The sequence below is a fragment of the Falco cherrug genome, chromosome 17 (assembly GCF_023634085.1).
Source record: "Falco cherrug isolate bFalChe1 chromosome 17, bFalChe1.pri, whole genome shotgun sequence".
NCBI classification, from domain to species: domain Eukaryota; kingdom Metazoa; phylum Chordata; class Aves; order Falconiformes; family Falconidae; genus Falco; species Falco cherrug.
Genome location: NC_073713.1, coordinates 764,315 through 1,046,179, shown reverse-complemented (window position 1 = coordinate 1,046,179; position 281,865 = coordinate 764,315). Strand labels below are relative to the sequence as shown.

Sequence of the window (281,865 nt, the reverse complement as noted above, 5' to 3'; positions counted from 1 at the left end):
CCACCAGAGGTAAAGAAATAAATTAAACAAACTGTGAGAATTGTGTGGATGGCAGGTAAGGAAGAAGAGCAATAATAAAATACTCCCCTCAAGGGATATATGAGACCTTACTCCAGATAAAGGAGACAAGATCTTTGCAGATAATGTGTAGAATGACCTTCCCAAGGTCTTCTGAGCATGATCTTCAGCTTCCAAATATTGGCAAAGCTTCACTGAAGATGCTGGGATTCATCTGATTTACGCCAGTTAGAGCTCATCCAGCAACTGCAAATAGCTGAGGAAAAAGGCCTTGTTTTTAGTCAATTTGGTGGAAATGATCAGGCAGCCAAGTCCCATTCCATGGGTGTGATTGAGTTCATCTTGTTAAAAATGACCTCATTAGCTTCTAAAGCAAAAATTGATTGTCTGAGCACTAAGCCAGCAGAGCAGGAGGTGGTTATGCACAGAAATTTTCAAGCTAGACACATGAAAACCTTGGTTTTGAGTACGGGTGCCTACGTGAATGTACGCAGAGCTAGCGGGCATGCATAAATCGTGGATGTGCTTCCACAAATAGTTGCTTAAGCATGTAATATAAGGGTATGCAGCTATACGTGCCGTTGTACGCACTTGACTAGAAATACCTGGCCTGTAGCAGAACAAAAAGGAGATTGGGAAAAAAAACAGCAGTAAGATTCACTGGAGCGACTACAAGAGTGAGATTGGTCTATGCAAGGTGAGAACCTGATCCTGCAAAACATGCTCCAGAACCCAGTCCTGCCCAGTGCTGCTCCAGAACCCAGTCCTGCCCAGTGCTCTGGCTGCTCAGTAACACGCTGCATCAGAAAAAAAGGGGTGAAATATTTATATACCATTCTTATTTCCAGGACAGTAAATACCCACAGCTGATCAAAGTCTTTCTCTGGCCTCAGACACTGGTATAACTTCTCAGAGAGATCCAGAGATGAGCCAGGGATCAGTGACTGATGCCTCGCTCCCCTTGAGGAAGGAGCAAGGAGACTTGGCTGGTTCTCTGTTGCTTAATGTCACTAGGTGGGCACGGTAATTTTCTGCAAGGCAGATGCTCCTGTCAGTTGTGTTGTTTCCTTGCCAAGATGCATGTTACCTCTGGGAGCCCTTAGGGGTCCATTTACCAGGGATAATTAATTAAATTAACAGCATTTTGTAGGCGTGCTGGAGGTTCGTGTAATGAGTGTGCTTTGAAACAAGACGCTGGATTTCAACAGCCGTTGGTAAACAAAGTGCAGGTTAATACTCTTGGCCGCGTCTTTCACTGGTATTAATCAGAAAATAGTCAAATTGTGCCAATTTACCCTATGCAAGGACCCAGCTCCTTTTATCTGTCCTCTTCTCTTTCATATTTGCTCTCTTTCCGCTAGGTGTAGAAAATCTGTTTTTTCATGCATACCAAAGTCTAAAATCTTTAACCACTCCCTGTCAGCATGACTGCACATCGATCGTTCATCATCTTTCATGTAATAGAATTAGGTCGTATTAAAATAATCTCTTCCCCCATGAGCCAGACTTGTTCAGTCTCCTCCTGCCTTCCCGATTTACCCCTTGTTCTAATTAAAGAAATCTGCCATTTTCATCCATTCCCTACTCCTTGGGCAAGGAGGAGAAAGATGGGGAGGATCAGTTACCGTAAACATCGCTTGTCACTTTAAGTAGGAAAGCAGCACCAACTATTTGAATACCCTCTTGGTTTATCAGCGATGGCCTTGGTGGGTTAAAATTATCCATGGCCTTCCAAACCACCCCACTCGGGGTCACGGATCATAGCTTTGGAGCAAGACAACCTATTCAGCAGAAAGGTCAATCAGCTGGTAGAAACCATTTCCTTTTCTGTTCAGCTGAAGGTAAAAGAAAGTGCGTGAGCTGGTCTGCATTCCAATGAACTTCATGCTGAGAGCTGTTTCAGCAATTGCTGCTGTGCTACAGAAAAACTGCCTTTTTTCATTCCTGGCGTTGTTGTGAGGGGCGTACGGGCAAAACCAGAGAGAGTAAAATAAGGACTTTGCAAAAACTGTCGGTGACACAGGGGAAAACTTCAGGCAAACCTTTGCTTTGGGGTTTTGGGGAGCTACTTGTGTACTGCATTGGGGCAGATTTTCTTTTAATTGACCTTTGTTCCTCTGAGTTGACCAAAGGGGGGGGAAAAGGAAGTAATATTGCATTTTTATTTATACTGTAATTATCCATGAAGGAATATGCTTATCTCATTGCATGGGCTTGATTCTCTCATTCTGCTACCACTTCTGTTTTGGGCTGCCTGTGCTCCCACAGCCTGAACGAGAGGTTTATGGTATTATTCAGAGAACAGCAGCCACTGACTGGGACTTGCCGATTTTTAACCACTGGCCAGCTCCACTGGGGCGGTATGACTGCCTGCTGGTACCAGCTGGCTGAGCTGCAAAGGGTCCTATAGGGCTAAGTCAGCTGGGGAGTAGTTTGAGCAACGTGTAGCATGGAATGTGGGCTTCTGCTGTGAAAAGGGTTCAGACATGTGTCAGGACTGGTTCCAAACTATAGGGAGCCAGGGTCTACGCTTTGCAGTCTGGCTGTGAACTGTTTTGGAAGGCATCAGGATGCTGCAGGCTTTTGGGTTTTGTGCTTTGTTTGGGGGGTTTTGGGGTGGTGGTTTTTTGGGTTGTTGTTGTTTTGGTTTTGGGGTTGGTTTTTTTTTGAGGTGTCACTTATCTCCCCAGCACAGAGAATTATTGCTGGCATTTTAAAATGAACCAGGGAGAGAGATGCACCTCTCCAGATCTGTTCCTTAAGTTCAGGTTTAATTTGTTTCCATAATCACCTTCCTGTTTTTATCCTGTCTAGCATCTTTTCCACAGGGATCTCAAAGTACCTCTACCTGTATCTAGCCTTCCTGTGCTATTAATGGGTTGCAGCAGTCCCAAGAGGTCCTTAAGACAAACCAGGACTGACTGCACAGGAAACTTGTGGGAACTCCTGATAAACTGTAGTCCTCAAGACTTCACTGGCTAACCAGAAAAAGTTGAGGGCAAGATCTTATCTGCTTTATTGTTGTTGCTCTCCAGGTGCATAATGGGATGAAACTCCCATTAATTAGGGAACGCGCACCAGACTGATGACTGAATCTTGCTCTTCGATATCCCAACTTGGTATGTTTAATATTCAGCTGTCAGATGCCCATTTCAGCACTCTTTGTCTCAGACAGAAGTTCAGGTACACTATGTCAGTAAGAATACCAAGACACCAGGAATTCATCTCCCAGGACACTGCCAGGCTGCATCGAGTCCGGTTTTATAGCCGGATCTTGCAGCGTGCATCCCCTGAGGAGCAACATGCAGAACTGCTGTGGCTGCTTCCTTGTGCTTGCTGGTTGTAGTGAAATCCCCACGATCTTCTCTGCTCATCTCACGTATCAAAGGTCCAAAAATGCAGGACACACTGCTGATTCAAAATGAGAGCCGTGAGAAAATTAATGATGTGGGATCCATTTCTTTAGCATTAGTGACATTTCTGTATCGCCTCACAGCTGGGTGGCTCTGCTTTTTGTGATATAAATAATCTGCCACAATAAAAATGAAAGAATGCCAGATTTGCTGGGAAAAGACTTAGGATGCAAACTACATTGAAGTTTAATGGACAGGAACAATCAGGGAAACGCAAGAAGGAGCTTTGTGTTAGATGAATGGGATGGAGAACAAGGACTCCTGGGTTCTCTTCCCAGCTCTGGCAGGCAGGGAATAGTCTAAGAATGTTGGACTCTCCCAGTATTTCTGCATTACTTTAAAGAACTAATTTAGCTATGGTCTCTTTCTAAAGTAGGAACAATTGCAGAACCTGCACATTGTATTTTATCAAAGCCAATAATGCGCCTTTCAAACGAAGCATTAAAGTTGGAACTTCATTTCCAGGCCTCCTCCAGCCAGATGCTCTGTCTCAACTGCTTTTAAAGTCCAGATGGCATGTTAGCTAAAAAAAAAAAAAAATTAAAGAAAAAAAAAAATGAGGAGACTATGGACATATAAGAGAGTTTTATTTTAATGGTAGGGTGGAAGGCCTGAGGGAAAGCCAAGGCTGTCAAAGATCAAGAAGCACCAGTGGGCAGGGATGTTGCCGATGTGGAGGTTGACCTTGTGGAGGAGAGAGAAGTCAATCCTCACCTTCAAGGCTATTCCCTAAAGTTAGTCCCTGAGCTGCAAGTGCGTAGGAGCACAGCTGAGGCAGGTGTTTGGTACTCCAAGGGACAGGAGCCACAATCCTGACGTTTTTCAGGCTGACTGTTGTGTTCGCAGCATCTCTGTAAATCACTGAGCCCAGATCTACCACAGCTGAGAACCTGGGACTCCCTTTGGCTTTGAGCTTTTCCCGGACAGCCTGAAAGGTGCACAGCAGTTAGATGTCCCTCTGCTAATGCCTGCTAACGTTAGCTGGGAAAATACAGGGCTGGAGCTGGTTGAGGATGGGTTGGTTGCTCTCTGTATGGCTTCTCTGCCCACTTCCCTTGCCATGCTGCCATAAGTCTTGATGAAAGGGTGGAAAATGCAGCTGGGCTCTGCCTGCCACCAGATTAATTTATTTTCATAAAAGAGTCAGATTTTCATCTACAAACCATCAATACTTCAGGGCAATGGCAAAGCCCAGAGTGGGGGAGGAGAGGTCCCTCAGTCTCAAGGCTCTTTTCATAGTTAAAAGTTCACCACAGAAAATTTGATGCTTAATAAATTGGAGCCTTCTCTGCTTTAAATCATTTTTACTGCGATTGCGGAAGAAAATATAATTATTACAAACTGGTCATTTGTTACCAAGAAATCTCATTAAATTGACTTCATGCTGGAAGGTTTGGTGGGGGATGGGAAAAGAAGCAAAGGCCTGACAGAGGGGTGGGAGAGAAGTCTCTTAATTACAGATTGATTATTTCTTGTGATTGAATGTAGAACATAATCAGTTCATCCTTTCTAGCGGGGCAGATGGGAGCTGCAGGGACCTTTTGTCCTCCTTGACCTGCTAGCGAACAGCCTGGGGACAGAGGGAATAGCCAGCACCACCAGAGAACTTGCAGAAGCACATTTAGATGAAGTCATGGATCAGGGCTGCTTTTCTCCCCTGGAAGTCAGCCTGGGCCAGCAGTTTAATGCAAAGTTGTCTCATCATCGTATCTTTATTTTGTACCGAACTAATCCCATAGCTCTTGTACACTGCAACCAGTCTAATTTACAGCTGACCAGGGGAGATGCTTGGGTAGCCAGATCCAAGCTAGCTTGGAGTCAGCTGGCTCAGGTACTGCCTGCAGCATCTGGGCTCGCCTGGGAAGCTGGGACAGCAATGGGCTCGTCTGCTTGTGCCAAGCTTCTTGCTAACACGGAACTTCTTGAATCTCACCTACTCTCTCATCTTGGCCGCGCTCACAGCTGTATGGGTGTATGTACGTGTTATGCAGATTAAACAAATACACAAAATGGCAATAATCTGAAACGGGGGCTTGGTTTAAGGTGGAGCTTCTCAACGGGAAAACAGCTGCCGTGTAAATTAAGCCTTCACTATCATGTCTGAGAAAGGTATCTGCAACCACAGTGTGTAAAAATCACAGGGAAATGATTGCTGCTAAGGGGGATGTGATTATTTTTTTTAACATACTTTCAAAGGAAAAGAATATTGTGTGTTTTGACATCAAAATGGAGCAATTGTTTTTGTAAAATTACTTTTCTCTAGTTTTAGACCTTTTTAGGCATTCCTTACCTTGGATCCTTAAAGAAAAAAATTGCTGAAATATGACAAATTGATAGACCATAATGATCTAATCGTGTATGGTATGTTTCTGAGAAAGAACAAAAAGAGCAAGAATCTATGCTAGGATTTTAAGAAAATGATTCCTGGACATGTAGATTGTCTTTTATAAACATTAAGAACAATATCTAGCACTTACCCAGTGTATCTTCCCCCAGGAAGATCAAAAAACTTTTTACAGTCCTGGGTGAAGAAGGTTATTCAAATATCGGAATATTTGTTTAACAGTAAAACCAAATATTAGGGAAAGAAATTTTTTTGTCTGATTATCAATACATGGTTAGGATCCTGGGCAACAAAGCCCAGTAAAAAAGTAACAGCGGCTGAAGCACTCAGTGAGACCCAAGGGAGCCATTATCTTTCATTCATGGGTTAACAATATATTTAGCTTAAGTAGGAACAGAAAGAAAAAACAGTTATTTTAGGAAGAAAAAAATAAAAAGTAATTGCAGTGACAAAAATAAAAGTTTGGCAGTGCTGCATTTTTTACAGACACTTCTGTTGACTGAAACCGTTCCCTGAGCTCACCCTGATTTTGCAGTTACTTCCTGCTGGTTTAAAACTGTTCCTTTTCTGTTCCTGACTACATTTACACAAGACAACTGAAATGTCACACAGCTTTGGGCTTAAACTTCTTCCCCCATTTTACATCTGAAGTTACTGAAATAGAGAAGTGATTTGCCCAACATCACACAAAAAGGAGCATGTGAAATTAGAAAAAAAACCAAACACCCAACCAACCAAATCCATAACTCCTTCTGGATTCTGGTCAAAACTGAAAAGGATTGTGTATTTAAAGATTTGCATTAGCCTAGGGACAGATGCAGTGTTGCTGGAAGTTGGTTGAGAAATGCTTCTGCCTGTTTGAAATGTGCTTGCCAATTAGCCAAGAGATGCTGATGAGCAGTGAGGTTTGGATGAGCTGGTCTTCTGTAGTGGTGGGCTACGTTGTGCTGTTTATAGCAGAGATGTGGGATTTATCGCTCCTATTTAGAAAGGGAAACAGGCCTTTCAGGCGTATGAAAATACACCTTTTTCTGAGTATTTGAGAACCTGAGATTATAAGCTTATCTAACACTGTTAAGGGCTTTTCTAGGAATGATGGCTTTCTGACTCCCAGTGTTGAGATGGGGGGATCCTGCAGCTGGCAGAGGGAATGGGTCACTTTTTGCTCACACATCCACCGGAGAGCCAGCAGTGGGAGAGCGATGAATTTGATGAATGTAACTGCACAGATGTAGCTATGTCCTGTCAGCAACGTTAATCTGTAGAATGTCGTTCCTGGAGGCAGGGAAAGCTGCTTCCCAAAGCAGTTAGGGTTGCAGCGAGCCAGGTCTTTCTCTGTGCTGCCAAATCTTGCAAATCTTTTCTTGCCAAAATTAACAGCTCCCAGTCTTGGCCCGGCCTCATGCCAAGTGGATAGCTTGCAGGATCCTGCCTGATTTCATGCAGGAGTCAGCACAGGGCAATCTGTTGAATGAGAGGGGGGTCTGAATTACTTCCAAGCAACAGAATGTGGGCTGGGTAAGCAGCTCCTAAATGTTCAAACTATGTTAGTAATCAATTCAGGCCACGCAACCCAGATACACACTCAGGGGGAATCTTGGAGGTTCTTCATACCAGTACAGACAGGGGAAGGTTGTGGTCCTCACTTCACTGAATGACAAAAAAAACCACCAACCCCCCCAAAACCCCTTTAGCCTTGTAATTACAAAATAAGCAAACCAAGAAAGAACAAAACTCTTTGTTGGAAGATGAAGTCTAGGGAGCACCATCTTCCCAATAGTCCACACACAACTGGACACAGGTGGTCATCTGGATGGCAGAGTTAATACAGACTAACAGTGCCGTGTACCAAAAAAGAAATACAGGAGGTCCCACCTACCCTCCAATGAAACTGGCGTGTGATTTTTCATGTACCAGCACTGATGCTTGAGCCATCGTAGCGGGGGATGTGTGTCAAAGCAGTCATGTTTGTGTGCTCTGATCTGCACACTGCTCTGCCTGTTGTGTGATGTTCAAGTTTCATCTCAGCTGTGACAATCCTATCTGATCATTAATAATACAATAATGAAATAGCGACTGGAGAGACACTTGATGAGCAAAGGCTCATTAGTGCTGCAGAACAATCACTGCCATGTAATAACAGATCCCAGGAAATTTCAATTAAAGCTGGAACTCTGTTGCGATTTCATTTTATTTCCAGCCAGACAGCGGATGGTGTAATTGCAATCAGCCAACGCAATGCAAACTCCTCTAACTCGAACCCTCCCATGGGACAAGAGGTGGGCTGCCTGTCTGGATTCTTTTTGCTGCATTTCATTTCACTTCTGCCTTTACAGGGCAAACAGAAGTGGATGTTGTTGCCTGCAGCATCATACCCTCTTCTGCTACCATACTGAGCTGACTAAATGGGGTGCTGCACGTCAGGCAAGCTCTTCCAGTACTGTGACACCCTACAGAGGCACCACGTGGGGAAGAGCAGGCAGATACCTGTTGTTGTACGGGGCTAAAGGCAGGGAGAAGAGGCAGATGGAAAGATTTCTAGTGAGAGCCAGGTTTGCTGCATGTTGAAGTCCAGAATTTGGCCCAAAATGCATTTTAGTGTTTTGTGCTTGGGGAGGGAGCAGACTTTGCACTCTACCCCTGGATTGTTCCCACTGTGCTGAACCACAGGGTGCAGAAAGCAGTGGTCACCTGTGCTTGCTCCATCAGAGAGCTGCTCTTTCATTCATCCTTTTGTTGTTCTGACAGCACTTGTGTTCTGCAGGGTGGGATGTCAGCCTCCCCTGCTGCCCTGCAGGCCACCGAGATTTTTGTACTTTGTCCTTGAGCAGGATAGCTGTGTGTCCTCGGTGATATAAAGCAGAGGTCCCCAAGCCTTTTATCTGTTCAGACCTGTGATATTTTGCATGAATATTAGCTGGCGGAACTCCAACATGAGTAATTGCATTGTGCCATCTAATTGAAATTTTGTGCTTTCAAATGGATGTTGTGTTCTCCTTCATTTCCTGGCCTAACACCCCTTTTATCTTGCCCCGGTGCGCTGTTTTAACCAGCTGCCACGCTCCACCCTGGGAAATGGATAGATGATGAGAGCTAGGTGTGTATAGATGTTTATGTACTGCCTGAAGAGTGGATTGAGTGGTGAGGAACGCAGTTCTTGCTCACAGGCAGTGGCTAGATAGAGGTGCACGAGGGCTGAATGCAAAGAGCTGTGGTGACTGCTGTGAAAGCACGGGTGTCTCCTGCCGTGACAGCCCATGGTGCTCAGCAGCTATGTCTCCCTCCAGAAGTGGTCAGTGCTGTCACCTCTACAGCAGTCCCTCTGCCTTCAGCTCAGCTCTGCGTGCCACGGGTGCTATTTTTAAAATTCCCTTGTTTTCATGGCACACGCTGCCTGCCACACTGTCGCTCAATGCTCTGGATGAGGAGGAGCATGAAGGCAGCCACATGAGGGACGTTGACTGCCTGGCCCAGGGACTGAGACCATGATTCACAGCTGAATCGGTGGCTGGAGGAGATTCATAGTGAAATTGGGGTGGAGGGGAAATCTCAGAAGTCATAAATATCTAGCTTTATTCACAGAGCTGATCATTTTATGCAAACAAAATGTGCTTTCTTGCTAGAGGTCTACTTAGCAGTCACCTGTGGAGGCAGCTACTGTGAACATTTGGAATAGAAAGTGGCTTTTTTTTTAATGGTTTATCAAAAACATTTTTTTTTCAACGTGCGTTTTCCTGTAAGCAGAAAGATCTCTTTAGTGGCACAGAACAACAGGTCAATGTGCACACAGCAGACAGCAATATTTAACTTTGATCTTCTACACTTTGGCTTTTATCTGCAGATGCATAAAATTAGGTCTCTTGGCATTGTTGCTCCCTGCTCTCCATAATCTGTAGAATGATTTTTTACACCTTCTGTTCTTTCCTTCAGTATTTGCTAGCATCCCTTTTTGAGATGAGCGAAGGCCTAGGTGGACCCACAGCCTGACCCAGCCCAATCATTTACATGTTTTCATGGAACTGGTGGAGAAGTCAGCTAAAGCACAGGGTGGAAGAGCATTTGCTCGCTGTTCCCCTGCACATCCATAGTAGAGATGGAGCTGAATCCCAGACCTCCTGGGCCTCGAAAGGCTGACGCACAGCCACAGGGAGCACTCAAATCTGATGTTTGTAGGGACTTGAGAACTGTTACAGAGGAATGTTTCCATAAAGGTGAACAGCACATGCACTGAATTCTTGCTTTGTGCTCAAGAGGAAAATGTTAAATTTTTTTGGTCCTCCTTCCCCAAAGTTAAACTTTGCTAAGTTCCCTTGGGGGAAATTCCTTCCCAACCACAATTGTCTCCATCAGCTGCACCCTCATAACCCACAGGGAAATTCCATTCCAGCTTCAGATTTCTGCATGATTTGTTTCTGAGATGTTGGACTTTTCCCAGCTGTTTCCACCCACATCTCTTATAACCTGTAGCTTTGCACCTTAATGCTCACACATTTTGGTCTCAGCTGGTTGCAGACCTGTTGGTGGATGCAGAACTCACTGGTGCCTTGTTTCTCTCAGCTCTGCCAAGGTGCTGAGAGACTCTGGCTCACTCCTACCCATTGCTCTCCGAAAAGCTGTAGAGGTGTGAGGCAACAAGGGGAGCCAGGAATGTGTGACAATTGAGAAGGAAACATACTTCAGGGAAGGGAGGGAACAGCCTGTGTTGGTTGGAAGAAAGAGCATTCCAGAAAGTGTGCTGGCAATACGGAAATGCATTTCTGGCACAGCAGATTCAGTGAGGCACAAGCGGGTGCCAGAGATGTGTTGGGGAGTGAGGCTGCATCGGGTGAGGGGACCTGGCCTCTGCCCCGGGTCACCTTGGCATAGCTGGTGATGCAGGACTGCTTCCCTCACTCTTTATGCTCTGTCTCTCCAGTTCCCATGCCAGGTGAAGCGCTGTACGTTCAACCTGGCTGCTGAATCATATCTCCCTCTGACAGGTTTCTCCTCTTATGTTTTGGCAGCGCTTATCGTGCCTGTCATGTCAATAAAGTATTTTCCTAATTTGAATTTATATGAGCATTTGTGTAGGTTTATCCATGTGTAAAAGCATCTGCATGCGAGATGTATTTATTTCAAGAGGGATGTGCGAGTGTTTACCAATAGCCAGGAGTTACGAACAAGTTGGTACGCCCATGCCCCCATACTAATCTTGTTCTGTTGATCCTCCTATTGACTTATACAGCACCCAGCACGCTAGTGTGACAGAATGTTTCTTGTTCTGATTTTTCAAATGTGACAGCAGTTCCTATTAAGCTCCACAGGTTGCTTAGCGCCTCTGAAAATCAAGCCTTAAACAAATGCTCCGACGACTGTAAAAGCAAGAGAGTGGCACAACTTCCTTGCAACGAGATTCTCCCGGCAGCGCAGGGGCTGCGGATGCTGCTGGAGCATCTGGGGCTCTGGATGTTCAAAGCTTCCTAAAAGCATGATGGCTGAGCTAGGAAGCGGAGGCTGATGAAGTAGCACTGAGATTAGGGGAGGCTGAGCCAGCGGTATCGGTGAGCGTTGGATCAGCCTCTGGATCTGGTGAAGAGGGGGCATACAGGAATTCGTCACATTCGCCGCTAGATCTATGCTGCAGATGTATCTTGCCTGGGACAGGCATTTAGGTTGAGCTGAGTCTGTGGCCACCTTGCTGTGGCAAAGGCTGGCTGTTTGCTCCCTGCAGTCTGCTGCGTGCTGAAAGCTTTGTGCTGGTGTGGTCTGACTGTGGCTTCATGCCAGTCTATATCAGGCTTTTGTCTTGCTTGCTGGTATTTGTCTTGTACTCGGTTGTTTCTGAAAGTAGCTGCAGTTTTTCCCTCTTTCTCTTTGATCTTGCTGTGGTCTGCTGAGACCATCAATAAGCTTAATGGAGAAAATGTGCTTTTTTAGCTTTGTGATTTTTTTCCTTCCTTTCTTTGAAACCTTTTTTTTTGAGGGTGGGGGAGAGAACTAAAGTAGAGAAGGCAAATTATTATCATTTTACCTGTCTTGCCACTTTCTTATCAAGACCTTGAGAATAAAGATGAGAAGGCATTTCTTGATCTGTCCCTTCATGTCCCTGCATTCCTCTCTGCAGATGACTGATCCTTGGTCTCAGCCTCAACACAGGCTAACAGCATATCCAGAATGGGGCTCTGCTTGACTCAGAACCCAGCAATGAACTTGAAAGCATGTGTCCCACGGGGAAATAGGTCAAATCCAGATTTGCTTCTAGAACACATGAATGCGTTGAGTTAGCGGAATTAACACCAGGGATAGATCTGTCTCAGCCATATGTCCCAGAGCTAACTTGGTTCCCTCCCACCTTTTGAGACCGCTAATGAAGCGATATCCCCTGCAGAGAAAGCAGTATGTTAAAATAGGATTGCTGCATCCCAAGAGAATGGGCGTTAGTGGCAGAACAGAAGGAAAGAGAAAGATAATGGAAATCAATGTGCGTCAGGATCTGATCTATGCTATTAAAATCTATAGGAGGTTTTCAGGGCCATGAAATATGAAGTCCAGAACACAGTCAATCAAGTTTTCAAAGCATCCATGAGTTTTTCTTGCTTTGCGTTTTGTAGCTTCTGAATTTTCTCTGACATACCCTAATTTATTCTGATTAACTGCAGAAGCTGGGATAGCTCAGGAATCTCCCTCCTCTTCCTTACCAGAGCACCCCAGTGGCCTGAATCCCATCAGCCGGCTAGGGAGAAGAGGGGAGGTAGATCTGTCTTTAGACCTGGCTGCAGGCTGGGGAGTAGGCTGAGGGGTAAGGAAGGATGAGGATGTTGGCTGGTTCTCAGATGTGGGCACCAAGCTTGTTAACTCCTAGATTGTCCTGTCCTGATTATTATAATTAGTGATTTGATGAGGATCTGTTGACATAGTGTTCCTCAAGGGAGAGTAGTGAGTATGTTTGCCCAAGCTGTGAAGTTACTAAGTGGTCTGCTAGAAACACTGATGTTTTCTACATCAAGTAGGGCAGGACAAAGGTAAAGGCATAGCTGATAACTGACAGCCTGGCAAGCCTGGACATCAGTGCCTGCTCACAGCTGGAAAAAAATGTAGCATCTCACCAGCTTGCAAGCCAAATGTGCATTAAAATCTTAAGGATGGTGAAGCTGAAGGAGGTGCTTGTATCCTTACCCAGAGGTATGGCCACTGAAATCATTGCTAGTGTGCGATGCAGCTTCTGCGATGTTGGAGTTTAATGGGAGCTTCACTATGGCTACAGCAAACGCTGTGCCTCTTGGCTCCTGATGCAATTCATTCGAAAAGGAACCAACAGGGAGGTGGGGAAAAAAGACATAAATCCTTAAATTCCATATAAAAATAGATAAAAGCAACTGGCTTAAAGGATTTTATTGAGCCTTATTTAAGAACTTTTTTTTCTTAAAGGAGAAGAAAAGGAATTTAGCGTACACAAACTTTTTTACCTTTCTCATCAAAGGGTCATAGATTTTAAATTCAAGTCCAGATCAGAGCCAGCTTCAAATGGTCACCAACAGAGGGATCTGAATTGGAGAGGTGGGAAGGCAGGCCAGCTATACACTGTCCCCAGCATCCTCTAATCACGTTTCCCTCTGCTTGCCAGATATCAAACAGAAGGGAACATTTGAAATAATACATCCATTAAGATACCTTCAGTGCCTGTCAGATTTGCTCTAAGAGGATTGTGCTTATTACACAGTGGTAAGGTTTTTATATTCATAAAATTGCTTTGGAGCAAGGAAAATAAAAAGAGGTAGGAAGAAAACATGCCTCATGCTCTGGAATGGGGCTGGGCAAGTAATTAGCATTCTGCCCTGTGCTAGCCTTCAGCAAAGGACACAGGTGTGAACAGGTTAGTCTCTACCTCTTTTAAGTACTCTTTGAACCTAGTTTGGGCGCATCCAGGGGGCGAGGTGCAAAAATCTGAAATGGTAAGGAAAGAATATGATAGTGCCAGGGATGTGTGAGGCTGCAGTGTTTGGGGGACTGGGGGCTAGCTGTCACCTCGGGGCTGGCAGCCATCCAGGGAAGTGGTACCTGTTTGGCCAGGAAAGTAAGGGGTACGGTAGCTAAGGTAAGGAGGGAACACTCCTGGAGTGTTCTAGGGAATTGCTTCTTTGCTTTTTTTTTTTTTTTTTTTTTTATACCTCCTTGCCAAGGCTACTGGGTCTGACCAGGAGCTCTTCCCAGCTCCAGCCATCAGCCCTGTGGACAAGCAGGACTGTGTTCCTGTTCCTTGATGTATGTAATGGACTAGTGAGGGTGGTACCTATGCTCAAGACAATGGAGAGACAAGAGCTGCTGTCTGGGAGGACAGCTGGAGCATCTGATGGGTATAACCTGCGTCTTTCCTACCTCACAGCTTGCTCTGGTGCCGTCTTCTGATCCTTCCCTCACTGATGCTTTCTTCATCCCCACATCTTTGGTGACTACCTTGATTCTTGTTTGTTATTTCAGACACTCAGCCTTTATCTTTTCTTCGTGTGTTGGGCTCTAACTTCAAGGCTTGCCCACCTGCACCCCTGTCCTGTACAACTGCATCTCTCTGATGATAGATGAGACGACTTGTCCCTATCACAGGTTAGGCAGATGTTCTCCCTGACATTCTGGGATCCTTCAAAGAAAGATTCTAAAAGTGCTCTGTGTTTTTATTGTTACAAGCATAATCGTGCAAATCAAAACCCTGAGCATGCACTGCAAAGATTAAAAGCTCTGAGGATGAAAAGCATTATAAAAAGGGGCTAAGCATTTCTACTACAGATCAGTGAAGATGCCTTTTCTGTGTGAATAACTCTGTTTCCCTGGGAGTCCCTGCCTCAGAGTTGCAGCTCTGCCACTTTGGGCAGAGACAAAACCACCTCTCCTTTCCTCTTGCTTTTATTATTTCAGTCTGAATCTGTCAACAGCCAAGTGTTTACAGCCTACATGGGCAGGAGTTTTATTTAACATAATGCCTTTTTCTAGTCATCACCATTCTTCATTTAATCTTTCGAAGTCATAATTATCTAATATTAATGTTCTCATCATTATAACGTTCAGAGGGAGACAGCGGGTTTTTGTCCGCAGAGACAAAGATCTCTGAAATTAATATAATACTTGTTCAGGATTGATTTCAGCCTTATAGTTACCCTCAGCCAGAGGGACCCATCTGTTTAAAAATATCTGATACTAATTACCCAAAGAACCATTATTCAGCTATAGGATTGAGTGAAGTTGTCCTTCATACGTCATACACATCTTCATATCATTTCAGGCTTCATTGTTTTTATGTGTCTTAAAAACATGAGCAGATTTTTTATATCCATTCAAGAAAGAAGAGAGCGGCTGACTCTGGGAACCGAGATACAGAGAAACGGCATCCCTTTTCCTTGTAACGAGGTATTTGGGAAAAGAGGTACCAATCTCCTTGCCACCTTCCTTCAGAGCTCTAAGAGAAGGTGGTGGCCAGACCTGCAGATGGGTGACTATGTTAAAAAAGGCTATGGCCTGTGAAGCTTTGGATATCAGGATGAAGTTGCCTTCCTGGTGTAGGTAGTTCATAACTACAGAGCCCGAGTTGTGGGTCTTGGTTTCATCTGCCCTGTCTTCCAAGAGCTGGGGGAAAGCTGGCTGCTGGAGCTGATGGGAGCTGACACAAGGAAATAAGCTGGTATAGGGAGGGGGAAAGCAAATGTGAGGCTGCTTTAACTTTCTCCTGACCTAAGTTGAAAATCTTTCCTAGGTAAAAAACAACAGCAAGCCAACAAAGCAAACCCAAACAGAAGAAGTTGACTCCTGGCTAAATTTAACTCCAAATAGATGTTTCTTTACCTCCCTAAATTGCTCGCGTTTCTCCATATGGTGTTCAGCCCACACACTCTCTATGCTAACTGGGTGTGACGCATTGCTGGGAAATGTGAAACACGACGGCGGCAGGTACGCGATACGGGTCCGTAAAGACCGGGTTTTGCTGGACTGCAGCAGAATGTGATGCTGCCGGTGCTGGGGAACAGCCAGCTTGGCTACAGCGAACCTGTTTGGTTGGAATATAGACTTGCATTGATGGAGATAGAACAAATCCTCTCTTTTTTGGGTTTGATTCATCAGGAGCCAAACACTTCCTATAAAATTTCATTGGCTACTCCATAAAAATATAGGTAATAAATGCCACCTCTTTTACATGAAATAGTGAATTATTTACTGGAGATGATGACTTGAAAGCTGGGTCTATTTAAAACCTCATGACATACTTAGCTCATCCATCCTAAGCATTTCAGGCTTTTCATTTGAACAGAGCGGCCTTAGGAAAGAGCCAAATTTGTGCCAGATATTAGAATAGGGCCTGTGTACAGCTGCAGCCATGGACTGCTGTGAGCTAAACCAGTACAGGAGCCTTGGCAGCTCCACAACTCATGAATTCTGTGCTAGAATTTGTAGGAAACTGAATTTTAACCTCCATGTCTAGAGATGGGGGTGGGGGGTGGGGGAAGTGCTTTGGAAGTTTTTTCCTTTGGCTTTCTACAACTTCTGTGAGAAATGGCTTTGTTGACATTGTGCTGCAAGCGAGCGTGCACATACATGAGATTAGGTGTGCTCACAGATGTTTTTAGAACATGTGAAAACGTGGTTTCAAAGAAATTTTTGTTGTCAAAAATAATTTCTGTTGTGAAAGTTTTCCTTGCGTTGCCAATGTTTGACTCCCCCAAAATATAAGAAACCTCTTGCTCTCATTTTTCATCTCTGTTCTTTTCTCTATGTTGATGAAAAAGTATTTTGCTCCAGGAAAATACCTTAGATGAAAAAAATATCGACTTCCATGTTCCTGCTTCCACATAATCTCTCTTCTCTCCACCCTCAAGGTCATGCAATAGCTTGCATTCACCGTAGTCGGTTGATTTATGGAGGATTAAAGCAAAGGGGAGCGAAGTCAGAAGTTGCGCGTGGAGAGGTGGTTCTGTGGATGCTCAGACAACTCTGTTACAGGACTGGGTTCGGCAAGTGCTCAGAAACATGCGTCACGAGTTGTCCCGTGTACTTCAGTAGCACTGTTCATCATGCTGCCCTGGCTCATTTGCCAGCAGAAGCAGACCTGTGCCGATTTTTATTTTTTTTTAGGCTGCTGGAAGGCTCCCCACTCAGAATTTATTTGCTCCTGACAACCTTTGCTGTATTCCCTTCCAAATGCTGCTGTCAGGATCCTGTGCTGATCATGTGATGCAGCCAAATATCCATCTTCTTGCCATTCCCCAGCACAGTGGGGTCAATAATTAAAGTCCTTTATTCTTAACCATGACATAGCCCAATAGTGGATGTAATTGGAGGCTCCCACAGGCCACATGGAAGTCTGAAATGGCTGCTGATTCCATTAATTTTCTTCATGTGTCATCAAGACAGGTGCAGAATGAGCCTAATTAAGCTCAGACTCTCAGAAAAAGGAAGAAGCTGATTTTTTTTTTTTTTTCCCTACCAAAAGGAATTCAGTACCAGCAGCATCTGTCTGATAGGTTTAGAGGGGAGAAAGGAAAAGAGAGAGGTGAGAAATGCTGGACAATTGGAAATTGCTGGCTAAGGGCAGGAGGGAATGAAATTGAAACCAGCAATGTCCAAGTCCCTCATGCCTGAAATTCCTACCAGGGTCACAAGTCTGCTTTGGGGTTTGCAGCCAGTTTTACTGCAGGTAGGGTGGGAAAGCAGCAGACAGCTCCCGAAATGGGCCACAGGAGACTGGAGAGGTCACGGCTGCTGTTTTTCTTCGTGTTGGGCTGGGTTGCAGGCTCGGTTCCCCGGCTGTCTGACACAGGGATGATGATGTTCACGCTATTTGAAAACCCAAAGGGAGATGATGGGAATTTGCATCTGGTCATGCACAGCTCACCACATCCCAGGGCTTCAAAGCGTTCTGCAGACCCAATTAGCTTTAGAGATCCCCTTTCCTCTCCTTCCATTCCACGAAAGAAGGGAAAGATCACTGACTATCCCAAACTTTCATCAAAAATGTCCCTTTCCAGGACAGATTGCTGTGGCGTTGCATGAGAGGGCTTAGGAACAAAATAGAGCTAAACTGAGAGGAAAATTCAGGAGTGTCTAGACTTTTTCTCTGCTTGGACTACTGATAGATAAAGATTTGCCTTGCTCTTGGGATCCATGTATCTCTACACCAGGACTGTAAATGCCCCAGCCTGATATTTAGGGACGTTTTTGTACCTTAGTATATAATCTTAAGTGTAATGTGACCATGGAAGATGATACTCTTTCATCTGAAATGACCTTTTTAAGGGCACTTTTCTGTCTCCCTTTTACTCCTCCCCACCTCCTGCCTGCAGTTCTCATCCATTTCCAGGGCTCCTGGTGAAAGTGCAATATAGTGCCTTGTTCAGGCTCCACCTGGAAGGCAGCCAGGCTGTGCAGGTTGTTTGTTGCCCTCCCTGCCCTTTTCAAAACTTCATCACTCTGGTGGGTAGAAACCTTCTCATTCTCAACCTAAATATATTCATGGAAACCTTATATCTACTTATTCGTCCTTACATATAGAAATGCCTGTTTTAAATTAACTTTGCCTTTTGATCGTAGTTACCACCTGTGTGTGGTTTGTGTGGTGGCTGGAATTTTTTTGTTTGTTTCTTTGATTTTTTTTAATATAGATATACGCACAGCCTGCTTCCTTGATTGGTCCTTTTAGGCTCAGTGCAAGAGTTTTTTGGTGTTTGGTTAGGTTTTTTTGGATTGACTGGGCAGTGTTCTAAGTGTGCATGCAGTGAAAAGGGCAGGATTTGGAGCAGGGGAAAGGGAATGGGGAAAATTATGTTCTCAGGTAAGGAATCTTATTGTGGAGGCAAGCGCTCTGCTGTCCTATTGCCAGCTACTCCATGGACCAGGCTACAACAACACAGTTTTGTGGGTAAATTCAAAGAGCTGAGACAAGCCCAGGTTCCAAGGAGAAGCAAGAGCGAGACTTCCTTATAACACCGTGTAGAAACCCAGGCAGCCCACGGCTGCGCCAGACCTTGCCTTACGTCTTCTTTTCTCCTTGTACTTCTGGCATGGAAGAAATAGGATGCGGGCCAAGTTAGGGCAAGCTAGAAATGAGAGCTCTGAGGCACTTATAAAAGCTGGCCAGCTCCATCTTACAAAGGCAATAGCTGGATGAAACTGTTCCAGGGAATAATTCCACTGTCTTAACCAAGAATTCCCAGCGGGGCAGGGTCTCGGTTTAAAGCCCTAGCTGTTTGCATTCACTTACAAGCTTAAGGATGCAGCCAGCCAGTTTTAAGTACATTATTAACTGTCAGTTTTTAAGAAGGACGAAGCAGGCACAGCCTGTATTTTGTCCTAGAGGAGAGCTCCCTCTCCCTCTGCCATTACAGAGATGGCAAAACACGGACCTTGCAGCTCAGGCAGAGGCACTCCTAGGATGTTGCTCCCCCCCCCCCAGCAGCAATGAGAACAGGGTCTCCTGGGTTGTTGGAGAGCTCTCCCATCCTGTAGTAAACTCTTTTTCGTCCACAGTAGAAGAATTAAGTCTGCTCAGCAGTCCTCGTGTGATTAAGTCACTGTATGAACCGGGCCTTTCAAAAAGACATGTTGCAAGGCAAAGAGGTGGTGCCTTTTGATCAGTCAAAAAGGAGTAACGTCGCTGGAGAAAGAGAATTTGGTGCAGCTCCATGAGGTGTTCAGCAGCATGGATGTGCTGGAACAGTTCTCCCAGATTCCAGTTCCTGTGGGAGCAGCTGCTCCTGTCCCTCTGCTAGTTCAGAGCTCGCGTGTGTGATGCAGTAACAGCCCTGAAAGAACAGCAGCAGCATCTCTGTGAACAGCCTGGCCACCACAGGAGAGAACTATAGGATGCTTTCATATGAGTCCTTAATTAATGAGCCCATACAGAGAAGTAGTGAGCTGAAGTGCCCTCCCTAGCATTTTGTCTGAGTCTGTCAAGTCCCATGAAACTCTCTTGAAATCCAGTCATTTGATGTGAATTCTTTCCTCTCTCTTTTGTGGGAGAGTTTTTTAAAACCTAGTTGATACAAAATCATTAGTTAGCACAGAGATCCTCACAGCCTCTGTGCTGCCATCAAAGCAGAACATTATTCTAATCCTAAGGAGCTATCAGAATGTAATTTGAAATCCTGATGTTGTGCAAAAGAAGTCCCCAAAGCTGCAGCTAGCCTTCCCTGTTGGAGCATGCAGCCATGCATCCTCAGTCCCTTGTCATCCAAGGTGATGTTTGGTTAAAGCAATTACAGCTTTCCTCCAGCCCACACCACAGTTTGTTTGCTGCAGAGATCAGCCATGGAAAACAGAGGGAGCATCCCTCCCTGCCCACCCCATGGAGGTGGGTGGCACATGCTTGGACTTCACGCTACAGTCAGAAGTATCCAGAGGCATCCCTCGTCTAGAAGTGTAGTCAAATCCTACAGTCACAGTCTGGGGGTCAGGAAAGCTGGTGAGGGCAGTACAGTCTTTGTCCTCTTTTTGTCCTCTTTCCCCAGATGCCTGCCAGTGGCCACCGCTAGGGACCAGGAGTGGGATCGATTTGATGTTTGTCTCTTCCAGAACTGCTCTTATGTTACTTGTTGATGACATTAGCACAACTAGTCAACTGTAACCTCTGGGCAGATAAAAGCCTTGCTAAGGCAGCTGTCTGGGAAAAAGCAACCACTGAGGTGTTGCTAAATGCTTTTATTTCCTTCCCTGTAGTTGTCTGAAGATTCTTGTCAACTGCAAGAATGAGGAAGGGGACAGGGTTTAATTTGTACTAAAATAATGTTCAGTATCTGGGTCCCAGTATATCTTACCAGCACAGATGTTCCTCTGTTGTTCTCCCTCTCTTGAATGACTTTCAGAATTAAATCAGGAATTGGGTGGTTCACAGCATTTAGAGCCTATTTTGTGAGGAAACGAGCAGGACTTTTCCAGAGCTGTGGGGGTTGAATTCACCCCTTTGTCTTCTCCACTGTTTCCTTAGGTAGTATGGTGCACCGGCTGCTGCCAAACGTCCCTCTTTCCAGCAGTGGCTGCTGTGCCTGGCTTGCAGCCTTCGAGTGGCTGCTGTCAACCATCCCAACCCCTCACCTAGCCTAAGAATCCCCACTCACAGGCATACATCCACACACACACCCCTCAATGGATGCTTTGCTTGATGAGTGCCAAAGTTTTGGTTTACTTTCACAATATTTAGCTCCATTATTTGATTGCGTTGCTCTGCAAATCTGACCATGTGCCGTGAGCTGTAGAATAGAGGCAGAGGGGGAGCAAGCAGCTTACCTGCGCAGGAGAGCAGAGGCAAAGGCTTTGGTGTGAAGGCAGGTCACCTGGTTTGCTCCCTACGCTAGCTTTCTGCATCCCAAGCTTAGCAAGCAGGTTTAATTCAATAGAGCCTTCTCTGAGTTATTTCACGAGTAGAGAAGCCAACGTGAAGAACGGCGTTTCACAGGTGGTGGTCTATCAACACTCAGCCCAAATCTGTTGCTGATCAACGTCCCTTGGGTTTTGGTGTGATCCCAAAGTGCTAATGCTGAAGCCACATCTTCACTTAGACCTCTCTTCCCAATCAATCTGTAAGATCTTTTTTTCCTCCTTTGCTACAAATGACTGTGTACGGTCTTGTCTCCGCACAGGTTAGAGCAGTAGGTTGCTTGCATAGTGCACAGAGGATGTACAGGACCAGGCACAGATGCTCTGAAGACCTTCAGCCCTACCTTTTAATTCAGGTGTTCAGGGTAAGGTTTTCCTTTCTGAGTTTATAGTTTTCCATATGGTTTTCCAAAACAGAGGTTTTTCTTTCTGAGTTGAGGGGATGGCTAAGCCATTTAGGAATGTCTGCTGGCAGTGAGACGCCTTCCAGACAGACATCGTGTTCAGAGATGCCAGGTGAACTTTTGGTGGCCACAGATGGGATCAGAGACAAGAAATGTCACCAGGCACAGACCTTTCCCTCCTGCCCCCTGGGTGCTAAATGAAACGCCCTATTGTTCAGACCTGTGAGGTGACAGCGGGCTGGCCCTGCTCTCTGCTCAGGCCGTCTGTTCCGAGCAAAGGGGGGGCTGGTTTTGCTGAGCTGACTTTAGCTTTGCCCTTTTCACGCTGCATTTAGCTCAGCAGGGCTTTACATTTTTGTCACTTTTAGAGTGGCTTGTCTCAGACACCTTTGTCAAAGCCTCCCGCCACAGTCTCTAGGGGAGTGTGCATCTGCAGAGCATGTACAACGGCAGGCAATTGCCAGGAGGAATGGAGGGAGACGCTCAGAAACAGGGTAAGAAAAAGAAAAGTGGGAGAGTGGGGGTCCCCAGCCACAGCTATTTCATTCTAGAAGCTGAGCCAAATACCTTTCTTTCCATTATACTGAAGGGCACCAAAGCATGTTGGCCACATGGGCTATCCCGTCAGAGACAAGGTCAGATTTTTGTAGCAACGAGTGGGCAAACGGCTCCGGACAGTTAGGAACACTCCAATGCGAGCAAGGCCAGCGTGCAACCCCAACCTGCAAAGAACTGCTTTTTGTTTCAGCATTTCAAAATGGAGTGGAGGAAGGGAGATATGTCACAAAATCTTTGGCTTTTCTAAGCAAAATCGCTTTGAAAAAACATCACAGGATGGATTCCCTCCTGTAGCCAGCTCCAGTGAGGTACTACTTGTTCTGCAGATGACTTTTCGTAGGTCTCAGCCCATGTCTTGTTTAGGCTAAAAAAGGACCTAACAGATGGGTTCATGAATACATTTAGCTTAGACATGAGAAGGTTTTTATAAGCAGTGATATAACAGGAACAGATTAAAAAAAAACCACCCTGTTTTTAGGTGGAACTTGGTCGGCTTTCAAAATTGAAATGGTTTGCTTCAGTGTTGATATATGTCTTATTTTATCAGGTAAAAAAATGAATTTAAATCATCTCACAAAGAGACATCAAAGACTATTATTCTAAAACTGCCAAACCAAGACATCTCATCATTGTCAATATTATTGTATACCCTCTGGCCAAAATTAGCACAATTTCACAACATATTTTGATTTTGAAAGAATGACGTTTTCAAATGCAAAACAGTTCCATTCAAGTCTTCATTCATTATATTTGAAATGAATTTTCGGTGGTGGTTTGATCCACCTTGCTTGCTTGCTGTGAATATGCTATGATTGCAACTTTCTGAAAGGTGTTTATTGGCAACATGATATTAAAAAATAGTTTTTACTGATAAATCTTGGCCTAAAGCTTGTCAGTCGTGAGTGTCTGCAAAGTGTATTTGGAGCAGCTTTGATTCTTGTCTGTGGTTACATGGCATGTTTTAAATCCCTGATTGGATAAGCATAAATCGCAGCATCACGATTCCCGTATAAATGTTTATGAAACTCAGAATTTGTTTTTCAGTGATACATCCCCTTAAAACACAGTGTCTAAGACACTTCTTCCCAGCAATTCATTTACTATGATTCTTATAAAAAAAACCAAACCAAAATAAATTAAAAAAAGAAATCAAACATGAAAAGCCTCTGGGCGCTTCTTATCTTTAGAGGTTTTATCCATTTTATTTCATTGCCTGCATTTGTTTGTTGCTTATACCTGTTGTGCTTAATTTAAATTGAGATCACAAGTGCTTTTTAGCAGCATTTATCTTACCATGTGTATACACAATTCCTAGCATAATAGGAGCCTAATCTGGATAGCGTTTTCTGGCATGCTAATAAATAGTGACAACGGTGAAATAATACTGCATCATTATAATAGTAGATGTGGTGGTGACTGCTCATCTGATATCCCAAGACGAGGCATTAGACATATTAACTGGGTCTTCACAGTGTTACTTAACTTGAAAAAGGTGCCTCCTAAAGGTTCGCTTTAAAAAACGGTCTTTTATTATTATTATTCATTTTTCTGACACAAAGATAGGCGAGGTTCTATCACTTAACTGTAAGGCTGAATTTTTTCATTCAAGAGTGGAATTAGGGGAATTTTTTCCTGTGTCACTGTCACCAGACTCAGATTGATGGCTGCTTTAGTCTGGGACTTGCACCAGCAAAAGCCTGAGGTGCTGCAGTTTCTGCAGAGGGAAAGCGTGTCGTTGGCACTAAGGCCAGCAATGAAAACCTGTGAGGGCATTCCCTTCCATCCCAAGCTGCTCCGGACAGGAACAAGTCTGAAATGAAAGTGAGTCTTTGGGGCAGCTTTTCTGAGCTTTGTGCCACGTCTCTTATGCTTAACGTATAGCCTAAGGTATGAGTCTATATCCCCTTCCAACCTTTTATCCTAAAGTGCTAGAGATGCATATTCTGCCTCCGTGAACCCTCCCTCTTCTGGGACCATCCTAAATTCTCTACATCTGTAATATCTCATACTTATGAATTCCACTACCTAACTGCACTGCATGTGGGAAGAGTATTTCCTTTTATCAGCTTTAAATGAATAGCCTTTTAATTTAATTGGACCCCTGTATTATGAAAAGTAAAACCAGGAGCCTGCAGCTGACCTTCTCTGTGCCATTTATTACCTCTCATGCCCCTATTATGTCACCTTTTATTCATCTCCTCCCCAAACCAATCTAGTCTTAATATTTTTAATCACTTCTAATACAGAAGCCTTTGCAGTCTTCACATCATTTTCCATATAGGTCTTAGATCCTCGTAGCTGTAATACAGCCCCCATGTCCTAAGCAAGCTGTTAACATTGAAAACTGTGGCAAGCATCTAATGAAAATTACATAGGGACACAATGAGTTATTCCAGCTTTCTGGATCACTGTGGTGGCACAGATGGTCTTTCTGCTAGTCTTACAACCCTATACACTAAATCTTACTAATAAGTCTCCTCAATTGAAATCAACGGTGCATGGCATTACCTGACAGAAATGAAGATTTGAGAGTGACCTATGGCCACATATCAGCTCACAGTGAGCTATCGAACTTATAGGTGCTTATGCATTGGAAATAAAGGCCTATTGGCAGCTTTGATCCAGTGCTTTTAAAGGATAATAGTAGCCAAGTGTGTTACCATAGCATAGCCTAAATGTCAGGCTTAATCTGTCCCAAAACATTTCTACTTTTGGAGGACGCCTTGCTCTTATTTCCAAAGTAATAAATCCAATTGCCCTTTCTCTTCCGCTTCCACATCCACGAATCCTTAATGATACCAGTGAATGCAGAGATTTATAGAACTACTTTGCGACTGGGTTTTTTGGCAGGAATGTTCTTGTCTCTCCACCTCAAAACAGCACTCAGAGCGCTCCCTGTTCTCTCGTGCTGTTCCCAGTGGTGTTGCATGAGAGTTCCTTCTAGTTTAGACTGAAATATACTGTCCTGGATGCACATTTCAGGCTGGATAATCCCACTGTATGAAGTTATTCCAAATTTAATCATTCCCATTAAAGTCAATGGAGTTATTCCAGATTTCTAATGAGATAGTTGGTATTCAAGCCTGGCTATTTTCCCAGTGAAAGAGCCTTGGAAGATCAAGCCATTGGTCTACCAAAGCAGTATCTACCTCCCACAGTAAATGGCTCCACACGTGGAGAGGAAGTCACTGGTGGATAATTAGAAGAACTGTTTTCTCATAGGGAAAGCTTCCTCCTAAAATACATCCAATAGAGGCCGGCCTGAGCACTGAACCATAAGGGTTTATATCCTTTAAAAAAGTAGGAATGAAAGCTGATCACCGAGTTCTACCCTTTCTCTCCAAGTCATCTTTCTTGAGGCTTACTGCTAATTGCATAGCATTTAATTGTCTTGTATTTTTATTTGTAATCCATTTTTTTCCACCGATCAATGCAGTAATTCAGATAAAAGATTGGGAATGAGATCCTAAGCTACAGAAAATTTATCATCATGCTATTGATTTCTGTGGCATCACACTTGGCTTTAGCAAATGAAACTCGTGTCCATATTATGAAAAAATACACTAATTCAAAATGGAATAAATTAGAAGAATAGCAATTGCACAATGGTTTTAACTAACAGTTAATATATTTTTGTGTGGCCTTTCTGATCCAAAGAAGAACTGTTGCATTGTAGGAGCAATCAGCTTTTGGCATCCCCTCAAAACTCCTAATACAACAGCAAAACAGAGCCTTCAGGAGTGTTCAGGGCTCTTAATCATCTAACCACAGGCATAACTATAAATATATGTGCGTGTGAAAATGGTACGTGTATGTCTCTATATATGATGTATGCATCGTTATTAGATCCTCAGTGAAACACCAGGAGACTGCCCTTATTGCTTTGGTCACTAATTACTTATAAACTGATTGCATCAATCATCTCCCTGTACATCCAGCTGAGGCCGGTTTGTAGCTATTTACATGGTGATGGAAAGAAGAATAGGAAAACAGTTAACTGTGAAAAGCCTGTGATTACTTTGCCTAGCACTATGCAAAGGCATACTCTGCTTATGTGCCTGTTCCATCGGGAGCTCCATAGTTCTAGCATGTGCATGCATTCATATCCTCTCCAGGACCCTGTCCTCACTCATGCATACCAATCTATACTGACTCAAAGACCTGGAATCAATGCTTGCACACGTGCCTAATATCTGCTCCAGCTTTCCAGGAATGCTCCTGAAATCACAGTCATTTCATGCAAGGAACCAACAGGAATTAATGGCAGAACCGACTTTAATACTGTCACGTGTACCCTCCCTACTGTCCGCTAATGTGTGAGCACGCACACGCTCCTAGGCTTTTATAGAATATATATGCAGAAACACACGGTGCAAAAGCCGGATTTTTACATTCACCCTAAACATGAGCCCAACCTGGAATCAGATCTTCGAACCACCACAGATTACAGACAAGACCTTGGTCATGTCATCTAGCGTCTTCGGGGCTTTATTTCCCAGTGATAACACAGTGTTCCATTTCCTTAAGGAAAAGAACCTTTTCCTTATCCATTTGTAATGTGCTTCAGTATAAAGAGGCCGTAGTTTCAGCTGGAATTTGCAGGTGTTGGAATTGGGCACCAGCCGTTATGTTTGCCTGAAGCCCACCGGGGTCTCAAAGCTGCTCTCTCAGCCAGGGCATAGGCACCCATCCCAGTTGTGGAGCTGGATACTGGAATCCTTTGAGGTCCCTTTGGCTTCTGCCACCCTGTTGAAGCCACTAGGAAAGAATTATTATGTTGTGATTTTAAAAGGAAATTGAAAATTCCCTCTTTACTGCCTTCTAAATGAACCTTATAATTTCTTCCCTGTCTGTTAGTGGCACTATTCAATTCTCTCCCTGTCAAAATGTACTGGTGAAGAGCAGGAACGCGCTCGGTGGCAGGAGGGATTTATTGCCCTGTCTCCTGTGAGTGACCAGGCACCTGCCTGCAATCCTCTGTCGTGCAGGGCTGGGTACAGCCCACGGGGCAGCCTGGGGGTCCTTGCCATTGCCCCCCCGCTTGCTTTGTGATACCCCTTGCCTGGGGCTTGCCGTGGCTCAGCCCCGCGCTGACCTGTACAGCCTGTTAGGCCTGAGCCCTCAGCACCTTTGCTTTCTGCTTTCTCCTAGAAAGCACTTTATTAAGCTGCAAATTAGACTTGGAAAACCCATTTCACTACAGAAATCATCTCTCTGGATGATCTGCATATAATCAATGTAAATGTTCAGCTTACGCTAATATATAACACAGGACCTCCGATTAGAAGCAATCATCGGGCTCATCAGATACAGTCCCCTAAAAATATGCAGTTCCATAATAGATATGTCCACAAACATCTTGCAAATGTCCTCTCCATGCATGAGTCTTGGAAGCGTTTCCCTAGGATATGCGCATGCTAGGATAATACATTTAAAACAAACCCAAAAGCTCCCAAGCTAAAGCTTCCTGAGGGAAGAAAGCAAAACAGAGCAAGGAAGTAAAAATTTCTGAAGTCACTGGAATAGCAGGGAATTTGTTAGGCAATAAATGGTCCGATGAATCTTGCACGTGGGGTTGAACGCTGGGGGTTCTTGCCTTTCTCTGGTGCCTCTATTACCAGCCATTCATAAGAGTGCAGCATGGAACCGGCTGGAGAGCCGGTGTGCGGTGGCACTGGGCTGTCTGCAGTTAGGGAATGCAGAAGCGAGTTCTGCAGCCCTGGCTGCCTTGACCTTGACTTTCCTTCTTGTTTTTTCTGTGTTGCTTTTCTGAGATATGAGCACCACCGAATTCAGCAGAAGAGAATGGGTAATTGGTCCCTTGGTCTCTGGTGTGATGTGCGCTGTGACGCACGAGCTGGGCGAGCTTCGGAGCTGCTGTGCTGTGCGGAACGCTGTCAGCGCAGCGCTCACTGCAAGGCTTGGCTCCATCGGGGAGGGCACAGTGGGAAGGGTGGCAGCCGCCTGTGTCTCTCAAGTCTTGAGGTTAACAGCATGATTAAAATATTAAGAAAGCAAGTGTCATCGAAGTGAAATATTGTGCCCCTGCCAGCATAAATCCCTGTGCAGCTCCTAGTGCTATCTGACAGGTTCCTCCAGAGATCACAGGCCCCATCTCTGCAGGGGAAGCTGCTCACCAGGACAGCAAGCAGCTAGTTAGACTCATTTGCTGCTCCCTCCGCCTGGCTATGCCCTGTTGTAGTTCACCTGGCATCTGCCGAGTGAGTCCTGGGAGAGGGGAGAGGTCTCCATCCATTTTCCTTGCTGGCGTCAAGGTGTGCAGGTCTCACTCATGCCAGAGGCTGCAGAAGGTGGCTCAACAGCCCCACAACCATCCCTTCTGCCCTAAGCTCTCTGCTTCGTGTCACTCTGGAGAAGAGAGATATCCAGAGGTAGCTATACGGAATCCCTGTCTCCCTGTGACACCATTTGCTAGACTAAAGCTCTCCTTTCAGCAGAAAGCATGGGCTGAAGGTGGAGAGGCTTTCTGAATCACAAAGGATGGCCTTGGGACACAGATCCCCTTCTCCACTCAGTCTTTAAAGGTGGATGTGAAACCAGCACTGCCTTAGTCTTTGTCACAAGCAGTTAAAGTATTAAAGCAGGCTTGAAATCTGGAGCAATCCCCGAAGCACACTCCTGGCTTTGATGAGGCAGGGATTTAAATAAAATAAAAAATAATAATAAAAAAATAAAATAAAAAAGGCAAGGAGAAGGGGGGAGATCTCAGTAGAGAGATTTTGGACCTCTTTATACTTCAGTACCATCAGAGTTGATGTTGCTATAATGGAATTACTGTTGTAAATTAAGTATCTCACTTGTACAGTGGTTTTGTTTAGGAGCTTCAGGTATAGTTCAGTCCCTCTGGTGCTGAGGAATAAGGACTCAGGAGAAAGGATGGTCTTCTCCTCAGACAGTTCGAATTAAACATGCCGGGAGATAAAGTGTGAAAACAGGCAAAAATGAGGCAAGGAGCAAGGGTAGTTTGTCACGGTGGGCTACAGATGCAGCCCCCAGGTACAGCTGCTGCTTCACTGGTTTCTGTGCAAGGGTGTTTTCAGAACTGTGAAGGGGAACAAGGGTTTGGCTTTGTGCACGTTTGCAAGTTGCTTCTCTAGACCATGAGAAAGCTCCAAAATGCCAAACAAATGATATAATAAGCATCTTCGGGCTTGGCAGCCCTATGTCTTTGGAAGACACATCAATAACTCAGCAGCTGAGAGGTAGAGAGAGGACAGGCAATGAGCAAACCAAAACAGCTGCTTGTGTCAGCCTGGCTGGGGGACTAATTTCACACCAACACTCCTGTTTTCATCTGTAATTAAAATTGCAATTGAAAACAGGGTTTCTGGAGGATGGGTGGATCATGCAGTGAGCATCACAGCCTCTTTGGAACCAGCAGACTTAGTGCTTATCAAAGTCTGCCAGTGTTTCACCAGCACACGAAAAATTTACAAGCAACGTCCTTTTTCCAAAGCCCTGAGGCAGGGGCCGGCGGGGCTGAGCAGCCATGCAGCGTGCAGCCCAGGCAGGAGCAGGATGAGTGGGATGCAGGCGGCGGTAACGCCAGCACTGCTAAGCCTGCTTGTGTGGGAGGACTGCTGGCCTCGCCTGGCGTAAGCTGGAGGCAAATCAGCCCTGGAATTTATTTAAGCACTGCCAAGGTCCTACCTCCATGGCAAAGGCGTTTGCCAAACAGAGCAGGCAATGGGGCCGGCAGGAGGACGAGGTGGGGGGTCTTGCTTGTTGGTACCGAGGTGACTTTCAGTAGCTGTTGGAGGAAGAAGTGCCCTTAGTCTTGGCTTCTCCGTGCTGGTCACTAATGTTGCTCTGTTTAGCCAAACTCTTTGCTGGCCTTTCCTTCCTTCTTGGAGTAGATTGTCTTTCCCTCTTTCTTCCCTGCTACCATTCCCCGCTTCGACAGCAGCGGCAGTCACTGAAAAGAAAGACAAGTTTGGGCGCCTGAGGCACTGTGAAGCCTCTGAACTTCCTAAAGTTGTCAAGAGAGGGGAAGCGAGAGCTGACAGGGTCTGTCGTGGTGAGGTACAGCCGCTGTGACAGGCAGCGCCTCTAACCCTTCTCTTTGGGGAAGCAGAGGGAGCGAGTGGCAGGCTTGACACAGTGCCTGGCTGGCCCATCCCATCAGCATCTCCTCTTAGGAGTGATGGGGAAGCAGGGATGGCCCCTGGGGGTGCGCAGGGGGGCAGGAGCCAGTAGCAAAGGCTCCGCCTGGCTGCTTTCCTCACCTACCCTGAACAGCAGGTGCACGGAGCCCCTGTGCTTGCCGGCCCTGGCGTCCCCGAGTCCGGGGGGATCTCTGGAAGCAGCAGCTCCTTAACTGGTGAGGGAAACAGGTAGGGCCTGGGAGAGCCAGCGGTGAGGCCAAGTGGTTCTCCTGGGTAGGGAGCTGTGAGGCTCGGCACTGAGCAGAGGGGTGCGAGTTCCTATTCTCACACCTTTGGTTTAACTCACACTCACTTCTTGGGGAACAGTCCTACCTTTCCAGGGAGTTTATAGCACCAGTCATAAACTAGTTATTTTCTACCAGAAAAAAATTACCCGTCTTGGGAAATCTCCCCTTCTCCTCTGTTCCTGTCTTCCCATAAAAAAATACTTGCAGACTTGGCGCTAACTTGAGAAGGGTGTGCAGGTGCTACTCTCAGCAGTAATGGACAGCTGAGAGTATTTGTTAAGGACCAGGAACCTCTCTGGATTAAGCTCAAGATTATGGGGCTTTAAAAAATTATCTAATTTTGCCCACACAGAAATTGTAGCCTATTCTGGGTAGGAAGTAGATTTTCATTATAAGTGTGACCTCTTCACGTCTGTGAATCTACTGTTCTCATAGCCACACTAATACTATCTAAGGATCTTAAAATGTCCATGTTTCAGTTAATCAAAGCTTAATTTACAAAGGCACAGAGAGAGGACTTGGCTGTGACCTACCTTCAGCAAGACACTACCAGACTGGAGAGGGCTCCAGGTAACTTGGCTGAAAATGTGCTTACCTAGGTGACACTGTCTCAAACAGAAACGGGGAATGCATTGCATCACAGAAAATCAAGACAAAAATCATCAAGGAGGTGTTTCTTTGGTCCTCACGCAGAGTTTTGGGGAGGGAAAGAACACAGGGCATGGAATCCTAGGAAGAGGAGAGGGCCACCCACAGCAGGACAGCACAGAAGGCTCAGCTGATCCCGCTGCAGTCCCAAGTCACAGTGCAAGTGAAGCCCAAAAGTTTCTACAGAAACTAGGAACCAAATGGGAATGCAAGTGGCGCAGTTCTTACTGCTGCCATCGGGAAGTGTTACTGCTCACCCTGAAGTGGGCAAGAGCTGGTGTTTGGATATGGTCTAATTGTAGCTGAATACGTTTCCAGGGGCTTTTCCCCTCTGCCTTCCCCAGCTCCCAGCCACAATCTCAGTTTGACGAACTGTGTCTTGCTATATAGCTATCCCTTCCTGTCTGCAAATGGCTAATTGGTTGTGAATAATACTGCATTAGCTCTCCTGACTGGATCAAAAGGCCCTTGCACGCCTCTCCCACATCCCATCTCCATGGAAGGTTTCCTTAGCCTGTTTAGAAGCAGCACAGACAAGAAATTTGCATATAAATAACCTGCCAGCACAGAGAGGCAGCGAGAGGCCCCGGTAGCATCTTCTTTTATTGCTCCAGAAGGAAGCAAGGGACAAGCAGGCCACTGCCGTGGGCAGCTCTGCTGCATCCCGGATTCACCCAGCAGCCACCTGAGCCCTAAACACGAGTGTTTGTGCAGAGGGGGTGGGAGCAAAGGCAGCGGCAGTGTCCCTCCCCGATGAAGGATGCTCTCAGACTCTCCTTCCCTGCCCTGCTACTCTTCTCTGTGGGCTTGGGATTAGCCAGGATTCAGTAAACTGTTGGAGAAGTGCAGGTGTGCCATCCTGAGAGAGCACACGGCTGCGGGCTGAGGGGCTTCGGTACAGGAGAGCGAAGGATGTGAGACAGGTGCCTTGCCCACAGGGTGGGCACTGAGGAGGGTGACCCTGGCAGAATTCAGGAGGGGCTGGGGTGGAGGGCAGAGGAGGACAGAGCAGGGGGTCAGTATGCTCCTGGAGAGGGGCGAACAGGTAGTGGGGAGAGGCAAGAAGTATCAGGGTTACCAGCTCACAGCGGGTATCAATGCTGGAACAGGCTGGTGAGGAATGGAAGGGGAGATAAAACGTGTTTGCAAGGCGTATGAGGCTTTCTTCATTTCATGCACACCCCTTCCTCGTAAGTAAGGATAATGAAACAGAAACAATTAATATAATGTCAGCCAGGGGCTGGAGTGCACGTCCCAGCAAGAATAAATAATTAGCCAGGCTAATCTGGCTAAACGTTCAAACGCATTCCTGCCCAGATTTAACATGAGCACACACACACTAAAAACAAAAAAACCCAAAAAAACCAAAAAAAACCCCAAAAACCAAAAAACCTATGACAAAACCAAAGGCATTAAAAGAGAATTTGATGAACGGGTGAAGTAAAGAGTGAATTGCCTGCAGATAGGAGAGGGCTGAAGCAAAACAGAAGCAGGGAGTGTAGCACTGCACCTTGTCCAAAGCAGAACTGTGGGTGAGTCGGACAAGGAGATGACCTCAGGAAGGGAGGAACCACAGATAAGAAGTGTCCCTTTCTCTCTGCTGGTTTAAAAAGTAGCCGGGTGAAGTTGCTGGGTGATGAGCACACACCTCGGCGCCAGAGCCACCTCCACCAGCAGAGCTGAACCTTGCCATTCAAGGGGCAAGCAAAATTCTCCTGCTCACCTGACTAGCTCTGCCTGGTTTTTGAGTCCAGCCCTTCTTAAATGGCATTGATTTCCTAGCCGTGCTATAACCCTTTTTCCTCTGAGAGCAGTTACGTTCAGGGAGGTGAGGGGACTTGGCCAGGCCCATGCATGTCCTGGGAGAGCATCCAGCTCTCTCAGCCCATCGCTGGCTCATACAGCCCCAGAGCTGGGACTTCCACCCGGCTAAAGCCCTGTGACCACTGCCAGAGCTTTACTGCATCTGGTCTCAAGGCCGTTCCCTAACACCAGAGAAAAGGGGCGAAAGTCAAAGAGAATATGAGATCTAGAGAGAGCCAGTATGTTGTTTAACCTTCAAGGTTTGTTCTTGAACTTGCTGTTATCCAGATGGGACTCATTCCAATTGGATGTTTGTGTAAATCCTGAGGGGCATTAGCAGCTCTAGATCAGCATTTTAATCTTTCTTTCAATTTCTGTTTTCTTGTATGGCCTCTGGGGACCATCTCAGAGCTTTTAGAAGAAACAGTAATGGAGATTTTAAAAAAATGAAGTTGAAGACTGAAGATACTGGTTGTGCAGACTAGGAGATGCTAACCTCCTAACAGAAGTTTTCTCAGCAATGCAGCTGTGAACAAGGAGGCTGATAGCTACTATCAGAGCGGTGATCACGCTGTAAGAACATGCCTAGCAACCCAAAGTGCAGACACAGCTCTATTTGAGCAAAGTCCCCCCTGCCAGCTCCTGCCTTCTGCGGTACTCAAGAAAGAAAACTCCATGCCTTCAAAAGCAAACCCCAGGTTTTCCCAAATTGGCAGGAAATGACTCATTCCACAAATATCATCTCAGAATATGAGTACAGGACTCAAGTTCTCATCCAGGTATGGCTGTGGGAGCACTAGAAAATCACTTAATTAGAGTTGTGTGGGGAAGTGTTTTCAAGATTTCAGATGCTCCGCTTGTTCCAGGTTTGTTTTAAGCTTTTGCGGGTGTGAAGAAATGCTGCCGCTTGCCTTCTGGAAGCTAGGTCTCTGGTCCCTGCTAAGCATTCACAGTCCATGTAGGAAGGCTGTCCTGGGACAGCGATGCTCAGGTTCTGCTCTGCCTGCACCATCCAGCCGAGCAGCAAGCGGCTGGGCTGGGCGATGTGCCCTGCCAGGGCGGTGCAGATGCTCAGGCGGCCAAGCACTGACCGATGGCAGCTTAGGCAGCACCCGGGCTTCAGCAGACAAGTTGTAGCTTTGGGTATGTTTTCCAAACTGTCTGAAGAGCAGATACCCAAGCTAGGCTTTCTCTCTAGTATTTGGCCTCAACAGAAGACTGGCTTTCTTTAGCAACGCCAAAGAATTCTACTCTATCTATTTCTGTTTTACATAGTACCGGGAAAATTGGATAGAAAATGACAGTAGAACAAAACAAATCCAAAAATAAGCTCCTGTCCTTGTTTTTGTTGTTGCTGGATCCCTTTGGCAGTGTTGTTTTACAGTGGCTAACATTCTGTCATGGGCATAATCATATTGATTACATTAATATTATTCTGTAGGATTAGCAGTGTTGTTCTGACGCTTGGGGAAAACAAAGCAAAAAAAGCTCTGCTGGACCAGGGGTAACTGAATAGAAGGTTCTCATAAATAAAAAACAGGTCTGTGTGGTGGTTTGGGTTGTTCTCTGGGGAGGAGCAGGGGGCTGATAAAAGCAAAGAGACACTGCAAATGTCAAGCTGTGTGCAACAGAGCAAGTCAACTTGATTCCCTTCCATTTCTCCATCTTTGCTCCCCTTCCTATGTGCCTGCCTTCATCCTACTGTATATAAATTTCAGTTTATTCCTAGTCCCTGCCCTGGTGCTTCTTCTCCACCAGGAAATTTTCTCATCAGCACTGTAAAATGCCTCATTAGGGAGGAAGCAGGCAGAGCAGGCTTTGCTGAGACAGAACCTAGGGGTGCAATATTGGCTTTTCTTTTGCTCTTCTTCAACTCAGATGTGCTAGTTTCATCAATGGTGTTTTGCTTGAATTGCCCGAGTATATTCATCTTTCAGATATGGGGAGATCTGTATAATTAATACCCTTTTCCCTGCACACTGAACTGAATGACCCTAAAGGCAGCCTGTCCTGTTTCCCCAACACAGAAAGACTCACAAGACTCAGGCTAATAAGCACATATCTCTTCCTCATTTAGTCTCCCTCTTCGTAGATCTGTCAGACACTGAGCTAATATTTTCAAACACCTGTGTTGCACTTTCAGATTGCCATGTATAGATGCATTAAAAAAGCTTGATCTGTTTGTCTGATGGGAGTAAATATCTTAGTCCACTTTTCTCCTTCTGTCGTTCCTCTGTGCTGGACTGGAAGAGATGATTTCACCAGGTTTCATTTCCTTGATATATTTTCTTTTCTTTTCTTAAAGCTTCACCTCCACGAATCATGAGTTTATCTTTAAAATCAAGAAGAAAAACTCTCTAGCCACCCCCCCTTGCACTTCCATTAAAAATTCTAAAAGCTATGTAGCCTTAGAGAATAGCCTTTCTAAAGACATGAAAAAGAATTGCTGATTTATTTATTATTTATAGATCTCATTATATTTTAACTCCAGGGGGTGGCAAATATAGGATAGACTCCTTCAAACAACTTGTGGGCCCTCCAGTGGTGCTCACCATGTTTCTGCACCAAGGAAGGTAGCAAAAAGCGGTCCAAGCAGCAAGGTGAAGCAAGGACAGACGGACCGGGAGGTTTTGTTTGGTGTGAGTCTCGATGGTCTGAGACAAGAGGGAGTGTGCCACTTTGGGGAGGACACCTGGGGGGTCTGTAATGGGTTTCAGTGAGATGGGAGCATCGGGAGCTGCTCTAGGATCACCCTAGCAGTATTCCTCCCCGGCGGATGAAGGATTGCAGGGAGAAAACATTTTCCTCCAGGTATTCAAGAAGAGAGCTCTCTAATACTGAAACCTCATCTTCTTTTCCCTCATCCTGCTCCTGCACACGCCGTCGCTGCTCCATTAAACATCAAGCAATGTGCAAACGGGTCTCAGGTGACAAATGGGCCCTGGAGAGCAGGAGTTTGCCAGCATTTAAGAGAGAGAAAAATGGCCTCACAAGTATAAGACTTGTGAGCAGCGGGATAGGGGAGTCATTTGGAAATGCACTTGGATTTCTGTTGCTTTTCTCATCCCATGGGTTACGGTCACTGATGTCTGCTGCTGAAACTCCCTGTGGGTCAGACTGGGAGAAGGGATGAACAAAAGTGAGTGGGCAGAGAGAAACTCATACAGACCTTGGGCCTGGGACTGGTAAATCAGTGGGGCTCCCAGTCCTCGGCTGCAATGAGCAGCACATAGCAGAGGTGCCTGCCTTGAAGCAGTTTCAGCCCTGCACGGTTTACGTCCTTTCCTGTGCCCCCTTGCAGCATCTTTGCACTTCCCTTGCCCCATCTCATGGCCCAATTCTAATGTTCCCCCCATGATGCTAAAAGTGTTTTCCAAAGCTGACAATTAAATCCTGCACCTGAAATGGGTGCTAATGAGGCTCAGTGTTGGCCTATTCATTACACAGCTGAGAAGCTTATCTAACTCCAGCAACTGAAAAAAACAGCCTGTGAAATGCAGAAGTGCAGTGCTCTGAGGCTGGCAAAATATTGGTGCTGGGGCTCCACAGAAAGTCCCCAGAACATCCCTCAGAGAGTCACCGCGGGGCGAGCTCCTGCTGCACCAGCCCCAGCTGACGGAGCTCCTGCTCCTGGCTGGCAGGACATAATACCCAACACAGGACCTGCCACAGCCCCCTGGGTGCTGGTGCAGGGGAACCCACCAAAACAGAAGAAACAAAGGGCTGAGGGTGATGATGCTGCCGTACTGACCTGCTGTGGGACGCCGCTAGGTGCACAGTGCGATGACCAGGACCTTCTGCCTTAAGGCTGTCTCCATTTCTAGGAAAGCAAGCTGTAGCTTCAAAGCAACTGGAGGGGAGAGGTGTGCTAAAACTGCTGTGGGTTACTCCCCCCACCTCTGCCCCCCAGCTCTATCGCTGTGTGTCAGACCTGGAGAGGGACGTGACACGCTTCAGCCTGTTTCCACCCTCTCTCTTCTTCTGCTGTCCTGCTGAGCGAGCAAGGACAGAGGAACTCATAAATAAAGCCATGGATTTAAGTCAGGACCAAAATCTTATTTGAAAGGATTTGCTCTCTATTTCATTTTTTGTGCAATGTATTTTTATTAACAAGTCTATTCAATCAGAACTGCAACTCGTTGCCTCCTGCGCCTGCGAGGATTCTTTCTCAATGTAATTTGTCAGCTGGATTCCTTCCTGGTTGTGCTCCTGTTTTTTCTCAGCACATTCTGAATCCCCCGTTTTTCATCAAAAGCAGACACTTCCTATTGCTGGAGCACAGGGACACTTCAATCATTTTTGTCCCAGACACACACAGACGTGTGTGTATATATATATGTATGTATGTATATACACATGCCATTCCCCCCCCCCCTCCTTTTTTTTCTTTCTTCTGGTCTCAATTTTTTATTGAGTTTCCTGTGACGCCCTGATGACATAAGACATGAAATTATAGTTCCATCATCTACTTCACAGAAATTGTTTGCGAGTGTTGTTGACACGGGCAGTTCCCCACTACCACAGCTGTAGCAGCACTGGCAGCAGAAGGATGCACTGGCAGTTTTTGTTTTATCACCCAGCCTGGACTGAGGCAGTGTGTGCCTTCATCTCCTGGGATTCAGAGTCCAGAAATATCCCTTTTCTGCCCTTTGATATGTAAAGGGGCAGAGACCACCCTGGCTTTGTGGGGCACCCCTCTTCATTTTAAATCTCTACCAGATAGAATGGGAGCTGACCTACAAAAATGGAGCTCTTAGCAGGAGTGATGGATTGAAACCGAGCTGGTGTTTGGAGCCACAGGCTAAGGGGGAAAAGCCCAAACAAGCTGACTACTGCTGTTCTTTACTGTGCAATAGGAAGGATGTTAGCAGGAGGGTAGTATAAAACCATCTCTAGAATAGATGACCAAAATCTTGTTATCCTGTACTCAAACACCTCATTCCTAGGGTCCGGTTCAGGCAGCAGGAAGACATATGGTACAGCTGTCGTGCTGCTGATGGCAGTATAAATAGAGACCTGAAGATATGTAGAGGAGACTGGTGCCTTGCTGATTTGATTTCCAATACCCAACCCTTGAAGCTTCCACTATTTCCCGGTTTTAGGGGTTTGGTGATGACTGCTGACAAGGAACCTTTAAGAACTGGCAGTTTTCTGCTGATTGCGATTTCATATCAGAACTTTGATTAAACTTTTTCAAAATCCTACTTGTTAGCATAATTTGTGTGGATTTATTCTGTGTCTCAGTGATATATCTGATTATTTATGGGAGCTAACGACCGATTACAATTAACTTTGATGAATGTAAAGCTTTCTGGAAGAAGGAGAAAAATATCCCCTCCCTTTGCTATAATTTATAATGCAGGTTAGTTTGGTTTGTGAGTACAAATAAATAGGACTGGGTCATAAAACATCTTGACTCTAGGCAATGGGAGACTCTTTGCATTACACCATCAAGTGGTGTAAACCAGAGTAACAGAATTCAAAGAATTGCGCAGACTTGATGCGATGTGACAGTCTAGTCCTTTATCTTTAATTTGTTCTTTTCTGCTGATTAGAGCTTTACTAGATGTTGGAGGGGGTTGGGGGACACACACATTAATTTATGTAGATTTATGCGCACTGACAATATTTATGTAGGTGCTAGTGCATGCACAGCAAGAGCATGGGGAAAAAAAATTGTATCGTCGTCGGAGATGTCCATAGTGAGTAGAGGCTGTGGTCTCCAGAGAGGCTTTGCCTTGGGAAGCAACTCTCTATCCAAGCTAAACAAGAAACCATCTTAGCCTCACAAGTGAGAAATACTGTGCCTGAATGCAGTGCAGCCTTGAGACGCACTAACACCCAGAGAGGTTTGCTGTTGAAATTCTGTGGCAAGGGGAAAGAGAGCATCTCCTGAAAGCTCAGTATCCAAACCCTGGGTGACACTCCATCTCCTCCGATGGGACGTGGCTACCTTGCCCAGCCAGCAGCAAGGCTTTCAGGTTCAGCTGCCTTACGAACCCCACCGCACCCATGTCTGCCTTCTGAGCAGCGGGGCTTCTTGATCTGGAGAGACAACCTGGCCGGTCCTGCTGGTGCAGCTGCCTGCTGCAAGGTCTGCCTGCTGCAAGGTCTGCCTGCAAACCTGTCGTGCCCAGGGCTGTAGGGGTGGGCAGCTGTGGGGCCGTGCTAGCAGGCACTGAGCGCCAGTGCTTGCACCAGGTAGCAGCGTGGCTCAAGTTCAGTCGCATGATAGAAGCTCACTCTGTATCCTGAGGGGCTCTGCAGTCCTTCTGCCTTGTCAGAAACAAGGCGTCATGTCTTGTTCAGCATGAAGGGGGCTGCATGCTACTGTCTTGCTTCTGCTACTGACCTGAAGATAAAGATCTTGCATGGAGCATTTTATCAGCAGTAGTAGATGTTCTTTCTTTATTAACTCTATTTAGGATCAATAATTAATGCTGTTGCCTCCTTTACAGTTCCCCTCAGTGTGAGAGGAACATGAAGGCAGGTTAGTGTTTCAGAGCTTTACTGTCAGAAGAACTTGTGTTCCTTGAAGACCCCTGTAGTCCCAAAGTATATAAGAGTTCTTATACTGTGAAGCTCCTTTCCTTGTTTAGGATCAGCAAGATCCGAATTTAAGTAGGCTGGCAAGGTATATAATTGGGTGTATAATTCCCATCACAGAGAAAACGCATTGAGCAAGTGTCTCCCCCTCCCATCCCTCCCTGCCCACGGACAGCACAACGCAGACTGGGGCAGAAAGTCAGCTTTCAGTTGGTAGCAGAAGAAGCAACAGACAGGATTTCTCCACCAACAATTACCTCCCCAGCGCTGAGCATTTTCTGACCACAACCTGTTTGCAGAGACGGCCGAATTCCAGCTTTGGTGCTGTGCAGCCTGAAACGTGCGTGCCGTTGGCAGTTACAGGGTTGTCAGCCCTCTGTGACACCCTCCTGCTAACAAAGCAGGGCGGCTTTGCTGCTGACCTACAGGTGGAAAGGCTTTGTGGTCCCTCCTCTGCCCCTTGAGCTAATGCACATCCCTGGAGCATCTCTTATTTAAAAATCAAAGTTATTCGGATTCTGCATTTTAGAAAACAAATAGGTCAGGACTAGGGAGCCAGAGTTTCTTTAGCTTCTAGCTAATGTCTTTAGCTGTATGCTCCCCTCGGGTCAGTCCCTGGCACATCAGGGTTCCTTCTTGGCTGCTTTTCTGACTAATGTCTCCAATAGGAGAGAAATCCTAAGCTTATAAGTTTATTTCTGTACCAGACAAAATGCCAGGATGGGATCTTTGTGCCAGCAACACGGCTCCATCTCAGCCACGCTAGTGGCTGTTGACCCTGCTGTGGGTGCAAAGAGACTTCCAAAGCAGCTGCAGGGTATCAGATAAAGGCTCAGCTAATGCCACCGCTCTCAATAGTCCCTTTCATGTGAGAATGGCAAATGGATTTTGCACAGCCTGTTGAAGCAAGCTTGCTTCTATCCCTCAGATGTAGATCTTGCCATCCTTTCGCATGGCAGGGAGACAGAGGCATCGAGTTGGAATAAAATCTTCCCAATTCGCACCTTTTCAGATTGTTTCATTTTTGTGCTGTCTTACAGTTTCTTCCCTGGCTTCTTCCCCTCCCCTTCCCCTTTGCCCCTAATCAGAAAGAAGTCATCTAACTTGAAAGAATATGGTTTTACTTTTGAATCTGAGAAGGTGCAGCAGCAATAACCCTGACCCTAATGTTGGGACAGATATTCAGCTGCCAGGAAGGTAGATCTGGCGTCTTGGCTTTATGGAGAGGGGAGCTCAGCTTTATTCTGAGGGCTTGTTCAGGCATTTTTCTCTCTCTTATTTGTTACACTTATGTTGCGCTTTGGAGGAAATTCCCCCAGCACTCTTCACTGAGCATTGGTGTTGGCTGGTGTGGTCCTTGCAACTCAACCTGCTGCTAGGCTGGGAACGTCCTGATTTATGACCACATCCCTGCTAACACGCTTGAAGCAATGATGATGGGCCAGCACCCAGCTCACAAATCCAGCTGAGATTTGTCATGCCGAATGCCTTGCGCTGATTACTGAACTGGTGTCTCTGTGCCTGCATCTCAAAGTCTGCTCCTCTTGAGCATGTCTTGGCTTCTCTGCAAGCCTGTAATTTATCCGAGCTGTGAAGCAACAGCCACGTTTGCTCCAGTTTCGCTTCAAGGTTGCTTGCTTCATGTTGCACAAACATAGGAGGCAGCTCATGTACGAACTAATCCTCTTCCCCCTGGCTTTGTCCCACAAGTGGAGACAGCAGTTTACTGAAGCTCTTGATGTGTGGCTAATCCAGGTCCCTGCATGGAACCTGCTGGAAACTTCTCCTGCCCCTGTTGTCCTTGTTGCTGATGTTTCCACTTGCACCTGTAGATTTTGCCAATGGTATTTTTTCTTTTGGTGCCCAGTAACTTCTCTTTGGATTGTGTTGTAATTGTCTAGTTCCTGGCTCATGTGAAAGGTCTTCAGACAGGTCTCTGAATTCCATGAGGTCTGTCTCTGCCCCACATTTGAGCCCTGCGCAGAGGCTCCATGGTATCAATTGTATTAGCATTGCCTTGGCCATCCTCAGCCTTTGCAAATAGGCGCTAGAGTCTTCAATTCTCTTTTTTTTTTTTTTTTTTTGCCTCATCCTCCACCAAAGGCATAAATGGGATTATACTGTAGCCCTCCAGATAGTCATGGACCCGAAACATGAAAACAATGGAGCTATCTGCCAGCATAAGTGAATATGGGATTCAGAGTCTAATTAGATGGGGAGACTGGGAGCAAATATGTAAATACCAAGACAACTATTGTAAAGAATATTTTTAGATATTTGTACTGCAGGATTTCTTGATTTGCTGCTGGGACTGTGAGGTTTCTCTCTGTGGTCTCTTAGGAAAGAAAAAAAACAACATGCAAAACAAACCAGTGGTTGTCTGGTTTTGTTTTTCAAGTATGCTGAAAAGGGGGAGGGCAAGTAAGCATCACTCAATTAAGAGGAATATGATGGAAAGGAAAAAAAAAGGTCTCAAATATGATCAGCAGCCTGATCTCTCTGAAGAGCATGCACATGGACATAAACATGATATGACAAGGTAATGTCTGAAATATCTAAAATATAAAGAGATCCAACAAGGGTACTCCCCACCTCTGTGCTACAGAAACCAAGCCATGAGACACACTTTTTTTAAAAAAAAAAAAGTTAGAACTAGAAATGCCTGGCAAGAACGGTTTAACAAGTGCTGCTTAAAAAAAATGGAGCAAGGAATAGTAGACAAGAGGGGTACATGTCCATTCTCTGTCCCTAAGGACTTTGTCTGGGTCCTAGTACTAGACATCCAGATGCACAGACATCCTCAGAATGCCATAGAAATGCCCAGCATTTTCTGGATGAGACACCGCACCTGGACAGACTTACGGGGAAGACCCACAAAGGTACTTGGGCACTTTTTGAACAGTTGCCCCTAAGTGATGTGCTCAGGGTGAGCCAGGACAAGGAGCACCCTGCTCTGCAGCCCCGAGCTGAGGGCGAACAGCCTGCTCTTTGAATTGCTGCAGGAGGCTGCTACGAGGATCTGGCTGGGGATCTGGCCATTGCATCAGGTTTACATGGGACCTGGGGCTTTAAACGCTGCTGAAACAACAGCCCCAGGCAGGAACTTGTGTTCTATGGCAGGTAACAGAGTTTGTAACATGCTGATTGGCAGAATTAAAGGAAACTGGTCTTACTGGTAATGCAATTGCCATTTAAAACCACCCAAACAACCTGTGAAAAAGAAGTTGCCTAGAGGAGAGTCTGGCCTTTGAGTAAAAGCTGAAGGAAATTACTGTGGTACCTCAGGGGAGACTCTAAAGAACTGATTTAAGATGGGTCATAATATTTCTTAGTACAAATTGCCCTGTGTAATTTCTTGTCTGCCAAGCACTAGCCTATCTCCACTCTCAAATCCCTACATCTCCAAGAACCTTTCCTCCCATGATCTCTTTTCATCCTCCTTTCCTGAACTCTTAACCCATCTGCTTTAAATAGAAAGCACCTTTCCCTTCTGCTATGAAATACACTAACAGTTATCCTTAAAGAGGAAACAGCCACTTGCACAAAAGTGGGTTTCTGCATTGCTTGAACTCCAGCTCTATCTTTTCAACCCACCAGGGACCTGCTTCCAGACAGGAAAATGCTTAACATCTGAACTGCATCCCACAAGCAAATTTATAAATGTTCTGAAAGGAAAAGAGAAAGAGAAAAGACAATAACAGCCTTTGAGCTGGAAACCTGATTTGCCCCATGACCATGTTTTCTCTGTGGTATGATTTTTGCCAATTAATATTCATGATATTAAAAGGAGATGCCATCCAGAAGCCACAAACTAGCGATAATCATGTTGACCACAATTAGCTTACCAATGTCATCTTTTTCTCGCTGAGCTTAGTCTGATCAACTTTAATGGCATATAGTACTGACAACCCCTTATAATATTAAATGCAGAAGCTTCACTTCTGTTGCTGTTTTGGAAAGCTGGTAAGCAGCTATCTGTTTCGGGGTTTGGTGGTTTTCATAGTGTCTCTCAAAATCTGGTCATTGCTTCTCTCATCTGACCTCCCATCACTGCTCTACAACCACTTGGAGCTCTCTCAGGGCTGCTCAGAGGAGGATGTTGATTGTCATTTCTGCTAAGCTGAAACCCATCTCCCACTAAGACCTCTGTAGTGTGCTACAATAATTTAGGAGTGTTTCTAGAATTCTTTGATTTGAAAGCGTGAAAGTTCTGGTATTGTCATAGCAGGCATTATCATTGTCTCTGGAGAACGAAGGATGTTCCCTTTAGGTGCACAGGTATCAGTAGGTAACAAATGGAAGTAGCTCGCTCACATTTGCAGTTCCCGGAGAGTTCATAACCTGGCCTGGATTAGTAGCCAGCAGGAGGGCAGCTTGCCACAGCTTGATGTGACCCCTTTCTTGGTCATCTTGAGGTCTCTGTGCTCTTGGAGACAGGAGATTCAGCTTCTGCTTGCTAGGGAAATTCACATGATGCGAGTCAGGCAATTGCTTCCTAGATGACTGCTAGCCTTGTTTCTAGTGAGCACGATCCGAATGGAGCCAGCCCACGCAAAGCCTTCGTTACTGGGTCTAAATGAAACGTGGCTGTGGGGCAGAGCCAGCCCGAGCCATTCCCAGTTTGTCCCCTTAGACACATCCAGCTGGTGCCTGCTGTAACACTGCCTGCATCTCCTGGCCCACAGCACTGTAAACTCTGGGAATCTGATGCTGGGGCATTAGCCATGACAGCTAGGTTTTTCTTTAATTCTACACAGAAGTTTGTGAGAACCAAGATAAACAAGATGTGCACAGGACATGAGGTGTGGAGTCAGGAAGGCAAACCCTGTGCCCGAATTCCATTTTCAAAATACAGTTGTGACTGCAGCTGTATCACCTCCTATCTCCCTTCCACCGCACAGGCGGGGACCTCAGCATGGGTAAACTATGGCAGAACTTCTCCTTTTTTTTCAATCTCAAGACCCTCTGATTTTTTTTTTTTTTTTGGGGGGGTGTGGGTCAGGAAATCCACAGATCCTCTCGCATGACACTGCCTCAGCAGCTTTTACTTTTGACCATGTGAAAATCACGCTAACGTTCTGAACATACACTTCTTATTTCCATTTCACCTCTGGTCTGTTGCTGCAACATGTGGTTTTTCTCCTTGGTGTTAAGCGATGCTTCCCGTGGTTTGGGTGAACCGCAGTCTCGGTGCTGATGGGGTGACTCACTGGCATTAACTGGTTGGCAGCGGAGCCAGAAGAGCCTCAGTCCTTTGCGGTGTTAACCACAGAGCCGTGCCCTTGCCTTTTGTGAGACCTTGGCATTGCTTCTGCTGCAGAAGCTAAGCTCCTGGCCCTCGGCAGCTGGGACTGCAGGTCCATGGAGACCTGGTGCTCTCCTGCCCATCACTACCCCGGAGCCGGGTGGCTGGGTCTCACCTCTGGGCCTCCTGTCACCTGACCTGGTGCCTGCCAGAGGGCTGGAGAGGCAGGGCTGCAGCTTCTCCCCCTTGCCAGGGCTGCAGCAGCAAGGGGAAAGTGGGTGGAGTGGGAGCCTCAAAGACATTTTGCCATTAAGTGGTATAATTTAGTCTCTGCTCGATGTTTTGATTTTGCCCAGCTGTGTCTGTGTGCATTTAGATTAATCCTGTTAGCTGGCAGAGGCAGGGCTGCCTGCTGTTTGTCAAGAGTGCTTGTGTGATTTCTGCTTGATATGCAGTTGTCTTGGAGAGGAACTTTGCAGCCTTACTCCTTGGGGTGGCTGGGAGTCAGAAGGGAGAGCTGCTGAGGACAGGCTGCAGTCTTCCTCGAGTGTCTGAAACGAGGGAAAAGCTCCAGTGCCTTGGTCGCCCAGAGGGCACCGATGTGTGGCCATCGTATTTTGTCAGGGTAGGAACCAGCTGGTTTGTGCCCATGGGTTTGTGCCACCACCTGGCTGGCACCGCGACTTCTCCTCATCGTCTTTCAGTCACTCGCAACGAGCAGAGAAAGAAACTCCGCTCTGCACGTGACAGGAGCATCTTTGGAACTGAAGAGTCCAAGCTCTACCTCTCCCTTTGCCAGGGAAAGTATGGACTACTTATTGAAATTAATTGCTCCTTTAACAAATTACTGCTCATTAACCAAACCTCTCTGGCTGTGCACACTCTTAGCCTGTCTTATCTATGAAATGAAAAAATATTACCCTTAAAAAACATCTCCTAATGGTTAGCACAGCTGAGTTGACTGGCCATAACTCTATCAGCATATGATGAAAAGTGATGCCCTGTGTTCCTACCAGCCATAATAATAAAGCATCATAATACAGCACACAGCTTGGAGCTTCTACATGGCTGGCTCAGTGTGGAATATCTTGGCAAGTCCCGCAGCAACCTGAGGAGTTTGATCCCACGATAACAGAGATGGGTGCCCAGAGCTGCTGTCCTGGGTCAGAGAGAGGAGCTCTGCCGTTTTATTTGTGTGCAGAGATTTGTGACCTTGCTCATATATTTCGGTAGTCTAAGTCAGTCTCTGTCCTAGACCTTTTTTTTTAATTCTACATATTTCAGTGAAACTTTGCTGCATTAGGTGTGATGGAAGTGGGGTATCTAGAGAGGTTCAAATGGGGATTAATCATTCCTCTGGGTAATGAAAACACAAAGTTACTATGTTTAGTTATGAAGGGCAAAAGTCCCTTATGCCTACTGAACATGAGAGTATGCTGGGATGAGACTTTTGTTCTTGATTATTTCTCTCTACTTCCTGTGCAGCTGTTCTTTTAGAAGAAGCTAATGGATTTGGGAATATTCAGTCATTACATCTCCCTGAAATTATTTTTCTTAAAAGTATACAAAATAATAAATGTTTCAGTGGGGAAAATTTTCTTTTTCTTATACTATTTTTTTCCCCAGAAAACACGTTATTCTGTTTAGGTTCCTCTACTTCTTTGATCGTATTATTATCTTGTATTATTCCATCTTTCCATCACCTCCTAAGCACTGCACACAAAATATTAACCTTACTAACCATATTCTGCGTATCGATGTCTGCACTGTTTTCCCATGGTGAGTTTAATATATCGATTCAAAGGCATGTTGTGGATGCCCAGCTGCCCCCACCCCCATGCTGCCTTGCCAACCCCCTCATTTTGATCAAGATTTGACTTTTCAGCCGATATGACTCTTGCCTCAATAAATGTGCTACACTGGAGCAAACAGGGTGGAGGAAAACCCTACATCTGCTGTTTCTCTGCCTTAATGCCAAGGATCCCGGTGATGCCGGCAGTCTCTCCAGGTAGAAGGTGGAGCTGCGCTGTAACCCTGTGTTCCCTGCACTAATAACACCTTTAATCTGCCAAGTGGTTTTCAAATGTGCTGAGATGTTTGCACAACAGTTGTTATCGGAGAAGCATTTTTATGAGACCAGACTGTATAACTCTTTGCTGCCACATACTCCTGAGCTAAGGGACAAGCGGATTCAAAATAGGATTAGATATGTTTGAGGAAAATAATCCTCTCCTGGCTGGAGATTAGACCTCAAGTTCCTCCCTCGCTACAAACTCCTTTTTTGACCTTAAGCAAATCTCACCTTCTCTGTGCTTCTGTCCCCTGTGGTTGTAAAATGGGGATTCATATTTGCCGTAATTTCCATGGGAAAATAAATGTACCAGACTTCCTGATGCTGATGCTCAGCTGTTACACTAATAAGGAGCTACATCAGATACGTAGTTAATAGGATTTAAAAATACTAAAAGTGGTATTAATTAAGGACATAAGCTGAGTACTAACTGATGGGGTCATAAGGAAATAGCTCTCCCTAAACACAGTTTAGCCCACATCTGTCTACTGACATCTTCTGTTGAAGCATCTGGTACTGTCAGATGGGTTACTGAACCAGATGGACTTGCTCTGCCACTTGTTTTAACACTGCCTTTGTTCGTGCATCTCCTGACTGATTTCCCCCTAAAAGTTTCCATTTTCCATTTGCTGTATGTCACTGGGGATTGATTACTACAGAGCAGAATCTATACCTTACCCATGTGGAAACCTGATAGATACAACAGGCCTGATTGGGACTGAGACTTTTTTCTTTTTCTAATAAAATTGGAAATCGTAACTGAATATTGCTGGCTGGTGTTTAGACTTCGATGGAGTATGGTGGCTGAATGGGAGGAAGATCTACAGAAAATTTCTCTTGGAAGCGCACGATACAGAAAGTCAAGGTCACAAATCTGTACCACTGGCCCATGTCTACTTGTATTAAACCCGTGCCTTGGGTCCCTCTTGCCTGTTCTCCTCCCCACCAGGTCACCACTGCGCTCCCCGCCATGCGTGTTTGCTAGCCCACCAGGCAGCCGCTCTTGCAGCCACCAGACACCCGGGCAGTGAGCTGGGTGGAGGGTGTTTTGTGGACACCGAGCAGTTCCCACCGCCCACAGAGCCAAACGGGGCGCTGAACAGTTTCTCTGCTGCTGAGGTTTGCTGATGGGTTGGGACGAGGAGCTGGATGCCCTCAGTGACGGTCCTTGGCCCCCACAGACCCTGTGGTCAGGGTCACAGCAAAACAGGAGTGCAGAATTCCACATGTGCTGCTCCTGCTGTTGTGTGGGAGAGTCTGATAAAACGCCATCAGGCTGGGAGACCTGGGGCGCTCCTGTCCCACCCACATGCTCTGTGTAGGTTCTGCTGTGCCTGCGACACTCCCAGCATCAGCCAGCTGAGTATCTTGCCAGGAACAGCTGACTGGTGTATTTTAATTAGAGCGAGAGTAAATTACATCGGACTACGAGAACCCGACTTTTTCACAACGGCTTGGGGAAATGGAAAGACTAGCATTTTCAATTTAAGGTTTAGTTAGATAATGCCTGTTGGTGCCAGTAGATTACAGAATGGATATTAAATCCTCCAGGATTTGCAATGGGAAAGTACTCACAGAATCCATAAGCAGGCAGGAGAGCATGGCTATGGAGCTATCGTCCCCTGGAGGTCCCGAGCAGGAAGAGAAAATGTGAAGTAAATCTTTTCTTTGAAGGAGGCTCCATGTAAAGAGCACACGCACACAGGCTGTGGCCTTTAAAGGTTTCCCTGTTAAGAAGCTTTCTTGCTCCTGACAGCAGCCAAATGGCACGTGAAAAGGTAATGGGGTCTGTCAGGCTGGTGGAGCAGGGAAATGCCGGGCTGGAATACCGAGGGTAGTGCTCCTGCTGTGGGGCTTGAGACGGTCCCACAGAGACCTTCTGCGCATCCCTGTGAGACCGAGACAGCCGTCCTGAGTTGCAGGGACCCAAACGCAGCTCCCCAGCAATTCTGTGCTGGGCTATTTCATAAAATCCGTGTAAGCTGATGCTGCTGATGCAGGGCTGGGTGAGCAGCCCCTGGCAGTGGCAAAGCAGACTCTTGCTGATGACTCGGGACCCGCTGGCCGGCTGAGCCCACTCCAGCAGGACTTGGGGGCACCTAGGGCTCGCCAGGTTCTTCCTGGAGCTCGCCAAAGCCAGGCTAAGCAGGTTTAGGGTGCCAGCTGTAGGAAGATTATCCTACAGGTTCAAGGGGGACCAACTAATACCATCGTAAAGCATCTGGTATCGCACCTTACCAGACAGCAAATAGCCTGAGGTAGTGTTGGACCAAATCTGCTTCAGGTCCTCCCTGCAATGTATCCAAGAGCACAGAGTCTGGCATCAGCAACACCAGGGAAGCTGCTCCCTCCTCCCTGTGCCTCTGCCCCCGATGAGGGGACTGCAGGCCATGCCTGCCTTCTCGGGGAGAAAGTGTTGAAAACTCATATTTACATAACATGAGTTATATTTACAAAACACTGGACATCCTGCAGTAACAAGTAACCAGAAAGGGCAAAAAGTTTATCCTTCATTATCCTAATATGCAGGAAGCTCTGCCTGACAGTGCATGACAACTGTTCCAGGACTAGATATATGATCAATGGAAGTGTGCAAGATTACTGGTTTAAGTGCACTAAAATGCGCCAGTTAATTAGCGCAACTATCCATGCATATTTTGTCTGGCTTAGATGTTTTGTTTTTCCTCTAGGTTAAGGGAAATACAAACCTGTAAGGAGTTACCCTACAATTTTTTCATTTTAGAAGCATTATTTCAACAATTCTTTCTATTGAGTTGAGAGCCATTTAAAAATCCACGTAGAGGAAGAAGCTGAGGTAAAAAGAACATATTGAACCAGTTTTGTATTTCTTATTGTTGATTTTTTTGGGTACTGTCTGGGTGACTGTGCTGTGACATGTTGGCCTCACTTGTACCAGACAATAGTGTTTTCTGCTTGTCTGTCTGTGAGCTGTGGTGACCTGGTCCGGGACAGCTGAACAAGATGAAAAACGTTTTTTCTTGTGACGCATTGAGGTAGCAGAATTACCAGCTGTACCATATCTGCAGATGTTTAGTATTTCCTATTCATTTCCAGTCCCATGTGTGACAGATCCATGTCCTTTACGTGTTGGAAGTGATCTCCTGCAGGCAGGTGCTAAGCCACCCCCAGGGTTATTGCAATATTCAAGGAAGAATCTGGCCTTGACTGAGGGTCTGAAACTGGTGTCACCGTGCCCCTCGGTTCCAGCCTGGTCTGTGGGAAACGCTCTGTTATTCTGCATCGCTTCAAGGTCTGTAGCCTGAAGAGCTAAAAGTCTAAAGATCAGATTCTTGGCAATAGAAGTTCAGAAGCTACTGCAGCCTTTGACTGAACATCCCAATAGTTTTATTAAGAACGCATCCCTGTGTTTTATGCTTGCTAATTAGCAAATTCAAACACTTTATTTCTGTGTTATCTTTGTGCAAGAGAGTGGCAAATTTATGTCATTAAAATATTGCAAAAAATTTAAAGGTTCACAAGCAATTAGATTTTATTATTCTTGTTTATACCCTTGAAAAATTGTTCATTTTAAAACTTTGTAGTCAATACGTGCAAAGATAAAACAGTGGCCTGTCTTGCCCTGGGGCCAGAAGTCAAGTGATTGAGTGAGCTGGATGAATTATTAGAGAAGACCAGCTTTTGGAGGTACTTGCTTTGGTTCTTAGCTGACGGTTGCAGCCAGCTGACACCCAGGAAGAGGGTCCGTCCCCATGCCAGTTATGTTTCCCTTGGACTAGCAAAGATCATGCAGCATTCTAGTTCAGCAGCCCTTCATTAAAATATGCTAGCAAAATTCAGCATGATTTTTTTTTTCTATTTGTGTGACAGTTTCACTCCTTTTTTTGATGATCAAAAGGCTGATGACAGTCAGTTGCACAGCAATATACCCTGCACCCCCCTGGCCTGATGCCCCCCGGGCTGCCGGTGGTGGGCTGCGCTGGGGGTGCCTGGGGACAGTAGCAGGCTGGGGCAGGGGAGCTGGTGTGGTGGGGGGGGCGGCGGGGAGACGTTAGGGTTGCTCTGCCAGGCGGTGGGGGTTTACAAATAAAGTCTGTGCTGAGAAACAGCCTCCTCTGGGCCAAGAAACTAGACCCAGAAGCTTAAACTGTAAGGAAATTGCAAACTACTGGAGGTGAAAGAGGGAGAAGAGCACTCTTGATTTCAGAGCATCCAGGCCCTCTGAAGGGGGGTCACAGCTGCCTGTCACGATGGTAAATTCTGTCATTGAGCTTGGCCCTGACAGCCCAGCTTTGGGTGCCCAAGCGTCCCCTGCCCTTCTGCAGCTGCTGGCTGGATCAGAGACCCCCATCACCCCCGCGCCTCCTCCAGGGATCCCCTTGGGGTGCGAGCTGATGCCTGACCCCAGATCCAGCCCCTCCGCTCTGCCTGCGCAGGGGCAGCCGAGCAGTCCCTGACCCCAGATCCACCCCCCTGCTCTGCCTGCGCAGTCCTGCCTCGCTCAGCCGGGCCGGCTGTCCTGGCCCAGGAGCCGGTGTGCAGCGGCACGGAGCCTGGAGCGCGCTCCCAGCCAGCGGGGCTCAGCACGGCGTGGCTGGGGCTGCCCTGGCCCGACACCTGAAGCAGGCACGATGCTGCCCTGAGCTCATCACCCCATCCCCACGCTGCCGGTGCCGCCAGTCCTGCTCGCTGCCTCTGACTGCTCAGGCCATCAGCACCATTATTTTTTTTCCTAGTGTCAAAGAGTCCAGGAGTGCAGACCGTGCTTGTAACTTGCTCTTCTCATGCTTAAATGGTGGAACTGAGATGTTTGCAGCAATTTCAGGACAGGAAGAAGATTTCTCTTTGATTGCTTTTTAATCACAGTAATAACAGTAATGGAAGCAGTGAGTGGAATTGATGGGAAAGAGCTGAGCTCTGTTCTCTGGCAACTCCCATGTGGGGTAAACAAGGAGGTTTTACTGGCTTCTCAAGTGAATTGGTAGTATCCTTGCTCTTCAGGAATGACTGGCAGCAATGTCTGGGGAAAAATAGCTGGTACCCAACAGCTGGCAGAAGAAATATGCCAGGCATCCTCTGGAAAGCTCCCTGACTTAGTGCAGCTAGGGCAAATGAATAAACCTTGCCTGCTTCTGCTCTTACCCCCACAGATTCACATGTACAAGCGCTCTCTTAAGTGGCTGCCAGGGCTGCGTCTATGCATGTCTCCGTGAACCCACATCTTTAGCAGCCCACAAGGGGTTTAGTCTCTCCCTCGGAGACAAGAGAAGCCATGATATAGGCAAGAAGTCTGAGCCGTGCAGAACTGGGGACCTATATCCCCAGGAGTTTTCAGGTGGGTGGAGGGTCCCAGTGGTGCCCAGAACCAGCCTCCTGGGGAGACCAGGTCAGGGCTGCAGCCTGAACTCGCCCAGGCTGATTTTGCCCAGCACATACGTGAGCAAGCACTTTCCCCCAGTGGGAACTGGCGAGTTAAACTCTGGCAGGGCAGAGGCACCGAAATCATGATCAACCACAGGCTGAGGGGTTTCTAGGAATGCCCTTCCAGGGCAGGATCTGTGTGGCACCGGTGTTTGTGGGCTGACCTAGCTGGGCGTATCTGCAGGGTAGTCTCAGGGTATTACACTAGAATTGCATCCATCAGCCTGGCTTTGACCTTCAAGGGTGTGGGAATTTTCTCTGGGTTGGCACAACCTTGACTGAAAATGTCTAGAAAGCAGTGAAAAGAAAGCTTCTGGGAGCTGGGGAAAAGGGTTCTCCAAACCCCTTGCTTGCATCAAGGATATTTTGAAGAGACTTAACCTCACTGAGGCTCTTACAACCATACAGACAGCAAAGACAGACCTCGCTCCCAGTGTTTTTTGGTCAGACATGGAGCTTTCTCCTTTATTTCTGCAGTATGTTGCACACGTGAAGGGCCTCATTTACATCAGCGCAGTCGTGTCCTGTCTGAGGAGGTGGAATTCCTCTTGCTTTGCTGATCAAGACAAACACGATAAAAACAGTTCATGCAAAATACACCTCGACGCCGCGCTGCTAGCCCCCCAGGACTGCGAGCTGTGCCCCGACCCGCTGGCCTCCGGCAGGGCAGAGGGCTGCAGGGGGACCAGGGGGCTGGGAGGGGACACCCGGCATCCTCCAGGCTAACGCAGATGGGGAACAGCTCCGGTCCTGGTGCCGGAGCGTGAAAAGCTGTGTGAGCAAGGTCTGAGTGAGGCCCTTAAAGTGAGGCGAGGAAGGGGAGCAAACAGCTGTGGGGCTGCAGAGGTGGGGCAGGGCAGAGCTGTGGGGGGGTGGGGTGGGCACTGGGAGAAAGGGGATGTTGCTCCCTCAGGCTGGTCATTGGTGTGCTGGGTGAGGGGCTGCAGACCCCCTGACACCCCACAGGCCTTCTTTAGGGCAGGAAAGAAGCAGGGGGTTTAATATCCAAGTTTTGGAGGAGGAGGAGGGATCATGCCCACATTTTGGAAAATGGAGAGGAGGCGGTGAAAGCTTTTACTGGGACATAAGGGACCCAAGTTATTGCTGGACGCCTGCTCAGGGGCAAAACAAACAGTGAGACATCGGAGGGGACTTATTTTATCCTTTCACACACATACTCAAACCCCTCAGTCTATTTCCTAGCAACTCTACCCTAGTTTCCCTTTCTTCACATCCTTCCCTACTACTCTGTCCCCTTCCCCCCCGGTCATCAAGGAAAAAAAAAAATAATTATAAAATAAATGCCATTTCAAGTATTCTGGAGCAAACACCTTTCAGCCTTGGAAGTTTTGTCTGAGGTGTCGGATTAAAAAGCAGCGAGTACCTTTGCACAGGGATTAGCAAAACAGTAATCTTCAGGGAGTGATAGGTGTGACCCCTCTCAGCAAGGCATGGCAAGCATGTGAGGGTAGGGAAGGGGGGCGGGGGGAAGCCATGAAGAGCAGCTGTCAGGTGTTGGTTCTCCGGCAGCTGCTTATCGCGGTTTGAGGGCTCTGGTTCTGCAGTGGGCCATCTGCTCCCATCCACTGGCCTGGGGAGGTTTCTGCATAGCGTGGACCTAACTTTGTCCAAGGGGAAGGAAAATAATCTCGGCGAGATCCCGGAAAGGTTAACCAGCCCTGGCTGGTTTGCAGGCTGGGAGCTGACATGATTCGTCTAGCCAGGGGACAAACAAAAAAATATTATCCTGAGCAAAAAGCTATGGTACTGATTTTCATTGCCCATTGCAGAAAAAAATACCTGAACCACAATATATAAATCAATTTTGGTTTAGGGGAATTAAAAAACCCACCAGAAAACAAAAAGGCCCCCAACACTTATGGCATCTAATCAATCTTACATTAGTAGGGTGGATTTTCTTTTTATTTCTTAATTCGAAAAGGTGGCTGGAGGGGTACTTCAGTGGGATAGAAAGCCTCTCTGCCCTCCCCCAGCAGCTGCCCCTGGGCTGCAGCAGCTCTGAACAGTCCTGCCGGGTGGCTTTGGGGAGGCAGCAGGAGCAGAGCTGAGCTGACGAAGGACCCCGGGAAGCGTGCTGCTGCTGGCACGGGCTGCCATCCCGGGGAGAGCTGGTGTCCCTATCCAAGGCAGGGCTGGGTGACAGGGTAGAGAGGCGTGGGAAGAGCTTTAGCCTGTCACTGCTCCCCGTGGCTGGCTGGGACCTCTCCGTTCCAGGAAAACCTTTGCCCCCCTTCCCCCCCCAGCTTGGGACCTTCCCCAGGACTTAACAGCTATGGTCATACACACACACTCAGGATGAGGGGGCAGCTGGAAGAGCAGAGCGGGGGGTGCTACCCAAGCATCCATGCTTCCCGGGAGAAGCAGAGCAGCTTGCTCTGCAGAAGCAAAGGGAAGGGCATCAGCAGAGAGGGAATAAGGAGGTCACAGCAGAGGATGGGGTTACGTTGTTAAGGCCTGCGGAGCTTTCAAGTTGATTAGGTGATTTGGAAAAAGTCCTTGTTTCCTCTAGTAAAGGCTATTCCCTTCTGCACCTTCCCTCTCCCTGGCAGAGATTAGAGCAGTAAGGTTAATATAGTAGCAGGTACATCCATGAAAATCCACAGCTGAGTCTTCACTCCAAGTGCTGCCAGCTCTTCCCTAAATCTTCAGGAATCAAGGTGCCTCGTTGGAAGTGGCTCCATTGCCTTTGTTGACGTAAAAGGGGCGGTAATGTGACTGCAATGGAGAATTTGGGGCATGTGAGTTTGACCTACCTTCCTTTTCTGACCGCCTATACTTCACCCTCCTAGGCAGCCCAACCATACATATCTTAACATACTCCTGTCCTAACACCTTCAGCCTTGCCTCTTGCAGAGCAACGCCACCTTGTTTCACTGCTGGGTGTGCTGGAGTGATCAAATGCAAATGGTGTTGCTTTTTGATATATACGCTATGCTTTGCATGGACCTCATTCCTGAGCCAAATGAGTCTGTGCATCATATAAAATCTAGACTATGACTCATGGCTTGATGAGAGGTTTCTGTGATAAGAGGAATGTCACCTTTATTTTTATGCTGCTGTCAGTGTCTTTTAATTGCTCACTAACCTGAGAACTCCTGGGAGTTTTCACACTTAAAGCCGTGCACAGTTATGCCAGCGATCAGCTACATCGCACGGTGTTTATTTGTGCTCTTTGGCTGGCAAGGCAAAACTCCTGCGCATGGAAATTCTCACACAATGGTGTAGTGTTTATTTCTGCCTCCACACGTTGCAGAGCCCAGCGCTAAACGTTTGTGTAAATGGAAGCTCTGTTTACTGCCGTCTCTAATTGCATTTCTTCTCATCAGGACCTACCCCTGGAATTTCATTCCAATCTGCACCATTACAAATAAGCAACGTGTGGCAAAGTTGTGTTGTGCAACCTGGTGACGGCATGGCATGACTGCAAAATGCAAAAAAGCCAATTTGCTGTCCGCGATAGCTGGTTGCACTCTTCGAGACAAAATCTCTAGCCTGGATGAGAACACGTTTATGCCAATGAAGCAGTGACCAAGGCAATCAGGAACAACCATGGTTTTGTAGCGTCTGATCTGTCTTAGGTTTGATCCCCTGCCCAGATCTCACTTGCAGAAGGTGGGAGAGACCTCACAGGAACACGCCGGTACGTTTCTGTGCAGCACGCTAGTTAATATTAAGCACGGCAGGGGACTGGAAGCATGGGCAGAGCAAACCCAACCCATTTTGCTGCTCAGTGCTGACTCCCAATACCTCCCGCTCAATGTTCCCTTTTGTTGAAATTCTTTTCATTTTATGGCTTTAATTTCCAATATAATTAAGAGGTGGAAGAGGGGGGCTTAATTTTAAAGAAGTCCCCGTGGGTTAAAAAAACATTCCTCCTTAAACTCAAAGTATAGTCCTTTGTGAAAATCCATATTTACAGAACTTTTAGAGTGTGTATTACTTAAATACATATTTAAGACTATTTTAAAAGCTAGATTATTGGCCCAATAGACCATAAAAGCTCCTGCAGAGCTGCTGCAGTCCACAGCGTGCATTTCTATTTTGGGACTTTTTAATGCTTATATTTATCAACTCAATTGTTAGGTTCAGGGCTATCTGGTGAACACAGGCTATAAAAATAAAATAGCCGCTACAAGTGTATGCATGAGAAAGGGATACAGAAAAAGACCAGTGACTTCACATGAGAGAATTTACCCAGGCTTTCTCCATGGGTAAAGCACGGGCTGCGTTCATGGAGCACAGCGCACTGACTGTGGTGCAGTGGGTTGCTTATTGCTAAGACCACCCTACTCACATCCACCAGTGCCCAGGGCTAACGGAGACTCCACTTTCCTGACCAGACTCCCCCAGTATACCCTGACCATTAGGGAGGCCAGGTTGGTATCTAAAATCACTGGGAAGACTCTCCATCTGAGCACACATGATAAAGCCAATGCTCCTTTGGAAAGGTGGCGATCAAACACAAGACAGAAGATACTGCAAAACTCTGCTGTTCCTAGGAGGTACGTTTTGCTGTAGCCCATTCAGAGACTCAAGGCTGGGTTTTCTGAAGGTGATGCAGGCTGCCAAGGAACATCCCTTTCAGAGGCATTCATTTCCTTGCGGGGCCTTGAAAACTGAGCAGAGATGTACAGCTGCAGTCCTTAGGCAGCCGCTTTCTAACTGTCATGCATTTCCTCTGCTTTCTTCCTTCATTGCAGGAACACTCTCTATTCTTGACCCTCTGCTTCTTACAAGTCTTATTTCCAGGAAACAGTAAATAATCTTTCACAGATGTATAATCAGAATTCAAAAAATAGATTTCATCTGCGGAGACGGGGGCAAAAACTTGACGATCTTAATTCAGATCATGCAAGATCTCAAGGCAGCACAGTGTGAATGGATGTTAAAAAAAATAGATTAACTTAGTGTTTCTGTGGTTGTGCATTAACTGTTTGGTAACCTTGTACATTTAAGATTACAAGACCTAAAACATCACTTTCCTCTGCCCCTTATAATGCACCCTTACCTGTTTAGGGCTAGCAGTGTGAAATGAGTGACTTACAGATGTTCTAGGGATTTATGATCGTAGTCTGACCCCTCATCTTTGATGTTGTATCTGCCCACTGTAGGATGTAATTAGCAAGATACTTTTATATGGTTGTCTTTGGTGTCATTTACACAATCTGTGCCTTCTAAATGTCACAGACTACTAAGAGTGTATGATATCCCTGCAGGGAGGAAAAGTAGTACAGATAGCAGCACACGTGCTACCTGTATTTGTATAGCTTCTAGAAGCCTGGATCAAATTTTAGACGAGGGCAAAATCTTTTCAAAATGTCATTTTGAAGTATTGATTATTCCTACAACCCAGAGCTGTGGAGGTGGCAGCAGCGGGCAGGTGTTAATCTGCATCCCTCTGTGGATGCAGTTAACCACAGAAAAAACTAATAGAAGCTGTTGACTTGAAGCTCTCACTTTCCCATCTCCAAAGGACTTAAGCCCTCATCTTGAAGTCTCAGGTATCCCTAGAACAGACAGTTCTCCTGCTGAAGCTGCGCACATGCTTTCACACCAAGGGTATATTTCTTACCAATACGGACTGCTTAGAGGATTTCCATGTCTGTGGCGTCACCTTTGCAGACTGGTGTCTCACTATTGAAGGGTAAGCTGTGACAACATAAAACAGCCTGTTATAGATCAGTCCCAGCCACCATCCCCATCTCCCCTTGCGAGCACCAAGATAAGTAGCAGGACTGGAAGTGCCACATCATTAGTATTGCATTGCTTAACACTGAAATGCAGGCATTTCTGGGGTGGGACACAACAGCCATCAGACAGATGCCTATTCCACCACCCAATCAGTTAGAAAAAGGGAGTAAAGGAGGTCTGTCTAATTAAAATGTCTGAGGAATGTGGAGAGGTGGAATGCAATCAGTCCAATTAAATGTAGGCCAAGTCTTGAACTAAGCATTCTGACTCTTGCAAAGAACACTATAAGCTATTTAATTAGCACAAAGAGCCGAGGCGTGAGTTTCATGTCAGAAAATTAATGACAGTACCTCAGGCAGTGTGATAAGCCCTAACCCCCTTCTACCACACCAGCTCCATTCTGATTCAAAAATAATATGAGCCCTGCAGTTTCAGTGCCACCAGGCAATGGCCTTGCCCCACCATCTCCCATTCACAAATTAATCAGACCTGACTCCACCTGACAGGTGCTGATGCTCTTGTATTCCACCTCTGGTGCCCCTGAACTAGTGTGTAGTCAAAAGAGCTTTATGAGATGGTGAATGGGGGATTCTGGTTCAGATGAAGGAGGACAGGCAGGTAGTGCACATTTTTTTAAAAAGTTGTGCTCATTGGCTATTATCTTTTCAGGACAATAGCTGTTTGTGTTTTTTTTTAAAACTGATGAAGCTAGAGGGGTAAATGGCCATGAACGTAACTTCCTAGTACTTTCCTCTCCCTTAGAGTCACTATGCCTCTAAAATCATCTAAAATTCTCATTTCTACCCATTGCAAACGAAAGTGAAAACCCTTCCAACTATTCATTTTTTAATACTTTTTAATATTCTTTAATAAACTCCCGTTGCCCTGGTTTAACAGACTAAGTTGCTCATGTGTGTGAGTATCTAAGAGACTGACAGTCCGGGCAGGAGACACGGGCCAGGTGTAGGGCTGCTCCAGGCCTTCTCTGGGGGAGCAAGAGCAGGATCAAATGTCTTATCACCTAAAAAAGGGCAGAAGGAAGGGGAAAAAACTAAATGCCTAGTACCGGTCTTAGTGAAGAGGCTCCCGTCAGACTGTTTGCTGAAGTCACCAGGCGGATTCTGTCCCACCGAGGAGAACTGAAAAGGCAGCTTAGTGCCATTGCCTACTGGAAGATAGAAGAGGTTGTGTTATTCCGCAGTGTTGCGTGGTGCAGTGGGGAAGCCTAAGCTCTTCACAACACACCCTGTAAAACTACCTTCGACTCGTTCAGGGGAAACCGGGAATGAATAGCTTTGTCCCTTTTCTCTTAGTAAGAAAAGGCAACTGAGAGCAATCAGTTGTGGGGTCCCAGTGTACACAGTGTGCGAGTGTGCAGAGATCCCAACGCTCCAGGCAGGCAGGGAAGAGCCTTTCTCTTGAGAGACCCAGAGTGCAGGTGTGACTGAAGAGCAGCAGCTTCCTCACAGGTAAACTGCATCTCCGGAGACCGGAGTAGTGAGGTAAAACTACATATCTGCCGAAGCTCCCTTGCCTCCAAGCAGCTGAGGCTTTATTCAAAGCCCATTGGAATTAAAGCAAGGCTTCCCCTCCTGGCCTCCTTAAGGTCAGGCCCTGGCTGCCAGAATGAATCTGAGAGCAGAGATGATGAGAGGGAGACAGCCCTGCCTGTGGCATCAAAGCAAGAATGACTTAGGTGTGGCTGTGAGTCACCAGAGCTCCCCCAGGTAGAGTGGCCAGGGATGCTCGAGGGCTGCCTCTGAGTGAAAGGCACGGCAGGACCCTCTGAGCCTGAACGAAGCAAAGTAAGAAAACACAGGCGAGAAAAAGGCAGGTGGGGGTCTGGGAAGAAAAGGCATGGCTTGCTGCTGCTGGTTCTCAGTACACTAGCTCAAAGCACCCCCTCTCCATTGTGCTGGTGCTGTACAGACAGTGAACATCAGGCAGGCTCTGCCTTTGAGAACTTATGAGCTCAGTAAAAGGTGTATTTGTGATGGAGAAGAGCAGCCTTGTGCTTCTGACACTGGCTGCGGGTATTTGGAGTCCGTTCCTGGTACTGCCACAACCTCCAGAGATTGCCTTGGATGATGTTGGCACTCCTGTCGATTGCAGTTGGTTTGGTATCTCAGGATCTTTGCAAATTGGCACCTATGTTTTCCATCTTCTTCTCTCACTGTCTGAACAATGAGGACCAGAGATGCCTTTCCCTCCTATATACACAGCACCTACAGCAGTGAGACTCTGGCCTTGGGTGTATGCAGACGGTGCTGATAACCCATCTAAAGAGATGGTTCTGAGACAGTGATTGACAGGTGACAGGCCAGCTGAGAGGAGAAGCAGAAAAGGTTGGTTAGCCAGCTAGAAAGCTGTGGCACGGGGGGTTAGATCCTTTCAAACTGAAGTCGGAATTACCCGTACCAAGTGTTTCCTCAGTCGCTTGGAAGGAGGAAAATTCCCATGATCGTGGGTTGAAATTGGCTGTAAAACAAGAGCATCCAGTTCAGCAGTCGGCTCCTGATGAGCTGGCTCAAAGGCCTGTGCCTGGCATTGCTCTATGAAACAGTCCCCACCAATTTGGAAGCAGCCCCAAACCAGAAGTCTGGGTGCAGGGAGCAGAGGAAAGCCTGGTCTTTTTTCTCTGGGTTCTAGGGAATGGCCCATAGACTTCTCATTCAGAGAACACAGCTCACTCACTGCCACAGAGCTGCTTTACCTGCATTAAATTGCCAAGTCAGGTTTGTCTACTCAACATGACTATTCTGCAAAAAGATCTGCAAGCAGAGGCTTGGATTTCAAGCTTGAGACACACAAGCAGAGGAACATTTCTTGCTCAAGTACATGTTGTCTCAGCCACTGTGACAGGCATGTGCTCCAGGGTTTCACTGGGGCATCACGCTGCGGTGCAGAGTAGTGCTGCTGTGCCCCTTCTGTGAGAGACCAGACTCCCAGAAGAGTGCAAAAGATGAGCCCTTTGAGCTGCTATGCTGCCATCCTGTGGACTGCTTTTCCATTTAAGCAATATTTCTGTTTAAGCAGTTCTCTCTCCCTCCCTGGGTGCCTGAGTCCCTTCTACTCTTCATTCGAAGACTTCCAAAGGCACAAAATGATCTTTCCAACCTCTTCCTGGCTTTGGCCAAACTGTTTGCAACATCAGGAGAAGAAAGCTCAGTGGAAGAGGACAGAAAGGAGTGTTGAGCAGCTGAACAGATTGTTCCTCTATCTTTTCAGCAGCATTTGAAACCTTTAATGTCTCCCTTCTGCCTCATTATGTCATCCCTGCACGCAGATGCTCTATGATACTGGCTTTAATGACAAAAGCAAGTCTCCTTGAATTTAAGCAGGGCTTAAAAACCTGTAGGTTCAGCTCAAATCCAAGCAGTTTCTTAGCATGGGCCACTGCAATTAGCGCAGAGGACTGACTACTTCGGTAGCATTCCTCAACACAGCAAACAGGCTTGCCACTGTGGCCTCAGGCAAAGTTTGCAGTGATCCAACCTAGTGAGGAAAAGGGTGTGTTACAAGACTATCATGAGACATTCAAGGATTCTGTGCACATTGTGCAATGCAAAGGGTGGTCCTCTGGGTTTTTTTCTTCTCATTTTATGGAATTCCTTAGAAAAGATGCAATTGGAGGCAGTGCTGGACTTCCACATGACACATGGATAGAGCATAGAAAGCTCCAGAGAGTTAAATGATTATGGGTATATTGCATTATTCATCAGATAATCCTTTGCTAGCCAGCATACAAGCTAAGTGGGTCATGTCTCCTGTTTTGCCTACTGATTCATTCTGTTCCCAAAGTCCCCATCAGTGTGGTTTCAGCAGCTGGTTCCTTTCTATCATACTTGAGCTCTCACACTGGCGAAGAATCCAGTGCTGTTCCATCCCCATCTCAGCCGAGACTGTGTGCAATCACACGCTTAGGTTTTTTGGACAAAGAAACTTTGTTGGTAGAAAATACAGAATGAGTAGTTTTGGAAGGCAACATGTCTGTGCTCTCAGGAAAATGGAGATGTGTAGGCGGAACAAAGGCTGCCCCGGTTTTGCACATTTGAAAGTCCATTGCAGGAAGCAGTGGGGCACTGAACCGCCAGCCGCTGTGCAACCCTCACGCTACTCAGTAGCTGACCGTGTCCTGCAAGTGGCCCCACTGGGTACAATAAACAGCACTAAATAAGAAGCCCTGCATCTTATAATATAACATGTAAATATAACTAAATAAGCAGTCCCTGTTGATCCCTCCTGTCTCCTGATCCTTCAGGAGGTTGGGATGCTGGATCCCAGTGGGTAGCCATGAAGCCACTGCTCCCGGGTCTCAGCAACTGATCCTGTAGAGAGGAGCAAAGGGAATTCCAGGCACTACAGCCCTGACTGTGCTGGAGCGAGCAGCACAGAGTGCGCAGCCCGCTTCAGCCACACCACGCACTGCAGCAAATGGCTTTTCCCTTCACTGTGCCACACCAGGTTCCAGCCCTGCCCCAGACACACATGGCAGCGGTGATGGCAGAACGGCACTGCCCGCTGTGTTCCTCCCATCACTCCACCGCGCGCTCTTCCAATGCATGTTGGGCCGCTTCCAGCTGAACCCGAAGCCCCCCGTTTTGGGTAGAGATGGGTTCAGCCCATGCAATTTTAGAACTTTCAACCACCCCTTAAGGTGGAAAAGAGTTTTGGATGTGGGATCTGTGGTCTCTCCGCAGCACCAGCAGCTCTGCTTAGCAGAGCATCTGTTTCCCTGACAGCACAGAGCCTGTAGAGCCCTGAAGCATCTGGGGCAGAACCGCAGCTATAACCGTCCGGGCGGCATTTGCAGACAGGCTCTGTGCGAAATGAACCCACCACCAACAAAATGCCCCTCTGCAGCCTCGGAGGAAAAGGCTGCCCCCTGACTTGGGGGGCCTTGCAGGAGGCAGTCCTGAAAAAGGCTTGCTGACGCTGGATGGGGAATGTTGCCTCTGCCCCTGGTATCTGCTCCAAAGGGCATCCTCGCCCCCACGGCGCCTGGCAGGGCTGCCAGCGAGTGCCAGGCGTGGGCTGGGAACGGAGCAGAAGGGCAAAGTGGAAATCCAGACAAAGGGCTCAGTGTTGGGAGCTGGGTTATCCCCATGAAACCCTAACGACAGAGCAGGCAGGCAACACCGCACTTCAAACACGCCTGCGGGGAGTGCCACCACTAATTGCTGCATATCCCTTCGCCCTGCCCACCATCTGGCTTTGCAGAACAGCAGCTGTAAACACCTGGAAAATCCAGGCAGGGCCTTGCTCTCCAGGGACCAGAGGAAATTTGGTTATTTATTTTGTTCCACCGTTTCTGTTCTTTTTTTTCTACAGGCATTGCCTTGCCTAGGCTTTTAGCACTCCTCACGCTGGAGGTCCTGAGACTAATTTAGAAATAGACAACTGCTATTTTACAACTGGATGCGTTGAAAACAGTTATTCACCCCAAAGACTCATCTTGTAGTGTTCATGTAACAACTGGGACATAAGCATATCACCAGGGCTCTTGTTGCCAGTGTCAGAGCTCAGAAAGGAACTCCAGACTCCTGCTTTTTTAGGATACATTCCTCATTTCTTCTATCATTTCCCTGTAGGGAAAAAGTATATTTTCTGGTGAAAATAAATCCTAATGCAGGGCAAGCCCAGTGTAGCTTTCACACTTGATAGCACAGTGGTATAAGCTTCTGATGGAGAGCAACAGTGACCGCAAACTAGTAACACATGTTAAACTTCCCCTATATTCACAAACCACCCTCTGAAAGAGTCCCATCTCTCCAGCTCTCCCCCATAGAGTTGAGCATCTTTGCCGCCTTGTGTGAGATGAAAAGGCAAAACCTCAAAGCTCTGTAGGCTGGAGAGAAGGCCCGGTATAAACGAATGCAAAACAATGGATCTTGTCCAGGGGAAAGCAAATTTTGGGACAAATCATTCATGAGGTTCCTTTTCTATGCTGTGTTTGGGGGAAGCCTGACCACCATTAGGGTGCCATACCTTTGGGAGACAGGAACATGGAAAATCTCTTCAAGTTGTCAGGCTGGTTCCACTCATAGTTGTTCATCATGTACCGATGGTCACCTGGAGAAGCAGAGCAGGGCGTGAGCTAGAGGAGGCAGTTTAGTGGCCTTGAGGAGGATGGAAGGAAGGGGGTAACACATTGGAATTGCTTCCTCAGGTGCTGCAGGAGAAATGGGCTTTGAAAACAAGTTCCTCTATATTTTTAATTCCTCTGTGGGACCCTTTGGCTGGGAGGTAAAGCAGTGCTGAGGCTGCCCAGAGGTTCAGCCTGGGATGAAGAGCAAGCTCCCTCAGAGGCATCGCTCAGATGAAGCATCTGGCTATTCAGTAGATACCCTGTCTCCTGAAAATCCATAGGGAGACTTGACAGTTGAGGCATTTTCCTACTAAAATACTGCTGTGTGGCTAAAAATGTATCCCACTTCAAAAGCAGTGGTTTGGGTTTGGTTTCTTTTGTGCGCTTAACCTGTGCACAGCGCTGGCTTCCAGCCGGCAGGTCGTGAACTGCAAGCGTTAGAAAGCTCAAGGAAGTCAGCGTTGGGAGGGCCCAGTGGATTGGGTTTTCTTCCATTTTTAAAGCAAGCTGCTAAACCTGAGTTACAAACAGCTCTGGCTTCCTGGGCTTCTGGACGGGGCATTTCATTCAGGCTTCATGCAAAGTGGATGAAACCTACCCGCTTGCCAGGTATTACACAGCCTGTCATAATTTAATGTTATAGATTTTCATGTGTAGAGAGATATATATGTATATATAAATATATCATAAATTAATATAAAATTACAATAAAATAAAATAAAATAATAAACACAGTTTTGGTTTTCCAACAGTGACCCACAGGAAATGATGCTCCGTCAGTGCAGTTGCTCATAAAAATACTTTCCTTTAAGGCCTCAAGTGTTATATTAGCCTGTTGTTCTCCACAAGGAAGTAAATTTGGTTCCTGTGTTTAAATAGTTCCATTCTTCGATTCTTAAGTTACTGAACAAACTTTTATGTTACTTCTCCAATTTATTTCTGTCTTATTTAAACTCCCTGGATGCTCTCTGATTATTTGCCTCCTTGCTACACTACTAAGTAGGTACCTGTTATGACAACTAAAAGAAAGTGGATTCCCTTTGGAGTCTGCTATTAAGCACGTTTCATTCCATTAATACAATATTTCTTCCTGGGAAGTGTTTTACACTAGAAGATGAAGCCGGTTGCAAATGAATTTGTTGCAATGACTCAGGGGGAGTCTGAGTTAATTAAATCCATTAAGTAATTGTTGAGTTATTTCCTTGCAGTCACTAGATGTAGAGTGCTGTCCTCTTTCAAGTGTAACTATAGTTTGAAAAACGGAGACCTCTGAAGTTTCTGAGACTCACCTTAAATAATATTTCCCAACTGAGTGGCTACCACTGTGTTCTTGTCATTAGGCAGGCTCCAACCGTGTCCATTAAATCCTTGGTAAAGTTTCTGAAAGTGCACAGGTTTCTGGCAGTAGTTAATTATTGCCCTCAGAAATGTTTTGGCACTTGAATCCCATGGATTTCAGGTACCCTTGAGGGCTTCTCCATCAGTAAGATGGAGGGGACCCTAACTGAAAGGGATCAAGTGATCCAGAAGTAGCCAGTCTTTATGCGGAGCTACTAGAACGGAACATAACGCATCCTCTCGCTGGGCTGTGCAAGTAGCCAGGTAATATGTATTTGCTCCAAGACTGGCAAAAAACAGTTCAGCAGATGGAAAGTAACTTCCTAAGTTATGGTAACTTTACTGGAAAGTGCTTTTATGCTACTCATCTAGTTTTCAGAACCAAGTGCTGTGAGTAGTCAGGCATCCAAAACCCCTTTGGCATTACGCCATCCGGAGTCGGGAAATGCTGCAAATCTCCAGGTGAACAAAGAAGAAGAAAGAAAAATGTACAAAAATTCTTTTGGATCTGAGCTGCTTGTCATCTGTTTGTATTAAGTCACAGCCAAATTTCTCAGCAAACCTCAGCACATGGAGTGTTGAGAATCTGACTAGGTAGCTGCAGTGTTAAAAGCTGGAAGGCAAACAGCATTCCATTTCTGGTACTTCGTTAAGGGAAGGAAGAGTTGAAAAATCTGGCTCTAGCTAGGCATCGTGAGCACTGAATATGATTCCTGACTGTTCTGAAAGGTTGGTTCTCTGGACCAGACATCTCTGGTCCATCTCATTCATGTCTAATGGAGAATGATGGCGCTAGATAAACATCGCTGAGCCGTTTCCAGTGCAGGCTCCTGGGGGCCTGGGACTTCTCTCCATAATGCAGGAAGGCAGCAGGCTGCCACAGGATGAATACTAGTGATTCTCATAACAGATTTAAATGTGCTCTGGTCCCATGTCACCTTCATTCTTATTGCTTTAGATTATGAATGCCAGACAGGCTGATTCACAAAACCCAGGCTCTGAAAATCATTAGCTTGTTGACCAGTAACTGAGCCCATGTTGTTCTGACCTCAATGCATCTTTTCCATGAGCTGCTTTTTAACTGGGTTGTTTGTTGTTTTTTTTTTTTGGGGGGGGGGTATCATTTCTCCCCCTCCTCCTTTATCATATCATCTTGTAATGTGGATCTGTCTTTTCTGGAAGTGATTTGCACAGCTGTTGCCCAGGAAAAAGGTGGTGTATTAATATGGAAGGAATGTCTAGTGAGTACTGTGAATTTGAATGAAATAACAGTGATCTTGCAGATTTCTGGCCGAGTTCCTCAGCTGCTAATGTCGTATGAACTGGACTTGAGATTATTCCTGCATCTTTTTGAGTTACACATCCTCCTAAACAGCAGGGTGCAATTTGTCCTCACATTACCTATCCAGCTTCTTGACCTTTATTGTTCTGGTATCTAGGGTTCCACAATTATTAATAGATTATATCGTTATAGCAGCCTGATGAGGTAACTATTGATTTCGATCCCTATTATTCTTAGTGCAAGAGGTCATTTCATGGGATTAAGTAACCTGCCCAAGGGTATAAAGGCTATTTGTGGGAGAGCTGGGAAGTGAACCTTGGTTGTGGAGTCCCATCCTGGTGCCCTGTCCAGCTACTCTTATGTGTGAGCTTGATGCAAAACAAGTCCTTTCTGCAGAACTAATTTGGAGATGCAGGAAGTAAGTGGGTTCTAAAACTTGGGAGATTCCTTGCAGTGCTGTGGTATGGACCATGACCTCTCTATTCACGTAAGAGAGATCACCCATTCTTAAACATCACTGAGGTGCGGGGACCATTTGGCACTGCATGTCCCTTGAACACCCTGGCTCAGGGCAGGAGGGAAGCAAAGCTTCCCTAGTGGGATGCGGAGAGTATGAGCAGAGTGAGTTATGCTGGTTTCAGTTGCAGCTTAACCTGAACTCCAAAATGGAGACTTTTTTACTTGGAAAATATGTTATTAGATTTTCAGTGACAGGCGCTTGCAGTGTATTTCATGTTCCAGCCAGGCAGGCAGCGGCCAAAATGGGCTGTTGTGAAAGGGTATGTCATGCAGTACAGCACACGTGCTACCTGAAGCTGTACAAATAGGCTAATGACAGGATTTCAAACTTGCCATACTGGGGTGGCTACATGCACATTTCTGCCACTGCCTTCTCAATTTACCTAGCAAGCCACTGAGTTGCCTTGGTGTATCTGTGCAGTCAGTCTGCCACGTAGAAATGTTGTGCTGAACTTGCAGGGGCTTCTTGGAGCCTCCTGCATGGCAGTGTCCCTGCCGACCTCTCACAGGAGGGGAGGGTCACCGTTCTCGACCCCAAAGAGAAGTGTTCCTCTGAAGTCCCACACAGGAGGTGGCTGAACTGATTAAACATTGCGAAGCCATAACACAAAACAGCACTCAGGAAAGCAGGAGTAGTTTGGGCTCCTGGGTACCCTACACACAAGATACTTTAAATCACTGGTGGTTCAGCTGGCTCCATCCCCACATAGGTCTGGTAGGACAGCTCTGATGTTCCAGAGTGAATTCCAGCTACAGGTAGTGTTTCTCCTACTTTCCCTAGGTCCTTGCTTACTTTCTCCTCTGTGAGAGGACACTCATCACACTTCATCTCCTCTGACTCTGCGCTAGGCTTTGCTGAGGGAGGCAGGGAAGGAGCAGATCTCAGATACTCTACCATTCTCCATGTGGTTCCTCTCTATGAAGTTGCGGCCAAGGTCTGCCTTGCAGATCTTCTCCACATGCCTCATGCAGACGTTTAGGAGGTCATCTCTGAGGAGTCCCATAGATGGGCTCATGCTCTCCCCTTCAAGCAGCACACTGTATGTTGGGAGAGATGGAGGGGGGACATAATTCCGCATCAAAGCCCCAAACTCCTGCCAAAAAAGAAGGGAGGAGATGTTACTGAGGAACATAAGAGATGGAGGCTAGATCCTAGGGAACTGGCTAATGTTAGGGTCCAAATAGTATGAAGTCCAAACCAGAACATTGAAGATGCAGGAGGCAGATGAATTTTCTGCCCATGAACTGTAGCCATCTACAAAAAATAACCAGGCATTGGAACACCTAAGTTCTTCACCTGTTAGAGCAGAGACAGCTTCAGATGTCAAGGTTGGTTCCTGCCATGCGATGCACTGAACTGGAGAAGGTTAATGCATTTTGCATCAAATTGGGATTTGTGTTTGGGACAATTCTTGTCCTCATGGGAAAAAAAGGAAAGGAAAATGAGATCTCAGTTACCTGCAGGAAGAGCACGGAGTCACTGATCTGGTGGATCTGCTCCCTGTTCTCCTTATCCTCCCGCAGAAGCTTTGCCCTCTCTTCCAGCTCATCCACAATTTCTTTCACGTTCTCTGAAGCAATCTTTTCCCTCTGGTCCAGGGCAGCCTTCACTTCATCCCTCTGCCTCTCCAGGTCACGGATCAGCTCTTTGAAATGCTGGTCCACTGTGGCTTTCTCGTTGGTGGTGTAGTTCTGCAAAGGGAAGGAGCAGAGAGAGGAGGCAGCAGGAAAGATACAGAAGAAATAAAATATTAAACTTCTCAGTGAGTCATTTGCTGATAGGGAATAGAGGGGGATACGTTCAAGCATTCTCAGCACTTGGACTGTGACTGTGGGGACTCTGGGTACATAAGTCTTAGCACCAGAAAAGTTGTGCCAAGAAAAGTCATATGTATTCTTGCAATAATTGTGTGTGTGCAATCTAAAGGGCATGCTGTCTTCCTGATTAAAAAAGCATATCTTTTATTTCAATTAATGAACTGCGCTCTTAAGTGATGTTTAAAACCACTGTTTAACATTCTAAATCATAGTTCTGGCTCCTCAAGAATTTGAGGACCAGATTCCCACCATTTCAAAGGATGAAAGGTGCTGAAACACTTTTTACAAACCTGACCTCTAGGTCCCTCTGAAGGACTGTGGATGTAACTATATTCAGAGTTAAAATTTCTAGGTCAGATTTCCAATAATAATAATAATAGTAATAATAATAATAATAATAAAGAAGACGAAAAGCAGAACTGGCAAGCCAATGTACATGTACCACATAAAAGGGAGAAGAATGGCTTTGCCTATTAATATCATGCAAATTTTCTGGGGTGTCTCCAAATAGTGTTTTCACTGTTCTATTCAGTTAGGGTATAAATGAAAAAAATAAATAACGCCATTACTGTATTCTCATCCTTAGTGTGGTGAAAGAATTATAAAGGAGCCCTACATCAGTATGGAAATAAGCTGTTCCACTATAAAGATGTTTGTTGGTGCATCTGTTCCTATTGCTTTATCTCTGGGCAATCCAGAGCCCTTCTGGAGTTTATTTTTGTGTGTGGTCTAGCAGGAAAAAAAGCAGCACACCTTTGTTTCCGAATCAGCTTGGCTACTGGTGGCTGAAGAGCTGTAAGGGACCCGAAGCAGGGAGGTGCCCTGGATCCCTTTGCAACAAGGCTGTGCTGCCTCTCACTGATGCCCTGCAGGGTACGCTGCGGGATGACTCCAGTGGGAGTTGTTGTTTCCAAGATTTGACATGAGTCAGTTTTGGAGAGTGATGAGATAGACGCTGGGTAAGGGATGGAGTAAGAGCTGGATATGTCAGAGAAACTGAGGAAAGGAGGATAGGCATGTGAGAGAGTGGGGGTTGGGAAGTGGCAGACACAGGAGAGCCAGAGAAGTGAACTTAAAATAATATCCTGTACGCACCTTGATACGGTCCCTCTCCTTCTGCCACTTATCCATTTCATCTTCTACCTCAATGATCTTCAGCTGCAGTTGCTCTTTCTGCAGTGAAAGCTCAGCCTGCGAGAAGAAGGGAGTCTCATGAACCTGGGGCTGAGGGTGGCCTGCTTCAAAGAGGCGCTGTGCTTCCACTTACGCGCTTGGCCCTGAACAATAACAGCTGGGAGGTACAGGTTCCTGGCACTGCTTGAAATGGAGATCATGTGCTGACACTGGACAAGATCCCAGAGCTCCTGGCTGGGTCAAGCGATTCAGCTCCCTCAGCAAAGACAGCAGCAGAAGCACCCACCTACTAGGCTACCGTCATGGTGCCGCTTTTAATCACATTAGAGTCATTAGCTGGAGGGGGAAGAGGCCTGTTTCAAAATTCAGCTGTGTATGCAGTGAAGGGCCCATCCCAGGGTGTGCCTCTGCAGCAATAACAGTTTTAATGTAATTATGGAATGACGTTTGACGAGTGTTGCAACAAGAGGACGATGCCTCCGGCAGGAATTGTGTTTAGACAGGATTGTGGATTAATTTGCTCTGAATTGAGAGCTTTCATGTTATGATGAAGCTGGGGAATGCTTGGAAAAAATAAAAAAAAAACAGGAGGAGGGAAGAGGTGTAGTCAACCATGCTTGGCTTAGATCAGCAATTTCACCGGGATTCATTTGCATTTCGTTTTGCACTGGCTTCCCAGAGAAGCCCAGACCAGACAATTGCATGCGAGGCAGCTCACAGAAGCGGAGCCCGCGGAGGGCTGGGCAGCCGCGCACTGGTGTGACACGCCGGCTGGCGTGCGTGCCGTGCCCCTGGACCAGACCGGGACCTGGCTGTGCAGTAATGCCTTGCGCCGTTAACTCTGGGCCGCACCTCCCTCGGTCATTCCTATTCAACCACCTCCCTGCCCAACAGATCATGACAAAGCCTTTGTTTACGCATTTCAAGATCTTTCTGTGTTTCATGTGTGTACAGGTTGGTCAGAGCCAGCTGTCACTACAGGCAATCTGCTGGAACAGTCACCCGCAGAGCTGGTTAGGAGCTAGGCGGATGGCAGAAATGACATGTATTCCACAGCTGACCTATGTCACATTAGAAAAGTTCTGAAAACCCACTGTTCATGCGTGTGGGATCCTTTGGCAAATGGATGTATCACCCAAAAGCACTTACATTTAGGCCAACAGTTAGAGGCAGGAGAGACGAGGGATGGATCAGCCCACTCCCACCACAACTAACACATGAGGTTTCCTTGCCGTTAAAGCACAAGGTGTAGTTCTCACTGCTTTGTCACGCATCCAAGAACATAATACAACATGAAAACCTGGGTCTTCTCTTGTCATCATAGTTGCCATTGAGGTGGGAGTTTAAAAGTTTTCAATTCCCCATTCCAGTAGAAACCAGCATCGCACAATGAAGAGCAGGCAACAAGCTGTCAACCAGCTCAGACCAAGGAAATCAGGGCTCTTGTCTTGGTGCCAGTCACCATAGTGTCTGAGCATCCTCTTGAGCTTGAATCAAGCACAGCTGCATCCCAGAGCCATTGACTTTTGCTGTTCCAATTTAGAAAATCTCTATTTATAGAGGGAAAACAATTTGGTAGTTGTTCTATTGCTTTATGAAACAGAAGAAAGGGGGAACACAGAAGGCAAATGTACTCAAAGGTACCTCAATGCCAGAAGAGCTGCACCCTCACTTTGTCATTGTGATTGTCCTTGTTTCTTGAGAGCTGGGAGAGCACTGGCCCTCTAAATATTATCCATACACCCTGACAGTCTTCAGTAGTCAACTGAATGCTGTCGTGAGCTGAAGGTCATATGCTACAGGGGTTCAGGGCAGACACAGAAGGGTTTTGCAGTACAGGATCATCAGGAAACCATATGGCTATCAAGATGAGAAAATTTGGTCTACTACTGATCAAGAGAGGCATGAGCTTGATACTATAGTTTTCACATTTTCAAGACAGTGACTTGGAGCAGTGCATGCTTTTTTCCATTCTCATGTGCACTGTAAGATGTCCTCTGCATCAAGATGCAGAGGTGCACAACCATCTTTGCACAGCAGGGAAATGCAATGAGATAAAAAGCATTTTAGACCCAAATATCCATTGCACTGCCGCAACCAACGGGAGAAATTATAATGCAAGTTGTTTCCTTGAGCCACAGAGCTACATCCAGATGGCATTAATTGCTAGCAAGGTTAAGGGCACATCTCCTGAGCAGTGGGAGGTCTTGTTTCCCTCCTTGACCCTAAATATCTGGACTATCTTATGACAAGAATGTGAGTGAAATCATCAGAGAAGGATTGGAAGGATTGTTTTGAGAAGAGCAGACCATTTACAGCCATGTGGACACTCCCAAATACAAGGGGCTTTAAAAGAAAGATAATAAGAAAAAAGATTCAGGTGATGGCTGGAAGGTAGTGATAACAACATTATAATTTTATAGTACTTTTTAATTAAGATGGGTCTCAAAGGAATTTTGCAAACTATTAATTGCTCAAAAGTGATAGCTACCTCTTAACAGCTTGTTGCAGTTATAATATCCCTTCACCCAGAAAGTCTGGGTGCCTCTGGGATGGGATGTAACAACTCTTTAAGAGCAGACCCACACTGCAATTTAGAGTGAGGATTGTGATTTGCAAATGGAAATTACAGAGATAGTTCCAATAGCCAGAATGCAAATACCACACTCATCCAGGTTCAGCATGGGTTAAAACGCCCATACTGAGGGCAAAAGGAAACACTAGTACAGACACCAGCAAGGGCAAGGGAGAGGAAGGGGACTGTTTCATTGCATGGTAGCGCAAACATTAAAAGTAGTTTTACCATTGAAAAAATGTTAAAGGGGTCCAGGAAGGCTCTGGAATAGTACAAGAACTGGTGAAGTAGGCACCAGGAGGTGGATTCAGTAGTGGGGCTCTGGAGATGGACCAGGATGTAAGGGGTTCAGCAAAGGTGATTTCATGATGTTTTTAAGGCCCTGTTCAGTCTGGCACTGGCTGTAAGACTGCTTTAGCTGCCCAGGTCTATCCTGTGTCACGTTTACAGCAGGCTGGCTACAGTTACCAGGGACAGCCAACTTCTCAGCTTCATCCCCTGTGAAGAAACTTCTCTCCTAGCTTTCTTCATATTTCTCAGATTTTCCAGGGTCAACAATCCCAGATCCCTTACGTGATTGACCACCCAGAACAAATCCCTGGGGTGAGGCTTGGGGTCCAGAAGGTCCTAGTGAAAGATAATACAGCAGATCCACCCGTTGCAGGCGGGAGTCCCTACAGTGCAGAAATACCACTACCGGTGAAGAAGATCTGGGAAATACAGGTTTAGACCATTCAGTTTGACTGTAGCAAGTTGATAAATACTGGCACTGAGAGTCTTTGAGCTAAGAGAGGATCCCCTATTAGAGTCTGAGTTAATTAGGACAGTCAAGAGGCCTAAGTGAAAGTTCAGAGTGTGCACCTAAACATCCACAACCAAGCCCAGCCCTTGTGGTGTAAAGGACCTAAAGATGTGAGATTATGAGTCTTGCATCATGATGCAACTCCTTTTTGCAAGGCGGCAATACAAGCATCATCATGTCTTAATGCTCTGGGAACCCAGTCCCTGCGTCCCTCAATCAGGGAACACCCGTGTCACCAGCCTGGGAGAGCTATGCTAATTACCTAACAGCAACAACCAAATGCAATAATGAAGCTAGAAAAAGTGTTTAAACTAGTTGTCCCTGTACAGGGCCCGTGTTGGACATGACCTGGCTGAGAAATCAGCAAATTGTTTGAGACATAATTTCTGCCGGTTTAGCCATTACATTTTTCTGTCTAAGCTTTTGTTAACCAGAGGTGGGTGTCAGTGGGCTACAGTCTGGGGAGACTGCCAGCAACCTGCAAAAATGCCACTAGTCACTGCATGACCTGAGGCCAGAAAAGGCTCTCTGTTTTGCACAGTTTGACGAGAGTTCCTTCCTTGCAAAGTGGTGGGTTTTCCCTGGGTTCTGCCCTCACTGTAGAGGCACTACCATAGAATGCAGGCAGACAGGCAAATCTACTGTAATCAAAATTTGCAGCAGGTCAGCTTCCCCAGCCGCCCCGCTAGGGAACATCCTGCAGGAAACTGCGCCGTCTCTGTGGAAAGAGCATCTATTTAAGCTGTGTCCGCAGAGCAACCACAACTGGTGTAGATAAGGTCTCACAGCCGCACCATGCCCTAACCTTGCATCGGTGAGAACGCCCAAAATCCCTTCCGCTGGCATATTGATACATCCTCGTTTGCTCTCTATTCAGGCAGCGAAAGCAATACCGAGAGGGCTCAAATGGATGTCCCTCTGGATCCATCTCTGTGGATGGTTGACTTCAAAGCCTAGTTCAGACTCTGTGAAGTCTCTCCTTTTAAAAGTCCCTTTGTTGAAACAAGGAACACCCAGCTCCCATTTCTGCACAGCAGTTCTCTGCTGCCTCTTTAAACCTGCTGTACAATGTGAACTTTTCTTTAAAGGTAAAGATTTAAAGAAAAAAATCAAAGTGCTTTTCACTAGAACTGACCTGACATGCTGAGTACTGAGGCTGGCGCTCGAAAGTAACGCCAGGTTATTTACGGCTCGGTGACTGGCAGGCATATGCGAGGTTGTCTCATTTTGAGAACAGGCCTGTAAAACAGGTTTTGAATGAAGGGACCCCTTTCAAAATGAAGGATGTTGTCTGAAAGGGGGGCTCGAGTTCTGCTGGTAAATCAAGCCGGCCAGAGGGTTTTATTGGCGTGTACAAGCTGCTATTGACAATTCTTACTTTTCAGCTGTGTGTGGTTATTACCCAGCCTCATGGACTTTTTCTTGGTCGTTTCTTGTCCTGATTCTGGCGGGGGTGTTACTTTTCCTTTAAAACTGTAGCAGGAAACTAATGCAAAGTGGATCTGGGGAAGGCATTAAAAGTTTGCTGGGTAAAATAGGTGAATACCACTGGGTGGAAACTCAGACAAAAGGTCTCTGTGTTCCCTGCCACGTTTTCTCTGTCTGACCCCCTGTGCCTTCCACTCCTGCCCGCTCAGCAGCACACCAGGCAAAGGGGGGTGGGTGACTCTCATCCCAAGCTCCTGCGAAGTGGAAGATGGTGCTCTGTTCTCCGTCTGTCTCCCAGGCAGAGAGACACCAGGCTTTCCACTGCTTGCCTAAATGCCCTAATCAGTAGGTATCTGTATACTGGCTTGTTTGCATTCCTCTTCTCTGAAGCTGTACTGTCTCTGTCTGCACTGTGGACCAAGCAGAGTTACCTAATTCTACAGAGGGATTTAAGCTACCCTGTGGTTTCCCAACACTGAGTACAGCACCTCTCTCCCCTGCACACCTATAGCAAAGACAAACTCATGAAAGAGGCTGTAACCTGCATTAATTCTGCATTACTAAAGGAATACACGTATGTAAAACAAGCATATTACACCTTATTGTGTGACAGTTTTGTGCCACCAAATTGCTGAGCACACAGATTGACAGTCAGGATTAAGCACATCACAGCATAAAAACCACCCCTAGTTCTGCTGGGATCTTCTCCAGCTTTGGAGTCTCAGTATGACCGGGGACTGGGAAGTCCTCGCAGATAAACCAATTGTTCCTTGACAGCCAACACTGTGTGAAAGGGTCTGTCTAGATACAGCTGTGTTCTTGTCACCAGCCCAGTGGCATAGTTAGCAAATTTGGTGGTAGTCGAGCTACTCAGGAGCTGCTTGGATGCCAAGCTGTCAAAATAGAGCAGGGATAGGGACGACCTGATGTGGGTTTTTTGCTTATTCTTTTCACAAAAGCCAGCAGCACCAGCCACACTTTGCCACTCTTCCAATTTGTGGTCACATTCCAGCTCAGCTGATTTACAAGACTTGAAAAGAATAGGCGGTGCACACAAGGGACTTGGAAATGTTCATTCCTCTTTGTGGTACCTGCTAAGGCTCCACCTATGGTGAATAAATCAGGGCTAGAAATAAACATTTGTAAGCAACAGCTATCCTGTTAATTGTTTTTGTCTGAGTGAATACTCACTCAAGTTACAACATGATCAAAACTCGTTGTCAGGAGAAACTTGCACATGTGTATGATTCATATTGATAAAGCCCTAAATCCTCTGGGCTTAGCAGCTGCAGAAACAGCACAGGACAGTGCAGGAACTAAAGCATGGAGCTAACAAGAGCGGCACAAGGACTCTGAGAAAGAAATCAAATACCATTTAAATCTTAGGTAAAGTCATCTCTGACCAGCTATGGTTGCCTCTTTAAAAGCAAGGTGTTCTAGGTCCATCCAACCTCAGGAAGAAGGATCTGAACAGCTTTGGTTCCTCAGGGAACAACTGTTAACCTCTTCTCAGCAGAAACAGCAAAGAGGAATTGGACAACCTGGCAGACACTAGACGCAGCTTTATGAGAGTTGGGCATATGCTATGTTCAGAGCTGACATCAAAAACACAAGAACAAGCAATTATGAAACAAACAGCAGGCTAGCAAGCCCTGCAGGAATTTCTTTAAGAAAGACAGGCGGAGACATGGAAGAAACCTTGTTTGGTTCAGCAAGGCTGCAAGTTGGAGATGACATTGCAAGAAAAGACCAAAAATTTGCACAGAAAGACAAGACATACGCTCTAAATGAGATGCTTTTTTCAGCCTTACAAAGTAATTCTTCCTAGCAGTGTACGAAGAGTTAAACTGTTCTTCCGAGTTAAGGGTAACACTTTCCAACAGTGGGTACTTGTATGTGCCTGTTCCCCACATCAGAGCACTGGCTTGGGCTGTGCCTAAGGATTTAGCACGCCTTAGTGCCCTTCCAGCTTCTGCCGTGGACTGGCTGAGTGACTCTAGGCAAGTTGGTTTACATTAATGTTTCACGGGTCTCCTTTCTGTAGCCTTTCCTGTCCTGCCTGCTGAGAAGGTTTCTAGGCCAGGACACGCTCTTCCTACGGGGATGTACAGCACTGAAGACAGTGGGACCCTGATCTTTACTACTACTACTTCATTCAAGTGAGCACTGTTCCACATACCGTGCATCTCCTTAGATGTCCACCTGCTAAACCTATTGTAGTAACACTTCAGGGGGATGATAATGTTTCGTGATTGCCCCAGGGGGTTTTCTTCACCTAACTTTCAGAAGACTCTTCCCACAAGCGTGGCTCAACACTATTATAGCCGTAACAGAAAAGAAAAACAAAACCCCATAATCTCAACTCTAAGTAGCTGAGACAGCAATTTCCAGTAGTAACCCAGCAGCCGCTGATCTGACCGCCTGTGTTCTGGAGGTCCTGAGCTTGAGGAATGCACCCCCTTCCTGGCTGTGGGTGACACTCCAGACACACTGTCAAAACTTGAGGCAGTTTTTGGAAAACTTATCATTTAGGGCTTTGATTCAGCTTCTGCTGAAAGTCAGGGGTGGAAACCAGCTTCCCTACACACCCCCGCCCCCAAATCCACTCTGCCACACACCACCAGCGCTACGCTGCTGTAGCCAGCCATCAGGAGAACAACAGTCCCATTGGAGCAGAAGCCAGGGAATACCAATTCTCCACTAAATGCTTCCCATCCACCACCCCTCATACCAGAACTACATTGCAGACATGATTTGAGGAGAGACTGCGTCAGCTGGAGAGCAAAGGCTGTGGTGTGACATTGAGGTCCATTGGAAAGACTGATGGGAATGTGCAATAAAAAGAGCATTACCTCTTTCCCCGCTTTCTCGATCTCCACTGTCACTGTGCTGTGGTTCTTGTGCTCTTGGAACATGCAGAGGTAGCAGATGCACATCTGGTCTGTCTGACAGAACAGCTCCATGGTCTTCCCATGCACAGGGCACTTTCTTGCTTCAAAGTCCCTGATGGGGTCCAGGAGCTGGTGGTCCCGGAAGGCTGCTCCCTCCAGGTGGGGCTTGAGGTGCAGCTCACAGAAGGAAGCCTGGCACACCAGGCAGGACTTCACGGCCTTTTGCTTGTTATCGATGCAGGAATCACACAGAACATCCTCGAGCTTCACCCTGGGCCGTGACCCAGCTGCTCTGTCAGGCTTGTTGAAGGTGGGTCTTCTCAGGTCCCCCGTCTCCACCAGAGGGAGGGAAGTTTTCTTCAGGTCCCCCATCTGCCCCCCAGAGAACAATGACTTCCTTCCTTCCCCTTCACTGGGCAGGAAGCTCTTTTTGGAATCCAAGGAGAAGAGGGGCTTCCTGAGATCACCTTTCTCTGCAAAGGAGAGGGGTGGTCTCCTCATGTCTCCTATCTGTCCACTGGCATATTGCATCTTCTTTGAATCTGCCGAATCCATGCTGAAGTAGGTCGATCTCTTCTCATCGGAAGACTCCACAAACTGGATGATGGGCCTCTTCCAGTCACTGCCAGAGAAGAGGGAGCTCTTGATTTGCCCTGTCTCCAAAGAAGCACTGCCAGTGCCTTTCATAGCTTCCTTCTCGCCTCCACCAGGGTTTGCGGTCTTCTTCACTTCTTCTTCCTTCTTGGGGGCAGATGGACTCTTCACATCCTCTGGCTTCCCAGCGGTACCGTTTGTCCTCGCTGCACTCCCCGTTTCCATTGTCTGACCAGGGCAGATTGGCTTCGCTGCTCAGCCTTCCCTCCAGTCCCTGTCTCTCAGCCCTCTCTAAAGCGGGTACGTCTGCCCGGCCGTCGTCTCAGCAAGGAATGACGGTGGAAGGCAGCAAAGATTCTGCCCAAGTGACGCACCTGGAGCTCCTGCAAGGAGGAGGAGAAAGCCTGGATTGTGCTAGGTAGTCGCAGGTAGAAAGAAAGAAACAGACGTTACCAGGGATCAGAAGCTACAGCTGTGCAGTTAATTATACAAGGCAGTCCACACCCAGGAACATTCTTGTCTAACCAGGTTTGGGAGGAAGGGCTGTTTATACACATAGAAAAAAAAAAAATTTTTTTCAAAAATCATTTTCATTAAGATGTAGCAACCAGTTTGACCGCTTGTTTCAAAAATAATTTTGTTCATTGTTGCCAGGAGCTGAGGTTACCTCCTTGCAGAGATGGGCAGGGTCGGAGAGACCATGAGATGCTGAAGATGGGTTTGTTAACTGGGTCATACACATGCACAAAAATAATGATGGTTGTAATTAAAATGAACGCCTAGAATAAAGCATTCTCAAACTGGGTTCCCCTGAGGGCTTACTGTATTCAGTAGGGCAGGGAGGGGAAATATATGGATAATACTGGGTTTAAAAGACCCTATTATCTTTATTTTGATGCTGGATTTGCGCATGGTTCATCCCTGTAGACCTGGTCCAACTGCGCATCAGAAGAACCCAAATGACCTGAAGTAAAAATTGGCTGGTCCTGTTTTTCCCCCGGGCCATGCAATCTCCACTGATGTGATCAGCAGAATACAACCCCCATCGCCTATTCCATTGCACTATTCTCACTGGGATAAGGGTTTAGGTGTATCTTACGGAGCTCTTCCCATAAATGTCCACCGAACTGAGAGGCATACCTGGAAGAGGAAATATTTTACAGCTAGATGGCCAAAATATTTCTTGCAAGAAAAAAGAACTGAGAAAGAGTTTTAAAAATAGATCTGTCGCCACTAGCTGTATTCCTGGGAAATGTTCAACTTGTCAGAATCGCAGAAGATTTCTGAAGAAAAAGGCTCTTTACAAGCACTGGTGAATTCCATCCACTTCAAAAGAAGGAGTTTGATCTTCTCATATCATTTCAATTTAGCACAGATTATGCTCGGAATTTCAGTGAGATTGCTCTGAGATTAATGCCCAGGGTGTAAATTAACCATGCCTAAGACTTGTGCTTAATTTAATTTTCGCAGAACGCAATGGTGGTGCTGCTGGAGAATGTGATTTTTAGCCCATAATAATGTCTCGTTAGAAATCTGTAACAGAACCCCAGCTGGAAGTGTCCTTAGTAGTGGAAGAAAAATCCAGGTCTGCATTTTGCAGATCTTTTTCAGATGTGGAGGAAATAGAGGCGCAGCCCAAAACAGGAGCAGCATACATTTTGGATCTGATATGGGAATGAGACAGCCAGGAAGCGCCCGCCTTACAGATACAGTTTCTAAGGGCTTTTTCTGTGCAAAATGAGAGAAAAAGGAAGGTGTTTTTTTTTTTTTTCTCTTCAATTGAAATGCAGTTGGGACCCCTGGCTCATAGATCCAGCCCCTTTTAGTGCCTGTACATCATTATGACTTTCTATATATGATAAATGATTCAGTATCCAGTATTTTTTTGGATAATAGTTGTTGGGAAAGGCCACACCTTTTGCAGTAATTTCTAGTGGACAGGTTTTTTATTAATAGGACCGTAGCCTTTCATAAGTCAGAAGTCATTCTCTGCAATAGGAAAGGGCAATGCTATTTTTTAAAAACAAATTTCATTAAAGAAAGACTGACTGACATATATGTATGTATTTCTTTACCCCGGCTTCTGGGGCTGAGCTAATCTTTATAACATCAACAGTCCTGTAGATCTCCAAGCAATTAAAAATACTGGAGGGTGGAGGTGCCTGTTCTCACGTGTACAGGAAAGATTCAGCAGAGGTTTTCCAAACTAGCATTAATACTTTAAGAAACAAAAAAACATCTACCTGAAGAGATTTGACTTGGAAGAAGGTGGCCCTGGTTTCTCTCATTTTCCTGACACTTTGTTAAGATTTTGGAGTAGGTAAGGCAGTCAAAAGATTAAGGACTGAATTTTTTCATCTTGGTTTTATTGATGCAAATCCAGAGTAAACGAGTTTAATCCTGTTATCCTAGGCAGGCTTGGAACTAACTGGGCTTAGGAGGAGGTTTATTATTGATTCTTCTGTCCATGCAGAGGCACATACAGGACTGACACCCTCCAATAAGTCACATTATGGCTGTACTTTGCCTGACCTACCCTGACGCCAGCCACGGCTTCAGCTCCTCCAGTTGTTGCAGTACTGTGAAGTACGGCCATGCTTGAGATGCAAGACATTGCAATGTCTATCATCTAATGCTGCTCGAATCAGACTCAGATGGGCTGATGTCAGCCCTCATGACAGCCGGTATGTTCCATAAAGCTGTGGGTTCTGCTTTGGCTTTTGAATAGCTTGGGTGGCATCTGTCCTTGCTGCTTATGTCTGGAGAATCCTCAGCGTAAATGCTCTGTGTCAGATGGAAAGAGAGAGGTCATGTGCACGCACACACACAGACTAATGGAGCCAAGCGCAAACTGGATTTCTTGAAGAAAAATCTGTCTGCCAGTCATCTGAGCTGAACCTCCCTGGAGTCCGCAGGAAGAAAGAAAGGATGTCACTCACGTGTGCGCAAGGAACATTCCCTGCTGTTGCCAGTCACTTCTGCTTAATGCCACTTTCACTGGTCCCCTTTCTACCTCAGCTCACTCTTGCAGCATCCCACATGCCTGGCATTAGGCACGTCCCGCTTGCACATACCTGAGGAACCATGGCAGGGCCATGTGTGACCAGCAGCGACTAAATGCATCGCCTCTGCTGCCACGCATCCTGGGACTGCAGCTCTGTCCCATAGCCAAAGGCCAAGCCCACTCTTTTCCCTATCATCTCTCTGCACATCACACATCATCACATCTTTTTCATGCCAAAAAATTGGTTTTGAACTCACTTCTCTCTTACTAATTCTGCTCCCCCCTGGGAAATCTACTGTTCACACCTCTCCAAGAGTTGAGGTGCACATGGTCTTATCGGTGCTCATAACCACAGCCATGCTGGGAGCCGCAGGAGGACTGCTGCAGTTAAAGTGCAGTTTGTTAGTTAAACGGTAGTTTGTTAGACAATTTGTGCTTCGGTTCCCAACTGTATTTAGAAGGCTTGTGCACACACATGTATTTCAGGCAACTTAGAAGCCAAAATAAAGTACAGACTGGACGTCTCTTTATTGCAGGCTTTCTCTTTGCACCTCCTGGAGGGTGGTTCCTGATTTCTATAGCATGATTTCACACTTGTGTAAGCATCATCTGTGATTTTTGCACCAGCTACCCCTATATTTCCTGCAGAGGACAACTGTCTCCTATCTAGTGCACTGCGTCAAGCCGATCACACAGTATGCCCATGTCTGTGCCTCTGACTCAGAGTATACACCCACGTTTGGCATCTGCAGTGCCTTTCATCTGAAAAACTCGGAGCGTTTTTCAAAGGTTCACAAATTAAACTTGACAACACCTTTGCAAAATAGGTCTGGGTTGCTAACCCCATGTAGCAATTAGGGAAACTGAAGCATATACTGTGGAACAGACTGAAAATTTTCAGCAAAAATGAAACTTTTTTTCTGAAATTGCTATGCAGCCTTTTGCTTGCTCATTCTCTGCTTTTTCATGATTGTGACCCCTCTAAATCCTTGATTTTTTACAAAATATTCCATGACGCTTCTGTTCTTATTTTGAACTTAATTCTTTTATTGTATATGCACCAGTAAGTTTGGGTAGTTTACTGCTTGTATTAAAGTGTTTCCTCTGTGCAACGAGCTGCACAAAAATCCTCATGGGTAGGTGCCTAAAATAAAAAATAATTTCCCCAGGATGGAAAAAGTGGAAAAATTGGGTCCATTTCAAACTAAATAGAATAGAAACAGTTAAGCCAACCCTGGGGCACTCCTTTAGAGAGGCTCCAGAGCAGAGTTTCAAACACCAATGACTGATGAAGTCATGGAAAGTCATAGAGAATTAGATCAACCAGCCCATGATTCACTAGCCCCAGTTCTCACAACAACTCCAACCAAAGCAGGAGCAGGGAACCTGTCTGCTAATTGCCTACTCTGTGCTCTACCCACTAATCCACACTCCCTTTCACATCCTACATACTTTCAGTCCTTTCTCATTTCTTACACCTTTATATGAAATAAATCCACAGCGCAGAAGATGTGAAGCTGAAATGCATGCAGGCTATTGCTGCTACAAGAAAGCAGAGGAGATCAATCTGTCAGGCATGTAGACACCATTGGGCAATGACCGTGCATTAACCAGCTCCCCGTGTAACAGCAGAGCAGGCAGAACAAGTTCAAGGCTTCGTGTTGCTTTCACACGTATCAGATTCAGTCAGCAATGCACCCAGAGAAGTCGGTGGAGCTATCCTGCTGCAGAGCGCATGGGGGGAAATGCTGCAGATGTGCTTAGAGCAGCCTGCAGACATGCTCAGAGTGGGGCGTTGTACCAGAAAGACTCAAATTATATGGCATAAACCAAAGTTCAGAGGCTTGTGACAATGTGGGCTTGCCACACGCAGCTGTGTGTCTCGGGGTCGGCGAAGAAGGGGAGGAAAATGGAACGGGGGGATCCAGTTGTTTGGGGGGTGCATTTTCCCGCTAGGGGCAGGCTGAACTGAGAGCTCCCTGGAGACGGTCAGGACCTGGCATCAGATGGGGGGACCTGGGGTTTGAGGGTGGTGTGAGCGTCCGAGCAGCTCCTCCAGGGTACCGTGGCAGGGCAGACTCCAGCTTCCCAGGCCTTAAAGCAGGCCTGCAGGCTATGAGCTGGGCCGTGGGGAACCTTAATTATTGACACAAGTTACAGGCAGGACATAAATGCCCGTTGTGTAACAACGATGCTCCACGAGCGTGCAGGAGGGTGATTCACTGAAGGAGTGAGAGGGTGTGTGACGGGACAAGGGCATTAACTGGAGGATATGTGCTGCCTGGGGGAGGACCCCTTTCTAGTGGTTACGCTGAGTCTTCAACTTGGAAAAGGCTGAAGGGGAAAACAACTACTCAGCGTTAAATTCATGTGGAGGACAGGAAAGGGAATACCAGCTAAAGAGGGAAATCTATTTGAATTAAAGGACAGTGCTAGTGTAAGATCAAATAGGGTGAATTTGTTCATTAAAAAATATAGGCTAGGAATTAGAAGACGATTTCTAGACATCACAGGAGCAGAGTTCAGGGATGGCCTTTGAAACAGAGTCTTGGCCACCAGGATCCAAACTGGATTCAAGATGAGCTTGCTACAGTCATCAACACATTGCATAACTGTATGGATGATACTGCATGCCTTCAATGTGCTTACAAGACTTGTTGCACCATGTTCATATTGGTTTTAATTAATTAATTAAGCCTGTATTTCAAGGCTTCTGCTCGTTGCCTGTAGAGGCCAGGAAGGATTCCGCCCCCCACCCCCCACCCCCCACCCTTGATGATTAACTTGGTTTCTGTGTCATTGGTTTTCATGTTTTGTTTTCTTTTCCACCGCCTTTTCATGCACTGGAGACTGGCACAGCCTGAGATGGGGAAGCTGGGTGGAGCTGGTTGGACCTCTCAGGTGTCTGCTCAGCACTGGAACACATCTCCAAACCTGGGAGCAGGAAGGAGTATTCCTTAACTGGGTTGGCAAGGACCACTGGAGCTTTTATACCTTATGCTGGAGGATGCCATATTGTCTTTTGGCTTCCTGGGAGCATGGGCACTGGCACTTTTCAAGTCCTCCTCAGTAACCGTGCAGATGCGATTTTGAGGATGGTCCCTCATGTGAACCGGGGAGATTGTGATTCTGTTCACTGTTCTGCTCCAACCTGTTTGTGCCGATTAAGCTTGTCATACAGCTGGGGTCCTAGACTGGGAGGGAAGTGCTGTGGGATGGAGCCCAAGCTGGGAAAAGATTGAGGGTACCACTGGTAAGAGTTTTATTTGTGATGAACAAGACTTGACAAGTCTACATCATGTGCTATAGGCAGGCTTGATGTCCAGGGCTCTGTGCTAATGGAGCTGGAAGAAGCTTTGCACTGGGTGATGGGTGATAAAAGATGGCTAATAAGGTACATCACTAATTGCTCCTCCTTTATCTCTTTCTAAAAGTCACCCCCTTCTCTGCAATCCCATGGTTCCCCGGCCCCCCTCTCCAAACACCCATGCTCTTCCAAGTTGGCAGCTGTTCCCCAGCTTCCCTCCCAGTGCAGAGTCTCTGACTTCATGAGATCAAAGTCCCAGCTCCCTGGAGAGGTCTGGGAGCGAGAGCAAGTGAAGGTGATGGTACAGGGTGTGACTGACTCACAGTGCCGAGCCTGGAGGAGGCAGGTGGAGAGGGAGAGGGGAAACACGGATGGATAAAGAAGAGCAGAACAAGGACAGGGAAAGAAGGAAAAAGACAGAGCACTATTAACAGACTCTCCCTAACACACGAAATGCACTGAAATACTCTATGTTTGGCAATATCAAGCCAAGCTTCCCTCCAGGCAGCAGCTGTTTCTAGCAAGGGTAGCACATGGAGAAGCTCTCCTTGCCCTGGCCTGCCCTGAAGACAGAAACTGTGGCTCTGTCCCTCCCGAGGCACCCAGGCCCATGTGGCCACTGAGCCCAGCACAGTGGGAGGAGAAGTGGGACAGGGCAACCTCTGCCCCGAGAGAGTGCTGCAGGTGGGGCTGAGGAGGGGACAGATGCTTCTTCCCCTTACACTGGGCTCATCTGCAGTCTGGGTGCTGGTGAGGGTCTGAGGGTGATGGCAAGATCATGGGATCTGCTCTAGCCCTGGTCAGTGTCTTCCTTGTTAAGTGCAAGTGCCATCTCCACCAGATCTTTCTTCACCTCTTGCAAGAGCCTCGGTGTCTCAAGTCACATCTCTGCAGAAGGCTCAGCCTCCTGAGACAGGCCCCCCTGCAGGGAAGATGCTTAGAGGGATGGGGAGCTGTCACCCACCCAGGGCAGCAGGGCTGGTCTGAGCAGTCCCACAGAGGTGGAAGGGCCCCAGCAGGCAAGGTCTGGGCTGCCCTGTGCAGAAACCTCCACGGGAGGTTTTGCTGGCATGAGGGCTGCTGCTCCGTCATGACCAGAGACAGCTCAGCACTTGGGGAGCTGCATCCTCATCCTGCCCTCGCTGGGCTCTCCTGCCTGCTGGGGAGCCTTCAGGGGAGGCGGAGGGTGGCCCCCGCCTGTGTCATTGTGGTGTTCCTGGAAATCGGGAGTGCAGGACGGGGGGAAGCCTGAGGAATGAGGCCACCACACACATCAAATGACTGTGAGCTCAGCTCTTGTGTCTGGTTGTTCAGAGGAATTCTTGTTCTGAAAAGCCCCTGGGAAGTTAAATGGGAAAACATGTTGAAACAAGGATGCTTATTCACTCTGTGACTGAGCAAGACAAATATCCAGCATGTGTGTGTGTGTGTGTGTCTTGATTTACTCCCCTCTTCCCTTCCTCTATAAATACAGAGCAAAAAAATGGGGCAGCAAAAGACAAATGAGATGGAGGTGAAGCAGGGAGACAAAGAGGAGGGGGAAATACTGGGAAAAGAAGGGAGAAGGAGAAAAAAAATCAGAACAATTCTGGGAGAGAAGTATAAAACCTAGATAAGAGAGTGAACCTGGGGCCTGAGCCTCCCTTACTCACTGCCATAAATACAGGATAACTTGACAGAAGCTGAGGCAGGGCGAGGGTCAGGACCAGACCTCGAGGAGGGTTAGCATCCACCACTCTTACTCATCGGGAGCAACGCTGCACTGCATGCCTTGCCTGGACTTGCTTGTCCTTGGTCAGCATTATCCCCTCTGCAGCCGAATCCCACCCTCTGGTTTTAGGGTGGTGGCAACTGCCTGGGAAACAACTGTGTCATGCCATCCCCTTCTCCAGGTGCAAACAACAGGATCAGCAAGCTGCAGGGAATGCCAGCAAGGCTGCTTTTTTCCAGGCAGCAGCACAGAGACAGTATTTGGGTTGCTGGCCTGCAGCTGGAGATGGGATCAGGGAGCAGGCAGTCCTTGACACAGCTTGTCTTCCCAGGTCCCTTATCTGCTCCTGTCAGGGGCAGTTCAGTGTCTGGGGCTTGGGAAGGCATCTGCAATTCAATGGGAGCATGTGGACACTGGCCCTGGCTTGCACAAACGGGAGTGAAATTTGGCATCCAAGGAGAGCAGTGTCTGATGGAAAATGTCTGATGTTTGCTTTGGAATGGATCTGGGAACAGGCTGATCGTAGCTTTTACGTCACTGGCACTGAGCTCACAGTCCTTCAGCACCTGTTTATACCTTCTTCCAAGCCCCACTGTTAAATGGCAGGAGCCCAGACTTCACCTCTCATCCTGCTGTCCCAGCTCTCTGCCCTAGCCCTTGCCTCTCTCCAGGTGCATCCTCACTGTTCTGGACAGCCCTGCACACTGAGTCACCTGCACACTGAGTCCCCCTCCCAGCCTCCCTGTAACCAGCCTCCACCGTCCTGCCAACTGCACTGGGGCCTCTTTGCTTCACTCCTGTGTGGCCTGGTGGCCCAAAAAAGCTGTTCCCTGCTCCACCCCTACCCAGCAAAATGAACCTCTGAAGGGTTCTCCAGCTCAAACCCCCCTGCAGCAGGACCTGACTCCAAGTCAGGGGAAATAATGGGCTTCTTGGTGGCACAGGCATGGCCACCCACTGTGTCCTTGCCCTCGGATGCTTGCCTGTCCATCCCATCCTCTCACCTACCTCCCTAGGGCAGAGCTTTCTCTGTGGCTACCGTGGAGCTCTCCTCCAGACTTGGTGGCAGCTCTGTCACTGCGGTAGCAGCTGTATGTGGTGAGTTAAGTGCCCACAATAAGGTGCAGGGTAGCAGACTGGACATTGGCAGCAGCAGCAAGGGGCACAGCCTCAGGCCAGGCATCTGCCACGCTCCCTGTGTGCCAGCCAGCACTGTCACCAAGACTGCCTGCTGGCCCCGCAGAACAGGATGGCCAGTCAGGTTGGAGAACTCTTTTACAGCTGCATGTGAGCTTTGGAAAGTGCCCAGCACCCAGAGGGCCCAAAAGCTCATGCATTCCTGCCTCCCCACCTCGCTACTCCTGGCAGAGCCTGCTTCTCCAGCAGCGAGCTGCTGGCAGAGAGGCAGGATTTGGCCTCCTCGTTGGTGGTATAATTGTGAAAGAGGGGAAAATAATGGGGGAGATTCCCAGGCAGCTCTGAGCCATGTGCTGGCACTACAGCTCCGCGGGCCGCAGGAATGCCAGGGAGTGGAGAAGGGATGTTGCTTGTGCATGAGCAGGGAACACCTGGGTCTTGGGCAACTCAGGGAGCCATCCCTGCTGCTCTGGTTGGTTCCATGCATGTACTAGCTGCTGGCCTTTATTACATTAATTGCATTTAAGTTTGAGGCTCCATCAAGTCCAAACGCAGCCTAACATAGCGTCATGGGGCTGGCTGGCACCCAGGAAGAGATGCCAAGGGGGTGGAGGAAGATTGGGTGAGAGAGCTGCCGGCCTGGGGGAGCTGCAGCTCCCTTCCAATACAGGGAAGGGCGCGCTTGCCTCTGCCTCACACTCCCTGCGCCCTGGAAACTATGGTCCTGCCCCCTGGGCTGGCTGGGTCAGCCTTTCAGGGTGAGTTCCCCATGTCAGGGGGACACATTGCCACCCAGGGACACCTCTGCCGCTACAGGAGGGGGAGGGGGCTGCCCTCACCCGCTTGCTTTGTCCCTCCCCTGCCCCGTGGCAGCAGGAAGGGGAGAGAGGCAGCGTGGACGTGTAGACGTGTGGACACACAAGAAGGACACCTTCGCGCTCGCTGAGGAGAGCGCATGCTGCTCACCACCCAGCTGAAGAGCAGCTGATTTCTAAGAGGGTGTTTCTGATGGATGGAGGCCTGTTGGACGTTGCTGGAAGGTTCCCACATCTCTCACCTGGTGAGCTTTAGTGTTCAGCTTTTCTGGGACTCGGTGTTCACATCTTGCCGGTGCAGCAAGGGAAGATGCAACAGTGAGTGAAGGGGTCCCTACCAGCACATTTTTAGTGGCTTTTTTTATAGAGCCGGGCTCTCCGAGCATCCCAGAGGACCTCCAGGCTGGCTGGTGCAGCGCTACTGGCCACCAAAATCCCCTCTCCCCTATGCCACACCTGCAAGCCTTCCCCAGCATCCTCTGGCCCATCCCAGCTGCCCTCATCCTGCCGGTGCCCTGCACCCTACTGGGGTGACGTGGAAGCCCAGCTCGGGGGTATGCAGGAGGTGCTTCCTCCTCGCTGACCTTCCGCGACCGTATGCCCACACCACGTAGCATTCAAACAACCTCCCCCAGAGTCCACTGGGTTCACGGGAGGGTGCCACAGGTGCTGAGCCCCACTCTCCCCCTCTGTGCTACGGGACTGCGCCATTTCCCCGAGCCTGGGGCGTGGGTGAAAGCCTTGGAGATGGAGAGGGGAGCGGCCGCGGGGGAGCATCCCTGGGGGAGCACCCCTGGGGGAGCATCCCTGGGGGGAGCATCCCTAGGGCAGCCTCCCGCCGCGGTGCCCGCGGGCAGGGGCGGTGGGGCGAGCGCAGCCCGGCACTGCTGGCCAGCCGCTAGGTGTCCTCCGTGGCCCGCACACGGGTGTCGGGAGCCCACGGGGCAAGGAAGCGTGGGCATGCTGGCCATCCCCCCGGGACAGCGCCGGCCTCCCCCCCTCCCCGCCCCGCCTGTGCCGCCCGGGACCGGAGCCAGCGTCCGGGGCTGGGCAGGGGGAGGGGGGTGCTGTGTTGTCCCAAGTCCCCGCCCTCGGTGGTGAGGGGCTGCCTGGGCCGGCCCGGGGCCGTGTCCGTCCCTGGCGAGCCTGGGGGTGCCGGTGGGAGGGAGAAAGGGCCCTCCCCGTGCCCGTGCTGCGGGCAGGGGCGAAGGAGCTTCACTGCGCATCATCCGCCCGGCTCTTCCGCGCCCTGCGGGAGCGGCGAGCCCAGCGCCCCCGCTGCCAGCGCCGGGCAGCGCAGCGGGGCCTCACCGGTACCTGCCCGCTCCGGTACCTGCCCGCTCCGGTACCTGCCCGCTCCGGTACCTGTCCGCACCGGTACCTGCCCGCTCCGGTACCTGCCCGCTCCGGTACCTGCCCGCTCCGGTACCTGCCCGCTCCGGTACCTGTCCGCACCGGTACCTGTCCGCACCGGTACCTGCCCGCTCCGGTACCTGCCCGCGCCCCGCCGCCCTTCCCGGGCGCTGCCGCCACGACCCCCCGGCCCCGCCGCGCCCCAGGGGGCAGCGCCTTCGAGATGGATTTTCAGCAGGACCCCAGGGCTCCTTGGGGGTCTGACAGAACCTCCTCCTCTCCTCCCCGCTGGAACGCCCCAGATGCTGGGAAGGGATAGTTAGGTCTACAGCAGGGAGAACAGCCCAGATTCCTTCCTGGGGGAGAAAAACATAATCCTGGGAACGCCAGCTCTCCCAGTCCTGCTTTTCTGTCCTAGAAAGACCTTTTCTGTAAGCAGCATGAAGTAAATGCTCAAGAATAAATGCTATTGCCTCTGTAGGGTTGCCAGCAGGGTATTTCCCAAACACCTTGCAGAATACAGCTAGCAGCTTCCCCATCAACATATTCCCCCTTCATTCAAGTCAGCTAGTTCCTGCACTATCTTATCGGCACACTCATTATACCCTCAGAAACACAGTGTAAACATCCCCAGCAAACTGCTCTTGATGACAATTTCCTTGCCAAATCAGCCACTTCCCTGCTTGAGTGATGGTTTACTAGAGAGGATTTTTTGTAACTGCTGTTGTTTGAACAAGTGAGAAGTAAATACAGCTCCCGTTCTGGGAGCACATGTGTGCACCTGCTACGCAGAGGTGGGAAGGTATCTGTGGGAACTGCTCATTAAAATACTGGCAGCTCATCACTACTGCTTTGTTCAGTTTCTAACCTGGAATTTGGCTGAGGGAGGAAGATAACGCTGGCAGGAGCTGCCAAGGGAACTTTTATAGTCCAGGCTTTCAGACAGTTGGTTTTACATCTTATTCCAAAAGATGGCACCTGCACTGGCACAGCATCTCTCGTCAAGCGCATCAGGGTACCGACACGGGCTGTGTGGGGAAGGGATTGGTTGTGCTGGGGATGACAGCATTGCACGCTGCTGCTGGGCACCAGGCAGAGAGGGGAGTACTGCTGTGCGAAGCAGCAGGAAGATGACAGAGCACTTGCCAGCTTCAGCCCCTGCCTGTCTCCGCTTTCATTACCTGCCACGGCTGCTGTGGGATTTAGAGCAGTCCTCGGGCTGCTCTACTTCACAACAGGGAATGCAGCTGGATGCAGACAGGCTGGGACCTGTTGGGGATTTCAAGTGCTTCCTGTGCTCTTCAGCACTGTAGAGCAAGCACAGCCTAAAGAAAGCCCTTTCAGCTTTCCCTGGTGTTTACTCCTCCACGGAGTGACCCAGCCTGCCCCGTCCAAGCCTGTACGATCCGGCTGGAGCTGAGCCCTTGGCCACGTTGCTCTCCTATTCAAAGAGAGAAAGAGGGAGGATGCGGAGAAAGGGGGGAAAACAGAAACTAAATTAGTCTCCCAGCTGGTAGCAGAACTTCCGTGCAGCGATTCCAGAAGTCTGTCCAATTTCTTCTCCCATGATGAGGCTTTGTTGCAGACCCTCACAGCCTGCTGTAAGAGCACTGTGCGAACTCCTCCTGCAGTCTGGGCTGGGATGACTTTCTCAGATGGGCACATTCCTACCCTGCTCTGCCTGTGTGTCTCTCTCTTCTCTTAACTCATATTTCACAAAGATACATTTTTTTCTTCCTTTCCCCATGTAAATAACACCACATATGGCCACAAACGGTTTGTTCAGCCAGCAGGGCTGCTCCAGACAGGAGCCAGTACTAAACTAAGCAAACAGTATCATTCAGCATCCTGGCCTGATGCCCACCTTAGCAGCCTGAAGTAATGCTTTAAAGAGGGGGCAGAAACATCAGGAGGTGATAGGGAAGCTTTTGAGAAAGGAATTCACATACAGTTTAGAGAGAAAAGAAAATCCACTTGGTGTTCAGCACTGATTGAGTTTGTTTGTTTCTTGCAGTGATGTAACCACAGAGCTGTATCGCTTCACGACGCCTGCCATGCATTAGAGCAAGGTGCTGGCGCATAGCATGCTTTGTACTGTGGCCCTGTGTCCACATTAGCTCTTTGCACTTACGTATCTAGTAGCTGCTGTTACAGTGACTGAGAGGAAGGTTTAACAGAAACTAAGATCTAAGCATAGACGCTTGGGTTTTAACTCTGCTTTTTGGAGCTGGAGGCATTAGAAGTGAGAAAGAAGTTAAAACCTTGTCCGTTCTGTGCTGAACCCTGGTTTCAGTGGATCCCTAGTTCAGGGAACTGCATTTCATCACCATTTGCAGTGTGCCCTGCTTTCCAGGCAGAGGATGTATTGCACCATGCAATGCAACATCTGTCTGAAGAGGTGCAGAAACAGCAGGCTAGCTGGCAACCTTGCTCTAAGATGAGATCTGAAATGGTTATGATTCCCTAAAGGTATATATGGTAGAAGGGGCAATACAGACCTTTATAGCGAGAATCCTTCAAGTCTTGACATGCTGTGAAAGGAATCTGTTGGACTTAAGACTGGTGGGCAAAGAAAGATGGGCTGGTCCTGGCATTGTGAGGGGGCTGTGCTGTAGATTTCCAAAGTCAGACTGGGACACGGACAGAGAGTCCTGCATAATTATTCACCTGACACTGACTGAGAAAGTGTGTTCTTACTCAAGAAGTGAAAGTCTTTTATCTAGCATGAAAAATCAATGTCACCAATAACAGTAGTGAATATAAAATGGCATGTGATAGTGAGTAAATTTCTTCACCAGCGTTCACTGAACCAGTGAGGAAAGGTATTGCCCTGGACTGGGTTCTGATAAAGCGACAAGGGCACCACACTGAGAAAGTAACCTTGGATTCAGAGATTAGCTGCTGATTCAATTAAAATGAAATGGAAAGGCAAACAAAGCCTGCAAATACGGTTCTTGATTTCAAATAGGCAAATCCTTGTTGGCTAAGAGAAATCCACAGGAATGAAAATTGGACTCGGGAGCTCAGAGGAGGCTTGCAATTTTTCTAAGTCAAAAAAACAAAGTTCAAAATGTTTGAGAGGTGGGGGGGGTGGGGACACCTTCCAAGGGAGGTTTCCAGTTCTAGCTAGATGAATAACCACCTCAAAAGGATGCTAACAGTAATCAGAATGCCTGCAAGGGATGTAGGAACAGGCCAGATCAGCAGAGAAAGCAGCAGCTTAGAGGTCGGTGTGTGGAGGAATCAATGAGAGCTGTCGAAAGCCAAGCTGACTAACCTCGCAATGGGCATTAAAATAACCAGCCCTAAGTTCTTCGGGTGCAAAAGAGCAAGGAAGGAAGAAATGGTGATGCTCTGCAGTCAGCATGGGGTAGAGATTAAGGCAGGTCTAAATATTGCCTCAGAAGGACTTAATCATCAGGGGGAAAAAAGGCAAAGGTACTCACAGGGAAATTGCCAAGTTCCTGGTAGAAGCAAAATTCAGAGCTCACTTTCTGGTGGGGGGTATGTAGGAAAATACCTTCTCTCTGGGTCTAGAAGAGTGGTGGAAGCCATAGATCCTTCCGCTGGGTTTTTAACAACTCTCTGTCACCTCAGCATTATCACAGGACCAGAGCACCTAATTCAATACGTACAACTAAAAAAGGATGGGGTTGGGAGAGACTATTGTAGGTGACTACAGCAATGCTACCTCACTCCTTAGCAGGATGTCTGAGCAAATTTTGCAGGAGAGAAGTATGTTAAGGCTATATATAAATAGAAGATGAAATTAACTGTGGCTGCCTAGGAGGGACTAGTTGTTTTTCTAACTACTTGGTTTTCTTTTCTAAAATAATTCAACTTGTAGATTCAGCCTGGGGGGGGGAAAACTCTCTAGCTTGCTTTAGGATGAAGCTTGAGCTATAGTGAGGGCGTGTGTGATTCTCCTAATACTCCAGCAGATCCTTTCCTGTTCCTGGGGGAGGAGAAAGGGCTTCTGAGAAGTACTGATGATGATGAGCTTACACCTATACCTGTGCTGGGAGCAGTGGCCACAGAGGTACTTTACCCCCAGTTTGATTACACGGATTCCTCGCTGGGTCACTGGGGAGCTCGCTGCGCTTCAGCAGTGCTCTGGCCACCTTGTTCGAGGCAGGGTGAGCAGGCAAGGTGGGGGGGTCGGGCTCATCGGTGGCACCAATGCCCTTCAGTGTCTGGAGGAGGCTTCCTAACTGCACAGCGAAGAGGCACATTCCGACCAAAGTCCGGGTTCTGGGTCCTCCTCTTGGCTGTCCTGCCGCTGGGCTGCGCCGCCACGGGCAGGCTGTGACCCCATCTTTGAGATTACGGTGCAATGACGAACAAGGCCAGAGAGACGCCAAGTATCGCTGCTGTTATTTCTGACCCTAGCATGTTCAGGTCTCCTCCTCCGCTTCACTGCACACACGCTCGCTCTTTTGCTCTCGCTACCCTAATAGCTCACAGTAACCCGAGTCTGTCCTTCCCCTTTTCCTTACTTTCTCCACTCTTGCTCAGGCACGTTGCTGAGCAGGGCAAAAGTCAGCATTGCTCCGGGAGGTGCCCCTCTGCTCTCTGCAGTGACACGGGAGGCGAGAAGCCAGCTGGCACCGAAAGGAGTCCGAGAGAGGGAGAGGTGGCAGGAAAAGGGGACAGGCATGATGAGAGGAGGAGAAAAAAAGTTAGAAGACAGAGAAAACATTTTTTGCTCTGATTTGTGGGAAATCTCTCTGCTGTCTGTTAGCAAATTTCTCCTGTTTTTGCAGCAACTGCAGCCTCAAGCTACGGCCTGGAAGCAGGGGAAGATGAAAGAAAAGGAAGAGGTGGGAGAGGGCCCAAGTCTTGCTAAACCAGCAGGATGTGAAACCCGCAGTAGTAACTGGCTGTCAGCGCTTTCTTACTGCTCCCTGCCACTTTCCTGGCAGTAGTTCTGAGCCCAGCAGCAGGGCGAGCTTGCGAGAGGAGGAAGGGGCTGCAGAGAAGCAGCGAGGAAGGCAGTGGAGATGGGAAGGAGGGAAAGGGAGCTGGGGCAGTGGGAGGGGAGCTGTGCTGCCAGCAGTTTCCTGCAAGGCCTGCAGGCACCTCAGGGTCCAGAAGTGGCCAGGGACTGCACAGGACTCCCTCGGGGTCCTTCCTTGCCAGCCAGGAGTTTCTCCAGGGCTGCGTGGTACAGACAAAAGCTTCCTCTCTTCCTCTTGCTGCCCTGGCTGGCGGGGAGCACACTTCGACTCCAGTGCCTGCTTCACCTCTTGGCACTGGAGGAGCAGATGGGAAGATATTCGAGCTCAGTTGGAAGAGTCTGTTCTGAGTTTGGGGTTTTTGTTCTTTCTTTTTTTCAAAACCACAGTTAATGTCTTTAATACTAAGCTGAGCTGCTCATAATTCTCCTCCAAATCTTGCGCTAAGCAGGCCTGCTCCTGCTCTGACTCAGGGTAGGAGATGTTCAAAGTGCTCCTGCAGGGCAGGGGAGGGGGTGGGCAGCCGCTTGCTTCATCCTCTCTTTCAAAGCTGTTTATTGACCTTGCAGCTCTGCACTCCCTCCCGTCCACCCTGAGCTGCAGCCTCTGCCTTTCTCGCACCCCGACAAATCTCTTCCTCGGTGCCTGTTCAAGGATCCTATTTAAGGATGTTTTGCTTGGGAGAGCACACCTGCCTTCCCTCCAGGTGCTCTGTAGGGACCCCCATGCCCTCCGGCAATGCCAGACAATGACCAGGGCAGTCCCACCCATCGGCTGCGAACGTTCACCCCCTCTCTCAGAGACGGTTCACCCCCTCTCTCAGAGATGAAGCTCAACCTAAACACCAGGCATGAACACAAGGTTTTATACTCACCGACAGGTCTCACTTGCCAGGATTAATCATTACACCAAACGGAATACTTCCACTAAAGCATGAAACTGCACTGGCTGTATGAAAACCTGAATGACTTTGGTGACAAGCTAAGCAAGACCCATCCTGCCCTGGTCATCACATGGTGCATTTAACGCTTGCGTGGCAGCAGGGCAGGAGCTCTGCCACCCCTGTCAAGGGCTCCCTCTCTCCCCCGCCTCCAGTGGCTGCTGGTGCGTGGCAGGAGGCAGCCAGCCTTGCTCGGGACCAGCGCTCGTTATTGTCATCAGCACATGCCATAGCAGAGTGACCTGGCCGGGAGGGCCCAGCAGCCTGAGCGCATGCCTGTCACGTCTGCCCTGCGCAGCAGAGCTGCTTTCCTCGCTCCTCTGTCCCCTGCCTCCCTGTCGCTCTTCTGTAAGGGTCCAGGCACAGGAAGACTGCCTGGCATCTTCTGCTGTCTTGCTTCACAGCTGGTGGCTTTGGAGGGGGGGCCGGGGGGAGGCTTTGCTCAAGGGCAGGGAATAGGGCCGTGTCTATCTGGAGCTGGTGTTTTGGAAGGGGGCCCCTCTTTCTGACCCCACCTCCTTTCCCCTTTTACGAGAAGCTGGCCTCTTTCAACTGACAGCAGGGCTTTCCTGCCAGGCTTGTTAGCTTTAGCTGGAACAATTTCCTTTGAACTCAGCTTGAATTAACATCTCCATGGCAATAGGATCAGGGCTTTGTCTCTTGCAACCTGCCCTTCACCATCAACAAGAGGTTCTACCAGGAGGTGGGAAGGGAAGGGTATGCCACCCTGGCCAACACCACCACCTCTTCCTGAGGGAAAGCAGAGGCGTTTGCTGGGAGGACAAGCAAGGATGATTCTGTCTGTAACTTCCCCTGGGGCGGGGAGGGGAGGATCAGGGAAGCTACAGCAGATGCTGGCAGGTCCTCTCTCCGTTTAGATTAGCTGCCGCATAAAGTGCCAGCGAGTGAATGTGTGTGTTGGGGGTAAAAGGAAAGCAGCTTGTTTCACTTCACCATAAACAATTACAAACAGTTCCCCTGGGACTGGATTTCTCCGGTGCTGCGCCAATGCAGCGGAAGGAAAACAGTGCTCCCACTTTATCCAGACAGTGTTTTCTCTTCTGCCCTGTGCTGTCACCCCATCTCTCCCACAACCACCCAGTTCCCCTCCTCCATCTCTGCCCTGTCTGCTCCTTCATCTCTATGGCTTGGAAATCTGCTGCTGCTGAAGGAGGCTGGCTGGGTCGCTCTCCCATCCTCTCACCAGGTTATGCGGTGCACTTAGCCCTTCCGACCGTAATATCTCCTTTCCCCTGGAGTGTGAAAAAGCCACACGGGAGTCAATGATTATCTGGCTGTTTGCTCATCAGATGCTCCTTATTCCTCCCCTAGCTCCCCCAGAAGGGAGATCCCCCTCTTCAGGCTGTTACAAAACTTGACCTTTCCACTTATGCTAACCATGCATCACCCCCAGCCCAGGCAACCCATGCACCAGAAAAAGGGACACTTTATTCCCTCCCTATCTGACTCCCACTCCCAGCCCTGGGCCCACGTGGGTCGGTCTGTTTGGCAGTAGTGGGTTCTCACTAACAATATGGGGTTTTTTCCCCTTGTAGAGCGAGAGGCTCGTTTTGCAGCCAAGTCTGGAGGTGGGAAAAAAGAGGCCTTTTCCTTTGAATGCCGGGTAAATTCTTTGGGAGCTGCCTCAGGGAAATCAAATCTCAGTTTCTTCGTTTTGGGGGCAGAACAGGGGGAGATGTAAACACTACAGCAACCGCTTCCCTTTCTCCTGCTCCTCCTCTTTGTTGCATTCCCTGCTCCTAAATACCCTGGGAAGGCAGTGCTGCTCCTGCTCCCCACTTCTGACATCCTGGGATGGGCTGTAGGTGACTGGGCAAGACAGGGAAGCCCCAGACGGATGCTGTGTGGTCCAGAACGGTTTTGCTGGGCATTACATGGCAGTCAAGGTCATTGCAGCTGTGGTCCCCCAAGAGGTTCAGGGAGCAGAGCAAGGTCCTCTCTGGCATGACATGCTGGCGTCAGTGGAGGTTCAGCAGGGTGTACAGGGCAAGAAGTGCAGGGGCAGCACTACAGGGCTCAGAGCTCCTGGCTCAGGCTTTGTGAGGCAGTTGTGCTTGTTTGATTTCCTTTTCTACCTCCTTCCCCAACAGAGATTTTTCTCCCTCCTCCAACAGAGTTACTGCAGCTGGATCACAGCAGGCAGTTTTCATTCTCTGTTAATGAGAAACTCCTGCACTTTGTCCCTTGAAATGGAGCCATGTTCACCACGTGATTTGTGGGGAAGGGCTCCAGCTAAGGTTATGGTGAGAAAGAGAGAAGGGATAAAGTGGCTCCCCTTGTATACATGGTTCCTGTGCTAGGGGCTGAGCTGGGTGGTGGGAAGGCACCAGCTGAAAGCCAGTTGCTGGGGGAATCAAAGCCTGTCTGGCCTTACCCTGCTGACCCTGCGCTGACTCAGCGGGCTGTCTGGATCTCTTCACGCCAGGGAACGTGAATTCATCCCCCTACACTTCCCACCTCCCCCATCCCCATCCTCACTGTGATTAGCACGCAAGAGGCTACATGCACATACCAGCCTCCCCACTCCCATAACCACGAATCATAAACCAGCAGGATGGTTTCCTTGAGCGGGAGAACAGGGGTCGTTTCTGCTTTCCTGGGCTGGCCTCTTCCCATGGCAGCAGCTCTTGGTCAGGGCCAGGGAAACCCCCAGCCTGTCCCTGGGGCAGCTAGCAGGAGTGTCACTGGGAAGGAAGGGGAAATTTCTCTTCCACAGCCCAGGCTTTGCTGCCAATGGTGCCCCAAACCTGCTTGGCATCGCCAGGGGTGCAGCTTTCCCTACTAATCCAGCCCCCTGTTGCAAAAGCATTTTCTGAGCGTGCTTGCACCCCTCTGTGCACCCCGCCAGGGTACAGCACGTCCTTGGTGAGTTTCTGCTCTCCCGCCTCTGCTCTGAACAGGCAGAGCACAAAGTGCCAGGCTCTGCCTCCCTCCCGCTGTGGTTAGTGCCTCTTATCTCAAGCAAAGGTATCTCTTCTCTTGCTAACACAGACAAGAGTGCCTTGACCCTTTTATGGCTCCAGCCCAGTGAGGGATTCTTGTTCTCTTGCAATCCTGCCCCACGAGCTGTGAAGGGAATATAATGTGATTTCTCCAGTGCTAAGAGCCGCTCAATTAGTTCTGGGCTGCAGACTTCCTCGCAGCAGTGCCCCACAAACAGTGTGATGCATTCTCTCAGGCCTGGCGCTCTTGGTGTGCCCAGCCTGGAAGCGGTTGGCAGGGCAGCTGCAAGCAGGACCATCTTGTGTCCTTGGCCAAACTCTGAGCTTCACGTCACAGTGCCTTGGGAACACAAAAGGGACTTCCCAGTCTTCCCAGCAGTAGCTCTGTCTTACTCCAGCTCTCGTGCCCCCTTTCTGTTTTCTTTCACGCTTCTCTGCTTTCATGAATCACTATTTAACAGTGGACTCTGGTTTTACTCCACAGCATGACTGAAGGACGCATCCTGAACTCCAGAGTAGCAGCTTAAGCCAAACCTCTTTGGACTTTGGGGTATTTGAAATTCAGAGCCCAGTTCTTTCATGAGAGAGGGTTGGGAACTCTGGCATCTGGGAACAGGTAGCTTCTTAAAAGATGCTGCTGGTTTCTCCCACATGCCACAGACAGGGAAGGCAGGAGCATCTTGCCTTTGGTGCACTGGAGGGAAGAAAAAACTTCCCAGCTCTGAATACTTCTCAGCTTTTGCATTCCTGCTTTCCCCACCTCCTTAATGGGGTGGGCAAATAGGAGAAGGCAAAGCAACAGGAAACTCTCAAGACAGCTGTGATTTTTCACCAGAATCCGAGAAGCTGTCTGAGCTCGGCAGCTGCGCTTAGAGCTGGGTCATTAAAATGACACAGCAGCTCGGCTGGGCTGTAGGGAAGGAGAGATTCCCAGCATGAGGGGGCCTTCGGGAGCCGGGGTGGGGGAGCCCCTTCCCTGAAATAACTGGAGGACAGACAAAAACAGAAAACTACCTTGGAAAGTCTGGCTAGGGATATAGAAAATATTCCTCTAAGGTCCTGGTGCTGTGCCCAGCTGGTGAGTTGCCGTGGCTTTTAGCCACCAGTCTGGGAGCAGGATGGGGGGTGTAAAGCATCACCTGGAAGAGTTAGGTTTCCTTTGCTGGCCTTGTGCTTCCCACGCTTTATCAGTCCCCCAGCAAGCACTGGAACTGAGGCCAGGCAAGGAAGAGATTTTTTGTTTTATTATTTTTTACTCCATCCCCCAAACGCCACATCAGCAGCGAGCTGCAAGCTGCAGGATGACCTCAATGAGGAACAGATTGTCCCTTGGCCTGCCTCCATCTCACTGCCTGCAGGGACATCAGGCAGGAGGACCTTGAGCTAGGAAGATAGAGATGAGGGAGTGTGGACTGTTTCCAGGAGCCACGCGTTGGGATAACGACACCCGGGAGCTGGAGCCAAAGCAGCAGCAGGGTTGGGGAGCTGCAGGAGGGACTGCAGGAACTGGCACGGGGCGGGGGGGGGTTCTTTCTGTCATCTCTAGTTTGATGGCTTGTTGGCAGCACCCAGCAAAGATTTACAAGCATTAGTCAAGAGCTGCGATCAATTGGTGAAGCTAGCACTAAAACCTGGACCTGAACCAGCTCTACCCCTCCCTCTCCTCCACTGAAACCCACAGCGTGGGGTGATGGCTGCCAGCTTCGCTCCAGAAAGCTGGAAAGTGACACCCCTCCTGAGCACTGGCCAGCCCGTTGCCACAACCCTGCTGCACAGGAGCTTGCAGCTTTCCCTGGGGAGGAAGGAAAGGTAACGTTCACCTTTATCTGCCTTCCCAAGCAGACATGGAGCAGCCCCTCACGCCTGTGTAAGGCAGAGCAGCCTCTGCATTGCTCACGTCGTGCCCTCCCCAGGCTCGGGGGTGAGCGGTGTGGCTCCAGGAGGGAGTGTGGCAGCTCTGTCCCTTGCCATGCTGGGCTGGGAGCAGGGTGGCTGTGGAGCCTTCTCACCACAAGCAGACAGGCAGAAGGAGATCCCCACCCTTTGAAAGGTGGTAGGTATCACTGCCAGACTCTCGCATAGCCAAGGTCATATATTTCCTTTTTTTGACTGATTCCCTCATCTCTGAGTTCAAGAGGTACCTGTATAAGCTGTGCTACTCTGATTCTCATCAGCCACCACCACCCCAGATCCTTCATGGGAACAGACTCCTGGCTTGGACCTTGTAACTAGTCCACTCTAGATTCACCAAGCCTAGCTTACAGGTTTTGGGTTAATTTCTTGACAGTCTATGAAGTTTCTCTGCTTTAACCTTGTCTTGTTAAATCTCTCTTTCCAGGTTGGACAATCATTTCATCACTTACTACATTTATTGCAGCAAGACCTGGGCTTCTCAGGTAAGTGCCAGGTTCTCACTGGGCAGGTGCTGTCAACAGCAGCACAAAGAGCCTCAGCCCCAGAAGTACTCGGCCATGAGTAAAATCCTGTTTGTCCTTCTTCAAATGTCACTGCAACCCCATCATCTATCTACTTTGCTGTAATAACCAGCCATGTTCCCCATCCTAAATCAATCCTCATCATTTTTCAAAGCATGCTAGGTTATCATTAGCTTTCTTATGTCTGCACACATGGCGCACGATGCACCAAGGTGCTTTGACTGTGTTTCAGGCTGGTCTGGGCATCACTCATCCTCCTGTAGCCACTGGAGAAGTTTTAGTGACAGTACGGAGTGAGTGTTTCATGGATTCAGGGCTTTTGTTTGCTGATTGTATCGCCAAGGCTATTGCAGCGTCTGTATTCAATACTGATTGCAACAACCTCAGCAAAAGAACAGGATGAGAAACAGCCTAATCGTCAACTCCACTAAGTCGCCGGGCTGGATCCAGCTTGCATTTGCACAATGTGAAATCCCCAGAGCCGGCTCCTGGCCCCCATGCTCGCAGGGACTAGCACTGTCCCTCACATCTGATTTCAGCGTAGGACGAGCTGCAGAGGCAAAATCCTTCCCAGTGTAAAATCATGCAAATCTAGCACGGAAGGATAACGCTAATGACCTGTATAAGATATTGCGTCATGTCAGACTGTAGCTGAGGCTTATTGCTGTATTCACACAATTGGAAGGGCTCCAGAGAGCCAAAGCAAAGCAGGAGGCATTGGTGTGCCGCTGTGGCAACCAGGGCTCTCGGGAGTGCATTCTGGATTTGGTGTGTAACTTCTGTTAGTCACGAGACCTATTTCCTAATTTCCAGCTCATTTGTTAATTCCAAGTGGCACATCTCATTCCGTCCACCCTGAGCTAAATCAGGCTTGAATTTCGGTGATGCTGAATGTCTGCCCACCTCCTTGATTCCAGGTAATGAGCTCTGTGAGGTTTTTCTGGAGGCACCTTAAAACAGAGGTGTGCTACGAAAAGCCCTGGTAGGGGTGGCTTGTTCAGCCACTCTGCCCTCCTCATCCCCAGCTGTTTAACCCACTTTCAAACCGTTCCGTTACATGGCTTTGATGGGAAGAATATAATGTAATGTAATATAAAATAACAATTTACAAAACTATTTCCAATGAGCTTTAGGACCATGTAAGATTAGGCGACGCAGAACACAACACATCTGTCCACAGATGAAGTGAATAGACATTTTGGTTAACTTGGTGGTTTTTAAAAAACTATTTGAATCAGTGGGCCCATCAGTCCAACAGACTGCCTAATTTTGCATTAATGTTCCAGGAAAGCATCGGAAACATTTCCAACTAAATCTGAAAGAAAAATATTTGCATTTCCCTCCAGGCTGATTTCTAACTGAAATTGCTGGGGTTGAGCGCTTTGGGAGGGGGGTGCTGCTTTTCAGTAAATTTCCACAAAATAGATATTTGCCATTACTCTGGGAAAATGAAATTCAGACCACTGCAAATGCTCAAATGCCAAATTACTTTCAAGCACAAGAAAATTTTGAAATCCTTAAGTATAAAACATATGGCACTTTGCTCTGGAGTAAGATTGGAAAGGAAAAGCTCAATTGTAAAGCTGAATTGAGGATGTTTTATTTTTTAGACTGAAAAGAGAGAGCTTTCTTTTAGCTAAAGGAAAGCAGAATTTTGAGCATATCTGACTGCTTACCGCAATTGCTTTTTTTCCAAAGATGAGCAACAGCCTTATTAATTATTTGCATTGTGGTCATATTAGGTCAATTATTAAATCACTTAAGTGAAAACCAAAAGATCCTTAGACATTTATGTCATGTGAAAATGGATGAAAATGAAAAAAAAAATTAGATTCTTCCAGTTTAAGAGAAAGTTATGAACCACTGGCTCTCTCTGTGAACACAGAAGATTTGGGATGGTTCTGCCTTTAAACATGCAAGGCAAAGGGGGAAAGGAGATCTTTATAGCTCTAAACTGAAGTGGAAAAAATCCCCAAATACTTAATTTTCTTTTTGCTGCTTCGCTGTATACAGGAAAGTTTGCAATGGAAATTAACCTCCCTGGGGAAAGATTTCAGACAGGACTGTGCTGGCTGACTGCGCTTGTCCCCGTGCCCGCAGGGAAGCCGGACCCCTCTGTGGAGCTCAGGGGCGAGGGGGAAGCCACAAACCACCCAGCAGCTCGTCCTTCTCGCTACGCTGGCTGCTCCGGGGTGCTGGCACTGTGCACCCAGCATCGCTGCACAGCAAATCAGGGCTAAAATGTGCCTAACATTTTGCTTTGGGCTTGAATTGATTCCAGTTTCTCTTAACTGTTTCGAGAGTCGACCCTCAACACGAGGCTGGCGCTCCCAGCCCGCATTGCTGCGTCAGGTCTGATAGAGTCAGACGAGCGTGCTCAGCTGTGCAGGGGATTACGGTTGTTCCCATGAACTCCTGCTTAACTGAGCGTCCAGTCCCCAGATCTCTCAGGACCTCGAGCTGGAAGACTCCTGGGTTCCCCTGAACAGTGCTGTCATTATCTTCACTACCTTACATTTACCCCATGCAAAACATTCCTGTTTTGCTTCCTTGCCATTCGTGTCATGTGGATCAGGAGCGACTGTGACTGCTGTGCTGGGAGAAGAGCAGCTTTCCCGACCCCTTCTGCAACTGGAGATCGCCCCGAAGCACAGCACCTAATTAACCTTGGTTTATTCTTTGTAGCTGCAGAATGTTTTTATTGCTCATAAACCTACCCTGGTCCCTCTCTTCAGCTATTCTCATCTTCTGTAGGCTGTGATTCTTTTTGAAATGTCCATTTTATAAATCACTTTAATTAGTTTTATATCATTCTGTTATATTTATATCACTTGATTTAGGTTTCAGATTGCTTCCATTACATCTTATATATTGCTTTGATTTTATTTATGGTGTTTCTAGTGCATTTGCATTGCTTTCCTTAGATGGATATCATTTTGGCTGGATTTACAATTTATTTCTTCAGTTAGATTTATATCACTTTAATTAGATTTATATCCCTTTAGAATTTGAGGGCTTCACGTAGATTTATAATATCTCTTTTACTAGGCTTGTCTTGCACAGAAGATTTGCATCCTTTTTGTTTTAAAGGATGTTGCTTAACCCAACACTGATGTTGCTTTATCTAGACTTTGGTCAGCCTCCCAATTAGATATATGAAGCAAGAACTCACCACCTGTTTTTTCTCCCCCTAATTTCCACTGAGATCATTCCGGCATAAACTGTGCTGATTTAAATTAACCTCTTCTAAATCAGCACCAGCAGGAATGTAGTGGAGATCATCTCACTAACTGATTCATCAGAGTACCCAGTGGAAGTCCAGTTAGATACCACTTTTTCTTTCCTGTACAGTAAATATCACACCATCATAGAGAAGCTGAGCATGCTCTCCCAGCATGGCAGGGGACCACAGCTGTGCTCTCCCAGGATGCAAGACTCTGGGATCAGTGTCCAGTTGGGTGATGTAGGCTCCAAAGTGGGTTTTCCCTGTCCAAGGAGGTACGCTAATCATGAAGCAAGTGGGTGTTGAGCGAGCAGTAGTATTTCCTCCTCCACTTTCCTTTTCCCTGGAGGATACTCAAATATCTTAAGGACAGCTCAGAGCTGGTAGTCCCAGGCATGGTGGCATCTCCATCCTCAGCATTTCCTACTTGCTGCTGTCCCCAAAACTGTAAATGTGCAAGAGGAGCAAGCACCAGGGCAAGGCCATGACCCCTCACACCTCATTTTGAGCTGAGGTCTTGCAGTACATGAAATTCCAGTGCCAGAGCCTGTCCCTCAACACTCCGGCCAAGACCACAGCAGGAGGAAAGCAGCCATGCTCCGAAAAGCCGCTCTTCCAGTTAACAGCACGGGGGACCTGGCTTTGTATGTCCTGCCCAGCTCTGATCACATCGGCGTAAGAAACCAGCTAGAAGGGATCTAAATCCACGTGCTTCAGGGCGAAAGCCAACCAGTGATTGAGAAGGGTCAGTAGATGTCCCTGAGGGCTGTTATTCCAGATGTTCACAGCGAGATATTTGGTTGTTTTCCCAGAAACATGTGATTCAGGGCTCTGTCAGAGGGCAGGACAGTGGGCCAAGTGGACCGCTGCTCCCAGACCCTACCTCATTTTATCTCTAAACCCACTGAGGGCCTGAGCTGATGGACTTTAATTTCTGTGAAGATCTTCAGCCATCCACACTCAAGTCTGGCAACTCACTCTAAGGTCTCATGCAGACAAAACCAACCTCCCGAATCTCTTCTTTCCCAAAACACAGCAGGACACTGGAGCTTACTGTGTTCCCAGGGATATTAACAGCTCATGAGACATACCACATTAGGGTACCCGGGGCTTGGCTACGTGAGATGCCTGCCAACCAAAGACAAGCCCATCAGCAGTGCAGAGGGCTGCACATCCTCCCCATCCCTGGAATGGCAGGAAGGTTTTCCTTCTGGTCGCTGTGATTACTGCAGGGCAGCTTTCATGGGACAGTTTCAGAAGGCTTTTGCAGTGGTTTTAAATTGGATTCCTGTGTTTGTGCGGCATTTGGGAGCCCACGTCAAACAGGCTGAGATCTGGGTTCAGGAAAGGAAAAGAAAAAAGTTTTTCACCTCCTGATGCCTTCACCCTGCCCTGTCTTCTTTGTCTCTCCCTGACCTCCCCCGCTTTGTGTTTATTCCCTCTGTGAACAGGACAAACCCTATGAGGCATGAAGCAGCGAGGGAGGCGAGGAATGTGTTACAGAAAGCCTGTTGTTTGATAGTTGAATCCAGATGTTACGGGAAGGAGCAGAGCTGTGTGAGTGGGAGAGAAAAAGGCTGGAGCAAGAGAAAGTAAGGAGCACCAAGCCTGCCCTCCCAGTTAGACCAGTTAAACACAAAAGGAATGTGAATTCAACTCTTCGGGTACATCTATTCTGCCCCCAGCAGAGGACAGAAGCTGGACCGAAAGTGAAGCCTTCCCAAACCTTCAGTGCAAGAGAAGGACTGACCCACAGAAACTGCTAAATCCTCCTCCCCTATTCCAGTGTGACGTCTTTTGGCCCACGCCAAGAGGAGCCTGCCGCAGGAGGCATCCACAGCCAGTGCTTAGTCATGGGCCCTCTTCACAAAAGCAGCTATTACTCCTGTAAGGAGCTGTAGAACAGTGCTGGTCACAAGGGACATTTTCCAAGTATTACCTAGTAGCTCCCAAATCTACACCAGCAGCATGAACTCTGAAGTCCCTCCTTCAGACAGACCAGCCTCTTCCACGTGATCCTTCCAGCAATCATGGCTTTTCTAAAGAAGGGCAGCCCAGACCTTGACCACTGTTAGTGGATGGTCCCCACCGGTTCCCACGGTTCAGGATTTCTCCGTTAGGGCCTCAGGTCCCCTGTGAGGGATCCTCATCTATATTGTATGGTGTGGCTTCAAGGGTATTATTTTTGTGGCATTTCTCTATTCCACCCTCACTGTGAACCAGGTCACACAAGACCATGGCAGGAGCAGGCTCATGCTCTTGAGTCTCTTACTATGAATTTACCCAGGGGAAAAGGGGCAAAACCCCCTCCTGACACGCCAAGAACTGCTCTCCTCCCCCCATCCTCTGCCTTTCTCATCCTCCCTGCAGCTGCATCCAGCCTCTGCATAAACAAGCATGGTATCTCAATTAATGTGCATCTAATCAGGACATCAGCATCTTGGGAAAAGAGTCTGCATTGGCTATAGAGGTTGAGCACGCAGTTAACCTCCCAGTGCTCTGCCACTGGTGCCTGTTCATTCAATTACACCCAGGCTGCTGTACTCCTCAACCTTTTAATTGCCCAGGACAGAGAATAGGGTGGTAAACAGGTCAGAGACAGAAGATGCTAGGCATTGTTTTAAGACAGTAAAGCTGTTTTTAAACACCATTCAGAATCTTGTTTTATGTAATTGCCGAGAAAAGGAGGGCATTCAGGAGCGGCAGCAGTGAACACGCAAAAGGGATACTGAATAATTTTTAATTAATGAAAAATTACTTGAAGCCTGATTCCCTTCTGTAACAGTAAGATCTCTACTGAACAGCACAATGCAAATCCTTTCCCAGAGCTTCAGATCAAGCCACAGGTCCACTGTAGTAATATTCCTGATAATAGCTGGGATTTAGTCAACAAGCTGGGGGACTGTGAGGGTAAAAAAAAAAAAATCCAATTAACTCTCCCAGAGTTCTATTAGTTCTGCAGTGCTCTGAACAACAGTAAAAAGCTGGTTTTTATGTGTTCAGATCCCCAAAATAGTTGCCCTGATTGAATCCTTCAAAAAGCACTGATGATTCTTTCATGTAGCTTTAAAAGTAGAGTTTGGCATGAAAATGAAAGATGGAAGATTAAAGAGATCAAGGCAGACCATTTGGTCTGATCCCTGACCTCAGTTATACCAACTTTAGTTGAGATTAACACCAGTGTAAATAAGATGAGGAACTCAGGGGCTCAACAGGCAGCAAAAGTTTGTTGTCAGCTGATTTTCATCTCGAAGACTTAGGCATCTCAGGCCGTTTTGGACAACTGCTGCCTGTGTTTTCAAAGCCCAACCAAAAAGTCTGGTTTTCCTTCCCCTCGCCTTTGCCTTACTGCCGTGGTCTGTCTGTGTAAGCGGTGAGCCAGCACGCTGGAAGGAGAGGGCTGCCAGGCTCTCAGCGTGCACACACTGAGCTCTCCTCAGCCCAGTGAGGGAAATAAACCTGATGAGGCCAGGGGAGGGACAGAAAGCCATGGTAAACCACAGGCAAGCTGCCCAGCAAAGGCTGGGGAAAGGACGGCTCCCAGGACCTGCTAGCTGGATTAGCAGTCTGATCAGGGCACAAGGTCTGAGGATGTTTCCTGGGGTTCTGATCATCTCTGCAGCCTCCGAGGTCAGCTAACAGTGCAGTGTTCTCCCTGCCGAAAGCGCCGCAGAAAGGACCTGCAGAGCTGTGAGTGCACTGGGAGTAGCTCCCAGAGACATGCATTGCCCCAGGAACACTGGAAAGCCTCCTCAAGCCCCTGTTCCACCTCCATCCAACAGTACATCATGCTTCCCAGCTTCCGCAGAGTCAGGATCTTGCTTCTTCCCACGGCAGTTTGTGGGTGATCCTGGTGTGTTATAAATGAGCATAACCTAGTGTTAAACCTCTTGCATTGTCAAAACAGGTGTACGCAAGAGCTTTGATGCTTGCTCCATCCATCTCCTCCATGTCTTAACCAAGCAAAGGTGCTGTGTACAGTTCATTAGACACAGCCCAATAAATCACCTTGAAAGAAATATGGCTTGACATCCCTGCTTTGTTTGAGCTCTGGCTTGGAAAAGACTTGGTGTCAGGGCACTGAGCATACCAGCAGGCACTAATTGCCCCAGCGAGCCTCGCCCAAGCCTCAGCCCACACACTCTTCCTGCTGGCCCCACAGCCCTCCTCTGAGCACCCAGTGGGGAGACCCACTGGAGAAGACGAGCAGCGTAGGACAAGGCTGTGTCTTTGCCATCGCAGGCATGACCCTGGGCAGGGGTTGCCGCACAGGCTTTGTGGGGATAACTGGTCCAGCCAACAGTTTAGTGAGCAGCAGGCAAGTGTGAGATGATAAGCCAGGCAAGGGCCATGCTGAGGAGGTAAGTCAAGTTCAAGAGGTCCCACCTGCAGGTAAGGGCTGGGGACCAGGGTCTTTGCTTAAAAGGAGCAGTGGAGCCAGGGAAAAAGGGGTGGGGAGGGAGGGCTGAGATTGGGCGTTCAAAGTTTGTTGTTGCAGCAGTTAGGTATGGCACAGACCTGGGGGTGCCCTGCCTGGATGTGTGCCTTCCCTGACAGCCAGGGCCTCCTAGCTGCTTCATGGCTTCTGCACAGAATTTCTGTTCAACAAAGTGATGCGTGAGGCAAAGGCAACTGGAAACTGCGAACAAGAGGCCTTTCTGAAGAAGCAGAGATGATTTGGAGGACCTAGAGTTTCTTGGGAACCACTGTGGTTGTTGATTCAGCAGTCTGAGGGGAAACCACACTGGCAACGATAAAGGTTGTTTCTGCAACAGCAGAGTTGTGTGGGGCCAAGATCAGCTGAGATCTCGAAGAGGTGTGGTGCTGCTGCACCTGCATGACAGCCCCCTGCAGCCCTCCAGTCACCCGACACAGGCAGGACTCGCTTTTTCTCTGCCACAGAGGATGGGGGTGGGGTGGGGGGTGTCTTGCCCCTCCAAAGGCAAGAGATGTGGAGGAGTTGCTGGCAGCAGAGCAGCTCTCAGCAAGCTCTTCCCCACTGCCCAGCCCCGCGCAGCCCAGCTCCCCACTGAGTTCCCAAGATTGTTTCTTAGAATAAGCAGCTCACTCACAACAAACATCCTCACTCTTTGATGTGTCGCTGGTACTGTTGTGGTGGTGTTTCAAATACCTTGGTTTCACGCTCATAATAAGAAAACTGGCCACAGAGGCTTACTGTAAGTTGATGAGAAAGTAGCAGTAATTATTGCGCTCTCGTCTGTGGGAGGGTAAACTTCAGCTGTTAATGGCCTCTAGAGTATTGACTGATTACTCACATCGGGGTGAAACAGCAAGGGGAAAGGGCCTTCATTCTCTTTGGTCTTAAACGCTCCTGTGTTCAGAGGGGTGGGTGGGAAGCATCCTAGACTGCACAAGACAGAGTGGCAGTGGTCTGATTTTGGACTAAGGTGAAAGGATTATTTGAGGGGGGAGATGGGGATGGGGGGACACGGACGGGGCAGATGTATTCCTGGAACGGATGAAGGGAGATGCTGGTGCAAGTATTTATGCCTCATCCAGCTTGACAGCATGCACACAACAGCAAGTGGGTGGCAAGTGCTGAAGACAGGGTGGCTGTAAACAGTTTTGTTTGCCTGGTAAATTTGCATGTGGGAAAGGCAGGGGCCTTGCGAGCAGTTTACTCACAGAGCCTTGCAAGGGACACTCTAGGACTTCTCACACCCTCTGCTTCTATTTGTCCCTTGCTTGCTAGTGCTTTAAGCTTTTACGGCAAGGGCTGTCTTTGAGTCCAGGTCTTAGTGGGCATTGATCCCTTCCTGGTTTTCCAAGGTGCCGACGTGACACCAAGCTTCTCTAAATTAAGTTTTGAAGGAATGAAGATTTGTAGCTTGGCCAAATATTAGTGGTTTTCCCCAGGGATGACAAAGGATGCATCTATGGCACCAAGGCAAACCCTGTGTCAGATTGTAATCCCCTGCTCCCACGCGCTGCCCTGCTGAAACTTCACAACAAAGCATAGCAGAGAGAGTTTTCTATTGACAAACAGCATATTTTTTTCCTTAACCTTGTTCTCAAACATGGCTGAGGTATTTTAATGGAAATTTCCTCCCAGTAACATGACTGCAGCATGTGCATATACCAGAAACTCCTGGCCCAGACCGTTAACATTCAGAGAACTAAATGCAACTCAGCAACCGATGCTGCAATGGGAACATTGAGCTGTAAAGCATGTTCCACCTTTCCTATAGCTCAGAAAAGAGATTACAGGCATGAGGAGCTGTCCCGTATCAGCAAACAGCAAAGGTAGAGGAGGCTGACTGTCACCAGTAAAGCACTAGTTGGGCCACTCAGACCTGTCCCTTTGAGCTGTCTTTGAGCTGTGCTTGCTCTTCAGTAATTCTCCACTGGCCACTAAACTGTTCAAGTGTCTCTTGCTGGGATGTGGGCCAGCAGTGCCTGTCCCTTTCACTTGCCAGTTTTCTGTCTCTTTCAAATCTCAGCAAAGTTCTCGGCTTCTGTCCTCCCTGAATACTTTTCTCCGCTATCTGCTAAAGAGCCACTTGCTCTTTAGTTCTGTTGCCTGCCAGTGTTTTGAATCCACTCCTCAGCCTCCAGTATTTCTTGTGTCAGTGTCCATTCATTTTGGGACTGGAATCAAATCTACCATTCCCGTGTCAGATTCAAGGTTCAGTTGCGCCTTGCTCACATCGCAGTCCGCAGGACTATGGTGTTCCTGGCAAGGTGCTGAGCCTCAGAAAGAGCTCTCTGAGGCAGCCGCCTTCCCGATTTCCTTTGCTCTCAGAGGTACCAGGAGAAAAAAAGGCCACCACTTACTCCGAGCCAACCTCGCTAGACAGGCAGTCCTGAATTACCTCTCCCACCCCAGGGCCCAGGTGCGCAGTGGGTGCTGGTAAAACCCACAGCTAGAAGAGCACTTCCCCCAGATGTGGAGCTGCAGGGAGCACAGCCTTATCTCCGTTATCCTTTGTCCTCCATCCAGCACAGACACAGGACGCACAGACACAGGACCGCGCGCTGGTGCTTGGGGCTCAGCTGCGAGCCCACAGACCTGAAGCAACCCTGGTGCGACAGGGAAGGGGATTCCCGGTTTGGGCCGAGAAGCTGGAAGTCTTCCCAGGGTTATCTGTGCCCACCGGCCCGGGGCACTCTCCCTTCCAGCCCCTGCGGGGTCCTCCTGCCTTTTTGCATAATCTCCTCTGAATAAATACTCTGTGAGCCATGAGCGAGACCTTCTCCTGCAGCTTTTGTCATAGGAACTGCTGCCCTGCTGGTTCCTACCTTGGCCCTCCGGGCCCTCCCTCCCTCCCTGAGCCCACCCGTCTGTCTTTCTCCCATTTGCACCCCTTCGCTTCTTCTTCCCCTCGGCTGTCCTGGTTTAGCTCTGCGATTGTCCTGGGAAGTGTTTCCAGGGATGGTTTGTCTGAGGGAGGTTGTGGAGGTTTAGGGTTAGCCTGGTGTGAGGCCCCACAAGCACTGTTCGGGCGCCAGCGCTCCCACCGCCTGGAAGCGGGGACTCGGGGCTGTTTCTGTTCACTTCCGAGTGTTCCCTTGCAGAGCTGCTCCTCGGGGCCGGGGCCCACCGCCACAGCGTCTGGGGGGGGGGGGGCTCTGGAAATCCAAGGGGTCCTCCACGGCGTGACCGCGGAGGCGGGCGGGCGGCGGGCACATGGGGGGTCGCCTTTTGCCTGCGAACCGGAGTCTGAAGCGACCCGGGTCCCCGCTGCGGGCCGGGCGTGCGGCCCGCCTGCCTGCCCCCCGCACGGCCACGGCCACGGCACCGCGCCGTGCGGCGGGACAGCCGGGACTCGCCTGCCTCCCCCCGCTGCAGCGGGTGGCCACCCCGCGGAGGAGCCGGTACCGCGGGAGCCGCCGTGCCGTGCCGTGCCCCCCCCACCCCCCCGCAGCACAGCGGGGCCGCTGCGGGGGCCGGCCCGGCCGGCGCTGGCCCTTTAACGGCGGGGCGGCGCGCCGGCTCCGTGGGGCAGGCCCTGGGCCTGGGGGAGGAAGTGACGGGCGGGGGGGCGAGGGAAAAGCCCGCCGAGGGTTGAATGAGAAGGGCGAGCGGGCGGCGCGCCGAGGCAGCCCAGCGGGCCGGGGCTGGGGAGCGGCGGGCCGCCTCGCCCCATGCCGGCCTTGCCCTGAGCGCCGCGCCGCGCCGCGGGGGGGATGCGCGGCCCGCGGCGCCGGCTGCCGGCGCTGCCCGCGCTGCTGTGGCTGGCGCTGGCCCCGCTGCCCGGCGCGCCCGGCCCCGCGGCCAGGGCCGAGCTGCGGGTGCGGGTGCGGCTGCCCGGCGGGCAGGTGACGGAGGAGAGCCTGCAGGCCGACAGCGGCTCCGACTGCATCAGCCTGGAGCTGCGCACGGCCGACGGCGCCCTCGTCACCCTCACCGCCGACTTCAGACAGGTAGGGCTGGGGGCCGGGCTGCGGCCCCGGGGGGCGGCCGGGGTGCCCGCGGCGGAGCCCGACGGAGCGGGGAGGCGGCGTTGGGAGGGTGGCTGCCGGCGGTACCAGCACACGGGGACCCCCTCGGGGGCGGGCTGGGGCCTGGCGACCCCCGGCCGAGAGCGCCGGAGCCACAGCCGCGCCTGAGCGGGGGGTCCCTCTGCACGCGTGGGGAAGGGTCCGCCCGCCCCTTTGTCTGCAGCCCCCGCGGGCGCTGCCCCCCGCAGCTCCGGCCCGCCCCGCCGGTGGGAGCAGCGGGGCCGGGGGCTCCGCGCGTGGGGGTGCCCGCGCTGTGCCGTGCCCCGGAGCATCACCCCGCGGGGCCGTGGGGTGCGCTTGGTTCCTTGGGCGCAGGAGCTGCCTCGGGGAGCACGTGCGTGGTGTGGGAAGCGTTTGATTGACAGCTGCCTGTGAGGCTGACAGCAGCCCCCCCAGCCCGGCCCGGCGTGCAGAGGTGGCCGCTCTGCGGGGGGGGTGGCCGCTATGGCCCAGCAGAAGCCCAAAGGTGCCGCGTCTCAGCGGGAGGTGGCAGCTCCCGGACCAGCGCGGTGTTCCTCGGAGCACGCCGAGCCCGGCGGGGTGCAGCGAGCTCCCTGCGGCACGGGAAGGGCCATGGGGCGCCGCGGGTGGCACGGCTCCCCGGGCAGCGCGGCAGCGCTGTCTTGCTCCAGCCCTCTGTTCAGACTGTTCAGGTGGACTTTGGTTTGCAGTGGGAGGAAGCTCAAACCCATGAGATAGGAAGGTGTGGTGTCACAACCTTGTTGTGAACCTTGGAGCCTTTAGCCAGGGATTATTCTGCTGCCTCTTCCCCTTTCAGCGCTGTTCTCTGGTCCCCGTCTCCTTGCAAGCCTCTCTGATGACCCTCATCCATCTGGAGGGTGCATGGTCAAGCCCACCTCTTTCTGAGATGCTAGCAGAAGCTGTGGTGGGTTTGGAAGTGATGGCGTGCTCCATGTACTCCAGCACACATGAAGGGAAGCAGTACCATGACTCCTGTTTTTTGGGTTGGTTTTTTTTTTTTAATTGCAATAAGACATGGTACACCAGGGAAGTTTCTTAAATCTGCAAGTGGCAGTGTATTTCTGGCCAAGGGAAATCCAAACTCCTTATAGAACCTCTAGGTCAGCCCTTTGGGAGCCTGGGATGTGACTTAGGGACTTCAGGTGTTCTGAACTGTTGATTGTTTCAGCATTTTTCCACTTGCTTCAGCTTTTCTTCAGGGGAGCTTACTGTCAAATCTCATCTACAAATGCAGCAAAGCGTATGTTAGCTCTTTTCTCACTCTCATCCTTATTATAGTTGAGCTGTTTCTGGGTACAGGTTGTCTGAAAGTATCTTGACTTCAGCATGGTAGATCCTTAGCTCCATGCAGCCCCTCAGCTCCTGCTGGAAATACAACAGGAGATGGTCCCTGGAAGGCTTTGCAAGCATCAGACTTGCAGAAGTCCACTGCTAATCTTCAGTTTCAGAACAGTTGGGTACTGGCTCTCTCAGTTTCATGGCTTTGCTAGAAAATAGCTGAAAGAAGCCAGAAAAACATAAAGAACCGAGATGGATTTGTGGTGCAGTGACTAATGATGCGAGCAGGCAGCTGCCTGGCCAGGCCTCCCCTTCTGACCTGTTCTGGCTGCACACAGGCATTTCCCTGTTCTGCTCTGGTGCTCATCTCTCTAACATTACACAACTTCTCCTCTCCAGAGAGAAGGTCTTGAGGCTCTTCATCTTGGTAAAAGCAGCTGGGGTTGTTGATCTGGCTTTCCCAAGCTAGATTGTGTGGTCATGCTGTGGCCAGGATGCTGGCCACATTTTGCACAAATGATTTTTCCGCTTCTCTGGCTTAAACTGCAGGGGGTTAGTCCAAAGGCAGATATTATTTTTTTAAATGTCTTTGCTGACAAGGAGTTGCTGCTAGACCAGGGGCTGGAGGAGAAAGGAGTTATAATGAGGTCATGGTTCCTTTCTCTGTTCTGACACTGATGGGACTTGAACAGTGGTTGGGTCTTCCACAGAGGTGGGACTTTCATGTCTCTTACACCTCTGCCTCCCCTCCAGAGCTGAACCTGAAGGGGTCATGTCCTCAGAGCACGCCAAGTTGGTGGTTTTTTTCTCGTTCTCTAGTGCAGCACAGACTGCTTGGTGGGAGTCCAGACTGGGACTTGATGTTTTCTGGGCAGCACAGTAGCGAAGACCATTTCTTTTCTTGCAGTGTGACGGAATTTGGTGAAAATGCTTCTCCTTCTCCACTGTAGTACTGTCACACATAAAATGTATTGCAAAGAAGAGTGAGGGGGGGATGGCAACCCTAAATGTTGTGTCTAATTTGAATAGCATGATCTCTCTAGTTTAATATTGAACAGTGGCCTGAGAACAAAGTGGGTGGTTTTATTCCAGGGTCAGCACAAAGGTATGGAAAAGTTTCTTTTTCCTTTTGATTGCTGGAAAAATTGCATTGGAAACACAAGGGAGAAAGCATGGGTAATAGCAGTTTAACACTTGCACTGCCAGTCCTTTCAGTTTCCTTGTTAATAAAACTGACATTATTTGATATTGTGGGGCAGTATTTTGACCCCCTTATGGCAGGGGTCTGTCATCTTGGATGCTAAATGACCAGGTGATACAGGAAAGCAGCTGTCCAAAGATTTTATCAGTGCAATTTGGAAAACAGTCTCTTCTCTGATAGAGATACCAAAAATATAAAAAGGAGGGTGGGAGGGATGGGGTGGGCTCATTAAAACATGGTGGTGTTTGTTACCCTGAGCTGTAGTGAGGTACCTAAAAATGCTCTCCCTTGAACTGATCACTCAAGGGTAATTTGGCAGCTGTGCCACACACAAAGGCAGCGTGGTGGCTGCTGAGCTGAGCACAGGGCTGGAGGGCTACACTCCTCCTTTATGGCCGGAGCTGCCTTTTGCTCACTCCACGGCTTCAGTGAAGTCATTTCTTAGGTAAATCCAGTTTCAAAAGTGGCCTCTGACAGTTACTTTTACGCATCACTCAGGTTCCGGATGCTGAGCATGAGAATGCTTAACTAGAGAATGTTCTTCCAAGCGTCTTGGAGCATTGTGGGGATTTCTGGCTGCTCAGTGCCTGTAAGAATCAGAGTCAAACTTTATTGCTCCTGAAAATGTGCTTCCCGCTCTCCCAGCACATCCTCAGTTCACCTTCATAGATACCTGAATGTAAGAGGCAATGTACCAAAGGGACTTCGTTCTAGCCATTTCCAGTAGGAGAGGGGTTAAGAAACATGATCTCCACCCATTCAGGGTAACTCAGCTGGCTGGACCCCCAGTGTGAATGCAATAACAGCATTCTCTGTGTTGTAGGACCAGCTGTAGCTGTTCCCCCAGGACCGCAGCAAAGGCTGCTGACAGGGTAAGGAACTGGGCTCAGGAGTGCCGGCGTTACCCCGTGCCCCGAGCAGTGCATCCCCTTTGCGTGTACCCCCCACCCTGAGCAGACACGTGACAGCAAAGACAAAAGTGGTCCCACAGCAGCACTGCTGTCCTTGGGGGAGAGAATATTGGCAGGAAAGCTGAATGGGCTGTGGGGAGGAAGGCATTGAAATAATTTATTTCCCTGGGAACTGGTTTGCTCCACTCAGTGTGAAGTTGAGATGCTGGGCTCAGATCTAGACCACACAGGCTTGTACGTCTGTACTGGATAAACCCTAGAAAGGGAGGTTGAAATGTTCTCGCACCCTGGATGGCAGTCCCTGGAGGAGCTGGCCGAGGACAGAGCGAGGAGGGAGGAAGTTTGATGATTTCCCTGCTCCTCTGTGCAGGGAAGTCTTTGCTGGAAGTCCCATTGGTAGATGCAGGCATCCTGGGCTGTTGGGAGCTCAGTGCACAGATTTCCTTTCTGCCCTTAGGAGAGGGGAGCTGCTCTCCCCACGCTGTGGACGCCAAGGCTGTGGTTACCTCCAGTGCCATGGTTAGAGCGTGGCTGCAGAACTGGTGGTTCTGTTACACCAAGCGTTTGTCATCCAGCCCTAAACAGCAGCTGTAACTGTACCCGCCACCGGAGTGTGGGTCAGGGCCAAGGATTCTCAATGCCCCCATGGTAAGTTCATCCGAGAGTCCTCGCCCTGCAAAGGCAATGTTCTGCTGGGACTTGTTCCCTGCTGGGAAATTTTGCAGAAGCCCAGAATTAAAGGTGCTGTTTGTTGCCTTGGCTGAGTACCCACCTTGGCACTGATTCACCCTATTCCTGCTGGTGGGAAAGAGGTGACGTGGCTGCAGAGGGAAAGGCTCTTTCTGCGTAGGAAGAACTTTGGTGGCTCTTTCCACGTGAGGTGTGACATATTTTTGATGTGACAAGCTTTGGTTCTTGCTCCACCTGAGGTCACATAGGCAGGGCAGGGAGAGCTGGGAAGCTAAGGAAAGCCAGGCGAGGCTTTGAGAGAGAGAGAGGGAGAGAGGTGAAGCAGGGCTGGGGGAAAGAAGAGACTGGCTTCTTGCTCAGGAGCGAGCAGTCGCTGCAGGGTACGTGTCTCCCAGGAAATGGGCCAGCACACGGCACAGCTTTAGCCTTGCTCTGAAACCCCCAGCAAGGGTCGCTTTGGGTTTGCTGGGAGGTGGGTAAAGCTGGGGTTTCTCTCTTCAGACCAGCGCATGCCATGGGAGCCAGCTCCTTGAACAAAATGGCTTGATTAAAGCTGTTGGTTGGCTCACTGGCTGTTTCAGTGCTGGCAAAGCCAAACTATTCCTGTCGTTCCCAGTGCACCTCCCTTGGTATCTACAAATGTGCTGGAAACCCCTGATGTCTGGAGTTGAGGCAGCACCAGAGCCCTCTTCATGCCAGAGCTGCTTCTTTTAGATGCTGCGGAGTGAGACAGGGAGAGGGATGTGGGCAGAAGCACGGGGGGTGCAGGGGGGGCAAAGAAATTATACCCCCTCTCTGGGGGACCCAAGCCCATCGTGTGGAGGGGGTTGCAAGCATTGAGGGTGGCAGCTCAGGGTGGTGGTTCTCGCAGGCAGCAGTATCTGCAGGGCTGGTGGCATGGCTGGCAGACACAGATCTGGCTTTGCTGTTCAATGCACCCGTCCAAGCAGCCAGGCGCAGTGGGGAGCAAAGGGCTGGCTGGGGGTGCGCCCAAGGGCAGGAGTGGGGAGGCACGAGGGAGACCAGCCATGCCTTTCTGAAAAAGGAGACTCTGGGGGTGGGGGAAAGGATGTGTTGTGCAGTGGGACACCATCCCGCTCATCTTTACTGTCTTCCCCCCTGATCTTTCCTCCTGCAACTGTACCCCCCCCAGTGCAAGACCACCTTTTCCTACCTTTCTCTCCCTTTTTCCATCCCCTAGCAACAAGCTCTTCCAATGATGATTTTTGCAGGGAACTCTATCATGGGTTACAGGGACTTATCAACCTGTAAATCGGTAAGCACACAGAGGTAGGCAGATAAATATTTAGATCAGATGAGCAGCAGCCCTGGGTCACTTGCTTGTCGGTGCGATGGAAGCAAGGCCGGAGCTGGAGGCAGTACCATAAGGTGCTTTGAGGGCAATACAGCGGTGGCTAGTGACCCTGTGTGCTCCGAGCTTGCTCCTGCCAGCCTCGGGTTGGAGGGGGGAGCAGGTGTTTGTCTCGATGCCCGAGAGCTGCTCGTTTGCACCGTTTGTGCATTGTTGTGACACAAAGTTGGTCTTTCCTCTCCTGAGTGCTGGGAAGTCAGGAACACTTAGCTTGTCTCTGCCTGGACTTTGCAGGGGCAGCTGGGGGGGTCAGCCGGGAGCCCTGGACCGTTTGCCAGGAGCCATGAGAGCTCTGAATCTCTCATCTGTATCAGCCGTGAGGAGGGAAGAGAGTTGGGTGTCTGAAGGCTAATTCTTAAATAGGCAGATGAGAAGGATTAATCAGTTGCTCAGCATGCTCTCGTTTTACAAAAATTGCCTCCAACCTGGGAAGTGCTGCACTGTTTTTAATCTCCTGCCTGTAGAGGTTTTTGGCTTGAGTGCAAAACATGGCTATCCCTGTTTGCATTTTCCAGACTGAATGCTGATTGTTCAGAGTGAATTAAAATTAAATCTGCAACTGAAGAATATGCCAGGGTCAGCTACTAGTTTTAGTCTTGCGCAGCATGGGAGATCACAGCAGAGGAGCTCAGCTGGAAGGCAGGTGGACTAAATGTAGGTGGGAACAAGGGTCATTCCGGTGGTGCCAGTGTCTCATTGGGAATTCTCCCTATTAAAGCTGTCAAAAAAAGAATGATTCTGTAGTAATTTCGTAAGCATTTTTGGTATCTCTTTCTTCCCAGAGCTCCTCTGTGTCCTGCTCTCGTGGTGTGTTTTCAGTCAACAAATGCACCCAGCAAAATCCTTTCTCCTGTCTTGGGGAGGGAAAGGCATCCTAGATTGCAGCTGTTCTTTCAGCTGTCCAGATGTGCACTGAATTGTATACTCTTTTCTCTTCTGGACATGAAATAGAAGGCAGGAAATAAATAGCTGGCCGTATGAGCTAGTCTGTGGAAAAATTCAGCACAGCCACTGCTTAGAGCTTGTAGGAAAGAGAAAAGCTCCCTTCTTCTCAGGGCAGAGAGAGGTTTGGAAGAAGCAGAGCTTATGAGCCATACAACAGGAATAGCTCAGGAGGAGAGGGATGATCTTAGCAGCTTGGCATAGCTTCTGTTTGCTGGTCCCTAGCCACCACTATCTGTCCAGTTCTCTGTGGAAGACATTGTTAAGAGCGATGGCTGCGGGCGGGTGCCAAAAGGCAGTAATTGCTCTTCATACTGAGAAGGAGGCACTGTTCCGATCCGTCTGCTTAGCCCTTACACTAGTATGGTCTGACACTGAGACGGGGTGGTGGATTCCCACAGAGTATACAAATGCACTGAAGTAAGAAGCCAGAAGAATTGATACCTGCATAGAAATCAGTTGGTTTATGCCAGAACAGGGTATAGGGAGATTTTACTATCGAACAAGGTACTCTGAGTCTATGTGAAAGTAACTGTTTTCCAGGCTGGTTTTGGTGATGGACTACAATCCATGCCAGAAGGTTTATATATAAAATGCCAAAACTCTTGACCCAGGCAGAAAAGAAGGTCAGCTGCAGCTGATCGTAACGGTTCCTTCTGGCTTCAACAATTTGACTTTCATTTCTGTTCCACGGGCTGTTGGGGTCAGAAATGAATAATTTGTTCTCCAGGATACCAGTTTCTCACAAGCGGCAGAGGAAATTTGCAACTGCTTGCCCCAAGTAATGCATGGAGATAATGGCTATGTGATATTTGTTTAACAAAATAAACTGAGGCTCCTTGGAGGCTTGCCTCCCTTCTTGGTAAAGGACAGAAACCCCCAGCTGTTGTTTGAGGAAGCCATGGATGTGGGATGTGACCTAGCAGCAATTTGTCCTTGCTACAGTGGGATTGCAAAAACCCTTCCTTCTTTACAGACAGCAGTTATTATGCTGCAGGTTTTTGGGTGGAATTGAACCTGGGACTACGCCCCTGTGCTGGGGTAGCAGAAGTGTGAGACCTTTGACTTTGTTCTTTTGGCCAGAACCTTCCTCTTTGACCCTGACCTGTTGGTTCACCCTACTGATGCCAAAGATCTGAGACTCTCACTGTCTGTGTTTGTGTCTTTGTCAGGAGGTGAAGATCTTCCGTGCCTTAATCCTAGGGGAGCTGGAGAGAGGCCAGAGCCAGTTCCAAGCGCTTTGCTTTGTCACACGGCTTCACCGCAACGAGATCATCCCCAGTGAGTCCATGGCAAAGCTGCGGCAGGTAAGAGGCACCCAGCAGCTGGCTTCAGTGCCAGCACCACCCTCCAGTCCATCCAAGGGGTTTAGAGCTGTCCTGCCTGGATAGCCTTCCCCAGCAGCTGCCTGGTTGTTCAGCTATCAGACCCACTTTTGACCACCTCTCCTGCTTGAGGCACTCTGTATTAAACTAAGTTCATCAATAGTGTTGATCCTGTTCTACTATTATACTAGAATGAGGCATGATTTAGTGCAGCCTCATCTATATCACAGGGTAAGTGGATGGCTAGAGCAATCACCGGGAAAATCCCTGCCCCACATCACCCAATGAAGTAAGCAGTGATTTGGGACTATTCATCACAACAAAGCATTGAGAAACACCACAGGCAGAAACACATCAGAGCAGTGGTAAACTATCATCTGTTTCAGCATCAACAAGAAGTTTAAGTGCCTTCCATCCAGACAGGATGCAGGTGCATTTACAGAGGAACATCCATTTGCACATCATTTTATGCTGACATGAAATCACGACATGCTATAAGGAATAATTTGTTGCAACCAGGATTCAAGTTTTCATTATTTCATCCTCTGCAGAAAAATCCCAGGACAGTGCGGCAGGCTGAGGAGGTGCGGGGCCTGGAGCATCTCAGCATGGATGTAGCTGTCAACTTCAGCAAGGGGGCCCAGCTGAGCTCTCACATCCACAATGTCTGTGCAGAGGCCAAAGAAGCAATTTACACCCGAGAAGAAGATGTCAAGTTTTGGCTGGAGAAAGGTAAGTTTCCTCTGGTTTCTTTGGAACTGCTCCTGTCAGCCAGTTGGCGTTCTGCTGTGATCTCTTCTGCCAGGTTTCTGGTGATCAGCACAGATCATTTTGGCTTCTCCTTCACTGTCTTTATGGTGGGTAAGGCATTTGTATTGCTTGCTTGCACATCATGCTGCACCAGTCTTATTTGTTAGCATGTCTGACTTCTTTTGGTGGTGCTCTCCTAGTGAACCTGATTAGGCAGGTGTTTTCAAGGTAACCTTTCTCCTGGTCCATCACCCAAAAGAAATACACCAAGCGTGTGAATGTATCTTCTGGCTTACTTTCACCAGGGCCCCTTCTCCCACGATTCCTATTCAGACTCATGTCCAAACAGCCGCTGGAAATGCACTTTGCCTAACCTCACCCTCCTTGACTGTCCCGGAGACTGCAGAGAGAGCAACGCTTGCTTTGGTGGCTCTCTCCTTTGCCCTTGCCTTTCGGCAGCACCCTGAGCAATGTCTCTGCTTCCTCCTGCAGGGGTGGATGGCTCTATGTTTGAGGTCCTGCCACAGACATCGGATCTCCCTGACCTGCAGCGCTGCAAGCTGTGTGCTGATCGCTGGAAACCCTGCATTTGCAGCTACTCGCTGAGCATCGAGTGGTACCCATGCATGCTGAAGTACTGCAAGAGCCGCGATGCTGGGGGCAAGGTTTCTTCTTACAAATGTGGCATCCGCAGCTGCCAGAAGGGCTACACCTTTGATTACTATGTGCCGCAGAAGCAGCTATGTCTCTGGGATGAGGAGACCTAGCAGAGCCAGGCCGGGCCTTTTCAAGGGGCAGCTCATCTGCCTCCTGCCACTATTTATGATGCTAAGGGCCTCCTGGAGCTGTCTGCTCCAAAGAAGGAATATGGTTCACAGCGGTGCCTTGTACCAGGAGAGCTCCGTGTGTGTGCCTTTCTTTCTGGCCCCCTGTGACTCCCTCCCCACCTGACACTGCCTCATACTGTGATAAGCAGGCTCAGCTCGCTGCCTGTTGATGCTCTCCTGCCAGCTGCTGGGAGATCCAGCTTCCTGGAGGCAGCAGGAGATGGAGGTTTCTGGGGTGAAGCACCAGGAGGGGTGTGTTTTGCCCTGCTCTTGAGTTAGCAGGTGTGAAAGGGGGCAGCTCTGATCAGTTATCAGCCCCGAGCATCCTGATGAGTGGTCAGGGCAGGGAGAGAAATGGTTTTGATGACCTGGACTGTCAAACACCTCTGCCACCGAAGAAGCCCTTTCACTGACTTCAGCCCCTCCTGGTGATACAGCAGCATTTCCCAATGGGAAAAGAGCTGATCTGTGGGACCACATACCCTGAACAAGGAAGGTATGGAGCCTACCCAAAGCAAGAGCCTACCTGTAGCTTTTTTTAGTGTCTGGCCATTACATCCTTCCTGTGGCTAGAAGATATAATGGGGGGATGTATCCCAGGAATGACTTTTGCCCCTTAAAGGGCTGGTAATTAGGGCTCTAATTAACCCCTGTTTAGACTAGTGAAGGCCCAACTTTCTGTGTTGGTCTTGTGACTCTCCCACAAAGAAAGAAACATCTAGAGACTTGTAACTACCATGATGATGTTGTGGTTCCAAGGGGGGAAGATGATCCCAGGTGGGTTTGCACTGTCGTTTTGAAGAAGACAACCTACATCTACGTCCAGTTTTATGTCCTTTTCTGCCAGCTATTCACAAGAAGCTCTTAGGTAGTTGTACTGCTTTGCTGTGCCTTGGTTTCCCCTATATGTAAAACAGGGACAACACTGAAGCTGACCTTGGCCCTGGTGTATGTCTGGAGGGCATCAGGCAAAAAGCGCTGCAAGAGTTCTGCCTGGTTCCTGTGTCCTCTTCCACTCAAGTCAGAAGGAGCAGGGAGGGGAGAGAGGCTGTTGGGGTGAACATTGTGAACCCCTGTGCCTCCTGGTGAAAAGCCTTCACAATGTGCCTTTTTGCCTAAAATACCGGATTTTTTGACAAAAAAAAAATTGGTCAATTATTTTTGTATTGATCACTTAAGGGGGGAGAAGGGAAAGGTATTTTAATATTGCAACATGAAGTAAAACACACTTGAAATGATTTTCTTTTTTAAAAAACCAAATTATTTATCATTTGTAAGGTAAAATAAACTGATTTTTTTTTTTTAAAGCATCCCTGGCCTAAAAGATTCCTTGTGCGTCATTATCTGTGTGTGATCCAGTTTGGGTTCTTGATAAAGAGTTGCTCCCTTATGGGCAAGTCTGAAGCCTGCACCTAGGACACTGGAGACCTGTGGATGGGGGGAACATCCAGCTGCCCAGCATGCCCACCGCACTTCCCGATGTGTCCTGCACCTCCAGCGTCCTGCCCACCCAGCCCCGTGGCTGGCAGGCAGGCAGCTTTGGCTCATCTCGAGCATCTGTGGAAGCTTTGAGCCTGAGCTCAGGTGAAGTAAAAGACCAGCAGTAGAAGCAGGTTGTGGGGTGATGCAGGCTGGTGCCTGCTCTTCTCGCCGAGTGGTGGTGGGGTCCCCTCAGGGGACAGTAGCAGATGTGGCTGGAGGCTTGCCTGGGTCCAGCAGCCCCAGTGAAGTATTCTTTGTCTGTTCCTCTGTAGCTGAGAGGAGGTGAGGGCAGCAGAGCTTCGGGCCAGCTCGGAGCTCTTAGTGGCTGCTCGAGGGAGAGCCGTGGAGTGCTGATTCCCCCTAGTGTGAATGCAGGGATCGGACAAGGTCTCCTGCAACCTCAGGTGCTCCAACCACCGAGGCGACTTACCCCTTGCTGGGGTTTCTGGGGAACCTGAAATTGCTTCATTTTGGCTTACGTGGTCAGCGTTTGCAGGGGTGGGTTCTCCGCTGCCTCTTTCCGTGCTTGCCGGGGATAAATCCAGCTGTGGGGTGAGGTGGGCAGAGGGGGGCTCCATCCTGCTGGGAGCCCTGCGTAGCCCGTACCCGCTGCTGCCTCCTGCGCAGGGGTGCTGGGAGGGGGGGATGTGAGCTCGCTCTGGGAGCGGTGGGTCCCATCCCGGTGAGCGTCAAGATCCATGTTTTGTAGCGTCGAGGCTCTGGGGTGCCGGGATCACAGAGACGTTTCAGCCCTTCCCCGGTTCCTCTGGCAGCACCGAGCTGAGGTGTCCCAGGCCAGCTCTGGGAAGCAGCATGGAGCTCAGCACCACCGAGCCATCGCCTCGGCTCTGCGGGGTGGCGAGGAGCCCTCCCCGGGCCGGCCCTGCGTTTGGGGGGCTGGGCCCGTGCTGGGCCGGGGGCCGCTGGCAGCAGCAGGTCAGGGAAGGGCACGAAACGCGAACGCGAAGCACCCGCTGCGCTGGGCCCCGGAGCGGTGCTGGGTTTGCGTGGGCTCCGGGGGGGGCTCCGGGGGGAGGTGGGGGAGGTGGGCACGTCTCCCCGGCGCGCTGCAGCCCCCAGCCGTGGGCGGGAGGGGTGTCTCGGCTTTCTCGAAGGGAATGCCGCCTGCCGGGAGCCCTGCCCGGGGGCCGAAGCCCGGCGGTGCCGCTTTGCGGTGCAGGTTGCCCGGCCTCCACCAGTGGGTGCTGGCGGAGCGCGGCTCTGCGCGGCGGGGCCACGGGCTGCCCCCGCTGCCCCCGCTGCCCCCGCTGCCCGCGCTGCCCGCGCTGCCCCCGCTGCCCCCGCTGCCCCCGCTGCCCCCGCTGCCCGCGCTGCCCCCGCTGCCCCCGCTGCCCCCGCTGCCCCCGCTGCCCCCGCTGCCCCCGCTGCCCGCGCTGCCCCCGCTGCCCCCGCTGCCCCCGCTGCCCCCGCTGCCCGCGCTGCCCCCGCTGCCCCAACTGCCCCCGCTGCCCCCGCTGCCCCCGCTGCCCGCGCTGCCCCCGCTGCCCCCGCTGCCCCCGCTGCCCCCGCTGCCCGCGCTGCCCCCGCTGCCCCCGCTGCCCCCGCTGCCCCCGCTGCCCGCGCTGCCCGCACTGCACGGACCCTCCCGCCACCGCCACCCCGATGACAGCGCTGCAGCTCGGCCCCTGCAAGGTCGCGCTGTCCCGCCGAGCCTCACTAGAACTGCACTGCGGTGCATTTGCCTTTCCAAAGAAAAATCCTTGTTGATGCACTCAAATAACACCCTGAAAAAGCAGCTGCTGCAGGTGGAGGCAGGAGACCTTCTTGGCACGGAGGGAAGGCGCAGTTGGCCAGGAGTGCTGGTATAAATCCTTGCTGCTAGGAAAAAGCAGTGGGGATTTTGTAACATCTTTCTGCAGTTTGTGCTTTCAGCCTGTCCAAAGGCCATACTCCATAAATCAAGCACTATCTGCGGAGCTTATCTTCCTCCAAGAAGGGAATAAACGCTGGCAGCAGGAGTGGGGGAACACATGCGTACAGTGAGGATGAGAGCGGACTGATCATTTGTTGATGGCCATGGAAAAAAACCAAACCAACCAGCGCATCTGCTGGCATCTAGGTGTGATCATCTCAGGGCAGTGTTAAAGCAAATCTGCCTTTGCCTGGAGAAGGTGGTCTTATTTCCAGAACAGAAAGGAGTGATGCTGCTGCAATCTGACCCCTACTACTTCTCTCTGTGGGTAGCAGAGGTGTCTTGGGTAGCATGATCAGGAGGGTGTATTCTCTTTTGCCTGTGTTGTCACTGTGATCAGTGAAGCCAAGGGTACCCAGGTGAAGGGCTGTGCTCCCACAGCCGTTTGGGGAGAAAAGCACCTAAATGTTGGTTGGTTTTTTCCTGCTGTTTCATTGATCACAAAATAAGTCAGAAAAAGCAGATGTCACCAGCTGCAGGGCCAGACTGGTGGCTGGAGGATTGCTGGCTGTTCTGGGCAGCACCCACGGGGCCAGGAGAGAGGGCACTGTGGCCCTGCCCAGGGCTGGGACAGCATCCCTGGCTGGGGGATGTTCGGGATTCCTGCCCACCTGGAAGACTTGCTGGGGAGGACCTGCCTGCCTGGGGCTCCAGGACAGGCTGCTCCCCTCTGGAGCAAGAGAAAAGCACTGGGCAGCAGAAGAGAAAAGATGGGTGTCAAGTGAACTTCCTGCTTGGTGTACAAAAGGGTCTCTGATGTGGTGGGGAAGGAGAGCTCTCGTGGTCCCCAGCCTTTGCAGGGCCTTTCTTCTGTGCCCCAGAGGCCCTTCAAGCTGGCTGGGAGCCACCAGCAAATCCATGTTTGACGCAGTGGAGACACCTGATCGCGTCAATCTTCAAGATGGGGAAAACCCAGACATGGGGGTCATGCTGAAAACGCTAGCAGCAGCTGGCCAGGAACAGCCCGAGGATCAGGGCCTGAATGGCTGTGGTTCCGCTGACACAGGCTCAGCTCGGTGGCAGGAGTCCAGCCCCTCCAGCAGCTCGGAACAAGCTGCCTGCGCAAACTACCTCGTGTCACCTCTCTGCTTCCTGGAGCACTGAGCCAGCCTGCCGGGATGTCCCCTCGCGCCCTGTCCTGCAAATGTTAGTCTGACCCGGGAACTTCCCCTCTTCCTGCTTACCCCCTTCCACCTCTCCCTCTCACTTTCCTCCACTTTTTCCTTGTTAGAGCTTTCTTTGACACGTCGCCCTTTCCTCCCAGCGCTATGCCCTCTGCTGAGGATGCCCTCCCTGACCGCGAGCCGAGGGCAGGCGCTCCAGCCCCATAACGTCGTCAGGCTGGGTTGGAGGGAAGGCTGGGGAGCCTGCTCGCCCGCCCACCCATCTCTTCACAGAAACCTGTCTTTCCAGGGAGGGAGAGCAGTATGTGGGAAAGCCAAGAGCCCTGGAACGTGAATTAGGCAGGGAGAGATGAATGTGTGATAGCTTGTACCTGGCAGCTGCCAACTGAGCGTGTTAACGCTTTCAGGAGGGGGCTGAGCAGTGCTGGAGCTCAGGCGTTTAACACAGGCGTCCTGCTACCCCCGGCTGTGGTAGGGGTCATCAAGGCAGTGAACAGCAGGGACGGGGGCAACTGCAGTGCCTGGGTCCATCGGGGTGGCTGTTGGTGCCTGTCGCAGCACAGAGCGTAGGCTGAGGATCTGGCCTCTGGCAGCTTTCTGCAGAAGAAGCCAACATTAGGGGATTTTTTTCCCTGGCTTCCCTGGAATTCGGCTAAATACTGCAGCTTTAAACAACATGGAGGAGGAGGAGGAGGAGGAGGCTGTCTGCCACTTCTCTCCTCTTCTTGGGGGGCTGATGTACCACAGAGTACGGGTCAGGAAAGGGGAGACTCCGTGTGCTGATCCTAACCCTGCCCTGTGTCTTTAGCCAGGCCGGGTTATCCTTCTGCTCTTAACTTTCCTTTCTGTGCTGGTTTGTTTCACACGGCGTCGTTAAGGTTCAGCCCAGACCCAGACCTACGGGTTGCAGAGACTCAGCCGCACAGGCTGCTCTCGTGGCTCACGCTGCAGAGACCCCAGGATTTAAGTGAAGGGGCTGCCGACCAGGGGGGCTGTTCCAGGTGCCTTCCCCTCTGGGTGCTGGCAGCCGCTGCCCAGTTTGGCTCCATGCCTCAGCCTCTCTTACCTGCACGTTGGAAGGGGCAGAGCCAAAAGCCTGTCCACAAGGGGACAACTCAGACTGGGGCTGACGGCGGAGCCCCCGCAAAGCCCCCCGCTCACAACCCAGCAGGCAGGTGCTGTGGGGTGTATCTGTGCGGGTGAAGGCGGGCAAACTGCCTTCCTTCCTCCCTCCTTCCCACCCCACCCCACGCCCTGGTAGCGCTGCAGGGACTCATCCATTCCCGAGTTACTAATATGCAAATGGTGCTTTTGCATGGGCCGGGCGCCAGGCTGCTGGGTGTCAGGGCACCCAAGGGAGCCGGAGGTGGGGCGAGGCGTGGCGCGGCGCCGCATGCTCACCTGGCCCTGCATGGCAACAGGCAATGGAGCTCTAGGTCCCTTCGGGAGCGGACCCACGCCTGGTTTGAGAGGCAGCGGGTGGCAGAGGAGGGAGGGCAAACTGGCAGCCCCTGGCAACCTGGGGCTGACGGCAGGAGGCTGGGCGCACCGCGGATTTCCCTCCACCAGCAGGATGGTGAACCTGGAGTCTGTGCACGCAGGTAAAGAGCACTTGAGGAAGGATCGGGCTGGAGCTCACCGTGTAGCCGAGACCGTGGACTTGGGCAGGAAACAGGATTGCTCCGATTCCTGTGACCTTTCCTCCCTCCTTTCCCTCCTCTTTTCTCCCGCTGGAGCGCATGGTTCAGTGCCCACACTCCTACCCGGGGATGGATGCTGCCCTGATCCTGTTCAGGGGGCTGCCAAGCCATGCCCACAATGTGGGTGCACCGCTCACGCTGCCAGCCCTAACGTGGGTGGGGGAGCAGAGCGCAGAAGTGTCTCGGGAACCTGGAAAATGACCTTTTAGTGCCTGACCTGGGGGTCCAGTCATTGGGATAAAGCTGGGAGGAGTGAGAGGGGATAAATTCACAGAGATGCAGCAAGGCGGAGGGGAGTGCATGTGTGAGAGAGTGAGAGCGAGATGGAACGTGGGTTGGAAGGAGAAAAGTTAATGACAAAGAGGGAAAAGGAGGGAAAAATGAATGAGGAGGGAGCTGTAGGAGGCTGAGTTGAGTGAGGAATGAATGAACAGGGACACTCTGAAAGAGACAGACTCCTTCCAGGGGGTCTGATCCAGAAGTACAGCTTAGGTAGTCCCACATCTTTGCTGAGAAGACCTCTTTGCAATTCGCTGGGGAACCAGAGCAATCACTGCCAAATCCCTTGGAGCCGTGCTGAGCTCTGGCTCGCCCCGACAGAGTGAGTTTAGCTTCTGCCCTCAGCAAAAGCCCCTGTGCTTGAGGGGAGGGACGGTGCCCCGGGCACACCGGAGCTGCGGGTGCCGCTGGGGCAGGGGCAGAGTGGCGGCAGCAGCGAAGGCCAGATCCTGACAGCCCCTCCTGCGGCAGGGGCAGGCAGCAGGATGCTGGGGGTACGGGACCACCTGCCCTGCTGGTGCTTTGTGCAGCAGGACCCCTGCTCGCTGTCCCCAGGTGTGGAGGGGAGGGGGTGGGTATGGCCATCGCTCTGTCCCAGGCTCGGTCCCTCTGCGCCCCTCCTGGCACGCTGCAGTGAAGCACGGGTGCTGGGTGGTCCCGCTGTGCAGGGGAGACCTTGGGCTCCGTGGTCAGTGCCTGTAGCCCCTCACCAGGCCCTGCTGGCCTGTGGGCTCACAGACAGGCCTGCAGGGCAAGCCAGGTGCTGCGGCAGTGCCGTCACCTAACGCAGTGTCAGCCTGCAGCGGGCTGTCAGAGGCGGCCAAAGCCTCTGCTCCCTGGCGTTGCTCTCCCCATGGCTCTGGGGTGGCAGCAGCCCCTCCGGGCCGGCCGGTCCCCGCTGAGCAGGCTGGTTCCCTGGCCAGCCACCGGGAGGGCAGCGGGGGAGCCCCTGGTGCCGCCGGCCAGCCACAAGGAGAGGCTGCGGGAGGTGTGAGGCTCATGGTCTTGGCTCGGCGTGTGAGCCTGACTAGTCTGAGCACCTGCAATGGGTGTGCTTGTGTGTGGTGTCTCTCGGGGACGCATCCCCCGCAGGCTCCTATCCACCCATCTGCTTTGCTTGTGGGCGACTCTTTCTTCATGAGAAGATTCCCAAAATCGATACGGTGCCCTCTGTCAAAGCCAGTGGCATCACTCCCAGGGTGGATTTGGCCGGCAGCTGCGCAGAGCTGGGTGCGTACTGAACTTCCATTCTCCCATATCATCCCACCCTGCCATCTGCCAGGAGAGCCTAGGGTTTAAGCCGTCTTTTCGCAGGGAGGGAGACCAGCCTGGGCCCAACCGCTCTCGCGTGCGGGAGCTCAGTGCTGGTGGGAGGGCGCTTTCCTCCTTGGGCAAAGGCACTTCAGCAAGTTCAGTCCTGGGGTCCCTGCACAGCAAGGCCTTGCCGTGAGCTGCTTGCAGAGCTGCTTCTGCTCTGCCCGTGCAGGGAAGACGCAGTGTGCAAGGTGAGGGTGGGCTGCTCCGGCCTCGCATCCCTGCCGGGAGGGTTTCCCTGCAGCAGCACCTTCCCTGGCTGGGCCACCTCCTCCTCCTCCCCAGGCATTGGGACAGGTCACCTGCCTGCAGCCTCTGGAGGGTCTGGACACCTAAAGCACAGAAAATTCAATAGGCTCTGGGTAATGGTCTCAGCCAAGCTGGGTTTCCCCACCACCACCACCGGCTTTCCTTTTTCCTTTGAAAGTCATCAGGTTGGTTTACCCTAGTGCCCATGTCTGAACAACTATAAGGGCTTGGGAAAGCTTTATTTGCTGACACCATTTGTTTCAGCAAAAATAGAGATGCAGATATATCCCCAGAGAAGTGTCTGCACTGGTATAGTTTCTTTGGTCTGGGCAAACAAACCAGACTGCCCCTACCCCAGGTATGTTTGCGAGCTGAGGTACAGCAGCACATTTTTAATATGGCCCAGGCCACAGTGGCGGCTCCTAATGGGTCTGTGGTTAGGAGTTAGGCAGTCCTAAGTTGCATTATTTTTCCCAGAGATTTTTTTACTAGCCTGCTTATTCTCCGTGTATTGCCAACATGGCAAAGCCGTATGGAAGAAGCCGGCATTTAGCTGGACTCAGTCTCACAGCCTGCCTTGTCTTGAGGTGTTTTTTCAGATGGAGCGGGAGTCAAATCCAGACGCATCACTGTCCTGCTTTACAGTGGCAGCCTCCTGAGCGGCCATAACAAGGTGTTGCCTTTAACTTGGTTACACTTACATCACGTTAGAAAGCAATTCCTCTGTACGTCTGCTCCCTGTTCTTGAGGATCCCTTAGAGGATGGCTGGCGCTACACTGGTGTCCATAGGTATAAATAAGCTGGTCAGCCCCAAACCACTCAGATCGGTGGGCCTTGATCAAAAGGGTTCTCTTTTTCTTCCCCCTCACTTCAGATTTTTAAACTGTAATAGTTTGTGTATGTCTATAATGGGAATTTGATTTTTTGTGAAAATACAATTCTGCTCTACACGTGAGAGAATCACAGGGTATCTTGTTATCTCCTGACTCCAGGAGGAGGGAGTTTAAGTGATAGGTGGCATGTGATATGTAATCAGGTTGCAGCTGCAATCCCTCCTCTCCTCCCCACCCACCCCAGGTTACAAATGGCAGAGGGGCTGCAGGTTTGCTCCTGTGAGAGGGGGGAATTCCTTAGGGTTTGCTTTTGTGCCTTCCTCTCAGCTCTGTCTGAAATGCTCTGTCTTTTGCTCTGTGCTCATAAGGGGCTCCTTGGTCTTGGGGATTAGATAAATTTTTTTCAGTAACGTGCGTTCATTCATTATTTGTGTGCTCATGATGAAACCTGTTTGGGCTTTTTTGCAAACTTGCAGACTTTCTCAGTAAAGCAAGCACTGAACTTCTGCATGGATTAAGATTTTTCTTGCTCTATTTTATGAGAACTTGGCTTTCCTTTTTTTTTTTTTTAAGATGTTTTTTGGCAGCAAACAAAACTTTATGCTTTGTAGATTGCCTAAGTTAGGGTCCCTTGGCAGTGTTACAAGACAAGAAGATGTTTATAGCTGATGATAATTACTCTTCCTGCAGTAGAAATGCTTAGAAGCCCCACTAAATGTTCATGTCTTAATTACAGAGGATTTATTTGAAGGGGGGGAAAAAAATTCCCACAACTCTTTTCTCTCTCCTTTCCCCCCCTCAGTCCTTAATACAATTTAAGGAAAAGCAGTTTCTGAAGTATGTGAAGGTTTCTTCACTCTGCCTCTGGTATAAAATCTTGACTTTTTTTCTTCCTTTATTCATTTGCTGATGAAAAAGTTTCAAACTTCAACCTGAACAAAGCTGTTCAGTTTTGCCCCAAAAGCAGATAACCTTCCATTTGCATACTGGAAGTTTGAATAGGGGAAAAGAAAACCTGAACAAACAAACAAAAAGGCCTGCCTGTTTTAGTGTGAGTAATAGAGGGAAATGGGTATATAGGGTTCTTCTCACCCTCTTGGCCGTTTGGAAATAACGCAAGGCATACACAGGAAAGAGGAAAAGGTTTGCATGATGCTTTTAAGAAGGCTTCCACCTGTCTCTTCTACCCCAGCAAAACCACAGCAAACACTGGCCCTGCTTCCACAGTGGTGTTGTTGCCCGATGCAAATGGGGTGACTCCTGTGGCCGGGATTCGCTGCAGGAAGCACATGCAAATCCGTCGGTTCTTTATAAAAAAAATTATCTTTTTTTTCCCCCCCCAACTAGCCTGGAAAGAGTTAAAATTCCCATGGAAAGGGTAGAAGAGGAGGGGGTGTCCATCTGAATTTGAATAGATATTCTTCCTTCTTTCACTGGTGTGTACTTTGCCTCTTTTAAGGAGGAGATGAGCAATCCAGTGTAAAGTTGACTATTCCCACCTTGTCTTTCAGCTGTCCCCGAAGGAGAAAGTGGCCCCGGGTGTGGTGGCAGCCATCACTTCAAGGGTAAATGATGAATTTATTGGCATTGATAAGGATGGGGGGAAATATGCCAGAGCTTGATGGCAAAGCACTCCTTTTGCTCCTGGGCTGGGGACAGTGCTTTGGAGCCAGGCAGCTTCTTCGTGGTTTGCCAGGGGTGCAAGCACATGCATGTGGGAGAAAGCAGGGTCTGCAAGCAGGGATCAGACTTCAGGAGAGAAATCAGCTCAGTTTGCAAGGGGGAGAGAGGAGAAGGGAGACTTCATGTCCCTCTCTGAGAGCACCTTGCTCTGCTGGTCCTCGCCGTAGGTAGGGCACCAAGCACTGGCCCGGCTGAGCCGTCCCAAGGCACAGAGGGTGTGGGAGAGGAGGGAAAAGCTGGGAGGGACCCCCTGCCTCTACAGGTGTGATGGAGGACGGTGTCAAACTGGGAGCCTCACCAGAGGCAAGGAGGGCTCCCAGTGCTTAGACAACCCCTCATCCTCAGCACAGGAGAGGAGCATGCGAAAGGTGGGAACACAGCAGCAAATTGGGGAGGGGGGGAAGGAACGAGGGGGATGCAAAGAGCAACAGGAGGGAAAGTGCATCCTCGGAGCTGATGAATATTCTAGTGACTGTATGTTGAGGAATCAGAAATTTGAAAGTCTGATGGTTTATTATAATTACACATTCATTTGTGCTGTTTAGTGGCAGCCACATGTGCCTGTTGCCTGGGACTGTGACCTGTTATTAAAATCAGTTGTGCCTCCTTTTCCAGAGATCAAGATGAGCGGTGATGCGGCAGATTCCACAGATACTCGGCATGAACCTGACCAGGTGGAGCCAGGTAAGGAGGGTCCGGGATGTGGGGGGCAAGGTGAGGGAGCCTGAGGAGGGAAGGGAAGGAAAAGAAAAGGGGGGGCACAGGTGCTGGAAGTTTCTGTCCATGCCTTGCTCGACTCCTGTTGCTGCTACCTTGCGCTCTTCCAACCAGGCTGAGAGTTGATCAAGAATGTGCTCGGGGCTAGGATTGCATTGGTATCTTGACCAGCATGCAAGGTCCTTCTGGAAGGGCAGTGAACCCATGTGTGTCTCAGTAATGTCCTCTGCGGGTTTAGCATGGGAATATGCTCACGTCTTGCCAAAGGAATAATGCCACTGAAACGGTCTTGGTCTGCTCAGTTTAGCACAAACAACTCTTCATTTTAAACAAGGTTCGTGTCGGGAATGTTTCCTTAGACAAAACTCCCTGGGGACTAAGTTGTTTTTGGCCACGTATATGTAGAAAAATGGAAGGGGCTTCAGGGATAATCAAATCCAGCTAGATAATTCCAGCAAAAATATATCGCTCTTCATCTTGAAGCACGATTGGGTTTCTCATCTCCACTACTCCCACCCGACGGCTGCTCCGACTCTCACTGCTCCATGGCTAGAAGCCCCAGCTATCCCTGAATAGGGGAAGCTGAAGAACAGGGTGATCCTCTGAAGATCATAGTGTTGGTGTTCACACTGATTTCTGCCAGGTTACTTACCAACTTCTGGACTGCCACAAGGTGTGATATACACCAGAAAAATCAGTTTTGTATTTTCTGGCATCGCTTCTGACCGCTACTGCCTGCAACGTGCTGTGAATGCAAGCCCTCAAGTCTGTAATTTCACAAAAGCTCATGGTCAGATTCCCTTTCAGGCAAGAAACAGCTAAATAATAATAAGAAATATTTTAGCATCCACTAGGTACGACAAATTAAGATCATTAGAAACTGTGAGGCTCACCTGTAGACTTAGAAATAAACACCTTTTAAAACCAAAACCGGCAGAAAGAATGTAGAAGGCTCATTGTTCCTTGAGTAATGAAGAGCCCCTGAGCTTGGGGTGGGGTGTGTGTGACAGGAGATTAAAACTTTACACAGAATGATTTCACTGTTTCTTTTTTACTTCTGTCATTTGAGATAACTTTAGAAAAAATGAGATCTTGGTAAAGCCAGAGAACTCTAGGCATGTTTTAATGGGACTAAAGCTACCACTTTTTTTACACCTTGCACTGAGGACTAGAGCTCCTCTGTGCTCATAGCAATTAAACTGGGTTATTTGACATAATCTAAGGTAGAGATAAAATCTGGATCTATTCACATCCATGAACTCTGAATGACTTTGGTCAGGTCAGCTTCTGCTCAGGGCTTTCAGATGACCCCAAGTTGTTTTTTGAGATAAATGTTCCCCATCCGCCTCGCAACAGGCATGTCCCCAACATCCTAAGCTCTTTCAGAAAACCCTGGTGGCTGTCACAGGGCCTTAAATTGGCAGCCAGAGGCTCCTGAGATGTTTTTATGCATCTTGGCACGCAGAGTTGATGGATAACATAGTTGAATCAAGATTAGGGAAGGTGTATTGAGAGCTGGTATTTGGGTTTGGTATTGGCTGGTACTACATGTAGTGGGAGACGTTGGCTGCTGCTGCTGTAGTTAATAGTGTTAAACAGGCGAGAAGCTGGCACCACAGCTGATCGGGTAAAATATGTTTTTCAGCTTAAGCTGCCCAGACAGGCATTAGTGTTAGCTGTAGCACCTCTTTCTAGTGGTAATTGAGAAAAGAAAGCAGAGAAGTGAAGTCAATTTGTTTTAAAATAACAAAAATGTTTGCAGCAGCACTAGCTCTGCTCTAGGAGCCTTCAAATCAAGCAGGGAAATCAGAACAAGCAAATCTCCTTCATTTGCAAAAGAGTGACACTTCCCTGCGGACTGATACAAGGAACCTGTTCAAATTATTCTTTCTTCTAATGCATCCCCCGTGACTGGTTGATCCTTTCAGGATCGTCAGAGATCACCACATCAGGCTTAGCTGTGATGAGAGACGCTGCAGAGAGTTGGATGCTTCTTGTGGGACTCTCTAGCAAACAGCCACAACCCCTCCTGCGGGGTGACCGGTCCCCTGCAGGACTCTCAGAGAGGAGGGTGGCCAGGGCAGCCCCACACACTATTGCTCAGGGGTGTATATTGTACTTCAGGTGGCGTAAGCTGGCACATCAGCCCCACGGGCAGTCACGTCTAGCCAAGCCCACGGAGGGTCTGCCTCAATGCTTTACCTAAAACCTCTATACATCTTTGTTGGCTTCCCCCCTCCTCTTTCCGACCATTCTGTTTTTATAAACAACAAAGCTCTTTGTACTGAAACTCCCTGGAAGTTTTTATTTTCCCTTATACACATAGTTAGAGGAATATTTACTGCAACACCTAATAGTTTAGTGTTTTGTTTACTAGCTTCATGTGGGAAAATCTGTTTTCCAATGACTCATTAATTGAAGACCCATTTCCTAATGATTTGGACCAATCCACACAGCTCCCCAGGAATCTTATTACCCCCAAAGGAGAGGGCAGTTACCAAACTGACAATATTACAGCTTATAAAGAACGAAAATCCTTCTAGGTCCATATTTACAAAGGCCTTTCATCACCAAAAGATGCAAACAGACTCCAAAAAGAGTTGTGTTTTTTTTTTTTAAAAAAAAAAACAAACACAAACAAAAAAACTGGAGGGAGTTGGGTGCCAAAATGCTTTTGTAAACCAAGCCCTTGATCTAAAATTGATGCCTAAAGATCTGATGGGAAGTGTCAGTAGCAGAAGCATAATCTCATCCTTTCATATCTCCGCCAGTTCTAGGCTTAGAGGGGGAAAAGGGGTAATTTAGGGCATTGTTTTACTTTGAAAGTGTTTAAAATAATCGTGGGGTTTTGGTTGTTTTTTTTTTTTTTGAGAAAATTGTCAAAATTGTTCATCTTTCATAGGAGGTTAGAAAGCTAAGCTTTTGTTTGTTGGTTTTTGTTGGGGTTTTTTGTCAACACTGATTTCATAGAAAATGCTTCAAAGCTTTGTAGCAAGATATTCTCCAACCCCCCACATTTGTTTGATTCCACGGGCCTGCCACGTCTACTGGTTGTAGTGAAATGTTGCCGTTTTACAAAAAGCTACAATTAAACACCCAAAATTCTAAGGACCGTCACCTACCTTGCCCAGTCCTGTGACTCTTAAGCCTTCCTGTATGTTACTCTGCCTTTTTTATCACAGTACATGTGAGAAGGGCAAGAGGGGAACAGGCACGAGTGCCTCTGGCAAGGGCTGTGGGTCAGACTGCCTCCCCCCATCACCCAGGAGCTGTGCAGGTCAGCCCCAGGCTGGGGACCGGTCCGGGTCCTCTCTCCAGTCAGAGGGTCCTCTTTGCCCTCTCCTGCCTGATGCCAGCGTGGTTTAATGCCTGGTGTGCGGCAGCCGTGGCTGGGCTCAGCTGGGCTCACCGGCAGTCCCACTGACTCCATGGGGGGTAATGACAGGCAGGAGTTTTATGCTTGGCTGTAAGCTCTTTTCATCTTTTTAAACTGATGAAAGCCATGCCAGCAAGTTCTGGGCTGATTTTTTTTATGGGAACTGTGGGGGCTTGGCACTGCAGAGTGTCGCCCCTGGTCTTCAAGCCGAGAGGCAGAGATCTCCCCCTTCTTGTGGTTTATCTAAGCCCTCTGTATCTGATGCAACAAAATGCTGAGGTGGGACTTGCCTCTGTCTGTCTGTTTGTTTGTGTCAGACACTTGTTCCCCGTTTATCTGCTTGATCAAAACAGGTTACACCAAGCAAAGCTACTTCCCTTTGATTTCATCTGTTGAGGCTATGGGGGGGAAGCCAAAGCTTTAACAAAAGGGCGATAGGGAAGCTCTTCAAACACAACCATCGGTAACTGAATAGCTGCGGGCGCTCCGAACATCTTCCCTCCCCACCCTGTACCATGGGGAACTGGCCGGCCTGCCAGAGCCCAGGGCGGGGTGCGATGGGCACCCCGGCGCACGGGGAGAGCAGCTGGGGTGTGGATGTGTGGGTGCAATATAGGACAGCCCTACGGCGTAATCGCTGCCTCGGGAGCAGCTGGTATTGCTCCTGGGACAGTGGCGCTTGGCTGACCTGGCAGCTTCGCCCGGCTGCATCACTCCAGGCTCTGGGGGAGCAGCAGCCAGGTGGAGGGGCGCGGTTCCATGGGGAGGGCACACAGGGCTGGAAAGCCGGGCTCTTGGCCGGCTCTGACCCCAGTAGCAGGGTTACCCAACCCTCACAGCCTGGGTAAGCTATCTGAGCACACCAGGAAGGAATAAAGCAGAAATCTTCTCCCTGAAGGAGACCCTTTCTTTTAAACCCCAAGAAAGTGGTAAGGAGCTACGACGCATCTGCTCCTGTGGTGTTCAAATGTGTCCCTGTTGAGGAGACATGCCTGGGAATGTCGTTCTTCTCCCCCTGCATCCTCGGCTTCATCCAGCTTGTGCCTGGGGAAGGAAGTCAGCATGAGATGCCTCCTGCCGCGAGACACCCAGGGTCCCCCGGCAGCGGAGGAGAGAAAGCCAGGGCAGCTCTGAAACTGGGTGCCAAAGCTTCCACCCAGGCAAAAGTTCCTCCCTGCACCCCGGCTTCTATGTCAGTGCACTTGGCATCAGCATCAAATCCATATCAGGGCAGATGGAAAACCAGAGACCTTGTCCCAGTCTGCCCCTCTGCCACGCACTCCCTGTACGAGCTTAAGCCCCCTCTGTTCCTCAGCCCTGAGGCGAGGGGCCTGGGCTCCTCTCCCACCCCTTTGCCAGGGCACAAGCTCTTTGCTGTGGGTGCTGCTGTCCCCAGGAGCGGGCACAGCTGCGGGCAGAGCGGAGCGCTGGGCTCCGCTGGGCTCCGCTGGGCTCCGGGAAGGCTGGGGCTCACTGCGCTCCCACCGCAGGTCGCTTGTAAACGTGGCGGCTCAGGCTGGGACAGAGCATGGAGCTCCGAGCTCTGTCAGCTTCTAAGTCAGGCAAAAAGGCACGTGTGGGGGCAAGGGGGGCCAGCCCGAGCAGCGCGATGGCTTGTGCAAGACGAGCGGTGGGTGCCCCGGCTGCACTGCCTGCTGCGCGGGGGCTCGCCTTGCTGCACGCGGGGGGCTGCTCGGGCTCAGCTTCTGTCTTCTGCCTTTTGTTGTTACCTTGGCAGATGGGGCTGGAAAGAGAGGGCCAGGCCAAAGCCTTTTGAGGAAACTTGTCCTTCCCCGGCCCCACGCTGAGCCTAGTCCTTGGCTACACCTTTGCTCTCCAAGGCCAGCTCTCCCTGGTGAAACTTTCCTCAAAGCCTCCGGGATTTCTCTTGTCTCTTCCCCCCCGCAGCCATGCACAGCCCCAGGACAAGTCCTGAATAAATGAAAGCAGCAGCAGTTGGGCTGGAAACAGCTGGTTGCTATGGCAATTGGGCCTGCTCAGGATTTGCATAAGGCTGATGATTTTCATAGCACAGCCACATTTAAGGCAAGCAGGAGAAATTTCCATATTCCCAGCTCCAAGTCAGTTGGGGCGTGGGGGAGGCCAGGAGGGGGGTATTTGAAATTCAAATGAAGGTGATTAGGGTTTGAGGTTGGGTTATTTTATTTTTTTTTCTTAAACATCCCATTATGGAAGAGGATAAAAAAGGACGGGGAGGGGAAAGGGGAACAAAAGGCTGGTTTGACTTGAATCAGAGGGGCAAAGGAAGAGCTGGTCTGATCTGCCTCTTGCCTCTGGTCTAAGAGAAGAGACTTGCCCTCTCCCAGCACCTGCAGGTGAAGTGTTTTCCGTGGGAACAACGGCTGCCCTCAGGTTTCCTTCTGGAAACTGCCTGAGTCTCCCACACTTGCTGTCCTGCTTTCTGCCCCACACGAAGGGTATGCTGCACTCAGAGCTGCAGCGGGACTAGAAGATGGGGTTTCTTTGAGGCATTGCTGACAAAGGAAAGGCGTTTTTATAACCCAGGGGTTTCCACCCAAATTAGACACTTGAGTCTTCAGTGAAAGCTTCCCCTGGAGTCTGTAGCTGTCTGCCTGAGTCAGCACAGGTTCACTTTCCCTGCTGACAAGCCCTAACTTTCCCATGGAGATGCTCTGATGCCCTGGCGCGGTCTGTCTGTGTCTTTAGAGCACAGGGTGAACATGAAAACGGCAGCCCTACCTGGCTGCCTCGAAAACTCCCCATCCTGTTCACACTTTCCCCTGCTCCCTTTAAAAAACGCTCCTTAGGGTAAGCCTTGGAGCAGCAAGCATCCCAGAAGGGCACGTTAAGGCTCCAGGGAACTGGCTGGTGCCTGATCAGCTTCAGCTTCTGCTCCCCAGTGCTACTGGACACAGCTGGAGGGAATTAGGGGCAGCCACTAAAATGGAGAGAAGGTGATTTAAGCGAGCTCCTACCACCTGGGTTTTTTCCTGCTAGTTCTGGAGAAGCCACTGGTCTGACTGCTGGGAACGCTAGCGTGAGGGCTATGGCTTGGTATTTGCTTGAGTCTCCAAAGTGAATTAAACTCCTGAGGAGTGTGCTTGATGCCGAGTATCTTTTTTGCTTAATAGAACTGCATCCTTCTCAGTGCAGGTGAGCATTTTGCTTCGTGTGCAGCATGCAGGTCAAGTGTTGTTTGCAGTTACCATAGTTGTTGCCGCTCTTTTCTTTACCAGCTCTTGGGTAATTTTTTAACTCCAATTGTTGTTTGAGGTGAGAGATGTGACTCTTGTCTCAGTTAGTGTGAACAAGTTAATTTCTCAGCTTCTAGAAAATGCACATTGTAAGGCGCTCTGCATCTGGCCTGTTTTGTCACTCTCTGATGGCATTGCGCTTTATCAGCTGGAGTGCTAAAATCTTCAGGATAGGTGAGATTAATCTTAATTTTAGATATTCAATACTTGGAGGCTGAAGCCTGACCTACTCACCCCAGGCTCCTTGTACAGTCAACGATGAAAATAAGTATCTCCAGAAGGTGATTCATCTCTCTGCCATCTATCTTGGGGGTGAGATGACTTGCCCTCTGGAAGCGCCTGCTTCCTCTCCGTGGCTGTAAAGGGAGCCTAGAGCAATTGGCTCAGAAGTAGACACCTAAAAATTAGACATCTAAGCCCAGGCAGCTGAATCCCCTGCCTGGTGTCTGCCTGGCACTGTTCCTCCATCGCCATTCAGCTGTTCTGAATTTCCCTCCCAAATGCACGCGGCAAAAAACTGATTCCCTGTGGGAATTCCCCAACACCTGTTAAAGATTGAAATCACCTTCTAATTCCCTGTCCCTTCTGTGCAGCTGAGATCAAACTGTGAGGCAAATTAAGCGTGTAGCTGGGTGGGAAGGGGGATAAGGTTAGCCTTCTGGTTGCAGCCCTGTTTTTGTCGTCGGGTGAAGAGCCACGGGCGCGCTGTCACTCCCCACAGGTGACATCTGCATGTTGTGGCATGTATTTGCCTTGCGAAGATGAAGGCGCACTGCAATCCTGATTTTACTCTTCTCCCATTACGTTGATTTTATCCTCAAGTGCCGGACTGGCTCGGCGGCTTCCAGTGGGAATTGTGTTGGTTCTGATAGAGCGCTTGCCTTTGGTTTCCAGAGCAAATGCCATGTTCCAGGCGAGGGGAACAGCAGCGGGTGGGGGGAAGCTGTCCGGAACTGTTCTGCTGCTCCCATCCCCAGAGAAACCTCCCCAGGCAAACTCGCACCAGATCTGATGCCAGTGCTATGCAAAACAGCTGCCAGGTGAACCAAGGAGAGCAGCACAGTCCTCATCTGCGTGCTGCGGGGAGCCAGCTGAGCTTATCGCTGCCTTTTCCCCCCCTGTCCGGAACAACCACAAAGCAGGGAATGACGGCTGGTTTGATGCAGTGGTTCCCAGGAACCACAGTGCGAGGGGCTCAAAGCAATCTTTCTCCATTTAAATCCCAGGGCTTCCCCAGTTTGGTGCAATTTAAGGAGGGGAGGACTGCATCTAGCAGACACTGGAGACTTTGGATCCCATTGTGTCTGGCTGGTGTAGCAAGAGGCAAGTTGTTGGCTGGTGTGAAGCTCCATTAGTATTAGTGGAGTTCAGGCAGTTTACAGCAGCCGAGAATCTGCTGCCACTTACACTTTTATTTCTTTTTATCTCCTGGAGCTAGAAAAGATTAAATCTTAAGTGCAGATCCTTGTTGTTTGAACAGCCCGTTCCTTTAAGGAGAGAAATGACTACTTCAGTGTGAGTCCTGATATTGACAGAAACTGGGAGGAAACCGAGTCTATTTTTAAAGTATTTGTAGGGAAGTTACTGATTTACCTGAAAGAGGAGAGTTGTTATCCCCATCATACCCGAACCTCGGCTTGCAGCTGGAATAGTTTCAATTTAGTTGAACACAAGCTTTTAACGAAACAGAAAACGACAAGATTTGTTTGCAAATAAATCTGTGCACAAACACTCGCTGGTCCTGCTGAAACGTTGAAGGGATTTGGGTATCCAGCTCCCATTTACATAACCACTGGGAGTAGAAATAACCTCGCCCAGTTTTAAATATCTCACTATTGGACATCTAAGCCTGAACTAGTTGCCCCTGGGTCCCTTTGTAGTCAATAAAGAGAAATAGTCATCTCCAGAGGGCCATTCATCTCAGCTTAAGATAGGCGTCTAAGATAGGTCAGATGAATGGCCTCTGGAGCTGCCTATTTCTCCTCACTGTCTACCAAGACAGCCTGGGGCAGCTATCTCAGACTTAGACGCCCAAGCTACAACCGAGTTAGTGTCAGTCTCTGTGCATATTTGCAGTATGCTCCACTGTCACAAAGTACCTGGCTGAGGTGCTCCTGAAGAGCCCTGTCCATCTGCAGTGGAACGCGCGCGAGAGCGGCGGGCAGGGCTTGGGGGAAGTTCTGCCTGGCCTGGTAGGGGAGGAAGAGGGAAAGGCAGGCAGCAGTCTGTCAGCTGCACCTGATTGTGAAGGGAGGAAAAAGTAAGAGATGGGAAGCTTGGAGGAGGAGGAAAGAAAGTGCGGGAGAGCTTGGGCCTGGCGGTAGCGATATGGAGTGAAACTCCATTCCAGCTGTGCATCTCAAGCTCCAAGTTTTGGGGTGTACGGTGGTGACTCAGAGCCATCATCACTGGCACCCAGGGATTTCCCTCAAGGTCTTTGAATCTTGCCTCATCAACGTGCTGCATCTGAACGTGAGCGAAACTTCTTGTATCCAAGAAACCAGAAGATTGCCTTTTCCTTCCTGTTCTATTTTAGCAACTGGGAACTTTATTTCCTCCTCTCCTCCTTGCCTTTCTTCCTTTTAGCTACTGCCTTTAGATTGCATCAAACCCCCCCGTGGGTTTCAAAGGTAGAAACTGCAGGCCTTGAAGATCCTCACACAGTCCTGCTCAGGTGTGTGGATACTGATTGCGATCATCTATTAACGCTATCAGCATTCCCATCGTTATATGTGCAGTTGTTGGCTCTTGGGGCGTAGAGCTGGAACGCAATGAATGAACAAATTCCTCGGGCGGGAGCAGCTGGAGAGAGATGGTCAGGGAGCAGATGGTTACAGCGAGAGGCGCTGGAGCACGGAAGCACGTGGCAAGTTGGAGGCTGTCATAGAGTAGGGAGTTACACGGACGAAGGTAAAGACCTGAGATTGGGAAGAGAAAAACCTTTGAGTAGCAGATCAGGAGGAAGACAGAAGCAAGGGCTGGCTACAGCACAGCAGAAATGCAGACAGGCTGGGGGAGAAGGTGCAGATCTTGGTGGAGTTGCAGACAGTAAGAAGACAGAGGAGGTTTCAGAGCAGGGGGGCAACAGCTTGTTCTGCTCTGAAATGCTCCGGTATTGTTTCATAGCAAAGACCTACAGCTCAGCCTAACTGGAGCAACAAAGGCAGCTCAGTTTCCGCAGCCAATGCTGTTAACGTTGCTGATTAAATCTCCAGAGCTGTTTCTAGATAGCAGAGAACAGGGTGCCATGAAATTGTTATCGTTGACTCTAAAATATTTTGCCATCTATGAATAATTGTACCAAGCACGCTCCCCCTGAGGATCTCAAAGAACCGTGCTGATTCACCTGGGAATATTATGTGTACGGTGCAAGCTGAAAAACTGCATGCTAGGGTAGGGTAGAGGCTTGTTCAGATGAAGAAAGCAAGTCAATGGGAGAGCTGGATTTGCACTCCTGCCTGCACAGCCTCTCTTAACCGCTTTCCAACTCTTTGCAAGAGAGACATGAACTACTGAAAAACACGATGTGTTGAAGCTTGATCAGATCACAGGGTACAGGCTATGCTTTATGGGGAACGTTATACTGGAAAAAACAGGAGGAGGTGGCCCTGGGGGCTTGTGCCAGTGGGATGTGAACAATTTAAGACTGTTTATTACAAACTCAGTTGGACTGGAAGAGAGTGACTTAGGGAATGGATTGCAAAGGGAAGGGGTTTCTTGGGGTTGCCTTTGCAACTAAAGAGGCTTCGTGGAATCCCTTAAAGCATTCATATCTGTGGAGCGTACAACCTTTCCTCTGTGATGTTCTTGATGAATTTGGCAGGTGTGATGGGGGGGGGGTGGGGGGGGGATGTTTATCATCAAAGGGGAATGAGTGAGGGCCTGTGCGGTACCTTCAGGCTGAAACCTGTCTGATTTTTCCCCCTGTGCCTGCCAATCTCTTTTGGAATCAAGGAGACGCCTCTTGAGCACAACCCCACGGCACCCTCTGTTCCTTTAGATATCCCATAATTACTCAGTGCCACATGGGTTCCTGAAGATCCCTGGTTAACAGCCACGGCCACCTGTTTGCTATCCTCTCCCACAGTTAGTTCTTGCTTCACATACAGTGCCTTGGTCTTGGATTTCCCTGGAGATTTGCAACATCCTCCAGCTCACCTCTGCTGGAATCTCCCTTGCAGACAGTGAGCTTTCCCCTACCCTCACTGCTTGGCCAGGTGTCTCCCAGGCAGAAGCGCTTCTGCTACACTTCAGGAAAGGCTGATACCACCAAATGTTGCAGAAGCTGCCTTGGTACTTCCATTGCTGCTGTCACATTGACTTCACCTCCCCCCTCCTCTCATTGCTCTCACAGTAAACTGAGCTGGGCTAGCAGCACCTCTTGGGTTATGTGTGTTCTAAGCTCTGGAAAGTTTACATCTATGTTGACTGTCATTAATGCTGAGGTATTTTTCTGTTTGTTTCATTGTAGGCAATGAACAGAATGGGCTGGACTTTAACAGGCAGGTAAGACGCTCCCTGGCTTACCACGTATTTTCCTGCTTTCTTGAATTACTGTTTTTTAATTGCTCATCTTGCTGAGTCCCAGGCAGCTACTGCTAAGAGATAAAAACTGTTAGGTCAGAAGCTACCATTAAACAGACCACATAAGTTCTTCCCAATTGCCTTTGTGGGATAGAATGACAGATTAAACTTCTGGTTTCCAGGCCTTCCTATTTCATAGAAGTTCAGTTAATTATAGAGTTTCTTTAAATCACCATTAGCTTGAGGCTTTTTCTGGCTTTTTAATTTTTTCCATTGTCATTTAGATACAAAAGGGACCACAGCTACACTGGCAAATGCGCAAATCCCGCCCCAAAGACCCATGCATTTCTACTGCTTGTGACACTGGCGCTGAAAGCCCTGTGGTATGCAAGTCTAAGAGCACAGAGCTGACTCACAGGAATATCAGCAAGGACTGAAGATGAGGTGGTTTGAGGTCTTGGAGTGCGTAGGTCAAGACCAGGCCTGCCTACAACGGCAAATACCTCTTTGCAAGACAGTGGGGAAAGGGACAGCAGATAAAAGCAAGTGCTTCTTGCAGGGCAAGAAAGTTCTAGTTACGAATGAACGTGTGAAGGACCGTTGTCTTTGTTGCGTTTGCTGTTATCCTCCTGCTTCATACAACTAAATGCAACCCCTGTCTCACTGAGTGCCCGGAGATTTTCACACATGGCTCTCAGAAATCCCCAAATCTGACCTCAGAATTGCCAGGGGAGGAAGGTGACAAGGTGACAGCCCCGCAGAGCATATAGATCTTAAATCTGTGCAGGCACATGCGAAAATGCTCTCTGAGTCCAGAGCTAAGGATCCTGTGGCTGTCGGTGGAGCTGGACGTGGTCCTTGTAAAGAAAAAGAGGAGGTCTGGAGAGTGAACCCCCTGCCCTGCTGCAGGACCCCAGGGCTGGCGGCAGAGCTGGAGCGAGGAGAGCAAACGGGGCTGTAACTCCAGGGGCAGCCGCTAGCACTGGAAGCAGGAGTTGGCACTCTTAACAGTATGGCAACCTACCCGCTTCCAGTCATGCGTTCCCCGAGTTCAGGGGTTGCAATCCCTTGCAAAGGCTTCCAGCTAGCAGCAGGTGGGCAGCTGAAGCTTCTTGCCATCACTTTTCTGTCCTTCAGGCTTGCCTTGGTGGCTTTTGTCTGACAGACGTCAGCAAGCTGCTGTTTGTTTGTTTGGTTTGGCTGCTCTGGTTTTGGGTGGGTCGTAACTTCCTATCAAAGGTGTCTTAACACGTTCAGCCATCTTCCAGGTTTTTGGAATACCCAGCTGAAAACAAAAAGTCTTGTGTCTCCAGCTCTGTGGATTGCAGAGCCCAAAGCACAGGCTTTCCACACGCCAAGAGAAGAATCCAATCTGCTTATAACTAGTGATAAAAGAAAATTCCCTCAAGACAGAAATAAGCTATGAAAGCACAAGATCGTTACATGTTACAAACTTTTCCTATGGCAACACCACAAAGATGTTAGAACTGGGAGCGGGGCTGGGGTTAATCAAGGAAACGCTATTGAGTGTGGTGAAGCAGTGTGATTTACACCCGGTGATGATTTGACCCATTATCTTTAAGGTCCTAGTCCTCTGCATGCCACTGAAGGAGCAGGTGCTGGTGACGTTGCGAGGGCAGACAGCCTCACAGTTAGCAGGGTTTGGGCCAGTGTCTCCTTGATAGAAAGATTTTTCTCCCCCAAAGAGGCGGTGGGTTTATGACAGCCTTTTGTCGCATTCACTTCCCACTTCAGTTTTTCTCCTTCCACCAAATGGGCACTGCAAAATCCTTTTGGTTTGTGCCAGCACATCTCTTTGTGTAACTGAGTAGCAAACCTGACTGGGGACTTATCAAGGTTTAAAAACCCAAAGCCTGAAAACGTGCTCGTTTTAATGTTTTGGGGTTTTCTGGTTTGTTTGTTTGTTGGGTTTTTTTTATGTTGTTGTTGGTGTTGTTTTTTTAATCTGGTCCGATTACCCAAAACATAGGTAGTGTCCGCAGAAGGGGTTTTCCAGTGATGTCAGGGATGGGGATGTAAGTCCGTGAGAGTGGACACAGGTTTGTGCAAATGGCTCTTTGTCTCCCTCTCTTGGCCCTCTCAAGGCCGTGTGTAGACTTGAGCCATTATTGTTATTATTATTATTATTATTATTGTTATTTTAAATGAGCATGAGCCCAAATGCACACGGGTTATACACTCACGTTTCAGGCTGACCTCAGCTATTGCTGAATTCATCTTCAATTCAGCAAACAGATTTCAAATGACGGGAAAAAGGAAGAGGGGAGATATGGAAATATCAAAGTGTTTTCATGTAAAATCAAGTGCTGAGCTCTTTAATTAGGGGTGGAGGTTGGTGGGTTTTTTAATTTTGGTTTGGGGTTTGAGGTTGGTTTTGGATGGCTTTTTTTTTTTTTTTTTTTTCTGTTACCTTGCAATTCAAGTTTTCAAACTGAAGCCAGAGAAGTATGGTTTGAAACACAACTCCAAACTGAATGCAAGAGCTGCTGAGCTTTCTTTGACTTTATTTGGAGTGCTGGGCGCTAATCGCTTTGAAGATCATAAATCTCACATCATTTAAGCCTCTCCCCCAGTCTTTGTAGATGGCCTACATTTCAGGTCTGTTTCCCTCCCATGTTATGCTCCAGGCAGGAAGGGAAGGGTGGAGTGACCTGGTTAGACCCCTTACTTGCCTACCAGTTCCCTGCTGTGGCTGCTCTCACCCTGAAAACGGGGAGGAGGGCAACTCTTGCGGAGTTTGAGGTTTTCTCCCAGTTTGTGGGTCAGCCCTGCGCTTTATGAGAAAGCTGCCTTCTGATCCCTCAGCCTATTTGGCAAACATTTCTTCCCCCCTCCCCTCTTCAAACTCTCCTCCCACCTGGATGCAACAGTAATTTGTATGTGAATGAGAGGGAAAAGGGTGTGTATGGAAAAAGAAGCATCTTCTGCCTTGCCTATCTGGTTTGGCTTTTTATTTAGTGAGTCTAATACTGGTTGTTTCCTGTTTATATCAAGGGAAATGCAGGGAGATGGTAATAAACTTTCACCTTCAGTGCTGGCAGCCTGGATAGGGACATCTGCTGCTTGTTGGTTTGGGATCGTGTCCAGAGCGTGGCAGGGACAGAACTGAGTAACTCGGCAAACGTGGCTTCAGAGTCTTGCCATGGAAGGGCATTGAGTGGGACCAAGAGAAGGTCCAACTGCAGGTGTGGAAACGGGAACCTTTACTTGCTGTAATGTGGTGATCCTTACCAGGCGGTGCTGCTGCGGTCTCACCAGCTCTTGTTTGGTTTATTTCCCCGTCCGCCTTCAAGGAAATATTGCGCTGTTTGTTTTTGTAGATGGCTCTGAAGAGAACTGTCCTAGAGAGCCAGGTAATTCACCCTGTGCCTGGAGTTAGTCCCTGAGATAATGTTGCCTTCTGGAATTACACACACGGAGCTAGGGCTGATGGTTTTGAGAGATGAAGGGCTTGTGTGCGCGGTGTGAGCGTTGCAGCCCAGCACACGGTGCTGTGTGTTAATCTGCAGCTGGAGGAGGAAAATATACAGATGCTGAATCACCGATTTATTTTCCATCAGGAAAGTAATGTGTAGGATCGTGTCATCTGTTGGTCCTTGCAGCAATGCAGTCTCTGAGTGCCAGGGAGGAACGAAGGCTCAGATCTCCTCTCCTTCCAGAAGACGGAAGGTGCAGTCCCTTCCAAGCCTTTTCATGGTCTCAAGCACTGAACTCCACTGAGAAAAAATACGTCTCAAAATAAAGCTGAGAGGTTATGTGTCGTTAGTGCAGGAAAGGCTTAGCAGGATCTGCATGTAACCAAATATGCCATGTGGTTTCATTCCAGCAGAAGGCTAACCCTTGCAGACAGGCTGTCATTTGTTTAATGATAATGACAGGTTTGATATTTGTATCGATGTGAAGGTGATCCTGCCGTGAGACCTCACAATATTAAGACAGACAAGCAGGCACTACTGTGTTTGAGCAGCCCAGGGCGCAGCACAGCTTGAATTTTCCTGATGGCTCTTTACTCCTATTACTTTGTTTTCTTTGGTTTACAGCAATAAGGGGATGTAATAAGGATATATATCTCTTTCCAACAGACCTCCTAGAAATAGGATCTTGGGATGGATTTACCTGGGGAAAGGAGGTAGCTTGGAGATGTATTGCTGGGGCAGGAGAGATCTTCAGAAAACAAAGGGAAGCATCTGGAACAAAATAAGGAAATAAGATACACAATTGAAGTGGCCTCATATTTCATATGCACATTAGCTCAACACCTACATTTGCACACCAGGTCATGCACATTGCCATTTTGACTGTTGCAGATGACTGTAAGGGACACGTTTCAAGATCACTCTCTTACAGTGGTCAGTCAGCATTAAATAATTGAGCTGCTTAAGATTCCCCCCAGTCAGCAGGACCTGAGCAGACTTTTCTGGCCATTGAGTGTGTCCTCCAGTATATCACAAAAGAGCAGTGAGGAGCTGGGTCTGCTGAAGAATTCCTCCCTTCCAAAACCAAGTGAAGGATCCCATGTGTTACTGCCCTGCTCTCTGCAAGAGGTGCCAAAGAGGTTCCCCTCCCTCAGGACCTCCTTATCTAACTCCTCTCCCTGCCCTGTTCATACCCGACAGAGCCATTGTCCAAGGAAACTTTAATTTTTGAGGTTTATGTGGGGTTTTCAACAGTTGTTATGAGGTAATAGAGTGGGTTGCCTCAGGTCGTCAGAGCTGATGTCCTGTAGACACGCTACGAGAAATTAAAGTGGGCAAACTGCATCTGAGATCTAAAGTCACTGGTGGCTCTTTTTCAGTGCCATTAATAACACTCTGACCTTGTTTGGTACTTTCCACCCACACGTCTGAAGGTATCGTGCTAATGAATTTTGCATCCTGGTGCCTCTGGAAGGTAGGGAGGTGTTTAACCCTGTCTTACAGATGAGGCAGACACAGGCTGACTACCTGGCTTTTCCCAAAGATGCTGAGCACCGTGATTGCAGTTGAAATCAGTGGATGCTTTATAGGACAGTTGCCTGTGGACATTGAGGTGTATTGTAATCCCGGGACCTGCTCCCTAGCAGAGCTGGGATATGGACTCCGATTCTCTGATTCATAGTCTTGTGCTCAACCACAGACAAGTTCTTCCTCCCCTCCATCCTTTTGAAGGTGGAAAGAAGGGCCTAACTTGCTAGGTAGTTTGTTATTAATATCTGGGATGCAAAACTCCCTGCAGATTTAATTTTGCTCAATCAGGGCTTCCCTCCCCCCAGGGATCTCTCTCATACTTCTTCATTCCACTTTGTGTTCCCACCTCCCCCTAATCTCCTGTGTTCCCTACATGTCATTTCTGTTCCTGCTTGGCTTTTCCCTGTGGGTAGTTCAGGTTTCAGTCTGCCCTCCAGATTTCCATCCCAGTCCTGTTTTGCCCTCCTCTCAGGGGGAGGTTCACATCCTGCTTCCTTCTTCCCTCTGGGGATCAATTCAGATTTCACTCTCTCTTCTCTGCATTGCCCCAGGGTATCAGCCCAAGTCTTGCATCTGCTTTTCATCTCTTGAGCCTTCACTAACTGGAAATCAGCCTGGCTGTCCGTATCTGCCTTGACTGACACTGGATCTAAGCTGAGCACCACCTTGGCCTTTCCCTTTTGAAGTTTCCCTGCTCTGTCCTAGGGACAGACTGATTGCATAAATTTGTATGTGTGCGCTGGTTCGTCATTGAAATGCAGCCCTTTGGGAAAGCATCAGAGAAAGCCCTGGCTGGAGGGGAAGTCCTCTGTTTCTATATACGGCGCTGCTTTGCTTAGGACAGATATGTAGAGGAACCCCTTCTTCAAGCTAGTTTGGTTCTGGCGCCTTGCAGAGGCCCTCAGATGAGATCGCTGGGAATGAACTCCCAAACCAGCCAGTGAGTCTTGGGGGAAGCTTGTGAAGGGAAGGGGGATGGAAATGGGAGGAAGGAATTTGGCCTTCTAAAATGTTTTCTCAACAGGTGGACTGAAACCGTCGGATTAATTTTATGTTAGCCAGTAACAGTTGACAACAGCCCAGCACTGCTTCAGACATGGCTGGATTGTATCTGTTTCTTACGATCCAGCTGTGGTCCGTTCACAAACTCCTGCTTTCCTGCTCCAGGCTTCTAAAGAGCAACCTGTATTTATATGGTATTTCCTGCGCTTGTTGCCTCAGTCCACCAGCCGTGTATCTTGTACAGCTGTTTCAAAGCTGTCTTAGAGATGAGGGAGAGACAGACAGGTCTTCCCTTCATGCAAATTCCCTGCTCCGACTGGGCTCCTATCATCCTTTGGGAAATACTTTCTAGGCTCGCAGGGGACAAGCCCCAGTTTCATGGACCTCTCTAAAGGGACATAACAATTGTTTCCACAATAGAATCTAGGCTTAAGGCATGGTTGTCGCTGTCAAACCACTATTTAGGTTGGCCGGCACCTTTTTAAGCAGTGACTTGCACGAACTACTGTGCATGGATATGACTCTTCTGCCCACTGGAGGATGGCTCATCGGTAATAAGGAGAGGACTCGGAATTCTTGAAGGCCTTTCATCTGGTGAGCTCCAAGAATTCAATCAAAAGCCTGCACCACCCAGCAAGGGTGGGGCCCTATACCCATTTTGCAGAAGGGCAAGTCATAGCATAAAGAGGCGAAGGCCATGGGGTTTCCAGCATGGCCTCTAATTTTGGAAGCCTGACATCAGAGTGCACTTTCTCTCTTCCCAGAGGTGCTGATCTGCCAGTGCTCCATGTGAAATCAGTGGGCTGAACTGGGGCTGCTCAGCCCCTTAGGAGCCAGGTGTTGGGTTTATGCCAGCCAGGAGCCCTCTTGCCCAGCACGGAGAAGTTGCCTGGAGCCACTGAGCCCAGAGGAGAGAACTGGCTCTGGGCTCCCTCGATCACTAGACTTCATTCCCTCCACCCATAATGGAAACCTCTGTGATAGTCTCCAGAGAAGTTGATCTTTCTCACTCTCCCTTTCTTTTTAAATTATATTACTGGTGTGTATTTAATGCAATTCCTCTAGCTGCTCTTCTTGTGTCCCAGTTCCCTGGGGCGCGGCAACTGGTGCCAAAACAACCGTGAACCAATCCGAGAAACCGGTGGAGCTGGGATGGAGCCAGCCCCAGTCACGGGAGCCGTCTGATTCCAAATTAATTCCTTTCAAACACGGGATGTGGTGGGGAGTGCCCAGCTACCAAGGGCTCCCTGTGCCACGACTGGGTGGGTGGACACTGCTCTGCCCTCCTCCTGGGTGACTGATCCGGGGTCCGCGGTGCTGTGCAGCAGGGAGGCAGTGCCAGGTATTTAGATGGCTCATGACTAGTTGACAGCCAGAGGGCACAGAGAGTCCAGAATAATCACAGCTCCCTCCCCCTAGACAAGAGATCCATGGAAAGGGGAAATTTTCTCATGCAGGGAATTTGGAGAACAGTTAAGGGTCTGATTCTGGCCCCAGAAAAGCCCAATAAGGCAACATTGCTGCTGACTTCAACAGGAACATGATTAGGCTCCAGGGAACCTGTGTGAGCATGCAAGAGGGCATGGGAGAAGCCATGAAGCCTGGTGTGTGAAATCGGATTGATAAGGAAAGGGGCAGGGATGCAGCCCAAGGTGGGAGCAGAGAAGATAAGCACAAAGGTGTAGGCAGAGGTGGAGTTCTGGAGAGCTTTGGAAGTTGGGCAAGTGAAATTGAGAGAGATGCAGGGAGCAGTGTGACAGCGCATGAGAAGGTTGGGGCAGAAGGGCAGGACCTCTGGGCTGAGAATGGCTAGGGAGGAAGGGGCAGGGAGAGTCCTGGAAAATGGAGACGTGAGAGAAATTGCAGGCTTAATGGTGGTAAAATTGCTTTCCATGCTTTGTTTGGAGGTTCTCACCATTCTGACCAAGAAAATGGTATCTTCCCCTCCCCTTTTTGTAAATGCTTCCAATCTGCCGTGTCCACAGGCCTTGCCAGAGAAGGTACCACATGCCTGAGTACCAATAGCAAGAGCAAAGATGCTCTAAGTGGTTGCTTTTCAGTATGCTGTTGCCAGCTCAGTGCTCCCTGAACATGGATCGCCTCCCGAAAGCAGCAGCCAGCTCCTGTGCTCCCGAGGCTCTTGCTGAGGCTGCAGCCTCTAGCGCGAGTGCATCCCGCGCCGGGACACGCTGCCCTGGGCAGGCGCAGCTGCGAGCGTGGCCGTTTAGGGCACGTGCTCTTCCCACCTCTGGGTTTGGTCCTCCACCCCCTTGCCCAGCACCTGCTTTTGAAGCCTGCTGTGCTACCCATGATCGTCTTGAGGTTTATCATTTGGCACAGAAGTGTGACTTCTTTTTCCTGTTCTCTGTTTAAAAGCAAAAATACTAGGGCATGCTGTGTCAGAAAGGCCACGAATGCAAAGCTGAGCGTGGTTCTGTTTGTTTTCTTCTGTGAAGCATGCAGCTCTGTTACTCTGAAGGTTTTGATTTCCCACCCCACTTCTACTACAGCTAAGGCACAACTCTTAACATCCCGAGCTGAAGCTCAGAGGAGGACAAAGCATATTCAATCATGCCTCAGTTCATAAATGCAAAGGCCTCATATAACTGTGATGCAGGTGTGTTGAGGTTAGGAATTACATTTTAATTTTTCAGTGTGCTGTCATCGCTGAGTTTTAGGATATAGTCTGTTAGGCATTCAGCGTGGGATTAATTCCTCTTTTATCATGCTGTCAGCTTCTGAAAAATCCCACCCTCTGGTGTGAAAGGATATCAGACATTACAGAGTGAATATCGTTGCATTGACATAAGGGTTTTCTGCTTTTTTCCTGCATGTCTGTGAAGCCTTGCCGTACGTGCAGGATAGTACATGTGGAAATAGTAATTGCAAGCCCATTATTATTATTATTGCTATAATTTATTATTAGTGTGTTTTTTATTTTATGGTGCCCACGTGTGCAGGTAATTCCCAGAGAAGTACACTTACGCCATGGGAAGGTGGGAAGGCTTAGTTAACTGCAATAGCCTTGGATCCAGTTCTGATACCTGTTTCTGTCGTAAAACTTCCTCCCTTCACTCCAGGCGAATCACTCTGGGGCCGCTGCAGACAGCCCTGTTGTACTGAATAGCACTTTGGGGGTGACTGGGCCCTGGAAGAACCGTGCCCTTTGTTTTCACTGAGGGACAATTGGTTCAGACCCTCCGTGTGCACCTGATCCTCCTCTGCCCAGGGAAACAGCCTTACTGCTCTGCAAGCAGGGGAGGGAGGGATATGAGTAAGTCAAACTCTTAAACAGTTGTGAGTTGCTGACTATGAGATAAGCCAGATACAAAGGCAGATAAATATCTGTTTCAAAGAGGTTACCGTCCAAATAGAAACTACACAACAAATATGATTGTTTTCTATCTGACAATAACGACTGCAGCTCCCGTCTGGTAGCTGCTACGGGAGAAGGCTGACATGGCTCTAAGGGCCTCACGCTGGCAGGGTACGGAGATCTCTTATCTTAGATTTGGAGAAAGCATCCGAGGCTCTGGGTGCTGAACCAGTTGGTGGGTCCCACCTCTGTGAAGGGGATGATGGAGCGGTGCTTATGTTACATCAGAAGCGCTCGCCGAAAGGAGGTGTCGGGGCTGCACCCAGGCTGCCCGCTTTGGTGCCGAATAGGTGAGGGAGACCAACCCAGCCTGCCAGCGAGCAGGGACCCTGAGCTGGGCCAAGTGACCAGCAGAGCCAAAGCCAGGGTCCTGCCTGAGCCGTGGGACCCGACCGCCGGCCCATCGACCCAACGTGGCTCAGCCGGCCGGTCCATCGGACGGGTACGGGCTTCCACGCAGTGAAATCGGAGCTGCCGAGGTGAATCTTTCCAACTTCCTCCTGTACGGCTGGCTTTTTACAGCTCTGCAATATGTCTGCAGGATGTTTTCATGAGCCGAATGTTTGCCAAAAGTTCACAGATCAGTTACAAAACAGATGTACTCTATTTTTTTTTTCTTCTCTCCTTCTTCCTACTGGTAAGGAAGAGTTTGTGCAGTAATTGCAGGCAGGTTGGGAGATGTTTTCTTCATAATTCTCCTTCTTATGAAATGTTTATGAAACACCTTCCACAAATCGGTTACGCAAGCAGGCTGAAGAGCTTTGATCATTTTCCATCACCCTCAATATGTTTCTTAGTTTGTTTTGCTTTTTGTTTTTGTTTTTAGGCCAGAGATAGGTAAGAAACAACCCATCCTTGGCCAGGCCCGGCAGACGTGCTAGCCAAGTAAGGAAAGGACTCTCCTTCCATCCAGTCACCCTTCCTGTGTTTTTCACTCCCATTGCTTGGGGGCAGCTGACCCTATTTTAAGGCTGTGAAAACATCCACTTGAGATTTGCAGGCGTGATTCCCTTCCTACCCCGGAGCAGCCCGAGGTCGCGGGGCGTATGGGAGCTGCCACCTGCCGTTACCTCCTCCGGAGGCTTCAAGCTCTCCCGGCCCTTCCTGGGGGCTCCCCTCCAGCCCGAGGGGAGAAGGTGCCCGTGGGTTCCCAGCCAGCAGCCCAGCTCTGGGTGAGCAGGATGTGTTTGCAGCACTTCCCTTGGTCCCGCTGTTTCACGAGCTTATTTTTCCTTACAGAGGTTTATTTCCCCAAGTCAAACTCAATGGGAAGAAAGTTAGGTTTGCTCCCAATGACTTCTTGTTCCCCGTCTGGCCTGATCATCACGTAAAACCAAGGTCCTAAGGACCACAGTGGGATCTGCTCCTGGTTCTAACTGGATAACTGTTGCTCACTTGCAATGTTTCAGCAGGGTTCTCGTCAAATACCTACACAAGGTGACTCTAACCATTTTGAACATCTTTGGTTCCTTGAAAACTTTTCTCATATTTGTAGAAAATGCTTGCAAATAGGTGTCAGATGCACTGGGAAAGGAGAAGGCAACTCCTCCCTGTGTTTTATTAATTAGAAATTTACATTATTTTAAGGGAGTCTCATGATATTGAGTGGCCTCGCCCACAATGTGTGTGGTTTTTTGGGGGTTTTGGTTTTGGTTTTTTTAATGTACAGTTAGTAATATTGCCGGTTTAGCCAGGGAAAAAATGAAGGTGCAGGATTTGCATAAACCATCCCAAAAGTTTTGGATATACCCCGAACTCTTGCTAATGAACAATTAGCCAGCTGCAGGCCTGTTGCGGAGAGGAAGAGGAGGGAGAGGTAAATTTGAGCCTAAACCCAATGAAAATAGGTGCAGGGGAGAAGGATTTGTCAAGAACACCCAGGTTCCCGCCCACTGCGCAGGAGGGAGCCGGAGAATTCCAGGGACGGGGGAAGGAGCAGTGGGAGATGTTGTTGTTTTTAAATCGGGAACCGGTCCTTTGCCAAACCCACCTCCCGTTCTCATATTGTGCGATGCCTGGATGCAGCTACACACCCCTTTCACCCTGGAACGCTTCCAAATCATTCCGCTTGGCAGCTGTAAAAATTGATTTCAGTTTGGAAATGGCTTGTGCTTCTTCAACACTCCACTCCTATTGGGATCATAACTTAGGCGGGATCAAGTGCCTTGTTCTCTAAGACGCGGATAACTTTTCTTTTTGGGACTGTTCAGACTTGGATGACTGCGTTGTGTGAGGCAGACACACATGAATTGCAAGCAGGGGTAATTATTATTTTTTTTAATTTATTTTTTCTTTTTGGCTTGGATGACTTCTTTTTAATGCACCCTCAGAAAGAAAAACGTGCATAAAGCCATTTTCTGCAATGACTGGATGGCTTGGCGTAACGGTGTATTCTCCTGAGCTTTTTGTCTAACATTTAATAACTTGGACACTATCCACATTGATAGTGATCGAGAAGACCTTTCCATCTGACTTTTTTTCGCCAGGCTAAGAGGGATGATCATGCCAACCTGAAAGGTAGGAAAGAACTGGAATTAATAGCATGTATAACTCTTGTTGCAGGGAGCTAGGATTATTGCAAAACTAGTTTCGGCGGTGTCCAGAACTATAGTTGTAATGAAAGAAGATGTTGTAATTCTCTTCCCTCTGTGTAGTACCTTCCAAAATGCCGAGGTTAACGTTAAGGGCCAGCTCCCTGCGCTGCAGCTGCAAGCCTCTTTGTGACCCCATTTTCTCCTTTTCTCCTGCCCCGGTGGAGATACGTGTATTTGTTTGCTTTAGTCAAATTGAAATCAAACCTCCCTCGACCAAAAATATTGGCTTGGGCCATCGTTTTTAAAAGGTGAATTTCTTGTCCCCCTCTGCTGGTTGGAGGTTGTATGACCCGAGGTCCCCATCAGCCCTGCAAAACCCCGGCAAGCGCGACCCTGCTTGTCTTCTGCAGGGTGCTGGGCTCGGGAGGGATGTGGTGGGAGATGCTGGAGTTCAGCCCCACTAGTCAGAGTGAATCCGCAATGCTGAGCCTGTGGACAGGGTTTTCAGGACCTGTCCTTTCTGATGTCCTCCTGGTTTTTCTAGTTGGTGGAAACTGGAGCCTCTTGGTGCGCTAGAAAGGTTTAGGTGAGGAATGGGACTCATGGTGTGAGTCTGGTTCCAGGCATTCTTGTGCTTAGGAAAAATTTGAGCCTAAGTTTGGAAATTCTTTGCTTGGATCTTCTCATAGAGAAAATGTGTTATAGGAGCTCGGTATGACTTTTCTGTCTCCTGTGCATGGCACCTGCGCATAGAGACCCCTCATACAGCTTTCAGGAATTAACCTAAAAACTTCTAAAATCTCCCCAACCGGGTTCCCCTCTCTCCTGTCCCAGTCAGCCTTACCAAAGGATTTCAGCTGGTACAAAGTCAGGTAACAGTTTTTTGGGGGGACTTTTTGTTTGCTTGGGTTTTTTGGGGATATGTGTTTGGTTTGGGGGTTGTTTTGGGGGTTGTTTTGGGGGGGTTTTGTTTGTTTTTAATGGAGTAACAATGCTTGAAATCAACATGGAGACTATGGAACAAACCAGAAACAAGGATTCAGTTCTGGTTCTCAGGTAAATTCTTCTCTCAAGGATGTGGACTCAGAAATCATGATTTTTTTGTAGACAAGAATCTTCCTTGAACATGAAAGTAGATCAAAATGACCACTGGACAGAGGGTTGACACCTGTGAAGTTTTCCTGTTCTTTTTTCCACGGCTTGTTCTAGCTGAGGAAGCAGATTTCTCCTCACCAGAGGAGTACAAATCCTTGTTGCTTTCTGGCAGAAGCTGAGCAAATACATTTGGTGCCCGGGGTGCTGCATTTTCAACTCTGGAAGAGTACACTACTTTTTGAGGTCTTCTGCTTCGTGACCTTTCTTTTCCCATCCCCTTGTACCCTGCTCTGGTACCTGCAGAACAAAATGAGAGGCTATCTATAGCCAACCCCACCACAGGGTTGCACTCTGTGATCTATAAAGAATTGCTTCGTGTCTTCCTTATAACTCCACAAAATGCCACAGTGTTTTGTCTGAGGAAAGCACTCGTATGCTTTAAACCTTGCTAAGTCACTAAAACTTAGTTACTTCCTAAAGTGTTTTAATTAATGTGTTTTAACTGAGCAAACTGCAAGCCTCCCCTTGGCTTGGCAGAGCAGAAAAACTATGTCTGCGTTATGCACTGGAGAGCAGAAGCGGGGAATGACCACGCCGTTCCGCAAAGCCAGGGGGGAAGCAGTGGGTCCTGACCTCTTCACTTTTCCCTGAAAGGAGCCCTGCCAACCCCTCCAGCCCCTCAGACTCCCAGCCACCCCACGCCTCCTGGTGCCCCTTATCTCTGCTCCCCGATGCTAACAGTTACTTTGCTCTTTTTCAGATTAAAACCGAAGACCTCAGCGACTCCTTGCAATCTACAATCCCCCCTAGGTCAGGTCACCTTGTGCAGGGATCATCAATGATGCCTGGCAGCCAAATCGCAGGGGTAAGTGATTTCGCTGCTTCAGGGATCCAGAAATCTGAGCTGGCACCGGTTAGTGGAGCTTTGAAGAGGCTGGGTTTGAGACACTGGCCAGATTATGTGTGCCTTTTGACAGTGGCAAAAGCAGACTCAAAGGTATGATGGACACTGAATTGGAAAAGTGAATCTGTGTTGGCAAAAGTCAGCTTCCCACTTCACCTCTTACTTTTCTGTAAAAAGTTTTACATGGGTTCAAAGGGAGACTGGACATGTACTTGGAAGAGATTTCCTTCAAGGGTCTACTAAGTAGACAGCCTTTCCTTCAAGTTTGTCTACTAAGTAGAGAAACCACACTAAACTCAGGAAATCCCTTGAATTGAAAATAATTGGAGGCTGAGACACCACCAAGGGGAAGTGTCAGACATGCTCAGCCTGGTCCTTCCCCTTCCATGAACATCTGGTTAATGCCACTGTTGGAGATCAGATTCTAGGCTAGATTAACAATTGGTCTGAATCAGTACAACCATCCTTGAATATGTTGCCTCAGTCTGATTTATACCAGAGAAGATATTAATTCCTTGAGGGAATTTTTCTTAGGTAAAAAATTGGAGTTTAGCGCTTAGCTCTTGTTAAGTTCTAGTGGGAGTTAGATACCAGAAGGCCACACAGCTGCTCAGTAATCTCTTCCCTCATTCTCTCGTGGGGTATTGAGATCCCTACACAATTCAGGGATCGTCTAATTTCCCCAAAGCTTCAAAACAGTTCTTGAGAAGCTCGAAGAGCTCATCTTATTGAGTAACAAGTTCCTTTAAAAATATACCTCTACAGACAGTTGGTCTTACTGGGGCTTTTTTTATGTGTGTGTCTACCCCAAGTAAATGCAAACTCTTAGCCCCTAATCCCAACAAAAGACGTGGGGTTTGGACCCCAGCACTATGAAAGAACACCAGGATGTAATCCTGCTCTCTCAGTACCTATTGCCTGTCCTGCTTAGTGCAGGGTGGGGAATTCCTGGCAGTACGTGGCAAAGAACAGGAAACCTTCGCGGAGCCGCTCACTGTGTTCGCTGCAAGGCCTTTGCTGTTGCTGCAGAGCATCAGGCGCTGTGGGGAATCGCTTCTTTCCCACCTCAGCACACGGCTGGCTGGGACACTGGCCTTCTGCGGAGAGCAGGCTCTCCGTGTCTGTGAGATGGGACCGTCAGCTGCACTTTCCTGTGTAATTTTAGGGAGTACACTTTCTCAAAATACATTTGCTGGAAGAAATTGAAATCCAAGAGGTTTCACTGTTACTTCTAACAGCTAGGTTTTGATTGCCAGTGCCTCAAAATTGTCATTGGCAAGAATTAACTTTTTCAGATAAAAGTAGACAGTTCTCCATGCCGATGCCTGTGTGTGAGCACAGAATTCTTCTTATACAGCTGAAAACTTCAGATCCCAGAGTATGTCTGGGTCTGTAGCTCTGCAGTGCATGAATTACCCTATTCCGGTGTGTTGGCAGCTAAGTGGAGAGTGTGACTGGGGTCAAGGATGGTATAAAAGAGCAAGGAAGCTTTGTGGGAGAGGTGATGCTGTGTGAAGAGCAGACATCTCTCAGTTTTGTTTTTCCTTATGTTTTTTTTTTCCCTGTAGGATATGAGCTCTCTTCACACCCTGCAGCAGCTTGTATTGCTTCCCGGTCACATGCAGTCAGTTCCCCAGTTTCTTCTGTCTCAGTCTCAGGCTGGGCAACAAGGTAAGAGCAAGAAGAGCTGAAAGGGGCATTGCTATAAGCAGATGCATATCGAGGAAAAACATTCTCATGTCTGTTGCTTTCATGTTCTCCGTTAAAGTTTTCCCGGCGTGACGGTGTCTGTTTCCCTGCTGTTACCAGCTGCATTTCCACCCACCTCCCCCCGTGCCGGTTCCCACACCCGGGGTGCTGATCCCGCTCCGGAGATGCTCCGGGCACCTGTGGCTTGTGCTGGCCAAGAGTGCCACCTTGGGGCCTGGTGGGATCCCACCTCTGAAACCAGAACAGCCCCCGCTGGGCCAGCCCTCCGCAGGGCTTCCAGAAAACGGGAGAGCTGGAGCTGAGGGAGAGTAAATCCAGAGAAGGAGCCGAGCTGCTCTGGTGGAAGAGCTGTGCTGGCACCCGGACAGTCTAACCTAGCCAGGAGCAACCCAGGGATGAGAGCCGAGAGGTTCGGGAATGCCAGTGGTTGCTCCCAAATCTCGCTCCAAGCCATGGAGAGGACAGGAGGTCCAACTACTTCTGAAACACAGTGTGATCAGCTCCATGAAAGGGATGAAAGGACTGAGGACCAAACTTTCTGTCTTTATGGCCGATATTTGTTATGGCATTTCTCCAGTGACAGGGATACAGGCATACCATGGATGATGTTTTACGCTGCTTGTGGACAGACAAACACAGGCTCTGATCCAGATGCAAAGGGACTCGGGTCCTTTGCTCACATTCTTGATAGAGTCCAGCACAGAGGTCCCTGTGCTGGGACTCTATCAGAATTATTCAGAATTAAAACCTTAAAATATCTGTAGCTTGAACCTGCTGGCAAAGACTCTCCAAAAGAAAACCTGTATTGTAGGCAAATGTCAAACCTATTTCCCATTGACGGTGTATAAACTCTTCTCTCTGCCAAGTGATGCTGAGTGATGCATGAAGAAACTTTGTGTATACTTACCAATAATCTAGAATTTAGGGTTTTTTGAAATGGCAGGGTCAGGATAATCCATTGCCTACCACCTGCCTTTATTCGTGTGCACTAGGAAACCTATTATACTGCAAAACAGAACTTGGTTCCTTGCATAGAGTTTCTTCTGTTCAGTGACTTCCCTTGGCATCTGTAACCCCTCCAACAGATGGCCACTTGTTTGGCTGTGACCCCTTTTGGTTCCAGTCCTTACCAAGTCTGGATATTCTGGCCGGTAACTGGCTTGTAGTGCAAGAGCACTTCCATTTGAATAGATGACTGCCAAGTTTTAACGATGCTTTGCCATGTGTGTGCACAGCCCCTGGGGAGTGGAAGTGAAGGCATAGGTTGGTTTTGTGGAATTAGTTGTTTGGTGCAGGTACAGGTGAAGTGTTCGTCATACCGAAGAGATGCACAAACTATTTCTGAAGTTGTCCCTGAAGTCACCATGGGAACACTCGCAATGGTTCCTGAGTTCTGACTGCTGGGCACATCAGTTCACAGATTTCATGGCCAAAGGGACTTGGCTGTGGGCTTAACCATCCCAAGAGCGCACGTGTTCTGCTTTGGTGTCTGTTTTAAAGCTGGCTTTAAGCTAGATAAGTTCCCAGGTCTGCTTGATTGTGCCCTGATGTGATTCATCGCACAGCCCTTCAAACAGCCAGCGCTGGCGGATTTCAACAGGGGGGGAGAGCTCTGTGCCATAAAGGTGGAAGCAAGCGGCCAGGTAGATGCTGGGACACTGTCAGCCAAAATATTGCTGCTGAAATCTTCATCTTACAAAAACACAGCCTCGGTCTCACCAGCTGTCAAACCGGTGATTCCTGAATCCAGTCCATAATTTTCTTTTGAGCTAGAGCTTAGCTTTCGCAAAGGTGTTCAATCATGATTTTAAAGACTCCAAATGACAGAGCATCTGCCATGTCCCTAGGCAAGCCATTCCAGTGATTAATTACCTTCACTGTTAAAAATGTGCACCTCATTACCAGCCTGCATTTGAAATTCAAAGTTGTTCCAGCATTAGAGGAGGCTTATTGAAGCACCAATCTAAATAAATAAATGGGAGCCTGCACATTCAGATCTAAATTAAAAAAGGAAAGACAGAAAGAGGGAGAGGTGGGGGAATGATTGATTCTGGAGATAATATTTTTTCCTTTTTTTTTTTTTGCAGAAATCCATAAATTTCTACAGTTTTCCCTGTAATTGTCATTCATAATCAATAGAATATATTGACTGTTTCAAGAAAGGTTATAAATCCTCACTAAATTCTATAGGCTTCACCCACAACAGACTTGAAGAACATAACTAAGGTTCTAGGAAGCTACAATGCTTTGGTCACTACTTAATCCTTTAGGACGTTTCCTGTAAGAGGTATAGGCTTGGACTTGGCAGTTTGTCAACTAAATAATTATGCAGTCCCCATAAATACGAGTTTTTGTTAGTTTTATAGATTTTCCTTTTTCTTTTCATCATTTCGTGCCAGTTTTTATATTTGGAAAGAAATTCAATTTATTTGAAATACAGTAGCGTGGAAAAGAAAGGGTCAGATGGCTTCAAAATGAACTTCAAAAATGAAATGTATAGTAGAAAGCAGAGTGGAGAGGCTCATGAGATTAACTGTAGGATCAGGATTTTTTTTAATGAGATCAAGTGGCTGAAAGTTGGAGTCAGAAAAGCTTATGTTGGAAATAAGACACACATTTTCTTTAGCAGCTACAATGATTAAGCACTGAGGGAGATCACCACTAAGGATGTAGTAAATTCTCTGCTTCTTGGTGTGTAAAATCAAAGTTAGATGTCTACGTAAATTGTCTCTGCCCTAGTCCAGCCTTAGGTTAACGAGCTACATGCGGGGATCAATGGATGAGATATTTTACCTGTATCATTATTGTAATAATCCCTTTCAGGCTAAAAAGCCATGAAAAGAACCTTTACTTTCTCTTACTCTAGCTCGGAGCCATCCACATTTGTAAGGGCTGAAATGCTGCTATTTTGAAAGAGAGCTAACGAACCTTGTCCCTCGGCGCTTCGCGAGCCTGCCCTGCGCAGCAATGCCCAGCTGCCCGCGTGCTGGTGCAGGAGCTGCTCTGATCACACGTGTCTCTTTCTCTCCTCAGCTTTGCAGCCAAACCTCCTCTCCTTCCCTCAGCAACAGGGCAGCCTTCTCCTCTCCCAGCCGGGACCCAGCCTGGCATCACAGGTAACTTGCCTCAACATGCAGTCCAACGCGCCGTCCCACCCTGAGAAGCACCCATCTACAAAAGCGCTGCTTCGTTAAGGGCAGATGGCAGAGGAAGCAGTGTGCTTCCCTGGTGTTGTGACTCTGTGCGTCTTTGCTGCGGTTTTAACAGGCTGTGGGCCGTTCTGGACTCCCTGGCTCGTCAGTTGAACCCCATTTGGATGTACCCCAGCACTTGCAAGTGGCAAAGCACCTAACTCCATCAGGGGCATCTGAGGAACCCAGTGACCTGGAGGAGCTGGAAAAGTTTGCTAAGACTTTCAAACAAAGGCGGATCAAACTGGGGTTCACGCAGGTGAGCAGCCTCGTCCATGGTCAGGGCGGTGTTGCTTGTGGTGTGGACATGTGGGGCTGGGGGATGTTGTGGCAGAGGCACAGATGGAGGAAGGGCTGGAGTAGGTACAGTCTGGCTTGCTTTGGAGCATCCTCTTCCAAACACATGAAGAGATAACCCCTTCCTAATACTTCATTACCACGACCTCATTATCACAACTGCTCCAATACACAGAGGCTCAGGGGGTGTGGGGCAAATTCCCGTGGGAAGAGAAGTCACACTTTCTCTGGAAGGCAGGTCGTGGGAACCAGGCTGAGCCTATTCTGGAAGCAACTTGAGAGGCGGTCTGAGAGCAGGAAGCTGTGAGGGGCTTTTCTGAGCTCATGTTGTGATTTGGATCTTCTCTGGCAGGGTGACGTCGGACTTGCCATGGGGAAGCTCTATGGCAATGATTTCAGCCAGACCACCATTTCCCGCTTTGAGGCTCTCAACCTGAGCTTTAAGAATATGTGCAAGCTCAAACCCCTGCTGGAGAAGTGGCTGAGTGATGCAGGTAGGTGACATGACATGCAGAAATGCCACCAGTCTTGGCCAGGACAAGAGGATCCATCCAGGGAGCCTCCAATAAAAGCCAGGAAATATGGAGCTGGAGCTAAGGCCTCTCAGATCCCAGACTGGATCACACAGCAGGCTGCATAGCCACCTCAGTGGCAAACCACATCTGTCCTTTCTCCCTGGCAATATGGGAATTGCAATTCCGTGTCTGGGGCAGTCCCTTCCTGCACTGCCTCTTGCTCTGTTGCATGGCCTGGGGCAGATCATTTCACCCCGGTCCATTTGGTCCCTCCCTGTGTAAACTGGAAAGAATAGGAAGGGACTTCTAAAGTTCTCAGCGATTAGCCCACGAGCTATAATTAGAAAAGGAAGATGTCACTGCAAGGGGAATCCCCAGCAGCAGCAGGATTGGGCTGGTGTCCTCTGCTGGCTGCGAACCACTGCAGCAATGCCATCAGCCCTTCAGGCATCGCACGTTGGTCAATGTATCACGTCAGGTGTTTCAGCTCTATGAGGCTCGATCCAAGTGATGTAAGTCAACATCTTCAACTGTGTGAAATCATTAGAAAATGTGTGTTCCACATCAAAGCAGGCTGGAAATCAAGCTAGAAAAAGGAAAAATAGTGTTGATTGAAATTTTAGCGCTCTTACTTCTTTCCTGATTTGGACAAGATCATTGATGATTTGGACAAGATCATGATGAATTGCTGGAGCAATTTTAATCATCCTCAGAGGAAGGGTCCACAATGTAGGGACATTTTACTTACTTTAGGAGGTGCCATGGTTCCCAGAAAGGATCTAGGAATGGAAATAATTCGTTATTTTCTTGCGTATCTCTCTTGCCTCCCTCTTTCCCCAGAATCTGCTCCTTTGGATTCTTCCATGAGCACTCCCAACTCCTACCCCTCAGTGAATGAGATGTTTGGACGGAAAAGAAAGAAGCGAACCAGCATTGAGACCAACATTCGCTCCACGCTGGAGAAAAGATTTCAAGATGTGAGGGGAAAATCTTTCAGTGTGTTGTGAACTCTCTCAGGGTTTGGCATTTTCTAGGTCATATCAGCACTGAACCCTCGGAAAGAGATCTCCTTGTTTGTTTTGACAGCAGGTTAAAAAAATGCTTGAAGGGGTTAGCAGGAAAAGCGTCAAAAGCAAGGAAATCAGACCCAATTATTTCCTTGGTAAATGTTGTTTTAAAGGAATGACAATTCCATCACCACACCTGCCCATCGCTGCCCACTGCTCAGCGCCGTAGGGGAAGCCCACCCCCTGCACCCACTGCTGCTCTTTGCGAGTTGCAGGCGCGGGCAGGGGACCCGTGAGGCCGTGGTGCCCTACAGAGCAGGTGCCCCATTAAGTGGGTCTCGGGAGACCACAGAACTAGTTGCTCCAGCTATTGCTGCTGAATCATTTCCGAAGTGGAGCCTTTTACTTTTTAAGCTTCAGAATTTTCAAGAAAAATCACTGCAGAGAGCAGAGCTTTAAATAGGTAGGACTAAATTATGCATCAGAAATTTTTCATCAAAACTGGTTTTGACCAGCTCTCATTTTTTCTTGGTTTCTCCCTCATATCTGATCATATCAAAATTTCCTCCTAAGACTGTTAATGCGAACAAAAGACAGTCTTTATCAGATCGTTATGAGTACCTTAGTTTTTAGCTAGTATGAGGCATTCTTTGTAATGGGAAGACTGTCTTGGCATCCATGCTAGGTGGTTTTGACCCTCAAGTCTCCAGCTCAGGTCAAAATCCTCAGAGCTGTCAAATGCACCAGAAAGTAAGTGACTCAGAAGAAAGGATAGGTGCTATTATTTCCCTTTATGAATGAGGGATGGAGGAAGAAACAGAAGAAATGGCTTTTCTGGGATGGCGCAGGTAGGCGTACAAACAGCACCCCGAGCTTGTGTCTCCTGTGTAGTGATAAGAAGACCACCAGCCATTAGCTTCCCCCGAGCAATGATTTAGGGTGCTGTTAAGATCAAAAAGCATGGTGCTTTATGCAATAACAGGGCCAGGTAGGTGACTCATCCCCCACTGATTCCATGAGATTTGGTGTTGAATCAGAAGCACTTTCTGGTTCATAGAACATAATCTCTCACCAAATATTTACCCTTTGTCTTGGAAGGAAATTTTCTCCCTTCCTCAGTTTACAGCCAACGCCACCCCTGTCCTCTGCCCTTCCAGCAGCAGAAGCATGCACTGATGCTGTGAGTTACGGCTCGCCAGGGCTTTCTTTAACCTCCTGCCCTTTCTCAGCAGAACCCCAAGCCCAGTTCAGAGGAGATATCCTTGATAGCAGAGCAGCTCTCCATGGAAAAGGAGGTGGTTCGGGTCTGGTTCTGCAACCGGCGCCAGAAGGAAAAGCGGATCAGCTGCCCGATGCCATCCCCCATTAAATCACCTATCTACAATTCCAGACTGGTGAGAGACTTTGGATTAAGGATGACATCCTATGTGCCATCCCTGACAAGAAGAGAAAAGGGTGGGGGGATGCAGCGGGGCTTGCTGGGAAAGGAAACAGGACAGGACATTTCCTTGTACACACAAGTCCCTGAGATGCTGGCAAGCCCACTCCACCGTCCGGTGGGGGACCACACCTGCAGGAGTGTGCAGGGAGGCAGCTGGGCCAGCCACGGACCGGGCATGTGCTCAGCATCCCAACTTGATTGGAATCTCATGCCCGCACTTACAGAACATTTATTTTTATTCTATTAATGACAGCAACAGAAAGAAAATACAAGTTTCCTAGAAGGTACCGATCAGTTTAATTGTAGGATAATTTATCCAAATAGGGGTGCTGTCCCAAACCTTTTCATCCTGAGAATGGTAAATCAAAGCTTTCCTAAGTTAGTGGAGGAGGAATCAGCATTCCATGGAATAAGAATTACATCCACTCATGTTAATTTAGTTGTTAACTCTGAAACCTAATGGTAACCATTTACATATCTGTTTGGTTTACATCTGTGCAGAAATGCAGAATACACTTCAGTAGTGCTAATTGTCCTTCTCTCATCTTGTACATTCACATTTGGGCAGGCATATTTTCAGTGCCAGGAAGGATGAGGAAAACAGAAACTGTTGTGAGAGTTGATGAAAGTGTGTCCTTGTTATCTACTGTCAGTGGCTACTGTGGATAATAAGCCAACGTTGCATTTCTGCTACTTAATAGTTGCTTAGTTGCTGCCACCTATAAAAGTGGCAGGAACCTCCCTACGGTGGTGTTAACGCTGGAGCACATGTGAGTGAGAGGGAGCGTATGCATTTGAAAGCAATATTTTATCTTGAAATCTTTTGGGTTTTGGAATTATCCATCAGAAGGCAGGAAAACATCATAAGAAGTTTGGTCACTTGTTGCACAACAGACTTGATCTACAGTCACAAGCACAAAATGCTGCTTGCAAGCCATGAATTTTTAAGGCAGCTGCTTTGGTGAATAATTTTCCTGTGATGCATTGTACAAAGTATGCCTTTGCTCATCAGTCATTCTGAACAACGTGTTGCTTTTAGTTAAAGTATCACAGTGGAACAACAAATGCCCCTGGCTCGCTTCGATTGCAGCCACCAAATTAGTAATAGTCACCTGAGAATTCTCACCCATCAAGAACTCCCTAAAGGAAAAGGGATTATTTGTGCCCAAGACCAGAGTGAACTGGGAAGTTTCAGATTGAGAACATCCAGTCTGAAGCACCCAAAGGACAGTGGCTCCTACCCACTGGATCTCAGGACTCCAAGAAAGTTTGGCTTGCATTTGATAATTTCAGGTCTTTCCATAGGTGATCTAATCCATATAGGATTTAGACCTATAAAGAGAGTGTTGGGCACATGTAACGCTCATTCTGGTTCCTTTCCCTGGCCCTGGATTTGAGAATGGTGCTTCCACACTGGAATATGAATAGAAATATCTGTGGGAGCCTCAGATGTAGACAAGAAGTCTGCCCGGGAGCGAGCACACTCTGAAGGGAATGTGAAAGGAGTGGCATTTTGTGATCTACGTCCTCATAGTGCCAACTGCTTACTGTTTGCTTCTGTTTCTCTCTAGGTCTCTACCTCAGGGTCCTTGGGGCCCCTCTCCGTCAATCCAGTGCATAGCACCATGCCTGGGACTGGTAAGCCGTGAGAAACCTCTCACTCACCATTCCTTCCTTCCTTCCTCTGCTTTGGCTCTCTGACTACTTGGTGTCTAGGTCACGTTTGCAGGCCACTCTTATTAAGACCCTTGGGTTTGGCCAGGGAAAGTATCCCCACGTTGGTGTACGGGGATAAGAACAGCCGAGTCTTTCTCTTGGCTGGAATGAAGCCATGGAAAGCTTCCTGGGCATGATAACATTCCCAGGTTAATCCTGGGCAAATTTTACTGGAGTGTTCAGGTTTGGGAGCCAGGCACACCTAGAAGCCAAACAGCAGGAGTGCTTGGGGGTAGGTTACTTCATGTCTTCAGCCGAACATTGTCAGGTCTCCTTCAAGAAGCGCGATTCACAGTAATCACCGAGAGCGCAGCCCTGGGGACCCCCAGCACCTCCTCTGTGCTGGGGCACGGATTCTGCTCGGTGCTGCAGGGCAGTGACTCAGATGAGCAGCAGGATGGGCATGAGATACGGTGGAAGTGTTTGGGCTTGGGCTGTCCTAGGCAGGAGGAGGAGATCCCAGTCTTACTCTGCTTTCTCTGCCACACAGTAACATCATCGTGTTCCCCAGGGAATTCCAGCAGGCCCTCGTCCCCTGGCAGTGCACTGCATGCCAGCAGCCCCGCCACAGCCCAGAGCAACTCCAAAGCTGCGATGAACTCTTCTGGTTTCAACTCTTCAGGGTAAGGCAGTGGGGGCCACAGCTTGCTCCTTGGCAAGGGCATTGGAGGGCTTGGGAGAAAAGTCATGGGGCCTTAGAGAAGAATCCACAAGCCCTTAGAGACTCCAGCGATGTGGAGCTATGCAGTGGCATGATCTTACATGAACCTTTGCATCTAACCTGAAGCTTCTTGGGATATGGCTATTTTTCTACTCAAATAGTAAATCAAGTTTTGGCTAAAAAAAACACACTGGGTAAAGAAAGGGAAAAAAAAACCCCAAACCAACCAAAATCTGAATAAAAACACTGGCCATAAGGACTGTCCTAAACTAGGTCCCTGTGTGGAGGAAGCAGAGGAAGGCTTATTTTGCTGTTTCTGCTTGGATAAGCCCCTCCACAGCCAGTTTTCTCTCCTGCAGTGCCACCCAGAGAGCTCTGCTGCAGGGTAACTATTCCACAGAGGCAGATGAAACAAGAAGAAAGATTTTCCTCTGCCCTGCCTTTAGATGCTACGACAGCACCAAGCCACGCATACGGGCTCAGAGCCCTTCTGGTTATTACACTGAACATGCCTCTGCCACTGTCTGTGCTGGTCAGGCCTCTCTGCGTTTGTAGTTTCTGCTGCATCGTGTCAAGGATGCTGTTAGTAGAAGGCAGCAGAGAGCAGAGGGCGTTCCCCATAGCTGCTGGGCTTTCTGAGTCACGGATTGTCCTGTGCCACGAATCAGACCTCCTCTCACATGGAGGAAGTCCAACAGCCAGGTAGTGTGTGAAATCACGAGCACAATGCAAGATGTTGCTTAGAAAGCCAAGGGGTTTGCTATGAGTTTCCTATAGGAGCAAAGGGTCACTCGCTGCCTGCCAAGTCAAAGAAAGGTTACAAATGGAATAATGATTTTTATGTCAAAGGGAAACTGTGAACAACATGGCAATTGTAGCTCTTATTCCCTGTGTTGCAAACAGATCTTGGTACCGATGGAATCAACCTACCTACCTCCACTGAGATGACTCCTCCATCCTGTATAAAAGGAGCTCTGACTTCTAGCTATGGACCAACTTCTCTAGGAACAATGCTTGGGGCAATATCTGGCGTTCCGGTGCCTTCAAAACACTGCCAAATGAAGGTCTTGTTTAAGGGAACCCACAGCAGCAGAACTCTCCAGGGACTCAAACTGCAGCCGACCTCCCCCAAGGATTCTCAACGCCAACAGTGACATTATAACCCTCTTCCAGGCATTCACTTCAAGAACGAGCCCTTGCTTAGCACTATTAGCATGAAACACTGCCCTCTGCTAGCAAATCTCTGCATTCACACTGGATTGCCTGGCAGTCCCTAATCTGGAAGGATTTCTATCAGGACCCTCTTTTCCCCTCACTCATTTCAGAGCTTCCCATAAGAAGGGTCTATCATGCTGTTACTATCACGCACACACACCACAAACCCCCAAACTGAGCCGAGGTTACCCACTTCATTTCACCAGAGACCTGTGTCCAGATGTGTGAGCCTTGGTTTTCGACTGACTTCCAAGGTCAATGGCACTGTGCTTTATCCACTACCAAACTCGCTTTGCTTTGAGCCATTCTGCTCTGTTTCTAAAGGCGCTTCCCCCCCCCGCCCCATTTTTCTTGCCCCCCCCCCCCTTTTTTTTTATTAAGTATTTTAGAGCCTTCTTATTTTTTCCTTTTAAAAAAATGGTTGTCTTTTGCAAAATTTGTGTCCAGGTCTTGTTATTGTTCACAGCTGGCCTCACTGCCCCACTGGAGGATGTCACTGTTCGAAAACCTTGGGTGAACTTCTGACTCGTTGAACACAAAAGCAGTTTGCGTTGATTTGATGGGACAAGGATTAGTCTTGACCTTCCCTTCTTTCTTTTATTCATCCTTTGGGTTTTATCTGATACCAAACGAGAACAACCTCTCTGGTGTAGAGGTGTGCATGTGTCCTGAGCTTTCCTGCACTGTAAGTAATGTAGCTTGCCTGTTCTCTGCAGCATGCTCTTCTGTTCCTGGGAGGACAAGTTGTATTGCTCAGGTGTGAATCTTGATGTTTGTGTGTGCAAGGAATTTCTTAATTTCATGAGATGCCAAAGTGTAGGAAACTTCAACTTTCGCAGCAAATCACCAGGGAAATTGTTGTTACTTTGTGACTCTCCACTTGAGAAGAGGTAGATATTTAATTTTGTTAAAGTAGACTCGAGTAATACAAATTCCTGGTCAGGTTGTCTATGGGTACAAGTAATTAATTCAGTGGAACTAGAGTAAATTAATATCTGGTTCACAGATTGTAAATAGTCATTTTTGAGTAGTAGTCTTTTTTTTCTGATGGCTTTTTTTTTTTTTTGTAAACGTGAGGGTTTTTGGGTTTTTTAAGTAAAAATTATCCTTTGTCACTTCTGGGCGGGGGGGGGGGGGGAACATTTGATCCATTGTTTCTTATCCTGCTCCTGCAGTCCTGTGTGATGATTTATTGCCATAGGGAGTCTGTGGACCTTCAGAGTTTACCAGCTACCTTTACACAAAGTATTGAACCCTACATGCACATTGTATATAGAACCGCATTTGTTGCTTTGAGTGAGGTTTTGTTATAGAAGCAGACACCGATAATAATGAGAAAGGACTGGAAAAAATAAGGTAACATTTCTTGAAAAATGAAAACTAAGAAAAATATTTCTTTTTTAAAAAAACACTAAAATAAGTTTTTCAAAATGTTCTAACACAAAAAAGGGAGAAACTGTATTTGTTTCCTGGATTCCCTACCCCCACTCATTCACCTCTGAAACACTCATCATACCTGGTTTTCAGTTGAAACATTAAAATTAAATGAAACCTTTTTTTTTCCAACAAAATCTGTTGTGATTTCAAACACATTTTATGTTGGGAAAGCAAGAAATGTAGATGGGAAGTATTAATCTAACTTTCCTGATGGCTATGGCCCTTCTTTCTGCCATTAATTACATTTTCTTACATGCTTGGAGGGTTGATTTCAAGCCTTGTTCTCCATTGCTTTCCAACTATATTTAGGGATGTGAAAGGAATAATTTGCATATAATCATGGTAAAGCTAAGCTGTGACAGTCTGGTGCAGCTGCATGGGTGAGTGTTCTTGGCAGATTTCTTAAGGTTCCCATTGCTGTCTCTAACAGGGATTTCCCCGCGAGAACTGTCTCCTACAGCCAGAGTGACAGGAATTAAAGATGACAGCTTTTTCTGTGGTGTGCCTTAATCACAGGATTCTTGAGGAAAAAACAAATTCTCCTCCAGCCAAGAGAATGATACAACAACAGTATTTCAAAGCAACTGTGCTACAACAACTGCCTTAAACTCAGCCAGCTGTTCGCTAGGTCAGCTGCAGGGACGGATCGTAGCATCACAGAACCATTTAGGTTGGACAAGACCTTTAAGATCATCGAGTCCAACCGTTACCCCAGCACCGCCAAGCCCACCACTAAACCACGACCCTAAGCACCACATCTACATGTTTTTTAAAACACCTCCAGGGATGGTGACCCCACCACCTCCCTGGGCTGCCTGTTCCAGGGCTTGACCACCCTTTCAGTGATGGTGCCAACATGCCCCCCCTGTGCAGACTGACCCCTGTCATTTCCTCCATGGGATTGCTTGTGATGGTGGGCTCCCACAATGAGCTAAGGCAAGCTTTGCAGACACAGCACCACCTGCCCAGCTGCCCTCCCGCACTGGCTCTGTCCTGCTGGAAAAGTCTGCCCGATCGCTGCCAAATGCTACTAGTGGAAGATCTCTAGAAATGAATGTACTCATGTGTACACAACCAGGGGACTGGTAACTGGTTTTATTCACACACAAGATCTTTGTTACTGGGTAGAGAATTGGGGTTGATACTACATTTATGTATTTTTCCAGATTAATTTCCATTAATTTTGTGTAAGCAAATGAGTTAAACAGGCTGGGAGGTTGGTGGGGTGAGACTAAGGGATCTGTACTAAAATGGTGGAGGGTAGGAGAAACAGGATGAAAAACTCAGCAAAATTTTTTTTTTGCTTTCTAACTAAAATGTGCTAGCGTTTTATTGGTTTTGTTGAAAGAAACCTTTCCAGAGTTACGTTTCTTTCTTATCTGATCTAAAAGATTAGAAAAAAGTATACTTTCATGTGAAAATTTCAATTCTGTTGTAGTTTAAAAGAAGTCCATTCAGAAAGCCAGTCATTGACCTGTCCTCATGTTCAGATAAAGCGTGTGGAAGGAGAATTCCCTCTTCTCTCCCTGGCTGGGGTGGCACCAGCCCCACGTGCTAAGACAAGCCGATGTGCGTTGACAACTCAATCGCACAGGCTGAACCCTGCCAGGTGCATCGCTATGGGTTTGTGGCCGTGGAGAAGGGATGCTGCAAGGGATGTCCTAAGGGAGAGGTGCAGGGGATAACTGGCCAGCTCACAGCCGCTCCCTCCAGGCGCTGCCTTTCCTCAGGCCTTTCCACTGAAGCACCTCAGTGGAGCTCCTGTGAGGGCTGGCCAGCACCACGAGAGGAGGATGGAGGATGAAACAATCTTTTTTTTCATGCCAGCCTAAGAAGTGATTTGCATGTGACTGTTCACTGAGCGTGCTGCAATGCTATGAATAAAGTCAGCAGGATCTGGATTTGGACCAAACAACAGCCCTGGCTAGGGATGAAAAAGAGGGGTGGCTGGCTGCTGCTCTGTGATTATAAAGACCCTTTAAGAAGCTTCCAACTTTTTAAGCAATAATTTTACAATCCTTATTCAAAGCCAGTTCCATATGAAAAAGATGTTCAAGTGGCATGAAGGGATCTTGCTCCAGCCTCTCCCTCCTAAGATACAGCCCCTCTTAAAATTAATACTCTGCACAATGGAACCAAATGCATCGCAGGATGGCATGTTGCTAAGACATTTACACTCTCTCTTTTACTTTTTTTTTCCTTTTTTTTTTTTTTTTTTTTCCTTTTGGCTATTATGAATATCTAAAGATTAGCAGATAGGAAAAATAATTTTTAAACTACTGATCTGTACCTTTGGGACACCCTGTCTTTTTTAATTTCCTGCATGATCTTGGACAAATGACTTGATCCCCAGTAGGCGACGGTGATGACAGTCCTTCCCTTCTCCCAGTCCTCAGCTTGTACTAACCAGCACAGTTCATGAATGATGAATATCACAGCTGATTCTGTTGCCATTCATCATAGAAGACATTTATTACACTGACCCTTGGCAAAGCTCTAGTTTCCAGCTCATTTCTATTGTTAAAAATCTCGAGTCATTTCATAGATTCTAAGCAATTACATAAAAGCTCAGAAGTGACCATTCTGCTTGCCCTCATAACCCTAGCCTGCAAATTTTACTCGGTAACTCCTACGCTAATCCTGTACCTGGTAGCTGAGCTGTAACTTGGCTACTGGTTTCAGTAGTCAGTTGACACTCTCCTTAAACACTTGGTAAAGGCTCCCAGAGGTTTGTGAGCCTCTTTGTCAAAAGACACCAAAAACAAAATTATGAAAGGCAGCAAACTATTTACAATAATATATTTACAAGTTACTGTACATGTATGCACCCTTATAGTACTGAATAGATACAACAGCATCAAAATCTGGCTCTTAACTGACAAGGACTGTTACATTTATTTTTCAGAAGTTTCCTCAGGTAATTTGCTCCCACAAAAACAGCACTGCCTACATTTTGGAATATTATTTCTGAAAGCTGGGAAGGTAATTACAAATGTATTAAATGCTGAATAACGGTACCTGCACATTAGTACTGCAGCTGAGATCAAAGCCAAGCTGCGCCAGGTGTTGTGCAAACACATCATGAGAGCTGATCTCAACTGAAAAGTTTACAAACACAATAACAAATCTCTCAGATTTTATTGATAAACTGGTCCTGAACAGGAAAACAATCCCTAGCAGATTGTACGTTTCACAAAAAGCTACAGTTGGAAGGGAAAGGTCTTAATTCCTGTCTTCTAGGGATACTTCCAGTCTCACAGGAGCATCTAAGGGATTAAAAATAAACAGAGCAGGAAATTCCAGCTTTCCAAGAGTAAGAGTCACCTCCCACAGCCATAGATAAGCAATGCAGGGAACAATTGCTCACCAGCAGGTGCCTCACAGTGGCTATAAGACCTCACGTAATCTCCTGAACTACCTGGGCTGCTACCAAAGCAGCCCTTGTGCAACAGCCTCCACGCTCTGTCCCTGCTCTTCTCCTGAGAAGAGCTCCTCCGCGCTCCTCCGCGCTCCTCCACCGTTAGGACTCAAGCATCAGCGCCGTGCACCCCAGGAGCGAGTGAAGAGGCAGCTGTCAGCTGAGTCCCTGTCTAAAAACATCTCTGTGGGTCCCCCATTCCTACCGCCTGTGAGTATAAGGGGTGCAACCCCATTCATCTTTTGTTTTTATCTGTGGTCTGGTCATTCATAAGCTCTCTGGAGAAATAAGCCAGATGCCACTCAGCTCCAAAATCAAATCATGCCCTTGGAAGTTACGGTCTCTAGTTCCTGCTCTTAGCCAGAGAGGACTGAACTGACACCCTCAGAATATAGAAGGGACAAATCCTCCCGACTTTCCTTTCTGCTGACAGACGCTCGGATGCGTATTGGCGATGCTCTCCTATTGATGACTGACATCAGGGGTGACTTTTCCACTGAACTGCTGTAGCAACTCCAGTGCTCAAAGCGAGTGTGCAGACTCAGAGGAGGTGGGGTACCTGATACACCCACGGTGTCTAGCAGTGTCCAAGTTCAAGAAAGACAGGGCTGGAAAATTAACAATTTGCTGTTGGTATTTAATTTCTTCCATTGTTTATTCCCCTTTCTTTCCTCCTCTTCCTTCCTTTCCACCTGCAAGGAGAATGAGTGCAAGCTGGGAGAACGTGGCTTGATTCCTTGCCCTTCCCGGTTTTCCCTGTGGCCTGAAGGGAGACTTTGGGCATTTCTAAGTGTCCAGATAATTCCATCAAGTGCCCTCATCACTCCTGATGCTCACAGCCTTGGGACTTACAGCCCTGGTAGAATTAGCATAGGTCCTAGCACTCCGATGCAATGCCTTCATCGGCTGAGCTTAAGCTCCGGCTCACCTTTGCAGACACCAGCAGGGACCAGCTCCCGAGCTGCCGTGGGACCCCGCTGCTCTGTGCCGGGGGTCCCTGCCTGCGCAGCCTGGGGCTTGCTTCAGAGCAGGGGCCAAGGCGTCGGCAGAGAACTCTGAGCATCCTGTAACCCACAGTGCAACTAGAAGCATATTTTGATGTGTTACCAGAGCTTGTAGAACACAGAGAAAGGTCCTGCGGAGTGCTGCATGTGACAGGCCTAAGTGACCACAATGGGGCCTGTCCCGCTCCGAGCGCTCGGGGTCACCCCCAGCACCGGGCGCTTGTGGCTGCAGAGGGGGGTCGGGGGGTCTGGGGGCCACAACCTCCTTTCGGCAGTTTTTAAAGCAAATTGAATAAACAGAAATTGCAGGTACCGGCCCGGAGCCGGCTGTCAGGGCTGGGAGGAAGCACAGCCCTTTCCTGGTGCCTCGCTCCTGCTCTGCCCAGCCCCGGTGCTCAGCCCAGCCCCGGTGCTCAGCCCCAGCCCAGCTCCGCGCTCACTCATCCTGCTCTGCGTGTCCTGCGCCGCCGCTCCCCGCGCAGCCCGCACCGCCCCCCGTGCATCCCGCACGCCCCCGCGCATCCCTCGCCGCTCCCCGCACCGCCCCCCGTGCAGCCCGCACCCCCCCGCGCATCCCTCGCCGCTCCCCGCACCGCCCCCCGTGCAGCCCGCACCCCCCCGCGCCCGGTCGTCCCAGCCTCCCCCCACAGCCCCGTAGCGCGGCGCTGCCCACCGTGACCCACCCCGGCCCCTGCGGGGACGCCCGGCGCAGCGCAGCCGCCGCTTTTACAAATACCCCCACCCCCGCGGGACGGGGGCACCTTCCCCCGGCCTGGCCCCGCGGGACCCCCCACCGCACCCCCCCTCACCCCAGAGAAACACCTCCAGCCGCAGGGGAGTCCGGGGACCCCGCGGGGGGGCTCAAACCGGCGGGGGTGGCCCCCAAGCGCCTGCCCCGGTGTCCCCTCGGCCGCGCTGCCGGCGGCAGGGTGCCCCCCGGGCCGAACCGGGCCGGGCGGCGGGGCCGGGGCGCGGGAGGAGCCCCGGGGGGCGCGGAGCGGACCCTCCCCGGCGGGCGCTGCCCCGGCGGGGGGCGGGGAGGGCCGGGCCGGGCCGGGCGGATAAAGGCGGCGGGGTGCGGAGCGGCGCCGCCTCCCGCCCGGGCTGTCCCGCAGAGCCGGAGCGGGCGGCCCGGCCAGCCCGGGGTAAGGAGCGGGGCGGCCCCGGCGCCGCTTCTGCCGTAGTTCCGGGCCGGGCCGGGGGAGCCGGGTCCCCCCGAGGGCCAGAGGGGGTCTGGGGCGCTGTGGCTCGGGGGGGGCGGGGTCTTTCTTGTCCCCAGGCGCGCCAGGGTCTTACTAATGGGGGGGGGCGCCGTGCCCGCGGGGAGGGTGCAAGGTGTGTTTGGGGGGACTTTGGTTTGCACGTTGTTTTGGGGTGGGTGGGTGGGTTGGTTGATTTATTTATTTATTTATTTTCCCCTTCCTGGTGGTTCAGCCAGTGGGCTGGGTCGGGTGGGCGCCCCCGGCCGAGGGGGCTGCTGTGCCCGTGAGGCCCTGGTGCTGTGCCCAGCAGGATGGTTTCCGTGGTGCTGGAGGTGGGGGCCAGCCTTGCTGCCTGGCTGCTCCTGTACTGCTGCTGCCGCCGCTGGGGCAAGCGCCGGTCCTGCGAGTGGAGCTGCCGCCTGGTCACCCTGCTGCACGGGGTGATTGTCACCTGCCTCTCCGGTTACGTGGCTCTCCTGGACGGCCCCTGGCCTCTGACCCACGCCGGTATGTTTGGAGTCTCACCCTGACACATGTCCTTGTCATCGCTGCAGGCTCCTGGTTCTGTTACAGGTGGAGCTGGGGGGGGCTGATGGCTTTTGCTGTCTGTTCCCTTATGTGTATGTTCTTGGGGTGTGTCTGGGGCAGGGGTTTAACTCCTATGCTTCTTTCCCAGCCCTTACCACTTCTTAATGTTAATTTTATTTTTTTTTTAGTTCATGTACATATTGGAAGTTTTCAGGTTGGCAGCATAATTTTATTGCAGCATAGGTGTAGCAATGTGTTGGGAATAGATCAAGTGCTGCTCACATCTTTAAGGGTGTAATAAGGTGTTGCACCTGGCTGTGGGGTTTTGTTTGCTGTTTTCTATCATCACGTCTCAGTTCTGCAGATGGGGGTCAGGCTTTCTAGAAGGGTGGAGAGCGGAAGAGAAACAGAAGCATGGCAGGATGAGATTGCCTCCCTGGGCCTGCTGGGCAGGCTGAAGTGTGAAGGGAGAGCAGGACCAGACATCTAAGCTTCCAGCCTGGCACTTGTCCAGAGGATAAAGCTGGAAACTAAGGAGGAAAGAGATATACTCACAGCCTGTATTGCTCCATATTGTAGAAGAATGTCTCATTTAAGACCCCAGACTAACATGTATCTTTTGTTTCAGGTTCGCCAAATACATCTCTCCAGATCCACGTGCTGTCCCTGACCTTGGGTTACTTTATCTTTGACCTGGGCTGGTGCCTATATTTCCAGACAGAGGGGTACCTCATGCTGTTCCATCACATGCTGAGCATCTGTGGCATGATCATGGTGCTGGGGCTCGGGAAGTCTGCTACAGAAGTCAACGCTGTTGTATTTGTTAGTGAGATCACCAACCCACTGCTCCAGACCCGCTGGTTTCTGCGGGAAATGGGCTGTTACCACACTTTCCTGGGAGAGGTGGTGGATTTCCTCTTTGTGTTCCTCTTCCTGGTGCTGCGGATCGGAGGAGGAGCTTTGATCATGTACGTGATGGTGACATCCCCTGATCCCAACTGGCTCCTCAAGGCTGGAGGCCTGGCCATGTACTTTGTATCTTTGGGGTTCACGCTTGAAATCTGCCGCTTTGTCAGGAGAAAAATGTTGAAAAAAAAAATTGTTCCTGGACAAGCCTGAGGAGTGTGAATGCACCTGTGTGAGATGTAATGGGCACTTGGCAGCTCGTTAACGGGTTGTGGATGACAGTCCCTTGGGCTGCAGTCCTGGCTACTGAAGCTTTTTCCTGTGGAAAGAACTCCTAAAAGCAATGTGGAATTGACTTTCTGGCACTGGCAGCGGTCTGCTACCCCTGGGGGAGATGAATCAGCGCTGGGAACAGGAGAAAACTGACAGAAGAGGGGTTCTAGTGGAAATCTGAGGAACCTGGCATGTCTACTAACTCTGATTCCCTGCCTTCTGCAGCGATGGTAGAGGCTCAGGGAGGTGGCAAAGCCAGGCTTGCATTCAGTATGCAACCGATAACTGCACAGACTGTATGTTCTATAATCCATATTGGAGGCAGAATTATTTTACAGCATAGAGCCAGAAAATCAACCCTGAAAAATACCATCTACCCATCAGGTAGGGGTGTGACCTAGCAAAGATTTACTGAGCCTCACTCTCCCTTAATCCTGGAGTTGGACAACACGCTTGACTGAGTACTTGGATGAAAGCTTCTTAACAAGATTCAAGCGCTTCCAGGGGTAGAGCAGATTTGTCCTTTGAGTGTGAAGTGATGGTACTTGAGGTGAGGCAACGTTTTACCTCATTGTTTTTAATGATATATATATTTTTTTTTAATACTTGCATTCAAGCAGATACTGATCTTAGAGCAGTGTGACTTCACTGGACTGACTCAGGCCCTTGTAAGCAAGAGTCAAGAATTAGACTTGTGCCAATAAACTCATAAGCAGGTGTTCACCTAGCCTTGGATTGCTTGGGGAAAAAAGAAGACACACCAACAAAATCAGGCATTTTTGTGGGTGGGAGATGATAGAGAAGAACCCCGTTTCTGTTCTGGGGCTGGCTCATTTACAAGCCACTTAAGCTGAATGCATGATTAATGAATCTAGTGGGTGACTATATTTTCAGGGGTGACAGTAATGTTTAGGCAGTCTCAAGTGTAGCATTGCTCCATACCAGCAGGTCTTGGAGTATGGACCAGTTCTCTTGTTTTCATTACCTCTCAGAACTGTGTTCTGACATTTCCCCTGGGGTTTTAATGTGAATTTCCCTCTGTTCAAGGCTGCAGTTCAGATTTACTCTCCTGTACAAACCTTGCTTACAGCTGAGAAACAAATGGCCTTGTGTTGCCCTCAGGTTTAGCAAGGCTGGTTGCCCTTCCTTCCTGCCTCCAAAGACCTTGTTTAGAGGAGCTGCTTCATGGTGCTAAAGAGCCCCTGAAACAGCTTGTGCGGCTCTGGCTCGAGTGAGGTGTCACCCCTGCTGCTGAGGTGAAGGAGGGGAGCCGCAGGAATGCAGCTGCTGTGCAGATGCAGCTTTACCAGCTCCTCCCTGCCTCTTATCGCACTAACTTTAGCACTGTTCAGGGCAGATAGCTGCCTTGGCTGGGGGTTGGGATAAGGTGCTTGGAGAAATTAAGTAACAGTAAATAACCTAACTTCTGACATGCCCTTTGAATGCAATGCAGCTGTGAATCCAGACAAGTTAGCAGGCTAAGATGTCTAGAAAAACAGGAGCCTTGTGCTCCCAATAAGTTGCCAGCATGGCTCTGGGGGCCTGGCCTCATGAGCTATGAACTCTTGCCAGAGTCACTGTGCGCTGCCAAAAACTCCTATGAATGATGAGACTTCTAATAAAGTTATGTTCTCTTCTTTTTTTTTTAAAAAAAAGAAACGATTGCTGGAATGTTCTTTTGTTCCGGATCTTAAGGAGGCAACAGGAGTTAACACTGAGAAAAACAGGTTTGAGGGTAGCCTAAGCATGCTAAGGCTGGTAGTCACTGACGGTGCCCTGGCTCATGTCCTGCAGTTCAGGAAGCAGTGAGCTGGTGGGGAAACAAGCACAGGCTGAGTCACATGCTCTGGAGCTCGGGCTTTGAGGTGTGAAGGATAGATGAGGGTCAGCAGAAGCTCAGAATTGTGACTAATGAACCCATAACCTGCCACGCCAATGAACAGGATGTTAAATTGAGGTGTCTGCTCTTGGTGGATGCAAGGTCACAGGGTAACTGTTAAGTACTGGTTATGGCCTCCATCCCAGGTTGCCTTTTTTTTTTTTTTTTTTTTTTCCTGCAGCACCAATGCTTCTCTGTTCCTGCATTTCATCCTAGGAATGACCCATTTGGATAGCTTGGGTTGCAAGGTGGCTTGTCTACACTATCCTTGGAGAAGCAATTAAAAGCTTGAGAACACCTTGGGTGTTATGAGACATCCTAAGCCACTGCTGAGTGGCTGTTTCCAGCTGAAAACTACTACTGCTGGGCCAGGACTCTGCTGTCTGGAGTGGATGTGGGCCTGGGCTTGGTTTCCACCAAGTAAACTCTTCCTGGGACAGTAACCCAGTGACCCAGCTTGTCTGCATGCAAAACAACTAATGGTAGTTACCCTGTGAGATTTGAAGCAAAGTGCATGCCCTTGGGTGGTTGTGCACCACATTTCATCTAAGAATAGTTTTAGTGTTAAACCCTCTAAGGTTATGCTAGAAAAGCATCTGGCTCTACCCTCCATATCTCCTTGGATTTCTTATTTGCTAACATTTCAAAGAATGTAATTTTTAATACAGGTGGCTGATTAATGTCTGTCAAATATCCTTGAAGGCTTTTACAGTTTAAAAAAAAGTGAACAGCAGTTGTGCCTTGTCACTGTGGAAGGCTAGTGACTTTTTCTTGTGTATTTCCAGTTCTTACATATTTCCAGTTTATTTTTGGATGAGATGTTTCCCAGTGTTGGCAAGCTAACGTGTTCTGTGTAAGCTCTTGTTAGCGTAGCTACAGAAAGAAGATAAGAAAGAACATACTGCTGAGGGAGGGTGTAGCTACACTAAAATGGGTAGCAGTGTGCAAATAGCTGTTAGCAGAGGTGCCTGTCCTGAGTTGTTCTGCTGAATGCTATTCATCTGCAGGCAAAATGAGCTAGTGCAACTCAGCCTGCCCATTTAAATGGCTGACTGTGCACAAAGCAAACAAGAAAATTAGTGTATAAGCTGCACCTAACTTCTGGTACAATCCGTGGGGAGATGATTTAATTTGCCACATTGCATCTCGCTAGATGCAAATTTTGCGCATTGTATGATCAAAAACCCCCACCACTTCTCTGTATTCTACCTCGAGTGGCCTTTGCCTTGTTAGGGCTTCCAAAGCCACCTTCTGCAGCCATCCCTGTGTCCCTGTAGTTCTTCCTGGTTGCTGAGTGTCGGTGCCATGAGTCAACATGAGCCCTGTAGCTTTCTGGCTGGCTGTCCACACTCTTCTTTAACCTAAGCTGAACAGCAGAACAGCTCCATCTCTGTTGTTACCGAGGCTTTTGGAGAGGGCCTGGTGCAGCCAAGGCGGAGGAAAGCAAGATGAGACCTAGGATTTGTCAGAGAAGCAAAGGGACTGTTAACGCTAGCGAGGATGCTGAAATAGCTAAAGGACTGGCATTTTGTAGCAATAGGAGCCTGTGCCTGGCCTGAACGAGAAAAGTAAGATAGATACCCAGCTGAAAACAGGCTTATTACAAGTGCGGTAAGAAGCAGGACAAGCCGTTCCCACCCTCTGTGTTTCAAAAGGTAAAACCTGACAGGATGAAGGAGAAAAAAACCAAAAAAACCCACCAAACCACCTGTTTCTGGGTGGGAGAGATCGCAGCTTAGGAAGGCGGCGGGACGGCACCTCGGGTGTCCCGCATCAGCCCTGGGCTCTGCTGCTCTCTGCATGAGGTGAAGGTGGGGGAGAGCGGAGCCGTGGGCTGCCGGAGCGGGCTTGTGGCGAGGGGCGGCCCGGGCCTGGGGGCCGGGCCGTGACCGGGGCGCGTTCCCTCGGGGACACGCGTGGGGCGAAGCTCCTCAGCCCAGGGGCGGCCTCTGGGGGGCCGGCGGGAGGCCGCGCCCGGCGGCCACGGGACCCCTCCCGCCGCGGGCTGAGGCGGCCGCCGGGCCCCCCTCCCCCCGCTCCCGCCGCCCTTGCCGTCCCTCCTCCCCGCCAGCAGGTGCCCCTCGGCCGCCGCCGCTTCCTCTTCCCAGCGGCGGAGGCCGGGCGCCGGGCCGGCCTCAGCGACCGCGGCCCTGCAGGTGGGTGCGCGGGGCCGGGTCGGTCGCGGGAAGCGCTGCGGGGGCGGCCGGACCGAGGGGAGGCCCCCAGGGCCCCGCAGCTGGGCGAGCGGGGCCGAGCGGGCTCGGCCGGCGCGGTTCGCGGCTGGCGGCGCGGCGTTGGGCCGCTCCGGGTTCCTCCATTTTCTCTCTCAAAAAAAAAAACAAACCAAAAACCGGCGCGTTGCTGGACGTGCCCATCTAATTCTTGAGCTCTGGAGGTGCCCATCTAATTTTTAAGCTCTATTCGGGGAGAGCGGGGCTGTTTCGGACTCGGTTTTAAGCACATACAGTTACTGTAGAGCCTGCTGTCATTCCCGACCCTGCTACTGGTTGTACGAGCAATAGTACAGTTACTGCTGGGTTTTATTGCCCTGCTGACAGGCATCGTTCACAGGTGCAATATATAGTGTATATGCACATGATAGATGTTGAGCTTTGTGCAGCTGGAGGATGGACCCCTTCTTTCTTTCCAGGGGATAAGAAATGTCTTCTTCACGTGTAGGTGTGGAAAATACCTTAAAACGTTTTAAAGGTCATTCCTCTTCCTTCTGCCAGCCTTCTCCAGCTGGTCAATCCCTTTTGTCACATCAGAATTCCTCCTGCCTTACCTGCCCTGGCTCTTGAATGCAGTGCAGACCTCACGTACCAGGGATGTCAAAGGAAACACCTGGGCAGAGCAGTTAATCACATCCTTGTTTCATCTCCCCATGTTCCCAAAGCCCATTATAACGTAATGGTTTTGTTTACCCAGCCTCCTGAAGCCATCCCTGGTAATTCTTGCAACAGGCCGGGCAGGAAGGTTGGGCACCGCAGCTCTGACGCCTCGTCACGTGCAGCCCCGGTGCTCCCGGCGCGGCTCGGCGGGTGCCAGCAGGACCAGGGCTGCTTTGCTATTGTGCAACTGGAAACTCGCGTATCCCAGAGCGTGGCTTGGCTTTTTTTGGTGCTCTTCCCTGAATGCTCGGGAGCAATGAGACACATCTTATCTTTCATGGAAAGGTATTACAAATGTGAACGAGATGTAGATGTTAGAGTGTTATGTATCTGGGGGGCTTTTAGCAACCAGACCAGTGTCCTCCACCGATGTTTGTGCACTGTAATCTTCTGGCATGTCTTTTGCTTGTTTGAGAGATTCTGTGTTGCACAGTGAGTGAGGGAAGGTGTATGAAAGAAATACTGCTGAAAAAAGTCTTTTATGGGTATAGATTCTAATCTTCTCGCATCAAAAAGATTTGGAGGTCTTGGGGCCAGAAAAGATGAAGTGGAGCCCGCAGTTAGGAGAATTAAGTGGTTTGCACCTTGTCTTAAGCCTCTCAAACTGCAGAGGAGGGAGTGCCCAGTGCCTTGCCCAGGGGAGGTGCGGAGCAGGCGAGGGGCGCCCAGGGTGTGTAGCCAAGGGTAGGAAAGGGACTGGCTGTGGGTGCTTGGCTGTTCCCCAAGGTGGTGGGCCACTTGATTTGATCACCATTTGCTGGGGGTTGCGTTGTTCTAATCTGTGTTTTGTCCTCACATGCTCATGAAGCAGTTTGAACTATATATCATTCCACTGGAAGTCTTCCTGGGGAGGATGAGGGCAATTTTACGGTGTTTTTCCCCCGAATTATCTTGCAAATGTGTTAGTGCTAGAAGGTTAAAATTCAGTAGCAGGAGGAGATGGTAATGCCTTTATGTTTCTCTTGACTTATTTGCAGTTGGTGTCACTGCAACGGGAAGATTGATTAGCAGTGGACATAGCAAGAGACTGTGTGTTTTGGATTTTCATCTTTTTTTTGTTTCAGGAGAGGAGGAACCAAGCTAGCAAACAGCGTGACAGGATGAGTAGGTCAGGTGGGGCAACATAAGCAGACCAGTCAAATGCAGATATATGGGCAGGGAACTAAAACTAAAGGGCAGGCGTAGCTCTGGATCAAAGTGTTATTGCTGGATGTGGTGCTCCTCAGCCTGTCCCACAGGCAGTGCAGATGAGCACTAACATATCCCAGCAGATCCTGCATTGCAGACTGGTTGGGGAAGTCCTCTGAGGTGCTTTACCAAGTTGTAGTATGTTTTCTGTTCAACCAGGCTAGGAACTCGCTGCCTCACAAGGTCATTGCTTTCTGTGTGTCTTCCCGCAGCTGAGGTGACACTGGTGGGGGTCTGTCTGCTGGTGGCCACATGGGGAATCTGCCCTAATTCTCAAGGATACGCTTCTTTGATGTAGGCCTTTCCCCAGAGGAACCACGCTTCCTCTGCAGAAAAAAATTGTTAGGAGGAAGCAACACCATCAGGAAACAGCACTGTACACTCTGGGATGGTTACGGGTGACATGCTGTGCTGGGGTTGTGCTAACACTGCCGAAGGACAGACTTTCTGATCCATTTTGTCTTTCTGTTCTTGTGACAGGATGCTGTTCCCCCTGCCTGTGCGAGTAGCCTGCAGTCTGCTTGCCTGGCTGGCTCTCTACACTTGGTTCTGCCATCGTTACAAGCACCGGAATTACGAATGGAGCTGCAGGCTGGTCACGCTAACCCACGGCATCCTTGCTACCTGTCTCTCTGCATACATTGGCTTTATTGATGGTCCCTGGCCTTTGAGTCATCCAGGTAAGTACTGAAGTTGTGGTCCCAAGTCCCCCAGTGAGTGACGGCATAAAGTGGGGTTCTCCTACCGCTTTGGTATCCAGGCCACTTGAGGAATGATGATTGTAATGATATCAGAGCTGCTCTGTGATGGAAAGTACTAGAGGAAAGGAGAGACTGGTACTGTATTTTGCTAGTGTGTGGCCCTCCCCAGCTGCAGTCTGGCAGAGTGTGTGATCATACTGTGTGGCCATTACGTGTGCGCAGCTGTTAGACTAACAACTATAGTATTGTGACTTGCCTGACTTTTCCAGTGGAGCTGTGATCAGTACAAGCTAATACCAGTCTGCCAGTGCTGAAGGTGAATACCCCTTTCTTATCTTGGAACCTGCCTGCTTGTTGCCTCCATGCTTTAAAGCTCTCTCTGGTGTTATGTTTCAGGATCACCAAACACAACTCTTCAGGTACATGTGCTGTGCCTTAGCTTGGGCTACTTCCTCTTCGACCTTTGTTGGTGTGTGTACTTCCAGGCAGAGGGTGCCCTGATGCTGGCCCACCATCTGGTGAGCATCCTGGGCATCACAGCATCGTTGGCACTCGGGGAGTCAGCTGCGGAGGTCAACGCCGTCATCTTTGGTAGTGAGATCACCAACCCACTGCTGCAGGCTCGCTGGTTCCTGAAGGAGATGGGGTGTTACCACAGTTTCACAGGTGATGTGGTGGATTTCTTCTTCGTGGTCCTCTTCACTGGGGTGCGGATTGGAGTGGGGGCCTGGCTGATGTACTGCGAGCTTGCTTCTCCCAAACCCAGATGGTACATTAAGCTGGGTGGTGTCATCATGTACGCTGTCTCCTGGGTTTTCATGGTCAGCATCTGCCGCTTTGCTAGGAGGAAGAGCATGAAGAAGTACCACGCTTGGAGGAGTCGGAGGACTGATGAGTTGTACTTGAAAACTAATGGACATCTCAAAAAACACTGACTGGATGCTAGGCAAAGACTTCCTTGAGTTCACAATCTGGCAAGAAGGGGATCGTGCCTGAAATGCCACTGTTGGGAGAGGAGCCAACACACGTTAGCAATTCTGGAGCCAAATTTATCCCTGGCATGACTCCATTGAAATCCATGGAGCTATGCCATGGATTCACTGGATCTGCAGTGTTTGGCCTGGCAGAGACTGGCTGAGTGTGTACATAAGCATACGTTAAATGATAGGAGTGAAAGAAGGGCTAATTTTACAGACTGAACGTAACCAGTCCAGCAGTGCAGGTGTAAATAGTAATGTTAGTAGCTAACTCCTTCAGCACTGGTATAATCTTGGAAGAGAGAAGAAAATAACACTAGATCTTCATGTTTGGTGTCCTGTACAGTCTAGATAGTTAGAGTGACTCTTCATACTGTTAGGAAGAAGCATGTTCTAGTGTTTCGTCAGAGCTAGGATTCCTGGCTTTTCCACCAACTCGTTATGTGACCTTGGGCAAGTCACATAACGCTAACTCTGTGCCTAATTTCCCCATCTGTGAATTGGGGGTGATGGAGCTGATCCATCTGTGTTATGCACTTTCAGATTTTTACTTGAGAGGTGCTATATAAATGCAAAATGATGGTTGTTAACTGCACTTTGTTCATTATCCCTATGTTTCCTTTGGGAGAAACAATTTTGGTGGTTGAGCTAGAGTGTGACTCTAGAAAGAACAGTATTTTAGGTAGGTCGTTTCCTACCCTTTCTAATTCCTTTTAATAACTTATTTAACAACATATTAATAACTTATTTTTCAGTAGTGTCCAGAAGCTCTAATCAGCACTGGCGCCTTGCAGGACTAGGTGCCCTGTGAACACACCCAAAGATACGGTACCTGGATGTGAAACGCTTTTCTGACGTTTTCCCTGTTCTTCATCCCTGACTGTTAAAACTCCACCCGCTCCCCCACCCTGCAAATACTGATTTTAGCTCCTTGAGCGACCACGACTCTGTTATGAGAAGCACCATCAGGACCTACCAGTAAGTGGTTTTCTGGCTGATGAACCAAGCCCCAATTTGTCTGAAGAATGCCAAAATCTGCTCTGCTGTGCTTATTGGCCCAAATGCAGGCAGGGCATGGAGCTAGCCTGAGTCCAAACGACATGCCTTGAGATTGTTAGACAAATACCTTCTCCAAGCTGCAAGAAACTTTTAAAAATAAGAACAGTAAATGCAGAGTGTTTTACTGCAGCAGTCTGCAGTCTCTACTTGGCTGTTTCTGAAATCTAAAGGGAACAGGGGCCAGAACCTGATTTGTAGTGAAGGCTGTGGATTTCTGCTGTCTTTCAAAATGTCATCCTAGATTCAAATCAGTGTATCTGAACGCAGAGTCTGCCACAGTTTTTGGGGATAGTGGGGGCTGTAGGTGGATGTCTGGGAGCTCTATGGAAAAACAACTGAAAAACACTTGAAACCAGCATTGATGTTTTTCCCCAGGACCATAAGGTATCAGTTTCGACAAGAATGTTTCCTCAGGTCCAGATGGGCATTTCTGGTTGAAGGGCGGCCAACATGTTTCTTCAAAACACAGTGGCTAAGGTGGAAGAGCTACCCAGCTTCAAATCTGTTCTCTGCCCTGTTCAAGCCAGAAACCTAAACTTGGCTCTCCATCTGAATTGATGCCTTGACTCCTGGGCTTTGAATTTACTTCTGTCTCCCTGCTTGGATCTGGGCCATTTTATAAAAGGGAGCATTTATAGGGTAAGAGATCTTATTTCACAGCCTAATAATCAAAGAAGCAAGAGGCACAGATTCTGGCCTTTTTTAAGCAAAAAAGTGAACCTGACTGGGGGGGGCGGGGGAAATAAGCGTTAACTTACTTGGTCCCATTTACAGGGAAAAACACTCCCCCATTTGGCAGCTTCTAGTGTTTATTCCACTGCATGTTCTTAAGCACTGTTCCTTTGTTACTGCTGTTACTATTATGATCATTTATTCTGAGCCTCAGCACCAGGCCTCCAGTGCAGCTCAGGTGCCAGGTCTGCTGTGAGCCTTGCCTGTTGCAGCCAAAGACCTGAAGAGCCCAAACCACTTCAGATTAGCAGAGCCAACTGGTGGGTGAGCTGGTCCTGAAAAGGAAACGTCACTCATTTAGCACAGCATAGTGATAAGACTGTTGATCCTTGAAGGGTGACGGGAAGGGCTGGCTGGTTCTTTCCCAGCTCTGCTGCTGCTGCCAGGCATGTCAAAGGAGTCTTTTTGCCTCAGCTTACCCACTTAACAAAGTGGGTACAGTATTACCTACCTCATGGGGTGTTTTCATTTGTTAACACTGAGCCATCTTTTATGGAGGCTTGGTGGTCTGTGTCAAGCTGTGCTGTATAAAGGCAAAATGCTGTTGCTTTGAGTGAAGCATGTCTCACTATGATCCATCATCAGCACTTTCTCACCTGAACATGGCACTTCCCAGCATCTGGCTTGCCTCACAGAAGCAGGAGTCCAAGGTGTTTTGCGGTGGTGCTTATGGGTAGGAGTCAAAAGGAGTAAGCTAGACACCCGCGTAAAGATCAGCTGTGCTGCTTTTGTTTGCGTGGGCTCCCAAGTTGAAGGATGTCTGGTGGGTTTTCCCTAGTAAGGATTGCAGTAAATATGGAGCCAAAAGAATTTCGGCAGCCAGCCTGACCAGAGAGTAAGGGCTTTCAGCAGCAAGTCCTGAAGAAATGTAGGTGAAAACAGCCTGTTCATTTCTCAGCGCAGCTGCTGACTTGCCCACCAAGAAGAGTTTCCTGAGCAGTCCTGTTGATTTGGACTCTGACCTCTGCTGAGGTTTGGTGTGCAGCTTACACATGCGTGGTTACAGCCCTGCTGTGGGAGCTGTACAGCCCATACCTGCCTGAGTGAATAACGATGTCAATTAGTGACTGCAGGTGTCTGTGAAACACCTGGTATGAAGATGTTTTGAAAGATAATGCACTTAATGGCTGGGAGGAAAACTTGGTTGGAAGAAGTAGAACACTGTTCGATGTTGAGGCTTTGGAAGTTAAAGGCGTCAAAAAACAATAGAGCAATTAGGAGTGACTTTATGAGGTAGAGCTAGTAATGATGTCTCAGAGCAAAGCCTTGCAGTCTGTCTAGTGGGCTCCAGCATAGAATCACAGACCCAGAACAAGTATAACTTTCAAGCTGTTGAATACATGGTGGGACCTGTCCTCAGGCTAGTCCATAGTGGCTAGAGCAAATTGTGAAAGGAAACTGCAGAACTAGTGCAAAATAATAACTTGTGTTTGAATTACTGTGTAATAGCAACTAATGTTCCACCAGTGAATGGTGTAGATGCTTTGTAACATGTTTTATAAAATAAAGATTATTTATTATATGAGGAATTTGTTTTCTGTCTTTGGATGCAGTTCTTAAGTCATGTTGTGTATTGCTGGATGAGTCAGCACTGGCCATGTAAATTAACAAAGTGGCAGTCACCGGGTGCTTTTTAGGGACTGATCCAACAACTTCTACAGCTTTCACCATTATTGCTTCTTAGACATGTTAACAGACAAAGCTTTCTTTGTAGAGTCATCGAATGGTTTGTGTTGGAAGGGGCCTTTTATTTGCAAGGTCATCGTGAGGAGTACTTAGGAGTTTGGTGTTTGCTAATAGGTGCTTTCAGGTTGTTGACTGGCTGAACATGGCCCATTTCTTCCATAGTGTTTGTTCCCAGGCCTATCCTCAGGCAACTCGTGGAGCAAAAATGCTTCCTTTGTTTTCTGTGCCCTATATGCTAAAGGAGAAGGTTCTCCTGTGTTTCTGCACCATGGACCATGAGCTCTTCTCATTCATAAACTAAACGTACTAGGAACTGATGGGAAGAGAGTATGTTTCAGCGTCATTTAACGTTGCCTTGTGGGGGGTACTTGCAGCTGTAGAGATGAGCCAAAGTTAGCACTGTGCAAAGGTGGAGATTTAGTCTGGGGTCCCTGTGGTGCTAGTCTGTCTCTCCGTGTGCCTGCTGTAGTGTTACCACTTACGTACTGCGGAGCTGTCTTCATTCAGAGCCGGCATGAAACTCTCCGGCTGTGGAGCTGCTGGGAGCTGTTTATATCGTGTTCCGTTCATGCCCCAAAGCTCCTTGGGCAGGACTGCCTGTGCCACATAACCTGCTGTGGGAGATGTGAGCTGCCGGGAGGATGTTGTGCAGAGCTCAGGTCTGTTTGCACAGGGGCTTCGTGATGCAATAGCTTAGCACCAGGAAAGCCAGCAACACACAGAACGGCTTTGTCAAGTGATTTAGAAAGTTGTGTGCTACTTTTGAAAGCTCTGCTTCAAAGGATGCTCCTAAAATAAGAGGAGAGGGAAACATTTCTTTGAGTGATGCTTTCAGCGATTGCAGTAAGAGACCTCGGCACCAACAAGAATTTCTGTGAAGCAAGTGCTGTGCAGAACAGAAGAAAAGCCCTGCCCTGCGTGGCCTGTGCCAGCCACTCTGAAACTGTGTGTAGCCAGGCCACACCCAGGAAAGACCTGTAGTGTTGTGTTGGTAAAGAATAGCTACTCTGCCTTGCTTACTGTCGCAGCAGTTTGCCAGAGATCCAGCATGGCAAAAGTCTGTCTTCTATAAATAGTTAAGCCAATTTAGTTGTTTGGATGTAACCCTTAAATCTACCTCAAAATCCTCCAGCGCTGGGGAGCAGCTGTGTGGTGTTGATCCCTCTAGAGATGCTGGCTTGTTTACAGGCAGCTTGGCTGCATGATGAAGGGGTCTTAGGGACTGCAATAATTAATGCTGAGAGTTTGTTTAACCTCTGAGGTAGTCCAGAAGCAGAGAAGAAAGTACAGCAGCATTGTGAAGGTTTGTTTTAGAGCTGCAAGCATCTTGCAAGTTTGATGTCTTCAGGAATGACACATCAGAATCTAGCCTTAAGTCAATGAGCAGATGTGCTTTGACTGTAAAGAGTGAAATCTGCTCCCCTACCCTCAAATTAATTCCAGTTTTTATCTTCCTGTTACTTCTTTTTAAAGCCATTTCTTCCCTGCTGCCTGCCTTTTGCTTCTACTGCTGGCCCTGCAGTAGAGCTTTACAAAATCAACCTCCTCTTTCAGTCCTCTGCCCTCTTTTTGGAGCTGAACTCCTTATTTGTATTTGAATAAACTGTAATTTTATTATATTCAAGGCTTTATTCCCTTGCAACAGTAGTCCAAGCACTGATGTAAAAGCATTAACATTTTAAGTCTTTGGAGGCTGCTATTAGACTAATACCAATGCTGTCAGCAAGTCTGTTTCTTGGACAAGGGAAGATGAGAGACAGTTTTAAACTTAATGGAAGTTGTGGGTATGTTCCTGATACTTGCAAACTTTGTATAGCTTGGCTGGAAGTAAAATAACATGTCTGCTGCCATTTCCAAAGAAATAAAATTTCAGACACAGAGAGAATCAGTCAGCATTAGCTTTGTGTTGCATAAGCAATTTCTAGGCAAGGAGCAACTCTTTTTTGGTTATACCAGTATACCAGCACTTTTCTTTTTCCAGGTCGGCTTCAATATGTGCTCTAGTAAATCCTTGTAAGAGAAGGTGTTAGCTTCGCTGGCTTTGTTCTGTTTCCCTCAAGTTCCAGGGGGAGTTTGGGAGCTGATAAGTTGGCAACATACAGAAAAGCTTTTGCAAAGTAAGAACGGTTTACTGGTAGTTCATTTCACATGGGAAGGAGAAAGGTTCAGTTTCTGTGGCTTCTCAAATGTTACAAAGTACAGGTTTTCAGCAATGCTTGTATTAAGTTGCTGTTTGAATTTTATATGGTCTCAGAAGGTTAAGATCTATTCAGTGTAACTGATAATCCTCAAATGTAATAAGAAACAATGTTATTTTCCATTTCTTTAGATTTTATCCTAATAAAAAATTATTTGTTTTGTTTTAAATCCCCCCTCCAATTACAGGACATTGATTCTAGCAGAGAGTAAGAAGGAAGCTCATGACAGACCGTACAGCAGCTTCATCTGTCCTTACAAAGGGTGCTGCTTTAATTATGCTGATATGGAAAGAAAGCTTAGTGCAATAAAAATGCTTACTGTGATGTGGATTATCCAGGTTTAGGAAGTCTAATAGGCAGTCTCAGTAGAAGCTCTGGTAGATTAGGCTATCTGTGTCTCAACAAAGTCAGCAAAGTATTGCATTTGTGTCCAAGTGACTAAAAAGCACGTACCAGCTGTGTATACATTTCCAGCATTTCCAGTGAACTGCCTGTCTGTAGGTAGCAAATCATGTGCCTATTTTAAGGTATGAGATGATAAAATGATTTGAAATTCCATAGCAATGTGGAGCACAGCACAAATTCATGGGGTGGGGTTTTTTCAGGTTAGAGTTCTATCCAGACATCCGTTAGTGGCCATGGATCGGTGGCATCAGATTGTGAAGCAGGCTGCATCCATGTTACAGTGAAGCTGATTAGCATCAGCCCAGCACCTGGCTGGAAAAAGCAGTAGAAGGGCAAGGAGATAGATGTGTGTCTGGATTTGATTCAGAGTATCATTACTATCTTCAGCTCCCTCAAAAGTTGAATCTCAGCGAATAACAAAATCCCACACACATTCTCAGCTGGCTCAGAAGAATCTTGTGCCAGAGTAGTCCCCCAGGATCAAAGGATGCTGAACTAAGCAGCAGCTGTTAGCTCTTAGGTGAGTTTGATTGGATGGGATTGCAGGGCACTACAAAAAAATCAGTAAGGCAGGAAGGTTTAAGTTGTGCTAAGCTTGAGAGCAGTCAGGCTTACCCCATCCCTGACACGAGGTCAAGGTCTTGTCTGTTCTTCAGGAGTCATGAATTCATACGCACGTTTGGGAAACGAGCTGTCTTCTCTGTCGGCCTTGGGAGTCATTTCCCCTGTGCCTTTCCTCTCCAGCTGTGCAAGGAGTAAAGGTTGACTGTTGCTTTGCAAAAGCATCTGACTTTTTTTTTTTTTTTTTTTCCAAACAGTGGTTGGCATGGCAATTTATGGTAAGTTTACGTAATAGTCCAAAATACTGGTGCATTCTGTCACTGGTCTTAAATTGATTACTGGTAAGTAGCAAAAGTTAAAAGACTAAAAGACATTATCCATTTAATTTTTATGATGGAGGTCAGCAAAACTCAGCTAATAGCCCATCATGTCCAACTTAACAGCACACAGTTTTACAAACCTATCTGTTCCTTACTTGAGGTCTGCAGGAGATCCATTGCACTCACAGGTAAATTGCTCTAACGGCCGATAATCCTGTCTGAAACGTTACAAAGTGAAATTTTCCTGAAAGAAACCCGATTACATTCACTGTTTGCTCATACTTCAAATTTGAAGTATAGCAGCTGTCAGAGGCAAGGCAGTGTGATAAATCCGGCATCGGGGCGTAAAGGTAGGATCATCTTTTGCTGCTTCGCAGAGTCCGTAGGGGTGCAAAGCCTGGCCAGACGGCCACGGGTGCACCGCGGCGGCCGGAGCGCAGCAGGCACAGCCCCCCCCCCAGCTCCACCGCCCCACACGCCCCTTCAAAGGGGGACCCAGGCGGTGAGCTGCACCTCGCCGCCCGCCTGCCAGCAGGCTGCATTAATATTGCAGGCAAGTTTCGGGAAGAGGTGCCGTACGCGGCGTTCCCAGCAGATGGCAAGAGCTCCTCGGTGAGCTCCGCGGCGAGCCTGGAGAGCTTCGGACTTTCTGCAAGGAACCCTCGGGGAAACCTTTCTCTGCCATCCCGCCTTCTCCGCAACCCCGTACAAGGCACCTCCAGGGACGTGCCCTTTTTGTGCCACCCTTTAAGGCAAAGAAGTTATATTTCGCAGGAGTCAACCTTTTGCTTCAGGGTCCTCCTTACCTGAGTTGCTCTGGATTGTGAAAAACGGGCTGTGGGGGACGTTGGTGCTTTGCCCTGGCGGCACGGACTGATGAACTTAGTACGCAGTTTCCACTTCTAGCATATATGTCTGTGTGTGGTACTCTATGTATATTCAAAGTGACGACTTCAGAGCTACCAAAACCCACCCCAACCTTTCAATTGGTACTGCGCAGTGTAACTGCTTATTGATTTCCCCTCCCCACCCCCCGGATTTCACATTGTGAAACTGCCTAGGCAGAAGTATCATAAATATGCATCCATATTAATGTAAATATGCAACCAGCTCCCAACCGAAAAAATCAGCATTTGCAGAAAAGAGAAGCAGTTACGGTTTCAGAATGTATTGAATATAGCTTCAAGCAAGGTATGGTCTTGCATGCCTAATGATGTATCTGATCCTGAGTTTCCAGAACCCTGTTTTCATCTCTTCCCAATGTTGAATTGTTTTATTAGTGCTTTTTCTTTTTAATAGTTGCATTAAACATTGAAATGTGAATGCAGCCCATTATGAGCAAGAGTTAATCTACTGAACCCCATGGCAGAAGTTTATGCTTCCTTTTTGTCACTGGTATAGTCTTGTGTGATGCTGCCTTTGACAATACTGAGCAAATTTTTGTCAGATGTTAATCACTGTCACTCCACTGAATTTTGCATCAATTCACTGCAGCAGTGGATAAGCTTCCTTCTCCTTCCCATATATATATATATATTTTTTTTTTAGGATTTCGTCCAGCTAATTGTTGTTGTCATTATGTTGTCATGCTCAATAAAATATAATTAAAGTAATAAAAAAGCATCAAGACCTAGCATGCAAATGCTGGGCCTGCCATGAAAAAGATCTCCCAGGAGTCTTCCTTTCTCAAGGCACAGAACTTGATGTTCCCCAAGTTAAAAGCAGGGAGGGCTTGACTGCAGAGGAGATGCACTAAAGAGATATATAATAAATGTGGATAGATATAGTTATTCATTCACTCCATTACCACTGGCCAATGTATTGCATACAGCTGCAGAATGAGAGGCACCTGTGGTTGCGTGCCATGCACTTCTCCCCCCCACCCCCCGGCCTTTTTTTTTTTCCCAAGCCTCTGTCTTCCTCAAAAGGAAATGAAAAGAGGAAGTATAAATGTCCTGCATATATATGTCAAGTATCACGTAGAAAATTATTTCATCCCATGCTTCCTCTCTTTGCAATGTACTTCATCAAAACGACAAATTCTTCAGACTATCAGTCTCCTGGCTTCCTGATTCATGCTCGCTTCACTCCAAGGGGGGGAAAAGCTGCATGTTGTGGAACAGCAGGGTCCTGACTATAGCTTCAAGCAAGGTACGGTCCTGCATGCTTAATGATGTATCTGGTCCCGAGTTTCCAGAACCCTGTTTTCCAGACTCTTTCCAAGTCCATTGTCCTGGCCTTGAAGAAGTATATCAAGGTAAGATTAATTAAAGGGAGGGAGGATGGTGTCCTGTATGATTTGGATTAGCTAATAAGATTATTTTGGTCTGTTGGCGTGTGGCAGGAAAGACTGATGTTCCACAAGTCCCTCTGCACTAGGAGGCCAGGTATTCATGCCCACCTTCCCTGGCAGTGGAGCTGTCCTGCTTTCTATTCCACTCCCGTGGAGCTCATGAGCTTTAATTCCTGGTGACATGAAGCACAGTAGCATGGAATGTTCCTGAAGTTCTAGCATATAGATATTATTCCATCTTATTTATCCCCTTGTGCTGGCAACGAGATTTTGGGATTAGGTAACGTGCCTAAAACTCAGCTTCTGATCTCTTATGGCTTGCTTTGTGCTGTTTGTGCACTGTCAGGAACAGGCTCTGCTGTTGAAATGTGTGTGGAATCGAGATGGGCCTTTCTCTCCAAAGCTGTGTCCTACGGGGCACAGATGGCAGGGAGCTAGAGCAATGTACCAGCAAGGATGGGTTTCTCTAGAGAGCTGTGGCTGAGGAGGGGAAAATCCACCCATGCTGAAATTTGAATGTCCGTATATTGTATGTTTAGCAGGTATGGTAAGGGGCAGCAGTCTACGTCGCTCACCTTTTCGTGTTGGAGGGGATTTTTTATGTTAAGTGGGGCAGGAACAGGCCCTGGGCCGCCCGTGTTCTGGGAAGGCTGCGATGTGCTCAGGGAGGGATCAGTGCTCGTTCTCATCTCGGGGTTTTGTCGACCTTCTGCGAGAAGAATCCCCGACGAAAGGCATGGTGGAAGTGCAGGGCCTCGGGATTCGGCACAGCGCTGTGGATGGTCGGGGTCTGCGGCGCAGGGGGCACTGCCTGAGCCCCTCAGCTGCGCGCCTGCGGCACCTCACTGCCTTAGTTTGCTCGTTACTTTCTTCCCGAGTTTCTTCGTTGTCGTACTTTCCACGCCGTGCGTGGGGAGGCACGGGCGCCCCTGCCCCCAGAGCCCGTACACCCCAAACCCGACGGCTGGTCGGGCCAGGGTGGCACATGGAGGGGACCGGCCCGGGCGGCGGGCCCGAGGGGAGGTCGCTGTGAATCCGTTCGGTGGGAAGCGAAGGCAGCACCCGCCGGCCTGCACACGGCTGAGGCCGGCCCGGCGGGTCCCCTGAGCGCCCGGGGGCCCGGCCCGGCCCCGCGTTCACCCCCCGGGGCCGGGGCAGGCCGCGGCCCGCTGGAGCCCCGCGGGGGGACCCCGGGCGGCGCGGGGGGGGGGGCCGCGGGGCTCGGCCCGGAGCGCCGGGTCTGGATGCGGAGCGGCGCCCGGTGCCGGGGGGGGCGAGGCGCCGGGCCTGGTGGGGCGGTGAGCCGATCCCCGCTCCCGGCCCGCTCCTGCGCCGAAGGGGAAGGCGAAGGACCGCGGGGCTGGGCAGGGCCGGGCCCGGCCGGCGCCGTGGCCGGGAGGGAGGAGCGGCGGCCTGCTGCCGACGGAGGGGTCGGCGGCGGCGGAAGGACACGGCGGGAGGGGCGGGGGCGGCGTGAGGCGGCCCGGAGGTGCAGCCCCCCCCCGGAGTGCGGGGGAGGGGAGAGCGCGGAGGCGGCCCGGCCCGGCCCGGCTCGGCGCAGGCTCCGCCGGGACGCGCGGCTCCCGCCTCTCAGCAGCGCAGCGGGGCCGGCGGCAGGGCCGCGTCGCCAGTGGTCGCCGCGGGACTTTGCCCTGAACCGGGCCGGAGCGAGCAGCGCGCAGGCCGGGGCCCGAGCGGACCGAGCCCTTCCGGGGGGGGGCCCTCGCCGGCCAGGCCGGGCCGCCGCGCCCCGCTGTAGCTCGGGCCAAAGCGGGACAGGCGGAGCGGCGGGGCATGGACCTGCAGGCCTAAGGGCGGCGGCGGGGCGGCCGCCCTGCCCGACCCCCCTGCGGGCGAGCCGGCGGGCGGGGGGTCGGGGCGGGCCGGCGGCGGGACATGGGCCCCAGCGCGGCCCTCGGGACACCGGCAGCGGGCAGGGCGCGCCGCCCGCCCCCCGCGGGCGAGAGGCCGTAAACAGCGGCGGGGAGGGGGCGCCCCGCGGCCGGCGGGCACCCCTCGGCCCGGGGGCGGTGGGCGTGCGGCCCCGGCGTGGGGAGCCCCGCCAGCAGCCGCCGGCGCCGGGGCTGCCCTCCGCGCTGGAGCTTCGCGCCGCAGAGGATCGCTGCCTTCGGAGGATTTTTCCTGCTCGGCAACGCGTTGTGTTCCCCCCGCCTGGGGGCCGAGGGAGCGTCGAGGGGCACGGCTGCTTTTGGTTGCTTTTTTGGCTTTTGTTTTGTTGTCGGAGTTGTTCCTGAACATCCCCCACGCCCCACTTCCGTGGTCTGGATATTCTGGGTGACTGCAAGAAGAGTTTCGGAGTTGTTCTGGATTCCCGCCCCCCCCCCCCCCCCCCCCCCCCCCCCCCGCCCTTGAACTGAATTTGTCCTCTGTGCATGCCTCTTCTGGACCAAGGCTGGATCCTGAACCTCAGTGCATGTGGGGGGCAAAGCCTCGTTAAATATTCCTGCAGTAATAGTAAAATGTAAATTGGATAATACGACTTCTTGCCAAAGGCTCCAATGAGTGGCACACAGTCCACAATCACGGACAGGTCAGTATAAAATGAGTTTTCTTCCTTTTTTTTTTTTTTTTTTTTTTCTTTTCTAAAGTCTAGGCTCTTCCCAGAGCTCGTGTACTTTGCATTCTGACGAGTGACAGCGGGACAGGCAGAATCAGAAAAGCGGGATTAAATCTGAATTTCTGGGAGTTGGTACATACCTACGGTGGTTGACTGTCAAGGCAAGTGGGTTAACTTTGAAACTGGAGTATTTCAAGTCCAACAGCTTTCAGGCCTGCCAGGCTGACTTTGTACGATCTAGAGGTTGCAATTCAGCTTCCCGGATGGGTTGGTGCTGGGAGGAACACCAAAAGCAACTGCTCCTGCCAGAAGTTAAAGCAAGAGGAGTGACAAGACTGTAGGATACAGCTGGAGCCTGAACTCAAAAACCGTGCAGAGGATGCCCTTGCTTCTCTTTAGGTCAAGCATTGTAGCCTTCCAAAGAGAGGTCACTTCAGGTGAGGGCAGGAAGGATAGTTGATGAGCAGGAATGTCTGCTGGCGTCTACACTACCTTAGCAGTAATCTGTTCCATGCTTTAGATACCTGCTCAAGCCTCTGGGCTTCTCTGCAGGTGCTGCCATGTGCATTTCATTAGCAGTCTGGGGTTCTTGCGCTTGTACTGGGATGCTTCAGAGACAGAGGAAGAAGAACATGTATTTTCTATTGTAAGAAAAAAAATCAAGTAGGAAACCTCTTACATGCTTTTTAGGCAGAAGTATGGAGTAAGTGTCTTCAGGCTCTTTTGAAGAGAGGAAGAGATACCTTTTTTTACATTTGTAAGCTGAAGAAACTTCTACTATGTGTTTTGTTATATTCTCCTTAATTGTGCACGTTGAGTAGTTAAGGTGTGAATGTGTGTGTTGAAGGCCTCGCTAGCCTTTCATGACCGATATGGCCAGTTCTGGCACAGGAGAGAAGCCAGGGCTGGGGCAGGTTGGCGATGCTTATGGGTGCTCGAGGTTACCTTTTAGACTCGAGGTACAGGCAGGAAAGAGAGCAAGTGTAGTTCTCGCTTACACTTAGTCCTTTTCATGGTTCCACAGGTCTTAACAGACAGTACAGTGCCTGAGCGGCGTGAAAGAGCTCTTGTACAGCTCAGAACCACCTATGGTTTGTGTTTATGACTGTGCTGTTCATGGAGTACTAAGTCTTTGAAATGAATTGTGTAGCATGTACTAGCAGAATTGGTGACAGAAGAAAGCCAATGTTTTTTTTCTTTTGCACTGTGTGTGCAAAAATAAATCTCTATTTAATGACATTAAAATAGACTATTTAAAAAAATTATTTCTAGTAGTTAAAAAAAATATGTCCTGGTCCATGCAACCCTGTGTCACAGGACGCACTTCTTCTGTACCAGACAAGACGGTGACAGTAAACAGAAGGTGGTGTTTCAGTGGCTTTGTGAGAATTTTGTCACGTACTTGAGAGGGTATGTCTTATGGCAGGTTGGGCGATATCAAAAGGAATGATAGGATTTTCATACCAAGAAGCAGTTGAGTGATGCATGGAAAGGAAAAGCATGAGGACAGGGAATTTAATTTGCTTCTTAGTAAAACAAAATACTTTCCGTTATTGAATTGGAACAGCCTAATTGAAAATGTGGCAGAGACAAAAGATGTCGCGTTTCCTTTTGCTTTCAGTGGTGGCAAGAGGATGTTTCTGTTTGGTGTGCCATTAAGGTTTTGGTTCAAAAGACTTTTAATGTCAGGTAAGGAGCTGTCTTCATAACCCTGGCAGTCGGAAGCTTTCTGGCAGCAGGGTTGTGTGACGATTGGGGGAGCGCGGGGAAGCAGGGAAGCCTTGCCACAGCCCTTCGCCTCTGGCCTGCAGGAAGCCCAGCTCTGGGGCTGCAAAGGGAATTCTGGCGGTGTGGCCCATCTATTCCCCAGCCAAACCTTTCAGCAGAACGCTGGATGATGTGGCAGTGGTGCGTGTTATTAGCATGTGGATGTCTGGAGCAAGGCCCCTCCTTTTTATCGGCAGCGTTGTGCAGGATCTGGAGATGGGGTGGGTTTTGGTCACTGTTGTCCTAGCAGTTGTGTTGGTGAAAAGCTTGCTTTCCCGTTAGGCCCAAGAAGCCTCTGCATTGCCTCTTTAAATCCAGCTCCTAAGCTTGGAATGTAAAACAGGTGCACTATAAATAAACTTGATGCTTCTAGTGTCATTACACCTACATGCTATAAATTGTACGACGTGTTCAATTCTCTCTGTATTTGTCGGTGCCCTTCCTCGGTGGGACCGAGTTGGGAACTGTCTTAAAACAGAAAAACCCAGCTTGCATCTTGTGCCCAGTGGCATTGTGAATATAACAGGGTAGCATGGGCCTGCATTTTTCTCTGTTAGCTTTACATATGTGTAGCTGCTTAAAGCCCTGTTACAGGCAGCAAATATTTACTTTTGTATCCCTTCAGTTTAAGATAGTAATCATACCGAGTGTTTTGATAGCTGTTTGACATTTCCCTTGTCCAGGCTGAACTCGTCCCATCCTTTACATGTTTTATGTCTTTTACGTTCTTGTTGATGTCATGTATGACATTAATGTATATGTAAATCAGAAGGAATGTATGAATGGCCATTTCTAGTGCTGTTCGGTAGCCAGTATGATAAATGATGTTTTCATTAAGCCCCCTCCTTTTTTTTTCCTGCCCTTTTTTTTTTTCTCATAATACTTCCCTGCCCCTCACCCTGAAAGTTCAATGGATTTTAGTGTCTGAGACTATGCTGAAATACAGTCGTGCCAGTTCATATCTCATACATCTGGGGTAATTTTCTCTGTGGACCAAACCTTAACCCTTTTCATTTTGATGCAGGTTATGCTTCATCGCCGAGTTGAACAGCTGAGCTGTTATCCAGCTGGCTAACAAAGCAACATCGTTTTCTTCTAGTGTCTTAAGACTGGAGGGAAGTGAATGCCTGGGGAAATGGGGGAATACCAGGTATTAAACAAAAAGGCATAACAGATGTTAAGACTTCTGAGAACGTAATGACTGTTCAGCAACCTTACTGAGGAAGCATCTGATACATCCCGTTCCCAGTCAGCTACTCAGCATTTGGAGAAACGAGTAAAGGGTGCTAGCAGAAAAAAAAGATTTTCTCGTAATACTTGAGGTTTAGAAATACATAAGCAAAAAGTGCCCCAGGATAGCCATGATGCACTACATGGCTTCTGATGCTATGAGAGAGCCAGAACTTAAAGCCAGTGACATTTACTTCCTCTTCTTTCTTTGGGGATGTTCTTTTACTTTGTCAGCTGCTTCTTTTCATATCCTGTTGCCCAGTGGACCATACCACACAATCTTCAGAAGCCTTACTGCTCTGCCACTTCACGTTTGTAAACATTTATACCCTTTTAATTTAATTCTCTTAGCTATACTGTATTTGTTTAGAGGCCTCCTCAGGTGGCATTTATCTTGCTTGACTTAGTAAGTTTTTGAGGTAGACATCTCTATCTGAGCTGGCCATCAAGATTGCCTTTATAGTTAGTGGAAGAAACTGGGCACATCTAGGGGACCATTGATTATCCTGAAGTAGGTATCTGAAATTGGTCAGGTGAATGAATGATAAGATGCCTGCTTTTCTTCATCCAGCTCTGGATTTAGATGAGATTTGCCACACTTTCAAACCTGAAAATTTCTGTTCTTGTTCTTCCTCAAATTCCTGTCTAGTTACTAGTGCTAGGTTGGATTTTTTTTGCTGGGTATTGTTTTGGGCTGTCAGCGTGAGGATTTTGGAAGGGGGAGACTGGGCTACAGGGACTATCTAAAGCTTTGGGACCCCACTCTGGGTAGGGTATGTTAGAGGAGGTGGTTTTCCGTTTCTTCTGTGGGACTGCACATGAGTGTGCCAGCGTGCACTCACTTCTGAGCTCTTCTGGCCCAGCCACACTTGGGCAGGCCGGCTGGCTTCCAGCCTTGCTCTGTTCTGCCGTTTGTGGCAGGCAGCACATGGCTGAGCGAGGTAGGGGTTTTATTCTTTGCAAGGACATACTGGGGCTGGGATGAAATTCGGCCATTTGCAGGCTCTGGTTGGCCACTGAAGGATGATCAGAACTCTGCTGTATCCTGTTATGACACTAAAGAAACATTTGTATGCTATTAATTCTTTTTTTTTTTTCTCATCGTTAACTTTATTTTTCTTCCTGTAACCATTCCAAACATGCTGCAGAGTTGAGCAATTGCACAGCTACAGAACATGCTTTATGTTTCTGTCTGTTTAATAAAGCACGATAAAAGAATGGAGGCTCTTTCTGCTTTTGCAGTACCTTGTTGAGGAACCGATGACTCTTCCTATGCAGTTGCTTGCAAATGAGTTTTATTTATAACAGTGCTGTAGTTTCTGTTGCTATGATTGGAAAATAGGAGAGGTAGAATTTACACATAATTACCTTTGAGAGGTTTTAATTCCTGATTTGCTCCTGACTTGGTACTAAAATAGACCCTAATTGTTTCTTATCTGCTTAGATGCACTTTCTCTGTCTTTGGCTGTTTGTAAGTCCCTGTAGTAACTGGGATTTCTTTAACTGCCCTTAGTGTTATTGAGTAGCTAGATGTTGTTATCATGCATTTTATTTAATTAGTAGAGTTTGTAAGATCTAATATTTATGAAAAGTTGGCTGCAGCACAATGTCTGTTTCTGTGGGCTAAAAAGTGTAATAGTCATTGAGGTAAGTTGCCTTGTGCTTTCCATCATTGTGCCTTCACTATGTTTGCAAATAAGCAGTTGACACAGTCTGTGCATAAATTCATTTTTTATTTTGCTTTTATTGAAGCTGTCAGAAGAGAGTACTGTCCGTGATGTTTACTATTGGCTAGGAAGCAAATGCTGCCAGTTCATGCTGCATAGTTTATTAGGGTTTTTACTGGAGACAGAAGTTGAGGTGAGCTTGATTTTCAAGTTTTGAATAGAGCTGTGGGCGTCATGATTATTTGGGTGGAGGCAGGAATGATATTTCATCTGTTAGCCCAATTGTATAATTCTCCCTGTGCACATAACTCCTATTATGGCATTTATTATTGTTTCAAATGGGTAGAGTAGGCATGGCACTGGGATGTATGCTACTTCAATTTTATACTTTTAAAAATCTTGTCTAGCTCCGCAGGAGTCAGGGTGTGATACATTTAGCAGCAAAAAATACTCGTCAGAGCTAGTTTTGAAAAGCCTAGAGGGTGTGCAGGACTGCATGAAAAGTCTGGAGAAACGGCCTGGTGATAATGTGAGCTCTTCAGATACCATTCCTGTCCAAGGGATATCCACAGGGGCCTCGTCACGTGAAACACAGAAACCCTTCTGCCAGGTGGTGAGGCCTCTGCGTTTCCCAGCCTGATACAGCCTGTTCTGCGGAGAACTCTTTGACTTACCACGGTAGTGTTTGAGTGCTGATCTGCACTGACACCACTAATTACTGTCACATACGGGTTGTCCTTTTTGGTGTTGTGCCCCTCCCCTTTCTGCCTGTGGACAATTGTTGGCGCATTGGAGTTCTTAAAGATCACCGTTCTGTTTCGGTTTGTTAATGCCTGCTGCTGCCCTGTTTAGAGATGTCTGAGAAGAAATGTGCATCTTACCCTTGGAGCAGAAGTTGCTGAGGTCACTGGTGAGCTTTGTGGTATTCATTTTTGAACTTCTCAGACCAATCTTTATAGAACTGACTTCTGTATTGATGAGCATGACCCATAGCGTAGAAGAGTTTCTTGGTCCTTAAGGGTGGCAGCATTGATCACGGTCCTCCTGCTGGAAGTCAAAGTAATCTTCTGTTTACTCTTGGAACTATTCTGTATCATGTTGTGAAGGTAGTGATTTAGGCACTGAAGATTATTTGGCAGTCCATCTGAAGGCAGTATGCAGCATTCGTGTATTTGCCTGGGGAAAGTGGTGCAGACACCTGTACCAGTTACTTTGCATATTTCATGACTATATCCCAAGATCTTTTGATTATTTCAAGAAGGGGGGTGGGGTGGGTGGGTGGGGGATGTCTCCTAGTGGATTTGTGCCTTAAGCATTTTGTGTGAATCTGGTTCAGTGAGTAGCTTCGATGCCTGCTTCTGTTTCCTTGCTTTCCCAAGAAACTTTGGAGTCTAATTAACAGGATTTTTGGCATTAACTGTTTTTTTCCCCATTTTTTCCACAGTGTTCTGGATAGCATTGTTGGCCTGTCATGGTTACAACCGTCAACCCCCACCCCAGCCAGCCCAGTGCTATAGCTTGTAGTTGTGCAAAGTATCTCAAAGAGGAGCAGTGTTTGCCTTGGTCTGGAGGCTGAATTCTCCACTTAAACCTCTAGGTGATCCTTCTGGGTCACCGGAGAAGTATGTTGGCTGTGCTGCTTGAAAGATAAGCTTGGGCTCTTGCTTTCAAGGCTTTATCCACCAGGTTTCTCATTGAATGCCTCTTCCTTCCCTCTGAAAATCAGCAGTAGGAGACTTATTAATGAATCCCATTTGTATTAGCTTTGAGTTTCTAGACTGGGTGATCTGAGTTGTTAATAAAAATTATTTTGTAATAATTACAAATTACAAATTACAAATGCTTATTGTAGCATTCCTAAGGCTCTGCAAATATTCCTCTGCATAAGCACTCTCCCTTCTTTCACTCTAGTCCTGATATTTTATCTGCTTTGAGATAACTAGATCTTTCTTGTGTAATGAATGCCAATAGCACTAAGAGAAAATAGACTTGAACGCATACTTTCTGGTAGGTGATGCTATGCTATGTTCTGTGGCCCTGTTCTGGGTAATTACTAGGTTTAAAGAACAGAAGTGTTAGTTCATGTCTCAGCTTGATTAAACTAAGGGTCAGGAGCCTGGATGTAGATAATGTCTTAACATCAGAAGAGAGGGCTCAGAATAAGGACGGGGGAAGCAGTAGCAAATTGATTAGTAAAATGAAAAAGGATGTAAAATGTGCGGTGTTTGATTAAGAATGTACAAGGGATAAAATACAAGGCAGGATACATACAGAATAGGAACAGCACACTTAGAAAAAGACAGGAAAAAACAAGGTTTACTCACTTTTCTTTTAAAAGAAAACATTTAAAAATAAATATATTAAAAATGACAGGAAAAAGCAGTGTCCTTATGCTTCAAATGTAAGCATAAGTATAAATAGTAAAAACAAAACAAACAATGTTCAGACTGTGACATTCACAAATGGTCTACTAAACATCACTTGTGCTTTGTTATTACCCTGCATCCTTTCCTTGAGTATTTTCAGTATTGGGTCTATTTCATTTCTCGGAGCAATGAACAGGAACCCTTTCTTGCATAGTTGCACCATTTAGCAAAGTCTGATGGTAAATAAGAAGCATTGCTGTTTACATTTGCTGGCAAAGGCTTAAATGTTATCTGCCTGGCTATTTTAAGCTTTGTTTTGACAACACTGAAACTTCTGGGCTCTGTGATGTCGGTTGGTAAAGTGCTTTATTAAATTGCTCTGGCACTGGAAAAGCAAATGAACAGTGTGCTTCCTGAGGCTGAATACCTGAGGTGGAAAGGATCCTAAGGCAGGGCACGTGAGTTCCAGTACTTGGAATAATTTGGTTGTAATCTGTCTGGATCATGGTCATATTAGCTACTTGGATCCTGACAAACGTCCTGCTGAAGATAGGTGGTGTTTCTTGCAGGACTGGCACGCTAACAGTCTGTGCTGTCTGGCACATGGCACTTGGGTCTCAGTTCATTTAAGGGTTCAGAAAAACTAAACGTTTTATCACCACGGCACAGGGCTATGTAAAAGATGGACTGAACTGTGTGTATTGAGCAAAAGGGCCTCTTTTGGTGGCTATGAAGAAGTTGCGGTGCTGGTGCTGGAAACCTAAGGGAGAATCCTTGGGTTCTGGGAGTTCTTGGTTGCTCTCAGATGGCACAAGAAGCGTATGTGCAAGGGCAAGACTTGAACTGATCTCTCTCTGCTCTTGAGCTCCTGAAATATGTATTGGGAGCTCCTGAAATATGTATTGGAAGGCTTCAGAGATATTGGTGGAAATATTACTCCTGTCCAGGTGCTGTTCCTCCTGAAAACCCTAAGTAGCAGCACAACTGTTCTTATTTGAGAAGCTCATGTTGAATTTATTTGCAGACGGTGAATCCTGGTTTGTGGTATCACAGGCAATCACTTTACCGAGAGCGTGGGTGACTTCCCAAGATGAACTAGTAACCTGTGAAGAGTTGGATACTCTTTTGTGGAGTCCTGAGTGAGCTGTAGTGCTGGGAGGGGGCTGGAAAGCTTAGGTGGGACCTGGATTAACCTGAGCGAGCATTTCCCAGTCTGGAGGAAAAGGCCCATCTATTTAATAAAGCACTAGACTGATCCAAGACAGGTATGGGATTCTGAGTCCGCCACTCCCATAAACATACAAGCTTCAACCTGTAGGCTTACCTAAAGTATCTGATGGCTGCTTGGAAGTCTTTTTACCCTGTTATGATAGTGGCTGTTAGCGTAGCTTATTGGCAGCACATCAGACAAGGCGTCTCCTCTCAGCACTCAACACTGGTGCACAGAGGCACCACTGCATGCTTCTGTTGTGCCCAGATGCAGAAGAATATTCTGATGTGTAGGGACTAAGATCAAAGCCACCAGAAAAGTGTTGGAAAAAAGGAGAAAAGAGGAGAATCGAAGGAGAGAAGTTATAATGAGCGAGGAGAAAAAGGAAATAGGAAAAGGCTGCAATGTAAGACATGAAAGTCAATAGGAAATGAGCGAGAGGGAGAGAAATGGGAGAGGTGGTGGCAACTGCCAGATAGGAGAGAGGTTTCCTGTCTGCCAGTGGTTTCTGAAGGCAAACATCAGCCACAAGGGACAAAGTAAGACCTGCTAGTGTAAGGCAAAAACCCCTGACAAGCCAAGGCTACAACTGTGTTTTCTGTGGAGGACTGAACATGTGTGCTTGGTGTCTGGGAGTACCTGTCTATTTCTTGAGGAGGCTGTGCAAATACTGTTCAGGACTGGGAAACTCTTCCAGCAGTTGTAATGCCTTCTAAAATTTTGCTCTGCTTTGAGTGGGAGCAAGTCCCATGTTGACAGTATTTGAGCCATGATGATGATTCCTTTTCTTTTGTTAAGTAGCTTTCAAAGTTGGTGCTTGCAAGAAAATAGTGTGGTTTTCTGATCTGTGTCGATAATTTCTTCTGCATTCTGAGAAATTACTGTGATGTCCCAAATTAAGCAGTGACTTCAACCCAAAAGCAAGCTGTTCTTCTCAAGTTGTTTCTGGTTTTAAGAGAGTGATTTTCACTGCTGCAGACTGGTGTATAGCCATCAGACCTGAGTTAGGTAGGCAGCATCATAACAACTTTGAAAAGATACTCAGGGGGAACTGTAGTAGAGAGAAGGGAGTGAATTTATGTGAACTTCCTAAATGCGTGTGTGTGTGAACGATGGTTTATCAGAAATACTTCTGTGTCAAGGATAAAAGCTCTTAGCTTAGAGATCTCATAGTGATGAACTGCAGCTCTCAAGTTGGCAATTTGTTCTTGCTGTCTGTTTAGAGAGACAAAATGATAGGTTGTGGTTTGCCCTGCGTAGTCCCTGTGGTTTCAGTAGCGGAAGTGGTTCATGTGGGTGCAGATCTGATCTTAGCAAACCAACAAGCTCAATAATTTTGGCTGGTGAAGGTGGTATGGGGATACTGCAGAGAGAGCCGTTTGCAATTGTTGTGGGATTTTCTTTGTTGTAAGGATGCGTCAAAGTCTGTAGGGCACTGGTAGTATGAATACCTTTGTTGCCGACTTCTTCTCTACCCTTGAGTTACAGTAGAACCTTCAGCAGTAAAATAAAATATCTTGTAATAGTTCAGAAATGGATACATGATCTTGAAGAACTGTGCTCTGTGTCTGGTTTAGTTGCTTCAGTGGTGGGTGCCTTCACGTGCAAGTTTGATAATATTTACTCAGTGGTTGGTAGGTATAAAGTTGCCAAGCACTGCAGCCCTTTCAGGCCTAAGTTTGACACTCGGGCATGTCAGGTCCCTGAAGTTACGTAAAATGTTCAGCCCACTCACACTATGGAAATTGTTGTGGGAATAAACCCCCTTAATACTGGGGGACGGAGGGGGGGAAAAAAAAAAAAAAAAGAGGCAGGCAAGTACACTTCTGTGTTCTTCCAGCGTGGAAAGATGTAGGAATGTTGGTGATAGCTTTAAATGCTAGTGTGTTGTTTATTTTGGATGTTAACCAGTGCAACTTCAACTGTATGTATTGCATAGCAAACCTTGACCTCCTCTCCCTTTTCCTTTTAGTAGACTTATTATCAGGTTTTGCACTCATCAGTGAGACATTAACTATATTTTTTGGTGTCTGCACCTGTTCACCCATGCTTCTGACTCCCCTTTCGTAAGTGGGGTATCTGGCTGTGCTCTGCCCCTAGTGATCCAGATGCACAGTCCCTGGTTTCGGCCAGGAAGACACTTCTTTCCTGGTAGCGTGAAAGGTGCTTGCCTGGCTGTGAGATCCAGCAAGGAGGGAAGAGTTGCTGTGTGCTGATGGTGGCTTGTTTTGACAGTTAGCACCAGCCTGACTGGAGGAGGCTCGTTCTCACAGCAGAGCTCCTGGATCACGTGTAAAGCAGAAGCAGATAATTAAGCTTAGCTGCACGGGGGAGAGGAAATAGCCTTGCAACAGGTTCGAGTTTTGGGCAGCCTGCAGATCTAAATCCTCTTGCTGGAATCCAGCCAGATGGAGAGAACCTGCTCCTTTCGCCCTAGCTTTTTTTTTTTTTAAAAAATTTATTTATTTTTTTTTTTTTTAAATCATCGTGGCTCTGTGGCTACTGGGAGGTAGCTTCACTGAGCCTGCTTGCTTACTGCAATGACAACAACATCACAGGAGCTCGGAGTGCGCTGAGAATCTTGCTCCATCTGTTGCTTTTTGTGTACGGAGAAAATGGCTCCTTCAGGTCTATAATATGCTTCTTGGAATATTGATGGGTTTTGATCAGTTGTTGGATCAGCTTCAGAAACTTGAAGTGTATTCCACCAAAACAAGTTGTTTCCCTGGTTTTATTGGGAAGTGAGAACGTATTTTTCCCAAAATAAAGTGTTCGTTTAGAGAGTGTGTAGGGATTGAATTTTTCTTTTCCTTTTTTCTTTTAAATGAAATACCTTTTAGATCAAAACTGCAATTAGCCCCAAAAGAATGATTTCCACAGTTAGATCAAGAGGAAAAAAATAACAAAGAACATGCAAATAATGAGGTGGGGTTTGGGTGTGGGTTTTTTTGTGTGTGTGTTTTTGGTTTTTTTTTTTTAATTAATTTCTAATTGATTGTGAGGACAGGCACAGAGGGACTCTGGACACTTCAAACAAAGACTGTTCCGTTCAGGGACCTTGTTTATTTAAATCCCCATGTGAAATCTCTTCATCTTCTTCTCAAAGTTGTATTTGGATCAGTTTGCTGTGGTAGTAAATTTTGAAATACAGTGATTAGCTGTATGGCAATGAGAAGCCTACTCAAATATCTGGGACCCAAAAATGGAAAGCTTGTTTCCTGTGGGATTTTCAGAAGTTCTTTCTCAGTCAGGCTAAAGCTAGTAGTATTCCTGAAGGTGGTCGCATGCTCTGAGAATCCACGAGTGCTGTATCCTCCCTTTGTCTCCGTTACCTCTCCAGCTGTGTGTGCACTGGCTGGAGATGTCAGGCTGCATGAATCTGGCACGGGAATAACAGATCTGTGGGGCAGCCCTTTGTCAGTGACAAACACTTTGGCTGTCACTGGGGCCCCAGGATCTCTTTCTCAATGGCAGTCGATCGAGTTCAGTTGCATGATAACACGCAGGAAGAAATGCTCAGTAGCAAGTAAATTTTGTCTTGTAAGATTGCGAGCTGCCTGTACTTCTGCTCCGCCTCCCTCTTTTCCATCATGTGGAGATGTTTGCTTTAAATTAAAGCACTTCTGTTGGCATCCTGGTGGTTTCCATGCTGCAGTGGTCTGATTACATATATTCCATTTCAGAACCCCAGGCAGAAAATACCTTGGGAGAAATTGCCTTACTGTGGGCCGTTAACAAGTTTAAAGAAAACTATTATTTCTAATACTGGTTCAGTGCACTGAGAACTGATGTTTTGCCGGTGACCAGTGCTTAATTTTTATATTTACAAGTTTCTTGCATGTGTGGTGACTTGAATCATCTCAGTTACTTAAACTCAGCTGTTGGTTATGGTGATAATGCAACGTTTTGTTTAGTCCTGTGAGAGTGTTTGGCTGTTGACAGCTGCTGATGGGTAGTAATCATGTTAATACAGTACAGTGGAAATTGGAGAGGGAGGTCTGTATATGGTGTTTGGAGCATGCTTTGATACAACATTGAGGGAGTTCTGGTTTCTTGCAAGCATGGATGACTCTCAGATCTAGCTGATAAGAACAAGTATAATAAAGTTTCTGTAGGTAAGCTGTGTGCATGCTCTGCTTAAATGGAAATTATAATACTTAATTTTGTATATTTGATGATCAAGTGTTATCTGAAAAGCAGCTGCAATTACGGTGTTAAAATTTGCCTGGTTTTAGCACCATTCCCCCTCCAGAGGCTAATGCAGGAAGTGTCTCGAAGCTGCAGCAGTACTCGGCTTGTGAGCAAATATGAAAAACTTCAGATGAATCAGCTGCCAGGCCCCACCAAAGTGCTGGCCTGCCCCTTTGAGGAAACATACCGTCATAATTACACGGGTATAACTAGCTGTGTGGACGCTCATCCTTTGGAATTTCAAAGTAAGAGGCAAATGCGCTGTTGCAGTTACAATGGTAAAGCATTCTGGCAAGATCTAAAATCTTCTTTTTCTCCCTGCCCGTCTCCTGACCCTTTGCAGGGCTCCAGCGGTGTGCTTTAGGCGTGATGGTTGGTGTGAAGCGGGGAGATGGAGAGCCCTGGAAAAGACTGTTGATTATGCATTGGCTTGAGGGCAAAGGAGAAATTGTCAATAGGACAGACTCTGAAATAAAATTAATTCTGGGGGAGGTAACTCAAACTGATATTTGGCTCATAGTCAATGTCTGGAAACACTGTGGACTCTAAATATCGGTGGTTGTATGTTCCTTGTCTCACTGAAGTGATGAGAGAATGGAAGTACGTTCTAGTGTGTTAAAGAAATGGATTTCTGCATTTTCAGAGGCTGGGGCTGTGAATACAGGTATTGCGACCTTGCATGTTTGTTTGCCCCCACCCCACGTTTAGAATTTGGGAGTGTAAGGCTACAGATGTGTAATACAGTAACAGTAAATCCAGTGCTGGCTGACTTACGGGGTCAACATTTTGTTGCAGTTCATGTCCTTTTTTTAAATTATTATTATTTTTTTTAAAATTTGTATTGTATTGTAGAGCTGGGGCAGGATGAAGTCTATGGTGAGTTGTGAATGACCTGCAAAATCCTTTGGAAAGAATAAGTTCAGCTTGCCCCCCTGACCCTGGTTCTTAATATATAAGCAGTTGGTAAAGTTTTTTAGGCCTGAAAGTATTTATTGCTGAAAATTTTCAGCAATAGAGTGTACCATAACTAGGTATTGAGTGCTAAACCCATGTTATTGTTCTTGTGTTTTTACCTCTTTGAATTATGACACAGTTTAAATAACTATGTTCAGCAGTTTGCTATGAATGAAGTAGATTTTATCTTAGAAAATGGAGTATCCCTGTTCTCATTTTTCTCTCTTTTCAATTTGTCAACTATACAATAATTACTTTTCTCTCTCGTTTAGTATGCTGGTTTGGCATTGATTCAAGCTTTAATTTAGTGACTGGAATAAATACTGTGTTTCAGAGCTGTTTTGGGGGCCTTTTTTTTCATTACAGGCTTACTGGAATCGGTTGAACTTAATTCAATGACAGGATAAGCAAAAATGTGTTTAGATAGGCTGTTCTGAAATGTTTAATGCCTTCTAAAATTGTTCGTGGTAAAAGATCAAGGAAGGAAACAGTATGACCTTTTAAATGAAGCTCCATATATCCCATTTTCCTACGCCAGAAGTCAGCCCAGACAATGAGACTGAAAGAATTAGGGTTCTCTTTCATAAAGGATCTTTCACTTTTTGCTTTTACAGATAGGTATTTTTCTTTATTGCATCACAGATGTAGCAGACTTTACAGCTGTCTTTTAATCAGTTTCCATATTTGTACCAGAACTTTCTTATTTTAATAACTGTCTGTAAAAAATTGTTCAGTAGCATATTGTGTGTCACAGTGGAAAATGATGGGTCCTTCTGTAATTTTTTCTTGGGTTATCAGATACTTTATTTCAGTAATAGCTATTACTAGTAAATGCGTGCAATTAACAATTGTGCTTAAAGTTTTGACGACTTCACTATTTTCTTTTTTTGAAGTTTTTTTTTTTTTTTTTTTCCCAAGCACTGCATTCTGCTTAGGGTTAATGCAGCCATGCATTAAAAACGGACAGATGTGATTCAGTCTTGTAGTGATTGACTCTGTAAAGTAGGTTGCCGGTCTAATCCTAACTTGTGCTGATACGTGCTTTTTAGTCAGCTGGCTGGAGCCTGGAAGGTGGGTTTTGTGCAGAGCAGAGCTAGAGGACTTGTATGGTGAATCATTCAGTGAGGTACATAATAAATTGGGTTGTATCACAAGCAGTAGAGAGCTGTTATATTTTCTTGTCCTCTACCCCTGCATTTGTGTTTTCTCAGCCTGCTCAGTTTATCAGTTTCTTTCATGTCTAAATCATCCTTTCCTCTGTGGGTAGTACTTCTCTGGAGCTTGTCCCACATTTGATTTGACCTCCTCTTGTTTCTTCTATGACAGTTTTCAATTTGAATTTTGCCTGGCACTCTACACGTGCTGTCTGTTGAGTTTCACATAGTGACTGCTAAAGCTGTCAACTAATAATGTACTTTAAAAATGGAGCTATTTTTTAGGGGGTTCTCATCTGGTATTTGGGATTCTAAAAGCATTTGGTTAACTCTTGTGTAGCAAAATGCTCTGAAACCCAAAAGCTTGCAGGTCTTTTGGCTTACTTGCATGTGCGTTGCTAGCACTCACTTTAACTTTCCTTCCCAAAGATGTTGTGTATGCCAAGTCTCTGTAACATGGTTTCTGTACCTCACGGGGTGCCATGCAGACTTCTCTTACTAATCTTTTAAAAGAGGAATTATGGTACTAATTTAAGATAGAGTGGCTTAGTACTGGTCAGATAATCTGGATAGTATTTCTACTTCGGCAATTGTTGATCTACTTTTTTACTGCAAAAATAATTTCCTGTTTCTGTACCTCGGTTTCCTATTTTTCAAACTAAGTTCCAGTGATTTAAGGAATGTTTCTAAGGACCTGAAATAATGAAGTGTTTGTATATGTGAAGCAGTGGTTTTGCAAAATTACTACTTTATCTGACGTAAGCTCTCTTTAAATTGTCTATTCTGACTTGCAGAGATTGCTAAGGGGAAGCTTCTGTATCTTTAACTTCCACTGACTATTATGTAATGCAACATACTTTGGATACTCAAATGAAATATTAACTCATTTGTTCATCAAGTTGTCTTCTGTTTTTCCATAAAGCATGGCCAAAGTAGGCAAACAGAAGATTTCTTAGTTGTATGCTGCTTGTGAGTTGTTGCTATTTCAGGCCAATAAAAGTACATGAAGATACGGAGGCTTCACAGTGCTGGGAAGGGGGAGCGTACCCGCTGTGCTGTGTCGGTCTGCACAGCTCTGCGCAAGGCAGGAAGGAATTGCCTGCAGGCGATGGAACAAGTGTGTGGATGACAGCTGCAGGTCAGGCAACGTTTGGGTGCTGCTGCTGTCAGAAACTGCATTGAAGGATCAGTATCAGTTCTGTAAAGGCAGAAGGTCAAAGACCAAGATGTGTCTAAAGCAAAAATAAAATGGACGTCGCTTGAATATAAGGCAGCATAGCAAAGAGGGGAAAAAAAAAAAAAAGGAAGACTTTATAGTTCTCTTGACAAGAAAGAAGTATCATTGTGAATGAAATATGAGAGTTCTGACCTTTTTGTGGAGGGGAAAATAAAAAAGAAATTGGTCATACTTTTCTTAAAGTAAACTTTACTGGAGTTCAATGTCTCTAACATTTTTGTGACTTCTAGGTAGGTATCTACATTCTGAGTAAAGGCCCACTGTTTTTGTACTTGAAAACACTCAGATGTGTCTAAAAGATGCAGGTAATCTAGTGGACTCTGTATTCTTGCAGGATCTTGCTGAAATATGTCAGATTTCTTGCATATCTTCTTGTCTGTACTTCTATATTTACAATCTCTTTCTCTCTCTCAGAAAAACCCCCAAACAAAACATAGCAGCCTTTTGCTAGTTCCTGTTCATTTGAGATGCATGGTATGGATTTTGTTGCTTTATATAAAAGATAGGAGGAATTAACATCCTGAGCCCACCAAATGAAAGAGGCAGGTTGAGGGTCAGTGCTCATAACATACGGATTTATAAAGTATTTAGATACTCTGATGGGGGATCTGGACAGCCCTTCTGCCTATCAGTTATGATTTTAGGGGCTAAGGAAGTGCATTGGCAAGCTTTTTGTATATTGATGTGATGTGTTGTAATGTTAGGGATTAATTGATTAAAAATGCATGTATCCATCTATCCCATATCCTGTGTCTGAACTAAATCCTTTTCCAAGAATAGGTTTCTTCATCCATGCCTCTTAGAACTTCCCAAAAATTGTGAGCGAGGTTCAGCCTCTTCAGCTAAGTTGCAAACAGGATGCTCAGTGTGTTGAAGCCTTAGGTTTTGTTACAGAAACTCAGCCAGCAGTGGTAGTGATCAGATGTGCAGCTCTTGCTGCTCCATGGATACTTTTTTTTTTTTTTTCCACAGGGGTGTGGACTCCATTCCTTGGGGACCATTTTGCTTCCGCTGTATGGAGCTCTGGGAAGCTGTTCTTTTCCCATGCCTGGCTCCTTATTGGGGTAAAGGTCTGTGAATTCACATAAATATTTACCATATCCCAGCCTGACCAGCTGAGAGCTGCTAATACTGTTATTGAACAAGAAGAGCATTGCTTATGTTGCTTGCAGGGTGTGTGGTTTGTGTACAGGCAAGCACTGAAGCATTCCTTAATCAATAGAGAGTGTGAGGGAGGGAGCAGGGACCAAAACTGCGGTTACTTGGCAAAGAATGATAGAACAAGGAGATATGAAAATTCTGGGAAATGAAACCTGAAATATACAGGCTTGTAACTTGTGTGGTATTTTAGCAGCTTTAACTTAATTGTCTTATGTTTTATTACACGTTTTCTAGAAGGACGAAGAAATGGGGCTAAATGAGGAGTTAGCTACTTATTCTTTTACCATCTTTCCTATGTTCTTAGGAGAGAGTTCTTTTTAAATGATGTGGAAAGTGGCATCTCTTGTCTATGTCTTCTTTCATTATCTTCCTTCTCTGCTGTTGTCCAGGACTGTAGAAATCCCTGTAGATTTAAAATAGTGATGCTACATTTACAGTTCTAGCCATATCTTGGCTATCTCTGATTTCTTCTAAAAAACTGGTTGCACCAGACTTTCTTGCTTTTTTTGATCACAGATTTTTTTTTTTCTCCTCCAAATTGTTTTCTTATGTCCTGTGGCTGAGAGAGTACTGAGGGAAGGAAATCTGGGAAATCAGAGTAGGAAGCAAGATATAAGCTTCCATTCCTGAATCTTTCTTGTTTTTACACTATTTCCTGGCAGCTGCATCAGTTTGTACTTGAAACGAATGCATTGTGTTGCTTTTCCCCCAAAGCTGTAGATAAAATATAAATAAAAATTAATACTGTAAAAAATTGTAAGTTTATTATGTGCTTAAGCAAAAAAACTACAGCCAACAATTAAGTCTTACATAACCGGTCTGTGTAGTTCTGCAGTGGTCATACTGGATCAGTTATTCCTATACTCTTCCCTATCCTAAGTAAGAAAGAGGACTTTGTCTAAAGTTGTGATGCATGCCGCCTTTGTGACATTTTGAGTCAGGGCTTAATAGGCTTCAAAAGGTGGTTGGCGCTTTAGGAAGCAATGTTTTTTCCGAAATTCAGTATTTCAGGAAAGAAGCAACCTGCAGAACTGGCCCTGTTTACTTACACCAGTCCATCGTATAGTTTTTACAGTGTAAAAGAAGCCTTAGACCAAGAAATGAACAAATTCAGTGTTGGCTGCAAGAGTTCGTTCTCGTAATAGTTCTCCAAAAGTGCTGTTGCTGCGCCCTGTGCTTAAATCCTTTTTCTTTGATACTTTTCCTGATAGACTGAAATTTCACTTGGATTCTTCAAAGTGGTTTTGACTTTGTTATAACGAAGAGAAGGCTGCAATATCTATTTCTGAAGCTTTTAAGATTGTTTCATGGTAACAACACTTTTCTTTTCCCAAGTGTTGATGCCAATTAGAGAGTTTTTATGTTTAAGGGGATTGAAAATATGCCTTCTGAGATAAAGGCATGACACCTGCCTTCAAGCATATTCCTGTTGTATTTCTCCATTTCTTCATTGACCTGAATTATTTCAAGTTAAATATTTTACATGCAAATTTCAAAAAGCAAGCACTCTGCTCAGAGGAATTTCAGTTTTGCAAGGACATAATATGTATTACTCTGCAATGTTGTAGATATTTGTTCTTAGTGATTGTAAAGCAACTTACAGATCTTAAATGTGTGGTATTTCCCTGCAATAGGGAATGCATTGAAGGGAAAACTGAGGCACACAGCTAGGGAATGTGAATATCTGTGGAGGGGAGCAGAGCTAGCTCTGACCATCCCTTCCAGGGTCTGCTTGTTGGAGTGCATTGTTTGGACCGCTGCAGTTGGTGAGAGAGTGCTCTGCGTAATGAAGGAAATGGGAAACAGCAAAAATTTTGTTTTAAGCAAAATATAGTTTACTAAAGTAAGGCATATTGGCCTGCTTGCATTGTTTCATTGACATGTCACTTAAGGGTAAGGAGCGTTAGGGAGAAGAATTAGGGAAGACTTGATTTTAAAATGTAATCCAGGTTTTAAAATGTCTCTGTTTTGACACCCTCATTTTCGTTAGCAGTGGCTGTTTGGTGCACGTGATTCTCATTCGGGCATGAACAAACTGGATATGAAGCTGTGCTCTGGGATTTGCAACGAGTTTTCCCTCGCTTCCTTAACTCTTTGTGATTTCATGTTTGCTTAAAAAAAATGCCCGTTCATTTTTTTCTTTTTTCCTGTGTTTTGGGTCATATACCAGGACTCTGAAAGGAAGGGGTGCTAGCCTGTGAGTGTCGGAGCAGCTGGCTATGTACTGGATTTTTTTCTTTCCTCCGGTTACCATTTTCTTTTTGCGAGCTGACATTTTCTTTTCTGATTTGTGAAATTCCTAGAAAATGAGGAGCTGGGCAAATGTTTCAAAATACGAACCAATGAAATACAGCTTACTACTATTTAGAAAATGATAATGCATGCCACTGGAAAAGATAGAAGCATGGAAAATACATGCTCTGCCTGTGAAATTATTGCATACTTAAAACCATGGCGCAGATAGATGTAGGGGCAGGAGCTGATTTCTTTGGCTTCCTGTCTGCTGTGTAATTGTAGCCTTGATGCAGTTGTGGCTTGGAGATTATATTTGGTACCAGCATGCATTGGACTGGGCAGCGCAGCAGCTGCGGTGAGTGTAGTCTAAAAAATTTGGTCATGAAAACTGAGGAAATGCAAAAGAAAGTAACTACGATTCATGTGTTAAGTGGTTTGCTGCAGTTTCACCTTTTTAATAGGCTCCATGATTTGGGAAAAAAAGTGGAATTTAATTAAGAATGATAATTCAAATCAAATTGCCAAAAATTATTTTGATTGAGTTAGACTGTTTTATGGCAAAGGCTAAAATCGAGATCTTGCTTTCTCTCGCATCCTGCTGTACGTGGTGGCTTGGATGCTTGTTAATGGAGAGCCAGGCATCGCACTGCCTGGGGCATAGTTAGAGCCCTGGGAAGATTTACATTAATCAAACACAAACAGACAGTGTAGCGTGAAGAAATTTCTATCCCGCTAGCAGTGCTCACAAACTTAATTAGGTTATTGGGGCAGAAAAAGAAAACAGCCCCTTCACCCTCCAATCCTTCTTCCCCAGGGCTTGACCAGTCATACAAGCTGTAAGAGCAGTAAGCTTATTGCCCCCCTGGTTTGACCTCCTAGTTTCTTTCTCTGGATGACAGAAAGAGGCATGATTTCATTCTCACCCTCTTTCCTGCCCTCTTCTCTTCTAAAACAATACAGAGGCTCTGCTTTTCTGAAACTGTGTGCATTTCAGGTGCCATGGTGGTTGGATGTTTTCAAAATGCCTGAAAACAAAATACACTACGTGGCACAGTGTGACCCTGTAAAAGGCTGAAAGTGGATTGAAGGAAAAAAAAATCTCACTGCCCTATGCCAAGTCTTTGTTCATGTGCCTCATGTGATGCAGTTTCTTTGATCAGTGATCTGATGTAATGACATGCATGCCCATATATATCTGTGTGTGTATATCTATATAAACCCACATATACATGCATACGTACATATACATAAATACATACAGAATTTACGTATCAGTGAAACATATACATAAATACATGTTTAAGTATATATTGTTCTGTCCCTCAGGACAGTTGGAAATGCTGAATTTTATAATCCTAGCTCTCCTCTGCTTTCTTGTTGCATGCCGTCTCTGTGGGATGTACGCGGATGCTGTTCTCTGTGTGTCCATTAGCAGTGCAGCGTTGGGCCACAGCTGATGGTGGTTGGGAGGAGGTGGGAGAGAAGAGGTGGAGTTTCTTCCCTTCCCTCAAGTGGTCAGTGAAACAATCAGGCAGATGCCTCTCAAGGATATCGGATAAGCGTAAAAAAGCCAGAAAGCTTCCAAGAGGTGTAGCTTGTGCTCCTCGGAGAGGACTTGGTCTCAGTGTACTCCCCCTGGAAATGGGCCTTTGGGATCTTCCTGTTCAGCTTACTTTGTGCTGTGAAACAGGTAATATCTGAGACTCTTTGTTCCTATTCTGTCATATATGAATATACTGGAAGTTGAGAAAATAGCTTCCTTGAATGCAGAGGGGGGAGAGAGGATTTTTCCTTTAATATCTGTTGGAAAAAGGGTGAGAGGGGAGGTTTTTCTCTTAGGTTATGGTTTTTGTTTGTAGGGGTTTTTTTCCCCCCCTCTTTTAATAGCTGCTATGCAAACCTTAGTTACTATTTTCTGTTTTCATTGTGAAAATGGCCAATTAAATATGCTTGCTGTGAAAATCTGTGCCTCAGTGTTTCAGCTCAAGAACAAAGGTTTTGACAGCTAGAAAAGATGCCTTAGATACTGGCAGCACTACCTTCTTTCCATTTCCCAATGCTGAATTGCATACCAGCATGTTAGCAGAACCTCCTCATCAGCTTTTGCAGTCTGAAATGAATGTGATTTTGATAAGCTGACATTTTATCCATGTCAATGTTAAATTAGATTTTGGTGTTCAAGAAACCATCTTTGAGTGTTTTGGGTGGGTTTTTTTTCTGAATACAGTTTTCACTGGCCGCCTTTTTTTTTTTTTTTTTTTTGTCTTTTATTGTAAAGTCTTCTAAAAATGAAGCAAATTGCATCAGTAGAGGATAGTCACAATAATCATCCGGACAGTGCTGTTGGTGCAGAATTGAGGCAATGTTAATACAGTGACAGCCATCAGAGCACTGAGAGACTCCTCTCCATTTCCAATAGTTTCTGATAATATATGGCTATGACGATTTGATGTAGAAGGGCTGTGAGATGCTCATCACTGCTGGGGAGATTTGGGTTTTACATATATACATACAAAAAAGGTTATATGTAAAAAGCTTTTTTGTCTGTGTTTTTTTGTTTTTGGTTGTGGGTTTTTTTTGGTTGCTTTATTTTATTTTATTTTATTTTTTTGTGAGTCGATATGCTGCAAAGTGGTTACTTAGTTACTTCCCTTTGTGGACAGATGCTCATTTTCCAGGAAGGCAGCACTGTAGGTGGCTCTGACATGAAGAGGTAACTGTCTGAAATACTGAGCAACAATCTGCAAGTTACTGCAAGCTCTGCTCTCAGCCTGGGTGAGAGCTGGCAGTTGTCACCATTGTGCCTGTATGGAGGAGGATGTACCAAGAACTGGTCTAAGTGATGTGGGTGGGGAAACAACTTAAAACTGGTATTGATATTTCTGATAGCTCAGTTATCTCTATCCCACTGCCACACATCTTGAGGAACTTTCCTTCCATCACCTCTTAGCAGCTGGTGGGTTTACTAAGTAAATGTTTTTTTCTTTCTTCTTGGATTTTTACGTATTTTAAGAGACCCAAGAGGAAAATACTCATACAAACATATTCAGAGGCCTACTAATATCAATGTACTTGATTCGTATGCACTTCTCAGGATCCTGAGCCTTTTTGCAAGTACCACGGCTTTGCTACTGTTTGTTTTTTTTTTTTTTTTTCTTTTTTTTTTCTTTTTTCTTTTCCTCTTCCATTTTATAGTAGAAGAAACTAGGCTTGGTGTTGCTGTGAAATCCTAATCCTGTGTTCTGCTCCAGTCCTTTACAGTTGGTCTTTCTGGATTTATCCTGTAATTTAGATGAAGAGGAAGATGAAATGTGAAGGAGCAAAGCATGCCGCGAATGCCTGTGCAAACTTTTTCACTTCTAGTGCAATGTATGCTATGTGCATCTTTTGTCTTGTGTTTTATAGGTGAGACCTCCTGCATTTCAGGGGAGAAATAATATGTTTGCATATCACAGAAGTCTCTCTGTTTTTCTTAGGCCATGTAAATAACTAAGATAGCTTTGACTTAAGTATGTGGTGTTGTTAATCTCTTTCTAGTTCAGTTTACATCACATTGTCAGAATATACAAAAAAGAAAAACTGACATGTATGGTTGAGAAACTTTCTGTGGATACTTTCAAAATATGAGTTAATGCTAGGATAGAAACCCTCTTGGGAAGTGTTGAAGCAAGTAAGCTGAAATATTCAGTTAGTTGCATATTTTTAATTTAGTCTCAAATAGTTTAGATTTCTATTGCCCTCAGTGTTTGCATCTACATGAGTAAAACTTCACCAGCAGAATTAGCTAGATTGGAAGCTGTGCAGGACTAAGAGCTAATAATAACACTATACAGGTTAAACAACAACGTGGTACTGATTTCTTGGTCCTCTCTGCACTACAGCTTTTGTTTGTAAAATTGTGTATACAGTTTTTCCCTGGTGTAAATTAGGCCACTGGGAGCCCTTTGCCTTTGGGTAGTTTAAGACGTACTAGCTGTAAATTAGTTTATTGCAGCTGGCAAATATTTAGAAGCTTTGCAAAGGTCGTAAGGGTGGATATTGTCTGCACATCCCATGTAGAATGGGTGTAGTTTGACCAAAGGTTCATAACTGGGTGGGAGAAAGAAAAGGCAAGGCTGAAAATGCTTTTTGGTTGAATGCTTAGCTTTGAACTGATAAATTCCTAGTTCTGATGAACAAGTAAGTCTTGGATTTGAGGTGTTGGCATTACATTTCTGGACCAGTAAATGCATGTTGACCTTTAAAACAAACTAATGAGAACTGAAGGAAAATGTGAATTAAGACAAAGTGCCTTTCTTGGAGCTAAATATTTTAGTCATGCTGACCTTAGTTATTGTGTGTTGTACAGTAGGTCAGACAAACTGATAGTGCCTTTTGAATATATAAATCCATCGGTGAAGGTGTTGCTGAGCTATGTACTTCTGCTAATGTGTTCAAATTGTGGTAACATCTATATCAAGATAAATCTCCAGTGATGTATTAAGTCAGGCATGAGTTCATAATGCTGAAGAGCAGAACAACAACTTAGCCTTGTTGTTTTTTTTAAAACATCTTTTGAAAGACATGCTGGAGGAATAGTAAATATGTCTTAATGTGGATACTTTCTTACTGGTATCTAGCTAGCACCCGAGCTGTATTTATTAGTTACAAGCTACAGAGGTGTGGTGTTCCTGTGCCAGGCAACTGTACTCACTTACTCACCAGAAATGTGAACTCTGGGCCAAATATTCAAATACGGCTCTGAACCTTGTACGTATATTTGCAGGACTTAAAACTGGGTAATTGGAGTTTGTGTTACAGTATTTTGAAAGCTACATTTCCAGTTGTGTTACATGCACCATGTTTTTTTCTCCTCCCTTTCTAATTGCTGTCTTCTGCTGTTTTTAAGAACTGTTTCCACACTAGTCTTGTTGCTGGTTCATAACAACCACAAGCCAGGTATGGCATTAATAAGGAGCTAGGCTGTGTGCCTAATGAAATGCAAAAACTGCTTGACACGCTGGGGCAACGCGAGTGATCTCCAAGCCCTTATGCGTGCGTTGGGTGAGAGCACATCCCATGGTGGCTGATGGCTTTAGGTTTCTATGGTTGGTTTAGGAAAATAAAATTGTCTGGCGCAGCGCTCTTGTTCTTTTGTCTCTTGCTTTGATTTTTGTGCATCTAACTAGAAAGCTTTTCCAGACGCCGTGTAGGAGGAGTGAGTGGTGGTGGGGAGGCGGGGAGTAGGGCTGCTTCCATTGAGCCAGTTCTGTATTGCAATTATTGGCAAGCAAAGCAAACATTTCATTTCCCCGTAATTAACTCCAGTTTAGGGAGGCAGGTTAATTTTGACTGCCACGCCCTGTCTGCGCAAGAAACCTTGTTGCTTTATTTGATCCTTTTGCAGAGGAGCAGTTCGTGGGCAAAGGGATTTAAAATGCTTTTCAGAAAAGAAAACTGGAGAAAAGAAGCGGAACATACTTGTTCTGCACTTACCCGCCCGGCAGACAGCTGAAGCTCAGGGTGCCAAGATGATACGAAAATGTGGAGAAAAGAGCTATTTTGGAGCTCCTCTAGTACGGCCAAACCATGCATATTTCAGCTGCTTTTCCTTGCTTCAGGGAAGCTTGAGCTCTCCATGCCTGGGAATAGTTGTCTATAGCCTACTTCAAAATAAATAAGTGAGAAAACTGGGTCATAACTTCTGAGATCATGAGGCTTGACCTTGCTCCTCCTCTACCTGGTCAGTTCTGTTAAGTGGGTCATGCAATAAAAGCTTGCGACGAACAAATCGTGGACATTCCTTCTCTGCAGTGCTCTAAAGTTTTGTTTAAATTTTTGTTATGGTAACATTTTTTGAAGGTCATCTTAGAAGAATACTTGGCCTTTTTCAGTATTTCTGGTGTTTAATTCATCTAATTTTTTCCATTTCAAAGATGTTAATTTTTCTTTCCCAGAGGTGGAAACTGATGGATTTAGTAACTTGTAACCAGTCACGTTGGGAAACTGGTAGGAAATCACCTGTGATTTGGCAGCCTCTGTTCTTCATCGGTTTCTGAACAGAGTTGATTCCGGTTTTGAATTGCGTTGCTTGGGCAAACTGCATCCCTGTTGCTTGAATCTTGCTGTTAGGCTGAATCTAAAAGTAGCGCTGGGGAAACATGAGCAACTTGGTTTATTTATCTTCTCTTCCACTGCCCCTCTCCCCAGTTTTAGTTTGTCTGCTTCTACTCCACTGGAGATATATTAAACAATAGGTGTCCTTGTCTTAAAAGGCTGTAACTTCAGGCCCTGTAGATGGGAAGCTGATGCTTCTGAGCCTTGGAAGTCAGTCAGGAGTGGAAGAACAGTACTGGCTGCTGAAAATGTCTCTGTCCCCTCCCCTTTGTAGAGTTTCTGCGGGGACTAAAAGTTCTTGCAGGGTCCTGGCTTCGGCAGCAGAGCAGCACAAAGGCCACATTGAGAAAAGCTGCTGGGGAAGCCCTCCTTCCTTGCCTGCCCTGTAAATGCAGTTCTTTCTCCATGAAAAGCCCTGACATCAGCTCTTGGAAAAATCCAAGTGCTTGTGTCATGGAAAATAGCAGAGGCACTTGCTTGGGCTGGGACTGAATGACTGAACTGTGGATGAAACTTCTCTAGAGATGCGTTTCTTCTACCCTTTCCAAACGTTACTGTTCGTAGAGAAATCTAAACCCTTCCCATCTGAAAGTTTTACAGTGAAGGGGTGCTAAGGAAAGAACTACAGTTGACTATAGTATATTCAAAGTACCCTGCTTGTTGTTTTTAATTTATTTTTATTTTGTCTGTTTTAGCAGTGTGTAGATCCTTTTAGAGCTGTTCACATCTATCTGCAAAGGAGTATTTCCCAGAGAGAGCAATGTTCATTTGGAGGGACGTACTACCTGTATCATCGGGAAATTCCATGTACCTCCAAAATCTCCGTGTTCCTGTAATCCATTCCATGAAGATTTATCTTTGTGTTCTGTTTTTCTTTCATCTTTTTAAACTGGGTTTTTTTTTTTCTCTTTTTTAGCTCCCTTCTCATGCTGCTGTCTTCTCTCCACCCTCTTGATGAAACCCTCACCCAGAATAAATCTCTGGTTAACTGCAAGAATGAAAGATATATCTTTATATAGATACATATTTTTTTTAAAGCTCAAAGAGGAAACATCCCTGTGATGGAAAGGTGCTTTCGCTAGCACCAGTGGAATGTTCTTTCCCTGTAGAAATACCTTCCTCTTAACTCCTGACCTTCTCATCTTAAAGACGATCAGAAGCCTGCTAGCTTTCTAGACTTGTGAAAAGGCATAATTTTTTTCCCTTTATTTTTATAAAATTTGGCTTAATCTAGTTTAAGTGCTTAATGCTGTCAGTTGCCATGGTGCTGGTCCTTTGCGTTGATGCTTATACTGATCCATTAAGAAGTATGTTGATGGGCTGTATTGGCTATTCTGTGTTTTCTAACCTAAAAGGAAGATTGAATGACACTTTCTAGTTAAGGTTAGAAACATTGGTGGGCCAGAAAAACAATACAACATTGGCTAGGTTGGAGGTACTCACTGATGCTTCATTAGGGCAAATCCAACACTGAAGTTGTTGGGAATGTTTAGAAGGTGGAGAGCTGTGTGGAGTCAACGCAGAAGATACTGGCTATATGGGCTCTCCAGTTGCTTCACTAAACTTCCTATGTGCCTTCCAGAAGGCAGTGACTAGGCTTTTTCACAAAGCTGTTGGTAATCTAAAGCTAATAATGCCACAGACAGTTCTTCCATGAGTCATTGCGTCAGCTGTGGTTGCTGCCTTGGACTCCTACAAAAATAACATGGAAACTTTTTATTGCATAGCTCGGTTTTGCCTCCTTGTGCACTTGCTACAAGTTCATAAGATCTGTCTGTAGGCTCTGACAGCGTCCCGGGTTCCATGCTGTTTGGGTCCCTTCTTCAGCCTGGCTGCTTTTCTGCACCTTGCGTCCCAGTCTGTTGTCACCAGTATGCAGTGTGGGTTTTTTGAGGAAGAAAACTCTGGCTTCCTGAGCTTATGTACTTTGATATGGGGAGAAGATGACACTGCATAAAGCTGCTCTGTAAGTGGGTTTATGTTAAGGTAAATAGACTTGATGTGTTGAATCAGTGTTGTCCACAGAATAGCTGATGTGGTTACACTGTAGTTTGTGGGCAGTATAGTGAAATGGCAGACTTTTCTGTCTGCGTTTTTTCTTGGTTGCTTATAGCTGCCCACTTGCTGCATCTGTGTTTCTCTCTATCCGCCTGTCATGTGCTATCTCATCAGTTCCTTTTACTCACCCACTGTCCTATACAGAACATGGCTACCCCTTTTTGTTGTGACAGAAGGACTGCCTTTAGATCTATATTAAGGTCACATTGGTACTGCTGTTGTTCAGGTCATGTCAGCAGTCTCCCATAATACCTTTCCCAGGGCTTTTTATAAGCCCTGCAAAAAACTGCTCTGGTGGATATCTGTGTCTGCAAACTGGGAAAGCAAACTGACTGGTTTGGTTGTTTGTTTTTTTTTTAGTTCCTGTCTCTTTCAAGATGAAACTCTGCGAATTATCTGCAGAATGGCATTTAAGATGTCCATGCTTACTGTACTTTCAAGGCACTTACTGAAACCTGCTAGATTTAGACAGATGTAGCCTTTTTCTGACTGCTGTCAGTGCAAGCCCAACCAGGGTGTTGAAAATGAAGCTTAATAGGTACTGAAGGAGTTGTATGCACTAGATGCACTAAAAATAATCATGAAATTCTTCAGTGATTTTTTTAACTGACACCCAAGAACAGACTTCAGGTTTTCCAGTTGTAGGATCTGTTTGGGTATGTATGAGCAAGAGGAGAGTACAATCCAGCTCAGCATTCCAGGAGTGTGGCTGCTAGTTACACAACTTGCTTTTTCACCAAAATGCACGGAGGTGGTGCTGGCAGAAGGCATCTAATGCTTCTCCTTGATTTAATTGGTGAAAACCTCCTGAAGTAGGATGATGTAATTTTAAATAGGCATAGTTTGGCGTTTTTACTAGGAGGGCAGGTCGAACTTTGAGTTAACCTTTGGTTTTCCTCTTCTCTTTCTAATATGTGAAAAAGATGAATGAGTGAACCTGTAGTATTTCTGATCTCTCCTGCGCTGGGGATGATCAGGTGTCTTTGCTGCTGCTCTTGCAAAGTTACGAGTTCTGAAAGAGGGTTTGCCTGTAACAAAAGCAGTATCTTATTTAAATGAAACTAATAAAGCAATGAAGAAGCTTCTAATGCAACTGTTCATCTTCTAATTAAAAATTAGTTCTGTCAAGCAAGCAGTTTTTGGCTGTTCTCTTTTGTATGGGTTTCACAATATTTCTTACTCATCTCGGCACAAGTTGTAGTAATTTATACTTGCATCGTGCAAACACACACACAAGCTTAATTTCAGGCATGTGAATAGTCCTGCTGAAGTAAATGGAACTGAAGTTAGGCACATGAATAAGTATTTCCAAGGTTGGGGCCCTTGTCTGAATCTAAATATTTTTGTCTTTGATCAGTTTTTGAGATAGCAGATACTTGAATTCTGGTAATATTTTAGTATGGGAGGAAAAAAACCCCAACATGGTTATCTGAATGCAGTGCTATTTATGGTCAGCTATATTTTCAATCTCCTGGGCTAGAATGGAATGCTTTGTACTGTTGGAGGCTGGGAATCCTTCTTGCTCTGGTGTGTTTTGACACATTAGGTCTTAAAACTATCTTTTTCTGTCTTGGCTTTGAGGTAGTTACTAGGCGTTGGTCCAGTACTGAATGGTGCATGCATGTGTAAGCTAACTTGGAGAAGTATAATTTTTAATCCACAGTGTTACCAGGTGTATTTTTTCTCACTTGGCTTTACAGTAAATAGATTTTCCTAATGCAGCATGACTAAGAAGACATACTTTTAGTAATTTGATGCATTTAAATTACTTAAATTATTTTTTAAAAACAAAATGTGACTTGGCATTTAATTGTTCCTGGTATTTGGGAGAGTGGAACAACTTGTTTGAAAATGTGCTGATGTTCATCAGTTATCAGACAAAATGTCTACAGGGTTTTATCGTGTAGCCTAAACTTGCCAGCTAGATTTGGAATTAAATCTCCATCTGTTAACCGCACCCTGCTGTGCCTTCAGTTTGCATGGTGTTTACAATAGTAGGTGAAATACATTTTATATGATTATATATAGTGCTGAATACTCTTAACACAGGGGATTTTCAGTACTACTGTCAAACTTAATGCTATTTCAAAGTGAAGATGAGTTTCACTGAGATTAATACTTGCTGGATAAATTCATGGGAGCTCTTCAGTGTTCATTGATTATACTCCACTTAGCTACTTTTACTTGGGTTTCTGCTGTAGTATGCAAGTGACATAGGGTTTGGGGACTGGAGAACATCTTCAGCAAATCAAGACATGCTAGGTACTGCTCAGGTAGGAGGCTGGGAAAAGAGGAGGAACTTCTATATGAAGTGCTCGCCAGAGTGTGACTAGCAAGGACGTTAATCGCAGCTGTAGTCTTCACACAGCTGACTGGTCCGTCTCTGTTTCTTGTGATTTCATAACTCGGTGGCCTGGAACCATTTCAGGTCTGGGAGGGGAGTTTTCCCGGGGGGTGTGCATGTGTGTGCTGGGGAGCTTTACCTCCAGCCTAGCTGGACAAAGCCCATCCTCTTCCTACTCCACTGGTTTTATGGAATACCTCCGAGGTGAAGCAAGTGCAGGGGGGCCCTGGAGCTCCCTCAGCCTCACTGAACGTGCTGCGTGTGCCTGCGAGGCTGTGCTGCTGTGACAGTGGCCTGCTGCCTGCCCTGGTTCCCCACCACGTCCCTCCCTCCCTGCCCGCTTCGGAGAATAAAGAAACGCAGGATGGAGAATAAAGAAACGCAGGACGCTGGCGGGCGGCCAAGGGGCTCCGAAGTTTCCGGGAGCGGCTCCCGGCCTGCTCCGCAGCCGCGCTCCGTGCGGCCTGCCCAGGGCGCGGGGCAGGGGGAGCAAGCCCTGCCACCCCAGGCCTGGGCTCGGCTGTCCCGCCGTGGGTGCTGGCATGCATTGGGGTGCTGGGGACCCTTGGGCAGCCCTGAGCATCTGCCGAGTGCCCAGCCTGCCGCTGTGAGGGGGTGACAGCCTCGGAGTGGGAGACATTAGCTCCCACTCAGCGGGGCTGCTGTGTGCACCCCGAACCTCAAAGCACAGGAGAAATTCCTGATGATTTTGCAGACAAAACCTCTGCGTTCTCCTAAATAATGAATGTGAGTGGTCTACGTATAAGTAGAAAGGTTTCACACAACTTTCTAGATCTCTAGGATAGAGCATTTGCACTTCATCCTTGAACAGATAATAATTAGCTCTAAACCAACGAAAAAGGTACAACTTTATTTTGTCCATAAACAGTTTCTTTTGCTGGAGCATGAGCCTGGACCTGCTGGTCACCCAGGAAACAGGATAAAGTTTTGGGATAACGTTATTTCACTTAAATTCTTCATTAAAATATTTTCTAGTAGTGTTAGGATTCTTAAATGCAGCTCAAAAGTTCAAGTGCATCAGGTAAAAATGTGGGATAATTCACCTTAACTGTTTTTTCCTGCCTTTGGAGGGACGATGGGTTGTCTTTCCCCAGGATCCTTTTTCTCCGTTTCTGCTTTTCAGTGAAATACTTGATTACTGCTGCATGTGTTTATGGTGTTCAGACAGGGTCAGGCTGGCCTGAGGTGACTTTTGTCATCTTTGCTTTGGGATTCAGGTTGTCTTGCACAAAGTAGTTCCTTACTGGTTGAGATCCGTAAGTGGGAGGACTGGATTCTGGAGAGGTCTGGCTTTGCAGGTGGAGCAGAATGAGGAGAGGCTTGGTTAGCTGCACATTTCTTATTTGAATCTGAGTGGATTTCCCAGGCTTCTAGGATTAAAATATTGTGCTTTCTGGGGAGAGGAGGAAAAAAACTGTTGCTTCTTATGCACTCTATATGCAGCCTTTTCTCTTCAGTTAATTAACTTATGTGCAGCTTTACCCATAGATTCCTAAGGCTTATGCAATCAAGGGACCTATCTACCCCCTTAATTTTGAAAGCGGTTGTTGTATTTCAGCTAAATTTGATGCTGTTATCTAAAAGATTGCATGTGTCTTGATGTGTATAATTAATTTTGGTAATAGACAACATTTTAATCTCACTTGCATAATGTGTCATCAGCTGTTTGTTTCAGAGTTGCCATATTAGTGCATGCTTGCATAGGGGATTGGCATGTGTGAGCTGGCCAGCATTTTGGGTGTATACGCGTTCAATGGAATACCTATTATTCAAAGTGAGGGATTAAGTTGACTACTTCTGCTGTGTATCTAGTTATGTTTTTCAGGTAATGGGAGGGAGTTACTGTAGCTTTAAGACTGTGTGGTATTTCTGGCTGGGCCACTTTACGTGTAGTTATCGAGGAAAAGGGAATAGGTGAATAGGTGACAAGGTGCCTCTCCTTTGGAGAAAGAAGCTTAAAACATGAGGGGGCTGTGTTGGGCAGCTGTCTTGGTGGTGCTCGAGGAATCTCTTGTAGTGCTCGGAGAGAATGGTTCGGTTCTGCGCGTTGGACCCGTTTGGTTGAACAAGCTCAGTTTGGTCTGTCCTGCACTGTATCCCTCCTTGGGACTGTCCTGCACTGTAATGCAGATGTGCCATGCCCTTTACCAAATAGGTCTGCTTAAAGTAAATTTAAGATAATAATAATAAATAAAAGGTTGATTTGTTTAATGCCCTGTTAACTTCCATGATATTAGCCTTTTACTTGAATCTCTTCTCTGCCTCCATCTCATCCTTACCCCATTACTACTTGGAAAACCTGTATAAACTGGAGAAACTGAATGCAATAAGGGTAACTGTTATGTATATGGGTGAAATTATCAGCTGTAATAATTGCAGTTGTCTTCATTTAGAGCAAAAAGTGACTTATGCTTTTCTTGTACATACACACACAGCTCTAAATGTCTGTATTGCTTTCTAGCAAAAGGATCTAAAAACATTTAACAAGGTAGGAATGGAGCTAAACTAACAAATTCTGAGAATAAAATGGTTCTGGTTTGTTTAGTAGAAGTTGGTACCTTAAGCTAGATGGCATACACCTTACTCTGTCATTTTTCTGCAGCAATTCAAGGGAAAAAATCCTGGTTTCCTAAGTCCCGCACCTTTTCCTTACTTAAAAAAAAAAAGCATATACACTTCTTCCTCCCTTTAACTTCAGGTTTGTGTTACCTGTTATCTGTATGCCCCAGTAATAATATTTGGAATAGTTAATATAATTTCAATTTAACTTTACTCTGTTGTGCTTGTCTCAAAGATGGTGAGTTCGTACAGTTTCATGAAAATAGTTAGAGATGTTTTTAACTTCACTCTGTTGTGCTTGTCTCAAAGATGGTGAGTTCGTACAGTTTCATGAAAATAGTTAGAGATGTTCTCAGGAGGAGGTGTCAGCATGAGCTCCTGTATTACTAGATATTGCAGAACCCACATAGGAAGGAGATAGCTGGAATGTTTCAGCTATAGGAGAATTTTCAGTTAGAGTTTGGACCTTCGTTGGGTACCAGGTACTCGGTCCATCAGCAGGACAGAGTCAAGCTACATTAAGTTTTAGTGTATGGAGCTAGTTGTTAGGAGAGGAAGGTGACCCATGAACTATTATACTGTACTAGGAAAGAAAGAGCTACTAGATACTGCATTTGAGAGAACAGGTTTCTGCGTCTGTTCTTGGTTCTGTTTGAAATCTTAAGAATATTGGTAATAATTCTTCCCCTAGTTGAATCAGCTGTAAATGGACTAATAATTGGCTGAAATAGAAGAACACCAAAAAAGACATTCTCTTGTAAAAGTATTATGGAAGTGTAAAATAACTGTATTTAAGCACTAATGTTGATATCAAACATAATATTGAGAAACAAAGAGTTCATTAAACTTATCTTCTTTCTTCTTTTCAGGTTTCCTCTCAAAAAACCTACAAGGTGAGTTACTGAAGTTTGACTGCTTATCTGTATTGCAAATTATGACACAGCATTTTTGAAGGAGGAATGCCTTTAAAAGGAAAAAAAATGTACAAACACAGATAGCAATGCCCATTACAGATGTGAGGAAATTAAGATCCAGACTGGGCCAGGGTGTCAAAAATGTAGTTGGTGGTATACTTCAAGTGCATGGCATAGTGTTACTGTTTGCATTTCTATTACGTATGCTGGTGGGTCTCATCTTACGTGAGATTTGAGATGGTCAGAGAATGTGACACTGTGTTGGTGCATGAGGTACAGGTGCTTCCTTTGTGGGGTGGGGGGGTGCTATTCTAAATCTTTAATTTTTGCATACTAAAGGTATTTGAAGGTTTAATGGGAGAGGAGGTGGAGTTAAGATGTCATGAGTTTTATTCAGTTTTATGTAGCTTAAATTTAATTTGCTTTTAAAAGAAAACATGGCCTGGTGTTGAATGATAAAGAGAATGCACTTGCTGTTACTAATTTTGAAGGTTAATGAGACAGTTTCTAGAACATTGGATACCCTTCCAAAGATTCTGAGGGAGATCATTTTTCCACCTGAATTCAGTCTGGGAATAAATTTTTTAAGTGAACTCAATGCGTATGTTTTTATCTAAATCCCTTGTTAGCAGACAGAACTAGCTAAGGTTGTTCCTGAGAGCCTTACCAGTTAGGCAGTGCTGCTGTGGTGCAGTAGTCAGGATCCTCTCTTTGGTTTGACACAGACACGGCAGCATTCTGAGCAGAGAGTCTCCAGCTGACAAGAAACAGAAGGTTGAGCGCTGCAGTAGTACACACGACTTTGATCCGACAGGTAAAGTTCTAAAACGTCATAGGTGAAAATTTCTAGACTTCCAAAAGTAGCGGGGATTGAAATAAAAATGATTTTAATGTGTTCACAAATGCGGTTTTCAGAGCTGGGCTGTTCCACAATTGCAAAGCTGTTTTGAAGCTTGTGGGCATTGAAATGAATACGGCCTTGCTTTTAAACGTGCTCGTCTACAAAGCAGCTGTTAACTGTGCAAGAATAAACTTAGATTAGTGGTATCAATGAGTAATTCTAACTACTTCCTCTTTCAGAAAAGTCAGTCTGAAATTTCAGTAGGCAAATACTGTAATTAGTTGTGAGTAGTTCTTTTGGCTGTTTTAGTTGAAGTGTGAAATTGGAAATGTTACAGGCTTGACTAGGGCTTGATATTCCTGGTTGGTTTGATTTTGGTTTGGTTTGGTTTTTGAGCCTTAGTGGATTTTGATCCATCTCTGTCACTTGTAAAGTGAATTTGTACTTTCCAATGTGATATATTGTAAGATAAAAGTCTATTTTTAAAGGATATGCTATCCTATTTTTTTTTTAACCTTCCAAAAGGTTAAGTTAGGGTCAATTTGGTAAGCCTGTCACAGTGCTGTCTTGGAAATTACAATGCACGCAGGGAGTCTTCACTCTGTCTCTGAAACACTAACCTGTAGACTACTGTGTATGTTCATGAAGTGCATGACAGGCTCTTGTCTGAGCCTCTTGGCCCCATGCAATGTAAGTTTTTCATGTCTGTGTATTCTGCTGTTTAGCCCAGTCTTTTCCCTGGGGCTTGTAGAAGACATGAGAGTTGAATGTAAGGGTGGTAGAACTTGGCGGAATGTTTTTTACACAAGACATTTGAAGTGACATTTATAAACCACCCTGATCGTTAATGCTTTATGCCACTAGATCCATGACTCCTTCCTAGTGTGCACAAAATAAATAAAAATGGGCTTTTAATGTCAGGTAAAAAAAATCCTATACAGGAGAAAACCTGAATTAGCGCTTCTCTTTTCCTTTGTCCTTGGGAGTAGGTAATGTAAAATTATTTCAGGTTGGGGTAGGTCAGGAGAGGTCTCAGTCTGTGAACCTGCTTTGTAGAAGGAATTTGTTTTCTTCAGAAGCAAACTTCAGGAATCCTCTAATCTTAATTTGATGAAAGTCATTGCAATTTTGAGAGATGTTACTTGACACCACTGTTATGATGCTAGTGATCTGGTCTGATAGATGAACTCTGTACTGCAGCTTTCATAAAATTCTTTTCTTTTTAAGGGGTAAATTCAGAATGCTGAACTACTATGCATCTATTGATTACTTACGCTGGAGATTAACGTTACCGGAGTTTCTATGCTTGGACTGTTTTTTATCCAGAATGCTCTCTGTAGTTCATTGTAGAGAACTTCTTTAATTGTCTTAGATTCTGTAATAGATTCTCTGCGGTGTTACCTGTGTCTTCATGTTTGTATTATTCACCCCTTATTCCAAGTGTTTCACCTATGTTTTGTTCACATCTTATTTGTGTTTTGCACGATTTAACCTAATAAGTCAATCTGTGTTTTTCATGAAGTTTTTTTTTTTTTCCTCATGTTTGGTCTCCATATTTTCTATATCTCTCTCTCCTTTTCTCCTGCTCTCATGCAGATAGCTCCTCCAAGAAGACAAAGTCTAGTTCGGAGGAGAGTAGATCCGAGACGTATGGTAAGCTAAAGCAGCTGCTGCAGCCTTGCACCTTTGCAGTCTGCTCCATGCTTTCTGTCTGTGCACCCAAGGCTTTAATCCTTTACCTGATCTGCATGGTTGGCTCTGCAGCAGGGACTGGGAAACCGGGTTTAAATGTTGCTTCAGTGTATCAGCTTGTAGTTTTTATAGTGGCTAGAAACTAACCTGTACCTGGCAAGCATAGGCCCTCACCTGGATTCTCCTGTTATCTGTTGATAGCTGGGAAAACTTGCTGGGGCTGCCCTTCTTGGAAACCTCGTGCCACTGGGTAATTTTGGTGTTGTATGAGGACACAGCTTGTTCTGGACTCCAGAAGAGTTTTTGTGGTTGTAGAAAAGTCTGTGTCTTGCTCTAACTGGAGGTTAATCTGGATAAGCCAGCAGTTCATCTTTTTGCATTATTTGTAGAGGATCTTGTGTCAATTCCTTTTCATGTTTCACAGATGTGGGAAAATGTATCTGTAAATAATTTAAAAAAATATGGAAGAATATGAGCTTCACAATTCTTTGTTCTGAAGAGGGAATAACTTCCATGGCAGTCCCGTATAGTTGTGTGTTACTACTGTGTTGTGGGCTTGTAGACTGGAACAATTTGGCATGTTAACAGTTTGGACAGCCCCACGCATTATGTTGCCAATACACCATGATGGGTGCTGTTGGAAAGAATCTCTAGCAAATACAGCCTGTTTGCTCATACTCCTCCTTTAGCTTACCTCAGATACATCGATCTTCAGGCTGTGACACTCTCTCCATCCTACCTTTATGTTAATGACTTGTTGACATTCCAATCTCTAAAGATACTTGTATCTTAGAAACTATAAGGTAATAAGTTTTCACAAGTTGGTGGGTGGTCTTTTGGATCCTACTGGATTCTTAAGATTCTTGGACCTAGACTAAATTTGGCCAGTACTGCTACATCTCATGTTTCTAAGTGTGCATGTCCAGCTCTCTCTTGACTCCAGCTGTGGGTTGCCTTTCCTTTCCTTTCCTGTTTGGGTTTTTTTTTTTTTTTTCTTGATATTTAAAACAATCTGTGGTACTTACTGATTTTTCTCTGTTGAGAAAATTGCTTGCTGCATAACCTGATGTGGGCTTTTGGACAGATGCAGTGTCTTCTAGTATCAGCTATGTCATTCCACTAGAATAAAACTGCCAGGTGTAAATGGCTGTAATCCAGCGTCTTAAACCAGCTATGTAATACAAAATGATGCTGTCATAGCTCTGGTTGTAAGGAACATTAAAAAATAAAAGCAAAAAAACCCACCCAAACCCCCAAAAAACTGACCCTGAATTGTTCCTTCCAAACCAACATAGGCATGTTAGCAAAAGCCCTTTAGTTGCCTCAGTTCAGGGAGGTGTGATCTGTTCCTTCTGTGAAAATGAGATCTCTTAACTTTCCCTGGAATTTTGAATCATGCTTTTTTTTTTTTTTTTTTTCCTCCTTCTTTCCATTTTTAAAAGGAAAGTGGTATGACAGTCATGTTCCTCAGGGTGTGAGACTTCCTCAAACTACAAAGCAGAGCTGGAAACCTGTCTTAGGGAGACCAGGCTTGCTGCAGCTTGCGTGTCTTCCTCCCATGCTCAGGGTGAATGAACAGGGACATGGCCTGCTTGAAAAGCATGTGTTTTGCGATGATGCTTCTGATGGACTTGTGTTGAAGGCTTAACCAGTTCTTCCCCTTGCCAGGCAGGTGCTGGTTAGTGACAGCATAGTGGAGTTCACTAGATCCCTATGTCTTGAACCTGCATTAATTTTTGCCTAATGCTGCTTACCCATAATATACTGGAGGTGCTGTCAAACTGTTGTAGGTTAATTACAGGAAACATTTGGTATGCTTGATGGAATGTATCTGTGTTTATACTTCTCCCTCAGTCTGTGCAGTGTCCTGGTTTTTTATGAATAGCAGAAAGGAACATGACTTCCTAATGTAAGCCTTTACTTCCCCCAAAGTTTCCTGCAGATGCTCTATCCATGCCCAGTATCTATGGGAGCAGTTTCCACTCATCCTTCCTTTCCAGTGGCCTTTGCTGTGTTGGACCTTGCCCTGCCTTTTGTCTCTGCCCTCTACCTTTGCAGGTTCTGTGGTATGCGTAGAGAAGTCTGCTGTTTGCTTTGGATGGGACCAAACTATTTAAAAACCTACAAGTAGAAATACTGCACTGATATTTTTCTCACTGGTGACTGGATGTTAGCTAGCCATCAGAAAGTGAATAATAGAAAAGTCTTGAATGACAACAAGAAAAGGAGGTGTGGCTTCTGTGTATATGTTTGTTCTTACCTCTTGAAATTCTTAATTAAGGAGCAAGAGACCAGAATTTCTTGAAGTATATGAGTGGCTTGGGGGTGGGCAGAGTGTTTATGTAGGGAAATGGTTCTAATACGTGCAAGTTGATCTGTAGTGACATGAAGCTTAGAGTGCAGTATTTTCTTCCGCAAATCCAGACATCTCATATTCATGTATTCAACAAAACATAGATGATCAGGAGAGAGATTGAGTGTAGTTTCAGATATGCTGGAATTTACTAATTAGTGCCATAACCTCCCACAATACTTGATACCTGTTTCTCGAAGTAGAATGTAATCTTTTAATGAACTTGAAATTAGCTTTCAGGGTGGTAGATGAGATATCAGTTCCTCTTCCCTTTTTGCTATAACTTGGTCGCTCTCCAAAGATACCTTCCTTTATGTTTGGTAATGATCAGTCTCTGGCCCAAATATTAAACTAGGCTGTGTACATACTCTTTTCATATATTCTTTCCAACACTGGGATGAGTTTTTAAATCTTTTGTTTTGAAACCCCAGATTTTACCCCTGTTGAGATGTTTTTACATTGAACTTACTCTTCTGGTTTTGTTTCTTGCAGTTCTTGGCAGCCCTGTGTCTTTGTGTTGTGGCCACCATTTTCCAGGCTGTTAAGAGGACTCTCAGGAGCCCCTCGTCACTACCCTCACAATAGCCAGGAGGCTGTGAGCGCAGGGGCACTCGACCACAGGGGCTGAATGTGTCGTTGCCATGGGAGCAGATAGTCCTATTTATCATGGTTAAAATACATGGGTCTCTTTTTTTCTAGAAAGGTTACCAAGCCTTGTTTTATGATAAGTTTTAGCAAGACACTATATGCTGCGCTAATTTCAAACAGTATAGTTTTTGGACTGGCTTTACATGACTTCTGTTACCAGGTTATTGGAAGAATCTGAAGAATGCTGCTAGTATGGCATTTGGCATGAAGATCATGGTAATAACTAGAACTAAGTGAAATTCAGAATTTCATCCTTTGAGAAATTTTATCTATAAAAGCTGACGGTATTATTTTGTGGAGCAGCATTTCTGAAAATACTTTATAGAAATAAAGCTTCCCAAATTAAGTGAAACGTGTGGACGTTCTCAAAACCCCAAGGAGTTTGTTTTTGTTTATTAAATGATTCATGTCAAATCGCTGTATTAAATTGCATTTTCCCACTGTGCCCTCATGCCTCCAGGGAGGTTATAGTTCACAAGTCTCCTCCCATGCCATGTCACACACAGTTTGATTAGAGGAGAAGCTACATTGTATTATGGGAGATGTAATTCATGTCTGCTGTCTAGTGAGTCAGGTTTTTAGAAGGAACCCCTGCTTTATTTGTGCACTGCTAGGGAAGTGAACTTTCCTATTTTATTGAATAACTTCCAAATACTTAGGATTTGTGGAAGAGAAGGTGGTAAACGATCTTTTTGCTAGAGAAGCTCTTGGGCAATTGAAATGTGTCTGGAAAGGCTGTTTGAGACAGTGATTTTTACCATGATGTGTTGGTGACCTTGAGAAGTTCGGACTTTACCCTTCCCTGTTGCCAAAAGGCACACTGGTCACGGGCTGGAGCGCTGAGCCACCATGTCGCAGAGGGAGCAGTGCCACCTATTGAAACGTTGATCGTCCTCGTTTTTCTTGCAGCTCCTCTTCTCTGACACTGGTCGTTTCTGACTGCTTTCATTTTTAATCTTAAACCTCTTTAACTACAACACATAGTTAGCTGCTTTACTGTGCTCCTGGCTTGAGGCTATACCAGTGAGTTTTTATAATACACACGAGGATGAAAAAGGATTTTTAAGCTTTATGTTTTTTCTCCACAGAATTTTATGAATTCACTCAAGATACGAACATGTAGTCTCGATTTTGTGTACTTAAAGTATAGAGTGATGTCTCCTCACTGCATGCCGTCAAGATACTGTCATGTCAAAGTGAATGTGGGAATCAGATTATTATTGGTTTGGTTTTTTGAGTACTATTGATGATAAGTTTCTGTTGACCTTGTAATGTTTACTAAATTTCAGTTGAAAAAAAGTGAAATAACGTGGTAAGATATTTCAAAATGAATGACTTGTGATTTCCATTCAGAAAACGTGAGGAATTGGAACAGGAAAGCGAATAAGGTGAATGAAAAACTAATTGCCATTTGCTAACGTGGACTCTTCAGTGTAGCCCCGAACTCATAGACTTTAATTAGAGTGGGTGAAGTTGGTTTAGTTAGTAATTTAATATAAGTGTTTCTGTACGTACTTGTGATGTCCAGGCGTGACAGTAACAGCTGTTGAAAACCTTACGCGGTGTGTCATTGGGCACTCAGTGGTTTGTGGCTTTCCTTTAGGTCCATTCCAGAGTGTCTGATGAGGTGCTCAAGGTACAAGATGCGGGTTATGAAAACATTGCTGCTCTAGTCTTAAAATTCCACCACTAAGCAGATTTGAAATTGAATGTATTTCATTTAAAGAAGTGAGCAAGTGACAAATTTGGGGGGTTTCTTTCCTAATTTTTCCTCACAGCAGTGTAAAAGAGAGCAGTTGAAGGTTGCTGTCTTTAGTTTACCTGGTTCACAGAGGGAGTGCTATCAAAGCTGATCCACTTCTGTAGGCAATGGTGTTATCTTCAGAAAACTTTCAGATAACTTCATTAAAATCACAATAAAGCTGCTGTGTATCTCCATCAAGCATGGAATCTCTCAGCTGGCCTACCTACACCTCATCCAGCCTTTTCTGTTGTTTTAGGAGGAGGGTTAACTGCCTGCTTCTTGTCTGAAGGGAGCAAATACAGGGAAAAAGCAATTACGGACTAATTTGGGTTCAAGCTGTCCTAATTTCAGTTGCCTCCCCATACTAAAATTAAAAGGTGGTCTTGGGTGAAATTGAGTCTTGTGGTATGAAACAGTTTAACTTGATTATTCCTGTAACTTAAATTACGCTCTGTAAAGTCGTTTTATGTTGCATCTCCTACTGCATTGCCACTGCTTTGGCCGCTGGTCAGGTGCATTCAGGGAGGAAGATTATCGGTAGATCCAAGGGTTATTGGTTCTGGAAAAGAAATGAATTTGGTGGAAGAGCAATGAGCACGCAGGGCTATACTGTGCCTTTAAACAAGGACAGTTCTTATGAGTCAAAAGATTAGTTAGTGTCTTACTCATAAAACCTGTACGTCTGGCAGCAGGGTTTAAAATGAGCTGTTTTTATGAAATAGCATATGTTCTCTTTCCCACACCCCACCCTGGGGCATCATTCTTGTGAAGTGAGACTTAAAGAAGCTTGGTCATATAGAAAAATGGGAGGTACAAAAGGGAGAGGCATGTTCTTTCACTTAACCATATAAAGAGGGTGTGAAAGGTGGTGGGTTTTTCCCCCTCTTGTCTGCTTTCACCTTGCATCCATTCTATCAACTTACTGCAGATAACTACGTACAGTATAATTTGTTTCTACTTTATCAGCAGAAGGGGAGTTACTGGGATATGATACTGTGACCAGACCGCTGCAGAAGTGCTGGAATGCAGCTTTTCCTTTCCCACTACTCCCACACCCATTTTCATATATGCCACACTGGAGGAGAACAGGGCTGACTGGGCAGACAGTGTTTTCACTTGAGGCTCCTCATTTCCATTAGGAGTTACTCCAAAGAAGTGAAAGGAGCTGTAGTGGTGCGAGAGTAATTTAAGACATGGGTATGACTCCACACTTTTTTCTAATTCCTTCCTTAAAAATTATTCCAGAAAAGACAGTCTTGCTGGAGCAGCATCTTCACAATTCCCTTAGCTCCCTCTGTGCTAACAGAAACTGCTATGATTTTGGTATCTCATTGTGGAGAACACTTAATTCTTTCTCAAGGTGCTGGTGTAAGAATTCTGCCTGATGTGGATTTATAAATGAAGCAGCAAAGCAAGCTGTTAGAAATAAGTGATGTTTAGTAGCTAGTAGTTTCTGTTGTGTAAATAAAAGAACATCAGTGAAGCATTTTGCAGAGTTTTAAGGTCGCTTTTCAAGATAAGGGCTCCATTGTGATAGGCTTTTTGCAGATGCTCCTGGGAAAGTGCCCTGCAATGAATATTCCAGGACTGCTGATTTGTTTTGGTTTGGTTTTCCCTTATTTTGTTTTCAGGTGAGCAATGGACATAGACAGCATTTCACTGTTTGAAAATGCTGTACCTACTAAGTACATTTATTTCTGCAGTAGTATTTATGTTCATGTTATACTGAGTAATCCTGACACCGGGAAACAAAACAAGTTGCCTTTGATGTCACACAGCAAGTTGAAGGACTTGCACCTCCTGGGATTTTGGCCCTGTAGTGGCTCAGTGGGAAATGAGCTTGATTGCAGAAGTTGTGTTCAGTGTAATGTGGCTTGTACCTCTTTATGCTGCTGTTCTGGTTCTTCGTGATAGTCTCACCTGGAGCAGAAGGTGCTCCAAGATGAGATTTTTGTTGAGAGATGGGTGAAATTTTCCTGATCAATAGATCTGTTTTAGTCCAAGCCGCTGATGTAGCTGCTGATGTTAGTCTGAGAGGTTTGTGATTTCTTTTTTAAAGTAGCTTGTAAAACAAACACTTGTTTGATGTTTTTGATGGTGTACTGGAACATGACAGCCTGCTGCCATACTTTGAAGAACTATTAATACAAACAAAGGGAAATTGTGCTCATTGGTTCGTGTACCTAGCTGCCCTTCTTAAAACGCTGCTTCTACCTCAAGTTGTGTCTGATGTGCCAGAGCTGTCTGCATCTCTGCTGTTGTATATCTGTTTTGTGTAACTGAAGCAATAAGCTTGACCTGTCTTGACATCCTATCTGTTTCTGGACTGATGCCCTGTTTCTGTCTCTCATATATTTTCCCTTGTTGTATTGTACCAGTTTCTTTCAGTACTCTGTGATTATCTAGGTGGATAAGGTTTTGGACTGATGCCTAGCTTGTGTCTCTTTGTATTTTTCTCCTTCTCTTTCTTCTGCCCTTTCCCTACTTTCTTATGCAGGTCTTGTTCAACGGTGTGTTGTTATCCAACGGGATGAAAACGGATTTGGGCTGACAGTCAGCGGAGACAATCCAGTCTTCGTGCAGTCCGTCAAAGAAGGTAAGCAGACTTGTTAAATGTGCTAGCCAGTGAGCAGCCTTGAGGGTTTTCCTGTGAGTCATAGAGACATTTGCATGAGCTGGAGGAGAAAACTCCAGATGCCTTCCTCATGGGTGGGATGGCTGTAGGTTCGGAATAGGATGTGCAAGGACATTGCCTGTTGGGATGCAGTGAATCACCTCCTCAGTGTCTGATGTATTTAGAAACTGAGCTCTTGTATCTGAGAGGAAGTAAATGACTCCTTGGAACGTGGTGGGACTGTGGCTTGATATATACACTGCAAAACAGAAGTGCTCTAGTCTAGTCAGAGGTTTTAATCTGATGGAGTCAGAGGAAGCTTGGGTGAGTGCAGCAGGTAGCTTTGTGTGGAGCTGCAGAGGTACTGAAACCAGTTCCCCCTTGAATGGTTCTATTGACGTTGGAACTAAATGATTCTTGCCTCTCTAGATGGAGCAGCCATGCGGGCTGGAGTGCAAACAGGTGATAGAATTATCAAGGTAAGGGCATCCAGATCGTCAGAGAAATGGATCCTTTGTGTTGAATGAGCTCTTTCCCTGCAAGAATGTCATTGATACATCTGCTGTAATGTTTGCATTTGCCTGTGGGATAGGGTGATAGCCTAAGTTTTGATGTTCTGGGGAAACCAGAACAGTAACCACCGAAAGCTCACTACTGGACATTAGTTTTTTTGTGGAGGTCACTCCCATTTCAGAACTTTATGGGCAAGTTCAGCATCCTACAAGGTTCAAGTACCACACGTAGAGCAAAAACAGAACTGACAGGAGAAAGAAGGAACGGAGTAAATAAATAGTCTTCCTGGATTATTGTTTTTCCCCTAACTGCCCCTAGGTCTGTATTCTGTTTTAGTCCCAAACAACTAAGAAATCAAGTCAGTAACTAAAGACTCTAAAATATCGCTGCAAAATAATGGTTGTGCTACAGCAGCTACTGACACAGAGCTGGGATTTCAACTACGCATTTAAATTAATTAATTAAATTAGTTACCCTAATTTTTTTTTCTGCCCAGTCAGAGGTGGATTGCTTTTTTTTGTTTTTGGTTTGGTTTGAGCGCCTGCTTTTCTTTGGTATGGGTGTATAGGTGTTTTTTGCAGAGCTCTGCTCACCAAGTTAAACTGTTAGAAGGACAAATTGTTTATGTGTTGTCTTGAAAGATACAGTAATGCAGATGGGGGGGAGGAGAAAATATTGTTTCTCATTCTAGTGCTTATTTTGTAGCGTATGGGTACCTTTGATTGGAAATTGGTAGCTAAACACTGTTAACTTTTTCTTCCTCCCTACCCCCAGGTGAATGGCACTCTTGTAACACACTCAAACCATTTGGAGGTGGTAAAGCTGATCAAGTGTAAGTAAAGAGAGGTTACTGGTTTTATCTCTGTGCTCCTTTTAATCATGAAAGGCATAATTTTAAAGAACCAATGACCCATTCTGCTGTCAAGTGACAAGGACGAGGTCTAACCATGCCCCATACTGAGAGATAAAGGGTGTGTATGGAACAGTGAAGCGAAACTGGGGTAATTTTGACATCTCAGACCTGAGCTGATACATACTGTTGCAGTTTATCTGTAGCTTGATTACCATCAAACTTGCCAATGTGTCTTCCCATCTTTTGATTCCACCTTAAATACCACAGCTATTCAGGCACTCTTAATGTAGATTACTGTATGCTGTTTACAACGTACTGGAGTTGATAAAGGAAGTGTGTTCTTGGTTGATTTTCTTGTACAAGGAAGAAGGTGGTAGTGGTTTCTTCCACCCTAACGCAGTTTATTTTGAGGCATGAGCGTATGTATTCTGTAAATGCAACCTGGTAAATACAACTGCTGGAGTAGGAATTGGATTGCGTGCTTTTATTAAGGATTATTACTGTGAAAGAATTTGGATTACCTGAAATTTAAACAGAGATCTTTAAAACAGAGCTGACAGTGCTCTCAGGTTCTCTGGTTTGAAGAACAAATGGGTGAAGAATGGTCCGAGTTTTGTCTCTAGGGCAAAATGGCAACCAGATAAACAACAATCACAGAAATCTGCAAGTGTCTCTGAAACGTGAGTTGTTCTTGTTCTCCCTGCAGCGGGTTCCTATGTAGCTCTCACTGTTCAGGGGCGCCCACCAGGGTCGCCCCAGATTCCATTAGCTGATTCTGAAGTGGATCTGGCAGCATTTGGGCATATGTCTCCCATCATGACATCTCCCTATTCACCTGGCACATCAGGAAATGCAGAAAGGATTACTAGCCCAGTGCTTGTGGGGGTAAGATTTAAAACTTTTTCAAAGAACCAGTGTAGCAGTGGAAGAAATGTAGTAATATATTTTTTTTCCTGAATTGTTTTGTACTTCTTGCACATGTCACGTATTGGCATCAGAATATTTATCCTGCCACCCAGTGGGCTTTTAATCACATGGGGAAAAGCAGTTTGCAAGTAAAAATACCCAGTCCTAGCTGAGATAATAAAAAAAATGGTTTTGAGGGGTTATTCATAGGTTGTCTTGGAGATATACTGTGATTTGTGTGATAGGAGTTTATACATTTTCTGGTCCAAACCAGTCATGCTGTAACTGCTACTAAAAAGTGGATTGTAGGTATGCAGATGTGCAGCAAAGAAGAGCAGGGAAAACAGATAGGCAAACACCTCTGTCTTATTATTTATATTTATATGTTGATAGCTATGTTTAAAAGTAGAAAAGAATGCATAGGATTTAGAAACTTGAATTGCTTCTTGTAGGGCTTTTCAGAGCCCATGTTTAGAAAATGGATGAAAAGTGGGCATATCCATTTTCCTTGTCTGTCTTCCCAGCTCCACCAAAAAACCCAACCCTTAATCTCTCCATCTTTTCTAGGAGGAGAATAATATTGTCCACAACCAGAAAGTGGAGATTCTGAGAAAGATGCTACAGAAAGAGCAGGAACGGCTGCAGGTACTGGAGCTGCCTGAGTCTGAAGAGGGGTGGAGGAAAGTATGATGCAAATATAAGGATCAGTTGTGGAATCACTGCTTAGTAGCATCTTCAACATTCGCTTGTGTAGCTTGTGTTTCAGCTTAGCTTTTCTATATACCGGACTGACAGCAGAGATCTAGTCACTCTTAGTGATCAGTTCTTGAGTTTTTAATCCTTGGCAGAGTAAAAAAAAAATAAAATTGTGGGAGCTCTCTTAAGTGGAAATGTACGTAACTGTCAATCTGATCTAATTCTTGGTCAAGTAAGCATCTCTGACTTAGAGATTTCAGTAAATCTCTAGAATGTGGTTATTTTTGTATGGCACAGGAGAGAGACAGGAGAACTATATAAAGTGGGCATTCTGTAGCATCTACTTAGTAGGTGTGCATATGTGCTATTTACTATTTTAAAAGTGTAAATGGAATGAAGATTAGTAATAGGTTGTGTTTCAGAGCTTTGAAACTGAGGAGATACTGAGTGAAAGCTCATAACACTATTTTTCAGTCTCTGCAAGAAGAGTACAGCCGATCACCCACCACACGACTGCTCAAAGAGATACAGGAAACGAAGAAGCACATTCCTCAGCTGCAAGAGCAGTTGTCCAAAGCCACAGGCTGTACTCAGGTAACAGAATGTGTTGGGCTTCTCTGTGGTATGTTCCGGGTGAAAATTCTTAGGGGATGATGATGTTCTGGGCAAGCAGGAGTTCCCGGCTGTGCTCGTCTGTGCTTGTACAGGCAAACTGCACCCTCTAGAGCTGAGATTTTGTCATTAGGCTTGCAGAGGCTGTCAGGCAATACAGCGCAACGTGAGCGTATGAAGTGGACTTTGAAATCATTCGTGAAAAACTGCTTTTAAAATATTAAGTGCAGACTATGAGGTGTTTATTAGTCTGTCTGTCAATACAACTTAAAAGAAACCTGTGAAGTCATTCTTACATTGGAGAATGAATAACTGGAACATAAAACAGCTTTGCTTTTGCAAAAAATAAAAAATGTAGGTGATACTATTTTTCCCTTTTCCCCTCTGCCTATAATGTTATAAGTCCTGAAAACTGGGTGTGATTTTTCTGTTGTCTTCTATTAGAAAAGCCTTACAGCCTTTTCTAGATAGATAAAAAAAGTTTCATAAATAAGTTGAACTGTCTCCATTTTGAAACAGCTAATTTTTAAGGATTGTCTCTGGAAATATTCTACTTGCTTTGTGCTGTCTCCCAAATCACTTTATTTTTTTTTAGGATGGAGTCTTGTCCTCCAGGTCTGTGACAGAATCACTGCAGATCAGTGAAGTGGAGGCAGAGAGTGCGGATTGTGTGAGCAAACTGGATTACAGTGGTGACAGCCCCTCCCGACCAAACAGTGATGTTGCTGATGTGAGTCTTGAATGGCTCCATAATTTTTCTTCTATACTTTTGGATTTGGTTTTCTTGTGCAGATTCTTTTATGTTTGTGTTGTCCTGCATGTTATACATATGTAGTGTATCTCAGTAACGTTGTGTATTATTGGAATAGGCTTTTCAGTACACACCAAAAATCTTTCTCTGAGAAAGCATACTGTATTGGACTTCATTAGAGACTGGAAAAGAAATAGTGTGGAGTTTGGGTTTTTATCTAGGATTAGATTTTCCTGGCACAATCCCTGTAACCAAACAAAGAAAGATGGATGCCAGCATCTTTTCCAGAACTCAGAGATGCCAATTAGAGCATCTTTTAAGAGTGTGGTAATATTCCGATTATGGCAGCTGTGACTCAGATCCAGTCAGTGGGCGAGTTGCCATGAAAGTGGGGAAGAGTCTTACTTCTACCGAATAAGCTTCAGTTACTGCCAACAGTAAAGACTTTTAGTCTGTTCATTCGTTAGTTATCAATCTAGTGTGTTAGTTATCAAAAAAGTGTGCTCCTATGGTCTCCCTACTGGAGTGCCTTAGCACCTAATCCTTAATTAAGTCACTGTTTGATTAGTGCAGAGGAATTGAGACTCTGTACTTGGGTTTTGGCATTAGTCTGTTGTTTAACTTAAGGACGTGGGAGCTAAATTTGTACTAGCAATTGGAAGGGAAAGAAAAGTGGGTCAGATGTACCTCCAAAATGTGAACATAGTGAACATACATGGTTCTATTTTGAGGCATTTGTCCTCCAACTTTGACTATACACTCATGTCTGTATACAATAAATGCAGAACAAAATTCATAAATATATTCCTAATGAAATTAATCCTGTCAGTATTGTGGAAGGCATTTGGTCACTGGAGGTGATTGACACACCAAACAATCGATCTTTTCAATCCCAATGGTGACCCTGAGAAACTTGAGGATTGAGGGCAATAGAAACCTTTTGAAGTTTAACAAGAAGTCCAGAGTTCTACAGCTGGGATGGGATAACACCCATCCTGCATCATCATCCATCAATGCAGGCTGGAAACCAACAGGCTGAGTAGCCTGGCTGAAAAGACGTGGTTGTTACTGCAGACACACTGAGATGAGCCAACAACACATGCTTTTTGCAAATAAAGCCAAGTGTCTACTGAGCTACAGGAGAGAGGGGATTGCCAGCAGGTGGAGGGAGGTTATTTAGCCCTTTCTGCTGGGCCGTGGTGAGACTAAACCTGAAATACTGAGCCCATTGCTGGGAGCACCCTCTTCAGAGGGGATGTTGAGAAAGGGGTCTAGTCAGAGCACTGGCAACATGGGTACTACAGAAACTGTCAAAGAGGTGAAGAGAGCAGAGAGAAAGCTAAGGACAGGTGCACTAGCAGAGTTTACAGCTCTGCTGTTACTCAATGTCACTAGCTTTCTTACTGAAACTGCTTCTGCATTTGTTTGTTTTTGGGTTTTTTTGGAGACTGTGCATGTAGGTCACACAGTTTTCTTGTTCATAACTCAGCTGTTTAACAGTTCACTCTGTGAGAAAGGAGAAGTTTTGGCTGTTGTGGCTGAAAAATGTACTGTGCAGTTCTCATTTTCCTGGATTTGCTGGTACTCACCAGAACTGAACTTTCTTTCCCAGAGTCCACGCAGTGGCTTGAAGGAGCGGATTTATGCAGATGAGAGCCCAGAAAAGACTGAAGTTCAAGATACTGTGAGTACAAAACATAGTGTCGCAACAGCATCTCCTGTAATGGAGCCGTTAAAATCTTGCTGTTTTTTTCCTGCTTTCTAGATGGAGCATGCATAAACTTTGCTTTAGAAAATAAAATGCAATTAAAATTGTGCAGGGAAAGTTAACTAGCTGAGTAGATGTTTATGGAGTTTAAGAGCAGGCCCATTTAGAAGCGAGACATACATAATCAGCAGTAAAACAGCCAGACCTAAAATAGGTAGAGTACTTTGTACATATTTTATTCTTTGAGTCCAGAAATCAATGAAACAGTTTTTTCTTTAGGGTATTTAGTCATTATGAGGCTGGCATTATCAGGGATGGCCTCAAGATCAGGTTCAAAGCAGAACACAGCAGAAAGTGCAGACCTATCTGAACGTATTACTGCCTTCCATAGAATGACTTGTGAAGTATTTTTCCCCTTATCTGCTTGACTTCCCAAAGTAATATTTCTCCATATGTACTAAGATGGCATTTGTCATGTGCCACATGCTTAGTGTGCTCGTGTCTGAGGATGATGCAGCTGGTTTTGAGTCATCTGATTTAATGTTTCTGAATGCTTGCAACTTGGGAGAAACATTAGTAAGGGGATCTCAGAACTGCAAATTCGGACAAGGTGGACTTAAGTGATAGGGGTTTCCATTAAGTTTTGAAAATGAGAATAAAAATTATATTACTGTCTCTAACTTAGTAAAGAAGGTTTACTGTGCCAAGAGGGTAATAGCACTGTACGCTGCTTCCTTCCCTTCCATCCTTCTCTTCCCTCGTTCTCCACTCGTCCCAGGATTCTCAGTCCAGTGTTGGAAGTCCTCTATCCCGAGTGGGGCCTCAGATCATTGGAGCAGAGGATGACGACTTTGACACTGAACAGGAGCAGGTGGGAATGACTTTTAGCCTCAGCCACACCTTTTCCCACTTGACCATAATTCTCTTCCTCTGTGCCTAAAATACAGGTGCTCCATGACTTGTTCTTATTGAGCAATTCGTGTGTAGTGAGTTAAGAATCGGAGAATGTGATTCCTGCTATTGCTGATCTTGCCAAATAAAAACATTTGGGGAGTCTATGACAATATGCCGTCTTTGATTCTCTCTGTTAAGTTTTCTTCTCATTACTTCAGGCTTTCTAGAAATTAATTTGCCTTATTTAATTTTCTTTTGCTTATTTAGTTTCTATTAAGTTCTGCATTGTTGTCACAGCAGTATAGCTGCTGTGGCTTTTGACATATTTAATCTGAGTTATTTTAGCTGTCCTTTGCTCTGAATTATATTTCATTAAATTGTACATAGAGTTCAGGAAATTATTTAAAAGAAGTGTTTGTATTGTAAGCTCTTCCTGGTATGTTAGAATGGCATTGCAAAGGTTCTGGAATTGATCACTTTTAATTAAACAAATGAGGAGCTAAGCTGTTGGAACAAAACTTCTTGGTTTTTCTCACAGTAGCTTTCTTGAATAATTCAAAAAGTTTCTGTGTATCTCTACAGATTAATGGACAATGCAGCTGTTTCCAAAACATTGAGCTCCTGAAGTCTCGCCCAGCTCACCTGGCTGTTCTTCTGCATCATGTGGTGTCCCAGTTTGACCCTGCAGCATTGGTAAGGTGTCCTGGAATTGTTTTGCTCACCCACATTGATCACCTTAACCAGGGTGTATCAGAATCTCCTTGTTCTTGTGTAAGTGCACTGTCAGTGATACCGCTGGGTTGGCAAGGAGAGAAATGCAGCTCCTGTGCAGGCATGAGAGTATTTCAGATAAATGAAGAGAAGCACAAAGAGAACTCTCTCCCTTACATTTAGCTGTTTACAAATAAGTATTTAGCTCTTGAAAGCATTTCATTCCACCCTAAGTCTATTGACTGGTGGGATTAGCCATCTACAGGGGAGGTCTGATCTCCTTCTCCCCCCACCCCCCCTTCCCTTCTCTGCTGATTACTGGGGCAGCCTAGCTGAGGTTACCTGAGCAGTCTAGATGGCTGAAAGTAGCTAGGAAGAGTTTCAGTCCAGCAATGCTGAATTCCTTGAAGTATTTGAAAAAATATTGGAGTTAGGGGTGTTAGACGAGTTCTCATGGTATCACTTAATTTCTTCCCCTTCTGTTTTGCAGTTGTGCTACCTTTACACAGACTTGTACAAGCAGACCAACTCCAAAGAGACTCGGCGTGTCTTCCTTGAGTTCTACCAGTTCTTCTTGGACCGAGCTGCAGTAGGTTCCAGTCATTTCTCTCATTTTCAAGCATATCTAGCAAGCTGACTTCTACCTTTCTCCGCTCACCTGAAAAGGAAAAAACTAAGGAGTTATTTCAGTTCTCCAAAATAAGAAGTTTTTTTGTTTAAATGTTACCAGTGAACATGGCAAAAATGAATGGTGTGTAGCCTCAGATGCCTGGTAACTCAATAAATCACAGGGAATGCATTGTCTGTTAGAGGAAATAATTTTGTGATTTGCAAGCAAGTCCTAGCTGTTATACGTTGCCTTTTAGTTAATAATTGCTGCATATATTGATGTGGCTTTGCAATGACTGGGAAATTTTATGTCTGCTGGAAAGCCTGAACAACTTCCTTACCGTCATGAATTTGACGAGGTAGTGTAGCAGAGGCTAGTACCACATGTTCAGATGCAACACACATTGGGGATGGGAGTCTCCCCTTAATACCATCATGTGTTCAGGTTGTATGACTTTGGCTTTTGAGGGATTTATTTGTATGTTTGTACTGTGTGTTTTATTGGAGTGGCATTTGTTGTGCATGTTCTCCCGGCCTTTCTTTTCTTTTACAGAATCTAAAAGTTCCAGTTCCAGATGAAATCTCCTTAGAACTAGGTAGGGTGCCCTTGCCTCAGGTATCTATTTCTGCAGTTTCTACTCTCTGAGTCAGTCCAAGTTTCTGAAATGTGCTCGGGGTTGCTTCAAAGACAACACAGTGTCATGTGTTACAGGGAGAGACAAATAAACGCTTCTTATGTTTCTTGGGGAGCACGTAATACATGCATGCGTGTAAGTGGTGGGGAAGCACTGGCCACATTGTCATGTACATTTTTTAGTATGACAGTGGATGTGTCCAAAACTGCTTACACTTAATGCACTGAAGTTCATATTATCAGCAAGTGAAAGGCAAAAAGATACTTTTGGATGGGTTAAAATATGTATGTGAATGACTTTATTCTAAGGTGGAGAGGACAGTTCTCGAATGCTCTATTTTCTCTTCTGACTTCCAGACAGAAGACGGCCGGAACTCCTTCCTGAAGAGCTTCATCGCCAGTTTATACAAACTATGCAAGATAAAGTCTGTCCAGAAGTTCAAAGGAATCTGGAAGATTTCAGGTAACAACAGTTGTCTATGTAGTTTTCATTTAATTCATACCTGCCCTCTGTCAACATGTCCAGTACAGGGGCAGTCCAGACTTGAGGGACATAGTGATTTGGCGTCGACTGAATACGAAGATAGTGCTGGGTAGACAGCCTCCACGGTCACCCTGTGACCAGTCTTTGAATGTTTTTTGACACCGTGTTGCAAATAATCAACTGCAAGATCAATTTTAGAGCTTGGAGTCTTCATTCCTTAAACCTATTTGAGGCAATTTCAGAATATTGTTTCTTAGCTGATGTTATATAAATCCTTCTTACTAATTGTGTTTGTAATGAGCTTGTATCTTTCTTGTGTTTTTCCTTTTTTCTTCCTTTTTTTTCCTTCCGTCTCCCCTTTGGGCATGGAATAATCACATGGGCATATAGCAGAATTTGATAATTAATATGCCCTGTCATGTGGAGTCATAAGAGCTCTGTGCCAACATGAGACATTATACCACCTAAAAATGTTTCAATTCAAGTATATGCTTCAAATATGCAACCTGGCATGCTTCAGAAAGAGTAACCAGTTTTTCTTGACTCTTGCAATGGCTGCCTTTCTTGAATAAGTGCCATACAGCTCCATCCCTCCAAAGGGTATCTTAGCTATGTTTTACAGTGAGTGTAAATGTTATAGAGAAATGTCATGACTTCTCCATTTTCATACAGAAACCAATAGTGAAACCTGTTCGACATTCTGAATGTCAACAGGTTGCTTTTCCTTGTAATAGGCCAGTATTCAATTTCAAGTGATGCTTCCCTCTCCCTGTTTTCCAGGCAGAAACGCAGCATGGGATTGACCCTGGCAGAAGGAGAGCTAACCAAGCTGGACGCAGAAAGACTTCGTGACCGGAATGCAGTGGAGAAGGAAAGAGCATGTGCAGAACAGATTATTGCTAAAATTGAGGAAGTCTTGTGAGTAACAGCAAGTATAATTGGGGTGTGTCTGTGTGTAAAAAAAGGTTCTACCCTGAACCCAAAGACAGCAGAGCAAAGGAATTAGGAACTAGAAGCACTTTGACACCATTGTGTTTACATTGCTTCCCCTGTTTGCTGTCAACGTATGTTTGAGTGATGATAGCAGAAAGTAACCTAATAGTTAAGTCCATATATCTTTTCAAGAAGGCTGCTGTTCATATAGCAGAGGTAATGTTTCCATTGTCAGCTTTTTTTTTCAGCGCATTATTAGATCAGGGTCCTTTTTTGGGGGTTGTAGAAACCTATAGCTTCAGAACCCATTTTTTCTTTTAACGCGAGCAGAGTCCAATTTTCCCAGCTGAACCTTCATTTTTGTTTACTGTTTTTATTCCCACTCGAACACAACTGCTGATGCTCTGGGTGGATGTGGCTGGGGATTAATTGGCTTTTGAGTTTTGTTTTGAAATTCTTTCTTGTTTTTAGGATGACATCTCAGCCTTTGGAAGAAGACAAGAGGTAATGGAAGCTGTGTGGGCTTTGTGAAATAAGAACCCCGCTGCTGGCGCTGTGTTCTGCTGAGCAGAACAAGGCAGCCCTCTGCTGGCTGCAGCCACAAACTTTTTCTAAATTCCCTGACATAATTTGAATTTAGAGCATCAGTCTCTTGCTCTCAGCCCCTTCTTATGCTGGTTTGTTGCCTTTGTTTCAGATCTGAAAAAGGTTACTGTCACTGAGAGTTCGTGTTTCTCTTGGGTTTTTTTTGTAGCTAACATTATTTTCTCTACATGCCTTGCCGCCTTCAGTTTGTATGTATGCAGATGTCTGGTAGCTTTTACTATAATCTCTACAGAAACCATACCTTTGACTGATACTTATTTTTACCATAACTATAATGTTATTTCAAATATGTATTTAGGATATAATTTTAGAACCTTCTGTGTAATTCTCAAAATGATATTTTCACCTCCTAGGCTGGTACATCTTTTATATACTCCATTTTTTATTTACAAGAGGACAAATTCTGTTCCTGGCTGAGTCTTTCCCATTGTCTGTGAAAGTTTCCTATCAAAAAAACAAAACCGAAAAGATGCCAAGTTCTTGTAGTTGAAAAATGGTTAATTTCTCAATAGAGCCTTTGCTTTTTTAATTTTCTTGGAAAAATGTATTTTCCCCAATACATTTCTCCTTAACCTCCAACTATTTTTTGTTTGTGTTTGTTTTTTTTTTTTTATTATTTTTGTATATACTTGGCAGTTCCACAATGCAGTATGTGATTCTTACTTACATGAAACACCTGGGAGTCAAAGTTAAAGAACCTCGTAACCTGGAGCAGAAGCGTGGCCGTATTGGTTTCTTGCCAAAGATCAAGGTAGTAGTGTTGTGGCCAGAGTGCATTTGTTTAGAGCTCCCAGCATGGGTGCTTTGTTAGAATTCAAAATCTAATTTTGCATGACACATTAGAAGTTGGTATGATTTTACAGTCTTCATTGCTGCATCGAGAGGAGCTGGGATTACTGAGCTGCGTAGAAAACTTAACAGTTGAAATTGGGTTCTACATATGTTTTCAGACACGTGGATTAGAAATGAGTTGTCTTTCTTTCTTTCTTTATCTGTATGCCTGAATTCTAACTGCCTGCTTTTCTCAGTTCCAACATTATTAAAACTTTGGGTGAGAAATGTTTCATATAATACAACCTTGAATCACATGAGGATCTCATTAAGGCTAATCAGGTTGTTGACCTGTATACTTTAGTTTTCATCTTGAGAAACTTGCCCAAAACCTCATGTTTGTTGATGCAGTAAAGCTACTCTTCTTGCCACCCACACTTTCCCAGTTATATAATGAATTTTTCCACCAACACTCCATCTTTGTGGGTGTATTCAGTTGTCTCCCACAGTATGGGGGTGTATCTGGTCACAGTAGCTATTTATTTTCATCAGCATTTCAACTTCCTTTGAAATGTTAAGACCCATCAACAAGCAGTTCTCCCATGACAGTGCAAAAAGGTTAGATCAAGCATTCGCAGCCTTTCTGAAGTGGTAGGATAAGTTGTATTTCTCCCAGATTAGAGTCTGTATGCTTGTGGAGGTTTGGAGTCACACGATGTTATGCCTTAGAGAAACAGGGTGCTGTGGGTCACTGTGACTTGGTCTCTTACCCTAGGGATCTGTTCAGATGCTGTGCCTCCTTGCCGTTAACCCTGTTATTACACACCACTGATAGTCTGTCTGTAGGCTGTGTTTGCCTCTGATGCTGCAGGTTGTTGACCTGTCAATAACTTGTTCAAAATAAAATCCTTTTGTACCAAGCTCCTGTAGTTTTAAAGAATTAGTCAGTATCTCAGTAAATAACTGAATTTGAAGAAATGTGATCTGTTTGCTTTGCTTTTTTTTTTTTTGTTATATGTTAACTGCAGCAAAGTATCAAGAAAGAGAAAGAAGGAGAGGAAAAAGGAAAGAGAAGAGGCTTTCCTAACATTCTGGGCCCACCAAGGAGACCGAGTCGACACGATAGCAGTGCAAGTATGTCAGACAAGGAAATGTATGTTCCCTAACTATTAGTCTGAAAGTCAGATAAAGTCTCTGCTGTCTTATAAAAATCTGTGCTAAGAAGATTTAGTAAACTTTTTGTTTTTAAAAAATGTTTTTGAAGATACATAAACCTTGTTTTGCCCTGAAATGCTTCCTCTCTCCGTTGCTGAAAACCGGTAAATGCTCTTTCAGCAATGTAACAGCTCTGTGTTTGTTTAGTTGGCAGAGCCATGGAGATGCAGAAGCCCCGCCATCCCAAGCACTTGCCTACAGCGTCTTCTGTTAGCCCAGAGCCATCAGACTCTGGCAAGATGCGCCAGAGTGGGTCCTCCAGTGACGGAGCAGATGCACCATACCCACCTGTCAACCCAATGTCTCCTTTGGCAATGGGTCCTTTTTCCTCTCCAGAGGGGAGCAAGGACAGTGACACAGGTAGGATAATACAAGCAAGGAGGAATGATTAAAGACAGTGAATGGGATGGGCAAAGCTCTGATGCAACAAACTTAACAAATTGGGAAATGTTTTTATGTCATTAGACATGGTCTTCCTTGCCTTAGTCATCTTTTCTGACTTATTCTCTGGTTCAAATTAGGAAATCTTATCATGGCCAGAAATTGTTGTTAGGCAGGTTCTATCAGTGTGGCATCGGAGCAGGAAAAAAGCCAGTCTCAGGTGCCTGCTTTTGTAAGCACAAGTCAGTGTCATCTAGAAAGATTTGTCACTGAGATTTTTCTTGCCCAACTAGGAATTCAGTTCCTCTAGTTCTAAGCTGAAATGAGGCGGTGCATCAAGAAGCTGTGAAGAGGCCGTGAAGTTCTTTGATGTACTCTAATTTGGTACAGTTCTTGGTATTTCATACTTGTTCTGTGTTTAGGTTTGAAGCAGACTGGAGAAGCTCCACCTGCTAATGACTGTATGGATGGCACACCCCGCACACCTAATAACACCTTCGAATTCCCATCTCCTTTGGAAAACTTGCAGGAGGAGGAGGGAGAATCAGAGAGGTAACTAGGGAGCCCTGGTTGCTTGAGCCTTGGAAGAGCCTCCATGGGACAGTGGCTGTGGGAGCTTAGTCCATAAAAAGTGACATCATTTGTGTTAAATATTATTGGTAGAAGTAGGAAATGTTCTGTGCCTGCTGCTGCGGTAGTATCAGAAAACTGTAGATCAGGAGGGTGAGGCTGACAGATGGACAAATGTTCTAGCATGGAGGTGAGGCCTTTGGTCTGGAGTTGTGTGATGTCTGGGTGGGGTGAAATTCTTGCATAAGCTTCCCTAATAATTTATTTCATTCCTTGCAGAATGGTTGACATGGGAACACCAAAGCCTTTTCGCAAGTGAGTATGCTTGTAAATGTTCGAATGTCACTGAATTTGTTTAGATTTTAACAAGTTATGAAGTAGAATGTGGTGATGTTCATAGTTCTGAGCTGGTACAATTGTCTGCATGATCTTTCCTTTTCTTAAATAAATACATGAAATGAGACACGGGCGTCTGTATATGGGACAAGTGGAGTAAATCGTATGCAGATAAGCCCTTTGATCTGTGAGTGAAATATGGTATATGGTGATTGTTGTACCTACTGATTCAAATTGATGGGTTAGGGAGTTGAGATTTCCACACGTTTTCCTCTTTTTTTTTTTTTTTTTTTTTTTTTTTTTTTTTTTTTTTAATATAAAATCTGTGTATTGCTGTTAGGTCCATATCTGCCGATAGATTGAGGGAATAAATTGTAACCTGCCCTCTCACCGCTTGGTATTTGACTTCAAGCAAATTATTTTATCTGTATCATTAAAAGGAGGATTATAGAAGTACTGTAAGAACAGATATTCACTCTTAGTTGTTCTGTAAAGGGCAAAATTAGAAAATGTGCCTATAGGTTCAGACATCTAACAGCCTTCAGTTGTTAGGGAGAGCATATTCGTAATGCTTTACAACTGATACATGTACTTAGTAAAAAAAAATAATAATAATCGTTCTTACTTCCCATTTTAGGCATGGATTTAAGGATCTGACCTGTTTTTTTTATGTTAGGATGGACAGTGTTGGCTTCGCAGATGTACAGAGTGAGGATGAGCTGTATGATTTTGACATGGACATGGACCCTCCCAACTGGCAGCAACTCGTGAGCCGAGAAGTGTTGATGGGGCTGAAACCCTACGAAATCAAGCGCCAAGAAGTGATTAATGGTGAGATGGGTATTTTTTCCTAGCTCACCAAGCACAAAGTTGAAACCTATCCTGTGAAACTCTGAAGTTCTTAAAATTCCATACCCTCTCTGTCTTCATTAATCTGCTTGAAGTAGTGGCCATCTAAGTCTTCTGGTTTGCAGAGCTCGTGTGTTGTGAAACTTGTACTTGTTACTGAAAAGTATCCTGCGGTGAAACTAATCCAGTCCTTGGAGAAGAAATAAACAATATTAGGTGGTTTGACACTGAAAGGCCAGTTTGCAATATCATGTGCCATAAAAGAAGGCAAGAGGCGCTGTCTAGGCTGTTGGAAAGCACATGATGCAAATGGAAAGCTACTACCAAACTTCATCTTCAAAGCTTCATCTCAATTTCAGATCTTGCAATCCTGCAGAACTCTATGTGGCTATAAGAGCTGCTGAGAGCTCTCTGAGTCATGAATCAGTTAGTGTTTCTGTTCTTTCAAACATGGAAGTATAGCAGAGCATGGCTCCATTCCGGAGCAAGCTGGAATATGGGCCAGCAAGGGAGGTGTCGGTAAGGGAGACTTTTTGTAAGTTCATACTTCTGCTTCTGTTTGCTTCACATTTGAATCCACGTTGCCACACCTCTTTAAGAAGGTGGTTACAATCCTGTTTCCCCCTCTTCCTTCAGAATTGTTTTACACTGAGAGAGCTCATGTCCGCACGCTGAAGGTTCTGCATAACGTCTTCTACCAGCGTGTCACCCGTGAAGGGATCTTGAACTCCAGTGACAAACGGAAAATCTTTTCAAATCTGGAGGATATCCTTGGGCTTCATGGTAAGAGCAGCTGAGGTGCCTTTCAACTTTGTAGTTGCAGCTGGAATTCTGGGTGTGTGTATGTGTGTGTATATATATATATTTTCCTGAAAAATTTAAGCAAGTGACCCAGAAACAACAGGGAACTTTGTAAAATGCTTCAGATGAACAAGGATACTTCAGCTGTTCTTCCTTTTTGCACGTTTTTTCTATTTCTGATTTACAAAGATAATTTCATAAGGAATGCATGTGTTCAGTGTTTCAGGTACTTGCTTTTTCTTATCTGTGTACACAGACTCTCTTCTGCTGATTCATGCTTTGATAAAAGGAGCAATGCTTTGACGAATGGTTTCAATGGGTCAGTGTTCAAAATGTTACAACTGTTTAAGAGAATATGAAAACAAATTTGGAAGGATTGATGGCTTGCAGGTGGTTTTGAAGGGCAGCCCTTCCTAATTGTTTAGGAAAGAACTGTTCATAATTAGAATTTCAGTTCTGCCGCTGAGTAACCACTTGTATAATTTTATGCAGGTGGCTTAAATTGCGTTCTACATTATTCCTATATTTTTAAAAGGGCAGTGATATTGAGCCTCAGGAAAGGTAAGGCTGGAAAGGTTCTTAGTGGACATTTGAAGAGAGGTGAGACAGAAGTGCAAAGGAGTTATATAATGTTTTCTTAGATATTCTGCTAAATGTATTAGGTTGCAGGATGTATTTAACGGAAATTACTGCAAATCTAGTCTTTTCCTAGGTAGTTTTTATTTTAAAATCAATGATTAAAACAATTTGAGCAGCATTAATAAAATTTACTTTTTTTTTTTTAAGTTGTATTGAACGATCAGATGAAAGCTGTCCGAAAACGGAACGAGACTTCTGTTATTGGCCAAATTGGGGAAGACTTGCTTTCCTGGGTAAAATCCTTTTTTGCTTCCTTGTGCTTGAAAATAACATTTCATAGAATGACAGAGCCAGAGGTTAGTGAAGGTAATTCCCAGCTAATGGGAACTGAAGGTCTGAAGAGCTGTCATTTCTGTGGAGCCAACATAGAGCTACAGAATGAAGGTTGAAGGAAAGCAGGAAGAATTCATAGGATTTTTCATTTGGCTAGAGATAAGAGTAATTTAAAGAAGAAAAAATAATTTCCTTATGATGTGTGGGTAGAGCAGAAAGGTAGTTTTGCAGACATAAAGCTAAGAATTAGATTTTGAAAAAGCTGATAGCACAGTTTATTTCAGTAACACTGAAATACAAGTCTTGCGTTGCCTGTGGTGCAGTTAAAAATAGATTAAAATACTGGTTTCCAATCCTAGAATTTACATAGCTGGACCTTTTCAAATTTATAACACTGTTGCAGGCTTCCTTTCTGAGATCCAAATGACAGGAGCAGGAGTGACATAGATTCTTTGAAAAAGGAGATTCCCAAGAGAGAACTTACCAGTTTGTTTTCAAGACTACTTAATTTAGGATTGAAGATTGATCTGCCTAATTCTTTTCAGCTCTGCATAGGTCTCTTCTGGTGTTTTTTTAATATCCCACTGTTTGTCTAGTATTCCAGAAAAAAAAAGAAGGAAAACAAAAGTCAGGTGTGGCTGGTAAAGAAACACCTCCAACCCTTTCAGTTTTCCTGTGTATTATGAAAAAGTGAGAAAATACTTGCTAGAGCAAGCTAGAGTTCAAGCTAATTGTTATATGCCCTTGTGTAGTATTTTGGCTAAGTGACTGAAACAAAAACCCACGGGATCTCATTCTCTGGAGTGAGTATTTCAGGAGTTACTACACTGCATCTCAGACTGGGTAGCAGGAATGGGAAGAGTTGCAGTAAGAGGTTAACCATCTGTCATTTCAAGTACATTTCTCAGCTCTGCTCATGGCTATCATTTCCCCTAACTGTGTTTCTGTAATACTTTTGTTTAGGAAATAAGATGTCATGTTAATATTCTGGTTTTAAGCATGGGTGTCCCTGAGAAACAAGATGACTCTTGGCTTTGCTGACTAGCAGTCTGGTAGATAATGCCTTGTCGTGCATCTGAGTGCAGTTTTTTCTGCTTTCCTTGTGGCTGCTAGTGGAGACATGGCACTGTATTCTCCCTCTGAATCAGTAGTGCATCTGTGGAAAAGACTGGATGTGCTACGGCTGGAGACAGGAGAGCTGCAGAGTTTGAGATGCAAAGGGTTCCTCAGTAGATCGGGAAGACAAGACCTTAAGAACAGGATGGAAATTACTTCTCATATACTGCCAGTAATTCCCTTCTTCCCTGGCAAGACCAGTTCTGCTATGTGGCTATATGTTGAAAGTGGCACATGCTGAACTTGAGTCTGTCTAAATGTGGCTTTCTTGTCTTTCTGGCACAGTTTAGTGGACCAGCAGAGGAGAGGCTGAAACATGCAACTGCCACTTTCTGCAGTAACCAGCCCTTTGCTCTAGAGGTCATCAAGTCACGCCAAAAGAAGGACTCTCGCTTCCAGACTTTTGTGCAGGTGAATTTTATGCAGAGGTTTGAGTTGCCTGAGGATGTGGCTTGTGGCCAGCACAGCATAATGAATGCTTGTAGATAAAGTTACTATAATTAATGACATCATGTCTAACGTTGTCTTCAGATTGGGATCAGTTCCAATACTGTATTTATCTCTACTAATCATTTCTGGAGGGAGGAGCCTTTAGTTCTGGGGAACACAGAATGTCCTGATAGAATGCAGGAAAGCACGCGCTGTCCCAGGCAGGAGGTGACACTTCACTTGAGGTGGCTGTTTCCCAAGGATGAGTCCTTCTGTGGGGAAAACTGCTTATAGTAGTGCAATTTTGATGCATTCCACGGGCAGAAGACAGATGATATATACCTATCCTGCCTGCCAGGAAAGGGGCTTGAATACATTTGGCAGTTGGAGGAGAGAACATTATCTTCATTACCACAGACTGAGAAGAATTCTAGTAATACAAGGGTTGAGGTTATATTGAAAAATGTACTGTAGGTTTGCTGTAGTGTGAAAGTCTAAACTGATGTCTTCCCTGCATGGCAGTGACTGAGATTGATTTGAGATGGTACCAGGCCTGTGTGAAGTAATGAGGGAAGGAAGCCGCTGCTTTTGTGATGAGCCTTTCCTATACGTAATTGCAAAGGGAGAGGGGATGTGTTGTCTGAATGATAGATCCTGGCATTTCTTGTCTTGTATTTAATTACTGGAAAGTGAAGTAATAGGCGTTTACGTGATGTATAGATGTTACACATTCAGGTAATTATAGTCTTAATAAAAATGACAAATGTAGATATTGTGCTGTTTAAATTTAGGATGCTGAGAGTAATCCACTGTGTCGCCGGTTGCAGCTGAAGGATATCATTCCCACAGAGATGCAGAGGTTGACAAAGTACCCCCTTCTGCTGGATAACATTGCTAAGTACACAGGTAAAGCCTTTCCACCAAGGTTTGTGCATGCATCTCGGCAGGTTGTCTAGACAAATGCGATTTCAAGGCGTATGTTGAAGAACAGTTCAATTGTATGGATCACTGTCACTTTTCACTGTGACCTCGCTGCTGCCTCCCACACAGGGGAGGGCAGGTTAAAAAAAATAATAAAATCCAGTCGTTGTTTCTACGTTAAATTCATTTTCCTTCTTTGTACAAAAAATAGAAAAAAGATAAATCCAATGTGAAATAAGCGAATAACAGTCTGCATTGGGTTGTAGTGTGTGTAGAGTGCAGTATAATAAATTAAACGTAGTTTTAAAAAGCTCAGGGGGGAGCGCTGAAGTTTTGAAGATAAACCAAACCACTCTGCTTATGAAAGTTACTGGCAAAACAACTCGATTTGCTATTAGTTTTTGAAGAAGGAAACCAGGAATTCCTGACTGTCTCCTCTCCACCCTCCAGTTCCTAGCCAGTTTCTTAGTTTTATGCTGATGGTTACTGTTATTTACGGCTTGTAATGATTATGACAGCCAAACAGAAGTGAAGAGAATGTTTTCTGTGCACCCTTTATATTTCTGATTGTATACGAGTATGTGATAATGTCAATAGCTGAACTTACATTCAGAAGGCATAGAAGCAGAATAAAAAGAGCAGGTATCATGTAACTCTTCCTTGTTACGTGCTCTTAGCAACCACATCTTTAGGAACTTACTGAAAGGCAAGTTGCATTTGTGCTATTGTTTTGAATAGTCATTAGCATACCTTGTTCTTTCTGTGATTTTCTAGATATATTTAACTCACTTCTGTAATCTTGAAGAAGGAAATAACTAGAAAGCATGCAATCACTAAAGATGATACTCTGTTTCAATAAAGTGGTTTTCAATAATAAATATACTCTGATAAACCTTTTTTTCTTGAATTCAGGGCATTAAGATAGCTAAATCAAACTAGTAAGAGACAACGCATTTAAATGAATTCCAATTTCCATGTAGATATATTTGAGAGAGGAAAAAAAAGATCTTCACTAACAGAAATCCCTAATTGTCCGTTACGAACATAAAAATGTGAACAATGAAGAATCTAATAAAAACCTATCAAGTTATTCCGTTGGTTAAACAAGCTTGGATAGACATAGGGCATACTTCTAGGCAAGGAAGAAGAAAAGGAAGATTATAGAATCTAAGCAAAGAACATGTAGTGTTAAAGCTTATGGCAAATCAACATGTTTCTTCAAGAGACCACAAATCAGGTAATACAGAACAAATTGATTTTATTTTTTTTAATGTCAAGGTTTTCTTGTTACTGAGTAAGGGTGTTTGGTTTTGGTTTTTTGGGTGGTGGTTTGGGTTTTTTTTTGCTTTGGTTTGTTTTTAAAATCAGTCCTCAGTTACTAGTTCAAAATTGCCAGTATCTTTGAAAATGGTCAGAATGCAGTCTGACCTACACCCCGAAAGTCTGATATAAAAAAAGCTTCATAAAAAAAAAAAAAAAGGATGTTCTTGACATAATGTAAATGAAGAACAACTTGGAAAGAAATATTTCCCTACACAATAGACACCAATAGAATCTTAATGAAGCCTTCTTTCCTCATCTGTTGCGTCTCTAAAGCACTACAGAATGTTTTTATGTTCTTGCAGAGGGTGGAGTTTAGCTAGGATGTGTTACACTGGCAGATATTTCCAGCATAACAGGCGAAAATATGATTAATAATACCACAAGATGCCTTTTCAGGTTTACTAGCAGTACCTGCTGTAGTGTAATTTCATTACTCATAAAAAAATATACTGCATTTACAAGTTCACTCTAATCATAATTAGGAAGCATGTGATACTCCATTATCCTTGATGTACTTGTTTATTTGCCTGTTTACTAGATTCTTAATGTGGCTTGCGGTAGTGAGAATTGATGGGGTTCACCTGTGTGTCTCTCTGTGTATGATCAAGTGACATTGGCTGGAAAGATAACTTGTTTGCTCTTGCTGTAATGGAAGACTGTTTTTTATAATCAGGCTGCATGAATGTAGCCAGAGATACTTCTTTCCTAAGCTGTTAAAATAAATACAGGTTATCTGGGTGCAAAAAGTTATTATGTAACGCATTTTTAAATATATTTTGCATTATTTTTCTTTATCTGTTTCTCTCTCTTCCAAATTATATAAATAAGAGGATTGGTAGAAATACAGAAGAAAGTAGTCAGTTGCCAAATCCTGGGACTTTGGCTAGCTGGCTGTGTGCGATTTTAAATATGTACCCCAAAACTGTCTTTGTACCACAGTGGAGTCTTAGTAAATTTTTTAGATTTCTCAGAATACTTCTCAGATTGATGCTTGTGGAGTAAATAGTTGTCACAAGCCCCTCACAAAAGGAACAGTAAGAAGTGCTGTGTTGTGCATGTTGATCATCAGAGGCTGGTGTCCTGTGCAGGGCAGAATGAATTATCTCCTGTCACAGATGTATGGTTGTCATTTCACCTTTGAAATGCAGCACTTTTGTTGATAGGCTATTCTGTTTTTAAGTTCTCTTTCTCAAATTCGAGGACAGCAAACTGCACTAGATCTCTGACTTTTTCACTCTTTATTGGAAAACATTACATTTCCCTTTTTTTCTTGCAGAGCTGCCTGAAGAGAAAGAAAAAGTGAAGAAAGCAGCGGATCATTGTCGTCAGATCCTTAACCATGTGAACCAGGCTGTCAAAGAGTCTGAGAATAAGCAGGTAGGAGGTGAATGGAGTTAGCGTCAAAAGTTGAGGAGAAGGGGGTTGAAGGGCAGCAAGCTGTTTTAAGACACCTAGGGTCTATGTACTAGTGTTTTGATGTTGTGCTTAAAGATGATTTGTGGCATGAAATATTCCTGTGAGAGGAGGAATCCCGAGCATTTGGGAACGTGTGAAAGTATTTGTGACTGCCTACGCTCTGACACTAGTGACTTCTGCTAATCAAAGTGACTCCCTTCATTGCATTTTCTGCAGCATTTGGAAGATTATCAGCGTCGTCTCGACCTATCCTACCTGAAGCAGTCTGAGGATCCCATGATGGATGAGTTCAGGGTGAGTAACAGCAATAAAGCAATCTCTGTGTAAATCATGATAGCAGCCCTGGGTGTTCAGCTTACGGTTCTACTAAAGTCTTCTGATGTACCATCAAATGGTCTTTGGAGATGAATACCTCTGTACAAAAATTAAAACAATTGGTCTCAGAAATTTGAGTTTTTCTACCTTTCTGAAGATCTCTGTGGATGTAACAACTTGATTCTGCACATAGTAGTGTTGATGAAGCTTGTAACCTCTGTGGAACAAGTATTAATGGTCTGCAGGCTAACACAGTGTATCGCATAAAAGATATCCTGGTGGACAATAAGCCTTATTATGGATATATATCTCATGTGATTGCATGTCTTAGTTGTGCTTTTGGAACTGGAGAGGCCTGAGAGTCACGAGGTGTAGCAATGCAGTTGGCTTTGAAAGAAGAACTTGTACACAGATAGGAGATCCACAGGTATAGCCAAATAAAGTCTTAAGTCCAGGGCTAAAAGTACTGTGTTTCATCACCCCTGTAAATTCTTGCAGTTATGATAGTGAAGCTGGTTACTTGTTGTCAGCTGCTGTTAAATGGAATGGGCAACACCATATCCTTGGAGCAGGACTGACTTTATGAAATTTTCACATTTCAAGTGAATGATGCATGCCAATAGGCACTTGCAACTTGAAACATGTTTTTTCTTTCTCATATGTTCCAAATACGTGGCTGCTACACAAGGACCCTTCCCCCTTTGCTCCTGCATCTTTTCCTTGTGATTTGGTACTTTATCCCCAGTTCTTAATTTTTACCACTGTCTAAGCCTGTGTCTTGTATAGATTCTCTGTTATTTATCACTCTCCTACCTTCCCCAAAGTCAGCATGTATCTAAAAAATTCTTATGTGAAGACTTTTCTGTAAAACTGTGTCATGTATCCTTCCACAAATAAACTTGCAAGCATTTAGTTAGGAAATGAAGAACTTACTGGCAGTTATGAAATCTTACTGTCATTGATTGTAGTCTCTGAGACTTGGAAGGAATGACTTGTGAAAATTGTCACTTCTACTTGCCTGCAGATCTAAATGTCACAAGCACTGAAATGACTGAAGAATCCATTGACATTATAAAGTCCATCAGATCATTGGAATGATTTGTATATCATTTGTAGGCACACTTGACTTGCAAATTGAGTGCTGAAGCATTAACTAGTTTTAATACTAGAACTGGTGATTTCATACGGGATATTGGAAAAACTCCTCCTAGATATCAGGTGACATCGTACTGCCTTGGTAGCATGACTTAGTACGAAAATTCTCTACCCTGTGACCCCTGGCATCTGCAAAAGAGCAGTGGGAGAGGAAGAGTGATAACAATTACCCTTCACAAAATTCTGGTTTACAAGCATTACCCTACTTCTGCTCCACACTTCTCTTTCCAGACTGGGTTTAGCTGCTCATCTCCAAACTGGAGTGCCTATCCTAGCCTTCCCTCTGACATTCCCTTGCTTTACCATTACTTGTTTCCACCTAAATTTCATAGTGCAACTTTTTTTGCTTTCCCCTGGTGACAGAACTTGGATCTAACGAAGAGAAAAATGCTTCATGAAGGACCTCTAACTTGGAAGGTTAATCGTGACAAAACTATTGGTGAGTCCTGTTCCATCTACTGACTTAGCAAGCACACACAAACCCAACTGAGAAGGAGAGAAAGAGAAAGCATTTCTGCAGTTTGCAATTATGATTCTTACTGCCACCTATAATAATGCCTGTGTGTTTCTCAGAGCTGATTAAATTATTCTTGTCAATTCTGAAATGTGCTGGAGTATCATTAAGGCCATGCCGGGACACAGCAGTCAGTCATGAGATGATCCAATTCCATCTGTAGCATTCTGCTGTAGTTTTGATGAAGAAGATTTGCAAGCTTTGCCTAGAATGGCATAGCACTGATTACAGCCTCTGCATGAGTAATCAAAAATGCAGCCTTTTTATTTCTGCAGGGGAGTGATACAAAACTATGAATCTTTTAACTCATTCTGGGTTCTTTTGCACTCGATGCAGATCTCTACACTCTGCTTCTGGAGGACATTCTGGTGCTGTTGCAGAAACAAGATGATAAACTGGTACTGAAGTGCCACAGTAAAATCTTGGCATCGACAGCTGACAGTAAACACACCTTCAGTCCTATCATCAAATTGAACACTGTTCTGGTTCGTCAGGTGGCAACAGGTCAGTGTAACCAATTGAGAAAGCAAAAGAGGAAGCCAAAAACGAGCATTAGATCAGTTGAGGGTAGATTTTTTGTCTAGAGTTCCAGAGTAGAACATGGAAAAATGTGTAGGCTGAATTCTTGGTTGTCCAACATCTTGCTTTGTATGTATGAGCTTTTTAACTTCTTTGCAACAGTAATAGGCATGGTTTGAGTTTTAAATAGACTTCTAAATTTAAGTACTCTGATTGTATCAGATGAAAGGTAGTCTAGAAGTTATTAGGAGGGGAAAAAAGGAGAAATAAATCTGTTTCCAAATGGTTTGGGTGGTAATGGCTCTTTTTTTTTTTTTTTTGGACTAATAGACAAATTTCCTATATAGAGGAAGACTTATGTTTGTATATCATAGCGTTGGAGGGTTATCTCATGAAGTCTTCTTTCATTGCTTCTCATTGGGGTTATGCCCAGTTTTAGGAATTTTCAGAAAGCTATGTGGGACGAGGCAACTAGTTAAATTCTTCCCCTCCCTGTGTTGCTTCAGATAACAAAGCTTTCTTCGTCATCTCCATGTCAGAAAATGGCGCTCATATTTATGAACTGGTGGCACAGACTGTTTCAGAAAAGAATGTGTAAGTAATTGGTTCGGCTCCATCTGCTGCTTGATTTGTTGTACTTGAGAGATGTTGTACACCTGCGTGCCTGTGGTAACTGTGCAGGTGTCTCTGAATTACCTGAGTTCCTCTCTAAGCTTAGCTGAAAACAGTGATGTTGACCTATGTAGGAAGTATCCAAGGATAGTCCCTCCCAACTTACAAAAAGCAGGGGAAGGGTGTATACACAGGTGTTAGTGAGTGTGTGTGTATATATATACTTCTAAGCACGCCTATGTATTAAAAAACCCCACCCCATACATACACTCAGTGCTTCTGTTATTTTAGCTTTGCTGTCTGGCTCACTCCAGACCGTTTTCTGACCTCAAAAATGGCTTTTGATTACCCTTGCAGTTCTGGTCTTTTATGACTGCATCTTCGTGCAGAACCAGTTAGCTTTGCAGACTTTGGTACTAGCGTCATGAGCACCCCGGTGCATGAATTTGATTCCCTAGCTAAATGCTTTTTTTCCTCTTTGGTAGAGGAAATGCTTTTCTTCTGAAGCGTAAGCAGGGCATAGACTTTATTTGTATGATGCATAGCAACTGTTCTAGCGCGTCATATATGAAATTCTTCAGTAATATCTGCAATGTTACTTAATGCTTTTGTGTATGTATATATAAAATAACTGCCTTGCCTGAGAACTCCTGTTAAGGTCTTGTCATTCATTTCCTTCTGCTGAAGAGTATCCTGGTGAGGTGAGCATTATGCTCTGGTGCTTCATTTGTAGCTGCAAGGTATTGCTGAGGAATTGAATGTAACAGAGTTAAAGATGTTTCTGTTGGTAAGAAAAGCAGTAATAACATTAACAGGATTTAAAAGGTGTTAAATAGAGAAGTATTCTTTATGCTGCATGTCTTGCATGTTTTTATTTGATGTTTCTTCTGCAGATGGCAGGACCTTATTGCTCAGATGGCAGGGACTGTAAAAATGGGGAGTACCAGAAGAGTGATTCCATTACCACAGTCAGGACCTGGCGAGTAAGTAAAAGCAGCTGGAAGAAGAAGGGCTCGTTTTTCTTTTTCCAGTACTCCTTCTTCTGCTCAAAGTTTGCCATTCAAAGCACGGATTCTCATGCAGCAGTTCAGATATGTGACTAAAAGAATGTGTTTGTTCTTTCCTCCCTGCAGAGAAGAGCGTGAAGAAGAGGAGCAGCAGAAGCTTAAAGAGCAGCATGACATTCCTGCCAGTAGTCTACAAAGTCCAGGTAAAACAGTGGTCCAGGTAAATGGTGTCAGTAGTTTTGCTGCATGGAGTGCAAATGTGCCAAGCCTTATTCCTTGTGGCTTGGGGATCTTTTGGTAGCTTTGACACTTTTCTGGAAAGAAGTGATTTCTTTACAGGTCATATAGAGAAGTGATACTGAACCTCTTGACGTACCTCTCACTATTTCCATCTGTTTTATTAATTGCTGGGAAATATTCTTTTTTCCCCTGGGAAGAATTGACCTTTTACCAATCCCATGCTAAAGAACTGTATTTTTCAGTGTTTTCTGAGATACCTGTGTGAAGCAGAATTTTCTGCAGTTTAACATCGTATTTGACATAGTTGTTTAACCTGAATGTGTATTTTCTGTTTACTAGATAAAGATTTGGGCCTCGAATCTCCCTTAATACTGAATGCTCAGTCGTCTTCGCCCATCATGTCTGAAAAGTCCAAGGTAGAAAGTCTTCTTGTGTCAGAAAGACAGTTTGATAAAGTGCAGCAGGCAGACCTGACACTTAAAGATTCTTCTGCATGCTATGAACACACAGCCACCAGTTTACCTTCCGTATCAGAAGGGCAGTGGGCACTGGATGCATTAAGGAACTGTAAGTATCTGTGGGCAGTGTCTGGGATGCGATTTGGAAATTGTTAGGTCAACCATCTAAATCAATGAGCTAATATAAAATCTAAAGCCCATTTCTATAAAATATCAATTCTCTCTGTGCTGTACATCACAGTGTAGCAAAACAAAATGGATCTGACAGCAAGGAATTCTAAGTTCTGAATTCATATACTGGCCCTTTCTGTGGCTTGAGGCCTCTCGTTGTTTTTCTGTGGTTTTCCCATGTATAAAATGATGGTGGTAATGAATTGTTACTTACTGTCCATGAAGTTCTTTGATGACGGCAGATTGCAGAACTTTGTGCAGTGCTGTACAGTGCCATGGCTAGTTGGCAGTTTTTTTAAAAGACAATGCAGTTAGCCTGTGGACTTATTTTCATAGCACTGGAGCAGAATAGGAGAGGTTGCATGAGTTGCAGAATATGATTCTGCATATTTTTTTGTAAAATCCTACAAATGAGATTGGATATATGTGAGCTTGGCAAAGTCTAGGTTCAGATTTTCTGAGGAATTGGGAGGTGGTTGGATATAATTAGATCAACATTTGTTCGTGTTGAAAAGAAATTTTCCTGATGGACAGATTATTCTGTAGAATTGTTTATAGAAGATTTTTAATCACTTTCTCCATCCTCTGGTATACCTCCTTTCACAGGAAGAATGCAGGGCTACGCAACCTACTTGATCAGAGCTAGCAGTGCAATTCCTAAATATAACTTCCTAAAATTTGAATGAATTCATTAATCCATGTATCTCTTCTTGGCAACTCTGAAAGGGACACGAAGTCCCTCAATTGTACTTGGAGGGAGTAGCCAGTATTGCTTCTCTGTGGGTCATTTGCTTTTACCCAAATGCACAGCATTCATATCCTTGGCCCAAATTCCCTCTTCCATCTCCCTCTACAAGTAATGACAGTTCTCTGCAATCTAGTAGGTTATCTCGGATCTTTAGATCCATTTATGCTTCTCCTTACAGGGTTCAAAGTCCTTTTCTAATTCTGAATGCTGTACAAGTGTCCTTGGTACTTGTTTTCAGAGACTAGCGATAAGGTAATCTTAGTCTGTGGGGTGCATAGAGACAGTATTAGTGACCCAGCATCTCATGACTATTCAGGCTGTAAAGAGCAGCCCTCTGACAGCAGCCGTGGGTCACTCACATTTTGACAGGAGCCTTCCACTTAGATGAGTGACTGTTCTGTTGTATGAAATCATAGCTTTTCTTGGGTGTTAAATGATCATTATATGTTGAGATTGAACAGTGTTCTTATGCTCTTGACAGTATCACATTTTTGTTTTGAACAATGTGTCCTTATTATGAAGTGTTTGGTTGGGATAATTTGGGAACCAAAGGAATGTGGGTTGAAGTTCAAACAAGAATAAATTTGCATGAAATTTTGGGGGAAATGTGTCTTCAATTTTTTTGATCTGTCATTTCAAAGTTGAGTGGAATGTTCTCAATATGCTTGTTTCTCAGGTGGGAATCCCCTATTACAGCCGTAAGTTTTAGGTCATCTGGGGGCATGAGTGAAACCTGGGCACTCATCAGTGCTCCACCTCACTTGCTGGATAATTTCAGTAGGTGATTTCTCGGTTGTTCCCTAAGCAAGGTGGAACTTGCACTGATCTGTTTGCTGTTGCTTGTAAGGTAACATGTAGACTAAGGCTTCAGACCGTACATACTTATTTTAATCCTGGTTTTTCCTACCAAGAGTAATAAGAGGGCTGGCTGCTATGAGAGAGAGACCTTTCTGAAAGGGTGGCCTTAGGTCTAGCTTATTCGTTGTTAGGGAGGTTATGGTCTGAGAAGCCTTGTGAACGTTATCTCTACTTGCAGTGGGCTTGCTGAAACAATTGTTGGTACAGCAGCTTGGCTTTTCTGAGAAGGGGACCCTTGAAGACCGGCAACGCTTTCCCAGGTTTCGGACCGTTTCTCATGAAGCCCAAACGGAGAGCAGAAGTGAGCCTGGACTACAGCACTCTGACAATAACAAATTTCACCAGCCTGGAACGGACAGAACGCTTCTGAGAACCGGAACTAATGAGTCCACAGCTGGTTATGGCCTCCGGACTTCAGCTGAATCACCAGCTTCAGGGGATGCCATGCAGCTGATCGTGAGAGACCCCAGATCAAGTAGTACCTTAGCAATAGACCGCATGAGTATGAATCTGGAGATCTCAGCCGCAGAGCTGGAAGGGGTGGCCGCTGATGAAAGTGGGGAGCATTTTTTTGATGCTCGAGAAGCTCACAGTGATGAAAATCCATCTGAAAGTGAACTAATGGAAAGGAAGGAGGAAGAGGATGTGCAAATACGGATCTCAGGTGAGCATATTTCATTCGCTCATTGAATGATAGTCTGTCTAGATTCAGTATTAGAGATGTCCCCTTTTCTTACATGGTATAGGATATTTAAAGTTAACTTTCAGACCCTGACAGTAATTTTAGCCCTGAAAAGGGCTTTGCAAACATGTACCTAATGAATCCTCTTTTGTATGAAAGGAGAAGCTGAAATACTGTGGGGTTAATACACTGTGACAGACTGTAATTATGGAGGCACCGGGCACAATGCAAGCTCTTGATTGCGGTTGCCACAGGACTGCTTTATCTCTCAGCTGACTGTTGGGACCTGTAGGGAGAACATTTTCCCTGAAGGAAAGCACTTCCCTAGTCTGTACACACAGAGTCCCCATGACTCCTGCTATTTTGTAGGTACTGTCTTGGTAAAAAACCGAAGAGTTTAGCTTTGCACTGTAATTATCTCCTGCGACCTTACCCCAATGTGAAGTTCTTCAAAGATAATTTTTGTTATTTCTATTATTTTTACTACATATGGTATATTTGGCAGTTACCTGAGTAACATCTCAATGTGTATCTATTGCAGCCCTCAACAAGGTTATAGAGCTTTTAACTCAGCAGATAACTAGCTCTAAGACAGCAGCTGTGAGCACTTTCATGGGGCTTTGCATGCTTTGTGTTTGGAAAGTCCTGTGATGATTTTGATCAGCTGACATGGTGGCACACTACTAAATTTAGTAGACAAGTTGAGGTTTATCTCACATGTATGTTATAGTAGATGTAGGTACTAGAAGGTAGATTCTATATGACTATTAGTCTTAATTTCTCATCCATAAATGTTTTTGCTTGAAAACTGGATTCTCTCAATGTGAACAAGCCAATTTTTGACTTTTGACTGCCTGAATGCTGCTTTCCAACTACATATTGAAAATAATTTTTCTTTCCCTGAATTACTGAGACATTTTAAATTATTAAAACTGAGCCAACAACTTGAAGCATCTAATTTATTTGTCACCTCTTACGCTGTTTACTTTCTTAACTGTGCAGGCACATCAAAATTAGATTGACCTGTTTTTAGTCAGTTCTGACTCCACATGCTAGCTTTGCTCTAATACTGTAGAGAAATTATTTAATATAATCCTATTGCTAAGTGCAGGTTGTGAAAGCATTTCTGTCTATAATTGCTTTATCTTTTAACATATCATCAGCAAGCTAAACTTTAAAGCTAACCCATCTAAAACCATCGTCAGCACCATAGCTAGTTAAGCGGAGGTTAGAAATCTAGCAGTCTGTCGGGTACCATTAGTGTAAGTGCACGTTTTTCAGATGTTATAATGGAAACACAGATTTTGGAAAACAGGAAGGTAGGTGCTTAGCTCATCTAATCATGTAATTCTCAAACTGCAGTCCCCAAACCAGCCATGATCTCTGAAGCCTAATTCAGAATCAAACTAGTCTGGTCTGATACAATCACTATTCTGTATAGTGTTCACAAATGCTTTTTCTTACCCATTTTGAAATGTCTCAAGAGATCTGGGCCTCTCACCACTTATCTTCCTTAAAGTCTGCTTAAACTGTCTACAGTTCAGTGGTTCTTGGTGATTATTGAGCTGGAGGTGTTAGTAAAAAGCTGTTCTCTTAACAGGAAATTATTTGATCCTTGATGGATATGGAACAGTGCAGGAGAGCTCCACAGATGAGGAGATATCATCTCTGGTTCTCCAGTGCACTGCAGGTGGCCGCACCTCTTTGGACTCTGCACAGCAGCAGCCACTTTCCCCCCGGGACACGCAGTCGGATGGAGGAAGCTCCCCGTTTGCTGAGGAGATGATGGCCTCACGCTGGGGGGGAGTGGAAGAGTCCTGCTCTTTTGTAGCAAGCCCTCACTTCTCTATAGAGTCACGTGTGCAGATGATGCAGTATATTCAGAAGATAGAGGATGACCTTGAAAAGTTAAAGGTACGCTAAGTTTCTATTTGCAGTATCAGGATTTTCATATTCCTCCCATTTCATTTCAGAAAAGAGCTTGAAAATAATTTTGAGGGGGAAGAAGGCAGCCATGCCTGCTTTTTTGTCTTTGACTCTTACCTCTAGAACCTTTTGAAGCAGAAACTTGGTGCTGTTTTGGTTGCATTGAGTTGTGGGTTACGAGAGGCAAGTAGTTCTGCTAGAGCTAGCGGGTATGTATGTTGCTTTGATTTGAATTCGGAGAGTTTCCTGAGGGATAGGACAAAACCGAAGCAAATCTGCAGCAGTGGAGTTTTGAAGGGGCCACTGGCCTAAGGAATAGGAATTCCTGACATAAAATGACTTACCAAATCTGTTGTATACTGCTGCTGATGTCAAATGGAGATGCTAAATTGCAGCAGACCGGTAAACAAGGTTTTCAGACTTGCTATATTCAAAATGATGGTTTTGTATGTGCTGGAGATTTTTTATACACAACAGCCATTGCTGTAGAAGTGTTATAGCGTCTTGGTGTGCAAGTCATACCGACATGTTAGGTCAGTAGCCAGCCTTTAATTTAACTGAAGTCTGAAAAGTGGAGTATTGCATCCAAGTGGAAGGCCTGATGAAGGTGCCGATAAAGGAGCTGAGATCCACTGTGGGTCACTGTGCAACATGGGTGATTTCAGTCCACTCACTGGTAGTAAAACTTCCCTTTTCCTGTTTGAGGCCCTCTTTGTTCACTTGGTAATTAAAGAGCCACTTGAGTTTTGGGGTTGTTTTTTGTTTTGTAGGAGGTTGAGGAAGACTACACCATTCTCCGACGCCAAGGGCTGGCTGGATCAGCCTCCACAGGAGAGCACTCAGGTACGCAACCAGACTGTCTCTAATTGGTAGCATATACCACATTAGCTTCAGACATTAAACAAAGAGCACAAAGTCAATTATTGATGTTTCTCACATGCACGCAAAAGGTTTCACCTACTTCAGCAGCTTTCACAGGGCTGAGACCATGCTGATTCCGGGAAAGGTCAGTTGTATCCATCGAGACTCACGTGTGCAGAGGAGCTTGTTCCTTCCTCTGAAAAGGTTGCTCACAAGCTGTCTCACTCATACCTGCCAAAGACCTACATCTCAGGATGTACAACTTCTCTGTCAGAGAAGGCTAGATTGATGTAAAATCCCAAAGGAAGATTTTTTGAGCATGTAAAATGAGTACAGTCTGTCTTCTCTTTCTCTGGAGTGTCTCTAGTGCTGTGTAAAGTGGTTGCCGTGGGTCCCTTTAAATTGGCCTTGAGCATCCTAGAAATGTAATTTGCTGGAATTAACTAACAAAGGTCGTCAAGGTTAAATGGCTGCGCTGTTTCTCATATAACGCGCTTTCACTGCTAATACTAGTGTTTAGAAATGTTAGCCATTCTTCTCTCATTGCGCTCCCTTTCTCTCACCATCCTTTTTTTTGTTTTTCTTCTTTTTTTTTTTTTCTTCTTCCTTCAGACAAAAGCTAGTCATGTTTTCAGGAGTGACTGAAGATTGGATGAAGAGTATCAGGATACAGTACCCGCTGTCTTCCTTGTGGACTTTGAGACAAGAGGGTTTGGACCATCCACATGTGAACCATACTTTAGCAAAGTGGGAATGGGGTGCTTTTCCTGTGGGGCATCTGCACTATCTTGTCAGTGAGGGAGCCTATTCTATTCTGCTCCTTTCCTTGCTACCAGAAATTCATTTTTCAGAACAGAAAAACCAAACCAAATGTACAGAGCTTTGGGTGTAGGATATAAAAATGTATTTAGACATTAAAAAAAAATCAATGTATTTATTTGACTTCATTCCGTGTATCAAAAGCACATTTTAATTTTTTAATCTGCCTTTTTTTGTTCTATTTTAATTGGGTAGTGACAGTTCTAGCCCTCTGCATATAGTACACCCAGCCTGCCACTGCTCCTGAACCAAAGGTCAGGTCTGAGGGGAGAGGGTGTGCCTATGTGCAAGTGTATCTTTACTTCACTGGACTGGACTCTGCACTCCCTGCTGGCAATCAAACTGCCATGCGAAGAGCTAATTACGAAGGTGTTAGGATGACTTCTGGCTGGAGCTATCTGTATTCAACAATTGCATGGGAACTGCTCATGTCACCATATGTGTAACAAGAATTTTCCATGCACTAAATAGCCAGGCACTTGAGATGGGCAAATTTTCTTTTTCCCCTCTCCCATTAGGGGTCTCCTTCGTTGACATGCAAGATTAGGGTGGGAGAGGAGAAAGGTAGGTTTAATTTTTTTCTTGACTTTGTTGGCTTTGATCATTGTCTCCTTTTGTAAAGTGATAAAAATACTTGGACCTGCAGCACTTTCGTAACTCTTCTCTGGATCAAAAAGAAAAAATGCAAACCCAGAAGTGTTTCAAAGATGTGGGGCAGATCTGCCCCTGATCCACTACTGAATGAATAAGGGCTGCCATTTGAGTTAGCCACAGGTACTGCTGATTATAGGGCCAGTAAGTTTTAGTACCTGAAAGTATGTCTTGCTGAGGGCTTGGGGTGGGTTTGGAGGTTTTTCTGGGGGGTGGGCTTCGGTTCGTTTTTGGGTTTGGTTTTAGTTTTTATATATATATAATATATATATATATAAAAAACAAACCCCTGGTTTGTGCCAATGTGTTCTTACTGAAACAGAGATGTGCAAAACAAAGTAGGCTGAAACAGCTCTCTAGTACTTCGTTAGGCCTGTTGTAATGGGGTTTGTTGTTGGAATTCCTTCCAGTCTGGGAACAAGATGGTGAATATCAGGCTGCCAGCAAAGCTAATGTGGGACAGCCTAAGCCGGCTGCGCCTCTGCTCTGAAGTTGGTCCTAGGGCAGGCAGTTCCTGCTTGGCATAGGTGGTTGAAGCTGTCCCCACTATCACAGCCACCATGAACAGGACTGCTAGTGGGAAGTGTGTAGGGCAGTCTCTTTTGCACCCTCTTCCCAAGTCTTAAACTAGTTAACGAACCCAAACCGATCAGCATGCCAGACCTGTAAATTGCATTAACATGTCAGAACTGCTATAGCATTGTTTGCATCATGAAATGCTGAGACTCTGTCTTTGGTCAGCATAAAGATCATGCTCCTTGCTCCTTTAAAGCAAATGTTTTCTCTTTAGCTACTGGCAAGAAATCAGATCTGTCCTTTGTCTACTTATGTAGGAAAAAACCAGTTATTGTTCTTCCCATTAGAGATATGCAAGGAATAAGTTCTTGTAAAGACTGACAGAGTTTCAGCAGAGATGATCTTGGGCCTGGTGTGGAAGTTGGAGCCATGAACCCTCACAGAGTAGGGAGGAGTTTCTCTTGTTTTAAAAGCCAATTGCACAAAGTGTCATTTTTCACCAGCGGAGCATTACACTGCCAACACAAGCCACGTTCTCTTCCAGGCTGGCAGGAGCTTCCTCTTTCCTAGCACCCACCAAGGCCTGTCCTGTTGCACCTGTATGAGTGTCCTGGCAGTATTAGCTGAGCACTTCCATTCTTACGTGGGTGGGATCTCCCCTCCTCACCTTCAGCCATATGGTTCCTTTGGTTATAAACTTGTAGGCTTCCCCTGATAAACCCTGAAACTAGAATGCTGCCTCATGCTGATGTGGTGTCTTGTACTTGATCCTGCCAGAAAGAGAACTGGGCTATAGCCAGCGTCAGTGTTTAAGGCCCTTTCTCCCTCCCAGCTCCCCTTCATCGGCTGGCATGATGCTTGCCTGGGTCTACACTCCAGAAGCAGGAGCAGTTACTATGACCTTAGCTGTCTAAAAGCTTTCCAACAGGCTTCCATGGTTGGTTGAAAATTACCACGGAACTATTAGAGAGCTTAGTCTGGCTTTCCAAGAGTGTGCTGGAAGACCAGGAAAGGCGGGACCTGTGAAGCCCTGGTTGCTTAATACTTCCCTTGTGACTGAAGGTAAAATCCTTGGTTCTCGGGTTTTCTCCAACTTGCATGAATTTCAAGGTTCATGGTGAGCAACATATTGCATGAGATGTAGCTGTTCGGATGTGCCACGGGGGAGCAATCTGCCCTTGCTGCCTCTGAGGTTTTCACCTTTGCATAAGCATTTTGTAGCATCATCTGCCACTATATTGTTTCATCTCTCATAGGTGTAGTAGCAGTGAAAAAGCTGGGAGTGCAGAGTATTTATGCTGCCATGTCATCCTTACGTTATTGCCTCCAGAGATGCTGGAGTGGAATTTTCCCCACCATCCCCTAATACTACCTTGGACATAATCGACTGGGAGGCCAGGTGCAGTTTTGTCCCTGTCAGCTCTCAAGATGTACAAGGGGAAACATCCACACTTTGTGCCAGGCTCACAAGGATGACAGAGAGGCCTTTGTGCTAGATGAAATGGACAGTCTGCAGAGCAGGAGATTGCAGAGAGCTTTAAGGAGTGTTAGAGAAGACCAACCCATTTGAACCCAGTTTTATGGGCAATATAAATGACACGCTGTGCTCTGTCCTGTTTATTTTTTTCGTTTCAGCTGGCCTTCTTATGCTACATTGATCGTCCTCACAAATAGGGCATTACTTCTCTAGAAAAATGATGGTGGGGTCAGGGATCCATTATCTTCTGAGAGCAGTAATCTGAAATAATGGGCAGTCCTTTTTCCTCTCTAGCACATCTACTGTATAGCAGACATCAGGCCATGTCTTGCTGTGTGGAAGGAGCTGGAACTCAAATGCACTATGCAGGATTCTCACACTTTTTTTTTTTTTCTCCCCCTTTAAGCCATAAGATTACCCTTTTTAAAATTCCAGTTTGCAGTGTAAGGGAGCATTTTAATTTGCCCCTCGTTGGTGGATGGTTGATTGTACATTCCCTTACTGAAACTGGATAGCAGAGCAGGACAGTGTTCTCTGGGGTTTTTTGCCCCAGGCCTTCCCAATGTTTTGGGTTTTTTTCCTTCCCCAAATAAAAGATGAGCAAGGGTTTCTCATCTTGGGAACAAAGACAAAGTATAGCAGCCATTCTTGCATATCCTTCTGAGAAGTGTTTTCTGCTGTTACGGGATGTAGTTCATGGACAAGCAAAAAGGTCCGATGGGTATTTTCTGGAATGGGCAATTTCCTTCTCCTGTAGAAGGGTGGAAGAGCAAACGTGTTTGATCACTCTGGTTTCTTTAATGAACATGCCTTCTCTGTAGGGAGGGGAAATTCCTTTAATGTGTCCTGTAGGTGGGATCAGAAAGAAGGATGAGGAATGTAAACCTCAAGAGCTAAGAAGTCTAGATGGCTGGTCAGCTTTCAGACAGCACTATGCCTATTTCCAGTGTTTTCATAAAACGTAGATACTCTGATTTACAGGTACTGTCCCTGTTATTAGAAGACGGGTCTGACGCTTCAGCAGGTGACCCTCAATTTTAATCTCAGTGCTTGATGGTATCTGGCATTGTTTTCTCCCTGTGTTCCCCAAAGAAATCCCTGAATTCCCTCCCCCTCAGGTGCCAACTGACAAGCAGATGTACTGCAAAAGGGATACTGCAGCCAAAACACTGCTGTTTTATTTTGAATTAAGTCTTGTGGAGCTCTCTTCATACTAGAATATTTTTATTTTCTTTGTACAACATACAATCATGTACTCTTAACAGAGATTTACTTTAAAGAGAAGAAAAAAATCTGGAAGTATTCTTTAAAAAATACACAAAAATCTTTATTAATAATCCTGTATTTTTACTGATCATGTTTGAATGTCTAAAAAGACTTTATTGTTCTAATTATCCAGATGTATGTTTGTAAAATAGCTCTTTTATGACTTAGCTGATAAGGTTGTATGTTTCTGGAATTAAATATTGGTCACTTAAAAAAAATATCTGTTTTCAGGATCTGGGAAATAGAAAATTTAAGCGTTTCAAGTATCATTAAATAAGCTTAAAGGAAGTAAGTTTTGTCTGCTGGATTTTTTGTTTGTTTTTTTGGAGGTTTTTTTTGTTTTAATTGCCTCGAATTTTGGCAGGACAAACTGTCTTGATTGGCAAAGGAAGCTTTCACTTGGTACAAGTGACCTTTCAGAATCTGTTGTTGCTGATGCAAGTGTGGGGACCCCCAGTTCTCCCAGTTAACACAATTCTTGTTGAGCAGCTGCTGTTCCTTGAGGAGGGAGTGAGAGCCTCCTGCCAGCAGCAGAGGGGATGCTCTCCTGGGGACACTGCCTGTGCCCAGCTGGTGGGCAAAGGGAGCGAAAACGCTGCTGTTCTCGTTTGGTCGAGGTAGAAAGGTCCTGTATTTCCAGGCACTGGCTGTTTCCCCGCCTGCTGTCCTGTCCCCTTCTAGTTTGAGTGGGAATGTTTGGGCTGTGTGAGCAACTTCAGTTCTGGTTGATGAGTTCACTCCAACCACCTGCATCTCACCCCCACCCTAACCTTGTGAATAAAGTGCAAGAAATTGATGCTTTGGACTCGGTGGCCTCTGCTTAGAGGGGCTTCTAGCAGTGTATCTCATTTGGTGTGTCTTCTCCGAAGCTCTGTGCCCAAGATGGTCCTTAAAAAGAAAAACACAGGGGGCGAGAAGTAGTACTGAATCTCCAGAGATCTTACTCAAGTCTTAAAACTTCTGACACTGAAGGCACCGGGTGCAGACTCTTCACAGATCTTCAGTACCTTGACCAAATTCCTGCTGTTCGGAGCGGGTCAGTGAGTAGCTAGTCTTATTCTGAAATCAAATGAGCCTTCCTGAAAGAACTGAAGTTCCGGATCGGTAAGTAATCAATGTTTATGCTCCTCTCACATCCTGGACTTGTACTTCTTTGCTTCTCTGTGTTGGTGTCAACAGCAGTCCTGTGTGAAGGCTGTAATCAAGCAGGGGTATCTGTATATGCCATATAATGTAATGAGTATCCTGGTAAACCAGGGCAAAAGAAAGCTCACGAAATAAGAGCAGAAGGGTGCTTGTTTGGGAGCTGCCTTTCACAGGATGGTGCTGTCGGGTGCCTTGCCGAATGCAGTCTGTGTTGTACAGGGAAGAACGTCCCTATGTCTTCCCTGTGGTGTTGACCAGTAAGGAGGAATTGGCACAAAACATCAACAATGAGAAAACAAACAAATCTGCGACTGGATCTAAGCAGAGGATAGCTCAGAACGCTCCCCACGGTAAGTGATGCATTGGTTGTGTTTCACACAGCTTGTGGTGCAGCTGTGGCTGTCCTGTTTGTTTCTGCGATTGCTGGCTGTGATTTGAAGTGGAGTTTTGCCCTTCAGAGTGATTTTCCTACTTGGGTGCAACACCCGCTATCGCATTCACTGGAATGCTTTTTGTTTGCTGATACTTCACTCTGTATCACTAACAGCAGTTTAATGAACACTTTAAAAAGTCCAGCGTAGCTGTCACCATTCATGCTTTGGCTCATCTGATCACGTTTGACAAATCTGAGCAGTGAGTTTCGCTTTCTATTTCAAGTCGGTTTTGTGTTGCTGTGCTCCAGCACTTCACCTGCTGTAGGGGCTGCTTTTAAGTTTCTAGCATTGTAGTTATAAATCCAACCAGAACCATGGTCCAACGAAATGAAGTAAGTTGATTTTATTAACTTAGAAGCTTATTCGTATTTTTAAAATGGAATCAGTTTTGACTGTTAGGAACTGTTGGTATGTAGCCTTTCAACATGATACTACAGCTTTAGTCTCTTTGCAATTTTTTATTGTTTAAATCTTGCTGGACTAATTTTTCCCCTGATGCCTAACTGCAAGCATTTGCTCTTCAACCAAAAGGCTGCAGCTTTATATCAAATGTTAGCCAGAGTCCATTGGCTTAAATGATAGTTTGCTTGTGTTCTGTGAAGTGACTCTTTTTCCCTTATATATGTCTTTTGGGTTTAAACTTTATACCTTTTGAATAAGTTTGGTTTCTTCCAGCAAGTTCCTTTTGAGCCTGCCTTCTCTGGAGTGTTCCCAAAGATGGTGCGTATGTGTGAGGTGATGTGTGCGGCAGAACAGGACACTTGTTTTTCCTCTGTAGGCTGCTCTGTTTTACCAAGTTAGAGTTTCTGGAAGATGAAACTTCACCCTTGTGCTTGGCAGCTCATGCCTCCCCTTCACACGGTGTGGGATAGTGTGCCTTTGGGGACAGTCACGTAAGGGGAGCTGTATTATACTGGTCTGCGTATCAGTGCATGGGAGCACTTGAGACTTTTCATTTCCATTCTTTTGCTGGATATTTTTCCCTCCACTAGAATCAAACAGAAATTTGAAAGAGAAATGAAACTGAAACGTGCTGTTGAGGGAACTTGCAAAATTTTTAATAGGGAACATCTGTGCTAAGAGTTCCGTGCCAAGGCCTCTGTTTTGTGGTGTTATCTGCAGAGGGTGCTTTACCGGAATACCTGTCATTTAGCGATATTCCTGTCTTTAGCTTTTGACTTCCCTGAAAAGTGATGCAGTCACATTTCTGATCAACAAGATGATAAAAATAAATGAATAAAAAACAAGCACCAAAACAGAACATGAACTAAATCAGGTATATTTCTGAAAGTTGTGTCCCCTCTTCTTTTTATTATCTTTTTTTTATTCCCCTTCTGCAGTATGTGTATGAAGCTCTTTGAGAGATTACTTTATTATAATTGGTAATCTGAGCTCTATTATGCTTTCCTAATGATGCTGTTTGTGTTTTGCCTATTTAAATTTTATTTTACATATTCCCTTTACTGTGCTGCTGTAAATAAATGATTCTAAATAAACAGCTCAGAAAAAGCTGAGCTTTGTGTCTTCTCCTGCAGCCTATTCCATTGAATCCCAGCTAGGGATGGGGGAGAACCATGCTGCATCGTTCAGGGCTCTTTCACATAAGTGATCATGGAATTAATCTCTTTGCTGCCTGCCGTAGATAGGGAAGGAAGACACAGGAGAGGATTCAGAGAGTCTTACTTCGGGTGGGTTTGTGTAATTTCTGGGTTTTGTTATTTAAAGTATTGTGGTCGTGCAGCATAGCTCCCAGAAACAGCGTGTTTGGTAGCAGTTGTCCATGAATACATCTTCTGTGGGAATGCCTGACGGTTCTAGCTCGGACTAAGGTCCTCACTATGCTACAGACTTTTCAAGACCAATTTCTGGGCCAGAAAGCTTGGAGTTTAGGTAGAGTTGCAGCATGTGTTGGGATCCTGAGATGGAGGAGTGCTGACTTTGTAACGTGTCTCCTGTGCCGTTCACCTCCCGGCCTTTCTTGTGAAGTGTCTTTCCCAGCTTTACCTGGGCCTGGGGGTATTCACCTAGAGGGATTTGCCACTGTTGCTTGCACACCCAGTGATCCCAGGGTCTTTAGGGTGACAGTTCTGTCCACCCACCACCCCAAATGGTAAAAGATGACTCTTTATTGTGTTGTTTCAGGAAACATCTTTTGGCAAGGGTGGCCTTGGTATTTGCTGAAGAATGTCTACAAAGTACCTTTTCTTT

General features: G+C 46.6%; 7 protein-coding genes and 2 long non-coding RNA genes across 23 annotated transcripts; 6 read left to right on the top strand and 3 right to left on the bottom strand.

The window, feature by feature from the left end:
- Positions 1–52,126: 52,126 nt before the first annotated feature.
- TRIM29 (tripartite motif containing 29) lies at positions 52,127–95,932 on the bottom strand. 4 transcript variants are annotated; one of them, XM_027806810.2, is made up of 10 exons: positions 95,531–95,932; positions 77,742–78,788; positions 70,046–70,141; positions 68,591–68,824; positions 68,028–68,226; positions 63,894–63,977; positions 60,324–60,383; positions 58,972–59,073; positions 57,787–57,863; positions 52,127–54,929 (listed from the first exon to the last, which is right to left on the bottom strand). In XM_027806810.2, the coding sequence occupies exons 2-10, from the start codon at positions 78,597–78,599 to the stop codon at positions 54,867–54,869; spliced, it is 1,773 nt and encodes a 590-aa protein (XP_027662611.1). In that variant the 5' UTR covers positions 78,600–78,788; positions 95,531–95,932; the 3' UTR covers positions 52,127–54,866. The 4 variants fall into 4 exon arrangements, with proteins under 4 accessions (XP_027662611.1, XP_027662612.1, XP_027662613.1 ...); XM_027806811.2 differs by having other exon boundaries at positions 52,127–52,749; XM_027806812.2 differs by lacking the exon at positions 60,324–60,383.
- A 4,135-nt stretch (positions 95,933–100,067) lies between these two features.
- On the top strand, positions 100,068–108,640 carry LOC129734153 (uncharacterized). The gene is made up of 3 exons (XR_008729786.1): positions 100,068–100,368; positions 100,898–100,955; positions 105,669–108,640. It is a non-coding gene; the product is annotated as an uncharacterized LOC129734153 (long non-coding RNA).
- Positions 108,641–112,224: 3,584 nt separating this feature from the next.
- OAF (out at first homolog) lies at positions 112,225–123,265 on the top strand. The gene is made up of 4 exons (XM_055728620.1): positions 112,225–112,602; positions 120,229–120,363; positions 120,933–121,113; positions 121,624–123,265. Exons 1-4 carry the CDS (start codon positions 112,366–112,368, stop codon positions 121,896–121,898), a joined length of 828 nt encoding a protein of 275 aa, XP_055584595.1. The 5' UTR covers positions 112,225–112,365; the 3' UTR covers positions 121,899–123,265.
- A 4,625-nt stretch (positions 123,266–127,890) lies between these two features.
- POU2F3 (POU class 2 homeobox 3) lies at positions 127,891–170,360 on the top strand. Its single transcript, XM_014280751.2, has 14 exons — positions 127,891–128,098; positions 132,385–132,438; positions 133,172–133,240; positions 144,357–144,391; positions 158,144–158,248; positions 159,856–159,958; positions 163,031–163,113; positions 163,265–163,447; positions 163,838–163,979; positions 164,841–164,977; positions 166,240–166,401; positions 168,020–168,086; positions 168,655–168,787; positions 169,729–170,360. The coding sequence occupies exons 1-14, from the start codon at positions 127,891–127,893 to the stop codon at positions 169,766–169,768; spliced, it is 1,521 nt and encodes a 506-aa protein (XP_014136226.2). The 3' UTR covers positions 169,769–170,360.
- A 3,559-nt stretch (positions 170,361–173,919) lies between these two features.
- LOC114016136 (uncharacterized) lies at positions 173,920–176,834 on the bottom strand. Of its 3 annotated transcripts, none has more exons than XR_008729789.1 (3): positions 176,709–176,834; positions 175,455–175,977; positions 173,920–174,743 (listed from the first exon to the last, which is right to left on the bottom strand). It is a non-coding gene; the product is annotated as an uncharacterized LOC114016136 (long non-coding RNA). The 3 variants fall into 3 exon arrangements; XR_008729790.1 differs by having other exon boundaries at positions 176,722–176,810; XR_003560440.2 differs by lacking the exon at positions 176,709–176,834 and having other exon boundaries at positions 175,455–175,587; positions 175,824–176,280.
- A 151-nt stretch (positions 176,835–176,985) lies between these two features.
- On the top strand, positions 176,986–180,451 carry LOC102057864 (TLC domain-containing protein 5). Its single transcript, XM_055695901.1, has 3 exons — positions 176,986–177,044; positions 177,334–177,608; positions 178,258–180,451. The coding sequence occupies exons 2-3, from the start codon at positions 177,413–177,415 to the stop codon at positions 178,746–178,748; spliced, it is 687 nt and encodes a 228-aa protein (XP_055551876.1). The 5' UTR covers positions 176,986–177,044; positions 177,334–177,412; the 3' UTR covers positions 178,749–180,451.
- On the top strand, positions 179,220–189,752 carry LOC114014224 (TLC domain-containing protein 5-like). Of its 6 annotated transcripts, XM_027806766.2 has the most exons (5): positions 179,232–179,358; positions 183,616–183,863; positions 185,247–185,446; positions 185,864–186,413; positions 187,200–189,752. In XM_027806766.2, exons 1-4 carry the CDS (start codon positions 179,347–179,349, stop codon positions 186,400–186,402), a joined length of 999 nt encoding a protein of 332 aa, XP_027662567.1. In that variant the 5' UTR covers positions 179,232–179,346; the 3' UTR covers positions 186,403–186,413; positions 187,200–189,752. The 6 variants fall into 6 exon arrangements, with proteins under 6 accessions (XP_027662569.1, XP_027662568.1, XP_027662567.1 ...); XM_027806768.2 differs by lacking the exons at positions 183,616–183,863; positions 187,200–189,752 and adding an exon at positions 180,869–181,169 and having other exon boundaries at positions 179,220–179,358; positions 185,864–187,039; XM_027806765.2 differs by lacking the exon at positions 187,200–189,752 and having other exon boundaries at positions 185,864–187,039.
- Positions 189,753–195,139: 5,387 nt separating this feature from the next.
- On the top strand, positions 195,140–278,365 carry ARHGEF12 (Rho guanine nucleotide exchange factor 12). 5 transcript variants are annotated; one of them, XM_014280761.3, is made up of 41 exons: positions 197,280–198,249; positions 231,396–231,419; positions 232,166–232,254; positions 233,878–233,934; positions 241,216–241,314; positions 241,762–241,811; positions 242,620–242,677; positions 243,405–243,583; positions 244,172–244,249; positions 244,775–244,894; positions 245,508–245,642; positions 247,276–247,347; positions 248,150–248,242; positions 248,848–248,958; positions 249,467–249,565; positions 250,139–250,181; positions 250,577–250,682; positions 251,484–251,621; positions 252,108–252,140; positions 252,879–252,993; positions 254,042–254,147; positions 254,376–254,588; positions 255,032–255,161; positions 255,459–255,494; positions 256,192–256,346; positions 257,001–257,147; positions 257,952–258,037; positions 259,479–259,604; positions 260,414–260,528; positions 263,143–263,243; positions 263,499–263,576; positions 265,116–265,191; positions 265,603–265,770; positions 266,292–266,379; positions 267,291–267,380; positions 267,531–267,607; positions 267,984–268,211; positions 270,058–270,543; positions 272,162–272,475; positions 273,258–273,330; positions 273,961–278,365. In XM_014280761.3, exons 1-41 carry the CDS (start codon positions 198,218–198,220, stop codon positions 273,969–273,971), a joined length of 4,635 nt encoding a protein of 1,544 aa, XP_014136236.1. In that variant the 5' UTR covers positions 197,280–198,217; the 3' UTR covers positions 273,972–278,365. The 5 variants fall into 5 exon arrangements, with proteins under 5 accessions (XP_055551870.1, XP_055551872.1, XP_014136236.1 ...); XM_055695895.1 differs by lacking the exons at positions 197,280–198,249; positions 233,878–233,934 and adding an exon at positions 195,140–195,556; XM_055695897.1 differs by lacking the exons at positions 197,280–198,249; positions 233,878–233,934 and adding an exon at positions 195,555–195,662.
- On the bottom strand, positions 195,550–197,957 carry LOC129734154 (basic proline-rich protein-like). The gene is made up of 2 exons (XM_055695902.1): positions 197,399–197,957; positions 195,550–197,287 (listed from the first exon to the last, which is right to left on the bottom strand). Exons 1-2 carry the CDS (start codon positions 197,955–197,957, stop codon positions 196,371–196,373), a joined length of 1,476 nt encoding a protein of 491 aa, XP_055551877.1. The 3' UTR covers positions 195,550–196,370.
- Positions 278,366–281,865: the final 3,500 nt, after the last annotated feature.

Coding starts and splice junctions, on each gene's coding strand:
- LOC129734154 (XM_055695902.1), bottom strand. CDS start 197,957: ATGTTCAGGAACAACTCCGACAACAAAACAAAAGCCAAAAAAGCAACC. Junction 197,288..197,398: donor CCCCCCCCCGGAAGGGCTCG/GTCCGCTCGGGC, acceptor TGCGCTGCTGAG/AGGCGGGAGCCGCGCGTCCC.
- LOC114014224 (XM_027806766.2), top strand. Junction 183,864..185,246: donor ATCTTATCTTTCATGGAAAG/GTATTACAAATG, acceptor TTCTTGTGACAG/GATGCTGTTCCCCCTGCCTG. Junction 185,447..185,863: donor CTGGCCTTTGAGTCATCCAG/GTAAGTACTGAA, acceptor GTTATGTTTCAG/GATCACCAAACACAACTCTT.
- OAF (XM_055728620.1), top strand. CDS start 112,366: ATGCGCGGCCCGCGGCGCCGGCTGCCGGCGCTGCCCGCGCTGCTGTGG. Junction 112,603..120,228: donor TCACCGCCGACTTCAGACAG/GTAGGGCTGGGG, acceptor TGTCTTTGTCAG/GAGGTGAAGATCTTCCGTGC. Junction 120,364..120,932: donor CCATGGCAAAGCTGCGGCAG/GTAAGAGGCACC, acceptor CATCCTCTGCAG/AAAAATCCCAGGACAGTGCG.
- LOC102057864 (XM_055695901.1), top strand. CDS start 177,413: ATGGTTTCCGTGGTGCTGGAGGTGGGGGCCAGCCTTGCTGCCTGGCTG. Junction 177,609..178,257: donor CTGGCCTCTGACCCACGCCG/GTATGTTTGGAG, acceptor CTTTTGTTTCAG/GTTCGCCAAATACATCTCTC.
- POU2F3 (XM_014280751.2), top strand. CDS start 127,891: ATGCTCACCTGGCCCTGCATGGCAACAGGCAATGGAGCTCTAGGTCCC. Junction 128,099..132,384: donor CCTGGAGTCTGTGCACGCAG/GTAAAGAGCACT, acceptor CTTGTCTTTCAG/CTGTCCCCGAAGGAGAAAGT. Junction 159,959..163,030: donor GTCTCAGGCTGGGCAACAAG/GTAAGAGCAAGA, acceptor TTCTCTCCTCAG/CTTTGCAGCCAAACCTCCTC.
- ARHGEF12 (XM_014280761.3), top strand. CDS start 198,218: ATGAGTGGCACACAGTCCACAATCACGGACAG. Junction 263,577..265,115: donor CCATGATGGATGAGTTCAGG/GTGAGTAACAGC, acceptor CCCTGGTGACAG/AACTTGGATCTAACGAAGAG. Junction 266,380..267,290: donor ACTGTTTCAGAAAAGAATGT/GTAAGTAATTGG, acceptor TTTCTTCTGCAG/ATGGCAGGACCTTATTGCTC.
- TRIM29 (XM_027806810.2), bottom strand. CDS start 78,599: ATGGAAACGGGGAGTGCAGCGAGGACAAACGGTACCGCTGGGAAGCCA. Junction 68,825..70,045: donor AGGAGAGGGACCGTATCAAG/GTGCGTACAGGA, acceptor TTCCCTTTGCAG/AACTACACCACCAACGAGAA. Junction 54,930..57,786: donor CCTCTAAGCAGTCCGTATTG/GTAAGAAATATA, acceptor TCTCCATTGCAG/TCACATTACCGCCCCTTTTA.